General features: G+C 35.8%; 2 protein-coding genes across 5 annotated transcripts; one reads left to right on the forward strand and one right to left on the reverse strand.

Moving 5' to 3' along the window:
• Positions 1-14,246: 14,246 nt before the first annotated feature.
• Positions 14,247-200,021, reverse strand: TMEM232 (transmembrane protein 232). 2 transcript variants are annotated; one of them, XM_058538321.1, is made up of 15 exons: positions 199,741-200,021; positions 198,378-198,498; positions 182,149-182,278; positions 165,048-165,159; positions 163,615-163,720; positions 162,142-162,299; positions 157,594-157,693; positions 154,805-154,971; positions 147,739-147,893; positions 131,334-131,457; positions 129,851-130,103; positions 118,300-118,478; positions 107,950-108,194; positions 18,896-18,989; positions 14,247-14,880 (listed from the first exon to the last, which is right to left on the reverse strand). In XM_058538321.1, the coding sequence occupies exons 3-15, from the start codon at positions 182,259-182,261 to the stop codon at positions 14,674-14,676; spliced, it is 2,013 nt and encodes a 670-aa protein (XP_058394304.1). In that variant the 5' UTR covers positions 182,262-182,278; positions 198,378-198,498; positions 199,741-200,021; the 3' UTR covers positions 14,247-14,673. The 2 variants fall into 2 exon arrangements, with proteins under 2 accessions (XP_058394304.1, XP_058394310.1); XM_058538327.1 differs by lacking the exon at positions 199,741-200,021 and having other exon boundaries at positions 198,378-198,580.
• A 13,477-nt stretch (positions 200,022-213,498) lies between these two features.
• On the forward strand, positions 213,499-239,225 carry SLC25A46 (solute carrier family 25 member 46). 3 transcript variants are annotated; one of them, XM_058538362.1, is made up of 8 exons: positions 213,499-213,578; positions 216,681-216,723; positions 218,019-218,076; positions 220,301-220,378; positions 220,842-220,942; positions 228,364-228,420; positions 229,728-229,785; positions 234,689-239,206. In XM_058538362.1, the coding sequence occupies exons 1-8, from the start codon at positions 213,560-213,562 to the stop codon at positions 235,265-235,267; spliced, it is 993 nt and encodes a 330-aa protein (XP_058394345.1). In that variant the 5' UTR covers positions 213,499-213,559; the 3' UTR covers positions 235,268-239,206. The 3 variants fall into 3 exon arrangements, with proteins under 3 accessions (XP_058394345.1, XP_058394325.1, XP_058394336.1); XM_058538342.1 differs by lacking the exon at positions 213,499-213,578 and adding an exon at positions 214,407-214,767 and having other exon boundaries at positions 234,689-239,221; XM_058538353.1 differs by lacking the exon at positions 213,499-213,578 and adding an exon at positions 214,855-214,994 and having other exon boundaries at positions 234,689-239,225.
• Positions 239,226-288,358: the final 49,133 nt, after the last annotated feature.

Consider the following 288,358-nt stretch of genomic DNA (forward strand, 5'->3'; position numbering starts at 1 on the left):
GTCCACAAAGTGTCTTGTATGAGAATGTCAATGGCCAAAACTGGATATGGATAAATAAACTGGATATGGGGAAATGGATAAATAAACTTTGATATAACCATACAAGACGCAGAGCAGAAATATGAAAAGCTGAGCCAGCTAAGTAACTCCCACCGAAGCCAGCTGAACCTCAGCTGATCTTCAGCCACAGGCATGATATCAATGAGTTGTTTTAAACCACTGAGTTTGGGGATGGTTTTACACAACATTATTGTGGCAATAGCTAAATTAGTAATTGGTATCAAAATGTTACTTCTTCTACTTGTGGGTACCTTGCCTTTAAGGTCCATAACTCACTTTGTTGTTGTTTTGCAAATAAACATGAAGTTGTAGGTATTCTTCCAATGATGAACATTTGTTTCACTAACATCCAATTTATACCCTGCTGTTCTGTTTCTATCTTCCTGCACACAAGCTAACTTTTGTTTCAGTGCCAAATTGTAGTATAATCTTTTTGAAGACATTTTAAATAGCAACACAACAGAACTGGTACAGAGCCAACAACAGAGCATATAGATCAAGTGAAGTAAGGTTGGTGGTGCACAGCTATGATCAAGTTTGTGCATGCACAGGCACCAACAACCGTCTTACAACTGTTGCTTGGTTAGCAGTAATTGTAAAGTATCATCAATTATAGGAAACATTCCAATTTCAAGATGTTAAAATGTAAAATAAATGTGCTTCTTAGAATCAATGGAAAATGGCACATCCTTGATCACTACATTTGCAGCCTGAGTTGCTGTTGCTGGAGCTGGGCTTCTCTTTCTGGCAGAGGTTCATTCTTTTCAAAATGCCTGATTTCAAGAAAGGCCTAAGAGATAACCTTCTATGTCACTCCCATTCCTCTATCTGTTGAGTATCTTTTAGCCTCTGTTATTTATTCTTTCTCTTTCGGGGTTGGGATGGCCTCTAACTTTGTATGAATTTGCCCTCTAGCAGTAATTGAGGGATTTGGAATTAGTTTCTGCTGCATATTGCCACCCATAGGCTCAGCAAGAAGAGCTCTTGCTCTGGGCTCCAGGCATAAGCAAATCCTACTCTGATCCTCTGCCCAAGGTCCTCTCTACAAGACAAGGAGTGTATTGGGCTAACCAGACATGCCCCCCTGGAAGCCAAGCCCCTTCTCCAACTATACCAGCTTCAAGTGCCGAGAGGCTGGCCCATGTTGCTAATGTCTGCATCTCTTGGCCTGAGGGGTGGGCAAGGGGTGTTTGTTTAAGGGGTACAGGTAGAGCTTGATCATGCGGGCCAGGTTGACAAAATGCATGTGCATCAGGCTTCCTGTTGTGCAGGTCAGAGACAGATAGTGGGAAGAGAAGGGGATTGGTTAGAGGCAAGGGACACTACTTTGCCTGTCCCATCATGTTCCAGCATGGAACTCCATGTTAATTCCAAATTTGAGCCTGGCCTTCCAGTTCATTGTAAAAGTATACCCTTTCAAAGTAAAAGGATAGGAGGTATTTTTATTTAAGAGTTTATTAGCTTGATTGGTATCATTTAAATATTTATGCAGATGGTATATGGGCCTCTAGTTGTATCCTTCTCCCAGGTCCCACAAATGTTAGGTGCAGGCCCACAGTTTAGAAATACTGGAGGATCCCATATATAGTGGGATCATTTACTCACACTACATTCAATGCACAAAAAAGTTAGCTTTTAATTTTTTTTCTAATAACTGATCTCATGTTTTTCCCTAACCCATATTCAATTGGGTAGCAAAAGATAGAAGCTTTAGGCTTTCCATTTGAAGTTGGGTGACTTAGTTTCTTTAGTCAGCGCTGACAAATGTATATTTGATCAATCTCCTCACATGCCCTTTTCAATAAGAATAAGAACAAGAAACAATGACTGACAGTTTTTGAGGACTATGTGTCAAATTTTGTGTGAGGATCTTCACATGTATAAACTCATTTAATTCTCACACAACAAAGTGAGGTAGGTATTATTACTACATCTTAAGAAGAGAAATTAAGGTACAAAGAGATTAGTTAACTTCTTCAAGTTTGTGTAGCTAGAAGATAGACAAACCAGAAATAAAAACCTAGGTAGACTGGCTGCAGAGTTCATGTTCTGTCTTTACCACAGTGCTGTTCTGCTTCTCTCGGGTGGTATCTAGAGGAACTATTTTCTTGGGACATCTCTTTAACATCCTTTTTGAAACTGTCTCAGAACACAGGGAGTTCTTCACCGCTACACTTCCCCACACAGGACAAGGGGATGAGAAGTACTGTCGCAGATTCATCCATCCAGCTACCTCCCTTGCAAATGCTGTGATAGCGTCCCTGTGCCATGCTGGATGAAAAGGATGTAGTGTTTTCCTAAAGGCCCATCACCTTCCACCTTGCCCTGATGTTCCCAGCTCTTCCCATACCACACCCCTAGATGTTTTTGTCAGGACACATCCCCAGAGAGGAAACAAGGACATGTGTATTGGACCTTTCTTCATATCACTGTTTCTCTTTTCCACACTTTTCCAGGACTTCAATGGTATGATGTCTACTATCTTCATTTTTCTATCATAAGAGGCATCCCCTTTCTTTCTCCTTCTTAGTATGATTATAACCACCCCTTCCCTTTTTAAAATATATTTTATTTTTTAATTGTGGTAGAATACACATAACATAATATTTACCCTCTTAATGATTTTTAAGTGTACAAGTCAGTAGTTTAAGTATATTCACATTATTCTTCAACCATCTCCAGAACTTTTTCATCTTGCAAAAGTAACATAATTTATATACACATTAAACAACAATTCCCCATTTCTCCCTCACTCCAGTCCCTGACAATCATCATTCTACTTCATGTCTCTATGAATCTGACTACTCTAGATACCCCATATGAGTGGAATCATACAGTATTTGTCTTTCTGTGACTGGCTTATTTCACTTACATAATGTTCTCATAGTTCCTCCATATTGTAGCATGTGTCAGAATTTCCTTCCTTTTTGATGCTGAACATTATTCCACTGTATGTATAAACCACAGCTTGTTTATCCATCCATCCATCAACGGACACTTGGGCTGCCTCCGCCTTTTGGCTGTTGTGAATAATGCTGCTGTGAATATGGGTGTGCTCCTTTCCTTTGTGTACTATAAGATTTAAAGGATGATGAAGGAACACGATATATGGGGGTAGGGGAGAATAAAATCCACAGTCTACATTAGTAGAATATTTTCAAAATATTATACCTGTTACATCTTGTGTCCCATCTCCTTAGCACTTTTATCCCAGATCTCTTCAGAGCTCTGATCTCAGAGACACAGAAATAAGTTGTCAAACAAATCCACTCAGTTTTCAGATAGTAGTGCATATGAGAGAAAGAATGGTTTTGTCAATTCTTCCCACAGAGGAATATGATTTTAACATTAAAAACACAAGTCAATAGAAGAACTAATTACATTTGATGCTGGAGACATTGTTTTATCCTGCTTCTTACAGCAGGAAATAATTGGGAATTCAACTCCAAACAATCTCCCCTCTTGAAAATACTGTTAGAGGAAAGCTACCGCCAAATCCAATCAAACCTATTTTTCTTGCCATTGATACGGCAGCTACAAAGTGAATGAAAACCACTGACACACCTACACTTATGCACTGTGAGCTCCATCGTGCCACTATTTCAATTTGCACCTCTTTACTTGGGTTGAAGCAATCATGACTACTGATGTACCCAATGTTGCCGTTCTTACTGAGAAGAAAAAATCAAGGCCACTGTATCAGCTTAACAGTAAAAGTGGCCAAACTCTTTCTCTTTTTTGAGTAAAGCAACAATAACAAGAAGAGCATCCTTCTGCAGCATAAAGTTATGTGTATTTTTACTTATAACCTTTTTCCAACAAAATTTTAACACAGCTGAGTAAATTTTAAGAAATTTTTGTTGCTTGGTTATAGTTTTATCAAGTTAGTTTCATACATTTCATAAATTTCTAAATGTTTCCAATGGAAAAATACTTGGATCAATCCATGTTTTATGTTGTAAGTTCCAAAGTATTAGGTTTAAGTTGAAATCTTTTCAGCTCCTAAATCACAGTTTTATAATTTGTTATGTTCTTAGCCAAGCATATTAAACTTTTGGTAAAATATCAACTTCAAAAGAAAGAAAGAAATTACATTTTTTTAACATAAGTTTCAAAGTATTACAGATCAGGTTAAAGTTGTTTGTGTGTTTGTTTATCATCCCCCTACAATAATTTCCCACCACTCAGTAAAAAATCCAAACCCAGGACCCTAGCTTTCACAGTTCTTCATGATCTGGCCCAAACTTACCTCTCTAATTTCATATCATTCCCATCCCTCTGGAGCCTACTCTTCTCCAGCCCCAAGGGACTCCTTGCTTTTCTTGAACAAACTAAACTCACTCTTATCACATGAAGTTAGCCTGTGTTATTCTGCGGTAATATATTAACTCCAAAATCTCAAACTCTTAAAACCAAATGCTTTATCTTCTGGGGTCTATCATTTTTATTAAGGGAGCCAAGGGTGAGAGAAGACTCAATATCTTAAACATTGTGAATTATTGTTCTGAAGAGGAAAAGAAAGAAACAGTGTAAGTTTTCAAGCCGACAAGTAAATGCTTCACCCAAGAAGTGACACATATTATTTCCTTTCACAATTCTTTGGCCAGAATTTGCCTAGGACCCATCCACAACATAACAGTGCCAACAAGTACAATGCTGCTATGTGCCTAGACAGGGGAAGAAGCAGAAATATTGAACAAAAAGCACAAAGAACTACCCCAGGCATTTTTCACTTGCTGTTAACACTGCCTGGAATGTACTTCGCCCAGAAAATCAGGCGGCTCACTCGTTCTTCCTTCTAACTTTGCCAAAACCCTTAGAAAGGTCAGTCCTGATGACCCCATCTAAAACAGGCTTTTCCTCATCACTCTCTCTTTACTTGCTTTATTTTTGTCCCTTACTTACTTATCCCCATCTGAAATTATATCATAACTTTTATTTGTTACTTGTTTTATGCACATAGACATAATTATTATTCTTTTTAATATACAGAATATTATATTTTCTTTCATGTTCATTGATTCACTGATATATCCCCAGTGCCTAAAAGAGTATCTGGAACTCAGCGGGCAGTCAATAAATATTAGCTGAATGAATGAATAAATGAATGCATATATCAGATTGGTGTATAGCTGTCTAGCCTATCTATCTATCTATCCACCTATATCTATATGTTGGAATGTAAGTTTCATATATATGTTGCAGGAATGAAAATTTGGCTTTATACTACATTTTAAATATAAAGAGAAAATTTAGTTTCTAAAGTTTTATAAAACCTCTTGGATCTTCCTCAAGAGGCTCCCTCTGCTGGTTACCTTTGGGCAGGGCAAAGGTGAAACAGTCTAACTCAGTTATAAAATTATACAAATCTAGAAAATCAAGAGGTTGTTTAAATGTTAGCTTGTTTTCTTTGGGATAACTGCTTGGTCTTTCAGATTCCTCTTCCTCTCATTCTTTTCTCCAAGATGACATTTGAACATACTGGGCAGAGGTATGGCCTGTGTAGGGCAGTAGAGGGGAGACTGGGTCCTTAGATCTTCCCAGTGCCCTCAATCTTCCCTGCCCCTACTGTACAGTGGATGAACTGGTGCACTTTCTGCACTAATGTGCCCTGAAGTATATCTAATCCTCTCTGGCTATTTGGGTTTAATGTGCTAACACCAGAGATCCAGTATCTCATCTCACCCAGACAATTGATGTGTCATTGGAAATGGCTGCATATAATGCCTCTCCCTACTTAACAGTTCCCCAGTAGTGCAGGAGTTACTGCTACTGACTTGAGGTGCTCAGGCTTCTTATCTATCTGGATGTTTATAACTACCCCCATCCCTTGAGGTAAGGAGTGAGGGTATTAAGCAGCCTTAAATCTACCCCTTCTAACTCTTACTCTCCACAATCTCTGTGCCTGGGCCTTCTCTTCCTCAACACCCACCTTTCCTCTCCTCTACGGCCATAAGTCTCATGACCTAGTGATCATGTTGGAGGATGGATATTATGGAAGGAACTCTACTGTATGTGTCCTCTAGTTGTTTTTGATTGGGAGGTCAAATGAAAAATTAGATCTAGAGATATAAACAGGATTCAATACATTTGTATAATATCAAAAACACGCCAGTATTTATAATACCTGTAAAAAAAATCATTTCTAAAGGCTGTAGTATACTCATAAAAATAATTTATATGTAAGGAAAAAATACAACAGACTCTGTTCATGAAACTGAAGTGAGGTAACCTGCGAAGTGCATTATGTTTTCTAGAAACCAGGGTGATTCTTCTCTCTCACAGCATTTTCCCCATCCCTGCCCTGACTTCAGTATTATAAATATGGGCTTTGATGTCAGTTACAATGGGGCTAACCTACATTTTCTTTTGCATGTGTTATGTATGACATGCAAGCCTGTTGAATTTATAATAGAAATGTAAACCAGTGAGCAGATAGTAAGCTCCATGAGAGCAGACTCACCATTATACTCACAGCACAACAGTGCATGGCATGGAGGGAGACTCACTCACCACTATTAAATGGACAAACTTCTCTAAAAATGAGTTTTTTATTATTATGAGAAAGATCTTGAGCACTCTTTAATGTCTCTTGTTCATCCATTCATTCAATTATTCCAGAAACACATGTTCAAATCTCACTATGGACTGTTATAAGTTCTGAGCAACACATAGTTGAATAAAAATACAAAATCTTTGCTCTTAAGAAGTTTACTTTCCTTCTCCTCATCATCCCTGTGACTGTCACCGTTTTCAATCTTACCTAAACATGCTGATATAATTGCAGACTCACTGTAGCACAACGCTTAAGAACACAGGTCTGGGAGTCAGATAAGTCAAGTTCAAAATGTCCACTTACTAGCTGTGCAAACTTGTGCAAGTTAATTGACCTCTCTAAGCCTCGGTTCCTCATCTAAAAGAAGATGATAATAGTACATATGTCCAGAGTTGTGAAAAATTAATAATTAAATGAGAAGCATTAACACAGTATTTAGCCCAGAGTAAGACATAAGGGTTCAATATACGTTGGTTTTATCATCACAATAATCATCATTATCATCATCATCAGCATCATCACCACCATCCCCAAGTCCACTTACCTGTCTATTGTCATTCTTCTTTAAAATCATTGCCATGTTATTCATTTATTTAGAGCAATTTAAAGGAGGAAAGTGAACAGGAAATACAAGCTTTAGAATCATAGGAAAAAGCAAGGAGATAACAAGAAAGCTTTTCTAAGTTCAGGTTTTAATACCTACTTCACTCCCCAAATGCTGTTTCACCATCCCTGGAGGAACAGACAAGTCTGCATCTACAACCTTGGCATTAATACTCCATTTCACTTTTCATAGGCATATTTAAAATGAAGCCATCAGTGTTCTTGTGAAGTAACGTGGTGCTAAAAATTGCCTGCATTGTATTGACGTAGACGTGGTACAGACATAAGAATAGGAGCTATGAAAGCTGAATTAGAACCCAAGGTTTGCCTTTTGAGTTATTTGGGCCTTGTATCTAGTTGCAACTATTACCAAAATTCTTTTTAAATACTGATTTTCTTCAAGGTTCAAACACTGTCTAGTTGACAAATAGAACAAGCCAATGAAATGAAGTCAAGGAATAGGCAAAAAACCTCCATTTGCTCGAATTGAGTGACTCTGCAAAGGACACAGAAAAGGCACAGCCAAAATTTTTTCCGGTTGGCTACACCTCTGCTTCCTAGACACAATGTATTCTTTCCAAACCATCATAATCATAACTGTACAGTGGGATGAATATAGAGTAGCATCTTATGATTCATTCCTGAATGATTACTAAAAACAATCATGATTTCACATACATTTCACGAAATGTCAAAATTTTTAAGAATTTTAACTTTTCAGTTCCTTTGAGAGCTCATCTAAAGCTGCACTATCAATTCAACTTTATATACTTGCGTTACTTCTATGTTGTTAGTGTGTATTCATAAGCGGCATTATATGTTTGGACAGAGAGAACCTCAGAATAGTATCATGTTATCATAGACAGAACTGGGCCTTGGGTAATATTCCTGATTGCTATTCCTATTGACTATTTTCCCAAATTTTTGAGGGAGTGTAGTGTGGTACTTGAGCCCACAGACCTTCATCCTTTACTTAAGTGACATTTTAGCACATCACTTAATTTCTAAAAGCCTCCGTTTCCTCCTGATTCAAAGGAAATAACTGTACCTACTTCATAGTTTTGTTGTATTGAGTGAACAGATGAATTTCTCATGTTTAGCTTGGTGAACTGCAAGTGCTCAATTTTCTCATCTCTAGAATGAGAGCATTAGATTATTAATCTTAAGATCTTTTCTAGCACTAACATTTTATGAGCTATTTCATTCCTCTTAGCATCTCCCTCTTCTCATGAATGAGGGCTCTGTGTTGGCTCCAAGCGTTTTAATTGGCTTTCAGGTTTTTCTTCAAGGGACTTCAAATATTTATTATTTGGTAATTAAAGAATAACTAGGTTTTAGGTTTCTTTTCACCCTCCTCCCTAAACCAGGTGTGGGAAATAATAGGCAGTTGTTTAACTTAATTGGAAGACAATTTCTCAGCATTATATTTCTCTTTCTTTGGCTATCAGTTGAACTGGGCCTACCAAGAAGCTATCTACAGTAAGTTTTCCTGAGAATTTAGCATTTATTCAACCTCTATTTTCCGGTGAAATAAAGTTATGCATGTCCTTAAAAAGAAACTTGAGAGTAAATATTCAAAGCATCTCTGGATTGCCAATAGTCTGACTATGCATAAAAATGTTGCACTGCTGATTCTGAAATGTTTAGCTTCTACCTTGCTCATTAATTCATAAAAGAGAATGTGCCTTTTCCAATATAGAGCCAGCTTGAGAAATTTCACTAGAAAGTTGGATACCACAAGGATCTTCCAACTGAAAAGTGCTTTGGAAATGCATTTATGTTTATTTTTGACTTTCCAATGAAGCAGGAATAAAAAAATAACAAGGCACTAGGTATTATGTAAATAGGTCCCTTAGCTAGAATGATTGGAGGAAAAAGTGAGCTTGAATAATATTAAAGCCAAATTATCCTTGAAATCTATGTCACCAGGAAAAATGCTGTAGTTCAAAAGTAACCAAATCATCAACAGAATTTGCAAAACTATATAAATATATGAATTTATGTTATAGAAGATGATAATTTAAAATGAGTTTCGCTCTAAGTTTCCAAACACATCCTGTATGTCAGAGAAAATAGCTAGAATTAGTACAAGGAGCCTTACAAATACTTTAAGTCTCAAGTGTCCAGCCTAAGGCTGAGAAGTGCAGTGTGGGCTGAATTTATTACTAGACATGTCTTTTCTATATAGGCATTGGCAGAGCAGGTTTACATGCCTCCCTATCTTTGTTTATATTTAGCCCACAGGGGAGGAGATAAACGTCATTGATTAATCACATATAAAAAAAATAGAGGTGCTCTTGTTATGTTCCCACTTCAGTAAATGGAGATGAGAGAAGGAACGAAGAGACCTCCTGAGACCTATGGTGATTTTAACTGAGAGTCACCAGCTGAACAAAAGTGAGAGCTTAATGTGTAAGCAATTGCACAAAATTTCAAAGCAACTCAAAAGCAATCACCAAGAGGTTAACTTTAAATTTGGAAGTCAAGTTCATTGAAACTATAAAACAGTCACTCTTAGCCAGGAGAAATTTTGCCCCCAGAGGTACTTTTGGTAGCCAGGACTGGCAGGGATGAGGGTGGGGGTGGGATGGGGAGGGCTGCTACTGGCATCTTGTGGGTAGAGACCAAAGATGCTGCTAAACCGCTGAAAATGCACAGAAAGACCCCCACATTAAATAATTATCCAGCTCAAAATATTGAAAGTGCCACTGTTGTAAAACCCTGCTATGGCACCATGTGGTGTGGACATGGTGGGATGGTTATGGTGGTATTTGTGAAGAAAGAACTGTATTTACTACCTACACACTGTAACTTTCTTTGGATTTATTGATATGAAAAGTTCAAAAAAAATGAGAAAGGTCACTCAAAATCAACTAGTAGACAGTTACGATCATATGTCCCAGAGAGGATTTTTATTGGTAAGAGCCTAAGAATCAATTATGATCATGTGTTGCTTAAAGATGGGGATACACTCTGAGAAATGCGTCGTAAGGCGATTTTGTCATTGTGCAAACATCATAGAGTGTACTTACACAAATCTAGATGGTATAGCCTACTACACACCTAGGCTAGATAATATTAATCTTATGGGACCACCGTCATATATGTGGTCCATCATTGACCAAAACGTTACGAGGTGCATGACTGTACTTAAATTATAATTGCTAAACATTACTATAGAGTTTCTAAAATTGTTGCTGTGGGTTAATTGTCTACTACCTCTGCATGCCCCTTTTCCCCAAACACGCACTTGCTAATGTCAGAGTAAAGATATTTGTTTGGGATATTTTCTTCCTTAAACTTCTTTTTCGCATGCCCCACAAACCTTTGTGAATCTTTTGATTTTTCTTTTTTAAATTGCACTAAAAGAAATGCTTATTTTTATGTTTCTGTTACTCAAAATTTACTGTGTCTTTTCTCTGTTTTGTTCCCTAATGTATGTCTTTTAATTTCTAATACCTTAGTGAAACTAGCTAAAATTCCTATAAATATTTCATTCTCAAGAAGGTAAAAGGTCTATTAGGTAGTTTGTGTGAAAAAGAAGTTGCTTTGGTGGTTGCTAAGAGAAATCTAGAAAGAATTCATAATAAATGAATGTAGGAAGACTTGCGTTTATTCTTTTAAAATAAAAGTAAACATAGAGTGTAAAGTAGCGTGGAAACGAGTGTTAGATGGAAAGGATTTGAGGTGAGCTGGGTTAACACTTCCTAACAGAAGAGAGACATAAGATGAACGAGAGTTGTAGTGTAATTAACATTGAGTATATTTCTCATTCTCCTTCCTCCCACCAACTTAAAGTGAGAAGACTGAGAAAACAAATAACTAAGGCTCAGAAACCATGAGGTGACCCAACACAAGAGTAGTGGAAAAACTGAAAGAATCCAACCAGACGCCCAACCCAGTCTGAGACTCATTTAACCCCTTGTGAATTTTGAGGCAAAATTAATATTAAGGGTAAATTACAAAATGTTCCAGTTGAGTTTATGTTATATATACACAATGGAATACTACTTAGCCATAAGAAACGATGAAATCCAGCCATTTGTGACAACATGGATGGACATTGAGGGTATTATGCAAAGTGAAATAAGTCAGAGGGAGAAGGTCAAATACCCTATGATTTCCTTCATTAAGTAGTAGATAATAACAACAATAAACAAACACATAGAGACAGAGATTGGATTGGCGGTTACCAGAGGGGAAGTGGGGAGGGAGGAGGGCGAAAGGGATAACTCGGCACATGTGTGTGGTGATGGGTACTAATTAGTATTTGGGTGGTGAGCATGATGTAATCTATGCAGAAATAGAAGTATAATGATGTACACCTGAAATTTATACAATGTTATAAACCAATGTTACTGCAATAAACAAAAAATTAAAAAAAACAAAGACTTACTGGAAGAATTAAGGGTTGGTTATAAAGAAAACTTGTAGTAAAAGTTTCTTTTTAAGCTATTTACATTAACTTGAAAGGTGATGCTTTCCTCCAAGCATTTTTTTGTCCCAGGAAAGCTTGCGGAAAAGAGGGCCTAAAATGAAGAAGAGGAGGATTCACTTTTATTGCATGGCCAAATATGTTCTCGGCAGGCACTACATATTTTTCCCAGTTATTTAACCAGTGTCTTTCAGCTCCAGACCCATTCTGTGTTTTGGTATGCTGGAGACAGGACCACTCAGGAAGAGTTCCAGGATGGGGAAGAAGGAATCTGATTCTTCCTGTTTTCTCGCTCTTCCGGCAGCATGGCTTCAGCGACAATTTGTTCCAGTTTCCTTTTCTTTTCCTGCGCCTCCAAAATCACGTTATTGTGCCTCATCAGAGGCACCAGCAAGACCTGGGCAGTGCTCCCCTCAGAGGGCTGAGTCCCACTGTGTGTGGTGCCTCCTCTATACTTCTAGATTCTGATAATCCACCCTTCTCTCTGATCCCCTGGCCCCAGAGGCGGCAGCCGTATGCTGCGGTTAGTGTTTCTGTGTTATTTCTGTCTCCTTTTCATTTTCCCAGTTCTCTAACACCATTTAAAACAATTCCTTACATTAAATTCTCTCTGTTAAAATGACTGATGTGTTTCTGTTTCTCTGACTAGCTTTTGACTGACACCAACCACTCTTTACATAAATTGTATCCATTTTATAAATGAGTTAACTAAAGCTCAAATGAGTTCGGTAACTTGCCCAATGTTTCTTAGCTAGCAGGAGGCACAGCTAGAATGTGAACTCAGACCCACAAGCCCCAATCTTTGCTAATATTCCAGGATATAGGAAGAAAACCATGAGAGATGTATGTTGCCAAATTTTAAAAATTTCAAAGAATAATTTAAGAATAAAGAATTTTAGAGACTAATTTAAGAATTTTAGAAAATAATTTGAAAATAAAGGTATAAGGATTCTGACTAATCAACTCTCTTTCTGTCTATATATGTGTGTGTATTCCTTTTTTTTTTTTTTTGGTTCCCTTCCAAATCTTCCCTACTACGACAGAAAAAGGATTATTTTTTTTAAAAGGCATGAATCCATAAGGAGAAAAGATAATAACACAATGGAAATACAAAGAAAATTGTGGAAAGTAGAAAGAGGTGAACAAGTGTGAACAGATTAAGCAGAAAAGGAAAAAAAATAAACCTAAGTCTGCAGTGGGGAAGCCTTAAGACTGACTAATTCATGCCTCAGAACACCGGAAAAGTTCAGAAATTGGAGACATCGGGTTTCTATGAAAGTGATTCTGAAACAGCAGGATTTGTTGAAATTCTTATAAGTAGCACTTTGATCTCCAGAGTCCCTTCCCCACAACTAACAGCCCAGTAGTTCCATCTCTCTACAACCCAATAGAAAGATTATGACTTACAAGGGCAGTCAGGGTTTGGTAAGGCTGCTATCACTGTGGGCCTGAAGGAGAGAGAGTGGTTTGGATGGAAATATGATGGAAAATTGAAACCTCCATGGGTAGGAGTGAGTGATGGGGAGGGACTTCAGGGGGGATAGCAAAGAGTTGATGGAGCAAGATTTTGGGAGGGATGAGATTCAGAGAAAAGGGACTGGCTGGTCTTCTGTAGGGGAGATTTCTTTTCATATGCAAAGAAAGCAAAGATTGACGAAGGTGTTTCCAAAGATACTTTGGGAGATATTATTCCTGAGAACTTACATATTCTCTGTATGAGAAGACAAGGACGAGACAAAAGGTTTGGGAGGAGCAACATAAGTTTGATTCAGCTCTATTGGGAATCAAAATAGGAACACCCTTCCTCTTTCTCATTTTTCTACCATATGTTACTGTTATCTTGAACAAGGAATGATACCTTAAATTCACGTAATACAGGTCACAAACTTGTGGTCCATGTGTCAAATTTAACCTGAAATTATGTGATTTTTTATTTAATTGGTTGCCAACATTTTGAAGTCCAGCAACTTTATTATTTAAAAGAAATAATCCCATCTGAGGGCTTCTTCTTGAAAGTCCGGATGATACCACAATACTGGATATACATTACTGAGTGTAGCTGAGTGGTGGGAACTTTCTTTAGATGGAGTAGGTATTCTATAGCCCCTGTCACTAATTTATGTTACCTCCCTGACCTGGCAGTCATTTGAGTTTGACATTCCTGATAAAGTACCTGTCTCTTGAGTATCGCCAAGTCGTCTCTGTGAAACTGAGGTGTAGTTATTATCTATATTTTTCAGAAAGGAGCATAAGGCATCAGAGGAATCCCATGCCATTACTCTTACCCATGGATTGAGAGCATCAGATGAAGTGAAGTGCCATTTTAAAAGTGACTTCTGATTGGATGAATCCCTCTAGTAAGTGCTACTATACCTTTCAGGACATCCAAATCCATAAACTCGTCTGACAAAGTAAAACCACTGTCACTGAGGAGTCTCCTCTGGTATCTGTTAAAGATCAAGCCACTCTGAGATAACTGGTCTGTCAGGATTTGTTTATATACAGTAATTTATCAAATTCAACCTTCTGATATATGGCAAATATGACAAATCAATATGGTTTGAATTTGCAGAGATTGACCATGAAATACAAATCAAAGCAGGTGCCTTACTTCTTTTATTTGTATAATAGTTATTACAGGATTTTCAGTTGATGCTCATTCTGTTTTCAAGAAATAGTTCGTATATGTGACTCACTAATAATTTGCAATTCATTTCCATCTAACTGTCCGATAAATATCAGTATTCTGAGAATCATTGGCTACGTATGCTCTATCATCAAAATAAGAGTCAATTAGGAAAAACTCTAGCCGTATTCTTGCAACTGTGTAGAAAATCACTTCACTCAAATATGATTCAGAGCTAACTGTTAATTTAGGACTAAGGTATGACTATTAAAGAGACTGCACCAGGATAACAACTCTTTTCCAAGAAATGGCCTCCAGTAAATTAGAAGAAATTTTTCCTAACTTGTAGCTATCTTGGTCTCCTTCATGCAATGAATTTCTGGAGTACTGGCCTCAATTTTGGGGGGGCATTTTCTTTTCTAATGAAATTTCTTCAGTCCTAGGAGGAAGCTCGTAGGGTTTGGTTTGCTTGTGTAGTTTCTCTTCTCTTCTCTTCATAATTTCTCTGAAGTGATTTTTTTCCTCTAACTCTTTATCTTCACGTTCTTTGGCCTCACATATTGCGTCTTCTTTCTCTTGGATCTTCAGCTCTTCCTGCCACTGTTAGAGACAGAAAGTGTCATTTATGTATGATTTTCCATGAAAAAGTATATCAATTTGGCTTCTCAAAATACAGATTCTTATATTCAATTATCCTGTCAGTTTTTCTCACAGATATTCTTCAGGAATTTATACTCTATTATGCCAGAAAAATATATAAGCCATCTATTAGAAAACATGTGAGTCTCACAGAAAAACAGAGTTCTCTCTTAATATTTTTAATAATAATAAACCATTCAAAAGAAGAAATAATGGGATTTACATTTCTATATACCAAAGAAATTTAATTTCTTCATCAATATTGGTATTTACATGATAGCATGGAATCATAAAAGTAAAGCCAAAGTAAAACAAAAAGAAAAAAATTAAAGAGAAAGGCAAAAATTGTGATACTATTACATAGGAGGCTGACAATGAAACTGATGGGCAAACAAACGCTGATTTTACAGCAGACCGGTAAAAAATACTTCTAAGAGATTCATCTTAGTTGAGCAGTTAATTCATGACAGTAACAGCATTATCTGGAGGCAAGAGTCCCAGGAATAAGTAGTTGAAAGTAATGATGGAAAATCAACTGAACATCATTAAGAGGACCTTTTTTCCCCCTTCTAATGTCTTTATGAAAGAAATGGTAAAAGGAGGTGGTAATCCCTCTTCAAGCTAGGTAAAAATTCAGAGCAGAATGACCCTTATCATGAAATGTTGGAAATTTCTAAAGATATTATCTGCATTGCTTGTTTTGTCACCCTCAGGCCATGCATACTCACAAATGACCAGACTATGCTTGACAACCTATCAATTAACTTATAAATTACTATATACCATTGCTGTGAATTATGACTGTTGTCATCTGGGATATACAGATATTAATAAGCAGAATTAAACCTCAGAATGCACCACACGTCACTCAGCCTTACAAAGGCAATAACATTTTTTAAAATGTCAACATACTCGGAGTAAATATTAAACAAAAGAAATAATAAAATCACATCCACTTTTTTATTCCCTGTTAAATTTTAAAGACATAAAAAGTACAAAAGTTATCTGTACTTATCTTGAGACTGGTTCTACACCTAGTTATTACTCATATAAGTTTCGTTTCTCAGAAACCATTTTTACATGAAATATTCAGAAAATTGAAGCAAAACGTCCAGAACATTGAGGCATAAGCTGAAATACATGCTTTGGTTTAGTCTACAAGTTCCATATGTGACATACACTCTTTTCTCATATAATAAACTAAATAATAATATTAATTGTTTGACAAAACTACCAATTTTATGTGATAGCATAAAAGTAGTAGTGGGTGTAGTAATGACAGTATCTATAAACAAAGACAACTAGTCTACCTTATGTAAGAAATTTCAATGTACTTTATGACTTTGATCTTTACATTGTGAAAATTCAATAGAGGATTAATTCTTAAGAACTCTCAGGGCCAGCCCTGTGGCCTAGCGGTTAAGTTCCTGTGCTCTGCTTCGGCAGCCCAGGGTTCACTGGTTCAGATCCTGGGCGCGGACCTACTCACACCCATCAAGCCACGCTGAGGCAGCGTCCCACATATAGCAACTAGAAGGATGTACAACTATGACATGAAACTATTTACTGGGGCTTTAGGGAGAAAAAGAAAGGAAAAAAGGAGGAAGATTGGCAACAGATGTTAGCTCAGGGTCAATCTTCCTCAAAAAAAAAAGAAAAATCCACTCTCACAAAACAATTAAAAAAAAAAAGAACTCTCAGTAAAATAGAATTCTTTTATTTCCCAAACAGATGCATAAAAGCAGCAATGGGGTATCATTTTGCTAACGTCCAGGAGGCAGCTTTTCCTCTTTTTCCCCCTTGTTAGAAGTTGGAATTCACCATAACCTTATGATCCTTCTTTTTGTCAGTCCTGGAAAAAGTAAACATTTCTTTCTCATTTTTGTCTCTGTTGACTATGACAAATTCAATTTGGGTAAACCACTGTCTTGTCATTACTTTTATCTGCCATTATTATCATAACTGTGGCAGCTAGGGGGATACAGACATCCTTGAAGTTGATAGAAAATGGAAGCACTATTTACCGCTTTATTCAACCCACCCATTCAGGGATTCAATCATCATGTCATGGAATACTAGCAGTACACAAGGTACCTTAATATCTGCTGAAAAATTAGGTATCTGCCCTATTCCTTGATTATTATGGCCACTCAATAAAATTCAATTGACTTAGCAAGACGATTCAACCTGAAGCTGTGTGTTTTTATTTCTTGTCAATACTAAAGTTCCACCTTCCCAACCCCAGTTCAGGTTAGGGCTTATAAACCAAGAAATTGAGCAACCACAGAAAATTGAAAAGAAAAGTGGATTTGGAATCCAGAGATCTGGTTTTGTGCGTAAACTCAGTCATTTACCAACTTTAAAACCTTGGGCAAGTAACTGCATTTTAACCACCATTCTTCTTATTGGTAAATGTTTTACAGGGTTGTTGTGAGGATTAAATTAACTAATGTAAGAGCAAATATAATATAACTACAAAGCACTACTGCCATAGCTATCTGAAAGGAAATGGAATATATGTGAGTATTTTTAAAAATGTGATATTTGGAGAAACTTCCACGAACTTTGCCAAATCAATACTTTAAATTACTAACTATTTGATTAGGCTAGCCACATATCAAACAATTTGGATCCTATCAATTCTGAAACATATTTTCAGAGAGGATTTCTTTCCCCTTCTATAGCTGCACTATAAACAGAATCACGGCGGTGATTACTTAGATAATACTTATACTCTTGGAAACAGGAAAAGATGATGGTTTTTAGGAGCTATTTCCTAGCCTCCTCTCTATCATTCAAAATAATGCCATCTGTCTCCTCAACTAGCCCTAAGCAGATGTGTTTAATCCAAAAATGATTAAAGTCTTATTAATCTTTCAAGAGTAAAGAATCATCACCAAAAATCAAGTCAAAACATTGATTTTTGCTCTGTTATTAAAACTACACTACATATATGTGTATATAGACATCGGCAATTTGCTATCTGTTGTAATCTATTCTAGATCATTTAGTTGAAGTGAATAGTAAAATATAGATGCTGCAATTTATAAACCATTATGAATTTTTGATAATCCCCTGTATATATGATATATTGGCTTTGCAAAAACTTTATTAGTGAATAAAAGAAAATACTACAGCTCCCATTTTGTGATTTCAGGATATCATTCCATTTCCAAACCCGATTGTATCTATTGCTAGATTAGCTTAAATATTAGCTATGTGACAAATAACTATTCAATGGAATCAGTAAATGAAATAATCCCTTATTCTTTCTCAAAAGATCACTAAATAAATGGAACGTGAAAAAATTAATCGTGGAAATATAAACACAATGTGATAGATAATACTGAACAACTGGTGATAAAATGAATTTAAACACATTCTATATGCTATTGAATCCATATTATAGTCAAAGAAAAAAAACAAGTACTTTCTCTCCTACTCCAACTCTACTCCTAAAAGGAAGCAGTCATAAAATGATTTGGTAAGAAATCATCGATTAAATATAGCTCAATGGATTAAAGTATCTTAAGTGAATGGCCTCATATTGCCACTGCTTGTTTAATTCACACCAAGAACAAAGTGATTAAGTCTTCCTAATATTTCAAGGGTAAAGAATGATCACCGAAAATTGAGTCAAAAGATTTTTGTTCCATTAGTGAAGCTACATTATAGAAAAACATCAGCGTTTGGTGTTCAATATTAGACTCTTGTCACAAGAAATCAGTACTAATTCAGGCAATAGGATAAGGCTAGTATTTTACAAATGACAGAAAGCCAAATTTTCTGTAACTCAATGAAGGCACTGAGGTGTATAGATAGCACAGTGAGATGTATTTAAATTTGGTAATGCCCAATCATGGCTTTGCTTTTAAATTCCACATGTTAACATTTCAGTCTCAGAACTACACTTTCTAATTCAAAGTGCCTTTAAAGAACAAAGCTTTTCCTGCTAGTTTGAGAAAGTCAATCTTACGTGATGGGTAATGATTCTTGCCAACTCTTCATCTGCCCTGGTGAAGAAATCCGGATAAGGAAACAAGGGATGTTCTGATACAGAAGGACGTTCCCTTCAACAGAGCACAAGAACAGATCCAATATTAGTGCAGATATCCCTCCTCCCAGGAATATAGAGATTTTCAAGTCATAATTCACTCTTAAGCATTTTGATTGTACATTGTTAACATAAAGTACTTACTCTGTGTAGACTACTATATATAGCTTTTAATTTCTGTAAGTTTTGGGTTACTAAAACTAATGTTTCTGAGGGTAGGGCATGACATATAGAATGAGAACTAGAAAATAAGAAAAGGGCTATCTTCTCCTAGGAGATGTAAATACTACAGCTGATCGGTAACAAACGAGACGCTAGGATAAGAAGGGCTTAAGGAAGCCTGAGGTCAACTATGCGCAATGGGGAGACGAAAGTGCCAACAGCCATACACAATCCCATGACCTTGGAAGTTCTGGTGGAAGTCTAAGCCTAAGAATTTGATCTAAGATATACTAAAAAATGCTGTGACTTCAATATTTCTCCAAGCTCTTTGTATTACTAAAGGTGGGACTGTGTCAGACGGCTTAGCAACAGCTCTGTGAAAGTGTTGGCAGTGCAAAGCTAGACCTTAAACTAGTGGAGGTTTACTGTTAAACTGTCTACATAATAATTGTATTCTTAAAGTTATTGTGAAGAAATGATTGTGAGTCCAGAAATACATAAAGCAACAAAATGGTGGTAGAGTATATAGTTTTGAAAGAGAAAATGGGTTTAAAGGAAAAGCTCTCAGGCAAGAGCCTAAGGAGAGACATAGATGATGGAAAATTTCCATATTCAAAGAAGCCTGATCAATTTTTAAGACTATGTCTAACAAGCATGTTTTTCAAGTTGCTGCCCACACCATTTCAGTGAGCTCTATATTGGTGACATCCTACGCTTCCCTCGTATCACCAGGGCCTCTTGCTTTATGCTGCACTAAATGCTTCTCAAATCTTTCCATTTATCTTCATCTCCACCATCATTTCCCTAGTCTAAATCATCACTTCTCACCTGGATAAGACCTCCTTTTTGGAATCCCTGCATCTACCATGCCTTACCCTTTTTATTCTTGGCTCTATAGAGTAGCCAAAATGTTTTTTCAAAATACTAAGTGGATAATGTCAAAACCCTACTTCAAACTGTTCAATAACTCCCCAGTAACTTTAGGATTAAGATCACAGTTGTTGTTAAGGACATCTGAAGTAGACTGTGCATTTGTTAAAGTGGTTTTGCATGGTTTCTCCAGACTTCTTTCTCTCCCTTCTTGGCCTGGGTCTATGCATTCCTAACACAGGGACTTTCTTGCACTTGCTGTAATGTACCCTGCTCCACTCTGCTACTGTCCATTTGCATATGCTGTCATTCCTTTCTCCGATGCCCTTCTCCTCCCCCTCTATCTCTGCTGTGGGATTGGTTAATGCCTACGTATCCTTCAGCTCTCAGTTCACGCCCACCACCACAGCTCTCAATCCACCACGGACCTCTCTTTCATCATACTTATCTCAGTTGTAGTTTTACATATATTTGTGTGCTTGTGTGAGTTTTTTGTTTTCCTAATTAGAATATGAGCTACCTGATTGTGGAGATGTTTATTTGTTTGCTTATCATTGGCTCCTTAGTGCCCAACACAGTGCCACTAGACACTCAATGAATGTTTGCATGTTTGGTGAATTGTTGAATGAATAAATGAAAGCTATGATATGCTTTAATCCCCTTTATATTCGAGGCCATCAGTAAGAGTCTACCACACAACACTCTTATGTCAGTGGAGTATTGTCTAGCACAGCAAGAGGATGGCAATCTCAGAAGACAAGTCACAGGGCAGAGCTGATAGCAGAAGTTCAAAGGAAAACAACTCAAGTCACCGGTGACTAGGAAAAATATTTGGATCTCTCTCCCAACCCATAAGATTCAGAAGTATTGTGGGGCAGAAGAGTGATGAGCTTCCCACTGCGTGTAGAATAGAGACTCTAGCTGTTATATTAAAATATTAAAGTAAAATATGATTCTAGAATGCTAGGGAACCTGGGGACATCTGGAGCTGACACTTGGATTAACCATATTCATTCAACAAAACTTAGGCACTTCTGATATTCAAAGAATTGTGTTAAATACTGTGAAAAAATAAATAAGACAGAATTTTTAAATCATTTAAATGTTAAAAGTATTCAAGCAAGTTGCCTCAGATTCCTTCTTGAATTATAAAAGTTTAAATTAAATGCATGACAACATAGAAAATCTTTAAAATTGGAAGATTAGATGAATATGCTTGTGCATCTGTGATTTCCAGTTATCTCAGTTGAATAGTTTGTACTAGAAAAGAAAAATGCATAGATAACTATAGTATAAGACAACATGAAACATAAGAGAAGTAAAGATTCAATGATATAGAAAGAAAAATATATAAAATGGTTAAAGACATGGGCTCGGTACTCAGATCTCCAAGCAAATTTTAGTTCTACCACTCAGTATTATTTAATCTTGTTCTTCAGTTTCTTCATTTTTAATATAAAGAATAATAGTACCTGCCTTGTTATGTTTTTACAATGACTAAAAAGGGATAAGACATAAAGCATGTTTGATGGAGCAAATACTAAACAAGTTTTGGCTGTATTATCCTTATTATCATCATTATCAAAAGAATTCAGAAGAGAAAGCCATAGCTTTTAGCTGGTACTAAAAGAGAAGAAAAACAAATAAGAGGAAAAGGAATGCAGGACAAAACAATTAAGGTGAGGCTTAAATGAGACGTACAATTTTGCTGTTTGGAGTTTAAATGGGAAGTAGGGAGAAACTTTTCCAGAAAGATGGTGTATTACTATCCTAGGTCTGCCATAACAAATTACCACAAATTGGTAGGCTTAAAAAAACAGAAATCCATTCTCTCACAGTTCTAGAGGCCAAAAGTCCTAAACCAAGTTATTGGCAGGGTTGGTTCCTCTGGAGGCTCTTGGGAAGAATGCATTCCTTCTGGTAGCTGTAGGAAATTCTTAGCATTCCTTGGCTTATAGACACATCACTCCCATCTTTGTCTCTGTCTTCATAAGGTCTTCTCCTTTGGCATCTCTATATGTCTTTTCCTTTTCCGTCTCTTATAAGGACATGTCTTATAAGGACACAAGGACACTATCATTGGATTTAAGGCCCACATGATCAAGACAGCCTTAGCTTTCCCCTCAGCTAGACTAAACTTTAGACAGGCTTCTTGACTCTAGGCCCCTGACCTCCCTTTACTTAGAGCGTTTATTTTAGGAAACTTGTAATTGTAAATTCTTTCTCTTCTCCCAGGCTCTTGCCAATTTTACAGCCCAGGAATGTCTTTCTCAAGGACTTGAAAGCCAGCCTTTTAAAATGTAATCATCAAGAAAGATAGTGCCCCTATCTTCTAGTCTTTCTGGGAGTGTAGGAGCCAAACTTAGATAAGCAACAACTAGCAAACACAGATGACCTAATCACATTGACCAACCTCTCCTCTAACATCCTCCAGGACTTTTCCACCAGCTCACCTCAGCGCTTAAATCCTTCTGTCTTTTATTTCAGGAGAGTTGAGTTCAATCTCTCTCCCCTGACACGTATGGGGGGGTTAGAACTTGGACATACCTTTGGAGGCCAAAATTCAACCCACTACAGATGACAAAGCAGGAACAGAGACTCAGATGAAAGAAACTAAGGACTCATTTGGGAAGAAGTACATAGACTGATGAGGATGGAACCTAAAATACACTTAAGGGAATAGTAAGTGACTATTCACTCACTCACTCATTTTTTCAACTATTTATTGCAAGAGGGACGTTATTATAAGGGGTGGGGAGAAAAAAAGTTTTCTAACTTAGACACTGTGATCTAGAAATTTGAAGTTTGTGTGGAAGGTAGACAAGTAAACGAACATCTACAATACACTGGAAACTGCTGTAAGATAGTAAAATAGGGTTCTGAAGAGTACAAAGGTGGGAGCTGGCATCGTTTAACTTAGTCTGAAAGTGCGTAAGAGAAAATTTCCTTAATGGGTTATGTATGGTTGTCCCAAAAGAGTGATTACAGATTGAGGAAAAGACACATTTAGGATATGTTCAGTTTCTTTAATATATCAAGGATGAGAAATATACAGAGATATTTACAAAACAGCTGAAAGACAAAAACAACAAAACACAAAAAACCCAAAGAGGGCTGACCTGGTGGTGTAGTGGTTAAGTTTGTGCACTCAGCTTTGGCAGCCTGGGGTTCACAGGTTTAGATCCTGGGTGCGGACCTATGTACTGCTTATCAAGCCATGCTGTGGCAGGCATCCCACATATAAAGTAGAGGAAGATGGGTATGGATGTTAGCCCAGGGTCAATCTTCCTCAGCAAAAAAGAGGAGGATTGGCAATGGATGTTAGCTCAGGGCTAATATTCCTCACGAAAAATTAAAAAAGAAGAATTTTAGAAAAAAACAAGGGGGCCAGCCCCGTGGCCTAGTGGTTAAGTGCGTGCGCTCCGCTACTGGCGGCCTGGGTTCGGATCCTGGGCGCGCACCGACGCACCGCTTCTCCGGCCATGCTGAGGCTGCATCCCACATACAGCAACTAGAAGGATGTGCAACTATGACATACAACTATCTACTGGGGCTTTAGGGAAAAAAAAAGGAGGAGGATTGGCAATAGATGTTAGCTCAGAGCCGGTCTTCCTCAGCAAAAAAACAGGATTAGCATGGATTTTAGCTCAGGGCTGATCTTCCTCACACACACACAAAAACACAAGGAATAACACAGTTCCTTATACAGAGTTATGATTTTTCAAGAACCCAAGCTCTTCTGAGGACATACATGTATGGAATAAGCATCGCATCAGGCAGGAGGTATCCCTCAGGAGCATGTGGCATGTCCATGTCTCAGGCATCTTTACTCTTGCATTTCACACTGTGACCTAAGATTCAGTGTTGAAGCACCAACTCAGCAGGTACAATATTGCTTTTATCTCACACAGACTAAAGTAAACTTTGAAATTACCCAATGAGGGGAAGATATTGTATCATTTAAACAAACCACAGAACTACATCTTTGTTAACAATTGTATGACTTGCCCCCATTATCCCACTTTTTTGTGTTTGTGTGAGGAAGATTAGCCCTGAGCTAACATTCGTTGCCAATCCTCCTCTTTTTGCCAAGGAAGATTGGCCCTGGATAACATCCGTGCCCATCGTCCTCTACTTTTTTATATGGGACACCGCCACAGCACAGCTTAACAAGCAGTGAGTCGGTCCATGCCCAGGATCCGAATCTGTGAACCCCGGGCCACTGAAGCGGAGCGTGCGAACTTAACTGCTATGCCACCGGGCCAGCCCCCGTCCTACTTTTTTTTTGAGAGAAATTGGGCACCCACAGACTCATTGGTTGGCATGGTTTTTCTCTAGTACACTTTATTTTCTTTTTTGAGGTTCATCTTGGATGTACGATCCTCAAAAAGGACACCTTTCACTGATTCCAAACTTGTTCCAATAAATTGTATTCTTTTTTTTCTTTTGGAAGCTTAAATTTTCAGTATTTGGCTACTAGAACACTCTCTTGAGTGAACCTCCTTCCTCAAAGACTTCCTCAGTTTTACTGCAGTTTCTTCTTTTTATTCTAGCTTTATTGAGATATAATTGATATATAACTTTGTGTAAGTTTAAAGTGTACAACATGATGACTTAATATAGATATATATTACAAAATGATTACCACAATAATGTTTGTTAACACCTTCATCACCTCAGATAACTACCATTTTTGGTGTGTGATGAGAACATTTAAGATTTACTCTAACTTTCAAGTATATGATAGGGTATTGTTAACTATAGTCACCATGCGTTACATTAAAGCCCCAGAACTTATTCATCTTATAATGGTAAGTTTGTATCCTTTGACCAATATCTCCTTATTTTCCCCTTCCCCCAATCCTTGGCAACAATCAGTCTACTCTTTGTTTCTGTGGGTTCAGCTTTTTTACATTTCACATATAAGTGAGATGATACAGTATTTGTCATTCTCTGTCTGACTTATTTCATTTAGTATAATGCCCTTGAGGTCCATCTATGTTGTCACAAATGGCAGGATTTAGTTCTTTCTATGGTTGAATAATATTCCATTGTATATATATACCATATTTTCTTTATCCATTCATCCATCAATGGACACTTAAGTTGCTTCCATTTCTTGGCTATTGTAAATAATGCTGTAATGAACATGGGAGTCCAGATATCTTTTTAAAGTAGTGATTTCATTTCCTTTGGCTATACACTCAGAAGTGGAATTGCTGGATTACATGGTAGTTCTCTTTTTAATTTTTTGAGGAACCTTCATACTGTTTTCCATAGTGGCTGTACCAATTTATATTCCCACCAACAGTGCACAAGGATTCACTTTTCTCCACATCCTCACCAAAACTTACCTTTTGTCCTTTTGATAATAGCCATTCTAACAAATGTGAGTTGATACCTCATTGTGGTTTTGATTTGCATTTTCCTGATGATTAGTGATGTTGAATACCTTTTCATGTACCTATTGGCCATTGTATGTCTCTGAGAAATATCTATTTAGAAATATCTATCCTTTGCCAATTTTATAATCAAATTATTTTGTTTTTTTGTTATTGAGGTGTATGAGTTCCTTATACATTTTGGATGTTAATTCTATCACATAGATGGTTTGGAAATATTTTCTCCCATTCAGTAGGCTTCCTTTTCATTTTGTTGATGGTTTCCTTTGCTGTACAGAAGCTTTTAAATTTGATGTAGTCCCACTTGTTTATTTTTGCTTTTGTTGCCTGTACTTTTGATGTCAAATCCAAAAAATCATTGCCAAGAACATCAAGGAGGTTTTTCCCTTTGTTTTCATCTAGGAGTTTTATAGTTTCAGTTCTTATGTTTAAGTCTTTAATCCAAATCAAGCTAATTTTTGTAAGTGGTGAAAGAAAGGGTCCAATTTCATTCTTTTGCATATGAATATCCAGTTTTCCCAGCACCAATTATTGAAGAGACTATCCTTTCCCCATTGAGTATTCTTGGCTCCTTTGTCAAATATTAGTTGACCATATATGCATGGGTTTATTTCTAGCCTCTGATTCTGTTCCATTGGTCTATGTGTCTGTTTTTATGCCAATACCGTACTGTTTTGATTACTATAGCTTTGTAATATAGTTTGGAATTGGGAAGTGTGACGCTTCTAGGTTTGTTCTTTCTCAGAATTGCTTTGGATAATTGGGGTCTTTAGTGGTTTCATATGAATTTTTGGATTGTTTTTTCTATTTCTGTGAAAAATGCCATTGAAATTTTGATAGGATTTGCATTGAATCTGTAGATCACTTTGGGTAATATGAACATTTTAACAATGTTAAAATCTTCTGATCCATGAGCATGGAATATCTTTCCATTTATTTGTGTCTTCTTCAATTTCTTTCATCAATGCCTTAAAGTTTTCAATGTGCAGGACTTCCACCTCCTTGGTTAAATTTATTCCTAGGTATTTTACTGTTTTGATGCTATTGTAAATGGGATTGTTTTCTTTATTTCTTCTTTAGCTAGTTCGTTGTTAGTGTACAGAAAAGCAACTAATTTTTGTATGTTGATTTTGTATCCTACAAATTTACTGAATTCATTTATTAGTTCTAATAGTTTGTTGGTGGATATTTTAGGGTTTCCTGTATATAAAATCATGTCATCTGCAAAACAGAGACAATTTAAGTTCTTCTTTTCTGACTTGGATGCTTTTAATTTCTTTTCCTTGCCTAATTGCTCTGGCTAGGACTTCCAGTAATATGTTGAGTACAAGTGGTGAGAGTGGGCAACTTTTTCTGGTTCATAATATTAGAGGAAATGCCTTTAATTTTTCACTGTTGAGTATAATGTCAGCTGCAGGCTTGTCATTTATTACCTGCATTATGTTGAGGTATGTTCCTTCTATATCCAATTTGTTGAGAGTTTTTACCATGAAAGGATAAAAATTTGAATTTTGTCAAATGTTTTTTCAGCATCTATTGAGGGGATTATATAATTTTCATCTTTTATTCTATTAATGTGGTGTATCACATTTATTGATTTATATATATTGAACAATTGTTGTATCCCAGGGATAAATCTCACTTGATCATGATGTATGATCCTGTTGAATTTGTTTTGCTAGTATTTTATGGAGAATTTTTGCATTTTATTGAGAGTATTCGTCAGGGTAATTGGCCTGTACTTTTCTTTTCTTGTAGTATCTTTATCTGGCTTTGGTATCAGGGTAATACTGGCATTATAAAATGAGTTTGGGAATGTTCTCTCCTCTGTGAGTTTTTGGAAGAGTTTAAGAAAGATTGGTGTTAATTCTTCTTTAAATGTTTAGTAGAAATAACCAATGAAGTTATTTGACCCTGGGATTTTGTTAGGAAGTTTTTGATTACTAATTCAATCTCCTTACTTATTACTGGTCTGTTTAGATTTTCTATTTCTTCATGATTCAGTCTTTACAGGTTGTATGGTTTTAGGAATTTATTCATTTCTTCTAGTTTATCCAATTTGTTGGCATATAATTGTTTACAGTGGTCTCTTATGATCGTTTGTATTACTGCGGTATCTGTTGTAATGCCTTCTCTTATTTTATTTGAGTCTTCTCTCTTTTTTTCTTCATTAAGTCTAGCCAAAAGTTTTATCTTTTCAAAAAACCAGGTTTTAGTTTCATTGATCTTTTCTGTTGTTTTTCAGTCCCTATTTCGTTTATTTCCACTCTGATCTTTGTTGTTTCCTTCCTTCTGCTAACTCTAGGCTTATTTTTTTCCACTTTCTCTAGTTCCTTGAAGTATGAAGGTAGGCTGTTTACTTGGGATATTTCTCTTTTTTTCTTTTTTTTTTGTGAGGAAGATCAGCCCTGTGCTAACATCTGCCAATCCTCCTCTTTTTTTGCTGAGGAAGACTGGCCCTGGGCTAACATCCATGCCCATCTTCCTCCACTTTATATGGGACACCACCACAGCATGACTTGCCAAGCGGTGCATCAGTGCGCGCCCAGGACCCGAACCGGGGAAGCCCGGGCCGCCGCAGCGCAGCGTGCGCACTTAACTGCTTGTGTCAGTGGGCCAGCCCCTCTTTTTTTCTTAATCTAGGCATTTATCACTATAAACTTTCCTCTTAGAACTGTTTTTGCCGAATCCCATTAGTTTTGGTAAGTTCCTTTCCATCTTCCTTTGTTTCAAGGTATTCTTTGATATCCCACTTGATTAGTAAAGAAAGAGCTTGTACTCACTCAATTATTACTATTACCATGACTTGATCCCACATTTAAAATATCTGGTACCTATTTAATTGCCCTTGTTTTGTAGTTCCTGCAGTACAAAACATTCTATGTATACAGTCTGCTCAGTGAGAGTTAAAAAATCCTTCTTCTCTCACCCTTCCATCATCTACACAGCCTAGGCAGTGATCCCATTTCTGCCTGGCATAAAAAACTGCCAGTCAAGGAGTCTCCAGGGTCCTTGGGCTTCTGCCATTCCCAGTGATCTCGTCCCAGAGGCTCTGTCTCAGACATCAGCTTCTACAGTTTCAGTCTCACTTTTCCTTGCCAGACGGACTATTGATCTGGTGGTTTCCATATACAGTGCCTACCGGAAAGTTTCAGGTGTCACTTTCACATTGACTAGAGCTTACAGAAGCAACTAAGGAACTCAAAGTCAACGCTATTTGAATTTTAAATTATTTTTAATTCACTGAGTCAAAATTTCCAATGGATATGTTCCACTGAAACAATTCTTCCCTCATTCCCAGACACACAATTTTGCAGTCCTGTGCCAAGGATAGTCCTCTGTCACACTAGCATTGCAGATTCATATTCTATTTAGTTTATCTACAATCCCCTAAATCAATTTAGCCATTAAAGGCTGGGATCTTTTCATTGGTCTCATTTTAGACACTAATCTGTGTGGTTATCATAATAGAATTGTGATGTGATTGACTGAAAGATGCCAAAAGACATAGTAAAGGATGTTTAAGTTTCTTTAAAGGCAGCATATGGAAACTTATGAAGATGGTTTCACAAAGCAGGAGAAAACATAATGTGCCCCCAGGTAGAGGTATGGCTCCAGGAACACTTCTGAAACAAATCTAGAAGGATGACTAGGAGTTAGTGTAATGTTAATGAGAATAAGGGTGCATATTAACTTAAGTGAGTGTATGTATCAAAGATCCATTTGCAGGTGGGTGGAGAACAAGTGATAACTTCAGTTTTGAACATGTTGAGTCTAAGTGTCTTCTTACACCAACTGGAACTGGATGACTCTAGGCCTGCAACATCACTGTCATCCTGGGAATGCTCTTCACCACTGTTCTCTGTTGGGGCCGCTGTTTTCTGAACCCACTATGTTGCTTTTTCTTGATTTAGTCTCTCATTTAGAGAAAGATATTTTTAAGAGGCTTCCCAAGAAATGGTGAATAGAAGGTAAATAATTTGAAAATGTCTTTATTCTATCTTCACATTTGTTAAGCTGATGCAGGAAAATATTCACCTGCCATTTGTTATTTGGACTCTACCCACGTTGAGTAACAGAATAGATTCAGATAAATTTTTATATGAAATCTTTTTACCTATTTTCCAAATATTATGAAAGAAATATATTTAAATACCAAGGAGGGAATGTTTATGATTTTAGAGTGGCTATTATTGCCCCTCAGTGTATTGAGGCAATTGTTCTACTGTCTTCTTGCTTCCGATGCTGCTTGTGCAGCATCCAATGCCATCCAGATTCCCAGGCATTTGTCGTAGCCTGTTTATTCTCTCTGGAGCTGTATTATTTAAGATATTTATTGCTAATTTTCTCAATAGACAAACACTGAAATCTCAATTAACAAAACAAATGCTTATTTCTTGCTCACATAAAATCTAACTCAGTTCATTAGGAGCTCTCCTCCATCTGGTGACCCAGGAATCTAGATTCTTCCTGTCTTTTAATGCCACCATCTCCACATGTGGCTTTCAAGTTCACTTTGGCAGAGCAAGAAAGACTTGAGAAGGAAAGACACTAGTTCTTAATTGCTTTGGCACAGAAGTGTCATGTCACTTCTGCTCATAATACTTAGCAAAAAATACATGATTCTAACCCAGGATTTCTAAACCTTGGCCATATTAACATTTAGACTAGATATTGGTTTGTTGTGGGGAGTTGTCCTGTGCATTGTAGGATATTTAGCAACATCTCTGGTTTCTGTCCATTAGATGGCAGTAACACTCCCCACTGGTGACAACCAAGTATGTCTGTTAATATTGCCAAGGTCTCCTGGGAGGCAAAATCACCCCTGGTTAAGAACCACTGCGCTAATTTAACTTCAAGGAAATCTTCTGGGAAAACCAAAGGCACACATGAAATGTTTTATGGTTACTAATAGTCTATGTCACAGGAAATTTTCAGTTGCCATCATCTTTAGTTTTTCAATTTTCACAATGAACTATGTGGTAGACAGATTTCCAGGATGGCCCCCAACAATCCTCACCTCCTAGTGTTCATGCCATGTGTAATTCCCTCTCCTTGAGTATGGTATAGCCCAATGACTTGCTTCTAACTGACGGAATATGACAAAGGTAACGGGATATCACTTCCATGAATAGGCATGACTTCTGTCTTATCAGCAAACTCTCTCTTTTGCCTTGCTGGCATTTATGCTTTGATAAATCAAGTTGCCATGTTTGAGAGGCCTACAAGGCAAGTGACTAGGATGGTTCTATGGCAAACAGTCAGCAAATTGCTGAGATTCTCAGTGGAATAACCCACAAGAAATTAAATCCTGCCAATAATTTGTGAGTGATCTTGGAAATGGAGTCTTCCCCAGTTTGCCTTCAGAAGAAACCCTAGTCTTGGCCAACACCTTGATTGCAGCCTTGTGAGAGACCCTGAAACAGTGAACTCAGCTAAATCACGTCTGGATTCTTGACTCAGTGAAATTGTGAGATGATAAATGGATGTTGACTTTAGTTGCTACATTTTGTAGTCATTTATTACATAGCCATGAATAATTAATACAAAGTGCCTTATAGTAGGTCTTTTTAAATTTATTTTTTGAGCACTATTTAGGCCCCTTAAATATATTAATTTGTCTTTAGTTCTTCAAATTAAAAAACACTTTCATTGATAAATAATTCCCTTTTGTCTTCTTTGTTGCTTTTTTTATCCCCTCCTCGCCCTCCCCCCATAGAATTTCCTTTATTCTAATGTTAGACTTCTGGAACTGTGTCTCTTGTTTTCTTATCTTCTTGTTCCCATTTTCTTCGTCTTTGTCTTTATTCTACTTTCTGAGAGATCTCTTCAACTTTATCTTCCAAACCTTCTGTGGAATTTTTAGTTTCCACTATGTTTTTAATTTCTAAGAGCTCTTTCTTTCTTATTCTGATACTATTCTTTTTTTATAGCCTCCCTTTTTCATGGATGAAAAAATTTTCATTTATTTCTCAGAAAGTAATTATTATAGATTTTTTTGAACTTTTCTTCTGTCTTTCTGTACTGTTTCAGTTTTCTCTAAGTGACTTTTACATTTTATTTATTAGGGTCACTGTTGACTATGTTGGAGACATTTTTCAATTATTGGGGGAATCTTATATCTCCATTCAGATTTTAACAGCTTTATTGAGGTGTAATTAACATACAATAAATTGTATATGTTTAAAATATATAATTTGATACATCTTAACATATATACGTACCCATGAAACCATCATCATATTCAAGAAAACGAACATAACCATCATTCTCCAAATTTTACTCATATCCCTTTTCTCAATTATTTGTGTTTAAGAGCAAAATAGTAAAAAGGCAATGGGAAGCTCTGGGTGGGTTGTTGTTCTTGTTGCTAATGGCCCTCATCCTGGAGTGATTGGGTAGTGATTATATTAGTTACACATTACTGCATAACAAACTACTCCAAAACCAGCAGCTGTTCAACAAACAGTCATCATCTCACAAGGCTTCTGGGTCAGGATTTTGGGTATAGCCTTTGGCTCAGGGTTCTTCACAAAGCTGAAATCAAGGTGTTGGCAGAGGCTGCAGACATCTCAAAGCTCAAGTGGAAGAGGATCCAATTTCAAGCTTTTTCGTATGACTCTTGGCAAGCCTCAGTCCTTGCTGGCTGTTGGTCAGAGATATCAGTTTCTTGCCACTCAAGCCTCCCCTTGGGGCAACATCGCAGTTGATTTCCTTCAGAGTGAGAGAGAGAGAGTCCCCAAGACAGAAGCCACTGTCTTTTTGTAACCTAACCTTGGAAGTAGCATCTCCTCACTTCTGCCATATTCTGTTCATTAGAAGTAAATCATTGGGTGGTGAACATAAGAACATGATGTAATCCATGCAGAAATAGAAGTATAATGATGTCCCTCTGAAATTTATACAATGTTATAAACCAATGTTACCACAATAAACAAACAAACAAACAAAAAGAAGTGAATCATTAAGTCCAGCCTATACTCAAAGAGAAGGGATTACACAAGGGCATGAATATCAAGAAGCAGGCATCATTGGAGGCCATCTTAGAGGCTGCCTAGCACAAAAGTGAAGCCATTTTCTTGGAGAACCACCAAATATCGGTACCTATAGGCCTTTTTTTGTGTGTGCCAGACAGAGACATCAATCTCCTACCTGAGGTGTGTCACTCTGGCCCCCAGGAAATGGAGAGAAGAGGGGGAAAGTGGAAGTAATTGAGATGAAAAGTAGGAGCTCCAAATCGACTATTCCATATGAAGACTTTACCTTCATTAGTACAACATCCTTTTAGTTTTTGAAGGCTTTTATAATAGTATGATTTTTAAAATAGTATGATCAGAATTCTGTTTCAACATGATTACTGACAGTTTGCAGATTGAGCAAGAAATACTTAAAGATATGGGACCATTTCAGGAGTTACTGAAACAGAATGGTGGCAGCGAGTATGAAAGACTGGAAGAGTCGTCTTATCAGAGGAACAACTGATTGCCATAGCAACTATATACATTTTGGGTGGGCAAATGGGGAAATATAAAAGACTGTGTTTTTTCCTACCTTTTCTGCCTCTGAATGACTCAATCGCTGCTGGTTAGAGAACATAATAGTATAGGACTTTGGGCTTGAGGCTAACTACTAAGAATGCCTATATATTAATATCCCACCAGTGTTTTATTCCAGAAGTTCTCAACTCTGATGTCTTGACATACTGGCATGTTTCCATAATTGTGGGGTATATTACAAAAAAATTGTTATTAATAGTAGCTAAAGACCAAATTCTGGAAATTATTCATACTTTTAAAATATACTCTGCTAGGTTTACAGAATCCCACTCTCACTCTTGTCCATTATAATATGTTCTTGAGTGGGATTTGATCAATGGAGCATGCTGAAAAATGGGGCATACCCAGAGTATATATTTACCACGTGGCAATCTTTAGTAATACGGAGGTCATTGGAATTGGATTTCAAAATGGAATTGAGGGCCCACCAGAAATAGGGGAAAATGCTCACATGAAAGCAGGTAGTCTTCCCTCTATGACTGTTTGCTCCCAACTCTAGCCCTAACGCTAACCCAACCGGCAATACAGGCACTGACTTTTGCAGCACCTGGAGTGCTACTTTTTCCCTCCCCAGACCAGCTCCCCTATAAATATATAGTTAGCTTCTGCAGGTAATAAAAAATAATTTAAAAATTAAATAGAAGGAAATTGATGGGCAGAGATTATATTGCATCCTAGAAAGGGTACTTACCACAATGAAATAATATTGGTGGGAAGAAGAATCTTGCTGAGATAGGAAGGGCCTTGTTTTCCAAACAGACTGAGGATAATAACACTGTTCAGAGATCTGAGATCCAGGCAGAATGGATAGAAAAAAAATCTCCTCACATTCCAGCATAGCCACAATTGATAAAGGCTGAGTCTGAGACTGGCATCCATGATAGGCACTATGGTTATCATTATGCCACCCAGCTGTGGGGGTGGGGTTTCACTAGCCTGCAGATGTATAGAGAGGGACACAAGGACAATTTATAAATCTGGTCTGTTGGCAGATACCAGTCCTGTATAGAGCCCTCTTCAAAACATGGCAAGTAGAAGGAGACTTCTGAAAGAATCTCTAAATTATTGAAAGGAAAAAAGAATGATATATCATCCTATATATCCAGAAGAAAATAAACTTTTAAAAAAATATTTACTGCAGGAATCTGAAAGAAGTTACAGAAAACTACTTGGCACTCAATAGGGTATAAGATATAATAGTCATAAAATGGAACTGAAAGTCATAAGAATAGAAAAGTCAGAGAGAAAAAAATGTGAGATGATGAAGTGTGGTATGAAAACATGAAGTGCCATGGTAAAAGATCAATACATAGTAAAAGCAGTCCAAAAATTAGCACACACATTATGAAAAATAACTCAGTGTTATGGATTACCAATTCAAGAAGCTTTCCAAAGTTAAGAGGAAAATATAAAGTGAAAATAAAGAGAGAAGAGATAACTAAAATGGAATAAATAAAATGTTGTTCAACTCAAACATTCTCAATTTTTAAAAACCCAGAAAAATTGGAATAGAAACAGTATTCAAAGATATGAAAAAAGAAAACTTATGGAGCTGAAATATGACCTAAGTAAGTATATTGAAATGGCTTTCTATGTCAGTTCAAAAAAGAAAAATGAAGAGACTCAAGAAAAAAATAAACTTCAAGGATAAAAGCAAAATTCGACAAAAGATTGAGACTGAAAAATAAGTAAACAAAAGTAAAACCAGCCTTAGGATTTCTCCTTGCAATATAAAACGATAAAAGAATTGATTTTGATCCCAAGAATTTTTACATGTTCATGTACTTACAATAAATTCCTTCTTTTTACTTTCTATAAAGGACTTAAATTAAGAGATTAAGAATGGAGGTAACCCAAAGTTTGGTAGTGCTTTTAACCAAAACAGAGAGTAAGAAAGAGTAATAGTATTGAGAGAAAGCCGTTAGACTCTAAGATCTTTGAGGACAACGATCTGTTGTGTAGTTCCAGAAACTAACATCCAACCAATACTTCTACAAAGACTAGCAGTGAACACTGAAGCAAATTAAACATAAATTTCAGTCTAAATAATTGTTTTAAATTTTGTTACAAAATTGAATAAAAATAGAATGTTGCTTAAAGAGAAAATAATTTATTTACTAAATTTAAATAATATTGTTATGGCTCTTAAAATACACATTACACTTTTAAAATATGAGAAAATGGAGTGAAAAGAAGTAAAAATGTGTTACATTCTGCCTCTTATGTGGAGTGGGTAAAGGATAAGAAGGAGGATATGATGCAAAATATATATTTTATTATTGACTTTGATAATTTTTGACATACAGAATTTTTTTAAAGAAATGTGAATGGAAACATACGAAGAATTTAAAACAGAATATATGCCTTCCTAAGCATTGGGGTAAATCAAAATAAGAATAACAAATTCTAAATAGAAAAAAATACACAGCCAAAACAAGGAGTCATACAAAACATAGCATATAAAACAAAAAAAGAAGACAAGACACACAAATGGTAGCAATAAAAGTAAATGCCATTAATTCCATAGAAGCCAAAGGAAAAATTAAACTAAATGTAGCTTACAAGAGATTGTTGAAACAAAATGATATTAAACTTAAAAGAGAGAGGGAATGAAAATGATTTGTTAGGAAAATCCAAACATTAAAATAGCAGGAATTGCAACACTATTTTCAGACCAAGTAGAATTTAAGGCAAAAATCATTAAACAGTTCAAAGAGGATAATTTTATGTTGACAAACAGTGCATTTGACAACTGATGCATTCGCCACTATTTCCATATACATTTAAAATGACTGGAAGGAAATATGCCAAATTTAACAGCAACTATCTCAAGGAGATGTGATCATAGACAATTTGTACTTTCACGATACATACTGTTATGTATTCGTGTCCATAAAATTTAGGGAAAAAAAGTGAATGAAGGAAAGAAAACCACCTACAAAATAAAATAAAAATGTAACTGGTTTTTAACCCCTAATCGTGAAATGAAATGGTTGTTTCTTTGTTCTTAACATGTCCATGTTATTTAATATGTCTAACAACCCCTGTTTAAATGGCCTCTCTGTTTTCTGAGACATTTTTCCTTTCCAGTTCTCCTCTTTCATCTTTGGTTGTGCCTTCTCTGAATTTTCTTCCCCTCTAACTACAGGGCTTGTTCCAAAATTTCCTCTCCTTGCTGTCACTTTCTTCCTTGTAATCATGTGGATTTAATTACTACCTCTCCCTAGGAGGTTTTATTACTTCCTTACCCTGGTTCTACCTTTTCAACTACTTGGTGGATGGACATCTCTACCTGAACATCTTAGTGACACCAAAAACTCAGTCTACCCAAAACCGAAGTAATGTTGTTTCATTCATCATTAATTAAATCAATATCTATGGGGCACTTACTACGTGCTCAGCTCTGTATCAGATTCTGGGATTACAAAGCAGATTCTTGCCTTCAAAAGGCTAAGAGCCTAACAGATCCTTCCAAAATTTGTTCCTCTTTCTTGTTCCTTATTTTGGTAAAAGCACTATCAACCTCGTAACTACTTAGGCTCACCATCTCTGGCCTGCTTTAATCAGTCAGTCAGTCAGTCAGTCAGTCAGTCAGTCAGTCAGTCAGTTAGTTAGTTAGTTAATTTGTTTACTCTTTTCCCTCTCTTGCTCTTTCCATCAAGATAGATGCCCAAAGCTGTGTTTTCAGTTTTCTGACTGGTCTTCATCTCTACTGTCTACCCTCTATTCATCTCTCACCTGTACTTTTGAAACAGCCTCCTAAATTATCTTATTACCTCCAAATCTCTCCACTTTTGATTTATCTTATAACCTACTGCCGGTTCAATCTTGCTAAAGTAGAACTCCAGGATTCCCCCTCACTATTCCAGGCCTAGCACAAGTGTAGGTAAACTGTAGAAATTAATCAAAATATTTAACAACCAAATGTCATGAGCATCAGCCAATCAGAACAGGCGTCAGATAGGGTCTAACTGATCAGAACAAATGCCAGATGTAAGGAACCAGATACAACCATACCAGTGCTTTCCATCATTCCTAGGTCTACCTACTCCTACCCTACAGTCAGATGTGTTCTTGGGGCAGAGATTCCAATATGTTCACCAAAATCCTATTGTATTTGTCTCAGACACACAGCTAGACTACATTTCCCATTCTATTAGTTCTCATCAATGGAATAAGCATGAACCTTCTGAGTTGACTTAGTTAGGTGTATATACCTCCCTCTTGGTTATCCTTACCCATTCAGATGATTTGGCAGACCTAGGGGAGGGAGAACTACAAAATGAAAGAATCTAAATCTCTGAATGACCACACAGTAGGCCATCTGAGAAGGAACACCACATTTGGCTATGATGGAACAAGAAATACTTACTGTGTTCAGCCACTTATAACTCAAGATTTATCTGCTTCTGGAGCTAGAATTGCCCTACTATATCATTCTCCCCTGTTTCTTTAGCACCCTGTATCTGTCTCTATTAGAGAAGCAGTCAGTCAATAATTCATATGCTTTTTTTGGTGCATCTATCTCGTCTTTTAAACTCAAAATTGCTTGAGATCAAGGATACTCCCTTTATTGTATCTCCAGAACATAGCATACTTGCCTGAAGTTAAATACACCCTGACAATATGCCTTTTAGATGTGGCTTTTATGAATGAATCCTGTTATTTTATGATATGTTTCAATAGCTCTAACACTTTGATGGTCCCTCGTAGCCTAAAAAGGAAAGTTCAAAGTCTTAGGCTGGTTTGCAAGGGTCACCGTTATCTGGCGACAGCAGTCATATTTTACCTCATCTTTCACCTCTTCCTCATTCAGTACCTTAATCTCCTAGTCACTGTTTTCAGTAAATTCCCATAATCCTCTGCTTCAATGAATTTGTTTATACTCTTCCTTTGACAGAGAATTTTTTTTTTTATATTTCCATATTCAAAATCCATTTCCTCCTAAGGCCTAACTTAAGTGTCTTACTATCAATTAAACATTTCCTAACTTCTTCCAGCAAGAAGTTTTCTTTCCCTGCTAGGAACTCTTATAGCCCTTTAACTTCCTTATAGCATTTATTATTTAGACTTAATATTATAGGTATTTATGAACAGCATTTATTGCACATTTAGTATTTTAAAAGCTCAATAATGTAATATATTTCCAAGTATGGATCTTTTCTAAACACAACAAAAAATATATCATTATCTCCTTATAATTCAGCAGTTTACTTGAGGGAAAATTTGTTTAAAAGCAAGTGCTAAAATACTGAGAGAAGCTCCAACTACTATTTTTGTTGATTCTGGCTAAATAGCACAGCATGTTCTAGCAAAGTGAACTACCATAGGCTCTTATTCAGTTTAGATTGCTTTTTTTTTTTACATCTCATTTCTAAAGTAAAGCTGGCTACAGAATCTTGGCTTTAAGAAATAACCTGTTACAATCTTTACAATTGTAGTAGAATAACAATTGTCCATCTCGCCACAAAAATATTTCATATACTTAAAAGAAATACAGTTGTGCATCACATAAGGATGTTTTGATCAATGACGGACTGCATATGTGACGGTGGTTCCATAAGATTAGTGCCATACAGCCTAGGTGTGTAGTAGGCTATACCATCTAGGTTTGTGTAAGTACACTCTATGCTGTTCACACAATGTTGAAATCGCCTAACAACGCCTTTCTCAGAGTGTATCCTAGTTGTTAAGCGATGCATGACTGTATAATAAAATGCTAGTGGAATTGATTTTATAGCAATCACTTCAGATGATAAATAAAGTAATAATTAGACATTAGGTGCGACAAAATGTATTTTGTACCACAGAAAACTGATACAATTTTTGACCAGCTGATTGGTTAAATTCTTCCAGCTTCTTAGTTTCACCTCAGTGCTCCTCTCAATTTTGAACATACAACACAGTACACTTTTATTTGAAGAACCCATCCAGATTGCTTAAATTTCCTTGGGATTGATTTTGCAGCATCTGAAGTATAGGTAGTAGTTTGTTGTGTGCACACAGAAAAACCTTGAATTGATTTCAAATGAACCAGGTCAGTATAGATCAATTTAGGCCACATCGACCCATGAGGAGATGCAAATTAGGATTCTCCTACTGAGACTGAAAATAGATTCCATCAAATCTTCTCTAAGCAGATTCTGAAAATGTATCTTAAAAGGGACAACTATATAATCCCAAGATTACTATAGCAATTTGGATAAGAGGAAATGGAAGACAGGGCAGGAGATAAAAAGGTATTTCAACAAAAGAATTTCCCAATATATAGTCTAATGTTTTTATTTTCTATGCTAATCAGTTTAGGAGGAAAGACAGAATTGGAAGAACAAATAAAAGGGCAATCTACTAATGACTTTATGCCAACTGTGCTTGTCAATCAGAACATCTTCTGCAAAAGTGATAAAGGGCAGTGTTCAGTTCCAAATGCAATGGAAAACATTGTACCTGAGTGCATGCATATACTCTTTTCAACGTGTGAGGTGCTTAACAGTTTTTGAGTAAAGCACTTGGAAAACCAAAAAATAATAGCTAATACATGAAGCCACTGCACCAAAAACTGAAGCTGACTTTGAGGGTCACATTGCTATCACATAATGATTGCCTCACTGATATCATGAAATCATTGCTGTGCCTTATCAACAATTTCATCTTAGAAACAGAATGTGGCAAATGACTTTACAATTTCTTTTGGTCCATTTCCATAAAACACAATGACCTGTTCCCTGTAATTTGTTACCAAAGAGAAATGGATTCCCCATTCTGAGAACCTCAGGTATGATACCTGACTTTAAATCTCTACTTAATACCTCTAGAACTATTAGGTAAAAAGGTGCTCATTCAGAGAAAATTCGTTGGAAGACACGTTTTCAATTTGGGTAGAACTAGAGATTACCCAATGTAAGGATTTTAGCCCTAGTTCTGTGACTAACTAGCTGGGTGTAATGCAACTTCTCAGCACTTCAATTTCCTCATCTCAGCCTCTCATCTGAGACTCTCTTTCCTTGTCTGAACTCTCTAAGCCTTGGTTTCCACATCTGAGTTATTCATCTTAGTTGGCCTGCTCAGTTCTTTTACTATTTCACTTTATAACAAGCAAGGCTCAGTTTTAATTCTATAAGCCAAGAAATAAAGGCCAATGTCATAAAACATAGACACCTCAGACAGTGTGACAAAGACTTCAGAACAAGGAATATTACCAGGGCTAAAAAAGGACATTAAAAAATGATGAAAAAAAAATCAATTCACTAAGAATAAAAAACAATCCCACATGGTCTGAACCTAAAAATTGTACTTAAGAATACATGAAGCAAAAAATAATAGAGCTGAAAAGAAAAATAGACAAATCCATAATTATACTTGGATACTTCAACAATTCTCTCAGTAATTAATATAACAAAGTAGACAGAAAATCAGTAAGAATATCAGTCAATAAGCCTGAAACAACACTATCAACCAACTTTATGGAATTAACATTATAGAACATTCCAAATAACAACAGCAGAATACAAATTATTTTCAAGTACACATGGAAAATTCACCAAGATAGACAATATTCTGAGCCATAAATCAAATCATAACAAATTTAAAATAAAAAAAATCAAAAAGAGTTTATTCTAGGACTGTAAAAAAAACAAATTAGAAAAACAGTAACAGAAAGATATCTGGAAAATATCCAAATATTTGGAATTAAACTACACACTTCTAAATAACCCATGATTCAAAGAGGAAGTCACATGAGAAATTAGAAAATATTTTAAATCAAAAGAAAATGAAAACAAACACACAAGATTTGTAGAATGCAATTAAAGCAGTGCTTAGAGGAAAACGTATAATATTAAATGTTTATATTAGAAAACAAAAATAGTCTCAAATCGGTAATCTAAGCTCTCACTTTAAGAAACTGGTAAAAGAAAAGCAATTAAACCCTAAGAGGTAGAAGAAAGTATAATAAATATAGGCACAATAATCAGTGAAATTGACAGTGGAAAAAACAGTAGAGTAAACTGAAACCAAACACTTGCTCTTTGCAAATATCATGAAAATGACAAACCTCTAGCCAGGCTTACCAAGCAAAAACCAAAGAAAATAAAACAAAAAAATAAATAAAAATAAAAGAGGGGCTGGCCAGGTGGCGTAGTGGTTAAGTTCACGCTCTCTGCTTCAGTGGCCCAGGTTTTGCAGGTCCGGATCCTGGGTGCAGACCTATACACCACTCAATAAGCCATGCTGTGACGGCATCCCACATACAAAATAGAGGAAGATGGGCACAAGATGTTAGCTCAGGGCCAATCTTCCTCACCAAAAAATTACTAAATAAATAAATAAAAGATACAAATATCAGAATGAAAGAGGACACATCATTACAGATCCTACAGACATTAAAAGGATAATAGCAAAATATTACAAACAATTTAATGCCTATAAATTCAACAGCTTAGATGCAATGAGCAAATTCCTTGAAAGATGAAAATGATCAAACTTCATTCAAAAAGAAATGAGTATGACATGACTACTCTAATGTATATAAAGGAATTGAATTCATAGTTAAAATCCTCCCAAGAAGGAAAATACCAATGAATACCAATGAATTCACTGATTAATTCTCCAAATCTTTAAGGAAGAAATAATGCCAATTCTCCAAAAACTCTACATGAAAGTAACATTTCCCAGTTCAAAGTATGAGTCCAGCATTGCCCTGATACTAAAACCAGAAAAAGATGTTACAAGGAAAGACTAGTAATCAATATTTTTCATGACATAGATATAAAATTTTTAACAAAATTATAGCAAACCAAATCCAACAATATACAAAAAGGATAATAAATTATGAGCAAGTAGGGTTTATCCCAGGAATGCTATTTCAACATTGAAGAATCAATTATTATAATTACCATATCACTAGATTAAAAAGGAAAACCTTCATATGATCATTTCAATAGATGAAGAAAAGGCATTTAACAAAATCCAATGTTCATTCATGATAAAAACTCTTTGAAAACTAGGAATAGAAGAGAACTTTCTCACTCTGATAAAGTGCATCTATGAAAACCTGTAACTTAGATTCTGCATAATGGTGAAAGCCGAATGCTTTGCCTCTAAGATCACAAAGCAAGGATATTTGCTCTCACCACTCCTATTCAACACTGAACTGGGGGATCCCAACCAGTGCAGTCAATTTAAAAAAAAAAAAAAAAGGAAATTAAAAGGCACACAGATTAAAAAGGAAAAAAAAATCTGTCTTATTTGCAGCTGATATAATTATCTGCTAAAAACCCTATGAAATCTACAACAGAGTCACTAGAACTAATAAGTGAGTTTAGCAAGATTATGCAGAAAAGGTCAATATTCAAAAGCCAATTGTAATTCTATATATTAGCAATGAATAATTAGAGGCCACCACAACAAGTTTTATAATAGCAACAAAAATGATGTAACTACATATAATTCTAACAAAATATGTACAGGATCTATGGACAGAAAATTACAAAACACTGATAAAAGAAACCCAAAAAGATCTAAATAAAAGGAGAGATATACAGTGTTCATGAATTGGTGGAGTCAACATTGTGAAGATGTCAATACTCTTCAAATTGATCCAGAGATGCAGTGTAATCACAATCAATATCTCAGCAGAATTTTATATAGCCATAGATCAACTGATTACAAAATTTACATAAAAAAGCAAAAGAACTAGAATAACAAAAGCAGTTTTGAAAAATAAGAAGACTAGCTGGAGCCCAGACTTATTATAGAGCTACAGTAAATGAGAGAGTGTGGTATTGACATCAACATAGACGGATCAATGGAACAGAAAAAGATTTTAGAAATACACACGCACATACACAGTCAAATGTATTTTGACAGAGGTGCAAACACAATTACAATGGATAAAGGATAATTTCTTAAACAAATAGTGCTGGGAAGACTGGAATTCCATATGCAAAAAAAAAAAAAAAGAACTTTGACACATACTTTGCAAGATATACAAAATTAACTCAGAATGCATCATAGACAAACAGAAAACTTAAAATTATAAAACTTCTACACAGGACAATAAGAGAAAATCCTTTGTGGGTTATGCAAGATTATTTAGTTACTATACCAAAGCATGAGCCATTAGATTAAAACATAAATTGGACTTCATAAAAACTAAAATTATTCCTCTGTGAAGTATACTGCTAAGACAGTGTAAAGACACACCACAGAGATTAAATATTTGCAAAACAAATATCTGACAAAGGATTTACATCCACTGTATTAAAAAAAAAACTCTCAAATTTTATTAATTAAAAAAACAATAATAAGAGGACAAAGGATTTTACTAAAGAATATATATGGGTGCTAAATAACTACATGAAAATTTGCTTTACATCATTAGTCATTAGGCAAAGGAGATTTAAAATCACCATGAGATTCCATCACATACCTGTAAGATTGGCTACAATTAAAAAACACCAAAAAACTGACAATACCAAGCGCTGACAACTAGAACTTTCATATGTTCCTGATGAGAAAACAAAATAGTATAGCCACTTTGGAAAACAGTTTGGTTGTTTTCTATAAAGCTAAACATACTTTTAACATACAATCCAGTAATCTCACCCCTAGATATTTACCCAGATGAAATAAAAATATGTTTATCCAAAAAACTTTATGTGCGTGTTATAATGACTGTATCCATAGTCATCAAAAAACTGGAAACCAAATGTCCTTAAACTGGTATATGGATAAAAACTTGGCATCCTCATAAAATGAAATCTACTTTGCAATATAAAAGAATGGATACTAATACACGCAACAACATGGATGAATCTCAAATACATTACGATAAAAGGAAGAAATCACTCAAGAAAGGACTTAAAGTAAGTTAAAATGGAACACAAATAAGATACTCCAATGGAAATAACTATATATATTAGAAGGAATTGTTCCAACTTTTTATAAAAATGACTGCAAATGCCACAGATAATAATAAATGATACACGCTATAATACATTCTAAAGTTTGTATGTGTTTTGAGTAGACAAGGTGACAAGGTAGTCAATTATATATATATATATATAATATATACACACATACATATATATCATAGCTTGTGATGATATATATAGTATCTTTACCATCATAAGCTCCTTGAGGATGGAAATTACGCTTTTGTGCCAATGCTTATCATGATATCTTATAAATAAAAGAAGCTTTTCCATAATTTATATCTTTGAATATTCTATGCATATTTATTATGTTTTTAAATTTTTTCTATTCTTTTTATTTCATCTTAAATTAACCCATCGTTCAACTGTTGATTTTCCTTACTTAGTTCTCTTACGGTATGCCTTTGTGAGAATTTGTATGCAGGCTAATTTTAAGTCAATGATTTTATTTTCCTCTCTTCTCCTTTACCCCTCACTTGTTTTCCTCCTCTTTCTCTCTTTCTTTGCTCCATCTTACCTGTGTCTTAGTTTCGCAACCATCTTTTTCAAGTTGTCCCAGCGTTTCGTTGTTCTAGTACAAAACAAGTTTGTATGTTGGCTTTGTGGAGCTCCCTTCCTATAGTGATGTGGGGATATTGCAGATCAATGAGCCAGCAGGGTCTTAGCTCAGTTCCTGGTTTAGAGGTTACATCTGTGTCCTCCTAACTTCCCAGGAATGCAGCCTGATATGAGGCATAGGCCTTGGCAGCATTAATACTAGCTGTCTCCAGCCCCTTTCAGGAAAGCTGGGAGCTGGCTGAAACTCCAGCAATGAGGCTGGCTATGACCCAGCCCCACCACCACCAATTTATGTGGAGTGCTTTCATTCCTTGATCCCCCCATAGCAACTGGACCCATGGAGTCTTTACCATGCTGAACCTCACTCACTACTTTCTATTTCTTTTATGGTTCTGATATATGAATATGCTTTCCTTGTTTTTTGTATGACTATAAATAATAGTTTTAAAAACTGTTTTTATATCCCTCTGTGTGTTTGGAGCAGTTAGGAGAGATGGAACGCTCAGGGGCTTACAGCATGAACTTACTCTGCTAGCTTGGTTAGAAGTCTTGTACATAATAGACTCCAAATAAATATTTGCTAAATGGACCTGTGTAAACTGCAACTAATGTGAAATACTACAGTTATACTCTACTGAGCTCTTTTATCTTTTTTCTTACTTTCAGCCTTATGTGTTGCATTAAATCAAAATGAATGTCTCTGTGAAGGTAATAAGAATTCTTTGGGGAGATCTTCAGGCATCTTTGTAGGGATAAGACTACTTGATGGCATTTTCAGAAATTGATCTGGACACAGTTCTTTTCCAGCCTTGTTATTTTGTTTACATATATCCCGTAGCAAATATAGATATTAGGTATCACATTTTATGCTATTTCCTTGGAAACCTCAACTTTCTGCTATTTTCAACTGTATCAGTGGCAATTCTTGCACCCTGATGCTAGGCAAGGTAGAACTCTCTTTAGACTACATGGACTGACTCTTATTTGCACTGAAGCTTTCATTCTTCAGTCCATTAGCAGGTTGATGTCTCAATGTCAAAAGGTGCACAAAACTTCAAGCTTGAATTTGACCTTAAGAATGCAAAATCAAAGGTTTTTCAAATTTTAGGAATAAGTCCTGCCTTTTACATTATAATAGTGAATTAAAAATATTACCAGCACATGTCTACTGGCCACTGAAACTAAAAATAAGTATGTGTCAAATAAGACTTCCAAATATTTTTCAAATATTTGAAACACCAAGAGCCTTTGGTTTCTAAATACCATATCCTACTAAAAGGAACGAGGGCTCCTTCAAGAAATGGCTGACTTCAAAATTGAGAAGGAAGGATATAAGGTGAGAGCATCTTGTTCCAGAAAGTATGGAAGTGCTTAAAAAAAGATTGGGACATAGCAAAATGACACAGGAGCCTGACTGAAGGGGCTCCCACTGGCAATATATGGGACCAAATAAAAAACGAGAATAACAGAGTATAACTCATTGAATAAAATAAGAATCAATGAAACAATAGTGATTTAAATAAGTAAATGAATTAGTAAATAAATAATTGCATAAATAGGTAAACAAGGAATAAGGGAATAAATAATTTTTTGGCAGAATGCTGAATCATAAATGTAGTAGAAATGATAGAGATAGAAAATCACAAGTTTGCAACCATGATAGTAATGCAAGAAATACCAAGCAAGAAACATCAATGGATACTAAAACCAGTGGGTAAAGGATTAATGAGAAATAGGTTATTTAAAGAGTATCAAAATATTATCCCATAAATTAATTGATTACTAATGTAATGTAGAGTAACTTTATGTCAGAGAAATCTATTAGACACTCCCTTAACCAAGAGATGAAATTTAAAATAATCAGTAGTGGAATAAACCAATGTCATCCTTGACATGGTACACTGAGAAGGACACATCATTTCCTTGCTATTATTGCTGAAGATGGATAACCTGAATCATGAGGAAAAATTAAACTCAGGCTGAGTTTCATTCTGCAAAGTAATTTCCCGTAGTCTGAAAAATGTTAAGATGAAGAAACACAAGCAAAAGTTGAAGAATGATTCCAGACTAAATGAGAGAAGAGAGACATGACAATCAAATGCAATGTGTGATCCTAGACTGGATCCTAGACCTAGCGGGGAAATAGCCATAAAAAGATTTTCAGGACAATTAGAAAATTTAAACACAGATTGTGAATTATAAGATAGTATTGTGTCAATTTTAATTTCCTAATTTTGATAATTGTTCTCTATTTATATGAGAGAATGTTCTTGTTCTGAGGAAATACACAGAAGTATTTAGGGATAAAGGGGCAAGATGTCTGAAATTTACTCTCACTCGGTTTAGTAAAAATGTATATGTGTGTGTGACATCTATACATATATATGTGTGTGTGTGTGAATAGTTGGATGCATGAATAGACAGATAGATAATGAGTGTTAAAGTAAATGCAGCAAAATGCTAACAACTTATGGATCTGGGAAAGGTTATAAGGGTGCCCTTTGTACTACTTTTGCAAATTTTCTTATGTTTGAAATTGTATCAAAACAAAAAGTTACCCCCAAAATATGGTATTAGGATGCTAAATATTTATTCCAAAAGTACTGCAAATAAGTTATTACTTTTGCTCAAATCATTTTTTGAAACACTTTAAAAAAATTATCTTTAAGGATACTTTGCCACTTTAAATACACACACACACACACACACACACACACACACACACACAAATGCTACTCTACATATCATATTGGAATGTTTATTAGATATTTTAAACTTTATATATCCCAAGCATGTTATTTTTGCCCATTTAGTCCTGTCTTTTCCTTTGATCTCATTCCAAACCATTCTTATTTTAGTTAAATGGCATAATTCTCTGTGTTACAGAGTTCAAACACATGGGAGTTATTCCCAAGACCTCTTGCCTCTTTTCTCCATCTCCAGCTCATTTGTATGTACTGTTAGTTCTATCTTCAAAACACTCTTCTCTAACTCCACGACTCCTTCCCTACTCCAGACCCAGTATTGCAGCTCACTTGCCCTGCAGTACCACCCTCTCACCTGATCTCCTTCTATCTCCTCTTGCCTCTGTGTTCTCCAATCACTCTGGCCTTCCTTTTGCCCCTTACACAGGCCGGCTGATTAGCTCTCACCTGAGGACCTTTGTGCTTGCTATCTGAAATACTCATTCTCCAGGCACTCACATGGCTGTCTTTTTTTATCATCGAGGTCTTAGCTCAAATGTCATCTCCTCTGAGAGGCCTTTCCTGACCACCATATATAAGGAAGCCATATTCTGCCAATATTTCATCCTATTGAACTTTCTTCTTAGCACTTATCACACACTCAACTTACAATAACATAGCTATTTTTATTCCTCCATTAAAAGAGCCATAGAGGAAGGAATTGCCTGTTCAATCTTTTATCAGCAGAACATAGTGTCTGAGAAATTGTAGACGTTCATAAATATTTAGCAAATGAGTAAGAAATGAACAAAAGCTACTCAAGAAATATAGCCTTGTAATGTTGTTTCTACTTGACAATAATAGCTCACTATTCATTGCTTGAGTCAGTAACTTGGGACTATGTTGATGTTGGCTGAAAAGTAAAGGAGCTGGGGAGAGGAGAGCGAGGAAAACCTGCAAGGCTGGACAAGCCATCGTGGGGCCAGAGATCTAGAATTATACTGCCAGTTTGCTCAAAATGCCATTAATTGGTAGGAGATTGCAACGGGAAGAATGTCATAAATGTAAATGGACACCTGGGAGTCCAGCCCTGCTAGCATATGGTATGACCTTCAAACTCAAATGCATTCAGGTGTACCACAAAGCATCAGTCAGAGTATATACAATTCTCATATTTTAAAACATCACCTTTATATAAAAGAGAAATTTGACACTACAGTAAATTAATGGGAAAAAGTCATTCCATATGGAAAAATAAATGGAGAATTATACATTCTGAACAAAAGAGATAACTGGGATAAATCACCATAGCATTTGGAAAGACCTAGGAGTTAAATCTATATATACCATGAACCTACTGTATCTTATATATCATGAACCTACTATAAAATTCCATGCTTCCAGCTTACTAAACTGCAAGTGTTTTCCAAGGAGCTTGAGCTAGTAAATCAAAAGGGAAGCATGCTAATGCCTGTCCCGGTAATGCTCACACAGGAAGCCAGCCAAAGCCTGGAACTTGTTTCCCAAAGTCAGTACATCTATATAAACAGACAATTTTCCTAAAGAAAACTGAGGCTATCTAACAAATCACACCAAGAAGAGCACTACCAAAAGCCAAAGATTTTCAAAGTAGACAGAGAGTGAAAAGCTGTCTTTCCTTTCTGCAACTGCATGAGCACGCGGTGAAATGAATATGCTGATAGACAAAAGCAAGGAAAACCAGGTCAAGAAGATCAGCCTGGTTGGGAAGCTGTCTTGATAAAATATTATATCAGTTAGGCATCAAACTGGAAGTTCCTCAGAGCTGTGGTTATGTGCAGCTTTCTATTTGTCACTGGGATCTCTACCTGACAAAGTTGTCACATTCAACGTCTTAAGCCATTCCATCAGTGTCATCTATGATTGGTGGTTAACATCATATGACAAGAAGGGTCCATGAAAGAGTAGTCGAGAGCCCAGACCCTTTATCTGCCTAATATTTTAGCTGGGTCCAGTTTCAGTTTCAGGGGTCTGAACGTAGCAGAATATTATTTTCTTATCCTTCCTAGTGTACTATTTATTTAACAAAGACTCCAATTTTAATTGGCTATTGAGACTACCATCTTGGTATTTTGGTGTATAAATAAACACTTTAAATGCAGTTTTAACAATCTGACAATTACAAAAGTCTAACACATATACGTAACCACTAATGTAGGAACGTGGATTAAATAATAATATGTGCTTAATGATGTATCTACAAATTTATTGATCACTGCATTGTTGATAAAAGTAAAATGTGGAAAGTAACTAAATGACGAATGATAGAGAATTGGTGAAATGAGCTATGGTTCCTCCATGCAATATGGTACTCAATACTATTACTTGGTTAGAAAAATAACAGTTCACTTATTGATTTATTCCCACAATATTTACTGAGTGTCTACCACACATCAGCTTCTGCTCTGGTAATGGAATACAGTAATGAACGAGACAGAAAAATCCCTGATCTCATAGTATTTTCATTCTAGAGAGATTTAATGAGTTGGAAAAAACTTCACATTATATGAATAACTGAAAATAGCAGATTATAAAATTGTATACACAAAATATCTCAATTGTGGGAAATAAAGTTATTTATTTACTAAGTGAATACTACTGTTTAAATAGAAAGACATTTGTGGAGAGATTGGGTGTTGCCTGAGAAAAGTCAATAGCTACCCCAACCGATTCCCACAATTTATTACCTCAGTACTGCTGAGACAGAAGCAAGTTACACTAATGCAGGAAAGTGGATCACTCTGATATAAATTCATATAAACCAAACTTTAAAATGTAGATACACAATAACAGAATGCCAAGATATTGATTTACAAAGAGAACTAATTTAGTAGCATAATCTCTCCCTATAGGCAATTCCAAAAAGGAAATCAGTTGGTTTGGTTCTTTTTAAAGTTTGCATATTGAGCAAATGATCAAAGCAAAGGGAGTTAGATAAGAGTTGGTTTCTGGAATGCTCACTTTTCTCTGCTTCCACTTCTGATGGGCCTCCTAAATTTACAAATTGTTTCTTTAGATGAGTTTATTCACTCAGTAGAGTTAAGTAACTTGATTGAATATGGGTCTTTTGGTATGTACAATTTCTCTCCTTATCCATTAGTGCATCTTTATTTCTAGGTTTTGAAGTTCACAGGGCAACAGTGATATCTTAGTGTCGGCCAAAGTATGGTGTGTGTGTGTATGTGTGTGTGTGTACTGGATAAATCACCCCCAAAAAATAAATCTGGAAGGGAACGCACTAAAATATTAATAATGATTATCTAAGGTTGATAGGAAAAGGGACTGAGGGCGTATTTCTTTTTCCCAATTATTATGAAAAATATGTATTATGTTTATAATCAGAAAAACAATTAAAGAAGATGGGTGACAGACCAATACTCCCACGAAAAAAATGGGAAAAATGAGCTTAAATCATCCATCTGGCTAAAGTCATCATAGTGCTGCTAAAACAATGAAGACTGGAGAAGAAAGGTTTGCAAGGGAAAAGAACCATAGAGAGGTGAGCCGACCCTTCCTCCAGACTCTTTCTTTATGTAGTTTGTCAATACTGAGTGTAGAATAAGCGACTAAAAATCTGGGCTTTGCTTGAGTAGAGGCCTACTGGTGGGGGACAGAAAAACTAGAATGTTTGGTGGTCTTCTGAGGCTGGAGAGATAAAAGTGAATAACTGATGAGCTACAAAATCCAGCCAGTTTTTCTCTGGAGGTATTGCCAAATTCTAAAGTCATCCAGTGTGGGAAGTTCAGACACTAACAGAAAGCCTCTGAAAATCAAAGCAGCCTTTGCAGCATAGTTTCAAAACTATGAAAGCCATCAGTTGCAAAGCTCATGAAATAGTTCAAAAAGTTTTGCAAACAAAAAATAAGACAGAGACAAAGAAAATAACAGCTAGGCACATCATATTAAAACTGCTGAAAATAAAGGATAAAAATCTTCAAATAAGATCTGTATTAGTTTGCTAGGGCTGCTTTAAAAAAACCATGACAAATTACTGTGGCTTCAACAATAGAAGTTTATTGTCTTACAGTCAGAGGATAGAAGACAAGATCAAGGTGTCAGCAGGATTGTTTCCTTCTGAGGGCTGTGAGGGAAAAATATGTTCCATGCTTCTCTCCAAGCTTCCAGAAGTTTTCTGGCAATCTCTGGCATTCCTTGGTTTTGGCTGCATTACTGATATCTGCCTTTATCTTCATGTGGCATTCTCCCTGTGTCCAAATTCCCTCTTTCTATACAAACATTAGTCATATTGGATTAGGCGCCAATCTACTCCAGTATGACCTCATCTTAACTACTTCCATCTGTAATATCCCTATTTTTAGATAAGGTCACATTCTGAGGTACCAAGGGTTAGCGTTTCAACTTATTAATTTTTGGGAGATGCAATTCATCCCATAACAAGGACATTCCTCTGGAGAAAAAAAAATACTTTACTTTCAAAGGAAAAAAAAATAAATCTTACAGCTAACTTCTCAACAGGAATAATGGAACCCAGAACTCCATGGAATAACATCTTTAAGTGTTGAAAGAAAATAACCACCAGCCCAGAATCTCTTCCCAGTGAAAATATCTCTCATATAAGAAAGTGAAATAATGTTTTCACAGGAAAAAAGCTGAGGCATTTCGTTATTAGCATACCTGCGCTAAACATTTTTCTTTTTCCAAATTGTTAAAGGAAGTTTTATAGGCAGAAAAAAATTCTACATAGAAACTCAAAATGCTTGAATGAATGAAAGTCAAGAGAAAGTGTCATTATGTGACTAAATCTAAGTAAATATTGACTGTATGAAACACTAATAAAATACATTTTGAAGGTTGAAACATATAGAGAGAATTATAATGCATGTCAATATAATGCCAAAGAGAGGAAATGATTTGTAAAGGCAATAATTTCTCTCGGACTGTACCATCTAGGGTACATGTTTATATACAGTCACACATTGCTTAATGACCAGGATCCGTTCTTAGAAATCCGTCATTAGGCAATTTTGTTGATGTGCACACATCATAGCGCGTACTTACACAAACAGCCTACTACACACCTAGGCTATGTGGTACTAGTCTTACAGGACCACTGTCGTCATATATGTGGTCCGTAAATGACCGAAACATGGTTATGTGGCACCTGACTGTATATATACAAAATATATAATATAATAATCATAATCAGTCTGTATATAATATAGTAATCATAACCAGTCTATATATATATATCAGTCATATATACAGAGAGAGAGACTGTAATAAGTCTAGAGTATATGTTGAAAAAAAACTAGAAAGAAAAGGGAGAAAATTAAAAAGGTAGGTAAAATAGAGAGTGAACGGTAGATACAAAGAACAATAAGATTAAATGTAATTGGACTAATTACTCCAGGTAAATAAAAGACTAGCACTGATAGATTGTTTCAAGTGAAATTATAAGCAGTTTATAAGAGATACATCTTATTTATAACAACTCAGAAAACTTAAAAATAAAATGAAAAATATACCAAGCAAATGTTCGCCAAAAGAAAGTTACTGTGAACAGCAAAGTGTCTAAGGCTAGAGATATAGTCACAACTGTAGAACATTTGTTCTACTTTCTCTTTGAGGACAGAAGAATGGAGAAACAGATTTCTCCTCGTGTGATCACCAAACCGGTGGTGTGACTTTTATTAGTGAAAATAAAATAGGTTTGAAAGAAACAAGTATTACTTAAAATAAAGGAGGCTAGTCAGAAAGCACCAAGGAGTCAAGACACCAGGAAAATATATAACAATTTTAAATCTACGTACATCCAATAACAGCACTTCAAAACAATAAAGCTAAGATTGATCGACCTGAAAGGTGGAATAGACAAATTCAAAATCACTTTGAGAGGCTTTAATATATCTTTCTCAATAGTTGGTAGGAAAAAAGAAGCCAGAAAAAAATCGTTAAGAATATAGACTATTTGAACAACATAATAGCTGTTGAACAACAATTATTTGTTGACCTTTTTCACATATATAGAAAAACCTTGCAAACAACAATAAGAGAATATATACTCTTTTCAAGTGCACATGGAAAAATTACCATAATTGACCATATGTTGAATCATAAAGTAAATCTCAACAACTATCACAATTTGATATCACTAAAGCATGTTCTCTGAATATAGTGAAATTAAGCAAGCAATCATTAAAATAAGGACAACCAAAAAATCTCCATTTGAAAATTAAGTAATACACTTCCAAATAACCTGTGCTTTAAAAAATTATGAGAAAAATTGAAAACTACGTTAAACCAAGAATATAGACATGATAGTGTAAAATGGGATGCACTAAGGTTGTTTAAAGGGAAATATTTTGCCTTAAATAAATTTATAACTTTAAATCTAAATGTAGAAAATAAAGACTAAATAATTAATGATATCCCTTTTGAACAGGGATGTGATAATGCTAAATGAAATACTAGCAAATCTATTTGAGTGATATATAAAACCATCATATACCTTAGCCATATGGGTATAATTCCAGGAACACAAGTTTGATTTATCAGTCAAAAATCAAGCAATGTAATTTACCAGTTTAACAGAATAAAGAAAAACATATGATCATTTTAATAGATGTATGAACATATTTGATAAAATCCAAGATCCTTTCATAATAAAAAAAATCATCGCAAATTAGGAATAGGAATTACTTCTTAAACTGATGAAGATTTTTAAAAACCTACAGCTAGTATTACACTTCATGGTGATTTATTGAAACCTTTATCCATGAGACTGAGGATGATTCAGGAAACGCACACTATCATCACTTCTATTCAACTAAATTGGAGGTCCTAGCCAGCGTAAATGAGGAGAGAGAAGTATATAACACACATAAGTCCTGGGATGGAGGAAAGAAAAGAAAAACAGTATTATCTTCAGTGACTTTTGAAGATAGAAGATAAAGATATCCACAGATAGATTATTAGACTTAATATCTATATTTAACCAGGCTGCTATATGCATGGTTAACACATAAAAGTTTTGCCATTTCTTTGTAATAACAACAAATAAACAGCGAATGAAATTTTTTAAAGGTACCATTTACAAAACATCAAAAATCAAATGTCTAGAAATAATGCTAACAAGAAATGTTTAAGATTTCTACCCTGAATATTATCAGAATTAAAGAACATCTCATTAAATTGAGGCAGACACTATGCTCATGGGACTGAATGGCTTAAGATTCTAAAGATAGTATTTTTTCCCAAATTAAAAAATTCCTATATTTAATATTCATAAGTTGACACTAAGATTTGTGTGAAAATTCAAAGGGCCTGAAGAGCCTTAAAGCAATCTTGAAATAGAAGAACAAATCTTTTATCAAGATGTATTATACAGTCACGGAAATTAAGAGGATGATATTAGTTAAGGATATAAAAGTAGACCAATGGAACAAAACACACTCCAGAAACAGACCGTCTGATATATAGTTATTTGATTTATGACAAAGGTGACTCTGCGGTGCAATGAGGAAAAGCTGTCTTTTTTTCTTTTTCAATAGCTGGGCTGGATCCACTGGATATCCACAGAGAAGAAAAATTTTGATACCTATGGCACCATTTACACAATTCCATCCCTCACAGGCTGTAGTTTTTAATATGAATGACAGCTTCCAGTTAAGGAGTAACGAGCCCCTATTTATGCTCCTGTCTGAAAAATTGTTTTTTAAAAAAGGAAAAAATATATATATTTTTAATATTGTCAACACACTGGACATCACACAGTGATGGACAGCAACCCCTAAAGACAGGAAACAGATGAGGTTCAATTGTCCTAATTTGCTGTCAGGAATGTCATCAAACTGTGGTGCAAGGAGACAGAATCCAGACAGAGCTCAGCAGTTTGCCGAATAGAGGAGATGGGGCTGGCTGTACAAGGAGGCAAAAGTGTCTAGAGTCTTCAGGGCAACATACCAGAGAGAGAGCTTGATAGAGACAGAACCCTGGAGATCGCTAGAGGTCCCCACTCAGCTGAATACTGATCGGTACATGTATTTCAGGGCACTACCACGGACTAGGAAAAGAACCACTGGAAAAAATTAGAGAAAACAATTGTTGATGCTCATACAGGACCAGAAATAGTCCAGTTCCAGCCAAAGTGGAAAAATCTCATATTTCGTGGGCATCAGGTAGAGCACTTAGAAGGATTTTCCCTTAGTAGTGGGACAAAATTAGTCCCTAGGTTAAATGCGGCCCTGGTCTTCCCTAACAAAGCTTAAAATTGAGACCCAAAGGATTAAACTCTTTCTAAGTTAACTCAACAGAGATCAACAACAAGGTAAAATTCACAACTGTTTTGCCATGAAAAAAAAATTACTAGGCATGTATATAAGCAGGAAAATACATCCTATAATGAGGAGAAAAATGAATCATGCTGATTCAATAGTGACATCGGTTATAGAATTAGTAGACGAGGGTATTAAAACAGTTATTATAACTGTATTCCACATATTCAAGATCTGAGACAAAAGACTGAACATATTGCAGAGAAACCTGGAAGGTATAAAAAACACCCAAATAAAACTTTTGGAGATAAAAAGTAAAATGTCTGATATAACAAAGACATTTCCTGGGATTAATGGGAGAGTAAAAATTTCAAAAGAAAAGATTAGTAAACTTCAAGATAGATCAATTGAAACACAGAAAAAAAAGAAGACTGAAAAGAAAATGAACACAGCATGAGTAAACAAACTGTGGGAAAATTTCAAATGGCTGAATATACACATGATTGGAGTCTCTTAAGGAAAGGAGAAATAGAGGGAGACAAAAGAAAAAAGAATGGCCAAATTTTTTCCAAATTTATTGAAAACTACCAACCCAGAGATCCAATAAGCTGAACAAATCCTAAGCAAAAAAACATAAATAAAACTTCACCAAGGCACACCATAATACAGTTACTGAAGAGCAGTGATAAAGAGAAAAATATTAAAAGCAGCCAAAGAAAAAATATACAGTATGTGTACAGAGAAACAAAGATAAAAATGACAGCAGATTTTACCCATACAATGCAAGACAGATAATAATGGAAGACAGAAGACAATGGAGCAACATTTTTAAAGTACTGAAAACAAAAAACCAAACCAAACCAAAACCTTGTCAACATAGATTTCTTTACCCACAGAAAATATCTTTCAAAATTTAAGGCAAAATAAACACTTTTTCTAACTTATGAAAACTTAAAGAATTCATCAGTAAGCAGGCTTGCATATTTTGCACCACAAGAAATATAAAAGGAAGTCCTTTAGGCAAAAGGAAAAGGATGCCAGACAGAATTCTGGATTATGCAAAGGAATGAAGAGTACCAGAAATGGTAGCTGTATGGGTCAATGTAAAATTTTTTTGTCATATTATTTAAACTACTTTAAAAGGTAATTTACTATTTACAGTAAAAATTATAACATATCTTGTGTGTTTTATAACTGATGTAGAAGTAAAATTCATGACACAAATAACACAGAGGCCAGGGGGGAGAAATAGAAGTATAGTGTTCTTATACTATATGTGAAGTGCTACAATAGCATTTGAAAGTTGACTGTGACAAGCTAAAGATGTATACTATGACTCATAAAGCAACCACATAAATAACACAACAAAGAGTTATAGCTAATAAGCCAATAAAGGAGATAAAATGAATTGTAGAAATTCTCAATTAATTCAAAATTAATTCAACAGTAAGCCCAAAAAGAGAGCAAAGGACAGGATAAATAGAAAACAAATAGAAAGATGGTTTAAGTAAACCAAATCATATCAATAATTATATTTAATGTGTATGGTCTGAACACCTCAATTCAATGGTAAAGATTGACAGATTGGCTAAAAAATAAAGAATATAAGCTGCCAATAAGAAACCCACTCCTAATCACAAGTAGGTTAAAAATAGGACAGAAAACCATATACCATGCTAATACCAACAATATAACACACTAACATTAATCAAAAGAATGCTGGAGTGGTTATATAAATGGCCGTTTGTGGGAGAAGCCACAGAAAGGCTGCTTGTGGCCTGGCACAATGACCATGAGTGATCCTACAGTCTAGACAGAGGCCAGCGTGAGACAGGGGCAACAGATGAGAGCCCATCAACCACATTCTCTCCTTCCTTTCATTATCCCACCTTTGTGGCCAGAATTGCAGCAAGCAGTGATTGTGTTTCTATCATTTGTTGTCACAAACATTATATTTGGGCTATTGTTTATGAAAAGGATTCACCACCGATGAGGTAGGATGCTCAGAACAGAAGTTCAAGAGGCCATTGTCTCCATAGCTACATCTAGTCTGGAGGCACCCAATCCACACTATACAAAATAATTGCCCAAATACAACAGGCTGCCGACCTTGACCGGGTTATAACCTACGTGGAAAATTTTGCAAAAGCTCTTTCACAAACTTACCCCGGAGCAAAGAAAGATGCCATTGTCATAGATTTTGTTCTAATGAAATTACTTTATCTTGTTGATTGTCAGAATGCCTAGTTAGCAAATCAAAGGATGCATGAAAGCAAGTTTCTTAGAAGAAAGAAAGGATTTTTACTTAGAAAATACATTTCAAAACAATGACCTTTTATTTTATAGCCTAAAATAAGAATTTGAAATTATTAAAATGAAATTAGCTCTTGAAATAAAGAATTATTTTTCTCTAGATATGCCGTTGAGTGTAAAAATGCTTTCATAGGCACTATTGCATTTAATCCTCACATGGAACCCATGAGGCAGACAGAATTATTCCAATTTCGTATAAAGAAACTGGGGCTCTGAGTAGACAGGTCCATTGCTTAAACTCACGTAGCTATTAAGTGGTTGATCTAAAACTGGAACTAAAGTTTTTCAATAACAATTAAAGTATCATTAATGCTATATTGCAGCTACCTCATGACATATGCTGCTAATGAATTTAACCTGAACAATTGACTCTTAAGTGAAAATTATTTTTAAAACTATAATCTCTTTAAATTTGAAGGAAATTAATGAGAAAAATGTTGGCTTATTCAGTATTGATTTTAATGTCAGAACCAGGGTCTATATTTAACTATCAAATTGACTATTATTTTTCCAGATATGTTAATATAATTGAGTTGCTGTGGTATCATCCACTAAATTTAATCAAAAGCACTGGGGAAAACATTTTTCATTCTTGTAAAGACTGAAATCATGATCCAATGGCTCACTGTTTCAAACACATTTTCACTAGTGTTATATGTTTCCTTCTTTTTCAAAATAAAATATTATAAGGTACTTCAAATTATAATTACTTGTATCTTTAAAGGAATCATTTGACCCAGGAGTTTCATTTTAGTCCTATCAACAAATCAATTAGAATGCTTGTTGAACATTTATTATTAGATCCTGCAGAAAACACAGGAATAAAATATATCATCCTAGTTCTCAATGGGTTTACAATCTAGAGTTGGATATAACATAAGGGGAACCACTGAGTTAAATAAAAGGGTAAGGAGATAATGCAGGAAAACTAACTTTGAACAATGGAGAGTAAGAAAAGCATAAGGTAATAAAATTATTAGTATACAAACCATACAAAACAACGTATTTTTAGGTTTAAAATATAGGGCATGCTCTAAGTGCTATAAGGTTTCTGAGTTGGGAAAGGGCTAGGATACCCAGCAACACTTGATGAACTCCCCAAATTACTATTCAAATGGCCATTACTCAGGAGAGAAGGCAAATGAGGGCATTTTACCATTGGATGGAGTGATTCTTCTTATCTCTGTAGAAGTCCATAGTTATGTCAAGATTCCCTCTACTTCTCTACTTGGAATGAAAGGACTTCTACTAGGTAAATTGTTCACTTAGTGAACATAGTCTAATAGTAGAGCACAGACTGGTTTGAAGAGGTGCAAAACTAGAAGTGGAGAAATCACGTTGAGGCCACTATAGCTGTCAAGATGAAAGATGATGGTGGCTTGGACTTGGGAATTAACAGTGGAGATGGAGAGACATGGATGCATTCAAGTATATTTTGCAGGCAGAGTTCACAGGAGTGCTAATGAATTGAATATAGTGCTGAAGAGAAGACTTGGAGAGGAAAATCAACTATTATTTAGTTCTATTGTTTGTTTGATAAATGCAAGTTTCTTAGCTTCAAATAGCAAAAAGATTTTCTTTGTTTTTCTCTTCATTTTTCTCCTTCCATTTAGTTTACAAGTGAAGAAGAAAACTGTTGATTACTATTAGCAGTTAAGATCAGAGACAAAGTTTTAACTCTCTTGTAGCTAAGGAAGCTACAGAACAGAAAAGTCAGGATTTGGAATATACATAAAAGTGGATAATAACAAAGGAGAAAAGACCTAGCATGGACCAACATCCATCTTCAGATTGAAATAATGTGAAAAAATAAAATTCATAGAACCTAGAGTTAATTACAAAATAATTTTAATGTACTCATAAAATTCAATACAGAAATGTTAAAAATAATTATTTACAAAGAAACTTTTAAAAATTAATAACATTTCTGCTCAATTTTGCTGTGTACCTAAAACTACTCTAAAAAATAAAATCTACCTCAAAAAATTAATAACGTGACCCTGAATCTAAACAATCAGCTTATTCTAAGAAAAAAATATGGAGAAGAGCGCTTGGAGAGGAAAATTATTAGCCAGCTCTGTTGGTCTAGTGGTTAAGGTTTAGAGAGGAAAATTATCAAAACAATTGAACTTTTTAAAATTGTATAAACGGCAAACAGAACAGGTGATGGTACTTAAAATAGCTGTCATAAATTGAGCATTTATTATTTGGCAGGAACTATTCTAACTATTTAATTCTCTTGTAATAACAACCTGTAATTTTAAATATATTCTTCAAAAAATTAAAGAAAAAATATTTTAAATATTAGAAACTAAAAAATTCACATAAACTTAGAAAATACAGTTTTTTAAAAGTACAGAAAATAATGAGAAGGTAGTATATATTGATTCTCTTAAAAAATAAAAAGATGTTGAGATTGGGAAAATATAAAATAAAATCCAAAAATAGACTGTTTTATTCAACTGTATTGAAAAATAAAATACCACAAAGATATTGAGAAAATAGGATACAAAAAATATGCTGGAAAATGAAAACAGACTGTAAAAAGTAGTGTTGGCAATATTGATAAAAGAAAGGTAGAATTCAAGGCAATATATACCAGTAATGCAAGGATAGTTTAACATTTAAAAATAATGTTATAATTTGTAATTTATAACATTAATAAGTTAGAGGAAAAAAGTCACCATCTCAATAGATGAAGAAAAACAAATTATTCAATCCCAAGAAAAATGCATTTTAAAACTTTAATTAAACTATTAATTGAGAGGGATTCTTTACCTTAGGAAAATATACCCGTCCAAAATCTGTAACCAAAAAATACACTTACTAGTAAGACTTTAGAAGAATCTCTTTTTGATTCAGAGTAAAATGTAAATAAAGATGCTTATTATCACCTCTTCTTTTCAAGATTACCTAGACATCCTAGACTACATATAAGTAAAGAAAAAGAAATAAGCATATAAATAATATTGTTGTTTACTGATGATATGATGTATACACAGAAATACATAGAATCCAAAGACAAACTGTCAAGACTATTAAGAGAGTTCAAAAGTTTTACAGGATACAATATCCATGTAGAGAGATCAAGAGTTTAACGATGCAAGATCCAGCAAGAAGTTTTTCAAGAAATTTATATAATTTCATTGAAGGACAAAAGATCTAAATAAAATAGAGACCAATCATGGAGAACACAAATATTTCCAGTTGATCTATAAACCCACTACAATTCAAATAAAAATTCCAGCAAGACTACTCATAGAATTGGACAAACTGATCCTAAAATTTATAAAAAGAAGTCAAAGGAGCAAGAATACATGTTGTAGATAAAAAACTAGAGAAGGGAATTTGCCCTTGTCACACTCAAAGACTAACTGTAAAGCTACAATCATTAAAGCAATGAGTTATTGGGACAGAAACCGAAAAACAAAAGACTGAGGAGAGAAACAGACTATATGTATATGGCATACGACAGACATGGCATTACAAATCTGTTGCAAAAGAATAGACTATTCAATAAAATGATGCCAAGACAATTTGTGTTCCATAAGGGAAAATGATAAAAATAGAAGCCTACCTTATACTATGCACAAAAATAACATATTCCAGATGGGTTAAAGACCAAAATGTGAAAACCAAAACTGTGTAGGTTTCTCAAGAAAATATGGGAGAATATTTTTAGGATATCAAGATAGAGAAGGACTTTTTGAATAAGACACAAAGATGCAGAATCTTAAAGGAAATTGTAAATTGAACACACTAAACTTAAAAACTTTCATACATTAAAAGACATTCTAAAGAAATTAAAAACAAACCTTATCAATCTGAGTAACATTTGGGAAAAATCTGGGTAACATTTCAATTTAAATTTAAAAAATCAAATTAATGAGAAAAATTCAAACCACGGTAGAAAAAAAAAACCACAGAGTTTGGTCAGGTATTTGACTGAAGAGGATTCGAAATAGACAGTCAACCTATTAAGAGATGCACAACCGAAGGAATAATAAGAGAATGCAAAACAAAGCAACACTGGGAAACCATTTCACATAGCAGTAAAGAAATTTAAATCTCTTTAAAATAAGTTTTGGCAAAAATTTGGATTAGCAAGAATTCTTACACTCGCTGTAAATTATACAACCACTCTGGAGAAAAATTTGGCGATAGCTAGTAAAGTTTAATATGCACAGATGTATGACTCAACAATTCCTTTTCTAGGTATGTCTTGCTGGGAAGCTCTTACTCATGTTCCCAAGGAACCAGGAGCTAGAATATTCATTCTAACACTGGTTGGAATTGAAAAATAAAAAAGTTGGAATTACCTACTAGTTCATTTGTAGTAGAATAGATGATCTGAGGTTTAGTCATACATTTGTATACTAGACAGTAGTTAAAACGAGTGAGCTAGATATATTACCATCAGCATAGGTAGTTCTAAAATATATAATGTTGAGAAAAAACAATTGCCACACTAGTGAATTTCAAAACACAATGCTGAGTAAAAAAGCATACTGCAAATATATAGACGTAGAAAAATTTTAATAAAAATTTACAACACTGAAACAAAGATTGCTTATATATCTAGAATAAGTATAGATGCTTGGACATAAATTATACCCTGAAATTTTAGAATAGTGATTACTTCTGAAGAGAGATGGAAGGTGAATGTATTGAGGTGTGAGAATGTACTCGCAATTATAATTTTTTTTGTTAAAAAAGGGAAGTGAGAAAAAGAAGAATATGAGCAAAGTGAAGGAAATGTGGAAAAAGCTCACATCTCAAATCTGGGTACATGAGTGTATATTTTCTATTATTTTTGTTATTTGGTTAATGTTTGACAATTTTTATATTTTTAATTACATTTACACCTGAGACAAACATAAAATATAAACATACATAAGAAGTCTATTTTAATTTTGATACAAAAGATGGAAAAACATACAGAATGATACTGACTCACTTGACTAAAGAAAAATTAAATGAAATGTTTGTATGGCTAAAAAACAAAAAAGAAATTTAAATGTAAATGATTTTCACGGGAATACAATACCAACATACAGGACAAAGTGTTAAAATTTGTAATATATCAAAAGAATTGTGAGTCAATTAGAAAAAGATATATGGACTATCTTTTTAAAAAACGGGTCAAAGACAGGAAGTTGTGGCCAACAAAATTAGAAAATAAAAACATCGTGGTAAATCAAATTAGCAAAACCATTACACCTGCGACTCAATAGTAACCAGAAATATACAAATTGTAACAATCATTATGAAGCATTTTTCACTTTAAAATTGGAAAATTTCAAGCAAAAACAAGAGTTAACAACGCCATGCATGAAAAGTTAATAATGAAGAGAGTGTGGGAAAGGGCACGTGATTCACTACTGGTGGGAAGAATAAATTGGTAAAGGCTTCTGAATTGTGATTTGGAAGTACTTATCAACAGCCATTAAAATATGTGTACCCAGGGCTGGCCCAGTGGTGTAGTGGTTAAGTTCTCGCACTCCGATTTGGTGGCTGGGGGTTCACAGTTTCAGATCCCTGGCGCGCACTGATGTACTGCTTGCCAAGCCACGCTGTGGTGGCATCCGATATAAAGTAGAGGAAGATGGGCATGGATGTTAGCCCAGGGCCAATCTTCCTCAGCAAAAAGAGGAGGATTGGCAACAGATGTTAGCTCAGGGCTAATCTTCCTTACACACAAAAAAATACGTGTACCCTCTGACTCTGCAAATCCATACTTATACACTTATTCCAAGTAATAAGGAGGGATGTTCACTAATTATTCATTATAAGGATATTAACTTCAGCAAACTAATTTAAACATGAATAAATTTTTAAAAACGTAAATGGTCAACAATAGGGAAAATGGTTAAATGAATGTGGGTAACTACTCAATGGATTACTTTGAAGTAATTAAAAATGATGTTGTAGAAAAAATATCAGATTATGATACCTGGATGGAGAAAAAAGCAAGTTGTAAAATCCTAAAACAGTATGTCAAATATAGTTCCATTTTATATGTGTATAGTTTTATGATGTATAATTCATTGTACATATTTAATATGTGTCTCATATATGACTTATGTGTGGGTATGTGTGTGCATAATGTTGAAAAAGCAGAACTGTATAGTGTACAAGCAAGATACCACTTTAATCTCCTCTGGTTTGCCCCTTCCAACTGGCTTTTACTTGGATCTAGTTCTTTCCTATATCTTGGATGGAATTTAGGTCAGACCAGATTTAGTTTATGCTCACTTTAGACAAATATTTCTTCAGTCACTTTTGTTATAATTTAATTTCAATAATTAAAACATCCAGTCATGTGTAATAAACAAACTTCATTTTAGATTAATGTTTCTACCCACCTCCGGCTTGGAAACAGTGCTGTTAACAGAGGACATGAATGACTTCTCTTTACTCTGAAAGCTCTTCTACCTGCTAGCCCTGACTTCTGATCTTCCCAGGGTAGGAGCAGAAGGAAGTTGGTGAAGTGTGGAGAAGAGGCGAGGGGCAGAAATGACTTCCATTATCGAGCTCTATCATCATGTGGCATTGCCGCTCTCTGGGCCTGGCACATGTCTTAAATATGTTTGCTGGAGATTCCCAAAGAGCAGTTACATTGACGTGAGCTATGTCTCTTCTAGCTGGCTACTTACTGCTCCCCTCAGCTATTGATTTCCCGCAGTCCACCATTCTGTTTGCTACCAATGTCTCTCACTCCTGGACAGCCCATACCTTGACCATGTAAAACACTCATGTGTTCTTTTTGGCCTAAAACATTTCAAAAAGGGCTGAGTATTTCAAATGAGACACTTCTCCTCACTATAACACCACAGCACACGGACTAGGTTTCTGTGCATGGGATCTTGCTTGGTAATAGGTGAATTAGCCTCTCTCTCCTGAGAAGGCAAACACAGAGCACAGAGCACAACCCTCTCCAAAGGAATTCTCTCCCTTGGACTCTTCAAAATGAATGCTTTTATGCAATGCAAACTTAATAATGATTGGTGGGTAATGGTAATCAAACATTTTCTTTAGCTAGTTCTCAAGAAGTTCTGTACAGGTAACCTAGCAGTTCACTTGAGCAAGTGGGTACTTGGTGTCATTGTACATCCTTCTGGAGCCTTGCTGAATCTGAGATAGAAACAGAATCATTTCCACGTTTATACGGATTTAACATAGACACATATTTAAGTGTACGTAAATATTGGAATATTTAGTTAACAAATGTTATCACTAGGAAGTAGAATTATAATGACTGTTGTTTTCTTTTCTTGTGTCTTTATTTACCTATATTTTCTCCTTTTTCCACAATATACATATATTACTTAGATATTTTTTAATTCTCTTGTTAAGTTTAAAATACAGGTTATTTCCTGGTGTTGGGAAAAACATCCCTAAAGACTGAGTACAAATTTATGCTCAGAGAGATCTGTGTTCACGGAACAAGGGTGGAGAAAGTGAGTAATATAAACACATCTCCTGGCTTGCCCACTCAAGCTACTGAGTATCTTCAGACTAGTTGAAACTATGTATATGTCAAATGTTCACAGCTCTTCCTTTGCCTCTGAAACTCAGTTAGGCAATGAGATAGATAGTTAATAAGGAAGTACATACAAAACCCCACCTGGATTTCAAGACAGTATAATTTTATTTCCTTTCTATTTTCTGCTCAATGGTTTTGGCTGGTAGCCATGCTATAAAATCTTTCTTAAATCTGTTTGGCTGTCATATTTTAAGAGCTAGTTTTATGCACACTAAAGAATGATATTCCTAAGGTGTCTTCATCATAATCAAGAGTTTTTCTCATCAGCAATAAGCTCAGGTATGAAATATATAAATCACAACTCTAAATTAATAAATGACTTACAAATTATTTCATCCATCCGTTTATCCATCCATTCATCCATCCATCCAACTATCCATTTATTTCTCTAATATTTAGAGTGCCCAGGCCCTGTGCTAGATATAAAGTGCAACACATATTTATATAAAACCTGATCTCTTTTGTCAAGGAGATTATTCCTTGTAGAAAAGATAAAACCTAGAATAGAAGGAATACACATAGAAATACTTTATCAATGTAAGATTATGTTAACAGCACAATGATACATGGGGTTGCAGTCAAAGGTTTAGAAGAATAAAAGTGACAAAATCTTTTCAACATAGAATCACTTTTTTCATGTTTATTTTTAAAGATCACGTATCATTATGGCTTTATCACTAACTTCCTAGCTAGTGTGGGCAACCCATTTCACCACTCAATGCTTCTGTTTTTCTTTTTAAGTATAATATCAAAATTCAAAGGAAATCTTACCAGTATATGTTATAAGCTGAATAGTATTCCCCAAAATTCGTATGTTGAAGTCTTAACCCCCAGTACATCAGAATGTGACTGTATTTGAAGATAGGGCCTTTAAAGAGGTAACTAAGGTTAAAAGAGGTCATATAGGTGGGCTCTAATCCAATCTGACGGGTGTCCTTATAAGAAGAGGAAATTCGGACACACACAGAGACATCAGGGATGCCCTTGAACACATAAAAGTCCATGTGAGGTCACAGTGAGAAGGCAGCCATCTGCAAGTCAAGGAGAAACACTTCAGGAGAAACCAGACCTTGCTGACACCTTGATCTTGGACTTCTAGCCTCTGGAACTGCCCCATAGTCTGTGGTATTTTGTTATGGCACCCGTAGTAAACTAATATAGTATGTGACCATAAAGAGTAAAGTTCATACTAAAATTACCATAAAAATGAGTTTGTGATCAATATAGAAGAAATATTGTTGTAATGATTCTAGATCTTCTTTCCACACAAAGAATTAAGTTGACAGTGGGTTGCCTATGTTGTAATGAACAACCTAAAGACAAGAGTATGACAAAAGACAATGAAAGAGTATCTCAACTCTGCTAGAATTTTCCAGATGTCATTCTTACTGCACTTTTGGCCATTCTGATTTTTTTTTTCCATGAATGGCACAAGGGATACATGTGCTTGATGATTTGCATTTTTGTGAAAAATAATAGCTTTTTCAGTTACTTTACTTCTTGAGTTTGAAGATTAAACTTTTAATTTTCAGATTTGTTGGCCTTATAGCACCAAGAGACAGAGAATGATAACATAGATGGCCTCAGAAATATAAAATTCACTTAATTTAAGACAACAAACAAGATGAAAAGGCTTGTGAAATCAGATCTGACTTTGGGAATAATAAATTAACTGTACCTGTTTGACTTCATTTAAAAAATTGGAAAACATTCTCTAAGTAAACCTGAGGCCTGTTTTAGATGTTAAAGAACAGGCATTTCTAAATGAAACAATATTCTAAATACATTCAACGAAATACAACCAACTATTTTGGCATTAATGGATTTTCTACAGAAGAAAGCAAGCAATGGATTTCCATTTTCCACTGGGAATAAGGCTTGGTTTGGCTTCCATGGTTCCATAAGAAGCCCCAAGTTATCTTGCACAATGGGTCTTTGTCGTATTACAGTAGTACTTAGAAATATGGAATGATGATCTCGTCTACTGATATCAACTGTTATTCAGCAATCATTATTCAAAGTAAAAAAGCTAGTTTTGTAAATGCCTTAGCAAAGCATTCTGAGAAGGAGTTCAACTTTCTTTGTGTCATTGTGTTTTTTGCTCAAATAATTATATTTAATTATTATGTTATGCCTGTCAGTAAGCTGAAATGTGGAAGGATAACATTAACAAGACTATTACACAAACCTTTTTGGGTATGTCAACCATACTGTCCCTCAATTGTTATATTAATTATTACTTTCTTAAGAAAAACTAACCTCCAGCAAGTCAGAAACCTCTATTTCCCCTCAACCCAAAAACTGTTTCCAAAACATCTGTATTTTCTTTGATAAACCGCCTACAAGAATACAACAATTTCATAATGATGATAAACCACTGTCAATTTACTACATCAACATACATCAAATGAATTGATTAAATCTACATGCTCATTTTGTATAATAGAAATACAATCACTGCAATAAAACACTGTCATGGGATTAATGTCTTCTTACTCTGAAAATATAAGTCTTGCCTTTGGCTTGGTATTTTATGAAGCAGCAGGAGACCATTATCCAGTGACAACACTTTATTTCATTGACATCTCAAATATATTCTTAATATCCTTTATATTTATGTTCAGTTTAGAATGAGAGGATTAGAATAGGTGTTATTATAGTGGAAAGGCATTCATTATTACATTCTGAATAGCACTACCTAATGTGACATGTCTCAGCCATAAGAATCTCTTGGGAAGCACTGCATCTTTTACTCTTATGTATTCACAGCAAAGCCGACTGTATCTCATGCCATGAATTTTTCCTGTTTTAATCATCAATATCGACCCCGTTTTGCTGCTATATGGTACCCACTTTAATTTACATACTATGGCAACCTGATCACTAAAATGTTAATGAAATATTAAAATGAAAAAGTTTTCTAACTTTAGGCCAAAATAATAATCATAAATTCAAACTCTTACTCTGCTTTAAAATAGATTCCTTCCTTTCATTTGAAATCACTGCCCTCAGCACTTTTCCACACCCTGAATTCTAAGGATTTCCCTATGCATGTAAAACACAGAATTGCCATAATTATCCTTCTAACTCAAACTAAGAGAAACACAACTTCATCTGAAATATCTAGGCAACTGAGGCCATTTTTTGGCTTGGATTATCCAGAAAATGACTTCAGCTCTCTACCACATCTTGTGTGTGTATATATAGAAGCAGATACAGAGTAAATTATACAAAATAAGATTCAGAGTGTTAAATGTGAAGTGGAAGATAAAATAAGAAACTATAAAAATTCATCTGTGGGCATTGATGTTTAAAGTCTGTATGCACAGCAAAGGGAGTTAACAGGATTGCAAGATGTTTCAAGATAATATTATAAGGCAACATTTTGAGTTTATTGAGCTTTTAAGGTGCCAGAGTTGCCTTGTTTGTGCTAGCCCACTGCTGTGATTACAATTCAGCTAGCTAATGAAATGCTCAGCAGGGTTTTGTCTATGCATTGTTATAGAAGAAGTAGACGTATTTTGATTAAGAGCAGATGGAGACATTGATTTTTTTTTTTTTGGCTCTTTCTTTGTTGTTTAAGAATAAGGCAGTAAAAAGCCATGGATTGTATCCTTGGTTGAGACTTAAAGTGTCAATGAGTCTATGGTTAGGTCTACAAGACCATGATAGAACTAGAAATTTTTTTAAAAAGTTGTTGGCTGGCTCCAATAGACCGTGGTCAGTCTATATAGTTTTCTCGATGCCTTTTCCCCTAAAATATTCAAGAAGAACTCAGGAGTCACAGCAAATAATGTCTTTAAGCCCTGAGGTATTAATTTCACAGGTTTTTTTTTCTTTTTTGCCTACCTGCTCCTCTCAAAATATACTCAGATATAACCTGTAATAGAGGTAGGAAAATATTTTCTTGTAGCCATATACTCTAGATATTTTTCTCCATGTAGACCTAACTAAATTATAGCATAAACATATAGAAAATAGTGCATATCATAAGGCTATAACTCGATGAATTATCACTAAGAGAATGTATTCTATTAAACAACACCCATATCAAGAATTAAAACATTACTGGGGCCGGCCTGGCGGCATAGTGGTTAAGTTCGCACACTCTGCTTTGGCAACCTGGTGTTCATAGGTTCGGATGCCAGGCACAGACCTTTGCATTGCTTATTAAGCCATGTTGTGGCAGGTGTCCCACATAAAATAGAGGAAGATGGGTACAGATGTTAGCTCAGGGCCAATCTTCCTCAGCAAAAAGAGGAGGATTGGCAACAGATGTTAGCTCAGGGCTGATCTTCCTCACTGAAAAAAAAAAAAAGAAAGAAAGAAAAGAAAGAAAACATTACCAAAATAACGGAAGGCCCCTCATACCCCCTTTCCAGTCACTAGTCCTTTCCTAAATATAACCTTTATGCTACATTATAACACTATATATTAGTAGTGATTCTTTTTGAAACTTTATATAAATGGCATTATAAAGTACGTAATCTTTTGTGTCTTGATTCTTCAGCTCAACATTATTTTCCATGTAGTCTGTTCATTTTCATTATATAACATTTTATAACTATACCACAGCATATTTGTCTGATCTACTGTCAGTTCATATTCTGAATTTTTCCAGTTGTCCACTAGTTTTTACTTAATAGTATCTGTTTTGTAATGGTTGTTCATTAAACGCATCATTTTCAAAATATAGTTGCTGTGTCAGTATCTGTTAAGGCACTACTGAATACAACTTACTTTCTGTATACAGTCAAGCACTCTATCCCAAAATCCAATACTTTTTTGTAAAGAATTCACTTAAATTCATACCCACATGCATTAGGCATGTATTATACACATATTCAACTCAACATAATATTTAAAATGTATATTTTTTTCAGCTTAGAGGAAAAATATATAATCCTAATTTTTCTTCCCTAAATCAGTTCAATTAGCAGTATTAATACTAGCCCCTTTTCATATATTACTTTGCACATCCATCCTTGAAATGGCTATTCATTATTTCTATATTCTTTTATTGTTGTTGTTGTTTTGTTTTTTTAATTTTTTATTTATTTTTTGTTTGTTTATTGTGGTAACATTGGTTTATGACATTGTATAAATTTCAGGTGTACATCATTATACTTCTATTTCTGCATAGATTTCATCATGTTCACCACCCAAATACTAATTACAACCCATCACCACACACATGTGCCGAATTATCCCTTTCGCCCTCCTCCATCCCCCCTTTCCCTCTGGTAACCACCAATCCAATCTCTGTCTCTATGTGTTTATTTATTGTTGTTATTATCTACTACTTAATGAAGGAGATCATACGGTATTTGACCTTCTCCCTCTGACTTATTTCACTTTGCATAATACCCTCAATGTCCATCCATGTTGTCACAAATGGCTGGATTTCATCATTTCTTATGGCTGAGTAGTATTCCATTGTGTATATATACCACATCTTTTTTTTTTTTTTAATTTTTTTTTATTGCAGTAACATTGGTTTACAACATTGTAAAAATTTAAGGTGTACATCACTACACCTCCACTTCTGCACAGATTACATCATGTTCACCACCAAAACACCAACTACAACCCATCACCTCACACATGTACTGAACCATCCCCTTCACTGCCCACCCCCCCACCGGCAACCACCAATCCAATCTCTGTCCCTATGTGTTTGTTTATTGTTGTTATTATCTACTACTTAATGAAGGAAATCATACGGTATTTGACCTTCTCCCTCTGACTTATTTCACTTTGCATTATGCCCTCAATGTCCATCCATGTTGTCACAAATGACTGGATTTCATCGTTTCTTATGGCTGAGTAGTACTCCATTGTGTATATATACCACATCTTCTTTATCCATTCGTCCCTTGATGGGCACTTAGGTTGCTTCCAAGTCTTGGCTATTGTGAATAACGCTGCAATGAACACAGGGGTGCATGTATCTTTACGCATTGGTGTTTTCAAGTTCTTTGGATAAATACCCGGCAGTGGAATAGCTGGATCATGTGGCAGTTCTATCCTTGATTTTTTGAGGAATCTCCATACTGTTTTCCATACCATACATCTGATAAGGGCTTAATCTCCAAAATATATAAAAAACTCAGGCATCTCAACAACAAAAAACTACCAACCCAATTACAAAATGGGCAAAAGACCTGAACAGACATTTCTCCAAAGAAGATATACAGATGGCCAACAGACACATGAAAAGATGTTCAAAATCATTAACTATCAGGGAAATGCAAATCAAAACTACAATGAAATATCACCTCACGCCCATCAGAATGGCTATAATTAACAAGACAGGAAATGTGTTGGAGAGGATGTGCAGAGAAGGGAACTCTCATACACTGCTGATGGGAGTGCAAACTGGTGCAGCCACTATTTGTGTATTCTTTTCCTTTTAATTCTCAGTGACATTTACAGCATGTTTTACATCCTATAGAAATAAAAATTGAAAGTTAAAGTTATGTAAGAGCAGTCTACTTCAGTGTTCCTTAAATAACGCAATGCAAGGAAAAGAAAACCTCTGTATTCTCCATTAAAGAAATCATCTCCAGAGATAAAGAAACAAACTACCATTTCCTTGTATTATACTCAGCTCTTAGTGGAATAGTCTAACAGTGTATTTTTGTCATCCTATATTTATATCCAAATGCAAGACTTTGAGCAACTCACCCTACTAGTGTGAAGAAAAATTTAGAGATATTTCCACTCCAAAGAAGTCAGATAGGTAATGAAAATGATGAACAGTTAGGAAGTTCATATTAAGCTATTGACCACATCTAAGTAGAAGATTTGAATTTTGTTTTGTTCATTTGTTTTTTAAGAGAATGCATAGAAAGAGATTCTTTCAGATTCCCATTTTTCCCTAACGTCTATAATACTTTTATTGCAATGGGAATTGTTTCTGATTCATTTCCTTTGGTATTGGTGGGGACCCTGCTTGAACTGGTTCTCTGGAGTATGGTACAAGATGAAAAAAAAAAATGGCAGAGAGCTTTAAAAGAAGTTCCTGTTCTATACCATAAAAAAGAGATGTGGAGAGTGAGGGTAAAGAAAGTCAACTTTTCCTGTCATCGACTAAAAAAAGTGTCTGTTGAAATAAAACAATCTGTTTCCTACTTGTATTTTTAAAATAAAAATAAATAGCAGCCTATTTGATAACAGCGTATACACTAACAAGTGTCTTTTCTCCAGCACTGAAGACTGGTCAGTAGTGGCAACTGAATGAACAGCTTATTTTGAACCCAAATACCTGCCTTTTTGATTTATACATGTTTAATATTTTAAATAAGAAGATTATTATATATCATTTTGTCTTATGTAGCTAAGTAATATACATTTTATATCTTTTAATTACTAGTAACATAAGTATTTGATAAAGACATCTCTTCTAATTTGACACATGAGAATCAATTGAGGTGATGTTAATAGTGAATCTTAGATCTTGTATTTCCATGCAAAATTACATGTTCTTCCTTCATGTGATTTCAACAATAGCTTACAAGTGTAACATTACTATTTGTTTCCAGAAATCTATTAGGTCTTTCTAATTTTACTTATAATGTAAGCTTTTCAATGTTAAATTACATTGTTATATATATGGATGATAAAATGACTTTTCACATTATTGTTTCATTGAAAAGGCAAATATGATATAGGAAAAAGCAACAGAAGCCAGGAAATCAAATTTCCATTTCTAGACCTATGGCAGAAGGGATGAATATCTTTAGACAAAAAACTCTTCTTTAGGCTCTAGATTTTATGTTTACAATGGAGACACTGACCACTGGATTATGGTGGTAGACTGGGAACACTCTCCTTTCCCCACCCCTTTCTTTCCAAGTTCCTGAAAATATAAAACACTTCCCCCCTACACATACACAAACAAACAACAAATATGTAATATCAGAGCTGTAAAACAAGAGGAGGCACATTTTGACCAATGTCTGAACCATGGAAAGTAGATGTTAACAGACTGAAGCAGAAAACCACAACTCTAATTTACAAGAGCATACTTTTCTCAGAAGATAAAAATAGCACTTGGAGCTAGTGAATATGAAGAATGGACTTTGAAGCAATCATCTGAGTGATCTCTTGGTCTTCTACAGTCAGGTGCATGACATTAGTAGCACAAAAGGGAGGAAAGAATGGAACTATAGAGGAGCAAAGTTTTTGTATACTGTTGAAATTAAGATGGAATCAATGTGAACTACATTTTCATAAGTTATGACATTAATTATAATCCCCAGGGCAACCACTAAGACAGTAACTTTAATGAAATAGTAAACTAAATGAAAAAAATAAAACAGTGCCTAAAAAATTATCTATTTAATACAAAAGAAGGCAATAATAGAGGAATTGAGTAACAAAAAAAGACAAGACATATAGAAAAAATTGGAAAATGGCAGATGTAAGTCCTACCTTGGCAGTAATTATATTAAATATAAATGGATTAAACACTCCGATTAAAGGCAGTGATTCGGAGAATATTTTTAAAAACGTTGGTCTGCTATCAATAAGAGACACATTTTAGTTTCAAAGACATATAGATTTAAAGTAAAAAGATGACAAAAATATACCATGTAAACAGTAATCAAAATATACTAATATGAAACAAATAGATTTAAAGACAAAAATTGCTACTAGAGGGAAAAAAATGACATTTAATAATCATAAAAATGTCAACTCATCAAGAAGATATAACAATTATGAATATGTATACACTTAACAACAGAGACTCCAAATACATGAATCAAAAAAAGACAGAATTGAAAGGAGTAATAGAGAATTCAACAATAATAGAGGAGACTTCAATACCCCACTTCCTATAATGTATAAAACAACTAGACAGAAGATCAACAAGAAATGGAAGACTTGAATAATACAATAAACCTAATAGGCATAATAATGACAAGAACAGCAGAATACACAATTTTCTCAAGTGCACATGGACAATTCTCCAGGATAAATCATATGCTAGGCCATAAAACAGGTCTCAACATATTAAAAAGGACTGAAATTGTACACAGTATCTTCTTCACAAACAACAGAATAAAATTAGAAATCACTAAAAGGAGGAAATTTGGAAAATTCACATAAATGTAGAATTAACACATTCCTAAATAAGCGACTGGGTTAAAAACAAATAACAAAAGAAACTGAAAATACTTTGATATAAATTAAAATTAAAACACACCATACCAAAATTTTAAAAGAAGAAAGGTCTCAAACCAAAAACCTAACCTTCTACCTTATATCAAGCTAGAAAAAGTAGAGCAAACTAAGCCAAAAGCCAGCAGAAGGAAAGGAATAAGATTAGAGTGGAAATAAATGAAATAGAGACTAGAAAAATAGTAGAGAAAATCAGCAGAACCAAAAGTTGGTTCTTTGAAAGATCAACAAAAATGACAATCTTTTAGCTAGATTGAGTAAAACAGAGAGAAGACTTAAAATTCTAAACCAAGATGAAAGAGGAGACATTACTACTGACCTTACAAAAATCAAAAAATTTACAAGGGAATCGTGTGAACAATTGTGTACCAACAACACAGATAACTTGGTTGAAATGGACAAATGCCTAGAAACCATAAACTACTGAAAATGACTCAAGAAGACATAGAAAATCTGAATAAACCTATAACAGCAAAGAAATTGAATTAGTAAAAACAACAACAACAAAATCTCATAAACAAAAGCCCAACACCAGATGACTTTACTGGTGAATTCTACCAACTGTTTAAAGAAGAATTAACATCAATATTTCATAAATTCTTCCAAAAAATAGAAGGGAACACTTCCCACCTCATTCTATGTGGCTGATACCAAAACCAGACAAAGAAATGACAAGAAAAGAAAATGATAAACCAATATCCCTTATGAACATAGACACAAAAATCCTAAGCAAAATACTAGCAAACCAAATCCAGCAAAACATAAGTAAACTGAATATAGGCTCATTTAGAAAAATAAAACATCATGACCAATTTGGATGTATCCCAGGAATGTTAATATTGTATAATATTATATAACAAATCACAAAAGAAAAAAATGATATTATCTCAATAATGGAGAAAATAATTTGATAAAATTAAATGGCTATTCATGACAAGAAGTCATAGTTAACTATGAATTAAAAATTACTTCATATTCTCATGAATCATATCTATCAAAAACCTACAGCAAATATCATTCTAATGGTGAAAGGTTCAAAACATTTCCACTAAATTTGTGAACAAGACACTAATGCTGCTTCTATTCAAAATTTAATGTAGCACTCAAAAGTACAGTAAGCCAGGAAAAACAAATAAATTAAAGCTCTAAGGATCTGAAAGGAAGATATAAAAAATCTCATTAGTCACAAATTTCACCAAACACAGTCTAGAGAGAGATATTATTGAGAGATTTTAGAAAAGTGGCTATATACATATAAGATAATTATAGCAAAACATATTTACTCCTATACATTTGCAACTGTTAGAATAAATACTTTTTCTTAAAATTTTTTTGAAGCCACCATTCATTAGTTTTAAATGAAATGATGTATCAGGGATTTGCCCCAAAATAATCAGGGGTTGGTGGGAGAGAATAGGTGGTAGGATATGTAATTGATAATTGTCGAAGCTAGACATTGTATAAAAGGGGGTTAATTATACTTTTCTCTCCACTTTTCTACGTTTCAAATTTTTCATAATAAAAGTTTGCAAAAAAAAAAAACATTCATAACAGTAAAAAAAAAATCTAGAAATAAATCCAACAAAAGATGAACTAATCTTTATGCAGGAAATTTTAAAACTTTTTTGAAAATTATTTTGAAATCCCTAGTTAAACAAAAAGTTATACTATGTTCACAAAGGGGAAACTTAGTATCATGAAGGAGTAAATTTCCTACAATTGTTTGACAAACTTAGTGCAATTTAAAGCAAAATTTCTAAAAACTTTTTCAAGAAACATACCAGTCTAATTCTGAAATTTATACAGAAGACTAGAGGCCCAATACCAAAAACATTGCTGAAGAAGAATAAAGTGGAAAGAACGTCTCACAAACTGTAGAGATTTACTGTGAATCTGTAGCAAATAACTAAAATGACATGATATTAACAAAGTGATGAATAAATTCACAAATGGAACAGATCAGAAAGCCCAGATAAAGTCCATTGTCTACATAGAAAACTGATTAACATATATAGCACAGCTGATCAGTTTGAACAGAACAGAGTTTTGATAAATGGTGTATGAATATTGACTATCCATATAGGGGAAAACCCTAGATTCCCACCTCACACCATAACCACAAATTCTTTAATGACTTTAATATGAGAGGCAAACTTTTTAAACTTTTGGGAGAAAATACAAGAGTATATTTTTTTTATGATATAGGTGTGGGAAAGGATTCTCTAAACTGGACAAAATATTCTAATTACAAGTAATAAATTCAACCTTATCAAAATTAAGAACTTATATTCATCATAAAATAACATAACAAATGTGGAAAAGGAAACTATAATTCAATCAACAGAATGAATAAACCAAAAGAAAAATGGACAAATGACAAGAATAGCCACTTCAGAAGAAGCTACCCAATAGGGAAATAAATATATAAAAATAAATTAAACCCATTAGAAATCACTTCAGTGAAGTATTGTTTATCCACTAGGTTTCCCAAAATAAGGAAGTCGGACAGTAGTAAGTGTTGGTGAGAATGCGAAGCAGTAGGAAGTTGTTTTATAACTGCTGGTGATAGTAAATCAATACAACCATTTGGAGGGCGAGGAGGGAAACAGCATTGTCTTCAAAGCTACACAGGCACATATCCTATGACCCAATAATCCCGCTCCTAGGTATACCCTAGAAAAATGGTACCACACATGCACCAGGAGTTTGTATAAAAAAATGTTCATAGCAGCTTTGCTTGCAATAACAAAAATATAATGAAAAAGAAGAAATCCTAAATGTCCATCAACAGAGGCATTGAAAAATACATTATGATATATTCCCACAATGAAATGTTATACCTCTGGGAAAATAATTGAATTACTATAGCTACATAAAACAACACCAGAGGGTCTCTGAACCATAACACCGACTGAACAAAAAGAATAACCAGTCCTAAATACTACATACAGTAAGGAATTTTTTTTAACAAAGCATTAAATCAAGCTAAACTAGATCACGTGCAACTCACGGAAACATATGCGTGTTATACATATTTTCACAAAAACAAGTGAAAGATAAACACAAAATTCAGGATAGAGGTTACCTATGAGGTCAAGCAGGTAGACAGGATTATGAATAAGAAGCACACGTTATTACTTTTAATACTGAAGTTGTATAGTAGGCTCATGGGTATTCATTACTTTAATTAACCTTCATAACACATTTATATTGCATATATTTTTCATATATCAAATATTACGTAAAATAAATTGGAGCTTAGAAAAGTTAAGCAAATCAGAAGATCATAGCAAAAGTAAAAGAGAGACCAACGGTTTAAACTAGGTCAGCCTTGTCCTTATGTAATGTCAAAATTCTCCTATCATCTATTCCAGTGGTTCTCAAACTTGGAATCACTTAAAGGGTTTTAAAAAATAGCGATGTCTGGATTCAGCCTCTGGAAAGTTTGATTTAATTGAACTGAGATGGGATCTTGACATAAGGATTTTCAAAAGGTCTCCTAGGTAATTCTATATGTAATAAAGTATAAAAACTGCTGATATATCAAATGTATATCCAAAATACATCAAATAATAATGTCACACACTATTCACTTGGTTGAATGAACAAAATGAAAATACACATGTTGATTAAATAAAAAATTACATTTAGCCCAAATGTCCTACTTTGTACTAAGGGAATATTGACATAAAAATATAAGGCTAGGGGCTGGCCTGGTGGTGTAGTGGTTAAGTTCGCACACTCTGCTTCACGGCCCGGGGTTCACAGGTTCAGATCCCGGGTGTCAACTTACGCACTGCTTGGCAAGCCACGGTGCGGCGGCATTCCACATACAAAAAAAAAAAAAAAAAAAAAAGAAGATTGACACAGATGTTAGCTCAGGGACAATCTTCCTCACCAAAAAAAAAAAAGATATATATATAGAGATATATATATATATGGCTAAATAACAAAAACACAAGATATGAAAATTATAATTTTCTAATCCAAAAATCTATATGAGGCAAGAATATATATTAGTATAACCATTATAGTAATAAATGCAATATAAAATATTCTACTTAATTTCAGCAAATAAATACAGATATTGCTGAGCTATGAGAACAAACAGAATGAATGTTATTAACTTAATGCCACATTTGTAATCTTTAAATTTACTAGAACCAAAATCAAAGTGATCCAGTCTTTTTGGAAGAGTAATGACTCTATTATTAGATATCAGTTGAAGGAAATAAATGTTTATTGAATAAACAAAAAAGAACAAATCCATGCTGCCTTTGCTATTAAAGAACCACTGAGCTACAAGTATTATACTGACAAAAATAGAATGGAACTTGGGCCTGCCTGGTGACATAGTGGTTAAGTTCACGTGCTCCACTTCCACAGCCTAGGGTTCACAGGTTTGGATCCCAGGCATGGATCTATGCACCACTCATCAAGCCATGCTGTGGTGGTGTCTCACATACAAAATAGAAGAAGATGGGCACAGATGTTAGCTCAGTGCCAACGTTCCTCAGCAAAAAGAGGAAGATTGGCAACAGATGTTAGCTCAGGGCTAATCTTCCTCACCAAAAAAAATATATATATAATGGAACTTAAACATTTCATGCAGAGGGGACTATCCTTTTTGTATTATTTTTCAAGTTAGATATGATTATGCATAATCCAATCTTGTGATTTCCTAATAATATTACGTTCAAGTCACAAAATTAAAACAAAAAATTCCACTCAGAAATTACTATTGGAAACTTAGAGGTTTTGTTAAAAACTTTTATAGTCATTTTGATAGTTTTATTTTGTAGTTCATCATAGGAAGATTTCCATTCTTCATGTGCTAAAAATTAGATGAGTATATTAAATATACTTGTAGTGTATAATATTTAAGCTCTTTAACAATTCAAAATGATAGCAAATGCAGTTTTATTTCATTAAAACAATTGTTACTTTTTTATATCAGGCTCTGAACAAAGAAGCTGCAAATAATTTTAATGAATTGAAGCTCATGAATAATGTTACTCATATAGATTTTTGGATTAAAAAAGCATGTTTCATATATGCAGAGCCTTATGTTTTTACTTCAGTGCTGCATTTATAGAAATTGATTTAGGATGCCATCGTGTGGTATCATGCCTATGTTCAAAAGGCGAATGCATACTAGAGTAGAATATATATCTATTTTAGCAATGCTACAGTTTTCTTAGTAAAATTTAATTCTGCTTAAGAATTTATGAAAGAATGGATGGTTCAGATTAGAGGACAAATTCTGTTCTTTCACAACCAGGATATCTCCTTATCTGTAAGGCTCATAAGGGGAAATAGATACTATAAAATCAAAATCTTGTAAACAATAGAATTAGGCTGACTTATAATCTTCCCCATTACCAAATTTAAGCGATTGGATGAGGCTATCAGATACTCCCAATTTCAAGGAAAAGATATTTTACTTTATCTCTGTGGCTCTAAAGACTCTGATTCTATGTCACTCAGCTACCCTAAGAAGAAGAACATAGAGGAAGAAATAGAACAAATCCATCTTTTGATATTGGATGGAAAAGTACCTTGTCCTAAATCTACTGAATGCTGTGTCTTTGGTGGAAAGAGAAACAAAACAGGAGGCTTAGATTCCTGAGATCTGGTCGTTAACTTTCTGATTGATCACTGGTAAGTCATTTAACTTACTAGGCTTTAGTTTCCTCATCTGTCAAATAAACGTTTTGGATTGGATATATCTATGCTCTTCTCCAAATCAATAATTCTCCTACAGTTTCACCTTCCCTCAAACTTTAAAAATCCTTGTGCGTCAACACCAACCATAAATTAATGAGAGCAAATTGAAAACCTATGGGAGAAATAAAGAAAAAACGTTGAGAACTGAAGCACAACTTCCGGTATACAAAGGCAGTAAAATTAAGACATAAAATGTTTTCTAAGACTCTAAATATTATATACTTCACAGAAGGGGAAGATGAACAATGAAGAATGGAAGGCTCTCAGCAGCTTTATGGAGACACAAAACTTGAATCAAGTGTAGAAAAATAGGATTTGGGTAGATTTGCATGGGGGAGCATTCCAAGTGACTGAGGGAGAATAAGCAAATGCAAGAAGAGCCAACATTGGAAACAAGCAATTAAAAAGACAAGGACTTGGTACACTCATTGCTATACACTGAATGTTTGTGTCCACCCAAAATTCATATGCTGAAAGCTAATCCCCAATTTGATGGTATTTGAAGATGAGACCTTTGGGAGGTGGTTAGGTCACAACGGTGGAGCCTTTATGAATGGGATTCTGTGCCCTTATAAAAGAGACTCCACAGAGCAACCTTGCCTCTTCTGCCATGTGAGGACACAGTGAGAAGATAGTGGCTATGAACAGGAAGAAGGCCTTCACTTATACCGAATCTGCCAGATCATACACCATGACCTTGGACTTCCCAGACCCCAGACTATGAGAAATAAATGTTTGTTTAAGCAACACAGTCTACGGTATTCTGTTATAGATCTCCATATGGCAAAAGTTGGTGAGGTTGACCTTTTACATAATGTATGCTTTCTCCAATCTATCTAATTCTCCAGAACTCTCTAATGTCTCTCCAAGCTAGCCTGCTTTCCACATTTATGTTTTTTGTCTAGGCCTGCAGGCATTAATTTTAGTATCAACCCCTGGATATGGAGGGATATAAGCCAGGGTGGAGGGAATAAGAACAGAGGACATTTAGAAATTAAGTGAAGAGAGTGGGTAGTTTCAGTGTCTAACAATAGTTTAAATGCGTCTATTTTATGACACCTAAGTTAAAGACTCTTGAAATCAGCATGAGAAATTATGTCAAGTATATACAAAATAAGGTATCCCCAAATCTGGAAGCTTTTATACTCCCACATCTTATACTTATAAAATGAGCTTCACATTAAAGCAAGAATAGAACAATAACGTCTGCTTTATTCAATAAACTATGTCCCTGTAGCCACATCATTTGATTCAATATAAGAATAAAGAAGCTGATGATGGAATTGACTTAAAAAAAAACGCAGATCATTTCACTGCACAGAGTTTGTGCATAACTAGAGCATATGACTTGCTAAACGCTATGTGGCTCAGAATCTTCCTCAGCTGTTTTCATAAGGAGTCTTAATATTAAAAAAAATAATCATTTTTCCAATTCCAGTTCTGGAAATAACAGAGTAGTTTAATTTGAATTACCCTCCCAGAGGTGACAATCGTAAACTCTGGATAAAATACAAAAACCAATTACTTAAGGCACTGGAGAGCAACCAAAAACAGGCAAACTGAAGGGAGGTGAGCTCTTGAAAGAAAGAGGGTGCAACTGGGTGATCTAAGCATTTATGTGACTTCTCTTGAGGGCACACTCCAGTCTTCCCAGCTTCAGAATGGCTAATACTCAAGCAAAAACCTTCAGGCATCTTGCATTAGGCGTCAGAGGATGGAGTTTCAGGCTTCCGGAGTGGCTGGAAATTAATAGAGGATATTCCAGAAAGCAGGGCGCCATAAAGGATAAAGGCTGAAAATATGCATATAAACACCCCTCTATTCCTAGGATAAAATAGGAAATGTACACACACGGAAGAGACTCTAAAGCATAGAGTGAAAAGTAGCAGCTGGAAGGCTGAAGAGCTGAGCAGAAATTGAAGCTGTTGACCACTGCAGGAAAGAGTTTGGAATCTGCAAACTGCTAGGTCTGAGGAGCTTGGCCAAAATTGTTAGCTGGCCATTAAATTTCAAAAGGCCAGACCTTAAGACCAAAGAATATGTTCCAGGGCCAAGGGATTTTCCCTGAGACAAAGGGCTAAACTGAAACAGATCTTCCTAACAAGGTAGAACCAAACCTCCACAAGTTCAAGGTGATCAGCCAACAATTAAATTGTTGGTGCTAACAAAAACCAAAACTCTTTACAGGAAGTTACCAGAATCCAGAGTCTGTACAATGTTCTTACATTTTATATGAAATGGTACTATACTAAGGAGACTTTGATATGTTGAAGAGGCATTTTATAATACCTTAAACAACCACTAAATAACATAAAATAAAATAGAAGTATGACCCAAAAGGTCAATAGATGACATAAAATGGAATAGTAAAACATTAACCAAAAATAAGGCAGAAAAGGAGGAACAGAGGGGAAAGACGCAACATGTAGAAAACATAGAAAAATCAGTAGCTCTAAATCCAACCATATCAATTTTTACATTAGATTTAAATGGATGAAAGATTCCAATTAAAAGGCAAAGAATGTCAAACTAGATTTAAAAAAAGAAGGTAACCATCTGTTGTCTACACAAAATATATTTTAAATTAAAAAAACACATAAGGTAAAAGGAAAAGAATAGGAAAAATATAGAAATATATATCATGAAAAAGGTAAGCATTAAAAAAATGGTATGGAAATATTAATATCAGGCAATGTAGATTTTCAGACAAGGGAGGTTAGCCAGAAGTAAAGAGAGATATTGGGTCAATTCCTCAGGAAATATTAAAATGATAAACGTATGTGTACTTAAAAGGAGAGATTCAATAAACATAAAGCAAACTCTACAGGATAAAAAGGTGATACAGTCAAATCTACAGTTGAAGATTTTTACAGTTCTCTCTCACTAATAGAGCTAGAAAAAGTAAAAACAAATTAGTAAAGATGAAGATTTAAATTATACTATCAACCACTTTGAGCTAATTTCACATTTATAGAACACTACAAACAACTGTAGAATGCATACTATTTTCAAGCGTGCCTGGAGCTTTCACTAATATAGACCAAATATTTAACCATTAAAAAGTCTCATTAAATTTTTAAAAATTGAAATTTTATAAAGCATGACCTCTAAAAACAATGAGATTTAATTTGATACAAATAAAAATGATAACTATAACCCCCCACATATTTCAAAATTTAAAAACAAGAGTTCTAAATAACCATCATTCAAAGAAGAAATCACAAGAACAATACGAAAATATTTTTGCACTAAGTTAAAATGAAAATACATCTCAAAGCAGAGTGTAAAGAGAAATTTGTAGCTCTGAAGACATATCTTAGGATAGAATAACAGTTTTAAAATCAATAATCTAAGTTTCTATCTCAAGAAACTAAAAAAAGGAGACAAAGTACACCCAAAGGAAACAGACCGAAGGAAAAATAAATAAGAAAATAGACAATAATCTAAGAAAAACACAAACACAAAAACCCAACAACTATGGGATAATTACACCAAGTAGTTAGTCACCATAAGTACTTTGAAGGTTAAAGCCTTGGCTAGGGTACATTCTACACTTAAGGTTGAGGATAACAGACTCGCTGCCTCACCGTGGGGCTGAAAAGGCCACTTGGGGAGCTAAAATCTCCTGACAAATTGTGCTGTGAAAGTGCAAGGATTTCTAGACATATAAATTGTTCTTGAACATAAATAGTTCTAGATGTATAAATAGTTCCAAAATGTGCAAAGAACTTTGACCACTTTTCTAAATCCTTATAAACTGGTCAAAATACAAGATATGGAATGGTGTGGTTTGTTTACAAATCATTCTTCACCGGTTTTATAGGAATATGCATTTTATTTCTGAAACAAATTTTCTTCTTATATGCCACTAAAATGTTTCCCCCCAAAAAGTGACATTCTTACCATTGTTTCTAGGGCTCTTGCAAGCACAAATGCGTGTAATAAGTGGTCCAAGCATCTTTTACCTCCTTACAGTGGAACAGAAAAGAAAAACATCTGCCTTCTGTTGTACTATGCCGCACCAAATAAAAACGCTGAAGAAGCACTTGAGCTAAAAATAAATCATAATCTAAAGCATTAAACTCTTTGAAGACAAAATATTGGCATCTAATCTATTAATTAGCCTCTGTTTATTGAGGAATTGCTTGAGAAAAGTAGAATGTAAATACCGATTAGTCTTTTATTAATTAATCATTATACCTCTTTATCCTTGTGACAATGTTATATAACCCTTAAGAGGGAAGTATGATGACTTTTTAAGTATAATCAAGGATAAAAACTTTTGAGTGCCTACATTACAAAGTTATAGGATAACTTTTCAGAGACAAATTTATTTCAGGCAGGTGTAGCCTTAGGACGAATGCAGCATAGGCAACCATTTTAAGGGTTCTTATGGTGGATGTAGTTTAAGAAAAGAAAGGCCTTCCAGATCCCAAATAGCCTCACATGACTTGGCTATGTTCCTGGAATTTCTCCCACTAAAAATTCATTCTGTAGGGTCAATAGCTTTTGGGATTTTAAGAGACATCCATGAATTTTCAGTAACTAATGGAAGAAAAACCCCTGAAGACGTTGCAAACTAACATCTCAAAAATCACTGGTTGAAGCTAGCAAAGTATACATGAGGTGGCTGTAGAAAACAAGTGCCATCAGAAGTGGGCAAGGGCTCCTCCATATTTAACTAATTTGCTTAGGTCTACTCTGTATGGAGAATATTGTAGGGAAGTACAGTTTTGTTTAGTTTAGTTTTGTTTTTAATAGAGCTGTACTGAATTATTCTACAGCTAGTAGAATAATCTGAGAGACTAAACTGTAAAAAGTCTATGTAATATAAAATAAACTTTAGAATTGAAATCACTACCAAAATGGGAATTTTCCTTGCTTATTGTTTTAAGTTTTGTGATAACAGGAAAAGAGATGACTACCACAGAAATGCACATTATTGTCATTGTTGGGATGGCAAATATAAGTATAAAAACATAAATAATTGCTAGGATATAAACTTTTTCTGAATTCTATTTTTGTGTGTGTGTGTTTTATTTTGTTTTTGCTATAAACTCCCAGGGAGTGTATGTTGGTGTATGATGTTTAAACAAAGTAAATACAGGCAAATATCTATGTTAAGGCAAAATACCTGAAATTAAAGAACAGCTTCAAGAATCTGACCTTTTAGGATTATCATAATTTAAAAATATCAGTGTTGTTTCATAAATACTATTCTTATTGTTAGTCCAATCCCATTGAATGAATTGATCAAATGTTGCCCTCATCAGGCCAGAAATGGTTTACCAGCAAATTTCTGCAGTTGCCAGGGGCTGAAATAATGGATGAATAATACAGCTGCAGAGGCAAACTGAAATCCAGTCAATGATTGGGAAGGATAGGTCCCAGCAAAGGAATTTTCAACAGACATTTAGTATAAACCTAGGTCATTTTCAAGACAGGTGTTGAATTTTGAAAGGGAGATCAAAGGAATAGAAGAAATGTCAATTTAATTCAGCCTTCACCTTCAGACCACAATCTGTTCTCTTTAAAAGGTAATTGGCTCTGCTACTCCTCTGATTAAAACTTTCCTGTGACTTCCTTTTGCACTAGAATAAAACTAGGAGTCCTTGTCTGTACTTAAGGAGCCCTGTAAGGTCTGGCTTCAGGGACAACTTCGCCTCCTCCCACTCTCTCCTCACTCAGCGCTCTGCAACCACACCGACCATCTTTTCAGCTACCACAGGTGATGAGTCCTTTCCTTCCCCTGGGCCCTGCACTCACTGTTCCCTCTGCCTACACTCTCTTTTACAAGGCAGGCTCATTCTCCTCCAGCAGGTCTCTGCCCAAAATTACTCCCTCACTCTTCCCTGGCTATCTAAAGTGGAATCCTCCAACCGCTTTCAATCTTATCACCCAGTTAATTTCACTCATGGGATTTAAAATAATCTGTAGTTACCTCATTTGCTTATTGATTTACCCATCCTCTATTTTAGATTATAAACTACATGAAGGTGGGCAGCGTATTTGTCTGGTTCACCACAATATCTCTAGCACTTAGCAAGGTGCCTGGCCTACTGTAGAGATTTCAGCTATGTTTAGCTTCCTACTATTTTTCCATTATTTCAAGATTTTACAAAAGCCACTTTCACAGCTAGACCGTCCTGTCCCAAATATTAATTTTTCGTCTTTCCTGAATCAAATGGAAACAGTGGAAGTAGCGAAATATTTTGGAAACATTTTGAAGGTAAAGACAACAGGATTTCCTGATAGATTGAGCATAGACCGTGAGCAAAATAAACACAATGATGATTTCAAGGTCTGAGTTAGCGGAAGGATGAATTTTCCATTTAGTGAGAAAATAATGGAATGGGCAGGTTTAGGTGAGAGGGAGATGAGCTAAATTTTGGAAATGTTAAATTTGAGATGCATATCAGACCATCTAAATGAAAACAAAACGTAAGTGGTTGTATACCTGAGTATAGAATTCAAGGGAAAAATTAGGCTTTCTAATTTAAGAAAAATTAGAGTTTCTACATCTCTATGAAAAATTAGGACCAAGAGACCAACACAAAATTGCTTGTCACTGTGAATCTCACTAACTTGACTGATTTATTTCACTTTTCATCCAGATGTTTCAGCTATGTGTACCCAGAGCCTAGTTTGCTCAGGTTGGCCTGGGTTGAAATTCTATGGGATAAATTTGGCCAAAATCTTTGTTCTTCTCCATAAGCCTATACTTCTAGCCCCATAATTCAAAAATACGGAGCAGGCCCTAAATTTTGATGCTGGATGCACAGCAAATGTTTCTCCTTCACCTTATCTTCTGCTTTAAAAACACGAATCTTCAAATTGTCAAACAGTTGTCAAATGACTGAGCATTAACTGGAGTTGTGTGACTTTATTTGAGGAAAATGATTCCCTTGACTCTTCTGTACCCAAGGAACTGACCCTTAAAATTGTATAAGAACATAGGATAACTGATGCCTTATATGTGTCTATTTTTCCTTGCTTCTCCCTGTTTGTTGTTTGTAGGGCGTACAACTTATTCCTTGGAATATCCTGGCAGTTTATAAACTCAAATCAATCAGACAATTTGTAAGCATGAAACAGGATATATGTGTGCAGTTATAATTGAAAATAGCTATTTGTCTATCTTTAGATATAAAATTCACTGTAGAATGTGCCATTTTAATTAATTGTGGTAGGTTTTTGTCCTAGTTTTCATCCTATAATGTGGACATTTTACAATCCTCTATTAAAATGCTCCTTTGAGAGGTAGAGCTATAGAAGACCAATCATAAAAAAGTAAATTTGGAGGACACATCTTAATATAGCTGCTTGAGCAGAGGAATGTGTTTCCTTGTAAGTTTAAAATGCTGGGCTTTCAAAGAAAGATGCTGATGCTGGGTTAGGGGAGACCATAGTTGTAGCACAAAAGATAATACAAAAATTGCCACATAAATATGACCAGGCATTTATTTTTATACAAGAATTCCTAAAGATTTTAGCTCAATAAAGTTAACAGAATTTTAACTGGTTTCTGTCCATGTACCCTTTGAAAACAGTCTATCTCTACCATTAGAGTTTCTACATCTCTATGAAAATTATGGGAGTTTTCCAAATATGGAGCCATATTGGGAGTGAGGAAATCTTGGGTTCTTATCCCAAGTCTGCTCTCTTGCTCCTTAACTCCTAAGTGATCTTGGAAAAGTCAGTTAACCTTGTAAAATCTTAGTTTCCTCAAATCCAAGAAGGGCATTGGACGGAACGACTCCTATGGCTCCTCCATGGGAATGGCTTTTGAAACTAGTGACAGCTTTGGCTGGTTGGCCTCCTCACAGGTGGAATTCAATTCCCCAGCTCCTAGTCTAAGAATAAGTCCTCAGTGATCATGACGGTGAGTGCCGAGCAGAGGAAGCAAAGCAATGTGATCTGCTAACCTGAATTGTTCACACCGACCATTGGAAGAAACAATAGGTCCGCAGTGCCACCAGATGTTCTCAAATGGGCATGCTTAGAATCACATAATTACAGAAACTAAACCATTTTCCTTTCGTTATTCCTCTCAAATGCCTACTTGAATTTGAGCAGGAGGAGGGGAGTGGTAATGAGGGAAGGAAGAATGAGAGGTGGAAGGACCTAGTGGATGTGAAAGTGCTGCCTACTTCCATGCCCAAATCAGACTTGCACATCTAATTCCTTGAATTTCCTTATCATTGAAACATAGAAGGTGTTTATTGTTCTGGGCTAGTTTCACCCTCAATGACTCCCTAATAGTAACCTGTTTTCTTCCAAGACAGTGCCAACCATAGTAATCTTTTGTGATCCCAGTTATGCAAAAAGACTAGAAGTCTGCTAGAAGTCCATGCCTTACAGATACCAGTGGGTGTTATACTGACATATTTTCTTCCACCAACCTTATATTGTTGTTGTGGTAGGGGTGGGTTTTTGTTTGTTTTGTGCAAGCCTGTTTTTCCTCAGATTGTTAAGTCTAGTTATTTTTAAAATCTACTTGAACTTGAACATAATAGTATATTTTATGGTCAACTTTACCCCTCATCATTTTAGTCCCCAGTAGAATCCAAATGCAAGCGGGCTGAGAAAACAGTATTAGAGGCGGTTGTCCACACACTGGAGGGAAAATATGGCTGTCACCAAGACAGCCAAATAGGATCATTCAAGTCCTAAAGGGAATTTCAAGGGTCTGAATTACCCACTTTGCCTGTCTACATCAATCAAATTAACTGCCCTCTTGTCCAATTCTCATTCATGCGGTAACGTATAGCCACAATTAAAGGTGAAAGATGTGAAATTGGTTTCTGACAGTGAGGCTTGCTCAGCAACAGAGCATATGAACACAGAATAATTTCCATTTCTGGTGACTGGAAACCCCATTGAGTCACGGTTGGATTAGACACATCTCTGACTGTGGCAAGGAAAGAGAGAAAATGCCTTCTTGAGAACTCTTTTAGTGTTTCCATTTAAGTATATTCTTTCCTAAATATATAATGTTGTGTCTATATATTCTCCCAAAAAGCAATTATATTTTTCTTTTTCATATCTTCCAGCAAAATTACCACTACCTTGGGCCTATCACTTTATCATCCTCCTGAACATATCTAACCTGGTGGCATTAAAACTCTGAAATACAGGGCTTAAGTGACTGCTTACTGAGCCAGGAATGGAAGAATTTACAGTAATACTACTCACCAGTCCTATTTGGATGCATGTGTAATATCAATGGATATTCTGGATAGTCTGGCATCCATGTTATGAAGATTTTCCTAACATTGGGATTATTAATAGAATAGTATATGGGATTGAACAAGAGAAGGGAAAAGGGGGCTTGCAAATTATATTAGGCAGCTTTTTCTTTTATATACATGCGCTTGTCACAACCTGTCCCTGTTTGATATTGGTATGCTTAACATGTGGTTGATTCTTCGGCCAGCTGTGTTTACAAGTCTGTGTGACAGCAAGTGCTACTTGATGACAGAGGGCAGCTAGGAGGAATAGAAAGACGTCGGAAGCTTTTGCAAAATGCAGCAGAGAGTCTTGCTGGTAGATTTAGGGAGCCCAGCCTTGGTTGGTTGTTTCTGCTGCTGCTCCTGCCGCCACTTGCACTGCTCGCTTACCTCCTCCACCCTCACCACCACCGCTGTGGTATACTGATATGCTGAAAATAGACCTGGGAAGTCTTCAGTCTGGGTTAATCCAACTCATACTTGACTGAAATGTCTCAGAGGCCAATATGCAGCATATTAACAGAGTGGTTGCTGGCCCAGGTCCCCAGAATGGGTTAATGGCCCTGCCTAAACCCATGGGCTGTGTCACTTGGCAAGCTCGCCTCTCCCAACCAGATATGGTTCTGTTAGGGAAGGTGTCTGAGTGCCAAATGGAATTCACCACTTATCGTCCATTTCCTATATTTTATCTATGGACAGAAGGCGGACATTATAGGAATAAGACCCATGGGCATTCGGGAATTTATGAGGCTGAGTACGTCAGATTTTTTTAAATGCTTGGCCTTTAGAGAGGGACTCCTGAAAAATCCCTGTTGGTTGCAACACATGCTATTTATAAGCTCAGCAAGAAAAGAAGCTACTGAAATTATTAGATGTGACTTTTTTTTTGCTGTGATATGATTCACTTATCACAAGCTCTCCTTGCTTGATATCAGTATGCTAACAGGTGGTTGATTTGTCAGCCAGCTGTGCTTAGACTTCCATATGACAATATTGGTTTGCTTATATAAATGGTTTAGTAAAATTACAATGCTAAACGTAGACTTTTTCCTTTGAATAGCTTTATGTAGAAAAAAGAAAAACCAGAAAGGGGACCACTCGACATTAGTTCTAGCTCGACAAGACTCAGGTTAGTGAACTACTGTGAACAGCCATGAATTTAGTAACATATCACTTCAGATATGATGGATGCTTAGCAATTACTGATCTTATACTGCAGTGACAGAGTTGGCACTGAAAGTGGAAGCTGTTCAGAATGATAAATGGATATGACAATTTATTAAAGATATAGGCACGATTAGTGTTGGTTGTAGATGCACCCTTTTAAAAAGGAGGTGGAAGGTGAAAGAAAAAAAAAAGAAATGAAAAAATGTAGAATGTGAAAATTAAAGTTTTGGGAAGAAAGACATATCTGCAGCACATACCAAATTTATAAACAAATGTAGAAATTCTAGAAATGTAGCAGCAACATAGTTTGGAGATAATGAAACATGCATGAAACAGATGTGTCGCACAACTTTCAAACATTCATGGTACCATCTCCCACTCTCCTGATTGGTATCTTTCATCACACCCTCCTTCTGGTCATTGCTATTCCCCACCAGGCTCCATCTGCGAGCACCTGAAGTGTGTATAGAGGACACTTTGAACCTGCCCTGAGATCTCTGATTTTACTGCAGTCCTTGGCATGAACATTTTCACATAATCTGGTTAACTTGTTTGGGCTGAGTTTTACTTTCTCAAATGAAAATGGAGGACATGAAGTACTGGGTCTAAAAGTGCTATAGGGAGAAATTAATCCCCTAAATGCATACCTCTGTGCCTTGTTTGTTGGATAAACTGATAGAAGAGACACACTGTACCATTGTTAATGATATAAACATATCATTAACAAATCTTACCTTTTAAAAAAATTGGAAAGACTAGTGAAATTTTAAAAAGGACTGTAAGCCTGTGAAATAACCAGAAAGGCCATTAAGTTTTGCTTCTAAGCGACAATCTACCTTCATAATTTTTTGGTATTTTGATATGTGCAAATGTTTCATTAGAAGGCAGAAATTCATGTCTGTTATGCGTACATAAGTATACATACATTATATACAGCAGACTATATTACGGCCCTTCCCAACCAATGAATCTTGTCTGTGAACTTAGAAGGCTTCATGCACTGGTTTGGCACTTTTTTTTTCATTAGGTGGCTACTGTAAGTTATTTGCAAGTATGCTTCATATATAAAAAATCCTTTGCAATTCTTTTGTCACCTGCATTTATATTTTTTGTGCACTGAGCAGAAAGTGCCGATCAGAGATATTCAAAAAACAAGGAGATTTTATCACTATCTGGGTAGATAATTTAAGAAAGTCTCCCTTATCTGTCCTTGCAATCAATATCTCCATATACTTAAATTTTTTTTTTTTTTTTGGTGAGGAAGACGGGCCCTGAGCTAACACCTGTTGGCAATCTACCTCTTTCTTTTTGCTTGAGGAAGATTTGCCCTGAGCTAACATCAGTGCCCATTTTCCTCTATTTTATTTTTTGTGTGTGTGTGAGGAAGATTGACCCTGAGCTAACATCTGCCAATCCTCCTCTTTTTGCTGAGGAAGACTGGCCCTGGGCTAACATCCATGCCCATCTTCCTCTACTTTATGTGGGATGTCGCCACAGGATGGCTCAACAAGCGGTGCGTTGGTGCGCACCCGGGATCCAAACCGGTGAACCCCGGGCCGCCGCAGCGGAGCATGAGCACTTAACCGCTTGCGCCACCGGGTCGGCCCTTTCCTCTATTTTATATGTGGGATGGCACCACAGCATGGCTTGATGAGAGGTGTAGGTCTTTACCTGGGATCCGAACCCATGAACCCGGGCCACCAAAGCAGAGTGTGCTGAACTTAACCACTAAGCCACCAGGCCAGCTCCCAACTTAAAATTTTTTAAAAGCATTATTATATCATATTTTCAAGTTATCACAACCTTCTATAAATTGTTCTCAAGTTTTTATTTTTTTATTTATTTATTTATTTTTAATTTTTTGTTTATTGCAGTAACATTGATTTATAACATTGTAAAAATTTCAGGTGTACATCATTGTACTTCTATTTCTGCATAGATTACATCATGTTCACCACCAAAATACTAATTACAACCCATCACCACACACATGTACCAAATTATCCCTTTCACCCTCCTCCCTCCCCCCTACCCCTCTGGTAACCACCAATCCAATCTCTATCCCTATGTGTTTGTTTATTGTTGTTATTATCTACTACTTAATGAAGGAAATCATACGGTATTTGACCTTCTCCCTCTGACTTATTTCACTTTGCATTATACCCTCAATGTCCATCCATGTTGTCACAAATGGCTGGATTTCATCGTTTCTTATGGCTGAGTAGTATTCCACTGTGTATATATACCACAGCTTCTTTATCCATTCGTCCCTTGATGGGCACTTAGGTTGCTTCCAAGTCTTGGCTATTGTGAATAACGCTGCAATGAACACAGGGGTGCATGTACCTTTGCAAATTGGTGTTTTCAAGTTCTTTGGAGAAATACCCAACAGTGGAATAGCTGGATCATATGGTAGTTCTATCCTTGATTTTTTGAGGAATCTCCATACTGTTTTCCATAGTGGCTGCACCAGTTTGCACTCCCACCAGCAGTGTATGAGAGTTCCCTTCTCTCCACATCCTCTCCAACACATGTTGTTTCCTGTCTTGTTAATTATAGCCATTCTGACGGGCGTGAGGTGATATCTCATTGTAGTTTTGATTTGCATTTCCCTGATAGTTAGTGATTTTGAACATCTTTTCATGTGTCTGTTGGCCATCTGTATATCTTCTTTGGAGAAATGTCTGTTCAGGTCTTTTGCCCATTTTTTAATTGGGTTGTTAGTTTTTTTGTTGTTGAGATGCATGAGTTCTTTATATATTTTGGAGATTAAGCCCTTATCAGATGTATGGTTTGCAAATATCTTCTCCCAATTGTTAGGTTGTCTTTTCGTTTTGTTGATGGTTTCCTTTGCTGTGCAGAAGCTTTTTAGTTTGATGTAGTCCCATTTGTTTATTTTTTCTGTTGTTTCTCTTGCCCGCTCAGATGTGGTGTTTGAAAAGATGTTGCTAAGACCGATGTCGGAGAGCGTACTGCCTATGTTTTCTTCTAGAAGTTTCATAGTTTCAGGTCTTACATTCAAGTCTTTAATCCATTTGGAGTTAATTTTTGTGTATGGTGTAAGGTAAGGGTCTACTTTCATTTTTTTGCATGTGGCTATCCAGTTTTCCCGACACCATTTGTTGAAGAGACTTTCTTTGCCCCATTGTATGTTCTTGGCTCTTTTGTCAAAGATTAGCTGTCAATAGACGTGTGGGTTTATCTCTGGGCTTTCGATTCTATTCCATTGATCTGTGTGTCTGTTTTTGTGCCAGTACCATGCTGTTTTGGTTACTATAGCTTTGTAGTATATTTTGAAATCAGGGAGTGTGATACCTCCAGCTTTGTTCTTTTTTCTCAGAATTCCTTTAGCTATTCGGGGTCTTTTGTTGTTCCATATAAATTTTAGGATTCTTTGTTCTATTTCTGTGAAAAATGTTGTTGGAACTTTGATAGGGATTGCATTGAATCTATAGATTGCTTTAGGAAGTATGGACATCTTAACTATGTTAATTCTTCCAATCCAAGAGCACGGAATATCTTTCCATTTCTTTGTGTCTTCTTCAATTTCTTTCAGAAATGTTTTATAGTTTTCGGTGTACAGATCTTTCACCTCTTTGGTTAAGTTTATTCCTAGGTATTTTATTCTTTTTGTTGCAATTGTAAATGGGATGGTATTCTTAATTTCTCTTTCTGCTACTTCGTTGTTAGTGTACAGAAATGCAACTGATTTTTGTATGTTGATTTTGTATCCTGCAACTTTACCATATTCGTTTATTACTTCTAAAAGTTTTCTGGTGGATTCTTTAGGGTTTTCTATATATAAAATAATGTCATCTGCAAATAGTGACAGTTTCACTTCTTCCTTTCCAATTTGGATTCCTTTTATTTCTTTCTCTTGCCTGATTGCTCTGGCTAGGACTTCCAATACTATGTTAAATAGGAGTGGTGATAGTGGGCATCCTTGTCTGGTTCCTGTTCTTAGAGGGATAGCTTTCAGTTTTTCACCATTGAGGATGATATTAGCTGTGGGTTTCTCATATATGGTCTTTATTATGTTGAGGTACTTTCCTTCTATACCCATTTTATTCAGAGTTTTTATCATAAATGGATGCTGTATCTTGTCAAATGCTTTCTCTGCATCTATTGAGATGATCATGTGATTTTTGTTCTTCATTTTATTAATGTGGTGTATTACGTTGATTGATTTGCGAATGTTAAACCATCTCTGCATACCTGGAATAAATCCCACTTGATCATGGTGTATAACCTTTTTAACGTATTGTTGTATGCGATTTGCTAGTATTTTGTTGAGGATTTTCGCATCGAAGTTCATCAGTGATATTGGCCTGTAATTTTCTTTTTTTGTGTGTTGTCCTTGTCTGGTTTTGGTATCAGGGTAATGTCAGCTTCATAGAATGAGTTAGGGAGCTTCCCCCCCTCCTCAATTTTTTGGAAGAGTTTGAGAAGGATAGGTATTAAGTCTTCTTTGAATGTTTGGTAGAATTCACCAGGGAAGCCGTCTGGTCCTGGACTTTTATTTTTGGGGAGGTTTGTGATTACTGTTTCGATCTCCTTACTGGTGATTGGTCTATTTAAATTCTCTACTTCTTTTTGATCCAGTTTTGGAAGGTTGTATGATTCTAAGAATTTATCCATTTGTTCCAGATTGTCGAATTGGTTGGCATATAGCTTTTCATAGTATTCTCTTACAATCTTTTGTATTTCTGAGGTGTCTGTTGTAACCTCTCCTCTTTCATTTCTGATTTTACTTATTTGTGCCTTCTCTCTTTTTTTCTTGGTGAGTCTAGCTAAAGGTTTGTCAATTTTGTTGATCTTTTCAAAGAACCAGCTCTTGGTTTTATTAATTTTTTCTATTGTTTTTTTGGTCTCTATTTCATTTATTTCTGCTCTGATTTTTATTATTTCCCTTCTTCTACTGATTTTGGGCTTTGTTTGTTCTTCTTTTTCCAGTTCCTTTAGGTGCATTGTTAGATTGTTTATTTGAGATTTTTCTTGTTTGTTGAGATAGGCCTGTATCGCTATAAACTTCCCTCTTAGAACCGCTTTTGCTGTATCCCATAAATTCTGGCATGTCGTATTTTCATTTTCATTTGTCTCCAGGTATTTTTTGATTTCTTCTTTGATTTCTTCGTTAACCCAGTTGTTGTTCAGTAGCATTTTGTTTAATCTCCATGTATTTGTGGCTTTTCTGATTTTCTTCCTATAGTTGATTTCTAGTTTCATACCGTTGTGGTCAGAAAAGATGCTTGGTATTATTTCAATCTTCTTAAATTTATGGAGACTAGTTTTGTGGCCTAATATGTGATCAATCCTGGAGAATGTTCCATGTGCATTTGAAAAGCACGTGTATTCTTCGGTTTTTGGATGGAATGCTCTGTGTATATCTACTAGGTCCATCTGTTCTAGTGTGTTGTTTAAGGCCAATGTTTCCTTATTGATCTTCTGTTTGGATGATCTATCCATTGGTGTAAGTGGAGTGTTAAAGTCCTCTACTATTATTGTGTTACTATCTATTTCTGTTTTTATGCCTGTTAATAATTGCTTTATACGTTTAGGTGCACCTACATTGGGTGCGTAGATATTTACAAGTGTTACATCCTCTTGTTGGATTGTTCCCTTGATCATTATGTAATGCCCTTCTTTGTCTCTTTTTACAGTTTTTGTTTTAAAGTCTATTTTGTCTGATATGAGTACTGCTACCCCAGCTTTCTTTTCATTGCCATTTGCGTGGAGTATCTTTTTCCATCCCTTCACTTTCAGTTTGTGAGTGTCTTTAGGTCTGAAGTGTGTCTCTTGTATGCAGCATATATATGGGTCTTGTTTTTTTATCCACTCAGCCACCCTATGCCTTTTAATTGGAGCATTTAGTCCATTGACGTTTAAAGTAGCTATTGATAAGTATGTACTTACTGCCATTTTTTAACTTTTTTTTTTTCTCAGTGTTTTAGTAGTCCTTCTCTGTTCCTTACTTCTTCTATACAGAATTGATGGTCACTTTAGTTTGACCTCTGTCTGAAAGCTGTACTCTTTAACTCCCCTCCTCCCTCCTTTTATGTTTTTAATATCATATCTAACCTCTTTTTTGTGCATTTGTATCCATTACGTTCTAATCATGGAAATAGATAATTTTTCCTATTTGTGGTCTTCTCTTTTCCCCTTAAATCAGTCCCTTTAACATTTCTTGTAGCACTGGTTTCTTGGTGACAAACTCCTTTAATTTTTGCTTATCTGGGAAAATTTTGATCTCTCCTTCCATTTTGAATGAGAACCTTGCTGGGTAGAGTATTCTTGGCTGTAAGTTTTTTCCTTTTAGCACTTTAAATATATCGTGCCATTCTCTTCTAGCCTGTAAGGTTTCTGCTGAGAAGTCAGCTGATAGCTTTATGGGGTTTCCTTTGTATGTAACTTGACATTCTCTTGCGGCTTTTAGGATTCTCTCTTTATCTTTAATTCTGGACATTTTGATTATGATGTGTCTTGGTGTGGGCCTCTTTGGGTTTATCTTGTTTGGGGCTCTCTGTGCTTCCTATACCTGGATGTCTGTTTCCTTCCTTAGGTTAGGGAAGTTTTCATCTATTATTTCTTGAAATAGATTCTCTGCCCCCTTGTCTCGCTCTTCTCCTTCCGGGACACCTATAACACGGATGTTAGTGCGCTTGATGTTGTCCCAGAGGTCCCTTAGACTGTCCTCACTCTTTTTAATTCTTTTCTCTTTTACCTGTTCACCTTGGGTAATTTCTTCTAGTCTTTCTTCCAGCTCACAGATCCGTTCTTCTGTATCCTCTACTCTGCTTTTGAGTCCCTCTAGTGAATTTTTCATTTCCAGTATTGTATTCGTCATTTCTGATTGGTTCTTTTTTATATCTTCCATTTCTTTGTTGACATTCTCACTGAGTTCATCTATTCTCCCCAGATCAGTGAGCATCCTTAACACTCTTAGTTTGAACTCTCTGTCAGGTAGGTTGCTCATTTCTGTTTCACTTAGTTCCTTTTCTGGGGTTTTGTCCTGTTCCCTTACTTGGAATGTATTCTTTTGCCTCCTCATTTTGCCTCTTTCCCTGTGCTTGTGTCTACGTATTAGGTAGGTCAGCTACGTCTCCTGCTCTTGGATAGGTGACCTTATGTAAGTGATGCCTTAGGAGGCTTCCAGTGTGCTTCCCTCAGTTCTCAGTGTTCCAGGGGTGGCCCCTATGTGGGCTACGTGTGTCCTTCTATTGTGGCCTGTTAGCTCTCCCTATAGGCGCCCAGGGAGGCTGAGTTATGCTCCTGGCCAGCTGTTGTAATGCTCAGCTGCTTGTAGTTGTTGTGGGCCCTTCAGTCTCTTTATCAGGTGTGGGGCACCCCAGCACAGTTGGCTGTAAGTTCTAATACCACATTTGTGTTGCAGTATTTCTTTTAAGTGAGTAGGCCCCCAGCGTGGCAGGTTGTTAGGCTCAGGGCCTTACAATTGCTGTAAGCCTCTAGCCTATTATGTCTCTTGTCAGCTCTCTGAGCATTAGCAGCTGGGTGGGGCTGGCCTCAGGCACAGGAGCACCCAATTGTTTTAGGCTTTGGAAGGTGGGGCAAACCTCCTATGTGGGTCTTTGAGAAGCACAAGTCTTCTGCAGCTGACAAGCCCTGTTGCCCACAGGTCCACACACACAGTCAACACAGTCCTGCCCTGTGTGAGCGCCCCGACCTCCCCAAGCGGACCCAGTCTCTCCACGGCGGGAGCCCCACACACTCCACCACCGCCCCACACTCTCCCCCCGCTCCTTGTGCACACCCTGCCCCGCTCAAGTCGGCTCAGTTGCCAGGCTGCAGAGAATCCAGTCACCAATCTATGCAGGCCCACACGTTGCCTGTGGGCTTGTTGTTGGGTGGGGCCAGTCTCTAGGGTGGGCTGCCTGCCCTGGCTGAGCTGGATTAAATCGGTGCTCTAGGGGGTGGAGCAGACCCTGGGCTAGTAGGCCTCAGGGAGAACTCCAATGGCGTCTGTGTCAGCACTCTCACACCAGGCCACAACAATGGCCACCACCAATGTCCCAGTCCCTGGAGAGGTCTCACCCCTCACCGAGATGCACTCAGGGCCTATTAGGTGAGTTTCTTGTCACCAAAGTACTGTGCACCTTTCTTTCTGGTGATTTTAGGATGCTTTCTGAAACGGGTGAGTTTGCGCACGGGCCCTTTAAGAGCCAGTTTTAGTTTCTTTGTGAACCGGGTTTTCTGGGGGTGCTCCCCAATGCTTTAGTAGCAGGCAAAGTCAGATATTATGCCGCTGGTCTCGATTGTGCTGGGTCCACAAAATGCCCACAGGGGGGGCACTCCCCAGCTCAGGACCCCGCGCCTCCAGGGAGGCTGCGCACCTGTGAGCTGCTCCCGGCGGCCGTGAAGCTGGTGGCTTGTGAAGGCGGCGTTTTTCCTCTCCGGAAGGGAGTCTCTGCCTCTTCTACCCCAGTTAGGATTGTCCGTTGTTGCAGGAGTTCCTCTTATCCAGTTTTCAGTTCTGTCTCAGGGGTAATTTTTCCACGAGTAGTTGTAAATTGGCTGTGTCCACGGGAGGAGGTGAGCTCAGAGTCTGCCTACGCCGCCATCTTGACTCTCTTCCTGTTCTCAAGTTTTTAAATCCTCCTGCATTTTCTCCTACCTCTCTGGTTGTACCTAAGTTATTTGTTTTGCTATCATTCTCCTCTTTCCACACATTAAATGATGGTATTCCTTAAAATTCTGCCCTAGCGCTACCTCTCACACCACTTGATGTTCTTTACCAAAGCAATGTTGCTTGCGCCCATGACTTCAGTCACCACCTTCATTCAGTGACTCAGCCCAGACTTCTTCCCTGAATCACAGCACTGTGAAACTCACAGCCTACTTGATATCTCCACTTAAAGAACTCAAAAGCACTACTTCAAATTGGACATGTCCAAAACCAAACCCATGATCTTCCCCTACCCCCAACCACGCCTTGCTCTCCGTTATCATGCCGCCATGTAGCTGTCTTTCCACCATTCCACCATGACAGCACCATGTAGCTCTCTTTCATAGCACTTATCATTATAGAGATTTAACACACATATGTGTGATTTTACATGTATATGTGTGATTTTCATTCACGTTTATCTCCTACACTTGATTGTAAGTTCCATTGGGAGGGAACTGTAACTATTTTTATTTGCTATTTTATCTGAGACATTTTCTTTCATAGTACCTGACATATATTAGGCACTTAATAATTATTGAATAAATGAATATATGAAAAAATAGAAAACCATGGGTGCAAAGTCCCGAATGACTTTATGGTGGAAAACCAACATGCTAGAGACACAAGCAGTAGTTCTGGACAAGAAACCATCAATCACACTTTTGAGCATGGTTTATTTGTCTGTATTCCCAGCGCCTAGCACAGTGCTTGCACACAGAGGTGTTTAGTTCATGCTAACCAAAGGAATATTCCACTTCTATCAGGAGTTCTACTTTCTGCCTACCATTTAAATCCACAGCAAGAGACGTCCTGGGAAAGCTGGGTTAGTTGGAGAGCAAATTTGCTCTGACAGGCGGACAGAAAGCACCTGCCCTGGATACTCAGGTTTTCAAAGAGTTCATATGCCCGATGAAATACTTGATTCTATCAAGGGAACATTTAGAAATAGGGGAAGATTAAGCCCTTAAACTGATTGACTTCATATTTGCTGAGAGCCTAGAAAGTGGGGAGGCTATACCAATTTGATTAATGTCATATCCAAGTTTACATACAAATTAAGCAGGTAATACAAGTTGTCAACCACTGCAAATGCATTTCATCTCAAGCTGAACATTGCCTTTTTCTTTGAAAGAGTGAAGTGCACAGGACAATCAAAACAAAGCACAAAAGAAAAATGTAGATTTTGTTTTTGTTTTCTGTTGCACAACTTTTGTCTTCCCACAGGGCTGTCATTTTGATTCTAGTTGATCTGTATTTGAAACACAGAATGTTTTTATATCTCACCCAGTTCATTTTAAAAGCTGTGCCATTTTTTAGATTCTGCATCACACCATGTTACTGTGAATGGAGAACTCCTGGGGTTGATGATTATATTGAAGCTAGGCACCTGTCTTACAAGCATAAAGCCACTGCAGCGAAAGTGGCAGCTAAAGCTATGTTCCCCGTTGATGACACCTAGAATTCCTGTTCAGACCGAGGCTCCAAAGAAAGGCAGGAAAAGGCAGGAGACAGTAGATAGATGGGGATTCACCTATCTTTCAGGCAAGATTGCAGGTAAACTGAGTCACGTGTTGAAAACGGATGTATGAAGCACAGTTCTGTCACTGGCAATTGGATTTCACTTCCAATATCACTTCAATCTCTACAAGTTTTAACACTTTAAATGATTGATCTGAGCTGATGATTTAACCAGTTTTTAAATAATCAAATATTTCACAAAGGCTCAAAAAAATAGGAGCCCATCACTGAAGAATCATTCATGCTCTTTATCTCTCTTCTGCTGAAAATTATGATCAGTCATGCTAACTATCAACATTCTAAACTTGACTATCCCATAATGGGTCTTGACACCATACCCTCGAAATGTATGTATGACATAGAACCAGATCTGAATTGTGTTTTAATTCAAAAACTAAAAACAAGAAGGGTAACAAAATACAACCAAAAAGGAGATCATCATGAAACTGTATGTTCTATTTGAAAAGTTGCTGTCAGCAATTCATAGCTTAAAAAAAAAAAAATAGGGGCACAAAAATGTAAATCTTTCACTTATTATTTATCACAATTTTACTAAGAATTAAATATTATATTCTGAAGAAAGTAAATATTTTAGAAAATCTACTAAATTATAGAACAAAAAGATAAGGAACTAACATGTCTGGGCTCTTTATCTATATTCTTCCCTTCTATCCTCAGGACAAACCTGAGTGGGAGGTACAGCTTTTACATTTTTAAAGATTAGAAGCCTAAGGCTCAGAGAAGTTAGGTAACTTACTCTAAATCAATCAGAAAGAAGCTATAAGATAAATATATTTGCTATTTTATGAAGGATGCACAGACTTTTTTCCCTGCACGAAACAGAACTAGACAGATTTGTTTAAGGCATTTTATTTAAGAATCCTTTGGAGCTCTCCTTTTTTAAAACTCTTTCTCTCTCTATATATATATATATAAAGTCTATGTCAAGGAGGAAGCACTTTCCAGTAAGTCAGTATGATTTTGGCTAAAGGCAATGAAGGAAAAAAATATAATATATAACACATATATATATATATAGTATATATGTATTATATGTAATATAGAGAAAATGCCTCCTCCTTGACGTACATTTCCTGATACTAACTACAGAGAGGCAGTGTCCAGAAAAAATGTCCCTTAATCAAAATCAAGTTCTGAAAATCAAGAGACAGAGATTGGAAAAATAATAATAAAAAGATTTTTCTTATGATGTGAAGATACATTTTTTTTAACAACTGCTCAAGGCTTTGTCATCAGATGAAGTTCACGTGAGGAGAAAGAAAGCAGCACAGTAGACTCAGGAGTCAGAATGCATTTGTTTCAGTTCAAATACTCACACTTAGTGGTTGTGAATCCTTGGGCAAATTACTTAACCTCTCAGTATCCACATCTATAAAATGAAGATTTATAGATATACAAAATCCATAAAATGGATAAAATAATCATATCTACCTCTAAGGATAGTGCTCAGCACAGTGCTATGTTTATAAAATACACTCATGTGGGGTGGCAAATAGAATTGTTTGACTATGACATCCGAGACTCATCTTGAATTGCCTGGCAACCTGCTGGCTAGAAATAGAGGTACTAAGAGTCTCCCACTTCATGGAGCTTCTCCTAAACCCAATTTCCCAAGGAGCCAGCGGCTATCTTCTACTACCATTAAGAGCACTTCCCACGGTCTCCTGGTTCTAGACAGCTGGCATTTCTAGCATCCTCTATCCAGCTGATGCCCAACGTCAGATGGCTTGGCAACTGAGTCTAAAATGTTTATTTCTTCCTTGAGAAAGAAGTTTTCACACTTACATTATAAGAAAGTCAAGTAGCAGTCAGGCAGGGTCTCTTCCCTCAAAAAGCAAACACAGTGAATGTCCAATTACTTCCCCAGACTCCAGCACCACTCTCAATAAGGTAATGAAAAAAGGGGACCATGTGTCTCTTTTTGTTGACCATTGTTCTCTCCAACAAAGCCTATTTTCTTTAACCTATCTCATGGAACATTGGGGTACTTACCTTTCCCCACCTGTCGCCATTCAGTAAATGTTAGCTACTCCTAGTTCTACTACTCTGGAGTAATTCCTTTTATAATGGAAGTTGTAGAGGAGATGGCAATAGTCTTGAGCACATCCACCCTGTTTATGAAGTTAGCCGTGTAAAATTTCCTACCTAAATGACAACAGATGTTCTCAGTCTGTTCGTGCTAGTTTTACCTAGGCTCTCTTCCAGGTGCTGGTCTTACGAATAAAGTTTTCTAACATAAAATTTTTGAGCAAACTAAGAATGATAAGAGATAAAGTTTTAAGTTAGTATTCTCCTAGTTTTTACACATGTGCAAATAATTAATTGTTTGTGAGTTTTTAGGGATTCAAGGCATAAGCTTAGAAAATACACTTACAAGAAACCTCAAGAACAAAAAGTGTAGACGTGGAAAATGATTTTTGAAAATATGGTCTCCAGAGTTCTGAATTCTCAGCCTTAAGCTAAATTTAAGACAGTTTTACTGACAAAGAGAGAAAAGGAAAATACTATGCTTTGAAGCAGAAGTATTTTATGCCTGGTTTTATGGCTGCATCTTTTACAATACAGTAAGGAACCATAACGATTTTTTCATTTTTAAAAAAATACTGAGGGGCAAAAAGAACATGTATCCAACAGCATGTCCCACTAACTTAAAGCAAAACCAAAAAATTCAATATACAGAAGCACAATAATGAATTTTCTTTTGAAAAATTTCATAAAAGAAACAAAAATCTGCAAATCATTCAGAGCAAAATATACATTTATGAACACATAAAAGACAGAATTCTTGCTTTCAAAGAATTTTATAGGCTAAAAACAGACGTGAGGAACAATATTTTTGGAAAAAATTATAGGTCATGGGATGTAGCAAATGTTTCATCAATAGGGAAGCTCCTGTTTTCTCCTTACTAGTAAATTTTCAGATTTTCACACTGAAATAAGTATGCTTTAGTGCTCCAAGGCAATAAAGAAACATATTGCCTTAAATTTCCTGTCCTCTTACCTCTCAAATGTGCCCCATCTTCTGTAGGGGTGCTTAAATGTTGGACTTCTTGCTGTCTTTCACATCACTCTTTGTTGAAAACACACAATGGATATTTCTAGGAATATTTGATGAGGAATTGGTGCTATGACCCTACACATGAAAACCTTTAAGAGGTGAAAAAGAGCTGAGCATACAGTGGGCTTTAAATTATATCTTCGCAATTTACCTATGGGGCTTCAAGATGCTCAAGTGTTCCTTAACTGCATTAATTCTAGTTTTTGGACCTGGAAGTGAGAGGAGGTAAAGAACCAACAAAGGGACCTAGCTAGGAAACTGTTGAATAGACGGAGAATCAAGCAAATGGAAGAAATAAAATTTCCCATGGTTAATGTTTAGTGAGCCAGAGACATTTTCTCAATGCATATCTTAGATTTAAATTTGCTTTTCAACAAATTTTTATAAAGCAGGTATAGCCCTAATAGACAGCAGAGACTGTTCAGCCATGCCTGACCTAGCATTTGTCTTGTCTTTGAGCTGTAGCCCTACTCCACTCACCTTGTTGTGCCCAGAGATTAGTTCGCCCCTAACTGGAGCTGGCAATATGCACAACTCCAGGGGGCACTGTTCACATGCACTACAGTGTGAATGGTGCAATGTGAAAGCTGCCCCCGGGAGCTGTGCCATACTGAGGTGCTCATGCTAGAGGGATGCTCAGGCTCTCATTTGGGCTAGAGACACTCTAAGTTTAATTGCTAGAGCCTGTAATGAGCTGTGAAAAAAATGGAAAAGGAGAAAACATTTTTTCAAAGATCAGTGATGAATGACTGTCATTTATGTAAAAAGCTATAGGCTCTGATGAGAAGTTTAATTTACTAATCCTTCAAAACCTACAGGACTCTTTGGATCTTAACCCCACCTCACTCCTCTTTTGTCTCATTCTTCTCTGACTTTGCATTTTCTCTTCTCCTATCCCCAAACCCTGTGCATCTCTCTCCATTTGTACCTTTCATTCTCAGTATGTCTCTCTCCTTACTTATATCTTGTCCCTTTCCTTTTGGTCTCTTTCCTCTTTCTTTCTGCTTATAACTTTCATTTCTCTGATTAGCTATTTTAAGCATTCCCAATATGTCTCCTTTTCTCTCTCTCTCTCTCTTTCTCCTTTCTGTGTCCCCAGGCACCATTCATCTCCATCTGCCTTTTACCTTCTATTTACTCTTTCCTCTTCTGTTTTTTTAATCTCCTATTGTCAATATCAAATTTCTTCTATTTTTCTAGTTTCTTTCTTACTATCTTTTTCTTAAACTGACCGTGATGAGAAACAAAAGTACACTTGTTCAGTGTCCTCTCTGTGGTCCCAGATTAATTTTTCTTCTATGCCTGTTGTCCTTGAGAATATACAGAAGACATTTCAAAAGTAAACCTCAGTAACCATGACATTTAAAGCTGGCATTTTCATTACACCTTGATCCTATTGCCATTTTATAAATATTTACCATATATGCTGAAGAATATTTTTATAATATTCACTTCTCCACATGAGACTACTAAAGCCCATGCTGTAAGATACTTAATCTCAGATCTACATATCTTCCTCATTGATTTTGGAATTCTTGAAAAAATGCTTAAAACTATGTCAAAACTCTTCTCAAGCACATGTCTATTTTTCTGTGGACTATTTGTGTACACAAAAGGAAAGTCTGACTACTGGCCTTGTTCCACCCAATTATTACACTTGCAACAAAGTCTGCCTTTGGGCAGCAAGTCTCGTGATTTTTGGACCTCAAATAATGATTTAGACAAATGCTGAGGAAGAAAATTTCCCAAATGATTTAGCATCTTCTTCAAGTACTTAGAAAATGAACCACAAAATAGATCAAAGGCAAAAAGAAGGAATGGATTCATAGACATTAGAACAAAAATACATGAGTTAGAACTCAAGAACTGGTTGATCAAAAAAATAATATAAAATAGATAAAACACTAAATAAACTAATTAAGGAGAATAAAAGGGGCAAAATACAAATACACAAAATAAGAATTCGATAAGGGGAGAGCAACCATAGAAACAGAGAGAATGAAAGGAATTTTAAGGGTCAGCCCTGGTGGCCTAGTGGTTAAGTTTGGCATGTTCCACTTTGGCGGCCCGGGTTCAGTTCCTGGGCGTAGACCTACACCACTCGTCAGTCAGTGGCCATGCTGTGGTGGCGGCTCACATACAAAAAGAGGAAGATTGCCAGTGGATGCTAGCTCAGGGAGAATCTTCATCAGAAAAAGAAAAAAAAGAATCTTAAGACTACTTTGTTCAACTGTGACCAAATGAATTCTGAAAAATGAGGTGAAATAAATAACATTCAAAGACAGCATAATTTGCAAAATTGACTAAAGAAGAAAGAAAAAGATGTAAAGAGACTGATATTCAGAATTGATAATCAAGATATCAATCCTGGATATTAAATTAAATATATAATAAAAGTACTCCAGATACTTTTATTGGCAGGGGTCTCTAACAATAGGAACTGTGTCTAGCTGTACCCCTGCATTCTGGCTAAATATCAGCCTTGCCAATAGCCATAAAAAATAGAAAGATTTGAAAAAAAGCTACCCTTAGAAGAGGCATAGGTACTGACGTTTTAAGAGGGAATGCTGCTGAAGTCTGAAATAGTAGATAATTCCAAATTATTGAAATTATTTTAGAACATAGAAAAAGAAATAATAATAATAATTTAATATTTAATAAAGATAACGTTTAAAATCAGGAAAAATGTTGAAGGGAGATAGATGACTCAATAAATATTGTTGGGACAATTGAGTAGGCATCTGGATCTATACCTCACACCACACACCAAAAAAAATTTCAAATGGAGCAATGGTTAAAATGTTCAAAATAAATCCCTAAAAGTACTAGAAGACAATGTGATAAAGTTTTAATCCTAAAATGAAAAGAGCTTTTCTAAATATATCACAATATCCATAAACCATAGTGAACAATTGCTAAATTGTATTACATAGAAAAATGACTGTATGGCAAAAACATACTATAAGCAAAATTTAAAGGTAAATAAAAAATGGTGGCAAAAATAAACATTTGTACATTTTACCATAGACAAAGGGACACGTAGATTAATAGATAAATAGTTCTTGCAAAGCAAAGAGAAAAAGATAAAAATCCAACCGAAAAATGGGCAAAATAAATAGGAGTTAATTCCCAAATAAAGGAAAAACAAAAGGCTTTCAACATATGAAAGGTGTTCCAACCACTCATCTTAAGAAAAATAAAAATGAAAACTGCATTTAAAAACCATACTTTACTTTTCAGATTGCCAAAACCCCAAAAGTTTGTCAACACCCTCTGTTGGAAAGACTAGAGAGAAACAGGAATTCTCATATATTGACGGTGGGGATATAAATTTGTACAACTCCTCTGAAAGGATTTGGAAATATCTACCAAAATTACAAAGACATATGCCCTCTGACAGCAATCACACTTGTGAGAATTTACCCTGCAGGCGTTATTCCACATGTATACAACGATACATGTGAAAAGTTACTTTTTGTGGTAGTCTGTAGTAGCAGACAATCTAAAACAACCCAAATGCCAACCAATAGGAAATTGGTTAAATAAATTGTGGTACATCTATACTAAGGAAAACATCATAACTGATTAAAAATATCGTAATGAGAAAATTATCTATGTACCAGCATGGAAAGATTTCTAGGGAATGAAGTTACATAAAAAAATGCAAGATGCCAAATAGTATATTTAGTATGCTAACTTTCATGTAAAAATAGAGAGAAAATAAAAGTATACTTATAATTTCTTGTATTTACATCTTATAGACCCCGGATGGATACACGAGCAATTAATGATAGGGAGAGAGGGGCGTAAACTAAGCAAATGCAGGTCAGTAATGGGAGGGAGGCTTCATCTTATTAAAACATTGATTTATATTATATAGTAATACCTATTTTAAAAATGAGAAAATAGTTTCTAAGAAGGAAGTACTTCCTCATGATAGAACACCTAGGAGTTGGTGGAGCCAAGATTTGAAATGAAAAAGAGAAACTGAGTTAAATAATGTGGTATATGATTATATATAATTTCTATGGCTTTGAAATGTAATGTGTTAGTATAACAGGACCATTTTGAATGGTGCTTCACTTTACCTTACAGTAGAATGCAAAACTCTCTTCTTCATGGAATCCTTTTTATTCAGACATTTCACTTGATCCCGTTTTATCAAAGGTTTTTTCAAAGGAAGAACACAGGCATCAGTGGAGGGGAAGAACAGTTTGGAAAGTGTGCTTGCAATTCTCCATCCTATATATTTGGAGAAAATTTCATCCCCTACATTTGGTGAAACTTTTGTATTGTAACTAGTGAAAGGATCCATTGGGTCATTTAACTCAGCCTGTGGAAAGAAAAGAAAATGGAACTTGTTGAAATAGAGTTAAATGAGAGGAAAAATGATGTATTATTAAGATGAATGTATGTTCATTTTCTTCGACTAATGTTGCATTCTTCCTGTTAAATAAAAATAACCTTTATAAGAAAAAAATGAAGTTTCCCAAAAGATTTAAAAACTCATAACAATAATTTTCAGTGAAATAAACAATTAAGCATGAATGAAACTGGTCTTGAAATTTCAAAAATTTAATGATATAATTGCTATTTTAAATGTGTACACTTCCTATGTAAGAATTTCATACATTGAAGATGTTCTAGGATTTATATTTATATTTATATTTATTTAACATGTTTTAATATCAAAAAAAAACCTAACATAAAAATTCCACAATATTTAAGCAACCTTTAGTCAGGAAAGAGCTATTTTCTGAATTCTCCTATTTATGTTCAATAATGCCCGGGACTGATTTTTAATTACATCTTCTTTTGAAATGGCTAGAGACATATTTTCCTTGGCTGGAATCGGTAATAACAAATGAAGACGTAAGTTTCAAAATGTCATGTGTTATACCTTTTTTAATGTTCACAGTATGCTCATATTTATGAGAGGAACTCTCTCATAAATAAATTAGATGCTGCCTCCTTTCATTTTAAGTTTTACATTTTTTATTCATATTATCCATCCTCATGTAACTCATTACCAGTCACTCAGGATTCATTTTATATGTTGATGTATCCTATGGTAGAAAATTAAGGAATGGAAAATGTTTTATGTATATGAACACTTAATTTAACTTCTTTAAGATTCCAAGATCAGGCTTGGCTCAACGAAATTACTATTGAATTGACTACTGTATTATTTAGATGAAATTATAGCGGAAAAAAATGAGAACAATCTCATGATAAAGACTGAAAAACATAAAGAGTTAAAGCAATGAGAAAAATAGCAAAAGGCAGGTAAGCAAATATGGATTACTGTGAAAGCCAGAGAAGCTGGGAAAGAATAATATGCAAAAAACATATATGAAAAGGATACAGTGAAAATCGTGCAAATAGGTAAGAACCAAAAAAATGAAAAGAAGACTCAAAATAGCCTCAAAATGCTAAAAAAAATTATATTAAAACATTTTAAGAGGGGCTTATTTTTACAATGTCAGAAAAAGAACTTAATCACTAGTCCTCATTGAAATATATCCTTTTTTAAAATATCTTTGATTTCAATTATCTCTGGGTATTGGAATCAACATACAATCATGTTCATCCTATTCCAGTTGTGTATCTTGCTTATTAAACTTGATCAAAATCATGGAAAGATCATTCAATTTGAATCAAGAAATTAAACTGTGTCTAGGACATTTAGTAGCTGTTGTGATTTTGAGGACATTATTTAATGTATCAGTCTGCAGGTTCATCTGTAAAATGGTAATCACAGTACCTGTAATGTTTATTCTGTTTACCTTCCTGGCCTAATTTTTCATGAGAAAAAGTACTTCAAAATCAATAATATATAGTATTGCACAAATGTATTAGTATAAGCTCTTCCATTACTATGAGAGTGATGAATGAATAAATGTGTAATTAAATGAATAGACCAACAAAAAATAATGTCTTCTCATGACAGAATTTCTGGTAAAGTACACTGTTTCCAGAGGTAGGCTTACCCTGCATTACAGAAGGGTGATGCTATTTTCATCATGTCTCATTTGGCTACTCCTTGCTTTCTTCTCTCCCAGACTAGATAGGTTGTAGATCCAGACGCCAGCTCTCTCAAGAAGCAAAATGAAGGCATTCCCACATCTTTCACGATGGTTCCCTGATTGAAAGCCCAGGTAAATTTCCCTCCCCTTTGACGTCTAAGGCATTCAACTTATGGAAATGTAGTCTCAAATATCTGTCAAATGCACGTTTGTCTTATCTATAACAGGTTTTGTTTGTTTGTTTTCCTGCAGGAAGTACTAGGAAATAATGTGGGCTTTGCAGTTCAAAAGATCTGAAATCAGGTCTCGCTTTTCCACTTCCTGGTTAAGAATGCAAACTTGGGAAATTTAGTTGACCTCTCCAGGCCTATGTTTTGTGTTTAGTTTAATTCCGTCTTGTTTTTCATTTGTGATATGGAGATAATAATAACTACCTCTCAGAGTTTTGTGAGTGTTAACTTAGCAGAGAGTGAGAAGTTCAACAGGTATCAGCTCCTGTCAGGAATTCCCTAAGACAGAACACTAATGCTCCAGCCTTTGCTGCAACTCTCACCACCAACCCAGAGAAGACTTGATACAACCTCTGCCGTGCTGAAAACAATTTTGTTATATTGTACTTTCACATTGGCAAATTTATGAAATAGGATCATGGTTGTACTCCTATAGGCATCTCCTATTTAAAGAATCTTACTTCTCTTAAAGCCATTATTCTAATGTTACAATTCAGAGACTTAAATGCCAACTATGCATAAATATAAATCTACACCTCTTAGAAGTAGACTTGCACAAAATATTAATGACTCTTCCTTACAATAGATTCCAAATTCATGAATTGACTACTATTTAGCCTGCCAATGAACATTACCTCAAACTCCACCTTTAAATATTATACACATATTTACGTTTTCATCATGTGTCCCTATTTCTTGGTGATGGCCATGTAGGCTTTAAAATTCAGAATTTACCTTATTGCATTGTTGAAATTTGACATTTTTAATTAAGAAACAAATGGCAATTTTTGAATATCTATGTTAATTTTACTGATTTAGTGTTAAAAAATTGGAAAAATGGTATTCTTAAATATTGGAGCCACATCCAAGAGCAGATGCCCACTCTTTGTCTTTGTATTGGGCATAAAGACGGTAAAAACCAGCATTAATATAGGCTGTCAGGAAGTTGGAGAAGTCAACACAAGGGGAAATTCCTCAAGGAATTATGATGTAGTAGCAATACGAAAGAAAAGAAAAGAAACTCTCCCCAGAGTTCTGAATTTTCCATCAATCATTAGGGAAAAGGAGCAAACACATCAAAATTTAAGCTAACTCACACTACTCTTGACATGAGAGAATAAAGGAGAAACAAGATGTTAAGCCGTTGTAGCTTAGTTTGCAGCAAATTCTATCCTCGTCTCTTGCTGTCTCTCTCTTTTTTGTCTCTACTTATCCTTAACTAATCTTACAGCTTGCAATATTTAACTTGTTTATGAAAAAAAATGACAATTTTTTTCTTTAAACTTTAAAATTTAAATATAAGTGACTCACTGGTAGTCTCAAAAAACTATTTCCTACAGAGTTATAAAATCTCACAGAGGAGGATAGCATGGCCAGCTCCTTGCTACTAAAATTGTGGTCCTTCAACCATCATTATTGTCATTACCTAGGAGCATGTTATACATACGGAATCTCAGGCCCTACTGCTGTATGCACATTAAAGTCAAAGAAAGACTGATGTAGTAGATTAAGAAAAGGACTGGATGGGAATATTCCATTTTCCGACTTACTAGTCATGAGATCTTGCACAAGTTACCTAACCTCTCTGAGCATGTTTCTTTAATTCCTAAAGTGAGACGATAATAATACTTGATAATAATTGTAAGGATTAAACCAAAAAATTGAATATATTTTCTAGCACAGTGTCTGGCACACAAAAAAATTTTTAATAAATTTTAGTTCCTTGTTTATATTTAATGTGGGAGAGAGCACAACATAGTGGAAATGGCAGAGCCTTTGGGTTATCACTCATAGGTGCATCCACCACCAGTCACTTATTTTAATCCTGTTTAGACTCAGATCCCCCATCTGTGTGGGTGATGGCGGTGGTGGGAGAGCTATGGGGTTTAGATGAGTTAATACATGTAAGATACTTAGCACTGTGCCTGGCACATTGTAAAAGCTCTACAAATATTTATGTTCTCTTAAAACAATGTATCTGTTGATTGGAACTCTATTGATAAGTATTTAAAGAAACTATACTCTTCCAAAAATACACCTCCATTTATGTCAAAAGAGGAGCCATACGTGGGAAAGCAGAGAGAGAGGTACTGAGAGAATAGAGACTAATAGTGTTGTTTGTTCTATTTGCTGCTTTATAGAGTACGTTAGGAGTATGGAAATATCATTAAGAACAAAAACAAATTTTATTTTAAAGATCTCACCACGAAATGTTAACCACCAAATTCTTTACCTGATAAGTCAAAGGTACTCTGAATAAAGTCACATATTCCTTTTAGCTGTACATATTTCTTTTTGATATTTTAGGTCATATACCAGATGGCATAAAGCATTTATACATGATGACTTTTCCTAGATGTGCCAACATACGCTGCTGAATTGCCTATACGGAAGAGCCTTGCTCATTGCAAGTCTCCCTGGAAGTATTTCAGACAAAGCACATCAATTAACGTTTGTTTATTATGCCACTGTGAGTATATGACAGTTTTTGATTTCTTTTCCAAATACTCAGGCAACAGTTGGGTCTATATTGAATTTGTCAGACGAAGGGCTTATGTTTAGGGATCTATTTAGAACTGTATTTCATTTCAAATATGCTATTAAATATCTCACCTCCCCTCTAACCTCCATTAAGCATCAAATTTTATGAACAGATATTGTAGATAATAGAATGTTATTATGCATAAAAAAACACACAAGACATGAGAGTACAGAATATAGTCAGTAATGGATTTACCAGTGATGTAGATATATTGAGATATTAAGTATGAAATTTGATTCATTATATTCAACAGTTTATCATATGAATTATATATTTATTTTTAAAGCACAAAAAGAAAAAATTTATACTTAATTCTATAAACATTCAAATATATTCAATCCTTATGAAATAAATCTTTCCCACTCTACAGTTGTTTATAATTAAGGCTGTGTTTCACTCTGTGTACGTAATATGACGATTACCTTACATGAGGAAAGCTTCTGGGAACAAGGTGTTGGGAAAAGAAAGAAAAAACAAAGGTTATGCTATAAACATAGGCATTTGCATTAACTTAAATAACAGTGGAATACAGATTTTATTTTAGATCAAAGCATCGGAGGTACAAGCCTTCGCTGTATAGATTCTTTTAGGTTCTCTATTCACATTGAGCGACGAGGCAGCACCTAAAGACTAACAGAGTTGTTATCACTTGTAAAAGAAAGCTTCTAGCTATTTTATACCATAGAACTTGTTGCCCAAAGTATCACAGGCCAATATGTTGGTTCAATGAAATGTAGGAATTTGCACGTTATTATGAAAAACTAAGGGTGTTTAGGAATAAATAACCAACCTTTGTAGTTTTATTTCTGCAAATAAGTGCCGTCATGATAGTGCCAAAGAAAAGAAATAAAAGAAAAGGAAACCATGAGTTTACCATGCTCACGTTTTACTGTAAAACTAAACACACCTATAAAGGTAACCTATATAGATTCTTTTGAAATGGTTTGCTTTGTCTTATTCATATATGTGGTGTTTAGCTGTTTATTCTACAGTACCATTATTAACTCCCTTAAGAAGGCAGGTTTTAAAATCCGAAGGCAGTTATAAGAACAGGGACAACAGAGAGAAAACCTGCACAGATGCTAATCACTTTGGTCTTTTGAATAACTAGGTGTGGAGAATTTAAGGGAGTTAGTTTAGATATTATTACTCCTGAAACCTAGTGTAGACATGTTAATATGCAATTTGACATTAAAAATATACCAGCTAATAATAAAATTAAAAAGAAAATAACTTTATGACCAAAGTCATAAAAATGATGCAAGGAAAAACACTGGATAGGAGAATAAACAAAGCAATTGATTAGACATTTAACGTTACGTCACATCTATACCAATGTAGAATTCTTAGTCAATAAAACTCTCCTTCAAAATCAAATTGAATAAAAACCTTTTCAAGTAAGTGAAAACTGACAGAATTAACCACCAGCAGATGCTCACAAAAAGAATACAAAAGGATTTTCTTCCAGCAGAAGAAAAATAACCCCATATTGAAGGCCCGAGGTCAAGAAGGAAGAATAAGGAAAGAAACATTCAAATATGTGGGTAAATCTAAAGAAGATTGAGTGTTTAAATAATATTAACATATTGGTATCTGTAAATACACAAACACATTCAGATACACACGCACAATTAAAATGCTCATCAGGAAAACTGTGTAAGTAAAGAGAAATAAATGGAATTAAAATATTATAAGACTATTTTATGGTCCAGGAAAATATAAAATCTCTATACATATTATACTTCAATAATTCAAGGATTCATTCTGTATCATCTGGGGTAACAAGTAAAAGAATGTGTAACCACCAAACAAATAAAGGGGGTGGGATGGAATGGAATAATAAAAAAGTCTTCCCCAAGAGACACAAAATGAGATTAAAGAAAAAGAGAGACTAAGGAACAGGAGGTATAAATAGAATAGTAAGTAATAAAATGTAGAAATAAATACAAATATATTGAATGACATTAAGCGTAAATAGAATAATGGTTCAAATGTAAAGATAATAATTTTCAGGTTAAAAAAATACTGCTTCTCCAAAGAGATATACATATAAGGATACAGAGAGCTTGAAATAAAAAGATAGAAATAAATATACTATGCAAACACTAATCAAAAGGACCCTAATAAAAGAAAGCTATTGTGGTTATATTCATAATAGAAAATGTACACTTTTTATAAAGAAGGACCAACATTTCATAATCATGAGAATATTGTCATTGAGCACAGCAGAATTGAACTAGAAATCAAAATCATAAACATAATAACAAGATTTCCATAAATGTGGACATTGAACCATAAACTCCAATTAACCATGGCTTAAAATAATAAGAGTAGAAATTAGAAACTATTTTGAGCTGAACGATAATTAAAATATTACTTATCACAACTTTCAAAATTACGTGTAGGGGGAAATTAATAGTGTTAAAGTCATGTATTAGAAAAGAAAATGCTACAGATCAATGACAAGGAATATAGTTCAATAATATTAGAAAAAGAACAACACGTTAAATGCAAGAAAATTAGCAAAAGGAAATATAAAACTAATATCAGATATTAAAGAAATAGAAAAACCATAATATAGAGTATCAGTATTAAGAAATTCCAAAGTAGTTTTTCAAAAGACAAAGAAGTTCATAAACTCTTGGAATGATAAATTAAAAAGAGAACAAAGGCAAAAATGAGAGTCAGGAATAAAGGGGAGAACATCATGACAGATTCTAAAGACTTTAAAATATCAGAAAGATATTGTAACAACTTTATAAAATATCTTTTTTAAAATACAGATGAAACGGACAAATTCCCAGAAAAAAATATGAAAATTGATGCAAGGAAAAATAAAGTCTAGGAAGGTATATTATTCCACTATGAAAAACTTTTCTATGAGTATCCATAACCAAATGGCTTCTCTTGTGAATGCTACAAAATTTTTAAGAAATCATGACAATACTATAAAATTCTTCCAGAGAATAGAAAAAAGAGATAATCACTTCCAAATTCATTCCATTAATTCCAATAATATAAAAGAAAATATAGCAATATTAAAAAGTTATTACATCATCATCAAGTGTTTTTATTGTAGGAATGAAATGATTATTCAGCATAAGAAAATCTAACAATGTAGTTTACCACAGTATCCGTGAGCAAGTTATTTCATCTTACAAAAAGTTTAGCTGTCCTTATTTAAAGTTTCACTTTCTTCATCTGTAAAATCAAGACCGTAATAACTCATATATCATATGATTTTTATGAAGATTAAATAAATAATGCACGTAAAGTGCTTAGCACACGGCACACAGTAAACGCCCAACAAATCTCAGCTAACTTAGTAATATTTATTGTGTAAAGGTCATTTTTTGGACTTCCTTGCTTCTTCCATGGAATTCAGTATGGCAAAACAGACTTAGTACTCAATATATACATATTTATTTCTTATTTTTTACTGATTTGGGGGAAAACTTTTTTATGATTTCTTACTTTATATCCTTATAGTATCTTAGTATTAAGTAAGGGAATTCAAACTAAATTAAGTGATATTTCAAAGTTACCAACTAGATATTTTATCATTTATATTCATAAATCGTATATTTTATTGTTTCATAATACAAATGTCTCTATCTCTAGCTAACTTTTATATACAACAGGTCTAGAGTGAATTGTATCTTTTAGTTTATCTAATGCAAGTTAAGATTATTTCCTATATTAAATATGTATTATGCCTAAATTAATACAGCTGTTTTTAGAAATTTCTAATTTAGATTTTTCTCTGAGGAAAACTTGCCTTCCCCACACATTTATCATTAAAAATGAATGAAAGTATCCTTTCCAAGTCTCCTCACTAAGCACTGAAAGCTAATTAGCTCATCTAGTGGTGATGCTTTTGTTTATTTTTTTATTCTTAGTGCTGACTGCTGGAGTAATAAAGTCTTTACTTGGATCTAGCATCTAAAAAATATTTGCTATGTCTGATTAACTGACATGAATTTCAAATGTAATTATCTACAGATATTTACTAAAATTTGGAAGAAAGATTATCTTATACCAAATGATTGGCCCTGAAAACAGGCATATAAATTGAATTCTAATTACAGAAATGACAGATTTGAGTTGGCTTATTTACTCAGTCACAGTATAATCCATTTGAGATGTGACGCAGCCTATAAAAATAGATACAAAACCAGAGGATAATACAAATAATTGAAAGAATCATAGAAACAGAAAGAACAAAAGAAAATAAGATTGAGTGAGATGAATAGATATGGTCCTCTATTTCTGTTAGAAACTGGGCAAAAATGTGACTCTCTTTTTTTTTAAGCTCCAGTAAGCTGCTTATACAAAACCAATAGTAAGGTTCGGAGAGTACATGAAACTAAGGAGGATTTATTTCCCAAATCTCAATAAAGGGGATATTGGGTGATATTGCAGTCACCGCTATAAAAGATACAATAATTTTTGTTTTTATTTCTGTGTTCCTCAATCCAAAACCAAGAACAAAGCAGAAGCACAGCTGCATTAAAGCAAGTCCACGAAATCTAAAACAATATAGCTCAAGTGGGCTGCTCTCTGATTGTCTTTTTCCACGAAAAAGTATTAGAAATCTAGATAAAAGGATAGGTTGCACGTTTTTAGATAGTCTTCCATAAAGATTACTACTCCAAATTAGACATACTATTAAAAAGCAAAGAGTTTAAGGTTTTGTTTTCTACTAAGAATCTAGAATGTAAATACTATGTTTTTGTCCGTAATGGCCCTCATATGCTTCGACAATCAATTAGGCAGAGTGAATTCATTATTTGCTCTCTTACTTGTTAACATAAATTCACATAATTATTACAGGAAAACTGAACATTAAAGCATTAGGATAATCTCATCTGTGAAAGCTAGAAAGAACTAGAAACTTTCGGTGACAGGAAAATAAGTGTACTTTAGGATAACAAACAAATTATCTTGGCTCAAAGTAAGACATAGAGAAGAAAAAAACGTTTGATAGAGTTTTGAAATGTCATAGGATACCACATGGATAAAGCACGACTGAAAAACCATATTTATATTTTATGAAGAATGAATAGCTAATTTCATAATGATTTTCTTTGTGAAGAAAAATATATATAGTCATTCAAATAGAACTAGAAAAACTAAGAACTTATAAAATACATTTTTAACTTTAAAGCAAAAGACTTCAGTGTTAGTGAGTCCAGATTTGCAATTTATATTGTCTAATGCTAGAAAGAAAAACTAATAAATAAGATAACTAAATAATTTATTATCCAAATTAAGACACTTTTGAGAGTGAATTAATTCACTACTAAGAAGAAAGCTGGAAAATGAGGTACAGATCCAGGCTAACTTGGGCAAATTGGAATGCATGGTCAGCTTACTTATAAATGTCCCTCAAAGGTACGAACTCACGGCAGAACAATTACTCTCCCCCAAAAATCAACTCCATTCTTCAAGCTGCTTAATCAGAAGATGGTCAACCCTCTTATTTTTAACGAAAAATTGGTTAATATTAAATTTTAAAAATCATGTTCTCAATTGTGAGTCACTGATACTGAATGTGGACCTTCCTTTCTCCTTGGAAAGAAAGGACAAACACGTCCTGAGGACAGAAGTACCAATTTATTGCCCAATGTTTTATCTTACCTGAGCTATATTCACTGCATTACGGATTCGCCCATCTTTCTCATGATCCTTTGTTCTCTGTAATGTTTGCCAGATTAGGTTTCTAAATCCATCCTGTTCCTCATCTCCCCGAAGTTCCCACAACATTTTCACCAGGTTATACACTAAGCCATAGTAGCCAGTCCATATCACTTGATCACCTGTTTAAAAAGAAATATTCTCTGAGAAAATGTCATTTTAGTCCTCTTATTAATGTATGGTTTTGTGAAAAAGAAGAAATTTGATTTTACTAATATTTTAAAGTCTAAAATTCTGAGTTTTGTAAGTTTTTTTTACTCTTCATTGCTTTTACTCCTTTAATTTTAAAAGATCACAAATTGTTTTAAAATTTCTAACCATATGAAAAGATGAACTACACCTAACTAATATCATACCTCATAAATTTAAAAGTTAAACAGACAAATTGTGAACTAAAAACAAATCTTTGGAATTTAAGGACAGAGGAATTTGTTCAAGGCAATATGAACACTTAGACCACTATGGTGAATTTTTATAATAAATCAGAGAAACAGAAGAAAAATCACTGGCTCTTATAAAAAACTATCAAACTCTATGAAACATGGCATTTGAATCAAAAAGCTAGCTTTGAAAATAATGGTAAAAGCAGATAAAAATTGCTGATATAATTATAGGCTGGAAGATTTTGTTAAGAATAGAGACAAAACAATTGAAATAGGAGAAAGGGAGTAATGAATCCAGAAGATATTAAGAAAAAAAAGTCTAAGACACTGCTCCTTCTAAAATTTATATACCAATTAGCAATTTATATAAATTATCAAGTTCCACTTTCACAACATGCGTTTCCCTTAGAGAAAGGAAGAAGTTTCTCTTTACTCTTTATCTTAATTGTTTCTTACCTAGATGGCATATTGCTATGCAATACTATTCAGGAAAAGAGAATTCTCACTGAGATAGTGATGGGATAAATAAATTTGGAGAATAAAATAACATAGGTCTCAGAGGGGATATGAACTTCACTTAGCCGAAGAGCAACATGAGAGTACCGAGTATACGTGAAGCAGGTAAGAACAAAAGGAAAAAAATGTTCATAAAGGGAGATGGAAGGATTTCAAAGCCAAATACATTCTGTATTGTACTTTTTCCCCAAATCCTGGTGATAGCTTGTGTGACATTGGAACTCATCGATGCTCTTCTTGAATAAAGATATAAGCACAATCTGAAAAGCTACAGTCCTCAACTTTTTCTCATTGAATCTAGTTTTTTTATAATCCAAGCTAATACTAATAATCGTTACTATTATAACTAGAATACTTGGCAGTACCTACTGTGTGCTCTTCTTCTAGTCCTCCCTACAATCCTGCTATGTAGACTGTATTGTACTTAGAGTAACAGAAGGGACCTAGGAGCTTCAACTTGGTTAGAAAATTCCCTAGCATCATATAGCTGATGAGTGACAGAGCCAGGGTAAGGCTGGTCTGATCTTATCCGAGGCAGCACAGCCTCTCCAATTCAGACATGTACTTTTCCTTCCAATCTCCGCCTTCTATTCCATCCATAAGAAAGGAAGAGGCTAGAAGGTAGAAAGAAGAGGCAGAAGAGAAAGTATATACACATTTTAGAAATGTGTACAGGGAGGAGGAAGGCATATGTCCAGCTCCCAAACTTAAGGCACCTTCCACCCTTTCTATTGTTGATTTTTTAGAAGAGAAGGTATAAGCTGAAAATATGAGGCTACAGAGAAGCAGCCAATTCTTTTGAAAATATGATTTGCCCCTCATAAAAACTTTACTAGGTAAAATTGGTATATTGCAATTTTGAAGTTATATATAGGGAGTGATGTCAACAAGATGGTAGAATAGAAAGTAGCCAGCCCTTGTCCCCTCACAGAAACAATTTGGCAGCCATCCATGAATAAAAGTGCTTTTGTGAGGACCTTGGGATCCAGGTAGGAGGTTGTGAACCCTCCGTGGGACCCAAGACTGAGGAGGACCACTTTGAGAAGGCAGGCCTGGACCCAGATGGCAGGCCTGTTGACAGCAACGTGCTCCCAGCAATGGACCTAGAAGCACCCCTGCCCCCGGTGAACTCAGCTGCAGCCCTTCTTGTCCACAGTGCTGCCCCGAGCCTCATCCACCAAGGACCCAAGAGGACCCCCTCCTGTTGGTGCCCTCAGTAACAGGCCCACTGACTGCAGGGCTGACTGAGGACCCTGAAGCAGTTCTGTGACCTGGCTCCAGTCTCACTCTCTCATGGTCCAGAGGCAGTTCTGCTACCCAGGAACCCACCCATGGACTTGGCATGAGTGTGCTCAGGAACCTGGCAGGAACCAAATCAATTTGCATCCCTGGTAACAGGCTAGAGATCTGCAGACCCAGAAGTGGTCCCATGACCAGGCTCCAGCCCTGCCCAACCATGGTCTCATCTGCTCAGAGGCCCGGCAGGAACCATGCCTACTCATGTCCCCAGTAACAGGCCTGCTGACTCCCAGCAGAGAGGAAGCTATAAGAACAGAGAAGGTAGAGGATGATAGTGAGGATCTCAAATTGAGCTGAGGTAGAGAGTTCATATTAGAATGGATGAGGTAAAGCAACTAAAGAAAATATGGTCAGATTAAACAGTAGATGTTTGAGCAAAAGAATAATGTCATATCTGTTCAATGAAATGTTGTGTCTATTCAAGCAATAAACTGGGAAACCAATATGGGAGTTTTATGAGGTAATCGAGGTCTTTCCCATGATGAGCAGCAGGAGATTGGAGAATAAAGGACAAACCTAACACATTGTGGAGAAGATCTAATACTACTTTGTAGCTATGGAGGAGGAGGAAGGAAGGAAGTAGAAAGGAGAAGTACATTTTTAAGCTCAAGAAACTGAAACAATAATGAAATCACTTGCAGAAATGAGATAACGTAGAAAAGCCAGTTTGGGGAGAAAGGAGACAAATATTAATTAGAAAATGTGGCATCAGGTGGGGATCAAATTTTCAGTGTCTTGTAGCTTGCTGTAAAAGTATACCTAAAATTCAAGTAAAATACAAGTGAAATTATTCATTTGTGAGTCATTAGCAGAAAAATAAGGCTTGAATCCAATACATGTAAAGAAACAATTATGAGTTTTTAAATTAATAATTCTGGAATTGTGAACCTCAGAAATAAAAAAGCAGTTTTTGAACAATGTGATAAATAAAACATACTGTGGATTTTAACTCATTTATAAATTTTTTATAGACTCCCAATTTCTTTACATTAAAAAAAAAGATTGATAAAAGTACATGCAAACCACCTTCCTTCATATATTTTAAATTATTGTTTATTGAGGAACAATATTTTATAAGCCTACAATAGTTGAATCGTCAAATTGAAAATTGTTTGCTTTTAGAATCCACAAGACCAGTGATGAACCCATAAAACCCAGTTCTGATAACTGTCTTCTAAAAACACCCAAAACTTTTAAAATGTCATTGATGATTTGAAAAGTGAGCTGTTCACCTGCTGATTTAAACTACAGTGAAGTAATGCTTATGAATAATATTTGTAGGGAGAATCTGTTACATCCAATTGACTGACAGTTAATGAAGAAAGAAAACCTTATAAAGACAGATGGGATGTGTTACAACTGTCATAAAAGGTAGAAAGCATTCTAATACACAAGTCTAGACACTTGCTGAGAACCCTGCCTGCTATGAAACTCCTCACCCAGGGATCAAGCTGTAGCATAAGGCATTCTTCTGTTCTGCTTTGAGTCACCTTGTGGCAGCTATCAAAGATGTTACTTCAAATATACTGAGAGAAAATGTGCCTCTGTCTGCAGCTAAGCAGGCAGTATCCTACAAAAGAACAAAGCTGAAGCAAGACAAAATTCTTAATAAACCTTGAAAATTCATTAAAAAATCATGGTGTTTGAAAACCAACATTATGACCCTTTCTTTGTAGTAATGCTTTATTTTAGTATTTGAACTCCTTGGAAGCCTTTAATTGCCAGTCTGGATATTTAGATTTCATATATGCAGTGAATGTGAAATATGAATATTTCTACCTACGTGAATGAGTATAAATGAGTACAGCATTTACAATTTTGACAAATATAATTTAACACCACAGAATCAAAAGTATCACTGAACAGTAAGTCGAATGTAAGATGTAGTTTAAAACACTGTCTTTATGAAATGTCAAGTAGAGTGGAAGGAAATAGATCAATGCCAAGAAACCAACGGACAACAACCCGTCAGCCAGCCAGGCATTTAACAAATGTTTACTGAGTCAGTGCTATGTGCCAACCATTGTTCTATGTACCAAAGAAAAAGACAAAGTTACTGCTCTCGGGACACTTAATTCTACTGGAGAAAGACAGATACTAAAAAAGGAAACTGAACAATATCAGTTCATAACGAGTGTTAAGAAAATAATAGAAGATGGTAATGTGACTAACAATGACTAGGAGAAGAAAACTACTATAGACAGAGTGAGAGAAAGACCCCCATGAGGACATGGTATTCAAGCTAAGATCTAATGGATGAAAGAAAAAAAGTTACCCATCCAAGGAGCTGGGAAAAGGTGTTTGCAGCAGGGAGGATGGAAAATGCAAAGGCTTTGGATCTAGAAGTACTTGGTAGTTGAGAGAAACAGAAGAAAGTACAGAATGGATGGAGTTTGAGATACCCGGGGGGTCATGCATGGGTGAAGATGATGTCAGGTAGACATGCCCTTTGCAGAGGCACACTCTGAATGAGCAAGGCCAATTTGTAGGCCATGGAAAAAAGTTTGGATTTTATTGTTAGTGTAATGAAAAGCTAACAGAGCATTTTAAATAAGGAAGGGACCTAACCCACTTTATGTTTCAAAAATTCTTTTTAGCTTCTTGGTTGAAAATGGATTCTAGGGAGTGTAAGGGAAACGGAGACTTTTAGTTTTTTGCAACAATCTAGAAGCAAAGTGATGACTGCATGGAGTTGGGAGGTATGCAGTAAAGAATTAACCATGACCAAAAAGAGGGCTGGCCTTTGACCTCAGCTTCTGGGAGGTGACCTCTTAGACCTTGGAATGCTGTATCTGATGAGAATGTTTTGTTTACCTGAAAGCCTCAGGCCGTGGTATCAATTTGGCCTCTGGAATGTCTGGAGACTGGGGTCAGCCATGTGTGTGTGACTTAACTCTAATAAAAAATTATGGATACCAAAGCGTGGTGACTTTCTATAGTTGACAATACTCTATGCATATTGTCACACATCATTGCTAGGAGAAGTAAATGCTCTCTGCACAACTCCACTGAGAGAGGACCATGGATAGCTCTGTGCTTGGAACTCTCTTGGACTCTCCCCTGTATACTTCTTCCTTGGCTGATTTTAATCTGTATCCTTTCACTGTAATAAACCATAACCATGAGTAAAATGGCTTTGTGAGTTCTTCTAGCAAATTATCAAACCTGAGGTTTGTCTTGGGGATCCCCAAACTCACAGGTGGTTTCAGAAGTGAGGGTAGTCTTGGGGACTCTTGAACTTCATAGAAGATAGTAATAGAGATAGACAATATGTTTTAGATGCATAGAATACATAGGAATTCTAGGATACTCTTTATTTTCAGAATGTTATACTATAATAATAATAATGATATATCTATCACTAAATATATATATACATGTATTTAAATATTGATCAAAGAGTTGTTTTGTATATATCATCATATTTGATCATTACACATATTAAACAAATATCCAATAGAATAAACCAAAGACAACCAAAGTATTGCTAATATGCTATTTTTTGTTGCAGGTAATATGGAAAACAAAAAGCAAAAGTCAGCTGATTCTTTTATCAGAGTGTGGCAACTAATTGAAACATGAACTTACCTTGCTCAAATTTTATGATCTTTTCTCATAGTCACTTATGGAAATCTGTTAATTAAAAATAATTATCTTCTGGAGGTATAATTGGGAACAAAAGAAGAAAGTAGTTCATTTGCTTTTCAAGGACAACTTTGATTCTTATAAATAAGTTGAAGAAATATCAGACTTCTGATTCCTGGGTTTATTTTAAATTTCATTAAACTAAATTCTTACCATTAAGATATATGGACTATCTCAATGGAAGTAAACAATCCCCACAGGTTTTTATATCCAAGGGCAACAAAGAAAGATGAAAGGGTAATAACAAAGATGCTTTTGGAAATTAAAAAAAAATAATAATAACTTTATGTTTATAAGCACATTACATGCAAAAAACTAATTTAAAATCCACAATCTTGAAGAAACTAAGATTCTGAGAGATATAACAAGTTGCCTAACGTCTTCTAGAATTCGACAACTGAACCGAGACTCATCCCAAATTTCTGACATTCCAAATTTCTGACACCAAGTGCAGCTCAGTGAACATTTCTTCATCTACACCTGCCTTCCTTGGCACCACTTTGGTGCTGTTTTCCCTCCTCTTCTTACCTAAATCTCTCACCCTTCACCCCATTTAGGGGCTGTCTATTATTCCTTCCAAGAAGTAGCTACTTATGAATGTTTTTAAAAATTGAAATAACTATTCACCCAAAATCTTAGGAAATATCTGTATCAAACACAGGAATAATGTGTTAGATTAAATTAGAGATTGCCGTACCCATGAACGTATTATCACGTTACTCTTGATGGATGTGAGAGGTGAAAAGGAAAGTGTTTCTAGGGTATTAATATTCATTTCTGGACCAGATTAAATGACAGAAAAAAAAATCAATCTGAAGCACTCTGGAGGATCTTAATATAATTCTGACTGGTATAACAAAGGAAGTTACAAGTACCTAGTGAGCTATTTTCATTAATGTATACACATTTGCTTCTTAATTAATTTGAATAGGAAGCCTAAATCTATCCTATTTTTTTCTCCTCTGCTAAGATATGTTATTACAAAAATTGACGTTTAAAATGGCACATTGGAACATACTTTAGCACCATAAATACTTTTGAAAATATCACATGATTTCTAGTTCATGGATTTTTTTCACTATGGTCAGCTACAAATGGATTTTAGACCACTGGATCAAATTGGTTACATATTTGTACTGTTTATGCTTTAAAAATGTGAGGAATCTTCCCATGAGATTCTCAGCTCCTTCACTTGAATAGATAAAGACATTTATATTGCCAAAGGCTTTTGATTAAAAAAGTCCAGCATGTTGTTTTAGCCTGTCTCAATCAAAAGGAACAGTAGCAACCATACCAGGGAATAAACAGAATGAATTAGTAGGAATCTTTCAGACAAACATGTATAGAGCTAGATTAAGATTCGTTCATAGGAATGACAGCTAAACTTCTCCAGAGTAGCAACACCATTTTTTAACTTTCAAAAGTCATGTTAAGCATTTATCCTGGTTATTTTGGGCCTTACAAAGATTATGAAAATTTAGAGAAGAAAGTCTTGCCTCTACAATTAATAACTATTTTCTACAGACTCGACACATTAAGGTTTGATTGCTGAGGTAGTGTTGACAGGGAAGAAAATGGTTAGTTTTTCCTGTAAAGCAATCTTAGACCAAAAACTATAGCTCCTGTCCAAGGTTTGCAAAATGGAAGTACAGAGGGCAGTCTCAGATTATTTGACCACGGGGACTCTTCTTCCTTCACCTTATACTTAAAATTTCCAACGCTTCTCAAACATTCTGAACTAAAACTATTCTCCTTGCCTCCCCTGCAGTCCCAAGGGCTCTGGGCACAGCTCAGCCAAAGCCTGCAGTAAATGGAAGGATGGAACGAGTGCCTGCAGCATTTTCTCACCCACGTCCCTGCAGCCTCTGAGGTCTTAGGCTCAGGATCAGTTTCCTTGCAACATGTCCAGTTCTAACCCCTTCTAATCCCCACCTTGATGTACTAATGTATGAAAGAAAGAGGGGGAGACACCCCGTGGCTTAGCGGTTAAGTGCACGCACTACGCTACTGGCGACCCCGGTGGGATCCCGTGCGCGCACCAACGCATCACTTGTCCGGCCATGCTGAGGCCACGTCCCACATATAGCAACTAGAAGGATGTGCAACTATGACATATAACTACCTACTGGGGCTTTGGGGAGAAAAGGGGGGAAAAAAGGAGGAGGATTGGCAATGGATGTTAGCTCAGGGCCGATTTTCCTCAGCAAAAAGAGGAGGATTGGTATGGATGTTAGCTCAGGGCTGATCTTCCTCAAAAAAAAAAAATAAATAAAAAATAAAAAAAGAAAGAGGTAAATATCCTGCTGCAGCGTAGAGATTTGACCAAGTCACTTCAAACTGGACTATACAGGCATTTTTCTCAGAGAAAATCTGCAGCTTTGGCATCCTTGAGAGAAAGAAAAAAGGCATATGACCCAGTTTAATCTGTTTGTCAATGGGATCTTCAGGTAAATAGACTAATGATATTTACTAAGAGGAAGAGACTTAATCTACAGAGTGCCCCTAGTAAGACAGCCCTGGCTAAACATTATATATAAACTACTATACTACTATATAAACATTATATATAAACTACTATAAATAAACCTGAAATCTATAGATTGATGAGACATGGCACCCTGGAGAAAGTTATGCAATATTTACAACTCTCCATAAGAATAAAACAGAGATATTTAATATCTTAAATGCTTGCCCTGCTGTGTTAGGTAATAACCCACTCAACCTAACTTAACAGATTTCATCTGTAATTCTGGACCAGAATGATCACGTCTAATGTGAGAACAAAGGACCTAAGGAGCATCTTTTTATGTCCGTCATCTCTCCGCACTTTGTCTGAGCCTCTTGGCTGCCTCTATCCTTAAAATTATTAGTAAAACTCAATACTAGGTAAGATCTCTGATTTATTTGAGCTTGATTTGTCAATCCAATTACTGTGTTAGTTCACCTAGAATTCTTTCATGAGATCATACATTTTCCTTAATATAAAAGCCACTATGAATTGGATCTTCTGTTACTTGCAGCCTAAAATTTCCTAAAAATATAAATATTTACCAAATGAATTGATATCAGAAGCTATACTTATTGTATATTCTCATTAATCTACATAACAACATTTCTTAAGTGCCTGAACACCACTACATTTTAGAAAAATATAATTTCATTTGAAAGATCTGCAGAATTTCTCATAACTTTTACAAGATAATGAAATTAATAACTATGTTGATCACATAAAGATAGTCAAAACTCCATTAAGTGTCAAAGGAAAACACTGATTCTCGGGAATATATCTCTTCACTGAACAATCGGGCAGAGATGTTCCAAACAAAGGAACAAGATAAATCTCCAGAAACAGACTCCAGTGAAACAGAATTAGATGATTTACCTGACAGAGAATTGCAAACAACTCTCATAAAGATGATCACCAAAGTCAAGAGAACAATGCATGAACAAAGGACTTGAATAGACATACAAATGGCCAACAGGTCACTTATCATTCTACTATATGAAACAAAATGCTCAATGTCACAAACCATCTGGGAAATACAAATCAAAACCTCACACCTGTCAGGATGGCCATTATCCAAAAAAATAAAAGACAACAAGTGTTGGCTAAGATGGGAGAAATTGGAACACTTGCACATTGTTGGTGCGAGTGCAGAATGGTACCACTGCTATGTAAAAGTTTGGAGGTTCCTCAAAAAATTAAAAATAGAATTACCATATGATCCAGCAATCCCACTTCTGGCAATATATCCAAAAAAATTGAAATCAGGATCTCGAAGAGATATTAGCACTCCTATGTTCATTGCAGCACAGTTCACAATAACCAAGATGTGGAAACAGCCTAAGTGTCCATCAAGCAATGAGTGGATACTAGATACAGAGAACAGATTGGTCGTTACCAGAGGGGAAACAAGGTGGGGGGAGGGCAAAAGGGGGAAAGGGGGACAAGTGTATGGTGACAGATGGCAACTAGACTTTTGATGATGAACATAATGTAGTCTATACAGAAGTTGAAATACAATGGTGTACACCTAAAATTTATATAATGTTATAAAGAAACGTTACCTCAATAGAAAAAAGAAATGAGTGGATAAAGAAAATATGGTATATACCTACAATGGAATACTATTCAGCCTTAAAAAGGAAGAAAATTCTGCCGTAGGTGACAACATGGATGAACATTGAAGACATTATGCTAAGTGAAATAGGTCAGTCACAGAAAGACAAACACTGCATGATTTCACTTATATGAGGTATCTAAAATAGTCATATTCATAAAGTCAGAGTGGAATTCTGGTTTCCAGAAGGTGAGGGAAAGGAGAAACAGGGAGTTACTAATCAACAGGCATAAAGTTTCAGTCAAGCAAGATGAATAAGCTCTAAAAATCTGTTGTACAGCATTGTACCTATAGTCAACAAGAACATATTCTACACTTAAATTTTTAAGAGGGTAGATCTCATGATAAGTGCTTTTCCCTCAATAAAATAAAATAAAAAATTTAAGAAAGAAAGATAGATACATTTGGTTAACTTCTTTATTCATATATAATATAATCAGTACTATACTTTTAGATTTGTCAACACACAGAATTTTGAATTATGAGGATTGCCTGAATTCTGTTGCTAACATGTATGTGGAATTTAAAAGGAGTTATTTTCCATGTACAATAAACACAACCTTATTACTGAATATTTTTCTGAATAACCTTCACCAAGGTAAGAAGTATATTGAAGATTTAATAGAGTACCATTAAAAGTTTCAGTTGGTTCTAAGATTACAGTAAACTTTCATTTACTTTTTAAAAAGGAATTATTGCTCTGTGCTAATGTTTTTCCCCAAGTTAAATGAATCAAAATGAAGCATACAAAGTTATTTTACAACTTTGACATGTATTTCATTCACTACTATCACTATAAAACCTGTTTAAGAAAATAATTCTTAACAAAAAAATAAAAGGAAGAATGTCACATTTACTTTTTCCATTCATAGACAACACTGAATGGAAAAATACTTGGATCCCTCATGTTTTCACATCTTATAATATTGAAATAAATTACTACAAATTCAGACAAAGTTAACAACACTACAACCTTCTAGCAAACTTACGTTAATTAGAAACCATATTGAAAATATGTTGTTAATGTATTACAAAAAGTCACTACAGGAACTTGTCAGTAAGCAAGAGATGGGAGATGTTGGTAGAGTAGAGAGGTGGAAAAGAGAACCAATACAATTATCTTCAAATATTTGAAGGGCTTGCATGTGGGAAATGGAATAGACTGTTTCTGATTGCCTCCCAGAGGCAAAACTTACGCCAAAGTTTGGAAGATATGGAAAGATTTCATTTTAATGTAAGGAAGAATCTTTCACAGTGTTCAAGAGTGGAATGACCTGTTTTGGGAAATCGAGTTCCCTACAAACAGAAGATGATTGTTCACTATTTGCAAATGGTCTAGAAGAGATTTGTGCATTGGATGAGAACTACATGATCCACAAGATATTTACTGTTCTACTACCATTATCCTACTGAATTTAAAATTGTTTCCCATTTTGAAATGTTAACTTCATGTAAAGGGCTTAATAATATATGTAGACATTTAAACATTTTAAAAATATTTTTAGTCAAGATGAAAAATAATTCACTTACAATTATCTGATATTTTTGAAGAGAAATATTCCAAAAGACCTAAAATACTTGTTTCCCTTAGTTCTGGCTGTTCTTTTGATTTGTCGATGGTTAAAAAAATTTTTTGTGGACGTTTACAGTCACAGAAACCAATTAAAGCAGTTTTTCGCAAATTGGAAGTGGCCGCATACAAGCAGATTTCCGCAAGAATTACTGTGTACATGTAGACTACATTCCAGGCCCAGGAAAAATCATCTACCTTGCAGCTTTCATCCTAAAATGAGACAATAGCTATTAGATAATCAAAGTATGTTCTGTCATAATTAAGAACTATATACTGTACTGATAATAAAAAATATCTTCAAATTTTATGGAGTTGTTAAAAGACCATAATCTATTAGTATTTCTAAAATATACTCATTAGAAAAACAGTTTTTCTGTGGGTAGACTGTATAAAAACTAGTTTAAAGAATGAAAATTGCAAATAGCTAAAAGGTATATAAAGAACAACAATTTTTCAGTTTCCCCAGTAATCCACGAAATGTAAATTAATCCAATGATATACTGTTTTCCATATCATATTGTAAAACAATCTTTTTGGTTTTTTTGTTTTGTGAGGAGGACCAGCCCTGAGCTAACATCCAATGCCAATCCTCCTCTTTTTTGCTGAGGAAGACTGGCCCTGGGCTAACATCCATGCCCATCTTCCTCCACTTTATATGGGACGCTGCCACAGCATGGCCTAACAAGCGGTGCGTCGGTGCGCACCCGGGATCCGAACCGGCGAACCCCGGGCCACCGCAGCGGAACGTGCGCACTTAACCACCTGCGCCACCGGGCTGGCCCCTAAAACAATCTTTTTTATATAAAGATCAATTCTTGTGTGGGGCACTTTTATACAACTTTCATAGGAAAGCAAGAAAGTTATATTTTCTGTCCTAAGAATGTTAAAAGAAAGTTCATAGTCTATCGCTTAGTAATTTAATTTTATGAATTTATTCTAAAGAAATAGTCAAATGCAGATAAAAATTGTATATATGAGAATACCAGTTCAACATTAGTTGTAATTAACTGTGAATAATTAGAAACAAACTCAATGTTCAACCATAGAGGAATGGTCAAATTATCTCATGCCCACTAAAATTTAAATTTTAATAATATTTAATGACAATGCAAAACGGTTCTATGATATACTTTAAATTTTTTAAAAGAGTAAATTAAACCATATATGGCTATATGATTTCATTTCTTAATAAAATTTAAAGTCCCTTTCATGTATGTGTGTGTGTATAATCTATTTCTATATCTCTATCTCTATCTCTCTGTCTATCTACACTGGGATATATGATAAATGTGCATTAACTTTTGTACTTAATTAAAATTATTATTACAAAGTTAAGCTCATTATAATCCCAAATATGATATACAATTTAAATAGTGGCAAAAATAAAATTTATTTCTATTCAGGTCTTTTTTCACACCTAAATTAAAAAGATACTGTTACCTGATTCTGAACAGACATAATGCTTAAAAGAAAATCTCTCATTAGTTCCATTAAAGCTTTCAAGCAGAGCGTGTTTAATTTGGCAGCCTCCCCAAGGACCAACAAAGCCAGTGCTGAATCCAACCTGGGAATTTTATGAACAAAATAACAGACATTAATGTAGAATAATAAATAATGAACAATTTTTAAATGAAAAAATAGTAATAGGCCGGAGGAGATGAGTATCCTGGATTACCAGATACATTATCTTTCAACAAAGATTAGTATTTCAGTAAAGATTAAGTTGACATTGGTTATAATAAAAGTCTACAAGAGCGAGCCACATTTTGCCAAGATGTTTGAGTTCAGAGAATTGTTCCGACAAAACTCTGAGAGTAATAAATACTACCAATGATCACATTTCTTCCTAGACCCTGTATAACAAGCAATCAAAGGCTCTGGTTCCAGAGAGGGTCCCCACAATCTCACAATAGGTCTTGATTTTTAACTTTTGCAAGCGATTCCAAGGGATGAATTTCAAGAGAGTGTTTTCTTCTCAAAAGAGAGAACAAATAAAATAGTAGTCTTCCTAAATATTCCAAAAGTTCAGCATTATTTGGTTTTACAAAAAGTGCAACTTCTCAAAATAAAATTTGTATTTTACGTTTATTGGAAGACTGTCAAGATTTATTTTTCAAAATATTATATAACTGGTAAATCACACAAGAATTTATTAGCCCTAAATATACATATGTTTGATAGTTCCAGGAAATTATACATTTAGTGCTATTTTTACCCAATTGAAAGAGATATAGTTTGCAAGAGAACTGATGAGAACATCAATGTAAAAATGCCTCTGCCTAGAGCTGCATATTGCCTTGATTTATAGGTCACTAATAAATTAAAGAGTTAGTATGTTTTACAATTATATTTTAATTTCACAACTGTGATATTTCAGGCCAGTAAGTCAAGTTCATCATGATTTTCAAAAGGAAACACCTAACCATGGAAAAAAAGACAATTCTTTATATTTGAATAGAGCTTTACAAATCTCAATGTGCTTTCACATAAATTATCTCATTTCATCTGAACCACAATTTTTGACATATTCAAGACCTTTGGAAATCTTTTTTTTCAAATATTAGAAAATTGAGGCCTAAACAGATCTTGGAGATTCGTCCAAGTTCATCTTTTAAGCTAAGTTAACTATAACTGAAGTCTTCTCCCACCTATGGGGATTTACTGTTTTGCAATTTTGCTTTTCCAAACCATTATTTAAGTTTATCTATATTTAACCTTTAGTGTGACAACGCTGCCTGTTGCCTATCTAATATTATTTGCCTCCTTCTTCCTTTCAGAACCAAACCTGAATTTTGTTCAAGATGGCAAAATGCGCAGTTAACATTGCCTCCTCAAGATGGAAACATTCTATATCTTGGTTGAGGCAGGATTACACAGGTGTATGCATTTGTCCAAGGTCATAGATCTGTATACATAGAATGCGTGAATTTTATTCTATGTAAATTATACCTCAATAAATTTGATTTAAAAATGACTCCCCAGACTCCTTTGAAGCTCGGAATAGCCATAAATGTAGATTTGGTCAATGAGATATAAATGGAAGTATATTATGAAAAGCTTCCAGGTAAACTATTACCTTTCTGATTAACAAAAAAAGATTAAGTTTAGATAAGAGGTGCTTTTACCTCCTTTGCTCATCCATTTGCACCTACTTAGAATGCATACATGAAACCAGAAGGTAGAACAGCTGTCTTGCAAAAATGAGGATAAAAGTTACATACTAAGAATGGAAGAAAAGGAAGTTAGAAGGAACTTTGGTCTTGAGGATTCCTCTTAAGCAGCTGCATCAGTAGTGTACTACTTGTTATGTGCAATCAATAAAGCCCTATTTGCTAATGCAATTGTAGTCAGGTTGCTGTTACATGCAGAACTGAATCCTAACTGATACACGTGATAACATGATGTTTACAAGCATAAACTTTACAGTCGCAAAAATTAGAGATGGAATCTTAGCTCTGCTACTGTAAGTGTATGACATAGGGCAATTTGCATACCCTACCTCAGTCTTAATCTACTCCTCTATAAGGTAAATATAGCAAAACCTACTTTTCAGAGACTATTGTGAGATTTAAATGAAATACTCTATGTAAAATGGCTAGGTTCAACATGCTGAACTGAACTGAATTACAGAAATACTATTCCTAAAGTCAAAGGATATGAATTTGATATCTTTCTTTCTCTGTGAAGTCCTAGAGTGACCAAAGGAAGAGGTCCAGATGCCCTCACAGATGAACACGGAGTGAGTCATTCTCCAGAGTACTCATCACCCATAAGGTCAAGTAGAAGAAAGGATAGTCTCCGAGTTCACAAAACTTCTTTTCCTCTGAGTATACCTCACAGTCATAAGGTTCCGGTTCTTCTGTTCTCTTTTAAGTCTGGAAAACTGTAACTAACCTAGGGGACTCTTACCAAAACATGGATTGATAAAGATCTTTCAGTGTCAGTCACCTGTGGTAGGAAAATGTTTCACCAGAAACACGATTTTTAATCAATGCTGCCGATTGCAAAATTTTCTATAAGTGAAAATGCCTTTGCCAAAAAATAGAATCAAAGCATCAATACTTATAAATTGGAATTTGTTAAAAATCAATGCATATAGACAGAAGAATTCAAATTGGATTAGGTTAGAAATTTTAATACAGCACTAGCTTCTTTGTGAACTCATTATAGTACACCAAGTCTCAATGATTAAAACATTGACTTATTTTTACAATGCCATGAAATTCAACACATACAAAGTAATTTATAAATATAGATTTCCCCCTAATTCTGTAAATAAAGAAATTGAGGCAGAGGTTTACTGGTATGTCTAAAATAACATAGTTACTTGATTCAATTTACTTTTGAGTTTTTCTCACTTTAACTTTTAAAATTAATGTGAGGGCTGGCCCCATGGCCTACTGGTTGAGTTTGGCATGCTCCACTTTGGCAGCCCAGGTTTGGATCCCGGAGATGGACCTCCACCACTCGTTGGCAGCCATGCCGTGGCAGCGACCCACATACAAAATAGAGGAAGATTGGCACAGATGTTCGCTCAGGGAGAATCTTCCTCAGCAAAAAAAAAAAACAAAACTTAATGTGAATTATTGCACACAGCTAAACAGTACCATATCCTAGACTGGACTTCATGTAGCCGAACTCCAGTCCAGTGTTCCTTCTACAATAATATAAATCAGCTAAAATACAATAACCAGGGGCTTCATAAAAAGCTATAAATCTACATACAACCTTATAAAAAGGTTAAGAATGTCAGCATTCAACACACTGTTCATAGGTTCTCCTTACTCCTCTGTATCTGTTTCTTCAATGAACAAATTATTATTTTAAAAGATGGAATAAAAATGTCTCCAAGTTGCAACACTTACACATGGTTATTTCAGTCTTTAAATACATATTTCAAAAAACATTGACAATGTCAAAAAATCCACACAACCCCGAAGACTAAGAATGAAAGAGAGGTCACTACCTTATAGGCAATTTATGCTAACCATAAATTGATGGAACTGGATTTAAAAAAGCAAGGAGTACCCACATGCCATTTCATGAAACATAGCAGCCTTGTTTCCCCAAAGAAACTTAAATGAAAGAAAAAGAAAACGATCTCTACTGTCTACCATGTTTTTCATAAAAACAGAAAAAGTTCAGCCAAGCCTTTACTTTGGGGTATGGATTTTTTAAGAAGGTAGAATATGATTTCTCTGCTTCTTCCTCAGCTCTCTATAATTATTCAGAACTGACAACTTCCAGATGATAAAAAGGGTAGAAACCAGCACCCCTGGGGATGTGTGTGTAATGTGGGGGGAGGGAAGAGGAACACTATGACAGGAAGAGTAGAGGGTATTTTCTCCTTAAGGGTAAAGCATCAAAGAGTAGGGAGCATACAGGAAGGTCCCTGAAGATACTGCATATCGAGTGTTGTAGCTTTTAACAACTCTGTTATGTGTGCTGTGAATACAAACCTCTTACTTAAAAAATACCAAGTTTTTATAAATTTCTCCTAGCTCTGGGAAAAGTAAAATGGAAGATGGAGGATGGCGCCCTACATGAGACCAAGGAAAAATATATTACAGCAAGAGCTAAAGGGAATACCAGTCTGTATACTCAGAGAAGATCATACCTTTGAAAACTATTTCTTACAGGAACCAGAAGATCCTTTCACAAGACTCTTAAACATCTTTAATAAAACCCAGGAGGAAGAAAGGACAATGTAAAGCCTCAATACTAAGATAAAAGGTAGTACAGTAAGAAAACAAGAGATTGTAAGGAAAGTAAAATTACAAAAATATAATTCAAATCCATACTTGAGGAAGTTTACTGCAAAACTGACACGTGGGAGGGAGCAAACTAAAAAATTATTCCATAATTTAGAGGAAGAAGATTGCATTTAAAGCTGGCAAATTGAGACCCATCACTTTCTAATTCCTATTGAAACAACTAAAGAAACACAAAATCAAGATAAAATCTATAGTATCAAAAAAAAAAAAAGGAAAGAAACTTTAAGGCTTTTAAAGTTATGAAGAGAACGGGATCCAAACGAAGGAAAACCTTCCAATGCCAAAAAGTCCAAAATTTAATTTAAAATTTAATGCAGGCATATATGGGTTTTCCAACATAATGTAAGAAAAACCCTAAGCACAGAGAAGCAGGAGTTAAGAACACATGTGAAGGATGAGTAGTCAATGGAAAGCCTTCAGAAAATGTAGACCAGTAGCCACAGCATTTATGCACAAAATGGGGACTTCTCTCTAAGTAAAGCAGAAGATTTGCCCCATCAGCTTCATAATAAGATGAGGGGCCGGCCACGTGGCTCAGTGGTTAAGTGCGCATGCTCCACTACTGGCAGCCCGGTTGGGATCCAGGCGCGCACTGCTTGTCCAGCCATGCTGAGGCTGCGTCCCACAGCAACTAGAAGGATGTGCAACTATGACATACAACTATCTACTGGGGTTTTGGGGAGAAAAAGGGAAAAAAAGGAGCAGGATTGGCAATAGATGTTAGCTCAGGGCCGGTCTTCCTCAGCAAAAAGAGGAGGATTGGCATGGATGTTAGCTCAGGGCTGATCTTCCGCACACACACAAAAAAATAATAATAATAAGATAGTGAGACAAGAGAGGGTGTCATCTATCTGCTGGCTATCAAATCACAAAGTGTTCCTAAAAAATTCTGGATTGAAAATAAAATAGAAAAAAGAGGCACACTAGCTTTAATCTCATCATAACTATAAGTTTTTTTTTAATTATTTTATTGAGGTCATATTGGCTTATAACATTGTGTAAGTTTCAGGTGTACGTTATTATATATCAGTTTCTGTGTAGACTGCATCATGTTCACCACCAATAGTCTAGTTTTTATCAGTCACCATACATATGTGCCCCCTTGCTCCTTTCACCCTTCCCGCCCCCCTTTCCCCTCTGGTAACCACTAATCTGTTCTCCTTATCCACGTGTTTGTTTATCTTCCACATATGAGTGAAATCATACAGTGTTTGTCTTTCTCTATCTGGCTTGTTTTGCTTAACATAATACCCTCAAGGTCCATCCATGTTGTCACAAATGGCATGATTTTGTCTTTTTTATGGCTTTATAGTTATCCATTACATATGCATACCATATCCTTTTTTTTTCATTGCGGTAACATTGGTTTATAACATTATATGAATTTTGGGTATACATCATTATATTTCTTTTTTTTTTTAATTTTTTGTTTATTGCAGTAACATTGGTTTACAACATTGTAAAAATTTCAGGTGTACATCACTATACCTCCATTTCTGCACAGATTATATCATGTTCACCACCAAAACACCAACTACAACCCATCACCACACACATGTACCGAACCATCTCCTTCACACCCCTCCCTCCCCCCTCCCCCCGGCAACCACCAATCCAATCTCTGTCCCTATGTGTTTGTTTATTGTTGTTATTATCTACTACTTATACATCATTATATTTCAATTTCTGGGTAGATTACATGATGTTTACCACACAAAGACTAATTACAATCCATCACCATACACATGTGCCTAATCACTCCTTTCACCCTCTTCCCTCCCCTCTTTCTCTCTGGTAACCACCAATCCAATCTCTGTCTCTGTGTGTTTGTTTATTGTTGTTTTTATCATCTATTTATGAGTGAGATCATACAGTATTTGACTTTCTCCCTCTGACTTATTTCGCTTAGCATAATACCCTCAAGGTCCATCCATGTTGTTACAAGTGGCCAGATTTTATCCTTTTTTATGGCTGAGTAGTATTCCATTGTGTATATATACCACATCTTCTTTATCCATTTGTCCCTTGATGGGCACCTAGGTTGCTTCCAAGTCTTGGATATTGTGAATAAGGCTGCAATGAACATAGGGGTGCATACATCTTTATGCATTCATGTTTTCATGTTCTCTGGATAAATATCCAGCAGTGGAACAGCTGGATCATATGGTATCTATTCTTCATTTTTTGAGGAATCTCCATACTGTTTGCCATAGGGGCTGCAACAGTTTGCACTCCCACCAGCAGCGTATGAGAGTTCTCTTTTCTCCACATCCTCTCCAACACTTGTTATTTCCTGTCTTCTTAATTATAGCCATTCTGATGGGAGTGAGACGATAGCTCATTGCAGTTTTGATTTGCATTTCCCTGATAATTAGTGATGTTGAACATCTTTTCACATGCCTATTGGCCATATGTATATCTTCCTTGGAGAAATGTCTGTTCAGATCTTTTGCCCATCTTTTAATTGGGTTGTTAGTTCTTTTGTTGTTGAGATGTATGAGTTCTTTATATATTTGGGATATTAACCCCTTATCAGGTATATGGCTTGCAAATATCTTCTCCCAGTTGTTAGGTTGTCTTTTTGTTTTGTTGATGGTTTCTTTGCTGTGCAGAAGCTTTTTAGTTTGATGTAGTCCCATTTGTTTATTTTTTCTACTGTTTCCCTTGCCTGGTCAGACATGGTACTTGAAAATATGCTGCTAACCAATGTCGAAGAGGATACTGCCTATATATTTTTCTAGAAGTTTCATGGTTTCAGGTCTTATATTCAACTTTTCAATCCATTTTGAGTTAACTTTTGTGTATGGTGTAAGACAATGGTCTACTTTCATTTTTTTTTTTTTTTTTGCATGTGGCTGTCCAGTTTTCCTAACACCATTTGTTGAAGAGACTTTCCTTTCTCCATTGTATGTTCTCGGCTCCTTTGTAGAAAATTAGCTGTCCATAGATGTATGGGTTTATTTCTGGGCTTTTGATTCTATTCCATTGATCTGCGTTTCTGTTTTTGTGATAGTATCAGGCTGTTTTGGTTACTATAGCTTTGTAGTATATTCTGAAATCAGGGAATGTGATACCTCGAGCTTTGTTATTTTTGCTCAGGATTCCTTTGGCTATTCGGGGTCTTTTGTTGCTCTGTATAAATTTTAGGATTCTTTGTTCTATTTCTGTGAAAAATGCTGTTGGAACTTTGATAGGGATTGCATTGAATTTGTAGATTGCTTTAGAAAGTATGGACATCTTAACTATGTTAATTCTTCCAATCCAAGAGCACAGAATATCTTTTTATTTCTTTGTGTCTTCGATTGCTTTCAAAGATGTTTTATAGTTTTCAGTGTATAGGTCTTTCACCTCTTTGGTTAAGTTTGTTCCTAGGTATTTTATTCTTTTTGCTGCAATTATATATAAATGGGATTATATTCTTTTTTTTCAATTTATTTTTTTGAGGAAGATTGGCCCTATGCTAACATCTGTTGCCAATCTTCCTCTTTTTCTTTTTCTCCCCAAAGCCCCAGTACATAGTTGTGTATCCTAGTTGTAGAGTTGTAGCTCTTCCATTTGGGACGCCACCTCAGCATGGTTTGATGAGCAGTAAGTAGGTCTGCACCCAGGATCTGAACCAGCAATCCTCGGGCCGCTGAAGCAGAATGTGCAAACTTAAGCCCTACACCACCAGGCTGGCCCCCTGAGATTGTAATCTTAATTTTTCTTTCTGCTACTTCGTTATTAATGTATAGATATGCAACTGACTTTTGTATGTTGATTTTGTATCCTGCAACTTTACTGTATTCATTTATTGTTTCCAGAAGTTTTTTGGTGGATTCTTTAGGGTTTTCTATATATAAAATCGTGTCAAATGCAAATAGTGACAGTTTCACTTCTTCCTTTCCAATTTGCATCCCTTTTGTTTCTTTTTCTTGCCTGATTGCTCTGGCTAGAACTTCCAATACTTTGTTAAATAAGAATGGTGAAAGTGGGCATCCTTGTCCTGTTCCTGTTCTTAGAGGATAGCTTTCAGTTGTTCCCCATTGAGAATGATATAGCTGTGGGTTTGTCATATATGCCTTTATTATGTTGAGGTACTTTCCTTCTCTATCCATTTTATTCAGAGTTTTTACCATAAATGGATGCTGTATCTTGTCAAATGCTTTCTTTGCATCTATTGAGATGATCATGTGATTTTTATTCTTCATTTTGTTAATGTGGTGTATCGTGTTGATTGATTTGCGGATGTTGAACCATCCCTGCAGCCCTGGAATAAATCACCCTTGATCATAGTGTGTATCTTTTTAATGTATTATAGTATTCAATTTGCTACTATTTTGTTGAGAATTTTTGGGTCAATGTTCACCAGTGATATTGGCCTGTAATTTTCTTTTTTGTGTTGTTCTTGTCTGGTTTTGGTATCAGGGTAATGTTGGCTTTGTAAAATGAGTTAGGAAGCTTCCTCTCCTCTTCAATTTTTGGGAAGAGTTTGAGAAGGATAGGTATTAATTCTTCTTTGAATGTTTGGTAGAATTCACCAGGGAAGCCATCTGGTCCTGGACTTTTACTTTTTGGGAAGTTTTTGATTACTGTTTTGATCTCCTTACCAGTGATTGGTCTATTCAAATTGTTTATTTCTTCTTGATTCCGTTTTGGAAGGTTGTATGAGTCTAAGAATTTATCCATTTCTTCTAGATTATCCATTTTGTTAGCATATAGCTTTTTGTAGTATTCTCTTATAATCTTATGTATTTCTGAGGTGTCTGGTGTAATTTCTTCTCTTTCATCTCTGATTTTATTTATTTGAGCCTTCTCTCTTTTTTTCTTGGTGAGTCTAGCTAAAGTCTTGTCAATTTTGTTTATATTTTCAAAGAACCAGCTCTTAGTTTCATTGATTTTTTCTATTTTTTTTTTCAGTCCCTATTTCATTTATTTCTGCTCTGATTTTTCTTGTTTCCTTCCTTCTACTGATTTTGGGCTCTGTTTGTTCTTCTTTTTCCAGTTCCTTTAGGTGCATTGTTAGATTGTTTATTTGAAATTTTTCTTGTTTGTTGAGGTAGGCCTGTATTGCTATAAACTTCCCTTTTAGATCCACTTTTGCTGTATCCCATAAGTTCTGGCATGGTGTATTTTCATTTTCATTTGTCTCCAAGTACTTTTTGATTTCTCCTTGATTTCTTCATTTACCCAATCATTGTTCAGTAGCATTTTGTTTAATCTCCACGTATGTGTGGCTTTTCTGATTTTCTTCCTGTAGTTGATTTCTTGTTTCATACCATTGTGGTCAGAAAAGATGCTTGGTATTATTTCAGTCTTCTTAAATTTATTGAGACTTGTTTTGTGACCTAATATCTGATCAATCCTGGAGAATGTTCCACGTGCATTTGAAAAGAATGTGTATTCTGTGGGTTTTGGATGGAATGTTTTGTATATGTGTACTAAGTCTAACTGGTCTAATGTGTCATTTAAGGCCAATGTTTCCTTAATACCTTCTGTTTGGATAATCTATTCCTTGGTGTAAGTGGGGTGCTAAAGTCCCCTACTATTATTGTGTTACTGTCTATTTCTCCTTTTATGTCTGTTAATAATTGCTTTATATATTTAGGTGCTCCTATGTTGGGTGCATAGATATTTACAAGTGTTATATCCTCTTGTTGGATCGTTCCCTTAATCATTGTGTACTGACCTTCTTTGTCTCTTGTTACAGCTTTTGTTTTAAAGTCTATTTTGTCTGAAATGAGTATTGGTACCCCAGCTTTCTTTTCATTGCCATTTGCATGGAGTATCTTTTTCCATCCCTTCACTTTCAGTTTATGAATGTCTTTAGGTCTTAAGTGTGTCTCTTCTAAGCAGTATATATATGGGTCTTATTTTTTTATCCAATTGGCCACCTTATGCCTGTTGATTGGAGCATTTAGTCTATTGATATTTAAAGTAGCTATTGATAAAAATGTACTTATTGCCATTTTTTTACTTTTTTTCTCTGTGTTTTAGTAGTTCTTCTCTGTTCCTTTCTTCTTCTCTTGCTCTCTTCCCTTGTGGTTTGATGGCTTTCTTTAGTATTATGTTTGGGTTCCTTTCTCTTAATTTTTTCTTATATATCACATCTTCTTTATCTGTTCATCTGTTGATCGGCACTTGGGTTGCTTCCACACCTTGGCTACTGTGAATAATGCTGTGATGAATATAGGAATGCATAAATCTCTTTGAATTGTTGATTTCATATTCTTTGGATAAGTACCTAGTAGTGAGATAGCTGGATCATATGGTATTTCTATTTTTAGTTTTTTGAGAGATTTCCATACTGTTTTCCATAGTGGTTGCACCAGTTTGCATCCCCACCAGCAGTGTATGAGGGTTCACTTTTCTCCACATCCCCTCCAATATTTATTATTTCTTGTCTTGCTAATTATAGCCATTCTTATGGATGTAAGATGATAACTCATTGTAGTTTTTATTTGCATTTCCTTAATAATTAGTGATGTTGAACATCTCTTCATGAAGTTTTAAGTTAGGAAATGGCATAGAAACGAGATTTGAAGAAGGAGTTAATAAAAAACAAACAAACTTGTGAGCATAGAAATCTATTTCCAGACAAAATGTACATTATGCTTTTTAGGGGAAAATAAATGGTGACACACATTATACTCAGCCAAGGGTTGCATATAATCAAAGACTCACTTAATGAAATAGATGGCCTATGTCCACACTTAGAAATGTACTTAAGCCTACCAAGAAATGAATAGTATTTAACATCTTAAGAATGGGAAATCCTAGTGGTAAGTGGCTGACAGTGAGTGGGAAAACATAAATTTTAATAAGTCAATTTATAAATGTGACCAAAAATTAAATGTAGATATATAAATCATTCTTTAAGGAGGAGATGGAACAATTTAAATAATGATTTAACCTTACCATTATCAGAAATTCAAGATTATATTAACAGTCTAGGAAGGGAAGGGTTAATATAAATAAATTAGTCTCAATCTTCATTACATATGGAGAAGAGGTAGTCAGGATCTCATTCTTGATTTTGACCATTTAAGACAACTAGTTTAAAGCACACATTTCTCTTGCCATTACCTGATTTTTGACACTCAGAAGGGATGGACTACATAAAAATCTAGTCTTTAGCATGTTTGCTAAAGGGTTCTTTCTCCTACTTACAGAGGAGAACTCTTGGAACTCCATGGAAGACTGCAGGGGAGAATAAAAGGATGTAGTATCAGACAAGCAATGACTGATGTTTCATCAGAGAAGGCAGAGGTGGGTCATTAATTGTTTTCTCTCTTCCAGCCCTATCTGGCACACCACATGTTTGATTAGTTGATAGTAATTAATCTCGGTAACAGAAACTTCCAGTCTTTGTTTTTGCACTTCTTGTTTTTTTTCTTTTAAATCACAGCAAGTTGTGAAACCCTGATTGGAATTATAGCACTTGAGCCATGTAAAACAGTTCTTATTAAATAATTTTAAGCTGGAGAGTGGTATAATCACACTTATGTTGTAACCCTGGCAGCAGAGTACAATAGATTGTGGAGGAGAAAACTTAAGGCAAAGAGACAAGTTAATAAGCTACAATAGCCATGAAACAATATGGACCCAAACTAGAGTTGTGACAGTGGGAGTAGAGAGCAGGGGACAATTCTGAAATGTAGTAGTTAAGGTGAATTTGGTTCACTCAAGGAAAGAACATCTGTCAGGTACAACGATAGCAATTCAGTGGGCAGGAGCCTGTCTGGAAAAAAATTAATCCAGATCTGAATTAGCAGGACATCAAGCATCTAGGGGAGAATCAGATTATAAAAAGTGCTTTCATATTATTTATCTCATTTAAATCTCTCAAAAGCTTTTTGAAGTGGCTATTATTTCTATTTAACTGCTACATAGATTCTGTTCATAGAGGTTAAGTGACTCATTCCAAATTAGACAGGTGGCAAGAGGCAGGACTAAAACTCAGGTCTTCTGCTTTGAGGTTGAATTTTTTTTCACTGCACCATAATGTAGCAAAGCATAAATTTTATATTTACCATTGATACAGACTAAATGGCTATATTTTGCTCAGAAGATCAAAGGATCAATAAGAAATCCAAGAAATGGGGGCCGGCCTGGTGGCATAGCGGTTAAGCGTGCGCGCTCCACTTCCACGGCCTGAGGGTTCACAGATTTGGATCCCGGGAGTGCACCAACACACCACTTGACGCCATGCTATGGCAACGTCCATGTAAAGTAGAGGAAGATGGGCATGGATGTTAGCCTCGGCCAATCTTCCTCAGCAAAAAGAGGAGGATTGGCATTGATGTTAGCTCAGGGCTGATCTTCCTCACAAAAAAAAAAAAAAAAAGAAATCCAGGAAATGAATCAGAAGAGTGAGGACTTACATTGAAATCCCAGCTCATGAAGAATGAAGAGAATTACTGACACAACCTTTGGTTTCGGTTAGACTGTCACATGAACATTATAATTACTGGGATTCAGGAGATAGACAATATGGATATTTATGATCCAGCTGCAAATAAAGGCCTTGCTGCCCATACAAAGCAGTTGATTCTTTGTTCGATGCAAACACAATGTACGTCTGGAAAACACTTGCCATGTCGATATAATTTTAAATTGTCAAGCTTTTTTGGAATACATTCATGGAGCACATTAAATCGGCTATTGCTTTGGGAGATATAATTTTATATGTTACACTGCTCTACTGAAATGCCATACTGCATTTCTCAGCAGTCTTCATTGGCTAATAATTCAATTACAAACACAGTTCATTATTTTCATGTTAGACTAGAAAGCCTTTTGCGCTGGCTTGAGCTATCTCCCCAGAGCAAATGGGGCAGTTTACAAAAGGCCAAACCACAGGGTGGAGCATTGAGAGTATGAAGCATCATATAAAATTTAACCATAGTAAATGGAAATCCGCCTTACAGCAAGCTGCTTATCTACAGCTCAGGGCAGCTAAACTTCTAAGATAAAGGCTGGTGCATGACACTGGGAGGGGCTCATGTATTCTCCTTTCCTCTACTTCTTCACTTTGTTTTATAATGTATTACCTTTAGTGCATGTCCTTTCCTTAGTTTTTCCCCTGTCCCCCAGTGAGCAAATTTGCTCTAATACCATGAGTCCTTCCTTGAGTCTTTTCATGGATCCTGGGCCTGTTCTTTTCTGGGCTCAGCTGAAACCATGTGCTTCTATTTCGTTTCTTTTGTACTGTATGATCTTTATGAAGGGGGTTATAAGAAGTCAGACAGGGATATACATGATGAAGTATCTACTGATGGACAGCATCATAAATAGGCAGATAAGAACCACTCACTTGTACGGGCACAAGCAATTTTTGCCCATACAAGGGCAAAAATCTTAATTAAGAATTAGATTAATTAGAATTAATAATTGTTAATAAGAATTAAATTCTAAATTCTTGATTCTTGATGAAATTTCTTCTGATCAATCAGTTGAATGGTTTCCCTCTGCATTTCAAATCTCTGAGCATCATGGTATTCATCATCATGGTATTTTACCGACATGCATGGAAAATGAAATTGCTCAGATTAGTCCCGTTATGGTCACGTGGCATTGAATTTCAGGTGTTAAACAAAAGATGTCTTCTACCAAACATCACAATTCTAAGGCTATCTGGTCCAGCAAATCTTGACAAAGTCTTAATTTACTATTTAGTAATTTTTTACTGTTTACTAATTTACTATTAATATTTCCATTTTATTCTAAATTAAGTTCATTTTCTTTTCTTTTTTTAAAAATTTTTATTGAATTTAAACCAAAAAAAAAAAAGTTCATCCAGTTAATTTTCTCAATTTTTCACATGTACTCAATCTTAGGAATACATAAGACCGATATTAAAGTCCCCCAGAAATGTAAAAGCATTTCTGGTTTTATTTTGATAATTACGTTATAGTTCGTTTTATCTGGAATAATGACTTCTTGAAAGCTGTATAGGCTGTTACATACATAATTTAAATATTTCGTAAAGGAAAAGTTAATTTTTTAATATTTGGTATAATATCATTATAACAGAAAATTTGACTAATTTTTCTGTTAGTCAAATTGTTAACTTAAAATGACATTAATCTTTTAATGTCAATGGGTTATTTTTCTTTACTAGAATCACTTTAAAAAAAAGATTAAATCCTCTTAAAAAAACAGTAAATGTAAGAAATAGAATCAAAACTATTTGGCAGCGCAGTTTTAAACAATTCTCTTTTTCTTTCTATTATAAGCAGTCACCGTGTTTCACCATTTTTCCAATTTACCCCTCTGTTCATTCAGCATTATCTAAATACTGCCACCCCCTCTCTCACTTGATTTCCACAATGTTCTCCCAGAAAAAGAGAAGTCAGGATTCAGTAACAAGTTGCCTCAAAGCAGTTATCTCCTTAATAATGCAGCCAGAATGACAGTGGGAGGATGTATTGAAAAGAGTGCTACACGGGGACCCTTAAAATCTGACTCTAGTCACCAGTAAGCTTAATAAACTTGGCCTCAGTTTCTTCATTTGTAAAGTGAGAATAGTTTTATGTTATCTCCAATGCCCCCAAATCTATAAAATACTAAGTATAAAAAAATAACTACCTTAAACACAAATCATCAACAAATTAAATTAAATCAATATTGATGCAAGACACTAAAACTGAAAGTTGGTTAAAGAAACAATTCCTTGACTTTCAGAATTAGATATTCTTAATCAGCCACTTTTACTATCTCAACACCTATTTAAACTTGTTTATTTGGTAATTATTAGAATACTTTGAAAATAAATTTGACAAAGTCATGCCATTTTATATATGTTAAAATATAATTTACTTTATTTTTAAAATCAAGTTAAGGTCTTCTAAGAGCTGAAGTAGTTCTAGTTGTTTGTCCTTTTGAAAACTAAATCATATATTTGAATCCCCTACAATTTATTTTCTATAATAAGAGTGGTCTGAAAGAATCACCATGGCTTTCAGAATAGCCTAATTTGGACCAATGAGATTCTCTAATTTTTGTTGTATTTAGTAGCTCCATATTAATATACACTTATTAAAATTATATTTTGTATTATTGATATAATAAATATATTCTATTGGCATTGTGATTTTCCTATTTGAAGATACTATCCTTAGTCTTAAAATGTAAAAAAATCACGATCTTTGTTAACTGCAATACTGAGTAGGTTTCTCCCATCAGACCATGAGACAGAATAAGTTCTTGATGAACTCTCTTCTAAACCAGGAAGTTAGGCAAGCTCTAAGCCATCCTCCAGAAATTACTTGATCTAGAATTCCCAAAACTTCCAAATGAAACTAGGAAAACAGCCTTCGTTCCTAAAGAATACTCCAGATTCTTAGAATTTACATATACAAAGACCATAGGTGCAGAGCAGGCTGCCAGAGGCCTAAAAACTGGGACTAATTTAAAAAAATATGTATGACAATTGAATTTGAAACTTGTTATGGCATGACAGATTATTATTACTGTTAGCATTGGAAAAGGAATTCAAAACTCTGATCATCCTCAAATATTGGAAAGGGATATTCTCTGATCAATTTCCTCAGAAATATTACTTTAAACTTTTTCTTCCCTCCATTGAACCCATGCCCTCTTTCGTAGTAATTTAAGACTTTTTCCCTTCTCAAATTAACATATATACAGGAGGAAACTAACACTTTTCAGTCAAGATTCATGTTTGTTATACTTTACAAGTAAGGCATAAAGAAACAGAATTTTAGTATATTTCCTCCAAGGATAATAAACTGTATTCATTGTTGTTTAACAACTTGGAAAATAAAGGACGTTTTAAAGGTAGGACTGAACTTCTTATCAATAAAAAATTTCATTTAATAAAGACAAACTATGCAATACATGCATGCTCATCTAGCAAAAAAAAAAAAAAAAAAGATAGGAACAATTTATTGATGAAGTGAACGAATAGAATACAAAATATATAAATTGCCCTTACCTTTGGAACTGAGATTATAAATTCTTTTCATAGTCAACTAAGGTGTGATTAACATTTAAGTACAAAGGTTATTTAACATTTAAACACAAAGGTTTCTTCATGAGTTATTTTGGATTTATAGGATCCCTCTTACCAGGGTTCCTTTTGAAGCTGTGTTTTATGAAAGATGAGATGTTCAAGCACCTTATTCAACTGAGGACTATTCTTCTGAACACAAGACCAGACAGCAACACAGTGCCAGAGCAGGTGGTTAACGTCATATCCTCCCTGATTAAATTGCAAATGTTCCTGGAATTAAAATATAAAAACATATTTGGGAAAGAGTTCTTTGACTTGAAAAAACATGAAAATAAATTTTAAATATACAAATGAAAATGCATATTTTGTTACACTTCATGTTACACCAAGCAGAGCAATTTACTCAAGTATTTTCTGTAAGTATATATAGTTAACCTGAACCTTAATATCTTAATATATTTTCACATGGGTCCCTTGTGTTTAATGACATCAGTTCTACACTGTAACAAAACTCCTGTATCCTCTAAGGGACAACTATTAGATACAATTGTGCTTCTTAGACCCTATACGACTTAGTTCTCCCTGACACCGGAGGCGGAGAGAACAGGAGAAAGTTTGAACAATGACCAAACAGTAAATTAGATTTTAAAATGTGGATTTCCACTTTAAGGACCAAAATATATGCCCAGCTGGACATGGTCAATGTCCGCTAAGTAACTATCTTAAAAGCCTACAAATTCAGAAAACAAATAGCTGCTATTTGTTTGTTTTTCTTAGAGTGCTTACTAACAGTTTCATATATTTAATTGGTCTACTAAAGTAATTGGTATAAAGGAACCTGATTTTATTGTTAGACAATGAAAACAGCACTCTCGAATTGTCAACAGTAAAAATTCAAATACATGTCCTGTGACATGTACTCAAATTGCTAACTTACATGATATTTTATTGTTTTATGCTCAAAAGAGACTCCAAAGGGCTTTATAATTCCCATTTATTATATAAAACAACATCAGGACTACAATTTAAAGATTATTTTCATGTTGAATCCTCTTAAGATAGAAGGCCAGAGTTTCATACATAAATTTTAGACTAAGACATTGTAAGTTTCTAGTAAACTGTTTAGTTAAGTCTGACAGATGTGCATTGATCTACTTTATGTCAGGAACATAGCTAGACTCTGGAGATAAAGGCATGAGTAAGATGAAGTCTCTGCACAAGGCTACTGACTCTGGGGAACAATATTTCAGAAAAGCAAATGGAAACAAGTCAGTGTTTAGAATGTTAGAATAGGGCCGGCCCCGTGTCTTAGCAGTTAAGTGCGCACACTCCGCTGCTGGCAGCCCGGGTTCGGATCCCGGGGGCGCACCGATGCACCGTTTCTCTGCCCATGCTGAGGCCACGTCCCACATATAGCAACTAGAAGGATGTGCAACTATGATGTACAACTATCTACTGGGGCTTTGGGGGAAAAAAATAAATAAATAAAATTAAAAAAAAAAAAGAATGTTAGAATATTCGATAGAAAAGCTTTATTCTAAAATAATGTAAGGCATCAGACTAAGATGTGCTGACTTCAGTAAATGCACATATTTTATCCAAATAACTCAATTTTCTGCTTTGTGGTAGAGCTCACCCAAAAAGTAGAACTCATATAAATGAAATTCTTTTCTTAAATTGCTCTAGAAGTCTCAGCCTGGATGCCTGACAGCCTCACGTTGCTAATTTATTCTGAATAAATATGTAAATAGATATGTTTTGAAACTTCTGGATGGCTTGACTAATTTAAAACAATCAATATTTTTTGTTTTTTTAAATCATGTACATTGCATGGCTACGTAGACTATTCAGTTAGGTCAAAAATTCTTGTTAACAATCTCATGCACCATCACCAGAGAAAATTCCTGAATGCACTTGGTAAAGAAATGATCAGGATTTAGACAGTGAACAAGATTTAAGTTTTATTTTCAATTTTATATGATACCATTTCTACTCATCATTGAGAGAGACAAAAAACGCAGCCTCTGATTTCTGGAACTGATTTGACATCAATATTATTACAAGCCAGGCTGACACTCACAGCCAGGTCACTTTGTTCTCCTGCTGGATATCACAGAACATCAACCTCAGCCAATATTACTCTGAGACCACGATAAATAAATAAACAAAGCCGCTTGATAATTTTTTCTAACGCAGACAAAAAGTCACTGTGCCACCTACAAAACACCCAATCAGAATTGCCATTCCTTTCTGACAGTAGCAAATCTAGAGAGAACTCCTGCTTCTATAGAGCCTCCCCCAAATCACCCAAAGTCCAAATCCTACAATAGATTCATTCCAACACCCTCTAACTGAAACATCCCAGGTTCCTTAGGTGTGTATTCTTTCGCTGCAACAAATAATAAAACCAATTTGCTTAAATGCATGTGTGCTCCTGGTGGCCTTTGGCTGAAGGGCATTGGCATTATTAAGGGCAAATGACACTGCCACACCTGTGAATTTTCAAGATAAGTGAGGCTTATCACTTATCCTCACGCATTTTATATATTTCAAGCATTTGCGTGGAAATCTTGCTAAAGTTTCTTCCCTGCTTCTTTTTTCAAAAGAAAAAATATATTTGCAAACTTGAATGAATTAATGTAATAATGATGATTATGTGATTTAATACAATCATCTTGTACATCCTGGGTGTGGGAGACCAAGAGGAAACAATGCTCTGAGAGGCATTCGGCAGTGTAGAGTTCTTTGCCTTTACGCTATATCAGTCCCACTCAGGGTGTGGTTGGCAGATAAGTGCTATCTGCAAACTGCTAACTCTAGTACAGAAATAAGGAATAAATATTTAGAAACTTTTATAACGATATGATAGAGTTAATTTTCTGTATCTTAAGTCTAATAACAAAAAATTAATGCTTGTATTTTTATGTCTTTTTGTTTTATTTTCAGTAATTCATTATTATTGTAGTTCACAAAATTATCAGTCTGTGACAGTTTGGAAATTAAAAAAAAAAGTTTAGAGGTATCTTTTACCACAGATAGTTTGAAAAGCACTGAGCACTCCATTAAAGGACTCCCGGAGAATTTTTTTACTTTTTTCCCCTTCCCTTCCCCCCTCCTTTCCCCTCTCTCTTCCTTCCTTCCTTTTTTTTCCTTTATGACCACTTCCTATACTTTCTTCATCTCCCCCCTTGCTGTCCAGCTTTGGGCTATGTTGGTTTGCAAATTGGCCGCTGTACACAGAAGGCAAGGAGAGACCCAAGACAGAGGCAGACTACTCCAGATTGGTAGGTGTCAGGTTTAATGAGCAAAAGAACTTACTTACAAGGCTTGTCTTGGGTAGCCACAAGATGAGTAGATCTCTACACCCATCCACCGGAATCTCAAAAGTTTATTTATATAGAGGCCTTAACTGGGTTCGGTCATGTGTACTGTCCAGACAGTCTCAACAACACATTACTATCTCAAGGCTGCATCTTTGAGAACAACTCTGGCTGTGGGAATGGTGGGCAGAGCGTACCTTCCAAAGACAGGGGAGAGGGTAAGGAGCTTCCTATTGCCAGGGTCCAGTCTACGGGTCAACCGACAGTCATGTCCTCTGGATTACCTTCTCCAACAGACTATCAGTTGCAGCTCGTACAATGCCTACTTTGAGAAGCCCACCTACAAAAGTGTTGTTAATCTACTGTTGGCTGAGAATTCAGATAACCACATCAGCTTGAATTTTATGCAGCTTTGACTGACCAGGGTCTCTTTTATAACAGAAATAAGCTTTGAAGCACTGGTTCTATTTTGGCTCCTCAGAGACAGCTTTTTGAGATTCATCCTTGTTTTCAGTCATTTTGGGGATGGTGGACATTGTGAAAGGACCTCTCAATACAATTATGTTACTTGGATAACAGGACAGGAATCATAAGATAACGCTCCTAACTTTAAGAACCTGTGTCTCAGGCTAACCCAATTCCTAATAACCATTTACAATTACAGTACAGCACAAAATGTCGCAAAGTGAGATAATGCCTTTGACCTACCAAGTACTTAAATCATTAGAAGATGAAATTGGCAATCATATTTGAATGTAAGCTCTATGTGGTTCCTAGTTTTCTGAAAACTGTTGTACTTTAGGACAGATGCAACTATTTTGTAAAGGGTCTCAATTTTAGTTGAGTTTGAATCTACCTTCTCTAAAGAACTGCATCATTATTATCATGTGACAACCGTGCTTAGCAAATTCAGCTTTGCTAGTAAGCAAAGGACAGAGTGGAAAACTCAAGCCAGTGTTCTGGCTCTTACAATCCATGGAGCTAATTAAAGTGTACCATTTGTCAAAGTCAATGGAAATCCTGTGTCCGGATCAGCTTAAAACGACATTAAAAGGAGAAATGAGTTCCATCAGCAGGGAAAGGAAATTTCCTATTCTTAAATAGAGCCGACACCCACCTTGTGTGTATTCTAATGTTTATATCCTACAGAATCCTTTTTTTCCAGCAATTTTATAGCAACACTTTGAAAACAAATTAAATAACTATGCTTGTATTCCAATGTTTATAAATATATTAAAAAGAAAATATTTTACAGTAGCCAAAATATGCTGTCCTGTATTGGAGGATAAGGGCTGTAGGAATAAATCCACAAATCCTCTCCTATAGCACACTAATGATAAAGAAGAGAGAGAGGATTAACACAAATGTATCTTTTATCTTCCCACTTTTTTCTCTTTTTTCCCCTTTCTCCCTCCATAAGGTGAGAGAGATGGGTATTGAACGGGTAAATACTCAACTGAACTGGAGAGGCTGGCTTAGATTACGTTCCACTGGAGAAATTGGGCTGAAACTGGGGAACGTTAAAACATGCCATCAAACGCTGAATCAGTTAGCTGAATCAGCAATTTTAGCAGTGCTGTGGCTACAATTGCCTTTATGTTCTTTATATTATGAGGTAATGGGAGGAGAAAAAGGAGGACAATAAATCCGATAGGCTAAAATCTGTTATAGTCCCCTTACAGAATCGCACGTACAGAGCTGAAAGAGAATACAGCAAAGATTGAAATATGTCCTTTGTTCACCAAGGCACCGAGACTTGGTGATGTGTGCCACTCTAAGCAGATACATTCTTCTCATGTGTTGACATTTTTGCCCCTTCCAGTTCAGGCCAAAGGGTACAGCAGTAAGTTTCCATTTCCTTGTTGTGAATCTTCACCAAGAGTGACAAAAACAGATTGATTTTTAAAGAGAAGCAGAAGCAACATCGAAGGTTGTCTGCCTCATAACCAGAACACTCATGTCATCAAGATTTCATGGTATCTTATTTGTTTAAAAGAAAAACACTCAAATCACTACATTAAGCACAATTAACTACATAGTTAAGCACAATTATTTAGTCGGCATAATCATGTCCTTAGATGATGATTATTATATTTAACTGCCTAAGTTAAAGCGAGTTCCTAAATATATATTTCAATAATCATTATTTACATTTGTATGGCACTTAATCATTTATAAGGCACATAGCTTTTTTGCAATCTTCACAGCAACCTTGTAGATTAGTTACGATAAATACAAGGAAGGTGATGGCGATGATGATGATGACGATGACGACGATGAGGATGATGATTTTATTTTAAAGCTAAGCAAATGGGGACTTGGAGAGCTTAATGGACCTTCCCTGGATCACACAGTCGGGTGGTGAGCAGGTCTTTGCTCCTTATGATCAATGTTCTTTCTGTCGCTCGGTATCTTAGATTATATAATTATTGTTAAAATATTTTTTTGTGTGTGTGTGTGAGGAAAATCAGCCCTGAGCTAACATTTGTTGCCAATCCTCCTCTTTTTGCTGAGGAAGACTGGCCCTGGGCTAACATCCATGCCCATCTTGCTCTACTTTATATGGGATGCTGCCACAGCACGGCTTGATAAGCGGTGAGTGGGTCCAGGCCCAGGATCCAAACCTGCAAACCCCGGGCCGCAGAAGCTGAGCACGAGAACTTAACCGCCGTGCCTCTGGGCCAGCCCCAAAATATTTTAAACTTATAAACAAGATTCCTTTTATGCATGAGGCAATTTGTGTTCATTAGCAATTGTACCAAAAGGTTCAAATTACTTAGCATATGTCACTCTTTATACAAAATGGTTCACCAAGTAATGAGCCAAAGACAAAACACTAAAGCCTAAACAGACTACAACTAGATGTGATTAAATGTTTTTCCTTATATACTTAAATTTTAGTTAGTTTTAGAAAGGGCCAAACGGAAGCATGAGGGAACTGTGAGGCAACTCACAGATAAAACCATTTAAAAGAGAATCTTCCTTAAAATTCCTTAGTTGTTTCAACTTGCATTATGTTGAACATATTTTTTTCTTTTTTAAGAAATTACTAGAAAAACAAATTTTCTATTTGTAAACTATAAAATAATAATTATGTATGACAAAAAATAAAAGAATCAAGGTTTCGAAGTGTTCCTTGCTTTCTTTTGAATTATATGTGGGAAAAGGAAATAAAGAAATTATGAACTCCATAGATGGGAGTTTGTCTTTTGAAGTTCATCAGCCTTCAAAGTATATGAACAATTATATGGCTCAGTGTAGTTCTGTTTGCATAATAAATAGTTTATTACATACCAAGGAATTATATAATTGGGACAGAGAGTTTTCTCTAATGTTGATCACTAATACCTGAGTTAGAAATTAAAAGATTTTTCATGTACTAGGGATTATTTTAATTCCTTAATTTTGAACCATTCAAAAAATTTTTGGTTAATTTTAATAGCATAATTAATGTTACTACATATGAATTATGGAAGCATAAAAATATTACACTTGCTCTCATTAATAGCCTGCACTTTACACACTTTCCCTTTAATAAAAATGTAATATCTTAAAACGTTCATTTATAAGTCAATCTAAACTATATTGCAATTTTCAATTAAATAGCTGAGATGAATCTATAAGGAAGAAGGTATTACGGCATTACTCGATTTAAAACAGTAGTGGTGCATATTGATGCCCCACTACTAATCCTATTAACTACTGCCCAGGGAATGTGCATATGGTTGCATGAATTTAGTGTCTTTACTCTGACTCCTCCTCCCAACTAAACTCGACTTCAGCAATGTTACTGAATTGGCAAGCACAATTATTTAATCAGAGTAATCTCATCTCAGTCACCATGCACTAGGATGTACTCACCATATCAGAATCTATGTTCTCATATCTATTCTTGTCTTCCACAGGGCCAAAAATTGATTCAGAAAGGAATTCTCTTTCACATATAATTTCCATGGTTTTCAGAATGAATCGCGTATTTGAAAAGATGTTTGGATACTTGTAATATAATTCTCCAGAGAAAGAAAGTGCTATTGTAAGAAAAATAATTTGTGAGAAATATTTCATTAATATCTTGCATTGTGCATCGTCTGTCTTCTAGTTAAAATATAATTAAATTCAGTACTGAGATGCTGAAACTCCTGTGCATGTCCCCATCTATTCAAGATTTATAATGTTATGTTGACCCCTGGTGGTATGACAGAAAACTACAAGGTAAATAATTCATACATAAGAGTTGATATAATTCAGAACAGCAATTGCATAATGGTTGAATGCTCAATTAAGTATAGGTACTGCACCACAATGCTTGGGAACTTCCAGCTGAAAATAAATCAAGTTATAATAGATACTCTATTTATAATGGATACTTTGAAACTGTAATCCTACAAACAAATCAATGTCATTGTTTTTAATCTAACATTCTCTAATTTTATTCCTTTTCAATATCTTGTTATTGATTTTTAAAAGTATATATTTTAAGTATAGCAACAATTATGTCATTCAACATAAGACTATGTGATATTTAACAGAACCATCTTTGTGCTGTCCTTTTTATAAACTTTTAGACAATCTTTGAGTTTCAGTCATCAACATAGTGGAAAATTAGTAATAACCACTTTTCTACTGGATGGCTATATGGTTAGGTAGCAGCTGCTAATAGTGCAGCAAGAATCAGCCTGTTGCTGAAGACAGAGATGTAGTCTAAGAAAGGCTCTACTTAACAGTATTTGATAAGAAGGCAAAATCTGGGGATTTTATCCCAATATGAAACAAAGATATTGGTTTTCTTGGGACATATCCACAATAACAAGCTAATGTGAGAACGTGAGGTTTTACTCAAATAATTTTTCCAAATTTATTTGCCACCATCATCTGAATATTTGATGAGTCACTATGCTGAACACCGAGGAGTTAAAAAGAGGATGTATAATGTAATAAAGAAATCAAAACAAGTGATAACGATAGACATGAATTCTTATTCTGCCAGTCTGGAGCCTCGTCTTGGTTTCATACCCTATCAGAACTTGTAGCAGCGGTGCAGTGGTGTAGAAGTGTTAGTCTCCACAACACTTCCACTATTACCTTCTATTGCCTTCTCCATAACCTTTTCCATCAAATATTATTCCCTATCTTATATCTTGAATCACGTCATCTCTTATCCTACAACACTAATCTTCTCTTCTTTTGACCTGTTTTTTTCATCCAAACTATTGACATTTCTCCTTTTCTTTATAGCTAAGCTTTTTGAAATAGTTCTCCATCTCTGTCTTATGCTTATTTATTTATTTATTTATTTTTGTGAGGAAGATCAGCCCTGAACTAACATCCATGCTAATCCTCCTCTTTTTGCTGAGGAAGACTGGCTCTGAGCTAACAACATCTATTGCCAATCCTCCTCCTTTTTTTTTACCCCCAAAGCCCCAGTAGATAGTTGTATGTCATAGTTGCACATCCTTCTAGTTGCTGTATGTGGAACGCGGCCTCAGCATGGCCGGAGAAGCGGTGCGTCGGTGCGCGCCCAGGATCCGAACTCGGGCCGCCAGCAGCGGAGCGCGCGCACTTAACCGCTAAGCCACGGAGCCGGCCCTGTCTTATGCTTAAATTTTCCCTTCATTCTTTGTTTACCTCCAATCTGAATTTTGCTTCCACTTCTCCACTGGGATGCTCCCAGGATCAATAATGACTTTCTGATTGCAGAAACCCATCATCACTTTCAGACTTTCTACTATTTAATACTTCTACAGCTCTTGATAATGTTGATCTTTTTGAACGTCATCACTCTTTCCTATTTCCCTTAACTCTCCTTTACTGAAGCCTGTTACTCCAATAATCTATTAAATGTTTATGTTCCCCAAGACTCTATTCTTAGAATTAATTTCTCCCTACCACCACCTCCCACCCCCGGTTATCTCAGCCACATTAACATGGATGACTGTCAAATCATCCATGTTAATATCCAAAAATAACTGAATCTCAGGCTTCACTTATTTTCCTAGTTCCAAACCTAAGCTTCCAACTACTCTCTGGGTATGTATACCTGAGTGACTTTAAAATTCAATGTGTCCAAAGTTTCTCCAAAATTCTCTCAGTTTAGAGCACCGTTATCTTGACCCTATTAGCCAATATGTAAAATTTAAGATTCCTCCTGAATTCCTCACTTTTCTTTACATATTAGCATAGATCCAACTGATCACTGAGTCCAGTGTCTTTTATCTCCTAAACATTTTCCAAAACTATTTTACTCTATCTCATTCCCACTTTAATAGTTCATATCTTCAACATCTCTTGCCTATGCTAATATCATAGCTAACTGACCCCCTGCATCTACTCTCTCCTTACTCCAGCCCAGCAGCTATACTGCCACTAGTGCCACCTTGCAAAAACATGAATTCAACTTTCTTGAAATCCAGAGAGGCAAATACTATTACAGATGAGGAAACTGAGTCACAAACAAGGTCAGACACTTAGTTAAGCAGGAGAGTTAACAGTAAAATCCACGCAGTCTGGCCCAGAAGCCATGTTCTTCAATCATGTTCCTATTATCTTTCATGAAAAATAAAATACAGCTTATGGTCTTTATAGTGATAGTTGGAGCTTCTCAAAATATAACATAAAGCATTTATAAGTGTAGAAAATACAAGATAGTCTACCGTATAAATATGGTTGAAGTCTAAGTAAATGTTGTTTAAAACTTTCTAGGTGACCATGAAGGAAATATATAAAAAGTCGTAAGAAGACCAAATAGCCAATCTGTCAAAAGAGAAGAGAAAAGCATTTTTGAGTTACATCGATAAGTGTTTAAAAACCATAAGGAAAAATAAACTATGTTGTTACAACATTTGCTTTTGATCAAATAATTTCAAACTCACTTGAGATTATGTGCTTTTGAAATAACTTTAAAACATTTCTATCTAGGTTGAAATACTGGTTCAGCCAAAAAACTTTCATAAATTATCTCTACATTACATATAATGACCAATACTGAATGCTATTTTGTTCTGTCCTTTAGAACAGTATTTTTCAAATTGCAAGTCATGCCCCTTAAGTGAGTCATGAAATCAACTGAGAGGGGATTTTTAAATAAAATACAAGAGAAGAGAAAATATCATAAAACATTGCACAGTTCCTTGTTTCAGTATATAAATGAGTATGTATTATGTGTGTGCTGGAATTCAATGCAATAGATATTTCTTCCAATGAGTCTCAGTGAAAATAGTTTGAAAAACATTGCTTTAGATAGTTTTGAGAAATATTCTGCCTGTGCATAGTATGCTGTACTAAGATCCCCATTCCCTCATGAAAAAAAAAAAAAAAGACCACCACACAATGTCATTACTAAATAAACTCTGTAATATCTTACTTTTGTAAAGTTTAAAATAGATGTATAGCTAAAACCGTTTATTTTACATAGACCACAGAAAATGGAAAATCTTCAAAAATATATGATATACAAGATTTCACAGAAAATGAGAAAAAACTCCACAAACTATAGAAATAAATGGAACACAGCGCCTAAGTTGCTAAATCATAAGATTATGGAGAAGAACCAAATAATAATAACTACCACTATATCACTATCAAGATATATATGCAAATCCTCTTAACGACAATGTTAATCTATTATTAGATTATTAGATCTACATGTAAAAAAAGTAATATAACTAAAAAGATGATTCTACCAAGTCTCAGTGATTCACCCAAGCTCTTAAGCAAATAAGTGACATCACTGGACTTTGAAACCAGGACTGTGTGTACCGCACCAAAAGTCATGACCTTTCTATTATAGCAATGATTTCCAAATATTTTTATCACAAACTTCTATCAGTAAAATAAATTCTGGGAATACACCATCAATATTTGTAAATGTATCCTTAAATTATAAACATGTACCATTTATAGACTTAAAAAATAAATAAAAATAAAATGTTTATAAGGCATGCCCAAGGGTCTATCTCTTCATACAGACCACTTAGATATAGTACTGCACTTCTCTAAGAGATTGAAGTTAGACGAGAAGCAAGTGGAGATTGACAGACCATTTAAAAGAATATTGCAATATTCTAAGTGAGAATATGAAAGTTAGAAATGCCCATTGTTATAGAAAATGAAAGAAAAACTAGTCAGAAGGGAACAGTTTAGGATTAGCAGAGATGAATATTGAGAAAATGTTAATGTTCAAAAATTTAGTGTGGGACAAAATAGAGAAACATATGAGAAGCATATCAGTTTGACTAATTGCTCTATTGTATCCCAATTTGGTCATGAGTTTCACCTGACCCGGAAGCTAGCACTAATTATAACTAAGTTTGGAAAAATGGTTTTAAAAGCTTTCATTTGTAATACTCTGAAAGGCTAGATTTTTATTGAACAATCTACCTTTCTATATCTCTAAGGAACTCGGGGACTTTTCTGTGCATCTTTCCTCATGTCTCCTTTGTGTACATATTCTCTCTAGAGCTTGACAACTCAAGATTTGCCTCCTAGACTGAAACTCTGCTTGTCAATTTCTTTCTCTGCTCTCTCATCTTTCCTTCCTTTATTCTTTACCTTCTTCTTTCCTTCTCTATCTCTTCTTCTCTTCCCTTCTCTGACTCTATTACCTAACTGTGAAATAGAAACGCTGAATAATATTTGTTACGTGTTATATACTTTTTAGGGCATATCTTTTCTATTGTGGTAAAATATACATAACATAAAAGTTTGATTTTAATTATTTTTACATGTACAGTCAAGTGGCATAAAGTACATTCACAATGTTGTACAACCATCACTACTATCTCTTTCCAGAACTTTTTTCTTATGTGCTGTATTTTAATAGTTGGTTATGTGTTCCATGTGCTTCTATAGAAACCTGAAGAACACTGTTCATATTCCTATATAAAATATATTAAACTATTGTTGCTTACATGTTATTCTCTGCACTTCAGTAAGCAGACTTCAACAGTTAGGAAGATTCTGCACTCAGAGGTAAATAGAAAGGAAGGAATGCACACAAAATACGAAAGTAAATAATATTAGGGAATCAGATCTTTTTGGCTCTTCCCAACCCTCAGCTATATACTACTTTTTAAAGATAAACAAAATTGTGCATATGAAGATGGGCGATGCCTCCATGGCAATACTCTTCAATATAGCATTCTGTCAAAAAGAAAACATCAAAAGAGAGTTTTCCAACTGACTGTCAGATATACAATGAAAATTCTGCAATGGCAAAGAGGATAACTGAAATAGCTTCTTGCCTGAAATCAAAGGTACTTATAGAGCATGCTTATTTCCACTAGCTAATTTATATTATCTAGAACAATAAAGAGTAAGCTTTAAAATTAGTAAATCTGAGAGCCAAGGTAAACGTGTGGCATCATGGGTCAAAGAGTCCACTGGACTCTGGGTTTCAAAACCTTCTCTGCTGAGACCTTGGGTAATTCACTTAAACTCTCTATGCCTCGTAGTAAAATGGTGGATACTAATAGTGTCTACCTTTCAGGATTGTTGTGAGAATTAAATAAGTTAATATGTCTAATACATCTAAAGCACTAATCACTGTGCAAGCACATAATTAAGTGCTGTCTAAGTGTTTGCAATTGCTATATGAACCTGTGCAAATTGTCTAAACTTTCAGATAAGAAGATATAGGAATCTTTTAAAAATTAAATGATATGATGTATATAAATTATAAACAATGTGTGCAATGGCTAAAACTTTATTTTATAGCCACTTTTATTGCTGGCCAAAAGATAAAAGGCAAGAAATGGAAAAAGATCACTAAAGAAGATGAGAAAGAAAGAAGAGAAAAGACAGACTTGCTCTATGTTTTCCCATTCCATTCTTTTTCATTATAAAAGATATATTTATGGCTAGATATATAGATATCTATTACTATACAGATTTAAAAAGATATATATATAACTCTCCATAATAATTATATAAATATAATCTTTTATATATCTCCATAATGGACAGTTTGGGAAATACAGAAAAAAGAAAGAAGAAAAAGATCATCATAATCTTACCATCTAAACAGCCATTGGTAACACCTTATCTCTTTTTCTCCAGTCCTTCTTCTATGCAAAGCCTCAGTTCTTTGCATGTTCAGTTTCTCTTATGTGCTCTCTCTATCTTGTCTGGTCTCCATAAGTCTTTTACTCCCAAACATGCTAGAGAGGATCTAGGCTTAACTTCTAAGTACTGAAATACTGTGTCTTCCAAAAATGCCCTGACTGACACATGAATATTTTCATGCTTGGTTTCAAACAGTTCATAATCAAAATTGAATAAGAAAGAAGTACATTTTTGCAAATAATACCACACTTAATTTTAATTGTTACATATGTGTGTGTGTGTGTATATACACATATATTCTTTTTTTTTTTTTGTGAGGAAGATCAGCCCTGTGCTAACATCTGCCAATCCTCCTCTTTTTTTGCTGAAGAAGACTGGCCCTGGGCTAACATCCATGCCCATCTTCCTCCACTTTATATGGGATGCCGGCACAGCATGGTTTGCCAAGCGGTGTGTCGGTGCGTGCCCAGGATCTGAACCTGCGAACCCCGGGCTGCTGCAGTGGAGCCCGCACTTAACTGCTCTCGCCACCAAGCCAGCCCCTACACATATATTCTTAAAGAAATTCTTCCAGTATTTCTTTTCTTTCTTTGCAATAAAACCACTTGTTACGTTAAATTTCTTTGACTAATAATAAATTTTGAAGCAGGCAACCACGATCACCACAGGGAGAGGAACCATATGACTTTCAGGACCTTATAAAACATGAGCTACGTGAAGATAGTTTCCTATCCGATGGCTCTAAAATGACACAGAATACTGAGAGAGCAACTCATCTTCTCAAATTGAGCAATTATATAAGGTTATCTATGGTCATTTTTAAATGGAAAAGTGGCATTTAAAAATCCTTAAAATAGAAAGCAGAAAAGCTATTCATACTCAGATGTAAGTATAAACTTGATTTTTAATTAAATCTTATTTTCTTACACAGTTGTGAAGTTATATTTTCTCAAACCATCTCCATTTGGATATCAAGCAATAACGTATTCTCCACATTTAGAGAAGATTAAAATAAGCTACCTAATGAGAATATTTCATAATAAAACCAAATGGCCTGTTTAGATCCTAAAACAGATGTCATGTGGCTACGTGTAGTACATATAGCAATTAAAACACATTAAAAATATTTTAAAACATACCTTTGCCAGCTTTATTTCAACTGAATATAAGTACGTCTTTAGGAATGCATCACAACAGAGTCTATATAAAACTGATTCCGCAACAAAAAATAAGGCAGGCAGATGATCATAATCAAAAGAAGCATGGTCCAGGGAAGCATAAAGCATATTTAAAGCTTCTGAAATATTAAAAAGTAGAAACTCTATAATTTATAAATAAGGCTGATTTTCCACATGCTACAATTAAGTCTTGCAATTAACTATTTGCTCAGTCACCAAGACCAGATTGAGGTTTCAAAATAGTTCTTTCACACCCCTCCCATCAGGGGGTGAAGTCTATGCTCCCTTCCCCTTGAACCTGAGCAAGCCTTGTGACTGTTTCAACCAACAGAATGTGGCAGAAGTGACACTGCATGAGTTCCAAGGGGTGCTTTCTTCCCAGGCATGCCTTTTCTAAAAGCAGTTCAACAAAGAGTATTCCAAACAGACTTCTCTTTACATCTCTTCATCGGGACCAGGCCATGTGACCACCCCTAATCTAATCACTGACAAGTAAAGGGGAATCGCCACGATTAGTCTAGATCAATCGTGATGCAGCCCCTGAGGCTGGGAAGGGCCAGTCCTCTTCTGAATTTCATGACTCTGCAGTCGTCTCTGCCATCAAACTGAGGTTTAATTGACAAAGAAGAGCAAGTGGCCGCCGGTTGCTGGTAAGCCAAGAGTCTTTACTTCAATATCATTTAAATATTTAATAAGGTCAGGCTGTGGATGGCGCTGTGATGAGGCGTCATAAAGGCACGTTAAATACAAAATCATTCTTACTCTTCCCGCTGCTTGAAAGCTCCCAGATAGCACTACAAAACCCAATTTACGTGGGGAAATACTTTCTGACCTCATATGGTTAACATTCTAAAACTCATTTTAAAAGGCACACACAGAAAATTTGGGATAATGAGAGAAGGAATTTTACCTCCTTAAAAATAATGTTTTTAATTTCTTTTTTAGATTGTTTGGAGGGTGGTGGTTTGATGGAGGACATATAAATGAGAAGTGATAAATGAAAAGGTAATGAGTAAAATGGCTGTTTAAAATAGTGAAAAACAAACGGCCATTTGGTTAATGTTTTATGAGTAAGAATTATAAAATGCAGAAGCAAGTTTCTCTAAAGTATAGTGCCTGTTGTAATCGAAAATCACTAAATGCCATTTTATATTACTTTTTAATTAGTTACTAATTTTAGAGAAAAGCAATAAAGACTACGATGAGCAAAAGTTTTTAAAACAATTTTGTAATTAAAAAGTTGAGCAGTCAAATTCATAAATTCAAAATTACAAACTTTCATAATGAAACATTATCAGATATTTCAATAGAGAAAGGCAATTTTTCCTCGGCTCCTGCACAATTTCTAAATATTAAGCGTCTCGAATTATGCCTTCACCGCTAATCTAGAAAACACTTAGAGTAACTTAAGAAGAGATTGGTTAGAGCACATACCATCTTGGATTTCTCCTTTGCATTGAGCCAGATATATTACTTCAGTCCATGCAGTAGGAAGATGCACATGCTTCCCGGCGCCTAAGGTTTTGAGACCCAATTTTCTCTGTTTCGGGGAAGCGTGAAAGAGACAAACCAAAATATATAGCTTTTAAAAAATTAATTGATTTATTTAGATTATCCCTTAATTATATTCTGAAAGTCGTTCTATGGGGCTGATGCTCTGTGGCCAGTGTTGTATACAACTTCATATTTTTGCTTTTACTATTTTTATTTTTTGACATTTATGTAAACTGTATTACTGTTAAAATGTAGAGAATGTTTGTTAATATTCTGAGTAATATCATTAGTTATTTGCTGAAAATAATCCTCACTCTTTACTTCTCCGGGGATTACTTCTACCCCATTTCCCTACCAAGAGAATGCATTTCTGATTTTAGAGGGAAAAGTATATTAAAGAAATGTGATTCAACAGAAATTAGTTTGATGCCAATTTGTAGGAAAACTCTGGCTACTTCACAGTGGATGGACTAAAGTTAATGAACATAGAGATATCAAGATTGCCCCCCTTCTCTTAATGTGCCCACTCCTGGGGCTGCCCCAGGGAACAGTTGGCCAATTGGAGAGAAGCTCACTGATGAACGTACCTGTAGGCATCTTTCTGCGTGCATACTTATCAAAAGTATATTCTTTTTTCTAATCAAATTTTATCATGGATTTTTTTCAAAAATTTTAAATATACAGGCAATCATGAGTCAAAATACTAGGAAATCAGCACCACCACAACAAAAAACATGGCTTAACTTACGCCCCTGTTTTGTGCAGCTTTTACTTCATAAATTATTCAGTATTAAAGCAAAATCATACGTATATTACTTCTCTGCCAAACTTAAATTGGGTCTAATGTAGAAAAAGTAAAACAAGGACTTGTTTCAATTCCTGTTCTGTTTTGATATGTGTTTGAAAATTTGGTAATTAATGGCATACTCTTAAAGAAGGCATTTTTTACAAGTTAAGTGAATACTTTGTTAAAGAGAAAGAACAGAGTAGTCTGTGCATGTATAGTAAAGGTTTAGGAAAGCTTTTTTTCCTCTTTGGGACATATCATACCTCAGTAAACTTTTTTTTAGGAAAAAGTAGAATTTTCTTAATAAAAAATTTGTCAGCCTTTGATATTTTGCTGTGGGCTTTTGGGCTAGTGTTGACAGACATATTCCCCAATCATTTATGGAGACTCTTCACCCAAAAAGCCATTTGACATTGAATTATTCAGTTATAAGCTTTAACTTTAATTTGCATTTATATTTTTAACTATGCCTTATAATTAAAGAAAGGTGTACTCTTATTTTTTATTTCAATACTTTAGAACATGTAATCCTCCACCAACTAGAAGAGACAGTTCACATACTAAGTAATCAATAGTGTACCATTACCTTACATCTGAGAATGCTTTTTCTAGCTAGGTCCAAAAATTTTTCTTCCTCTTTTGGATTTTTTGTTTGGTTGAATCTCAAGATGAATTCTTTTGTGACTGAAAATGATGGCCTAAACCAAAAAAAAAAAAAAATCAATAATTATAGCTATCAGTTCCAAATTTTAATTAATCAACTTCTAGTGGCCAAGTGTAACTATTTTCTAAAAAGTACTTTACCTTAATAAGAATGTTTAACACACACACACAAAAGCAGTAAAATAAAAAAATACATGTACAGGCCTCCTAGATTGATCTTATCATACTCTTGGATTGAGAAACATAATTCTCATGATGTCAAAGAACTTTGTAGCCTCTGAAAAATAAGTTTCTGAAATGATTGCCAGAAGTCTTGTTGGTATATGCCTTCTTCACAGGTAAAACCCAGCACAGCTTCAATTATGTTGAAGACTGATTAATCTCCTCACATAAATCAGTGTTCGTTCAATTTAAGCTAAGCCTCTATTCCCTCCATGCAAGTGGAATCAGTCCAACTGTGGCTGGAAGTGAGCAGGGGAGGAAAGATGTATGTTGCAAGGTCAGAGAGGTGACAAGTAGCCAGATTAACTCTGGATGAGATGGGAAGCTATTGCAATGCTTTGATAAGAGGAGTGGCATGATTTAATTTAAGTTTTAACAGGATCATTCCAATGTCGTGTTGAGAGTTTGAGTGGGGGGAGATGGGACATAACAAGGCAGGGAGCACACATATGTTTACATGAGAGGTAATGGTGGCTTGGATCAGGATTATAGCAATGTAAGTAAAGAGAAGTGTTTGGATAACAGATATATTTTGACAGTAGCTCCAAGCAGACTTCCCACTGATTTAGAAATTAGATGTGACAGAAAAAAAGGAGTCATGATTGAACTGAGTAACTGGAAGGATGGAGTTGCTATTTACTGAGATGGGAAAGATTGCTAGAGGAGCATATTTGGGGTAAGGGTAGAGAATAAGTTCAGTATTGGACATGTTACGTTTGAGATGACCAAGCCATCCAAGTGGAGATGTAGAGTAGGCCATTGGATATATGAGTTTGCATTTCAGGGGAAAGGTTCAGCCTAGATACATCAATTTATGAGTCATTAGCACACACATGGTATTCAAAGTCTTGTGAATGGAAAGGATCCCATGGGGAAAGTGTAGAGAAAGTAGACAAGTATTTCAAAGAGAAACGAGAAAAATAAGTTGAAGGTGTATGAAAGACAACGAGTAGAGTGATTATAATGATGTACCACAGAATTTAAGATGGGCATGGGATCAAAAGTGACATCAGAAGAATAGTGAATAAGTAGCGGAATCAATGAGTTGTTTATTTGTGTGGTCAAATAATTGTTGGAGTCATGCTATTATAAAGAGTGATCTGGAAGAATAAAACACATTTTTAACAACTTACTATATTCAGAATGTACCAAATTAGTTGCTCTGTGGGATATAGGGAAAAAAAGGAAAAGAATAAAAATCAGATTTTGCCCCTGAGTAACTCACAGTGCTATTGGGGGTACAGATGTATGCAAAAGTAATGACAGTGCCACAAAATCACACGATAAGCAGAGGTAATGTCATGGTGCCCTGTAAACTAGAACCAAATATACATATCCCAGTGAAGAACAATTAATGAAATAGCTAACTCGCAAACTGTCATTGTAAAATGGGCCTTTATTCAGTCATTTATTTGGTAAGCATTTATTGACTACCTACTATGTATCAGGCACTAAGCTTAAAACCGGGGATACAATGGTGAAATAAACAAAGAACCCTGCCTTCATGGAGCTTATAGGAAAATAGAGGAAGAATCAAGGTGTTAGAACTCAGACTGTCTGCTAGAATTGGGCATTTTGAAATGACTAACTTCATTCTTGATTTCCTGTTCTCATTTTACTCTTGGTTTTGGAGATATCTGCTTAGACAGATATAGTGAAAGGTGGTTGAAAACTCTTTCTCGGTAGTCATCTAGGATGACATATCTTCGATCTTCATGGACCTACTCTGCAGGAAGAGTCCAAAATAGCTTTAATCTTCCCATTTGTACAAAACACTAAGGGAATTACAAGAAAGTAGCCCCTTTATCCATGTAATTTTTTATAAATTTCATTAGAAATTATGTTTTTAAAAATATTAACATAACAGTGCTGTTTATAACAAACCAAACATTCAGGACTGCATGAAAAAAAGTTAAAAGACTGCCTCCCAACACTACTGCCTCCAATTCTACCCATCAGAAATAGCCAAGATGAATGGTTTAGTGTGTATCCTTGCACATCTTTTTCAATGCTCACAAACATAAACTAACCTACACGCACTATATTTAATAAATGGAACCATGTATACAACACTGTAGCATGCTTTCTTCATTAAATTTAACAGATATTCCTCAAGTTCAACTGATCCTAATATCTAGTAATATGGATGTACAAATGCAACAATTCTTTTATTGATTGACAGTTCCCATTACTTCCTGTATTGACATCTCATTACTTCCTGTATAATTTTGTCCACACTAACTGATGCTATAATTAAAAAAAAAATCCTTGCACATGGGCCTAATATGCAACAGATGCACATTATTCTGATTTATCAATCCCCACATTATATCAATAGTTAAATATTTTGATTACCACCTCTGCTTGTAAATATATTTATATAAAGATATCATAAGAGAATGAAAAGGCAAAACTTTGAGTGGTAGAATATATTTTCAACACATATAACTGACAAAGGGCTCAAATCCAGAATATATAAAGAACTCCCAAACAATAGAAACATGGAGAAGAGGCTTATACAGCTAATGCACAAAAGAAGAAATCTAAGTGGGCAATAAATATGTGAAATGATGATTCACATCATAAATAGGGAAATTCAAATTAAAACCATAATGAGATGCTCCTACACATCCACCAGAATGACTAACATTTAAAAGAATGTCAATACCAGGAATTGAAGAGGATGTGGAGTAATAGGAACTCTCACAAGCTGCTTGTGGTAATCAATTGAGTGTTACCTACCAAGATTGAAGAGAGACATACCCACCAACTCAGCAATCCCACTGCTTGATATATACCCAAAAGAAATGTGTGCACCTGTACGCCAGGGGACATGTACAGAATGCTCAAAGCAACACTTTTCATAAGAGCTAAAATCTGGAGTCAAACCAATTTTCCATCTCATGGACCAAAAAGTGTAGTATGTCTGTGAAGGAAGGGTGAACAAAACATCCTCTCCTTTTCTATGGACAAATTTAAGCAGGGGTTAATTTTCTAGTTCCAGTCGCCTGAAAACCTAGTAAAAGTGGATGTCATCTGTGTTATTCAAACCATTACTTATGGTAAAAATGACCTGATAGCTACACTACATCTGGACTAAGAGGGCTGTGAATAAACTATAAATACCTGATGAGGGGAGGCTTTCGGCTTCCCAGAGTGCATGTTCTTTGCAGGAATCCACAAATCTGTTTTTAAAAAAGTCATTATTGGTTCCACTTTGGGACAGAAGAATTCTAAGCCTGTGTGTCTATTGTACCCAGCTCGCTGAGTCTTACATCTTCACGTAAGTAATCATTCGGATCGGCTAAAGAAGACCAGCTCCCATTGTCTTGTGTTGTGCAGCTGCTGTGAGAACTCTCAGGAGGTAAAATAATTGCCGCTCTGCTGGCATGTTGAGTTTCCTGTGCTGTATCCTGCTAAGCGATGTTGTCAATGGTTAGTGTGGCCTATCGTAATCGTATGAGACTGTCTAGTAGAGCCTAAGAAGACCCAAGAGTGGGTATTCAGTGTTAAGGAAATAAAAATAAACAAACTGCAGCTAGATGCACAATATGGATGATCTCACAAACACACTATTAATCCAGACACAGAAGAATACACACTATAATATTCCATTGATATAAAGCATAAAAGTGTAAAGAAAACCAAAGGAAAGTTAGGCGAGTGCGGAAAGTTAGCAGGGAAAGAAGGATGTTTTTATTGGAAGGAGTTACAAAAGAGGCTTCTGAAAATGATTTACTTCTTCCCCTGGTGAGTACACAAGTGTTTGCTCTATAATAATTTTTAAGCTTTATATTTATTTTTATATACTCTTCTGTATGTGTGTTACTTCACAACAAAAAAAGTTTTATAAATTAATGGCAAGATCTAAGAATATATGGACTTTTAATTATAATAGATTATTTAAAAATATTTTTTAAAAAATATTTTAGTCATTCATATTCATATTAGTAAAGCATGAAAATTTCTGTTTTCCACATTCTCACTAGAAAAAGATGACATCAAATGTTTTAATTATTGCCAATTTAATTGATGAAGACAGTATTTCCTTGTGGTTTAAAGTTTGTATTTCCCCATTAGCATTCTTGAGCAACTTTTTCTGTAAGAATGACTTTATAATCATTCTTACATTTTCTAATCTGTGGCATGCATGTTTATATATTTTGTTCATTTTTTTCTTATTAGGTTTTTTGTATTTTTCCTATTCACTTGAGGCAACATTGTAGAGTGGTCAAGGGCGCATGCCCAGAAGGTCAAGTGCACAGGCCTGGAGTTTGAATCTCACTCCCTCCCTTACTAGATCTGTAACCTTAAGCAGTTTATTTAACCTATCTGTGCCTTAATTTCTCGGTCTGCAAAATGGAAAAATAAATAGCATATTTTGTGGGTTGTTTTGAAAGTTAAATGAAATAATATATGTATTGTGCTTAGAAGAGTAACTAGCACATGCTAAATACTCAATGATAACTGGTACTATTATCATTATTAAAATTTTGCAGGTACTTTTATCTCAGTATAATATTTGTCTTTTTTCATTGTTATGCTAACTTTGGCCATACATTAAAATTTCATATGGTTATGCACCTCATAATGACGTTTCAGTCAATGACAGACTGCGTATATGACAGTGGTCCCATAAGATTAGCCCCGTATAGCCTGGGTGTGTAGTAGACTACACCATCTAGTCAGTACTGGAGGGGAGGATGAAATTTTCCTCTACCCTTCCAGGTTCCTCTGGCTGGTCTAAGAATTAAATTGACGTAAGACAGATTAACAGGAGAAAAATAAACAAAAGTTTAATAACACTTATACATAGCAGAAACCCAGGAAAACTGAGTAAATCACTAAAACGGCCGAAGCCCTTACCTTAAATAAGATCCTCAGCTAAAGACAAAGGAGATTTTGGATGTGGAGAGAATCAGGGACTTCAAAGGGAAGGTAGGCAATTCACAGGTAGGTGAAAAGGAGCAAACATTTGAAAAACGAGTGTTTGTTCGGCCACACAGAAACAGAAGAACACAGAGGGGAGCCCAACAAACAGGGTTTTCTAGGTTCCTCCCTGTCTACCACCTAGTTCATGCTATGCTAAGGTGATAGCTCGCTTCCTGAGACAGGTTTTTTTTAAATCTGAATTCTTTTAGGCAGTTCAGGGGGAGGTAACAAGAAAAACTTTCTGAGTTTTTTGTTTCTTAAAAACAATTAGCCTAAAATAATCCTCATGTTAAAGAGACACATTTTGGGGTAGTGAATTTTATTCCCCTTCAGTACACTTGTGATGTTCGCACAACAATGAAATCGCTTGATACGTTTCTCACAATGTCCCTATCGTTAAGAGACACATGACTGTATTTAGCTATGATTCCATTTCCTCTACTATTTCTAGGGTTTCTCATTTAGATGATCTCCCTCACCCAAATAATATACAAATAGACACCTATATTTTCTTATAATATTTGCAACTTGTTGAAAACATTGAGAAATCTCATTCTAACGTGGTTTTTCACTTCATATGGGCTGCTCATAGTGACTTCTGTCCAAAAGTATGGAAAGCAGGGAAAAACAGTGGAGAAACCTGACAAACACCACCTCAGTTGGGTGATCAAAGTCAACGCCCACAATGATAAATTGTGTTGATTGTATGTATCCTTGATGTGGTGTAATGAGAATAGCACTTAATCGCTGAGGTCTTTCTCACAATAAACATAATCCTAGTCTAATCATAGGAAAACATCAGAAAAATTCCAATAGAGGAACATTCTACAAAATGCCTGACCAGTACTCCTCAGAACTGTCAAGGTCATCATAAACAAGGAAAGCCTGAGGAACTGTCACAGCCAAGAAGAGGTGAAGGAGACATGACAACAAACTGTAAGGTTGTATCCTATATGGGATCCTGGAACAGAAAAAAAAATATCAGGTAAAAACTAGGAAAATCTACATAATGTGTGAACTTTAGTTAACAATAGTGTATCAATATGGTTCAATATTGTGACAAATGTACCATACTAATGCAAGATGTTAACAATAGGAGAAAGTGGGTGCAGGGTATATGGGAACTCTCTGTACTATCTGCTTATATACCTAAAGCTATTCTAAACAGTATACATATGTAAAGCTGTTCTAAAACTATCATCTAAAGCTGTTCTAAACAGTATTATATCTAAAACTGTTCTAAATAGTAAAGTGTATTTTAAAAAAAGAAATGTTGACAGATTAGGAATGGAGGATGAAAAAGAAATCACTTTGAGATAGAGCCCATCAGTCATTTGTTAATTTATCACTTCATTCTATAGAAATTGAGCACCTGCTATGAGTCAAACACTCTTCTAGGCAAGAAGACACAAAACAAAAGTGAATCAAAAACTGAGGTGCAGTCATTTGCCTCATGGATGGTGTACTCTGTTGGAGGAGAACAGATATACAACAGACAAGAAAACAAATAAATGAACAAGATTTCTGAGAGCATTAAGTGCTGGGAAGACATAACCAGAGTGGTGTGGAGGAGAGTAGCAGGGAAGGTGATACTTGCCATTAGGCAATCAGGGAAAATTTGAGGGAGAGACATTTGAGCTGAGATGAGAAAGAGGCCAACAAGGCAAGAGGCAGAGACAAAGGAGAGGCTGATGATAAAACCAGGGAGGCATCCAGGGACTAGATCTCCAGGTGTTGGGACCAGAGGGCAGAGTTTGAATTTTATTCTAGATATAACGGGAAGACACTACAATGTTTACATTAGAGCATGACAAGATTTCATTTACATTCTCAAAAGATCACGGAGGCTGCTGTTAAGAGAGCAGGAGGAGGACACTGGTTAGGAGGCTATTGGAGAAAGGCAGGAACTAGAGGATGACAGCTTGGTGGAGGGAGGCAGGGGGTGGCACTAGTGGAGATGAAGAAACCGCTAAGGTCACATAATTACAAAGGGCCAAGGACTCATCTCAAGTGTGACTCTAAAGCCTACAAAAATCTTCTCCATATTTTAGTATTAGTGTATCTATCTTATATTCCTTACTATAACTTGATTTTCTTAAGGTTTTTCTTATTGCTGTATACACAATTTGCTTAGTGAATACCTGGTGAATTGCCTTCTATATACTAAAATGTACTTTCTCTGTTTTACAAAAAGAAAAAGGAGACTCAGAGTGGTTATCAAACTCAAGGTCATCACTTTAAAAGAGAACAGAGCCCAATATTTGAAATAAACTGTCTGACTCAGTCTTTGCAGTCAGCTTTTTAGAAGATCCCTCAGAATGTTTTACAGTATAAGAATGTAAAACACATTCTTTTTCTTAACAAAATAAGTCAATGCAATTTAAGCAGATTTCCCCACTACCAACCATAGACACTCCCCTACCACACCAAACACACACATGCATGCACAATATCCAGGGTTTCAAATACAAGTTTAAAAATATATTTTCTGAAATTAGCTATTTTACCTCAGCTTTTTTATATGCTCTGAGGAAAACATATTTATATCATTTTATTTCCAAAGCAAAATAGAGCTTCATGATAAAAATAATATCTAATTCAATTTCTATGCTTAGAATATATTTTATAAATAATTTTAGTTTTGTCAATTGTTTTTCAATATGGATTGTGGCCTGTACTAAATCATTGAAAATATGGAAAGCTAGTGCTTTTTAGTTTTCTGTATAGATATTGAATCCCTTAATGGGTCTCCCACAGCTCAGGTCAATAAATATTTAATGGGAAATAAATACAGCTATTTTAACCATTTTTAGCCCATCACAAATAAATTGAGATTATTATACAAACTAACATTTACTTAATGATATACAAAATACATAATAAGAAGCAGAAAGACACTTCAAAGAGTAAATACAGGCATTTGAAAAGAAAATATACTTTAGCTTCACACATTCCAATTTCTTCAAAATGCCAAAGGATTTTAGAAAGACAAATGTAATCTACTGTCAGTGTGTAAGTGCAGTCCTGTGGAACAGGTTGTGAATAAAGAGCATCATTCTAATTTTACATATAAAGAAAACATTCTAAAGTCTCCTGACTGCATGGATACCCAACCCAGACTGACTCTTTATTTACATTATCTGTGAATTCAGAACTTTTTTTTACCTGACAATTCATTTGTTCAGTAAGTATTTAAGGAAAGCCTTCTACATACAAGATATTTTGCTAGATACAATGAGGGCTAGAAGAGGAGTCAGGCTTGCCCTCAGGAAGTTCCTAATCCAGGAGGGAAGTGAGACACCTCGCAAAGGATGTAACATAAAGGAGACATACTAAAAAAAAGGAAATAAAATTCTGTGGGACTTTAGCAGTAGAGATCATGATTCCAACACTTCCTAGTCCTACAATACTTGCTTCATCATTTAATCTATATGAGCTAAAATTTTCCATCTACAGAAATGAGGACAAAATCTTGTAGAATTTTGAAAAGCATTAAGCCAGAGCACACAGGCATATATTCGACACTGGACAACTGCTAGTTATAAGCATTACTGTTTTGGGTTAAAGATTCAGAAAAAGCTTCTTTGCAGAAATGGCACTTGAGCTGTAACTTGAAGTATAGACAGGAACTAGAAGGTGACAGAATAGCAGTTGTCCTTTCAAAATCCTTTCTTTGCTTATTCCTGGGCACATGATCACCCAGCTAAAGTCTATATTTCCCAGTCTTTCTGGCCGCTGGGTTTGGCCACATGGCCAAGCCAGTAGGATGTAAGCAGATGTAATATAAGCAAATTTCGGGTCGCCTCTAACTTAAACACTTGCTACTGTCCCTAGAATGATATTTATTCTCCTTCCAGGGGACTAGAACATAAATATAGTGCTGAATCGGATTTGGTCAAGCGGATGAGTCCAATACCCTATGAGATAATGACAGTCCTGAGTTTCTCACTGACCCCAAAAACAGAGCTGTCCCATCAGCCTAGACCCATTCACATGTCAGATAAATATACTTCTATCTTACTTCAGCCACTGAATTAGAGGCCTCTTTTTATAGTTGCTTCAAATTTGCCCTAACTACTACAAATAGGAAGAAAGAAAACAAATGAAGAATTTTAACCTAACATACAGTGACAGAATGCTTAAAATCAAGATAGGAAATGAAGATAGAAATGCTACGTTGAGAACAAACATAAATGGCATTGAATGGTGGTCTGTGGCAGAAACTTATAGCTGCCTATGCCAGTGTTATTCCCCTCCTTTTCTTACTAAATGATTCTTTCTTGCAGTTAGGTATGCCCATATGTGTAAGTTTCAGCAAGTAAAATGTAAGTAAAATTCAGATATTAGTTCTGTGAAGTTTCCTAAAAAGGGGCACAAGCCCTTCTTCTGCATTTCCTCTATTCTGCTGCATGAAGCATGACTGTGATAGCTGGAGCTTCAGCAGCCATGAGGGACCATGAGATGGCCTAAGTGTAAGCCTTGGGCAGCAGAGCAGCTAGTTAGAAGGAACTTAGGTCCCAGATCACCATGTCAGTTCTGGACTGACTACATTCAGAGAAATAAATTTCTATTTTGTTTAAGTGTCATTGCTATTTTAGATTTTCTTAGTTGCAGTGGGCACTACTTCTATACTATACATAGACTTTTGAGTTTTATTTGATAAATAAGAGGGAATTGTTTTGCGGAGGAGTGACGAGATTACAGCTGCACTTTAAGATGACTAAACTGAAAGTCATGTGTTGAAAGGTTTGGAGTGAGGAGTGACTGTTGGTAAACAGTGGGCAATTATTTCAACAATTTAGGTAAGAAGTAATAAAGGTCTGAACTGTGGTTTGGGCAATAAAATGAAGAAGAGTAAAAGAATGTGAGAGATTAGGTGGAGACTAAATTAATAGGGCTTGATTATAGGATATAAGAAAAGAAATTGTGAGTGTGGACATACAAATAATCTCCAGGTTTTGAGCCTACATGATTAGCTGTAGAGAGTTGACATCAAGACAATTAGATGGAGGAATCTGGGCAGATGATCCTAGACATTCTAGACAACTGGCCACCATTTACCTGTGAGACATCCAAGTGGAGAGATCTGTAATCCAAAGAGACTTGTGAGGCAGGCATTAGGAAGTGGATAAGATCTGGAAATAAAGATTTCAGATTCACCTACATATCAGTGATACTCAAAGCTACGAAATTTCAAGAGGTAGAATACTGAGAAAAAAAGAGTCGAGGGAGATCTTTGGACAAATCCCACAGTTAGGAGAGAAGAGGGAAAAGAGAAACAGTAAACATGATAAGAGGAGATTCGGGAAAGTAATACAATGTAATTCAAATATGTGTATAATTTGGGGTGTGAACTCCTCTTTGAGAATTGTTCATTGCTCATAGTCCCTGCTGAACCAGTGGATCTAACTACTACATTAGTACCATATGACTCCACCCTCCTGACCGTAGCTGACTGGGTCACAATAGGCATCTGACTCAAGTTGGGCCAACCCAATCCTCCTCCAGGGATTTTAAATAATTATCTGATACTTCAATCCATTGATGTTAGAGCTGAAAGGTCCTGTAGAGCCAAGAGGTGGCTTTTGCTGAGAGATCATTCAAGACAACAAAGCACCCCAAAACAGAAAGCTATTTGTTCACCATTGTAGCCACTAGTCAGTGTTTGATTTACTGATATATAGCCAGAGTTCCTACCCTTTTAGAGTTTATAGTCTAGTGTAGATGCAGACTATATCTGCCAAGTTGACCATTTTATCTCCAGTATCAATTAGAGATCATAGTGAATACTGAATGAATGAATGAGGCCTAGCTATACCTTCTGCTCTCAGGTTCCACAAGACAACCCTATATCCTTCCATTACATTTTTCTTTTACTTGAGTTAATTTAAATGTCCATCTATTCCAGGCAAACATGCAATCCTAGACTGAGATATCAAAGAAGAATAGATTGAAGATGAAGACCATGACTAAAAATGCACATCGGCAGAGATATCACGACTAAGAACAAAGAGAAGATCATTAGAGTTAATGTTTAGAAAGTCAGTGGAAATTCTTAAGAGAGTAGTTTCACTAGTGAATCGCTGTTACAGAGTTGAGTTTAGGGATAAGAAAAATTTGATGTCTGAAAATATTCCCCAAAATGACAGTATACAGAGCTTGTAAGGTCTTCATGATTAGTGCCTGTATTGGCCATAAACATTGTGCAGAGTCTCAGATTCACTGGACGCCTACATGACCTTCACGACCCAAACACTGAACTGCCCCTCCCCTTCTACATTTGGAGTAGCCACAGACAACCTGGAAGTGTGGATGAGTTAGCACCTATGGGTAGACAGTGGTGTAAGCTCAAGTATAAGAGGACTGGTTTCTAAGATCTTACATACTTTGCACAGATATTCTCATCAGTAGCTACTGATCTCTCATTTGGGGTAATACATCCTAGAGGAAGCTACGTTGCAATATACAGTTGAATGTGTCCATGCTTTTTATGGCCATCCAGCTCCTAAGTTACCACATTTTGGCTAAATCATCTACAGTCAACCCCAAATGCTACAAGTATAGCTGTTTCAGGCTAAAATTAACAGATCTGATTGCAAGGTCTTAACTATTACAATTTCACTTAAAGGCTTATAATAATTCAGATAAATGAAAAACAAAGACAAAGATCAAATAAACAAAAGATCAGAATATAAATATAAGTCTAAAAAACTTCCCTCCTGCTGTTGACAGCACTGCTTTATAGAACCCACACTACAGAGCTATATTGTATTATAAAGGTATACATATCTAAATCAATATTATATAGATATATGCATATAATATTTTGACATATTTAGAGCATGTATTTGTAGAACACATTTTACTAAATATAAAAGTGTCAAAAACATTAATAAAAAGGAAATATTTCATGCTTATTAACATTTCAGGAAGCTTTGAAGACCACAGCCTCTCAGATATAAAAAGTACTCAAGCAGCTTCTGTGAGAAAGAAATAAAATAATCTGATAGCTTACTAAATCTTCCTAATATAAAACTCTATATTTTCTCTTTAATTTTTTCCAGTCAGCTAAGGTAAATGTGTACATTTGATGTAAGTCTTCAAAATCTTTTCATCTTTTCCATTTCTGAGATGAAGTAGAAAAAGCAAAACAGACTGCACACAATAAACTAATTTTAGTTATAAAAGGAAATAGTGACAAAATAATATACTCTGAGCTGGTAACCCATTGCAAGATTGTGTGATTTTTCTCTTTGTCCAGGAACGTGTGGACTTCAGTACCTCACGTGAAGAATTTACATGGAGCTTTACATGTTTCCCTAACAGAACCCACACTGAGCCTGCAAAAACTCATGTTTCTAAGGAAAAATAAGTGCAGCAAATACAGTATGAGGCCTATGACAATTCATGCAACACCTGAGAAGAAAAACGAAGGTGATGTTCCCTTGCACAAGATAGGTCTCTGCTTCATCTCAAACAGCTGATGCCAGGGACAGAATCTGGCTTCCCTTGATACAAGGGGCCACGGAGACAAGACCAGGTATGTTTTCTATGTGACCGTTCAGTAAGAAAAAGCCAGGATTTTCAAGGTGCAGGAAACTTACGGGAGACTCCCTGCACATTGTCTGACTAAATATCCGAGGTAAGAGCAATCAGAACTAATCCTAACGCCTTCTCCCCAGCCCCAAGGGAGCTGTACAGAAGGCCACCTTGGCGCTCCACAGAGAAGGAAAGAAAAAGAAAAAGAAAAAACAATACACACACACACACATATATGCATGTATTATATTGCTGAGAAGATCAGTCTTAACACAGATTTACACCTGAGGCAAACATAGATATTTGTCCAAGAAAAGTCAGACAATGAATGTAGTTTCAGTTTTCCCAGACTGGTAGCATTTACAGGTGCCTGGCAGAGAAGCAGATGAAAAGATTCCCTGGAGGATGATATATTTCCCCTAGTCCTCAAAAAACATGAAGAAACATTTTTTTCCCTAAGAATAAGTGAAAAATGATAAGATACAGGAAAAATGTGACATAAATTAGAACAGTAGAAATTACAAACTTACCAAGACTCCAGTCATTGGAATAATCAGACACAAATTATAACCATCATACTTATTCTACAATATGGCTTACAAGTATCTACAGGCAACCAGAAACTATCAGTCTACATAGAAGATTTGAAGAAAAATAAATGAATTACTAAAAATGTAAGACAAAATTTTTAAAACTCAATGGATAAATTTGGTAACAAGGGAGAGAATTAGTCACGTGGAAAACAAATCACATATCAGAATAAATTATTTAAAATATAATAGAAAGAGACAAAAAGATGGAAAATGGAGATAAGAGTAAAAGATATGAAATACACAATAAGATTGCCTAATATACATTTAATCAAGAGTCCCAGGAGAGAAAAGAGAAAATGGGTTGTCAAGGTAATATCTGAAGAAACAATATCTGATAATTTTTCAAGAATGATGAAAGACACAGTCCACAGATTCAAAAGGTCCAAGAAATCCAGGCAGAATAATTTTTTTTTAAATTACATTCTGACACATCATAGGAAAACTGCAGAAAATGTATGACAATAAAAAAATTTTTAAAGCAACCAAATTGGGGGAAAAGAGATTAATCTTAAAGAAAAAGCATCAAAATTTCAGCTAACTTCTCAACAGCAGTAGGGGAAGCTGTGAGTGGAATGATATCATCAATGTGCTGGGAGAAAAAAAGAATAAAAGTGGTAACAGACCAAAGATAATTCCATATTCAGTTTTAAATTTCTCTCAAGAATAAAAATAAAATAAAGATATATTCAGACAAACAAAAACTGAGTTTTTTCTCAACAACAAAATCTCACTAAGGAAAGTTTAAAAAGTTTTACATCTGGCAAAAGAAAAACAAGGTCTAAGAAGCAAGAAGGAATGAAAAGCAAGAAAAATGATAAACAGTAAATAAAATAAAGAGGAACAGTAACTACTTAAAACAATAAAGAAGTGTGGGGAGGTTTTAAAAAGCACAAAATAGAATTAAAATCCTAGATAAAGTTTGAGGAAAATAATTATAATTAATCATGAAATGTCTGGAGTATTCCTTTTAAATCAAGATTGAGATAAGCATGTTTAGAATTAATAAGAGAATTTACCAATATTTCTGTATGTAAAAATCAACATATAAAAATCAATTGTATTTCTCTCTTCTGGCAACAGCTAGAAAAAAATATATATTTTAAATATATGCATAAAACTTATAATAGTATCAAAAGTACTAAATATATAGGGATAAATCTAACAAAAGATGGACAGCACTCACAAAAAAATATTAAAATTTTATTGAGAAAATTTTACAAATAATTAAAAAAATGGAGCTATATACCTTGTTCATGGATTGGAATCTTACCATGATAAAGATGCCAATTCTCCTGAATTCATCTATAGATTCAGAAAAATCCAATAAAAAATCTCAGCAAGTTTTTGAAAAAAAAAAATACAACAAGTTGATTGTAAAAGTAATATGCAGTATACCATTGAAGAAGAACAAATTTGGAAAATCTGTTATATTGACTATTAAATGTTATTACTCTAGTAACTGAGGCAGTGCAGTGTCAGTTTAGAAAGAGACAAATAGGCCAGTGAAACAGAAGAGAGATCCCAGAAACACCCCCACTATATGTAGACACTTGATTTATGCAATAGTTGTACTAGAGAAATAGTGGAGAAGGATGTTCTTTTCGATACATGGTGTTGATCAATGTGTATGTATATAAAAAAGGGAAATTAGACCTGTACTTAACACCTTTAACAAAAATCATTTCCATATGTATTACATGAAAGACAAAGCAATAAGGTTTATAGAAAATAATATATAAGAATGTCTGCATGATCTTGTGGTGGAGACAGATTTCTTAACCAAAATACAAAAATGACTAATAATAAAAGACTGAGAATTAATAAGTTCTGTTCACTAAATGGTATATATCCTATGATCCAACAATTCCATTCCTAGGTATGTACCTTAGGATATCTGCTAGGATGCTTGTACAAGAATGTTCATGGAAACATTATTCATAATAACCATAAACAGGAAATAATTGACATGGCCAACAATAGTAGAATGAATGAATTATTTGCAGTATGTTAATGAAATGGACAAATGGAATGAACAAATAAGCAATAAAAATTATATAGCTACACTCAATATCTTGAATGAATCTTAAAAACATAATGACTATACTAATTTTCAAGACTTCTATATGGTGAAAGGCACCACAAAAACAAAGTTAAAAGACAAGCCACAGACTGGAAGAATTCATAATAAATATTTAAGAATATATATATCAATAAGAAAAAAAACCCACAAAAGTAAATTGGTCAAATATATAAACAGATAATTCATAGAAATAATTCTAATGGCAACAAACATTAAAAAATGCTCAGTCTCACTAGTTATCAGGGATTTAAAAAAAATTAGTTATCAGGTGAGAACCACTTTTGACCTATTACAATGGAAAATATTGAGAAGTTTGACAATATCAAGTGTTGGTGAAGTTGGGGGAAGTGATACTTTCATATACTTGTGAAGAAAATGTAAATTGATTCTGATACTTTGGAGAGTAATAGTATCAAGTAAAATTTAAAAAGCAAGGAATAAAAAATTCCATTCCAGGGGCTGGCCCAATGGTGCAAGCGGTTAGGTGACCACGCTCGGCTACGGCGGCCCAGGGTTCGCTGGTTCGGATCCCGGACGCACACTGAAGCACCGCTTGGCAAGCCATGCTGTGGCAGCGTCCTATATAAAGTGGAGGAAGATGGGCACGGATGTTAGCCCAGGGCCAGTCTTCCTCAGCAAAAACGAGGAGGACTGGCAGATGTTAGCACAGGGCGGATCTTTCTCACACAAACACACAAAAAAATTCCACTCCAAAAAGATACTTACACAGGTCCACAAGGAGAAATATACAGTGATTTTCACTATAGCTTTGATTTTATTGGCAAAAATTTAGAAAATAAGGTAAGTAAAATAAGAAGAATTCATTATACTGGAACATTATGCAGATGCTAAAATGAATGAAGAAAATACATAATTATCAATATGGATTGAATTCAAAACATAACATTGATTTTTTTAAAAAAATGAAGTCACAGATAAATGTGTTAGGTATAATTACATTTATATTCACATGGAAAATACAATTTTATATTCACATATATTAAAGTAGAAAAATGAACTGAAATGATATACACCACAATTATTATAGCCAAGAGGACATACGGTCAAAGAGCTTCAAGGTTATCTGTTGATCTGTTCTTTATTAAAGAAAAATATTTGAAACCAATGTAACAATATGTCAACATGTAAGTTTTATTATGTATTCTATTCTGCTCAAGTTCTTAAAAATTTCTTAAAATCACACTCGATTTTTGAAATATCAACAAACTTTAAACCAGTAACTTCATTTTAGAAACTTTATCCCAAGGAAATAATTTGAAATGCAAGAAAACATTCTATTGTGGCTTAATTTGAAATGGCAAAGAACTCAGAAATAACTCAAATGCTTTACAATACAGGAGTTATTAAATGCTTTCTTTTATGTATTTCATAGATTATTATGACAGGTTCAAAGACATATGATTATAGGAAAAACCCTTATTTTAAACAAATATTGTAGAATTCAAAATTTTAAAAATATATGATGATTAAAAATAATGAAGCTATTTATTTAAAAAATAATAAACCTTGACATTTTTATCCTTAGCTATAGAATTATGGGTGATTTTTTTTATTGTTCACAATTTTCTGTACTCTCTAAATTCTACACTGCGTATTTATTCACTACTTTAATAATATAAGAATATTTTCAAACTTACTTTGATTTATTACTCATTTTCCTTAAATTTTGAAAATTAAACCTCAAGAGTTTTTCATAAGAGGAAGATATTACTCCAAATTTGTTAGTCACAGGTGATTTATTAACAGGCATATTCACAGATCACAAACCTAGAGAGAAATATTAAATTTTATATTAGAATACAAATGCACTCACAGTACCAAATAATGCATTTCACACAAATTCATGATTTGTGGGGAAAAGGGTGGCAAGAAGGAAAATCAAGCTTGCGAACAAAATTACATTAAGGAAGAATTTAAATTTAAAATTAAACTGTCAGACCTAGGAGTCAAATCCAACTTTGAACCAAAAACCCATGTTCTTTCTATTATGTTAGTATTATAGACTTATTCTTCCATATAATATTTAGCATATTAAGCTTTAGCAGTTTTCTCACCAAACCATTGAAAGAACAGTATGGCAGGGCCAGCCCTGGTGGCCTAATGGTTAAGTTTGATGCGGTCCACTTTGGCAGCCTGGGTTCAGTTCCCAGGCGTGGACCTACATCACTCGTCTATCAGTGGCCATGCTTTGATGGCAGCTCACATACAAAACAGATGAAGACTGGCAACAGATGTATATCATAATAGTTATGAGGATACAACAGACTGTCAACACAAAATAATCAATAACCATTCTATAGATAAGAGAAATGAGGTGAGTTTACTTGAGCCAGAGTGAGGATTATAACCCAGGAAGGCCTTAGAAAGCATTCTAGAGAAGCGTGGTTTTCAGTACAGTTTTATATCTTTTTAGAGCAAAAAACATACATTAAACACACCCAGGATACATCTTCATCAAAATTTCAAAGAGGTATTCAGTTGCAGATTAGCAGGTCAACATGACCATAATGTCAAGAAAGGAACTAATCTGGGCATTACCAATAGAATGTTAGGGCGGGAAGTATGCATTCTTATCTTAAGAGAGTGCATTCTTTACTTTAATGGTTAAGTAGATGGACAATGTATGCTTGATAGGCCGTAAGTCAGGCTTTTTAGTTCAAGCTGAATCAGTTTTGAACCCGAATAGTTACCCCATATACCTCAATATGTGACAATCTCTTTTTAAGACTAACTGATTTACTTAACTGCTCTGTGCCTCAGTTTCCTCACCTGTACAATGGGTATAGTATCTCCTTATAGAGTTGCTGTAAGAAATAAATAGGTCAATGTATGTAAATTGCTTAGACTAGAGCCTGGCATACAGGAAGCTTATGATCATTATTAGATTACTATGCTTTCTGATTTTAAGGTTACTTGTAAATTTCTTTTTGTCTCCTGTCTTTTTTGCCATTCAGATTATGCTTTCTCTGCTTGCCCTCACATCTAAATTTATTTCCTTTTGAAGTATGTCTAAGCACATTTTGTGAGTGTATGACCGAAACTAAGACACACTATTTGTGTTTAGAGGGGTATTTAAACACCAACATGAAGTAATGAAACAGGTAGTCATATTTATATTGAATTATTTTGCATTTCATTTTCAAGATAGTTAATTTTTAAAACTGATCATTATATCACTGAAGGTTCTGACAGGAAACAGATGGCACACTCAAATGGGGTAACTGAATAAAGAGACTCGTTCCAAAGATGTGGGCAGATTTATTCAAATAATAAAATAAAACCCAAGACAGTGCCGTTGTAAGCGGCTGGCAAGAAGAGGGTGAACCATTACCACTCTCAGGACTGAGGGGAAGAGGGACTCAGAAAGAACAACTGTAGGAGAAGGTGCTTACTAAACATCTTTGGCCTTTGGTCAAGAGATGCAACCAGTCTGAGGCTGCCTCCTAAGAGGCAGTCTGGAGCATAGGGACTTTGATCTCACTCTCCTCCTGCACTCCACTCCAAGCCTGGGCTTCCCATTAGCTAAACCAGACTACAAGCCAGAAGGTGCAGGGCAGAGCGAAGAAGGATGGAAAGCAGATCAGGAGGAGCAATGGGAAAATATCCAGCACAAAATGGATTATAAACACAAAACATCCTTGTCTATTGCTTTTAGTAACAGCAAGGTCTGCTTCTAATCATCTGTATCCATTAGAACATAAAGCAAATGTATTTTTAAGTCAGCAGCTGTACTGAGCTATCTACAGGGATATCATTCAGAGTGGGCTTAACTTTAATATAAAACACAAGTTATTCACAAGCAGGATTAATATATTCAAGAGTTTATTTTTTTAATGGCTAACATCATATTAGATATTTCCACCTTAAAAGGCACTCAGGAAAATAACTCCAAACAATTAATAATGAATGCATGATAGAGTACACATAAGCACAGAATGACAACAATAAAGAAGTAGGGATATTTGAAAGAATTAATTAATCTAGTAATAAATGTCACAAATTTGATAAGTATTTATTGAGTCATATAAAATTATGGAGATAACATGTTTAAATACACTAGGTAAAGACAATGTCTTCAAAAGAAGACAAAAGAAATCCATCATTCATAAAACATTACATATTTCAGAAATAGAGTTTAGAAACACAAATTTGAATCAGACAGACTCTTAGATAAATTAATTTAAAACGTTTAATGCCAAATGAATAGAAAGGAAAAAGTACAGATCACCTGGGGAGAAAAATAATTGAAGGGAAACCAAATTAAAGGCAAACTAGTTTTTGTGCACATGCATTGGGCATATTGATCTAGAGCTGTTTCCTGATTATTTCACATAATTGACTACAATTAGTCATATTTTTTGAGGTTCCATTCCAAGAAGTTAGAGACTAATTATTTTAGAAATTCTCTCTTGATCACTGGACCTACTGTCCAAAGACTCCTCACATCTGCTGGTAATACTGGTAGGTGTTTGCATCATCTGCTCAAAATGCAAGTTCCTCAATACCCTGGTGATAAGACTTCTCCAGATTGGATGGGTAGAAAACATTGTAGGGGAGGAAGACAACTCCTCTACCCTCTAGGTCCTTCTGGCTGGTCTACGAATTAAATTGACATGAGACAGAATAACAGGAGAAAACCAAACAAAGCTTTATTACATGTATACATACATGGGAGAAACCCAGGAAAACTGAGCAACTCACCAGAATCGCTGAGGTCATCACCTTAAATACCATCTATACCATCTTCGGCTAAAGACAAAGGAGGATGTTGGGGGTAAGGGGAGTCAGTTATGACAGATTACCAGAAAAGCACAGTAAACAAGAGTAAGGTTGTTATGCAGATTTAAGTCCTTGCTTTTCTCACTGATAAGAGTTTCTAGGGATAAGATCATCCCCCTCTTCCTGGTGCAGAGGGGAGACATCTTTACAAATGGAGATTTCCCTTACAAACATAAATGTCTCTTACACAGAGTAACTTCTAATTTGTTTTCAGAGCTTTTCCCATGTCTGCAGTTTTTAAAAAAATAACCAGCCAAAAATAGTCCTCACGCCAAAGAGACACATATTGAGGTGGCAAATTCTGCTCCCCTACAACGTCAAATTGCTGTAAAACTTACTACTTGCTTACTCTCAATTTCTGGTTTATCTTGGGAGTACTTATCTTGGGAGTAACAGTGCTTAGCCAACACTAGTTTGCGCACCATTATTTGAGCAGTATTGTGATATAAAAGAGACAATATGACTCCCTAAGGTATTTTATTAGTTAGGATTGCTTTTGACTAAGAATAAAAGAAACAATAACCAAATAATCTCAAGTTTCCAAAAAGAAAAGATGAACGTCTTCAGAAATGTTTCCCATATGGATGTTGGAAGTAAACCCTCAGTATGGTAAATAACAAAAAAATAAATACATAAGGTTTAAAATTACTCCCCTCTCCTAAAAACTACTTCAAAATATAGAACCTAAAAGCATCAACTTTCACAAATTTTTAGTCTTTTCATAAGAATATTCTCTTTCATTTCTCAATATAGTCCAAAACCTGAAGCTATCAACAAGGAATTATTATTATTATTATTGCAAGTACAGTAGGGCCTTTTTGCATTGTATTACTATAACTAGAGTCACACACACTAATCATTAGTGGAGCTGAAACATTCATCTTCTAATACACTATTTGATAAAAAGTTTTTTTGAACTATTTATTCAAACTTTCTGGGGGAAATCATTTGTACCATTCTGTTCCTCCTCATGACAGCTACATGCAGTGATGTTGACTTGCGAATTGTATAGAAAGGGACAGACAATGGCTTATCTCATGCTCTTTAGCAACCACAGACCACCTTAAAACAGGTATAGAAAGTTAAAATGAAGGCAGAAATTTTATTTTTCTGCTATCAAATACAAGACACATGTCTTTTACTCTGCTGGGAAAACATGATAATTAAATGTAAAGAGATTAAAATGGACTTGTTAAATTGGATTCATTCACATCATTGTCAAGAAATAGACATCATTTTTCCTGAATTAGCAAAAGGTGATATAAATGTAAAAATGAGACTTTTTATAAATTAAATAGATCTTTAAGATTTAGATATCCTTTTATTCTCTATAGTACCCAAAACACAGGGTGCTGACTGAATTTATGGACTGAAATGGAAACAAAATCTTAAGTGAATAAAAATGATCTTAAAGATTGGATTACTCTCCTTTTTAAATAAATCTTCCCTCAAATAGTGAAATGAAAGGTAAAAAAATCATTATTTTTGAAAGCAACTATTTCTAAGACCCACCTCTTTGCTTGATCTAATTTTCTTGGCTTATACAGCATTCCACTAAAGAGGATGGTCTGCTGTAACTCACATTTTCTCTACCACTTTCTTGGGATGGTTTTCAATAAGTTAAATAGGTTCCAAATATTTACCTTGCACATTTATTTGAAGTGGGCAAAAAGATAGCTTGAGTTTACCTTTTACTTACATCAGATATGATTTTTATATCTCTTTTTAAACATTTTTTTTTTTTTTTTTTTGGTGAGAAAGACCAGCCCTGAGCTAACATCCAATGCCAATCCTCCTCTTTTTGCTGAGGAAGATTAGCCCTGGGCTGACATCTGTGCCCATCTTCCTCTGCTTTATATGGGACGCCGCCACAGCATGGCTTGATGAGTGGCGCGTCAGTGCGCGTCCGGGATCCAAACCTGCAAACCCTGGGCCGCAAAAGTGGAGTGCATGCACCTAACCACTGCACCACCAGGCCGGCCCTGATTTTTATATTACATGATAATTACCTTTAAATTTATTACAGTACAGAAAACTTAATATCTGGAATCTAGTTTCTGTTATCCCAACCCTGAGATAATCTTTCCAAGGCTGACAGTGATCTCCAGATGGACAATTCCAAGGCTGACAGTGATCTCCAGATGGACAATTCCACTAAGAGTTTTTCAGTACTGATCTTACCTGATCCCTCTATAGTAACTGACTCTGCCTACCGTTGATACTGGCTCAACACAAGGTTGACATAAGGGAAACCATATTGTAGAAAAGAAACCATGTTGTAACTTTGAATGACCTTTGATTAACTAACCCAGACATGCTCTGAAGATTTTACGGCCCCTCCCAGCTGCTATAAGTCAATAACTTTGTTCTTTTGAGTTCCTTAGGAATGTGATGACCCCCAGGCAGAGAGTTTATGCTGATAGCCATCATCAATGACAACTGAAAGATCAGGGTATAGGGTGTTGCTCCAGTCTCTGATGCATACCCAGTAAAACAAAAGACTATCAGGAACTAAGACCAGATGTCTGCCCCCACTCAGAGACCAGATGCCTCCCTGACCTGGACACCAGCCCCTATATAACTGGCTTGTAATCTTTGTTCAGTAAGATAGTTCTTTTGCACGTTAGTCAGCCATCTTCCTCCTTGCTAGTAAGCTGTAATAAAAGCTTTCTCTTCTACCACCTTGCCTCTTGACTATTGGCATGTCTTGCAGTGGGCAGACAACCCCTACTTGGGTGGCAACACCATCACCTTCTAGAATAAGTGCCTTCTCTTTCATTTATCATGAAACTCCTCCCTTGGCTTGTCTCTCTACCTCTGTGAGGAATCCTAATCAGAATCCTGTATGGTGTAGTGGGTAAGTGTGCAAGTGCACGAATCAACAGCTTACTTTAAATTCTGGCTCCAGCACAGATTACATCTGTGTCACTATGCAAATTACTTAACTTCCAGGTGCCTCACTTTCCTCATCTAAATAGGGATTATAATGGTATCTCCTCTTAATGGTTCCTTACTATCCAAATGGAGAGTAATACTCATTACTTACTATTTGTTCTTTGTGTAATACTCTCCTAATTAATTGTGTAAATGTATTAAGTAATAAACACTTTAGACATAAAAATATTATATAATTAATACAATATATGGATTTAACTGATAATTGTTAAATCTGAGGTAAAAGTAAATGGGGATTCATTTACTAGTCTGCCAACTTTTCTGCATGATTGAAGTTTTTTATAATAAAGTATTGATTCATAATTACATAGATTTAATCAATTTCTTTTCAGCATTTAATTAAAAATCACAAGGCCACCATATACAACACCATATAGATAGACAGATAGATAGATAGATAGATATGATATATATCAGATTATCTCTAAATATTTAATCAACCAAAAAACAGACATAATATCTAGTATTACAATAACCAAAAGAATAACAGAACACTTTAAAGCTGCTTTTAAAATTGCTAATACAATTATTTAAATTAGTTTGTCATTTTCTTTTATTCTTATGCTTGTGGGGGATCAAAATTGGCCACCCCAAAATGTGTCTCTTGGCATGAGGATTATTTGGGTTGGTTACTTTTAAAAACTGTAGACATGGGAGAAGCTCTGAAAAGTAAAATTTACCCTTTGTAAGAGACATTTACATTTGTAAAGGAAATCTGCATTTGTAAATATAGCTCCCTCTCTACGAGGAAGAAGGGGGAGGATCTTATGTCTAGAAACTCTTATCAATACAGAAGGTGAGGACTTAAATCTGCATAATAACCTTACTCTTCTTTACTATGCTTTTCTGGTAATCTCCCATAGCTGACACCCCAACCCCACCTCCCAACATCCTCCTTTGTCTTTAGCTGAAGATAGTGTTTAAGATGAGAACCTCCACCATTTTGGTGAGTTACCCTGTTTTTCCTGGGTGTCTTCCATGTATACATGTTATAAAGCTTTGTTTAATTTTCTCCTGTTATTCTGTCTCATGTCAAGTTAATTTGTATCCCAGCCAGAAGGACCCAGAGGGTAGAGGATTTGTCTTCCTCCCACATGCTCATTCTTTCTCCCCAGAGTACCTACCTAAGGTTTTCCAAAATTTTACTTTTTATGCCTTTTTAGAGTTTCAACAATCTTAACTTACCGTATACAAAAAGAGATAAATTTTTAGACCATCCAAGATTACAGGATCTGGGTCAGTATGGGAAAATAAATTTATAGGGAAATCTCATCTATTAACATAGCTGCAAAAATTCTAAATAAAAGAAATAAGGAAACCAAATCCAAAAATACCAATAAAAAATAATTCATCATAACTAAGAAGGGTTAGTCTCAGAAGAGCAAGGATGATTTAATATTATAAAACCTATTATTACAGATCATAATATTGATGGAGTTAAGGCAAAAAGTAGGAAATATTTCTATATATACCAAAGAGTAAGTCAATTAAATCCAGTTACCATTCATGATTAAAAAAACAAAGAAAAAACTCTGCAAGCTAGGGATAGCAGTTTTCCTTAATTTAATAAAAGATATAGAGGAAAAACTAAAAGAAATATGAGAATTAACAATATAACTTTAAGAGTTTTATCTGAAAAGCCAAGAACAATATAAGGACATTTATATTGTTACTACTATTCACCATTTTATAGGCCGTCCTAGGCAACAAAAATATTTTAAAAAAAGACAAAAGAGGCATAAATATGGGAAAAGAGGGACAGTATATTTATTTGAAAAATATCTGAATAACAATCTCAGAAGAATCTGCACATACAAAAATAGATCACATACAATTAAAAAACGATTTGTGAGTAAATAGTTAATATAGAAAAATTAGTGATATGGGTTCCAGTGCCAGTAAAAAAAGACACAGATTTTGTCTTTAAAAGCAGCTTTGTAGGACTAACAAGGAAACTTGAAATCCAAAAAATTATGAGAGAAAAAACTCGGAACTAAGCCACTGGGAAAATGAAAGGCCAGTATGAACTGGTGTATATAGAGGTGGAGAAGTAGGTAGTCAGTCAGTGTGGCTCTTAGAAAATAAATTAGTAAAAAGTAGTTTAAGCTACGCTTTCTTAACTACTAGCAAGTCAAGTAGGCAACAAAAAGAAAATCAGCAAAAGTATAGAAGATTTAAACAATAACAATTAATGTGATGGACCAAATGAACACAAAGATATACTCATTCACTAGAGAATATGTGTTCTTCCCAAGCAAATAAGTACAATTTCTAAAAATTGATCACATTCTAGCCTAGAAAGCAAGTCTTAACAAATTACAAAGAGTAGGTAATCTACATGAGTAGATTATATTCCCTGACATCAAAACACAATTAAATTAGAAAATTATAGTGAAAAGATAAATCAACCCTCCATATTGGGGAAATAAAAAACCAAATTCTAAGTCAGCTGTGGTTCAAAAAAGAAATAACAACGGAATTTCAAAAATAGAACTAAATGATAAAAATATTACGTATAAAAACATATGAGGTACAACAAAAGTGGCACTTCAAAGGAAATGTTAAACACTTATCTAACAACAAAGAAGAGCTAAAAATTAATTAGCTAACATAATAAATGAGAAAAATAACAGCAAGATATACTCCCAAAAATGTGGAAGAGAATTCTTAAGAACAGAAATCAGTGATATACAGAACAAAATCTGAGAGAAAAGATCAACAAAGCCAATATGCTCAAAATCATTAGTCTTCAAAAATTCAAATTAGAACCACAATTAAATACTATTTCACTCTAAACTAGAATGGCTAACTTTTTAAAAATAACTGACAATACCAAGTGCTGTGAGGTGTGGAGCCATGGACTCTGATAGGAGTGAAAATAAGCTATAACCACTTTGGAAATCTATTTGCACCTTAGAAAGTTAATCATATACCTACTCCTTGACCCAGAAATTTCATTCCAAAAGAAATGAAAACATTGACACAAAAAGATGTGCACAAGTATGTTTATAGCAGTGTTATTCATAATAGTCCCAAACTGGAAACAACCCAAACATCCATCAGTAAGAGAATGGAAAAACAAATTGTGGTATGTTTATATACTAGGATTCTTCTCAGTATAAAAAACAAACTACTGCTACATGCAACAAAAGTCATACATTAAATAAAAAATATTAGATTGAGTGAAAGAAGCCAAACACAAAAGTGTACATACTGTATGATCCCGTATATACGAAGGTCAAGAACAGGCAAAACTATTAGATGGTGATGATCTATGGGAGGATGGGAGGTGGGGCTGGAGTAGTGATTGAATAGAAGGTGACATGATGGAAATGTTCTATATGGGGGGAATATATATATGTATGAAAACTCATTGTAGCAGATTGCATATCTCAAAACGGTACAACAATATCCCGCATACTGTATGTTGTTCTGCAATGTGCCCTTGCCACTCCTCCACGAAAGGTGGAGTCTAATTCACTCTCCCCACGAATCTGGGCTTAACCTAATGACTTGATTGACTGACAGAATGTGGCAGAAGTAACATTCTGGGACACAGGAGGCTAGACCATAAAAAAAGCCTTACAGTCTCCTCTTAAGTCTCCTGGGATGTTCTCTCAGAGTCCAGCCACCATGCTGAGAGGCCAACATCACATGGGAAGCCATGTATAAGGGCTCTGGTTGATAGCTCTAGCTGAGCACCCAGCCAGGCTTCCAGGTGGCAGCAAGCAGCACCTGCCAGCCATGTGAGTAAGCCGTTTGGGATGCCCAACCCAGTCAAGCCTTCAGAGGACTAGAGCCTCAGCTGACTTCTAACTGAAATCACAGGAAAGATCCCAAATGAGAATTACCCAGCTGCATACAATCAACTCCAGTACCATGAGAGTTTATAAAAAATTATTTAAGCTACTAAGTTTTAGAGTGGTTATTACCAGCAATAGATACTCAGAATACTCATTGAATTGTACAATGAATATTTGTGCATTTTTTGCAAATGTGCAAATTTTACCTCAATAAAAATAACATTATTAGAGAATATATTGTATTATAATTAGGTTTAGTGACATAGAAGTAAAAACAACAATGGCTCAGACAGGATAGATGTGTATTTCTCTCTGACGTTAAAAAATTTTTTTTAAATCTAAAGCTAGACAATTTAGGGTCTGTTTGGCAGCTTCACAGTCATAAGAAACCAAGGCTCCATCTAAATCTTCCTTTCATGGTCATTGTCAGGCCTCACCTTGTTTCTGGTTGTTCAACAGCTCATGTAGCATCAATTCATTGAGGAGGCACTATTGGTCGCTATGTGCCATTGATTCCCATCTTCAAAAGAACTATGTTAATCAAGTCTCCTTTTCACCCGTTCTGCCATTCTCTTAAGTCCGGGTGCCATTATCTTCGTCCTAGATTAATACAGTAACTTCTTATCTTCCAGTCTCCTTCTGATCTCTCTTCCTCTAGTCTCATCTTATACACGACTGCCTTTTCCAAACATAAACCCTCTGATCATTTCACTATTCCCCCAGGCCCCACCCTCTTGTTTAAGACTCTTAAATACAGCCCTACCACCAATGATAAACTCCAGACTCAGAGTAGGGACTATTCAGGTTGCTAGAGCATAAAGTTTGAGTACATGGTTTATAGTTATATCTATTGTGTTTTTTAAAAAATAGCTAATTATTTTACTTGCCATTACAAAGTTAAACTATATGTATCAGTTATAAATCTTAATTGCAAACATTTGGTGTAAAATATGTTGGAAACTAGATTACTTCATCCATTTTGGGGGCCTACACTTATATTATAAAACATCAATTGGACTATTTTACCAAGTGGCATGGGGGGAAAAGTAAAGAAATATAAAACCATGTCCCTTTTGGAAATAGTTAAAAGACTAAAATCTTTAATTTGTAAAAGAGAAGTATGAATGATGGAGTCTCATTGATGCTCTTAAGCATGAAGGCTTTATATATATATTTTTAAGAACTCCTCTCCCTGTTGGTTTGTACTTCTCTACTCTGAGGAGATATAAAGCATGAAAGGTTTTTTCTTCCTTTCTTGCTTGAATTTCTCCAAGGCAGAAAGCTGACCTGCCTGAAGTCACTGGCTCCTCCCCATCTCAAAAAAATAAAAACAAAAAACTAATCTCATTGAAGGGATGACACTGAGTGCCCTGAAGGGAGGGGAAAAGCTTCTGGAATTATGGAGAGAGAGATGTTTCCAGAGACTGGAAGGTAACACAGGTCATTCAGAGCCATCTTCTCTGTTGTAGTAGCATCCCCTGGAGATGATAGTATCATGAAAGAAATGTCTGGGTGCTGCATCTTGAGAGATCGGACCCCATAGCATAGCAGAGGCATAAAAATCTTCTCTCGGCCTAGTTGTGGCCCGGAAGAGGTATGCCAAAATAGAGGGGACCGTGTAGATGTGACAAGTGACCCAACGTCCCATGGTGCTCTCCAATGTTTTGTGATGCACAAGCACTCAGGACCTCTTTATAACCCCAGGGCAGGGGCAGGCCTAATAAAAACTAAGACTGAATATCCAACCAGTCAAGCAAAAGAGAGGCTTGCAATATACATAGTCAATTTAAAGAAAGTATAGAAATATTTCTCGCATACATAAATCCATCAACTACGATTCATAACTACTACATGTATTTTAACTTTGTAGTAGTAAATCAAATAATTGACATTTTTTCCAGAAATCATAAGTATAAATGTAATCCATAATTAATATGAAATAGCAATATTCAAAATATAAAAAACTGAAGTGTTTTTAATATTTACAGATGATTTAGAAAGCCTTGGACAATGAGGAAAATGAACTAAAAAGTACTATTAAAGTTGAAACAGGAACTATTTCCACTCATCTCTCATCAATCATTTATTTATTCATTTATTCAGGAAAATTACAATGAGCTGATACTTAAATGATAAAGTCTTATTCTGACTTAGTTAAATATCCTAAATCTCTTTTACTCACTGTGAAAGGATTTCGATCTAAAATGGAACCAGAGGTTATGGAATGGAGAATCTCATGCATGCGCCTCAGGCAAATGAAATTTAAGAACTGAGAGACTGATTTCTTGGAAATGCCTGACGTACAGAAAACTGGAACTTATTTCCTGACCAATGAACATCTGCCAAGAATCTCTCCCCGTCCTCAAGTCAATGAACTTACTATTCCCCAATAAACTCAATTTCTGGTAATTTGAGCTTGCCTCAGTTTACGACTTTAGCTAGGTTGACACTGACCATAGGAAGCTATTTGGCTTTGATGCAAACTACTAATTTGATGAATGGTTTGTGAAGGAATCACAAAAGTGGATATAATTGTTCGTGAATTCTTTTATAGGGTTTATGTTGTGTGCTAGTACTTTTTATTTATTTGCAACACTCAACATACAATATAAAATAAAGAAAACTATACACACACACACACTTACATATAAACTAGAAATAAAAAAAATGTTTTTGAACATTTTATATTTAGCAGTACCAACAAGTACACACATTATTCATTTTAAGGGGTTGTCATTTAGGAAATTCAGTTTGGTTCATTTTTCACAAAACTAAAAGTGCTAATAATGTTTGAGGTTCCTGTGTTTAGACATACAAAGATAATTAAAATATGGTCCCTTCCCTTAAGAAATTATAATCTAGAGAAAAAGGACTGGCCTGTAAACCAACATTTTTTATCACATTTCAAGATGCTGAATTCCATGATAGGACTCCAAGTGATTTTAGGGGAAAAAATTGACGAAGAAAAATACTTGAGCAATATCACATTTTATAAATGTATGACAAGATCTAGAGAATAGCCAAATTTAAATTTAAATATGAATAAGATATGTTTACACCTATCTGTCTCTTAATAGAATTCTTTGTCTATTTTGGCCCCAAGTTCAAAGAATATAAATATCTTTATCTAATGAGCAGAATACTTAAAATTTGAAAGTACTTCACACAATAGAATTCTTTCAGCCCCAAACCATCAAATAATATAGTGGTCTTTGTTCTTTTTGTAATTTAAAGCAAGCATAAATCAAAGTCTTTAGGTGGTTCCTGAAAGAGCAAAGAAATTAGAGAAAAAAATAGTTTCAAAGAAATCAAAGAAATAATGAAACAAAATTTCCTTACGCTGAAGAAAGATAAATTTTGGCTTGAGAGGGCCGAAAACCCAGCAAAACTATGAAGAGTAAGTGCAAATGACCAATAAACATATAAGATGATGCTAAACTTTCCAAATAAGTTACCTTTCCAAATAAGGGAAATGACTGATTTGTGCCTCACTAAACAAGATAGAATTGACCATGAAGAACTGAACATTGAACGTGAGGGTGAACATTCAGAAGATTGGCTATAGAAATTTACGAAGCTTCATGGTGTAAAATATTTGAATCTCTGTATGAAAAAATTTCTGCTGAAAATTACATTGATGAATTTTCTATGGTGATATCTGATGAGAATCTTCGTCCTGAACCTAATGAAACAGCTCTGTACTGGTGCCATGTCCTAGAAGAACATTGAACATGGCTAAGGAAAGGAAGCTCACAGGTTTTAAGGATACTAAGCATTGGTTGGCTGTTCTTAGGGTATTGATGCTACAGGATAAACTTGGCAGTAATTAGAAAAAGTCAATGTTCACAGCATATGAAGATACACACAATTTGTCTATACATCCCTAAGCAAACAAGGAAGTATGAATAGCCAGAGAAGTAGCTGAATGAGTTACTAGCTGAATGACAACGTCATACGAGGTGCATGAAGTCGTTACAGGCAATGTATACTAGAAGAAAACTGTAAAATTTATTCTTCTCAGACAACTGCTCTCTATACCCTCTCCTGGACTTCCTGTAGAAAATAATGTTTTCAGTATTTGCTCTCCCACCCCACATACAGCACACACAATGTAACATCTGCGAGAAACACCCAGGGCCATGAAATTTTATGTTCTATAAATAAAAGTATAAACTTGTCTTAACTGTAGGCTAGCTGCCACAGAGATCTAAGAATCCAAGAAGATCTGAATGAGTTCAGTCTTAATGATGCCATTAACATCATGTACAAATTTATGTGTGGACATATATTTCCAATTTTCTTGAGTATCTTCCTAGGAGCGGAGTTGCTGAACCATGTGGTAAGTCTATGTTTAACCATTTGAGGAACTACCAGATTGTTTGCCAAAGTGGCTGCATTATTTTACATTCTCACCAGCAGTGAACAAGGGCTCCATTTTTTCCACATCCTCACCAACACTTGTTACCTGTCTTTTTGATTACCAAACAACTGTTTGATATCCAAACAGATTTGAAGTGGTTTTGATTTGAATTTCCCTGATAGCCTACGATATTGAACATCTTTTCATGTGCTTATCAGCCATTTGTATATCTCCTTTGAAGAAATGTCTACTCAGATCTTCTGCCCACTTTTAATTGTGTTGTCTTTTTATTATTGAGTTGTAATGATTTTTATGTGTTCTAGATACAAATCCCTTATCAGATGTATGATTTGCAAAAATTTTCTCTCATTCTGTGGGTTGTCTTTTCACTTCCTTGATGATGTCCTTTGAAGCACTGATGTTTATGATTTTGTTGAAGTCCATTGGGTTTATTTTTTCTTTGGTTGTATGTGCTTTAGTTGTCATATCTAAGAAACCATTGCCTAAATCAAAGTCACAAGGACTTATGCCTATGTTTTCTTCTAAGGGTTTAGTTTTAGCTCTTACATTTAGGTCTTTGATCCATTTGAGTTAATTTTTATATACGATATGAGGTAGGATTCTAACTTCATTCTTTTGCATGTGAATATCCAGTTGTTCCAGAACCACTTATTAGAAAGATTTTTCTTTTCCCCATTGATTTATTTTAGCACCCTTGTCAAAATTCAGTTTACCGTAAACGTAAGTTTATTTCCGGATTCTCAATTCTACTGTATTCATCTATATGTCTGCCTTCAGGCCAGCACCACGCTGTCTTGATTACTGCAGTTTAGTAGTAATTTTTGAAATTGAAAAATGTGAGTTTTCCAACTTCGTATTTCTTTTCCAAGATTGTTTTATCTATTCCAGGTTCCTAGGTAGACTTGCCATATGAATTTTACGACCAGCTCGTCAATTTCTGCAAAGAGATCAGCTAGGATTTCATAGAGATTGTACTGAATCCGTAGATCAATCTGGGGAGCATTGCCATCTTAACAATATTAGGTGTTCTTATTCACGAGCATAGGATGTCTTTCCATTTATTTAGGTCTTCTTTAATCTCTTTCAACAGTGTTTTGTAATTTTCAGAGTATAAGTTTTGCACTTCTTTTGTTAAATTTATTCCTAAGTAGTTTATTCTTTTTGATGCTATTGTAAATGGACTTTTTCTCAGTTTATTTCCTTTTCAGTTTGCTAATTGCTAGTGTATAGAAATAAAACTGATATTTGTATATTGATTTTGTATACTGCAACCTTGCTAAATTTTTTTATTAGATCTAATAGTCTATTAGTGGATTCCTTAGCATTTTCCATATACAACATCATGCCACCTGTAAATAGAGATAGTTTTACATTTTAAAGAATCCTAATCCATTTGGTTTTGTGGAAATATAAGCAAAAATAAAGAGTACAGTATTTAGTTTAGAACAGTAATTCCCAAAATGTGTTTTGTGGAATATAGATTCTTGGGATGTAATTACCTCCTAAAAGCTTTTTGCTGTGAAATAAGTTTGGAAAACATTGCACTTGCCAAAATTAAATGGGTTTGCATACTGTAAGACTTCTCAGAGATGTTTATATGCTCGTATGCATGGCAAATCTCACTGAGTAGCAGTATGATTATAGTTTTTCCTAAATTTGACCAAGAAACCTTTAGAACAGTATTTCCAGAATCACATGCACAACACATTTTAGGAAATTCTAATTGATAGCACCGTAACTATTTACTAAGCATTTGTTTCCACCAGGCACTTTACTAGGAGCTCTGGATGGACAATGAACTTCAAGAGAGGAACACTTACCAAATTAATCAAGATAATGAAGGATTCTGGTAATGAATCAGATGTGTAATAAGAATATAGCATTACTCATCAAGATCATAAGGGTTCATACAGAATAGTTCTTACTGAAATAAAAATTTGATACTCACCTTGAACCTAAAATTTGTCAGCAGCATGAAAACAAACACTGTTTACACATTGAAGAGACATGTTTCAGCTCATGAAATGGCTCCAGCAAACTTGCTGGGTGCTGGACAGTTCGTCTGCAACCTGACGTAGATCTAGAATTTAAAAGAAAAAAAAGTTTTATTTATTTATTTTTTTTGTGAGGAAGATCAGCCCTGAGCTAACATCCGATGCCAAACTTTCTCTCTTTTCTGAGGAAGATTGGCTCTGGGCTAACATCCGTGCCCATGTTCCTCTACTTTACAGGGGATGCAGCCACAGCACGGCTTGACAAGCAGTGTGCCTTGTGAGCGTCTGGGATCGGAACCTGCGAACCCCAGGCAGCTCAAGCGGAGCGCGCGCACTTAACAGCTGAGCCACAGGGCGGGCCCTGAAAAAAAAGGTTTTAATATTAATCGCTAATTATTCTTTTTAAGCTTGAGTTAAAACAAGGTTGGAAAACTAAAAAACACTTTAAAAAAACTTTAAAAACACATTAAAAAACAATTTCTGAGAAGCTAGACAATATGTAAATTATAGCAAGCCTTTGGATAGGTAACTTGCATTAGGGAGTATAACATTTAGCTATAACCTTAAGGAGCAAAGGATGATTTTGCCAAAGACCACCAAAAAGAAAGAGCCCACTCAGAAATAATATTGAGATAAGGTAACTAAGGGAATCCTACCATGGCCTTAGCCCCTCCTAGAAATTTTTCCTAACGGAAACTTGTACCTTTTTCTCAAGACTAATTGCCTTCAAAAATCCTTTTATTTCACATCCTCAAGGCACCTCCCCCTGCAACACACACACACTTCTCCAAATTTTTTAACTTTCTCTTTTGAAGTCCAAAAGAGTGTGCGTACAAAAAAAAGGTGCGGTCGGGGGGTGCAATTTCACCAACTGTAGAAGGACTTGAAAACTGTCCAGCGAGGCAAGCGGGCCTCTGAATTAAGCGTTGCCAGAGAACAAGCGAGTCGGAGACCAGAGAAAATTAAAAGAATTCCCCCACTGATAGCAATAAGAAAGTTCTCCCACCTCCTTTCGTCTCCCCAGCAAAAGGCTATTTCCCTGTCAAATAACCTAGTTATTTTCTCCCTTCATGCCCTCACAGGAGTGTTTCCACACCCGACCGCTTAGACCCTTAGGAGGAGGCGGGATGGCGGGCCGGGGCCGGGGCGCGCGTACTACAGGCTTCTTCTAACAGCCAGAGCTGTGGATCCCTACGAAAGAAGGCTCAGTGCTTCCATTTGTGGATCTCTGTGGGTCTCCCGGTTGCCCCGGGATGGTAGATGTGGCCATAACCTTAGTTCTCAAGTCATCAGAAGCAGAACCTAGTAATCACTCACCGCGGCACGCAGGGTCGCTGGGGACCGAGACTGGTTGCCAAGGACGCTCTGGGAGTCGCTCTTAGAGCCAGAAGGTTGTCCTTTTAGAGTCTCCTGACGAGGGCTTAGCCAATCAGGACCTGCAAATGCAATTCCACACTCCCTTCCTCGCCTTCACCACATTTGTGTTCAGTTTCGAACGAATAGATGCAATGATGTGTGAAAGACCTTTGTTAGCTTTAAAATACAATCATAAAGCACTTAGCAGTGATTCTTTTTACATACTGTGCGTACGTTGGATATCCCGCCAGTAGCTGCGGCAAGAAGCGGCTCGGCGGTGCGTTAGTCTCTCCTCAACGTCCACACGCCTCGTCTAAAGCCTCGCCCGCCTCACCCCCCAAATCTATAAAAAATAAAAATAAAAACAGCATGCTTGCTACACAAATGTGGCTATGTCTTTTAATCAGATTGCTGTTTGTAAACTCGTTTTACATAGAAGAAGTAGACTCCTGCCAGTGTCCTCTGCAATTAAGATAATGGGAAAACAAAGCATCTAGGGTGTTTTGTATGTACTAACCACTAGGGGGCAAATTTAAACGCAAAGAATTGCCTATCTTTAAATATAGTATCCAATAAAATTATCTGACTTAAATCCTTATAAAATTTCTTAGCTACCAATGGGCGAGCTACTTCAAATATTCTACAAACGTTCACAAGTGTTTTACCATGTGTAAGAGCAATTCTGGTTAAATTCAAAGCTAATGTACAGGGATTGTCCTGGTGAAATAAATTGCATTAAAAAATTAAGAACTTGAGAACTTAACTGATGTAAACTTGAAATACATCAATCCTGAATTATTCCTGTTCATAATAAGAAACAAATAAGTCTTTTAATTTTCTTTTAGACATTTAAAACAGAAATTGTAGATCCAAACCCATAGAATGTACAACATCAAGAGTGAACTCTAGGGGCCAGCCAGGTGTTGTAGTGGTTAAGTGCGCGCCCTGCACTGCGGGGATCCCTGGTGCGCACTGATGCACCGCTTGTCAAGCCATGCTGTGGTGGCATCCCATATAAAGTGGAGGAAGATGGGGACAGATGTTAGCCCAGGGCCAATCTTCCTCAGCAAAAAGGGGAGGATTGGCGACAGATATTAGCTCAGGGCTAATCTTCCTCACATACACAGAAAAGAGTGAACTCTAATATAAACTATGGACTTGGGTTATTATGATGAGTCAATGTAAGTTCGTCAGTTGTAATAAATGTACCACTCAGGTTGAGGATGTTGATAACGGTGGAGGCTATGTATGAGTGGGGGCAGTAAGTATATGGGAAATCTCTGTGCCTTCTTCTTAATTTTTCTGTGAACCTAAAACTGCTCCTAAAAATTAATAATAAAGACTAAAATTCATAAATTTTTTAAAATAATAAAGTTTAAAAAAAACAAATTACAGTATCTGATCCCAGGCTTTGCCAAAACACACCTCTCCTAATAGATCAGTAAGTTGAGGGTAAGAACAAAAGTGAAATTGAGAAAAACTGTAAGAGAGAGAACAAAAATATAAACAAGATTTAAAAATTAGTAGGGGGAAAAAATCTCCTTGATCCAAAAAAAAAAAAAAAAAGACTTGAGACAGCAAATCAAAACTGCTTGCCATATTCCAGATAAAATGAATATGGAAAGACTGCCGCACTTAAAAATAGCTTGGTGGGGTTTATATAAAATTTATTTCAAGACATCTAGGAAAAAATGTTAAAAGCATGAAAAATTCAAACTGTTAAACGTTACTCACAAAGGAATAAAAAGCAGGTTAGCTAAAAAATTCATCTCCATAATATAAAAATCCGTTGATTCTACAGAGCATTTAGAGAGAAAAGTAGCTACCCGTGAATTCTATAGAGAAGACAACTAAAGGACATGTTTATAAAAGGAAGAATTCACAAATTCTTCCCCTACTCCTGCTACGCTTTAAGATTAAACCACTCAAAATAAACCACTCAAAAGCAGATCGCTTAGACATTCACCAAAACTAAGAACTCAAAAATGTAGAAGTCGTGATCGGAAAGAATGGATGTTGAGCTCTGAAACCAGATATACCTAAATGATTCATTTTCCCTTGGCCACCAAATGGAATGGCAAAAACAAATTTGAAAAAGATGATATGTTTATAGCTTTTATAATCCAAGTTAAAATAATGAAGTGTGAGAAAGCAGTGGGGACGTTTCTCAATTTTCATAAAGGAGTGTAAAATAAAGATGTTCCACTATTGTGGGGTGAGGGAATTCAGTTAGATCCTCGACTCACACTATACACTAAATGACGCATCTCAACGAGTAGAAATATATAACATATTTTTGGAAGAGAACACTTAGTGCCTTAAATACAGACCTCAGCAAATAGAAAACCATGAATTCTTGAAGGAAATATTTCATAGAATAAGAAAAATAAAACTAACCTCTTAATGTTACCATATAAATTGTATGCAAGTACACTTCAAAGCCCAAAATATGTGTGTGTGTGTGTGTGTGTGTGTGTGTGTGTGTTAGGAGAGTGAGAGTGAAGAATGAAATGGTTTTAAAGTTCATTTGGAAGTATAAATGGCATATTAGCCAAGAAAATTCTGAAAAAGAAGCAAGTGTAGGAGGGTTTGGCTTACTACATATTAAAACTTACTGTGAAAACTGTTTAGTGGTGCATGTATATTTTGGAAATAAAATATTTAAAATATTTTAAAATTCCATCCTTGAAAATGGTATATAGTTGCCTCATAGTACCTAATACAATGACTTGCATGTAGTAAGTGCTTAACAAATATTTCTGGGTGAATTCTTGAATAAAAATGTAGATGATTTTATTTTATCCCGTGAGCTGAATTCATTGTGTCAGAATTTCTAAGTAAAATATTAATATAAATGGACGACCTGCTTGTTCTGTACTTTTGTTTAGCAGGTCATATCATTCTGTGCCACCTCTTGAAAACTGTCAAAATAGTTAACTATTCTTCACTTGTATTTTGACTCAAGTCTAACTGAATAATGGCTGGACTTTTAAAAATATTTATTACATTATTTCACGATTATAAATATTTTTATCATGATTCTTTTCAAGTAAAACTAACCCTTCAAATCTGCTAAAGAAGAAAGTCAAAAAATTAATCTATATTATTCTATTAAGAATTGTGTGAAAATTTTCCTGATTATTAATTTTTGGTGCCTATAATATCTTCTATCCATTAATTGTTATATAATGGTTTAATCATGGTGATTTTAAAATATGAAGACAAGTTGTTTGATAATCCTCACTTCTAAAGATGGAGCCAAAGCCCTTCCCCTTGAGTGTGGGGTTCAGTTTAGTGACTCACTTCTACAGAATAGACTGTGGTAGAAGTGAGGAGGTGGGATTAGGTCATAAAAGATGTGTGGCTTCCTCCTTGCTCTCTCTCGGATCATTTGCTCTGGGAAGAAGACAAGTGTCATGTCATGAGGCCACTCAAGATATTCTATGGAGAGCTCCATATAGCAAGGAATTGAGACTTCCTGACAGCAAACCAGCAAGAAAAGGAGGCATTCTTTCCATAATTAGCTGAGTGAGATATCTTGGAAGTGGATCCTCCAGTCCCAGTCAAACCCAGTTGAGTCTAAAATGACTGTACCCCATGTTGAAGTCTTGAATGAAACTTCATGAGAGACTCTGAGCCAGAACCACTCATCTAAGCCATTCCCAAATTCTTGAACTACAGAAACTACGAGATAATAAACGTTGCTTTAAGCTGCTTGATTTCGAGGTAATTAAGCCCCAACAGGTAACTAACACAAATATTATACTGTTATTCTCATACAATGCATATTGGCCACTCTTTTTAAACGTTAGAGAGAATTACATGTTTTATTTTCGGTGTTATGAGTTTCTCAAACTAGTTTGAAGCTAAACACTCTGGACCATTTCAGCATCATTATTTTGGAAAGATTTTGAAGAAATATAGGATGGCAGGACTTTGATAGTGCACTAAAGACTGCTGCTTAAATGTTATGAACAGATTGAGTAATCTGGAAAGATCTTTATTGCTGTGTCCCATAACTTAATCTATTCTATTGATTTTTTCCTAAAATAAGTTTTATTCTTAGCAAAAACAAAAACAAAAACAACTTATTTTGGAACAAGCAGAAAATGCAAAGAAAAAAATAAAACCCATATCAAACCTACACCCAGACATAACATAATTTTATCATTTTGGCATATATCTTTTTATTGTGTGTAAATCTTGACTATTATTTTTACAAAAGTGAAATCATACTGTAATGTTTTTAATTTAATGTAAACATTTTCACTTGTCATTTAATATCCATCTCTAATTTGATCTTTAAACATGCTGACTCTGGCTCTTCTCACCTCCTTCACCACTATCACTCTAGCTCAAATTGCCACTATCTCTCACCTCAGCAGCTTGCAATGGCCTTCTAAGTAGAGGAGACTTCCACTTTTTCCCCATACAGAAGCCAGGTTGATCCTTCTGAAACATCATTAAGGTCACCTCACTTCTCTACTCTTGAAAAAACCTAAATTCTTGTCCATCACCTAGAAGGCCCTGCAAAATGTGGCCCCGACCCTCCTTTCAGCTCTCAGTAAGCTCTTGCTCACTGGCTATCTAGCTTGTCATCAGGACCTTACATTTAGTTTTGCCTTGAAAATTTTTCCCCCAGTTGTTCACACATGGCTCACTCATTCACTTCATTTAGGTCTTTTTAAAGATCACTTCCTCAGAGAGGACTTCCTTGACTACCCAATCTAAAAACTCTGCCTCTATCATTTAATTTTTTTATATAATACATGTCATTGTCATTATCTGACATTGCATTATATGTTTGTTTCATTGTTTGACATGATATATTTATCTGTTATTTGTCTCCCAACTAGAATGTCAGTTTCAACAAAGCAGGGACTGCTTCTGGCTTATTTATCACTCTCCCCTCATTGCTTTGAACAGTACCTGGCACAGGTAGGTTCTCAATAATTACATCTTGATTAAAGGACCATACGGGTGTACTATTTTAATCAATAATTAATGAATAATAATTACTTGATATTTAGAATTATGACAATTTTTCCTATGATGAGCAATTATGTCACGAACATGTGCATAAGGAAATATATGCATCCTATATTTGTTTCCTAAGATTTAGGAGTCAAAAGTTATGATCATTTTTACGGTTTTTGATACATATTGCCAAACTGCCCTGCATCAAAAAGTTGTTATATTTTACACCACTCCAGAAATGAATGAGAGCTACTTTCTTCTCACCTTGCATGACAATATATATTTCCCTTTTAAAAATTGTCATTTTGGGGCCAGTCCAGTGGTGCAAGCAGTTAAGTGCACGCACTCCTCTTTGGTGGCCCGGGGTTCGCAGGTTCAGATCCCGGGTGCGCACCGACACATCGCTTGTCAAGCCATGCTGTGGCGGCGTCCCATATAAAGTAGAGGAAGATGGGCATGGATGTTAGCTCAGGGCCAGTCTTCCTCAGCAAAAAGAGGAGGATTGGCAACGGATGTTAGCTCAGGGCTGATCTTCCTCACAAAACAAGAAAAAAAATTGTCATTTTTTTTTATAGGGGAAAGATAGTTATTATTTAAATTTGCCTTTCTTCAATTACTAGAGGGCAGATATTTGTTCATATAATTATTATCCATTTGCATTTCTTTTTTTTATGAATTGCCTCTTCATGTTCTTTGTTCATATTTCTACTGATTTTCTCTTATTCACTGTTAAGAGCTCTCTTCACGATAAAGTAATCCCTTGTCTAAATCATGTTAAAATGTAATTTTTCCCAGTTTGTGATTTGTCTTTAAATTTTTATTACTGTTTTTCCATTTTTGTTTTCTCTGTAGAAATTTAAACTTTATATCATCAAATTGATTAGTCTTTCCCTACATGGCTTTTGACTTTGCCATCACTTTTAGAAAGTTTTCCAGGATGGTGTCAAGATGGCGGCATAGGCGGACTCTGAACCCACCTCCTCCCATGGACACAACAAATTTACAACTACTCTTGGAACAATTACCCCTGAGAGAGAACTGAAAATTGGATAAAAAGAACTCCTGCAACAAGGACAGTGCTGACTGAGGTGGAAAAAGCAGAAATTCCTTTCTAGAGAGAAGAAAGCCACCTTCACAAGCTGCAGCACTTCATGGCCGGCTGGGGGCAACCCTAAGGTACAAACCCTTCCCTGGAGGAGTAGGGGATTTGAGCAGGGGAGCATTACAGCTATAAGCAGCTTTTGGACTCAGCACAACTGAGGTGAGTGTCATAATATCTGGCTTTGCTGGCTACTAACAAGAATGAGGAATACCCCCAGAAAAGCTATTAGACATAAGGGAGAAAAAGCATGCTTTTAAAGGGCCCATGCACAAATTCACCCATTTTGGAAAGCAACCTAAAATCACCAGAAAGAAAGGTGCACAGTCCTTTGGCAAAAAGAGACTCACCTGATAGGCTCTGGGTGCATATCAGTAAGAGATGAGACCTCTCCAGGGACTGAGACATTAGCAGCAGCTATTATTGTGACCTACTACAAGCGTGCTGACAAAGACACTGGCAGATGCCATTGGAGATTTTCCCCTGGCCTGTTAGCCCAAGGTCTGCCCCACTCACTAGAGCACCAATTTAATCCAGCTCAGCCAGGGCAGGCAGCCTGCCCTAGGGACTGGCCCCACTGAACAGCAAGACCTCAGGCAACTTGTGGGCCCACATAGGTGGGGTGCCTGGAACCTCTACAGCTGGGGGAGTGGGTCCACCTCTGTGGGGCAGGATGTGCATGAGGAGCAGGTGGAGTGTGTGTGGGGGGGGCATTGGTGGAGTGTGTGGTGCCTCTGCAGTGGGGCAACTGGGTCTGCTTCAGTGGGTCGGAGCACACACACAGGGAAGGACTCTGTTGACAGTGTGTGTTGCCCGGTGGGTGGTGGGGCTTGTCAGTTGCAGCAGACTTGTGCTTCTCAAACAGCCACATAGGGGATTGGACCCACCTTCCAAATCCTGAAACAATTCGGTGCTCCCATGCCTTGGGCTGGCTCCACTCAGCTGCAATCCTTAGAGAGCTGATAACAGCCTTGCAGGCCAGAGGCCTACAGCAATTGTAAGCCCCTGAGCCTAGCAACCAGCCATGTTGGGGGCCTACTCATTTAACAGAAAAACTGCAACAAGATGTGCTATTAGACCTTGCAGCCAACAGTGCTGGGGCTCCCTACACCTGATAAAGTGACTGAAGGGTCCATAGCAGCCACATGCAACTGAGCATTACAACCAGCCAGCCAGGGGAACAGTCTAGCCTCCCCAGGCACAAACAGCAAGAACAACTCTGCCACAACAGAAGAACACACGTCGCCCACACAGGGGACACTCCTGGAATATTTGGAACTGGTGATGAGAGGGACGCACAATGCTGTGCCTCATAAGGCATCTCTTACGTAAGGCCACCTCTCCAAGATTGGCAGATGTAGCTGGCCTAACTAATACATAGATATAAGCACAGAGAAAGAGGCAAAATGAGGCAACAGTAAGCGAACAGGACAAAATCTCAGAAAAAGAGGAACAGAAATAATCTACCTGACAAAGAGTTCAAACAAAAAGTCATAAAGATGCTCACTGACCTTGGGAGAAGAAAGGATGAACTCAGTGAGAACTTCAACAAAGAATTGGAAAATATAAAAAAGAACCAATCAGAAATGAAAAATACAATAGTGGAAGTGAAAAATTCACTAGAGGGACTCAAAAGCAGAGTAGATGATACAGAAGAATGGATAAGTGAGCTGGATGAAAGACTAGAGGATATTATCCAAGCTGAACAGATAAAAGAAAAAAGAATTAAAAAGAGTGAGGATAGTCTTAGTGACCTCTGGGACAATATCAAACACACTAACATCTGTATTATAGGTGTCCCAGAAGGAGAAGAGAGAGACAAAAGGGCAGAGAATCTATTTGAGGAAATAATAGCTGAAAATTTTCCTAATGTAAGGAAGGAAACAGATATCCAGGTACAGGAAGCACAGAGAGTACCAAACAAGATAAATTCAAAGAGGCTCACACCAAGACACATTATAAATAAAATGTCAAGAATTAAAGATAAAGTGAGAATCCTAAAAGCTGCAAGAGAAAGGTAACAAGTTACATACAAAGGAAGCCCCATAAGGCTATCAGCTGACTTCTCAGCAGAAATCTTACAGGCTAGAATGGAGTGGCATGAAATATTTATAGTGCTGAAAGAAAAAACCTACAGCCAAAATACACTACCCGGCAAGGTTATCATTCAGAATGGGAGGAGAGATAAAGAGTTTCCCAGACAAGCAAAAACTAAAGGAGTTTATCACCAAGAAATCAGGCTTACAAGAAATGCTAAAGGGACTTATTTAAGTGGGAAAGAGAAGACCACAAAGAGGAATAAGAAAATCATACAAAAAAAAGCGCAATAAAATATATAGTAAAGGTAGCAGATCAATCACCTATGAAGGTAATATGAAGGTCAAACCACAAAAGTACTGGGGCTGGTCTGGTGGCATAATGGTTAAGTTTCCACCCTCTGCTTTGGCGGCCCAGGGTTCGCAGGTTTGGGTCCTGGGTGCGGACCCACTCACTGCTTAACAAGCCAGGCTGTGGCAGGTGTCCCTCATAGAAAGTAGAGGAAGATGGGCACAGATGTTAGCTCAGGGCCAATCTTCCTCACCAAAATAAAAAAGCCAAAGGACCTAAAATTATCTATTTCTGTGATAAGAAGGTAACAGATACACATGCACAAAAAAAGAGGTTAGATATGATATCAAAAACATAAAATGTGGGAGGAGGGGAGTAAGAGTAGAGCTTTTAGTAAGAGGTCAAATTAAAGAGACCATCAACTTAAGGTAGATTGCTATATACATAGGTTATTATATATGAACCTCATGATAATCACAAACCAGTAATCTATAATAAATACACAAAAAATTAAGAGACAAGAACCCAAAATAATAATAAGAAAGCCATCAAATCACAAGGGAAGAGAGCAAGAGAAGAAGAAAGGAACAGAGAAGAACTACTAAAACACCCAGAAAAAAGTAACAAAATGGCAATAAGTACATACTTATCAATAGCTACTTTAAATGTCAATGGACTAAATGCTCCAATCAAAAGGCATAGGGTGGCTGATTGGATAACAAAACAGGACCCACATATATGCTGCATAGAAGAGACATACTTCAGACCTAAAGACACTCACAAACTGAAAGTGAAGGATGGAAAAAGATACTTCATGCAAATGGCAAGGAAAAGAAAGCTGGGGTAGCAATACTTATATCAGAAAAAACAGACTTTAAAACAAAAACTGTAACAAGAGACAAAGAAGGGCACTACATAACGATAAAGGGAACAATCCAACAAGAGGGTATAACACTTGTAAATATCTAAGCACCCAACATAGGAGCACCTAAATATATAAAGCAATTATTAACAGACATAAAAGGAGAAATAGAGAGTGACACAATAATAGTAGGGGATTTTACCACTCCACATACACCAATGGATAGATCATCAAAACAGAAGGTCAATAAGGAAAGATTGGCCATAAATGACACATTAGACCAGATGGACTTAGTAGGTATATACAGAACATTCCATTCAAAAACCGCAGAATACACATTCTTTTCAAATGCACGTGCAACATTCTCCACTATAGATCACATATTAGGCCACAAAACAAGTCTCCATAAATTTAAGAAGACTGAAATAATACCAAGCATCTTTTCTACCACAATGCTGTGAAACTAGAAATCAGCTGCAGGAAGAAAATCAGAAAAGACACAAATATGTGGAGATTAAACAAAATGCTATTGAACAACGATTGGGTCAAAGAAGAAATCAAAGGAGAAATTAAAAAATATCTGGAGGCAAATGAAAAAGAAAATATGACAAGCCAAAATTTATACGATACAGAAAAAGTGGTTTTAAGAGGGAAGTTTATAGCAATACAGGTCTCCCTCAACAAACAAGAAAAATCTCAAATAAACAATCTAATAGTGCACCTAAAGGAATTGGGAAAAGAAGAACAAAGAAAGCCCAAAATGAGTAGAAGGAAGGAAATAATAAAAATCAGAGCATAAATAAATGAAATAGAGACTAAAAAAAAAAAATAGAAAAATCAATGAAGCCAAGAGCTGGTTCTTTGAAAAGATAAACAAAATTGACAAACCTTTAGCTAGACTCACCAAGAAAAAAAGAGAGAAGGCGCAAATAAATAAAATCAGAAATGAAAGAGGAGAAATTACAGCGGACACCTCAGAAATACAAAAGATTGTAAGACAATACTATGAAAAGCTATATGCTAACAAATTGGACAATCTAGAAGAAATGGATAAGTTCTTAGAATCATACAACCTTCTAAAACTGAATCAAGAAGAAATAGAGAATTTGAATAGACCAATCAACAGTAAGGAGATCAAAACAGTAATCAAAAACCTCCCCAAAATAAAAGTTCAGGACCAAATGGCTTCCCTAGTGAATTATAACAAACATTCAAAGAAGACATAACAGCTATCCTTCTCAAACTCTTCCAAAAAAATTGAGGAAGAGGGGAAGTTTCCTAACTCATTTTACAAAGCCAACATTATCCTGATACCAAAACCAGACAAGGACAACACAAGAAAGAAAATTATAGGCCAATATCACTGAACATCTATGCAAAAATCCTCAACAAAATACTAGCAAATCAAATAGAACAATACATTAAAAAGATCATACACTATGGTCAAATGTGATTTATTCCAGGGATGCAGGGATGGTTCAACATCCACAAATCAATCAACACAATACACCACATTAACAAAATGAAGAATAAAAATCACATGATCATCTCAATAGATGCAGAAAAAACATTTGACAAGTGACAGCATCCATTTATGATAAAAACTCTGAATAAAATGGGTATAGAAGGAAAGTACCTCAACATGATAAAGGCCATATATGACAAACCCACAGCTAATATCATTCTCAATGGAGAAAAACTGAAAGTTATCCCTCTGAGAACAGGAACTGGAGAAGGATGCCCACTTTCCCCACTATTATTTAACATAGTATTAGAAGTTCTAGTCAGAGCAATCAGGCAAGAAAAAGAAATAAAAGGGATCCAAATTGTAAAAGAAGAAGTGAAGCTGTCACTATTTGAAGATGATACAAGTTTATATATAGAAATCCCTAAAGAATCCACCAAGAAACTTTCAGAAATAATAAATGAATAAGGTACAGTTGCAGGACACAAAATCAACATATAAAAATCAGTTGCGTTTCTAGACAATAACAACGAAGTAGCAGAAAGAGAAATTAAGAATACAATCCCAGTTACAATTGCAACAAAAAGAATAAAATACCTAGGAACAAACTTAACCAAAGAGGTGAAAGACATGTACACTGAAAACTATAAAACATTGTTGAAGGAAATTGAAGAAGACACAAAGAAATGGAAAGATATTCCATGCTCTTGGATTGGAAGAATTAACATAGTTAAAATGTCCATACTTCCTAAAGCAATCTACAAATTCAATGCAATCCCTATCAAAGTTCCAACAGCATTTTTCACAGAAATAGAACAAAGAATCCTAAAATTTATATGAAACAACAAAAGACCCTGAATAGTCAAAGGAATCCTGAGAAAAAAGAACAAAGCTGGAGGTATCACACTCCCTGATTTCAAAATATACTACAAAGCTATAGTACAAAACAGCATGGTAGTGGCACAATTACAGACACACAGATCAATGGAACAGAATTAAGATCCCAGAAATAAACCCATACATCTATGGACATCTAATTTTCGACAAGGAAGCCAAGAACATACAATGGAGAAAGGAAAGTCTCTTCAATAAATGGTGTTGGAAAAACTGGACAACCACATGCAAAAGAATGAAAGTAGATCACACACAAAAATTAACACAAAATGGATTAAAGACTTGAATGTAAGACCTGAAACCATGAAACTTCTACAAGAAAACACAGGCAGTGTGCTTTTCGACATCAGTCTTAGCAGCATATTTTCAAATACCATGCCTGACCAGGCAAGGGAAACAATAGAAAAAATAAACAAATGGGACTACATCAAACTAAAAAGCTTCTGCACAGCAAAGGAAACCATCAACAAAACGAAAAGACAACCTAACAATTGGGAGAAGATATTTGCAACCATATGTCTGATAAGGGGTTATTATCTAAAATATATAAAGAACTCATACATCTCAACAACAAAAAAACTAACAACCCAACTAAAAAATGGGCAAAAGATCTGAACAGACCTTCTCCAAATTAGATATACAGATAGCCAACAGGCACATGAAAAGATGTTCAACATCATTAAATACCAAGGAAATGCAAATCAAAACTACAATGAGATATCACCTCACGCCCGTCTTAATGGTTATAATTAACAAGACAGGAAATAACAAGTGTTGGAGAGGATGTAGAGAAGAGGGAACTCTTATACATTGCTGGTGGGAGTGCACTGGTGCAGCCACTGTGGAAAACAGTAGGGAGATTCCTCAAAAAATTAAGAATAGAACTACCATATGATCCAGCTATTCCACTGCTGGGTATTTATCCAAAGAACGTGAAAACACCAATGTGTAAAGATACATGCACCCCCGTGTTCATTGCAGTATTATTCACAATAGTCAAGACTTGGAAGCAACCTAGATGCCCATCAAGGGATGAATGGGTAAACAAGAGGTCGTATATCTACACAATGGAATACTACTCAGCCATAACAAGGATGAAATCTGGTCATTTGTGACAACATGGATGGACCTTGAGGGTATTAGGCTCAGTGAAATAAGTCAGAGGGAGAAAGTCAAATACCATATGATCTCACTCATAAATAGAAGATATAAACAACAAACAATCATATAGAGAAAAATATTGGATTGGTGGTTACCAGTGGGGAAGGGGGAGAGAGGAGGGCAAAAGGGATGTTTAGGCACAGGTGTGCGGTGATGGATTGTAATGAGTCTTTTAGTGGTGAACATGATGTAATTTACACAGAAATTGGAATATAATGATGTACACCTGATATTTATATAATGTTATAAACCAATGTTACTGCAATAAAAGAAAAAAGAAAAAAAAGAGAAAGTTTTCCAATCCACTATTTGAAAAATATTCACCTATTATTTTCTGCCAATATTCAATCTTCAAAAAAACAAAGAAAAAATACAATATATTACCGTTGGAATTTATTGGGAGTAAGTTGTGAGGGGGCCAGTTATTGTTTCTTCCCCTCAACTGGCTACCCAGTTGTCCTCCTTTTAATAATTCATCGTTTCTCCACTGATGTGGATGTGACATTGTGAGATGCCATTGTTTTTATGTTAAAAGTACACACATACACACACACACAGTCACACAGAGGCTTTTTTCTCCTTCTCCTTTTAATAACAATTAGTTTTGAACCTCAGCCAATCCCATCCTTCAGCCAATCATTCCTAAGGAACAGAGAAATATTTATTGTCACGCCAAGTAACTGATTTTAGTTACCCAGTAATTTGGTATTAGTACTCGAGTAATACTGGAAACACTTATTAAGGGAGAAATTCAATACATTTGCCCAAGCCACATCAGAACCCAATTTGAAAATGTCAATCTACTCAAGACGAAGTTGATTATCACTTTGAATAAGCATTCGCGTCTGGAAGACTGAGAAGAGTGCGTCAGGCATCAGGATTCTCTTCTGAAAGCCCTCGGAATCCTGGGCTTTCGGTGGGGAAGAAAGGACACAGGAAGAACCCATGATAGGCTCGATCAGATCTCGGGTGAGCGGCTCTGCCCGAAGAGCCCATGGAGCTGACGCAAACAGGTAGTAGGGGACTCTCTTCAGGAGTCCTCTTAATTTTTCAGCTAGGGTCTCCATTTTGAACGATATCGCTTGGGATTTAAATATCCTGAGTGATTTAGATGCACCAGACAGAAAACTACACAAAACTATTTATAGTTGTTTTGTGGCCTTAGAAAAGCAAAATGCTTAGTTCCTAAATCCCGGCGGGTACTTTTTATTCGTGGGGGGAGCGCGGGAACTGAGGGGAAGAGGGGCGCTTTTCTCCCCGACGTTTTCTAACGCTTGCTCTAGCCACCCATAGCACCTTTGCGTTCACTGGGCCGCACCAGATCTCTCAATAGATTTTACCCAAAACACTAAGTGCGGGAGGCAAAGTCAGATGGAGCCAACACCCCGCACCTCTAACCTCTAATAGCTCCCTTGTGGTAGGAGAGGCACTAGCCAGCCCAGCGAGGAAACAGAAGACCCGGGTCTGGGGCCTTTGTGTGGGGCGGGGCATCTCTGGCTGAGATCTCAGCGAGTCAGCTCCAGCGACGCGTTATCTCCCTCAATGAAACATCATTATTCGACCTCCTCTCATCCAGGCCGCACCTCCCACCCCAGTTCCCTTTTGGCATCTCTTTGGTAATGTGTTCCATTAACTCTGCAGCCATCGTCCACCTCCTCCCTCACGGCGACAGTTTTCAGATTTGGCCCTAGGTTACCGCCACGTCTCCCTAGCAACCGTGTCGCTAATGGCCACCGGAAGAAACCTCGATCACGTGCTCCGTGGACGTCCGGGTTTGCAACGTGACTTCCGGTTGTCAATTTCCCCGGAGGCGGCGGCGGCGGCGGCTGCAGCGGCGGTGGAGGAGAAGCTGCGTGGCCCGAGGTCGCCGTGGCCCCAGTGGCGGTTGGCTCCGGGTGGGCTCGCGTCATCCTGCCCCGTGTGCGATGCATCCGCGGCGCCCGGACGGATTCGATGGCTTGGGCTATCGGGGTGGTGCCCGGGATGAGCAGGGCTTTGGGGGCGCTTTCCCTGCAAGGTCCTACAGCACCGCCTCGGACCTGAGCCACTGGGTGACCACTCCCCCAGACATCCCGGGGAGCCGCAACCTGCACTGGGGCGAGAAGAGCCCGCCCTACGGCGTGCCCGCCCCCTCCACCCCGCTCGAGGACCCCGCCGAGGAACCGCTTCCCGGCAGCGGCGGCGTGCCGGGCCAGAGCAGCGGTGAGGGACGCGGCGGGCAAGGCAGGGGTGGGTGGGGTGGCGGAGCGGCGGCCTGCGGACCCCGGAAGCCGCGCCGAGGGTCCCGCCTCCGCTGCCTCTCGGCCTATCGCGCGCCACACCCTCTGCCCTCCTTTCGTCCTCTGCGCCTGAGCGGGCCTCCGCCCTCTTCCTCTCACACATGTTCCCTCCGGGATCACCTCCAAAAAAGACACCTGCCTTAGCTTCGGGTGCGTGGTAGGAATTTCGAAGGGTTTTGGAGTATGACATCCCATGACCCGAATCAAGAAAGAAGAAAATTGGGTTATTTACTGCTTATTGGGAATCTGTGAACAATACCTAATTCACTGACAGTTCTATTTCCTTGATTTAATTAATTGTATCTTTGTGTTCTGGTAAGGGAAGTTTTTCAGCATAGGCAGGCTTGGGCTCAATTGCAATTAATTTCTTTCTATAGATCCCAAAAAGAGTACTGGAAAGTTATAAATTAAACAATTCAAAATGCATATATGATTGCTACAGAGTTATCTTCTTTGGCAGTAAAGCTGATGTTTTTATCTTTTCATAATTTATGCTTTGATGGTTATAATGAGGAGCTCTTAATAAAACATCGGGTTTTGTTTTTTGTTTTTTTTTTTACGGCAGTTTAGTTAATGTAAGTTTGCAAGGAAGATAGAAGCCTGAGAGACTTATACAGTTAACAATAGTAAACTTTCCTAACGTTCCAGAAAATATCAGTTGATATTTTCTGTTAATATTAGGGGATGGTGTGTACACACAAAAAGAGAAAAACTGAAAGGAGGAAAGTATCTTTATTGGGCAAAAGAAGCTTCTATCTAACTTGGATATTTTTCAAGGCAAGAGGGAACGGATGGTTTCCCCAGAGACATGTTTACCTGGCCTTGTTCTGACTGTAAGGGAATAGCGAGGACATGGCTTCATTTGAAAGAGTAGAGATGAGAGAGAGCAGAGATGGGAGAAGGGAGTGAGAAAAGAGAGGGAGAGAGAAAAATTATCCCTTGTGAATATTGTATTATAGCTGAAATTTAATGTCTAGTCCCCTGGGGTTGTGATATTTCACCATTGTGATTTTGGGTTTTTTAGTCAAGGAGAAAATTTTTTTTCCTGTTTTGACATGTGCATAGGAATGTTTCCAGCTGTAAACTTTACTAATAGGACTATAGAAATGCCATCAGGAGTAGCACATTGGTACCCAGTAGCCTATCACAGAGATCTAATTAAGCAACTGCTCTCAAAATATCTAAAACTTGGGGAGATAGAGAAGAAGAGGGCTTTATTTACCCATTTTTTGGTTACCGTAAGTATTCTTTCAGTTTAATAATTTTGAGGTGTTTTACTTGTGACTATTGGTTTCACATAGATGTTCTCCACGAGTCACAGTGAATGACTAATTTTACAACATGGAAGGTAAAGTTGGTATAAGTATCTGTCAAAGCCTTCTACAGAAAAAATGTTAAGTCGTTTGTAGTCAGAAGTTGAAAACTGATAGCCCTTAGATTCTACCTACAGACATGTTGATTTGGCCCACACAATGTTTTAATGCTTTTTAAAATAGTTGCCAGTATTTTAAAATTGGAAGATACTATATAAAAATATGAATATCTTTTTTAGAAAAATCACAGCTTAGAAACCCTGGGCCCACAGTCCCGCGTGGCAACAATGAATTGGAGCTGAAGAGCAATTGTGCCTTTAGAAAAAAGTCTCTACCTTGCAACTTGCCACAAGCCCCTACAGAGCCCTTGACTCATTCAAAGCACCTCCCTGGCCCCCATCAGAATTTGACTTTGGGACCTGGAGTTTAAATGGATATCATGTTAATAAAAGAAAATATTTTTTGTTGTTTTTACAGTAAACCTAAGTATTGGTTATAAGTAATCTTATTCCTTCTATTTTAGAACAGTTGAATAGATTTGCTGGATTTGGAATTGGACTTGCAAGGTAATATTTTATCTAAAGATTTTTAATTTAAGTTTTTATTTAAAGTTTTCTCTTTAATGTAATTGATAATATTAAATGATTAGTATTGCTTCTTTAGATTGAGTCTTTAGAGCAGTAGATTAAATATTGAATAATATTTTGCAGAAAAAATTGTTTAAAACCTATAACTTTTTTCAGTAAGGATAGAGAATAGTCATTCAATTTTATAATCACAAAATAATTTTGTAAGGAATATTGTAAGAATTTTCATGTGTCTAGCCAAAGAATAAAATAAAATCTAATCTTATCTCCCTCTCCAAAAAAAGTAATTGTGCATTGAACCTTTTCCGTAAGCATTCGAATTATAATAAGATATTTAGCAACATAGAATCTGGATTTCACTTACAATCAGCATTTAATGAACACCATTTTTGATTAATGATCATTTTGTATAAGAAAATCTTCCAGTTTTGATTTTGTGATCTTTAGTGAATACTGTTTCAAAAACGTTGGAATTGCACAAAGGCTTAGATTTCCTGTCAGAATAGCTCATTGTTTTACACATTTTAATCAAGAAAAAATGACCTTATTTGCATAATTAAACCTGAGATGTTAATGTCAATAGAAACAAAATTTGTGTATTAAAGTTTTCCTTTTGCTAGAGTTAATTTTTCTTTAGCCTCACTGTTTATACTTAAGCTATCGTTCATTTGATATATTATTAATATATATGTGAATGTGTGTGTCTATGCACACACACGCACGTGTCACTGTTAGTGCTGAAGTCCACAGTCGTAATTTGTTTGTGGGGAATGCTTTCAGAAGAAGTATTTGATGCATAAAATAGTAGTCAATTAGCACGGTCATTAGAATCCCTATAATATAAGTGCAAAGTACATCAAAACCAAAATTTATAGAGTGGTGTTCATGAAGAATAGATAGCTCTTCTAATAGGAACTTTGTTCATAGGACATCTTCTGAAAGAAATGGAAAGGGGCATTTAAATTCTCTAGGAAAGGATTTTCCCATATCAGACACAAGAAATGTAGTTTCATCTTCATACTATACATATTAATATTTTACATTGTTTCCCTTGCTTACCAGTTTGCAAGTCTGGCTTTAATTCTTTTCATACTGAATTTTGTTATTGGTAGAATGATTTTCAAATATGTCTAGACATTTAAAAATGTTTTTTTGTAAAAAAAATGCATGATTAAAATAATGCATGATTCTTCAAGCAAGAATAATTTCAGATACATATGGTTGTAAATTAAATTTGGCTATATTATATATATATAAAAATTATTTTTATATAGTCTCTTTACAGAAAATGTACTGGCCCATCCTTGCATTGTTCTCCGCCGCCAATGTCAGGTAAATGTACTTTCTATGACCTTCAAAACAATAATCCTAACCCTAATTTGAAGTACAGAACCCAGATAAATGGCTGAGACCATGTAACCATTATTCCCTTTGAAATGTACCAAAATCTATAATATATCAGTTCTCAAACTTTTTGGTGCTTGAAACCTTTTAAGTGTTAAAAATTATTGAGCTTTCCAAAGAACTTTTGTTTATATAGGTTATATCTATCAATACTTCGTTTCCTTTCAGAAATCAAAACTGGGAAAATTTTAATATATATTTCTTTCTTTAATTTATTAAAAATAATAAACTCTTTAGGTATTAACATAAATAGTGTTTTTATGAAAAATATTTTACTTTTTTGCAAATATCTTTAATGTCTGGCACAATGGAAGACAGCCAGATTTTCACATCTGCTTCTGCAGTCCATCTGTTAATACATTGTTTTTGAAAGAAACAAGAAAATCTGGCCTTATACTCATATGCATTTGAAAATGGGAGTATTTTATGTCTTTTCCAGATAATTGGCAGATCTTCTTCTTTGATACTACACCACAGCTCAATAAGTAGTAATTTCTTAAGGGTTATTTGCAATGTGAAGTCTGAAGCCACATCAATTAACTTTTTATACTCTGTTACATTAATATCTATTGCTCTGTACTGCATGTTGAATGGATTTTTTTACCCATGCACGATTCTGTTACATTATGTATTGATAAATTGAAAAATATTGATTTACTAAGTTATATAGATCCTCTAAATGTTATGACATTTGATTATACAGTGTCAAAAAAACACCGTCATTAAAATCACTACCAATCTCACCAGAAAAGTATTTTAGTATTGGTCAACTCTTGATGGTGGATACAGGTTTTCCAGAATTCTGATTTTTGCTTGTAAACGGAGATTTATTGTTGGCAACAAATACTGTCTGTTTTTTCTTTAATCAGCAAGCTCACTTCGTTCATTTTTAAAAACATCTGTCTGTCCCAAGTGTGAATAACTATAGTCTGTCAGTTTTTCCAGAAGAAATGGGAAAAAAGTGTCTACTTCAGCTTGCAGCTCCATCAGACAAATGCTTTTCCTTGGCAGCTGTTCATTGTGCAGCACACAGAATATTGATTAGAAAGATGGTGTGTACTCAAAGAGTCAAGATTTTATAAAATTAATATATTTTATAAAATTAATACATCCAAGGACACATTCTTTAGTGAAAGTGGCTTTTTCTCCTTACAAGTGAGTGGGATGAAGTATACAATAAGTACGAAAATATATTTAGGTGCCACTGCTTTGATTCATGCTAAGGAGATAGCGAGTTTACCCACCGTTGCTTTTGCACTATTATTCAAAGTCAACATGATGAAAAAGGCAAATGATGCCTTAGTATCAAGAAAATAATTTTGAACTTGTCGATCCCTTGAAAGGGTAATGAGGCCCTCGGTGTCAGTGGATCACACTGTGGCAAAAGCTCCTATAATATAACTTATCTTCTTTCCAAATTGAGTTAGAAAAGATACAAATAATTACAAATTAAGCTGTTCATGCTTAGCACCAAAAAGTAAGTATATAGAGAGAAATAGCCATTTAAATATTGAGCAATGTATATGCCCCAGAACAGTAAATTTCAGACATATATTTTACATTGTGTCAATATTACATCATGATCCAGTATATACCTATATATGAGTAACTTAAAAAAATGTTTTATGAAATAATACCTTCAGAATGTGTGATGCATTCTCATACTTTCTTTTTTTATTATTTCACTTAATAAGCATTGGTTCTGAACCCCCTTTACTGATTTCATAATTTATCACTTGTTTATAGCTTATAGTTTGAAAGATGCTTGCCGTTGGGAGACACGAATCTCCCGTTCCCTGAGTTTCTTTGTGGTTCCTGTGTGTTAAATGGCATCGGCATTTTGCAACACTGAATGTAATTCTAGTGTTTCAGGAAACATAAATATCAAACAACAAGGCCTTCTTTATTATATATTCTACGTTACTATATATGTTGTGCATTGGTCTTCAGGGTTGTATTTCTATAACCATATGTACTGTACTTTTAATAAGTCATTGAAAGCACTTTCAATACTAATTTTGCTTAGGTGTAATTTATGCTGGCATTAGAAGTGAACATTTGTTTATGCTGTGACTCCACTGTATATCTTTCATGGCCTTGTTGTTTCTTGACAAAACAATAACAAAATAATCGTGAAATATCTTTTTTACAGGTTAATTACCATGCTCGGCATTATCATCTCACTCCGTTTACTGTCATCAATATTATGTACAGCTTCAACAAAACTCAGGTGAGAATTATCCTATAAATTCTATTAAAGTTATTTATAATATAAGTGCTCTTTGGCCTTAGTAATACTTAAAGCAACAATAATTCCTTTTAATTTAGTTAATAAAAATATCTTAACTCTCATACTGAACCTACTGTAACATGGTAATGACATCTTTTTGTTGTTACTGAATAATCAGTGAATTAACACCTTTGCCAAAATTAACTAAATATTAGGGGTATTTAATCAATATTAGAGATATTTAATTAATTGGAGTGTTCATCTTGGCCTCACCTAGGCCACTCAACAAACATTAAAATAATGATAAGAATTAATTTAGTTGTAGTTCTCTACTAAAATGTCCTTTAGAATAATGCCTTATGGGAAAATATCAGTACACATTCAATATCAAGTTTTATTAAGACCTTTTTGTGTTTCTTATTTAGGCATTAACAGAAATAACAATAAATTTTGTTCATTTTAGGGACCAAGGGCCCTTTGGAAAGGAATGGGAAGTACCTTTATTGTCCAGGGAGTCACACTTGGAGCAGAGGGAATAATCAGTGAATTCACACCTTTACCAAGGTACCGTTTTTGGCATTTTCTCAATATTAGCTTCATATTAAAAAAATGACAAAATGTGATAGTTTCTAAAAAATTCCTTGAATTTGAAAACTTGCCTGAAGTAGCTAAGGGAAGAAACAGAAAGTAAAGTGAATTATATCTTACTGAATGTGTGTGTGTTAAAGAAAATGCTTCCTGGTCTAGTATCTATTAAGATATGTCTTTCAGCTCCTACTGCTGTGTGTCAACAAGTATCAACTAAGAAACAAACATGAGTATGTAAGTACTTCCTGTTCTTTAGCCAGTTTGGTGAAGGAGACACATGTAAGCAAATTATAGTACATACGTGATTTGCTATAGTGCTATAATTAAACACTCTCATTTCAGAGCCTTAGGGACAGTTTGCGTGGAGTTATTGGCAAGGATTTCAAAAAAGAACTGAAATCTGAGCTAGATCTTGAATTATGAGTAGGAATTGACTTGACAGAGGAGGAGAGCATTCCGAGCAGAGGTGACAGCATGCCCAATTTTATGGAGGTTGGAAGGTCTGGGTAATAAGAAGTGTCTTGTGCTTGGAATATTGGGCGTGTATGGAGTGGAATAACAGGAAAAGAAGCTGAGGTGCTAGATTGAAGCATGGTTGTGCCTTTGTGAGGGACTTAGTCTTTATTCTTTATGGTGTTGGGAATCTAAGGGAGTTTTTTTTGTTTGTTTCTCTTTTTTAGTATATGGGCGCTTTGATCAAGGGTGTACTCAAGTGGCAGTATAAAAACAAAATGGACTGATGTAGAGAGAGACTTGTGGAGAACTGTTATAGCAATCTAGGCCTGACTGAGAAGGGCCGGAACTCTGGAATAGAACAAAAAGGGATGAGCTGGATAGACATTTCTGAAGTATAAATGATAATTGGTGATAGATTGGGAATGGGGGTATGGGAGAATGAATTGAGATTTCTAGATTGGAATAGAGTTGGAGAATTCATGAAGAATAGTAAGTTGGAGAGGGAAAGAAGATAAGGAATTTAACTTTCAATAGTTGAAGTGTGATATTCCTGCAAGACATCTAAGGGGACATGTCTAATAAGTGGTTGGAAATGTGAATCGGAGTCTTAGAGAAAATTTGAAGCTGGAGGCCTAGCTTTGAATGTTGTGGCATAAAAGTAGCAGTTGAAGCATTAGGATGGATGAATTTCCCTAAGGAGAAAGTGTAGACTAAGTAAGAGAAGGTAAACCAAGGATAGAATCCTGGGCAATGTGTGATTTCACATGTGTGTGCCATGCATGTGTGTGTATGTGTGTGGCAGGAGAGGTAGTTGAGGGGAGTAGTGAGAGATGCTCATAAAACAAACTGAAAACAGCGGTAAGCTAGAGGACAATAGTGTCCTAGAGGCCAAGAGAGAATTAGAATTGTAGATAGGTTTGGAGGGAGAGGGTAGCGAAATTGGGGAAGTTCGCTTCTGGGTCTGTTTTTCTCTCTAAAACAGGATACAGGGTCATTAGGTGAAAGAAGGATGAGCATTGGAGTCGAAGTAGAAAAGCATGAGAAGAATGATAAACGTTTGGGATAGTCACAACTATATATAACAGAAAGAGAACTTTCCAAGGAATATGTGAAAGGAATGTTAATAGATAATATTGGAGGGGCCGGCCTGGTGGCGCAGGCGGTTAAGTGCGCGCCCTCCGCTGCGGCGGCCCGGGGTTCGCTGGTTCAGATCCCGGGCGCGCACCGAAGTACTGCTTGGTAAGCCATGCTGTGGCGGCGTCCCATATAAAGTGGAGGAAGATAGGCACCGATGTTAGCCGTCTTCCTCAGCAAAAAAAGAGGAGGATTGGCGGATGTTAGCTCAGGGCTGATCTCCTCACAAAAAAAAAAAAAAAAAAAAAATAGATAATATTGGAAATCATAAATTTGTTTAGGTGCTATTTGGCAGGACTTTGTGATTTTCTGTATCAGTACTATATCCCAGGAATAGTGCTAAAGACTTAGAATGGTTTGTTAATCCAAAGTTGGCTCCTGGCAGGGTGAATTTTTGGATTGACAAGGAAATGAGGTAATTAAAGGTATAGCCACTGGTGTCTCAATCTTGGGATTCAGTCTTTATAGGGAAGAAAATGAAGGCAAGAGAGACTGAGATCAGGCTTTTTGCCAATGTGATTCCTTCAAAGGACCTCATAGTCTTGAAGTTCCTTTAATACAGCGTTGTTAAATGTTAAATACAAAACATTTGACCAGCTAAAGGTTTCCCTTCTCATACTTAAAAAGTTTGAATTCCTGCCCTTGGCTAACTTTATTTACGCTATTGCTTTTTATATCACAGAATAAGATCAATAGTTAGTACTTGTCATTGAATGTTCTTGAAGTTCTCCCACAAACACAAAATTCTATAAAAATTTATCAAAATTCAGGAATTTCTATATGGTAAAGTATAAAGAATTCTGTATTTGCAGTCAGAACACTTCTGGTCCTGGCTACACCACTTTTTAGTTCTGGGACCTTAGGCAAGTAATGCCATTTCTCTAAAGCAGAGATGAAATAGTAACTTTAACTTCAGGTTGAAGAGAAGGAAAAAGAGAAATGCAAATGGGAAGGCACAGAATTTTATTATCTAACGTTTTTACTTTGTAGACATCCAGACATGTCAGTTGTGTGGGTATGTATTTCCTCTTGGTCATTTTGAACCTTATTAAAGAAGACACAAAAGATTATCTTTGTTGTGTTCTACCTGGATAACTATGGTGATAAACTCCGCTCGTTAATTCATTCATTTACTTAGCTAATATTCCTGAGTACCTACTATGTGTTAGGTCCTATGCTAGAAATCAGGTATACATTGAGGAGAAGAAACAAAAGGTACCTGTGATCATGAAGCATAGAATCTAGTGTAAGGGCCATATGTTAAGTAAAATAATCCCACTCATGAATAAATAATTACCGATTGAGATTTGTTCTCTGAAGGAAAAGAATATGGTTCTTTGAGATTATTGAAGCGTTAGGAACAATGTCCCTAATAAAATGACACTCAAGCTGAGATCTGAGTGGTGATGAGGAGGCACAGACCAGTTTGTTTAAAGACAGTGTGGCAGGGGGAACAAGGAGAATTTGAGTAACTGAGAGAAGCTCATATGGCTGGAGCTCAGAGAACAAGATGGAGAGCTGTGTGAGAGAGTGCTGAAGAAGTAGGTAAGAGCCAGTCTATGCATGGCCTTGTAGGCCACTTTAAGGGTATTGGAGAGTTTTAAGCAGGGGTCAATAACATGATCAGATTTATGTTTTTAAAAGGTCATTGTAACTGGAGATGAAGAGTTTGCGGGAGGAGCAGAGTAGATAAAAGGATACATGTTCATAAGCTATAACGGTAATCTAGGTGAGAAATAATAGTAGCTAGGACCAGGGTGGTATCTTCTGAGATGGATTTAAGGGGATAATTTTGAAATACATTTAGGTAAAATTGATGGAACTTGGTGATGGATTAGGGATGGTAGATAATAGAGAAGGACGTGTTTAGGATAATTTCCAGGATTTTGGCTTGGGTAACCAGATGTCAAATAAAGCCATTCTCTGAAGTACAATGTAAACTTTTTTTTTTTTTTAATTCTGACTTTTTGGGCAGGGTTGACCTTTCTGGGGGAAGGCAAAGTCATAGCAGACAAGGCAGCAAAGCAGTAACCCAAAGCAATTCATAGAGGTTACCACATGAGGAGGATGAGCTCTAGGGTCTCCTAGACTGAGGTTCCTTAATTACACAGTGATCACTAGGTCCAACAGGTGAGACACTATAGATTTGCCAATATTTAGTTTTTTATACTGGCTATAATTACATCTGAGAGAAGAAGAGCAAGTCTGTAGTGCCCATTAAATCACCAAGCTTGTAGTTTCTCAGTATTACTAATTTTTTAAAAAATGTATATAATCCAAGTTCATCATCTGAGATCTCTTTCTTTATCTGCTGCCCAGACCCCTCCCAAATCCTTCCCCAAACCTTCCCCCAGGTAGAGTGAGTTAGACTATGTGTTGCTCTACCTGGAAGTACCCTTTACTTTTCATATGGCATTTCTCATATTATTAACATAAGAAGCACCTATAACCAAGGCTATTTCTGTAGTTTAGTCTCTTACAGAACCCATTTGGTTGAATTCCAACTTAGTTTGACTCATGTCACATTTATAGTTGTACCAATGTAAACATTGGACAGTTTTCTCATGTTGTCTGTTTTCCTAATGACTCCTCTGAATTCACTGACTTTAAACACATTCTCTTTTAAACAAAGTGAAATCTTTCTCCAATTCAATAGATTTCCTTTCTGATTAACAGGTTCTAAATAGGGAACACTAAAAGAGTCTAAGAGTAGGAAAGAAAGATCATAAGTTTGATTTTGGACAAGTTCATTTTCATGGGCTTTACCATATCCAGGTGGAGTTGTCAGTAGAAAGATGATATCTAAGGTTGACATACAGAAAAGTCTAAACAGAAAATAATAGATTTGGGAGGTTTTGAAGCCATAATCTTGGATGAGATTACCTAGGGAAAGAGTATAGCATATAAAATAAGAAAAGAAGAGGGGCTGAGCCTTTAGGAACTCCAGAATAGGGAGTTAGGTTGGGTTAAGAAAAGTGCTCCTGCAAGGAGTCAAAAGTAGAGACCAGAAGAGAGGAGAAAAACCAGAAGAGTATGGGTTAGTGGAGTGTAGGGCCAGAGAGTGCTTCGAGAAAGCGAGGAACATGAATGTGTGGTGGCTGCTGAAAGGGCAAATTAGGTACAGACTTAAAAATGTCCATCAGGAGGCCGGCCCCAAGGCCTAGTGGTTAAGTTCAATGCATTCCACTTCGGTGGCCCGGGTTTGGTTCCCAGGCATGGACCTACACCACTTGGCAGCGGCAGCGGCAACCCACATATAAAATAGAGAAGATTGGCACAGACGTTAGCTCAGGGCGAATCTTCAGTGTCCATCGGATTTAGTGACATGGAGGTCATGGGGACCTTGGCAAGAGCTGTTTTTATGGAATAATGAAGTTGAAGCTCATTTGGAGTGGGTTCAGAAGTGAGTGAGAAGTTAGGACTGGAAATAGCAAATTTAGAAAGTTGGCTGTGAAGAGGAGAGATGAAGAGGAGTAGCTGGAAGATGAGGGGTTTGGGTTGCGTTGAGGGAAGATTTTTTTTAAGAGGGCAGCTATTTGAGCATGTGAAAATGAGAGGCAATGGAAAGTAAAGACTGCTTAAGTATAGTTATTTAAAAATTCTATTGCTTTTGTCTATTGATTATGCATCAGAGTATGTATATTATTTTATCAAATGGGGAACTGTTTTGAGAAAAAGCAAGCCATTTCTCTTAATTTTTGTTGCTCGTTTGAAGGGCAGTTTTTGCTTGTGAAAATAGTGAATTAAATATATTTATACATGTTTTGGTATTTGATAATGAAATATAAAAAGCTTTAATCACAAATAGATTTTAACACTACCCTGTTTCCTTGAAGCATTTAAATATGCTAATTTAAATTTCTAGAGCTGTGGCAATAAGTTTTACCCATTTTATAAAGGAGTAGAGAACAGATACAAGGAAGAGAGTCTCAATTTTCTTATATAGTTGGTTGTAAATTTCATTTTTCACTCTTTTACCTTAATAATCTTAATGACCTTAAGAATTGGCAGTTTTAATTAGCATTATATTCAAAGGGGAGGTGGCCCAGTCCTCACAGACCCATCTGCCTGTGTTAATGACAGTTGCATGCTTAAAATCAATGTCCTGATAACCTGTGGTAATACTTTCTGAAGCTATGATAAGAGTAATAGCAGAGCTCAGATGATTTAAAAACCATGTAGCATATTTTATTTTATAATCATAAAGTCAGCATCAGTAACATGGGAGGCCTAATCTTTTTTGACATTTTTTGGCTTAATCATTGAATGTCATTCCAGCTCTATTTTTCTGTGGTTGTTCAGGCCTAATGATAGTATTCTAGTATTAATTTAATCAGAATGTGCCACAGAAGGCTCTCTAAGGTCTTATAAATCAGAGATGGTTGTTCTATTGTCTGAAAGTTTCTTTGCAAACCTTTCAGTCTTAGAAAAATGCAAACCACCCATGCTATAATTGTACTGTTTGTTTTTAGGTTGCTTACGTTATTAGTGATTCATTTTCTTCACCTCTTTAATATAAAATATATTTATTCCTTTATCTCCTTACATTTGTCATGTTTACTCATTTCAAATAGAAAATGTTTTCCTCAGGTTCCCGCTGTGGCCGTGGTGCAGTGGGTGCCAGTTACCTGAGGGGGCCAGGTGGCAGCGTCTGCTCTCTTGTTTACGCTTCCCTTCTCTGCTGTTCCCCCTCTCTCCCTCCCTCCTCTCCCCTTCTATCCCCTCCATCTGCCTTTTCATTTTTTTCTGCCTCCTTCTTTACTTTCCCTTTTACTCTCCATATTCTTTTCTTCTTTTTCACTTTTCTCTTGATAAAGCTTTCTCCTTTTCTGTTCCTCTTTCAGGTTGCCTCTCTTCTTTTTCTTCTTTTTTTCTGGTTTCCAGAGGTAACCTAACTAGCGGAAGCACGTGGTCCTAGACCTTGGTTCCAGACCTGGCGTTTTGCCTAGCTCCTTTGAACATGTCCCTGTCATCTTTTTGACCTTCGTTTTTCTCATAAGTAAAACAAATGTGACAACACCTGCTCTGCTTGTCTCAAAGATTCCTTCCTGCATCAAATGAGATGAGAGGCAGTGTAGACCGAGAGTACAGACTTCAAGTCACAGAGACCAGAGGTAGAACCCGGTTGCCCCACTGACTGGTTATATGGGTTTGGGTCCGTTCTGAACCCTCTCTGGCCCTGTTTCCTCATCTATGAAATGGGGGTAATAGGGTCATTGTGAGCGTTAGAAATCATCTAGCAAAGCGTTTTACAAAAGCACCCGGCATGTACTAGGTGCTCCAATAGATAATAGAATATAATAAAGGTCACAAAATTAAGGTCATCGTAACAATTAAAAGCACTTTGGAAATTAGGTGCTACACAGATTTTATGCGTCCTTCTGTGTTACAGTTACTTAATTTTGTTTTGTTTTTTAATTCTCCTTCTTACATACTTTTTAAAGCTTTTTTCTTCCTTTATCCTATTCCTTGTTTCCCTTTCCCTTCTTCATCCATTCTTTTTTCCTCAACCTATCATTTTTATATCTTCTCCTTTAATTTCTCACGTTCATTTTTAGAATCAGTTGTAACTTCCTCCTCTGTCAACCCCTTCTACCAGCATATACAAAAACACCGTGTATATTTTTTCTCTTTTCAAACCACTGCAGTTGTTTGAAGCATGCCCCAGAAAGGGACTATAGAAATTAGAATATATTTCTCCTATAGATTTTTTAAAAATTTAAAAATTGATTACCGTTTTGAAAATTGGGCTAATTCAAGATGTTTTAAATAACATGGATTTTGTTTTATTTAAATTTATTTTTTAGGGAGATTTCACATAAATGGAATCTTAAACAAATAGGAGAACACCTTCTACTGAAATCGTAAGTATCAAAGTGGCATTTATATTGAAAATTTCCATTAATTTTTATAGTGTTAGAACTGAAAAAAAAAATCTTATTAAATAAATAGAGTGAAGGATATTAAAGCAATAAAATAATTGTGGAGCCAGAACTTCAAGAGACAAGTAACATAGAGTTTAGAAATAAAATCCTGAAATATATATTATCTTTAAAATAAATCTTTCTAATTTAAAAAGCTGAAATCACAACCTAATTTTTCTTTGTGTTCTTAGAAAATTAGCAAAGGTCTTCACCTTGTTTAACCTGAATTGCCAGGAAAATTGTTATTATTATTATTTTATTATTAATCAGAGAGACAAATATATTTGTATGATGGTGAGCAAACTCAAAACCTTAGTGTCATTAAAATGTAGTCGTAAAGGCACGTAGTGATTTTACAACACTGAGCATTTTTATAGATTAGAATTTTACTCTTCACTTTTTAATTTTTTTTGAAGATTGTGAATTGGAAACCCCCCCAGCTTGCTGGCTCCCTCTGTGGGACATTCCAGCACATTATTACTTAGTGATGTTCCATTCACCTTGAAAACCACTGCTTGCCAGGACCTGGCCCGTAGGGTTAGGTAAGTCCCACCTCGATATTATTTCAAATAACTATATTTTGCAGGCTTGCAAGGTTGTAATATTACTTTGTCTAAATAGTGGTGGTGGGAAGCAACTTTGCAAAGCTGTACAATATTGTTTTTTAATAATAAAAGGGGACTTCACTCACCACTGAATACTGGCTTAACTCTGCTGGGTGGGAAATCTGGGAGTGGATAATGATAATAGATAGAATAATAGCAGAACAGTAGACTTGTTCAAATATCACTAAAAAGGCAAGCAATGGAATGAATCCCTCATCCTAAATTTTAAGTGTCAGATTTATAGGCTACATTAGCTATGTGCAGATAGATTTCCAAACAGTGAATCATAAACGAGCCTACATTTTACTGGTTTAAAATAAAATCTATTTTCTTTGCAGGCTGTCCCTGTGTTATTAATACTTAATTTTTTTTCATCTCTAATTGTTGAGTGAAGCATCCTATGTTACAGGTCTCTGAAGTATCTTTAGGCTATAGGTGTTAATAGTTGAGAACCTTAAAAATACCATTCAGGCTTGAATGTAAATTATGTTGATATGTTAAAGTGGATATTTAATAGTTGAGAACCTTAAAAATACCATTCAGGCTTGAATATAAATTATGTTGATATGTTAAAGTGGATATTTAAAAATTTAGTGTAAGCATCTTGTTTCAGTATACTGATGTTTGTTTTCATTTCTACAGCCTAACTTATATGGTGGCAATGCCTTTTTATTCAGCAAGTCTAATTGAAACAGTACAGGTGAGCTATTTCTTATTGTCATTTTTTAGTTAAAAATATTTTTTAGAATATTCAATATATGTGTATGTCTGATTGTATAACAGAAAAATTAAGACTCTTAAATTTACACACCGCTAGGCATTGGTAGTGTGTATATTTCCTTTGCAAACTTACTTCACATTTCTAGTTTTAATTCTTTTTATCTCTTCCATAGGCAGCTGTACTCCTTATTCAGATATCTCAGAACCCAACCTGTGACTTACTCTGAATACAAAGAATCTATAGTTTGTTTTTTTTTTTTCAACTTTTTAAGACCTTTATGTACAATTCAAATGGTTATGGCTTATCAGACAATAAATTAATTACTAATTACCTGAGCATAAAACATGATGGACAGTCGTCCTAGCAGTGAGCATGTAGTCCCCCTGGGTAGTTTACTAACAGCATTCTTTTTAAATATGCCTTCTAAGGAAAAGTTGGTGCTATGGTGTGTTAAATACTATAAAGCTAAAGCAATCTCCTGCTAGCGTTTTAAATTGTTTTACTACTTCTAACCACATGGTGGCGCCTCAAGTACATTGAATTAATGTACTGTCTCATCATAGCGTATTTCCTACACTTAAACCTGTAAAATGAAGATAGTTTTGACTTCACCTATACACAAAATCCAACTAATTGTATACCACCTATCTTCTATCTCCAATATCAGATCCTCGAGCATATTTCTTGTCTTCCATATGTACGAGTTCCTGCTCTATAAAAACCTCATTGGATCAGCCTTTCCTCTTCTAGTTACTCTTTTCCACTTAATTGCTTTTCTAGCCCCATCATTGATTGTTTATTTATTTATTCTTAGAATTAACTTCAGTTAACTGAAGTAAACGTCTTGCTACCCAAATATACTTTCCTCTTCCTTTGCATTTGGCATTGAGTTAAATAAATGATATAACCGTTGTATGGATCTGCAGTTTACGTAGTTATCACTCTATCAGATATACTCATTTTATAGATAAGGAAAAAAATAGCAGAAAGCTAATTGTTTAAGGAAAAACAACTAAGCAGCATCATATACTGGGGGAAACAAGTTTTAGCTTTAGACCCATGTCAGAATCACATTTCTCTACTTAAATTAGATCTGTGACTTCAAAGAAATGCCTTAACCTTTCTAAATCTTAATTTTCTTATCCACAAAATGGAAATAGTATTTTCATAACTGAGTTATAAAAACTAAATGAATTATGTAAAGTGCTCAGCTCACTATATGTCAGGGTTTTGTTTTTTGTTTTTTGGGGTTTTTTTTGCTGAGAAAGATTCGCCCTGAGCTAACATCTGTTGCCAATCTTCCTCCCCTTTTTTCCCCTCCCCCAAGCCCCAAGTCCATAGTAGTATATTCTAGTTGTAAGTCCTTCTAGTTCTTCTACATGAGCCGCCACCACAGCATGGCTACTGACAGATGGGTGGTGGTGTTCCACACCTGGGAACCGAACCCAGGCTGCCCAAGCGGAGTGCACCAAACTTGAACCACTAGGCTGTCAGGGCTGGCTCTAATATCCACCCCCTGTATTCCTGCTCCAGGTTCCACCTGCTAACTGCCTCCTTTTTGACTCCTTTTGTCTGATTTTCTAGAACTCCTTTTTTTCCTTCTTAGATTTCTACTCTGTTAAACACTAAACTAAAAACTAAAAACTCTTCTTTTAGTAACTTCTTTACCTTCTCTTCTACTGTACTCCAAGGCATAATCCTTGACCCGCTCTGCTTTTTATCCTTTATTTACTATCCTGAAGAAGTCACTTACTCTCATGAATCTTTTTTTTTTTTTGGTGAGGAAGACTAGCCCTGAGCTAACATCCATTGCCAGTGCTCCTCTTTTTGCTGAGGAAGATTGGCCCTGGGCTAACATCCGTGCCCATCTTCCTCTACTTTATATGAGATGTGGCCACAGCATGGCGTGATAAGCGGTGCATAGGTCCACCCCCGGGCTCCAAACCTGTGAACCACTGAAGCAGAGTGCGCGAACTTAACCACTATGCCACCAGGCCAGCCTCTCATGAATCATTTTAACTAATCTTTATGGGAATCAAATCATTGTCACCTCAAACTCAACTCATAAAAACAATCTCATCTTATTCTCTGAAAATTCATTAGATTCCTTTTGAGCCTCTTCTCCTTTTCTATTAATGGTACTGTTGTTATCTTCACCCTAAAGACTCAAAACTTTAGTTTTAGTTTTTAGGAAAGTCTTGATTTTAGTATTTTTTTCATCCTTTATAACCAATCAGTCATCATGCCTTCTTAGTTCTAACTTCAACAAGTATCTGAGATTTGTCTGTTTCTCCCCATTGATAGGCAGACATTCTCATCCCTTCTTTACCACACACTCAACTTATTACATCAGCTTCTTTCTTCCTGCTTCGTGTTCAGTGGTTTTTTTGTCCTCCTGGGGCGCTCAGATCTCTTTGAGAACATTCTTTCCCTTGAAAAATACACATTTATACATAGATCTCCTGGAGCCCTTAAATATGAATTTCCTAGTGATCTGTTTTCTTCGTTGAGAATCCTTATTCTAGTCCCTGCATTTTTAAAGTCCATTCTACTCTTGCAAGATTAGTGTTCTTAAGTTGCGATGCTTATATCCTTTTGCTGATTAAGGATCCATGTTGACTCATATTCCCTGAGGTCAATTTCAGACTTCTCAGCATAATATTAAATCAAGGTTTTTATTGACTTCATTTTACCTTTCCAGTTAATCTTAACTGCTAATTTTTTTAAACTCATTAAATATTTATTGAGTGCCAACTTATATTAGGCACTGTTGTAGACCCTGGGCATACAGCAGCAAACAAAACAGACGAAAATACTCTGCCCTCATAGCACTTATATTCTTGTGGGAAAGATAGACATAGAGAAGGTAAATATAAAGTATACTAGATGGTGCTAAGTGCTAAAGAGAACAAAAATAAAGCAAGGAAATTAAATAAGATGTGTAATGGATAGAGAGGGTCGGTTACTAATTTTTTAAGATCAGGAAAGACCTCACTGAGAAGGTGACATTTGAGTAAAAGTCTGAGCATAGGAACCACATGGATATTTGGGAGAAGAATATTCTAAGTAGAGGGACAGTAAGTGCAAAGGCCTTGAGGTAGGATTGTATCTTATGTGTTTGAGGAGCAAAAAGGAGGCCGATATAGTTGAAGCTAACTAAGCAAGGGGGAGAACAGGAGAAGATGAGGTCTGAGAGGTGAGAGAGGGAGAGATCACACAGGACATTGTAGATCATTGTCATACTTTGCCTTTACTTTGAGGGAGATGAGAAGTCTTTGGTGGGTTTTTTTTTTTGGTGTGTGTGAGGAAGATTAGCCCTGAGCTAACATCCATGCCCATCTTCCTCCGCTTTACATGGGACGCCACCACAGCATGGCCTGACAAGCAGTGCATCAGTGCGCGCCTGGGATCCAAACCCCAGGCCGCCGAAGTGGAGCATGCGCACGTAACCACTACGCCTGGCCAGCCCCCGCTTTGGTGGGTTTGAGCAGAAGGGTGACATGATCTAACTTAGGTCTTTATTAGGATCTCTTTGGCTGCTGTATTAAAAATAGACTGGAGTGAGAAGGGAGCCAGAGATAGGGAAATGGATTAGGTTAGGAGAACTTATTTTTGTCTCATGGTTTTATATATATATATTCTATTTACTGAAAACTCTCACATTTATATGTCCAGCTTCGACCTTTTCCTTGTAGTCTAGATTGTAAACTCCACTTGGAATTTATACCTTAGATTTAACATTTCTGAAATCTTGATCTTCTCCCCCAAATTGCTACCCCAGCAATATTTCCCAACTCAGTAAAAAGCACTGTTGTTCCTTGTTCCTCCATCTCCCTGGCCAACAGCCTTGAAGTCATCCTTGATTTTCTCTTTCACACCCCAAATCCGATCCACCGGTAATTCCTATTGGCTGCAACTTGAGGAGAAAAGCACAGTTGAAGCACTTGACTTCCGTTGCTGCCTACCAGTCCCGTCTACCGTCGTCTCTTTCCTGGATCACGCAGTAACTTCTTAACTGGTTTCTCAGCCTCTGCACTTGTCCTCCTCTGCACAGCAACCAGTATAACAAAAAGTGTATCTTGTCCGTCTTCTGCTTAAAACCAACCAGTTGTTTCCCATCTGACTAGAAGCCAAAGTTGACACAGTGGCATGGTATGGCCCCTCACTGCGTTTCTAACTTCATTTTACACTATTCTCTTCTTCAGTCACTGCTGCAGCCCAACTGGCCTCTTGGCTGTTCCTTTTCTGCCTGTCCATGCCTATGTAATCTGTATCACAGACTTTGTTATACAAATCCCCCAAATTGTAAAAAGCCAGAGACATTGCAGATGGTAATGACTAACATTTATTGAGTGCCTTCTGGGTGCCAGGACTTTTTTCATTTATTACTCCCAGCAACTCTGTGCATAAAAGGTAGGCAGTACTAATCCCATTTTCATAGAATGATAAACTGACTCTCAGGAGAAGTTATGTAACTTGCCCGTGGTCACATAACCAGTAAGTAATGGAGGCAGGATTAAACCTGTACTTAAAAACTCTAAGCACTGTACTACCTCTTTAGGTGTCACGTAGTTGTTGCTCCTCAAAATGCATTCCGAGGAGCTTCCTGAGAGTGGGGAAGCCAGGTGTGTCCCCCTCCATGTCTCCTCTCCTGTTTCTCTTCCCCAATAAGAATAGCTCCCAGCTCCACTGCTATCTGTTTGATGAAATTTCATTTGAAAAAAGAATCTAATGCCTAGGTAACGTTTGAAGTCTGCAAACCATTGATGTTTTTCCTCTTTAATCAGCAAATTAGGATTTCAGAGGGACCTAAAAAGAGGTCCTTTTTTGTGGCAAAATAAGCAAATGTTAACTTGTCCTCATTTCATCGTGTTTATTTCAGAGTGAGATAATTCGAGATAACACGGGAATTTTGGAATGTGTTAAAGAAGGAATTGGAAGAGTAATAGGCATGGGAGTGCCTCACAGCAAACGCCTCCTTCCGCTTCTTTCCCTGATCTTCCCTACGGTGCTGCATGGGGTTCTTCATTACATCATCAGCTCAGTCATTCAGAAGTTTGTCCTGCTAATTCTAAAGAGAAAGACTTACAATAGCCACCTAGCTGAGAGCACTAGCCCGGTACAGAGTATGTTGGATGCTTATTTTCCAGAACTTATTGCTAACTTTGCTGCCAGTCTTTGCTCTGATGTTTTACTTTACCCACTGGAAACAGTTTTGCACCGCCTTCACATTCAAGGAACACGCACGATAATTGACAATACAGACCTTGGCTATGAAGTGCTTCCAATTAATACACAGTATGAGGGAATGAGAGACTGTATCAATACCATAAAGCAGGAGGAAGGAATGCTTGGTTTTTACAAAGGGTTTGGTGCTGTTATAGTACAGTACACACTGCATGCAGCTGTTTTACAGGTTACCAAGATTATTTACTCTACACTTCTTCAAAATAGCGTTTGAGATTTAGGTTCCTGGTTAGTCTAAAAGACATCATCTGGATACTTTGTTATGAAATTATGAAGGATAAAAGTGAAATCCTGGGGGAGGGATGGATTAGAAAGTGAAACTGGTAGAAAAAGCCCATGCTAATTATCTTGACTCTTCATTTTTTTTTTTTTAAGGTCATAGGTATATATTTTGGATCAAAAGTATTCCAAATTTGAAAACTCCATAAAAATAACGCTCATATGAATTAAATTCTAACTAGTGTAGCACTCATGCCAAACTAAAGATGATCTTGTCAGCAAACATATAACAAAATTTCAGAGCTGAGTTTATTCCATCTGACTTTAATATTTATTACATGTTTATTCCACCTTCTAGATTGATACTGGTATGTCATCCTTAATGTCGTGTGTAGTATCAGGAGATCATAGTTTACCTTAAGCAAATAAATCATGTTATCAATGAGAAAGACGAGAAGGATTAGATTTAACAATCTATAAGCAGGATTTGAAGAGTTTTAAATTGCATTGTCCCTATATAACTTTTTAATGGCTGTATGTTTATTATATAAAGCCATTTATGTACACACATATAACTTGGAATTTCCTTCATCCTTACAAATTTTCCACTCTTAGGTCAGCTTATTGCATAAAATGAAGTCATGTACTTTCTGCTTGAATATAAGACCTTAAAAGCCAAGGTATCCAAAAGATTTAAGGCAAACAGCATACTTGTCCATATCCAAACCCAACATTTCAATGCCAGCAACTTAAAATTCATCAAGTGTTTATGAAGTTTAATTTGCTTACCTAGTTATGTGAATTATGAGGCTGTTTTTCGAGCCACTCTTAGGAGAGAGAGAATATAAAATAATCATGGCAACTATTACTGTTTACACATTTACAAATTGTGCACTAAAGGAACGTCACTTGCCTTTCATTTCAGAATGACTTGTCTTAAAGGAGACACAATTAAAATTCACCTGGGAATTTGTGCCTCTTGCCTTCCGTATAGTCATCGTTAAATAATGGCTTCAGTTTTTATTTTCTTCCAGTTTTTGTTTATAGTTTCATTCTCCAAACTAGGCATACATAAAGGGAAAAGTAGATTTATCCTCATTGCCTTTTATTTAAACTTGTTTGGATGAATACTGAAGAAATACAAACCTTAAAAGCAATTTGTCTTTGCTTTTTATAGATGAGGAAAAGAAGTAAATTTCAACAAATAATAAGCAAAAAAATTGTTAATCCGTTTAATAAAAAAATTCTGTCTGTTCCTAAATTGAATTTGGTGGCGAGGCTCTTTGATTAGTAAAATGATATGCATTTGACTGATCCCTCATTCCACATTTTAAAGTTTCATTTCCTCACAGGAGAGATCACAGTTTGACTATGAACCATTTAGCACACTGAAGTGCTATGACTTTGCACTGACGTTGTTCAACGTAGAATGCGTACAAACTGAGATGTATTTTACTTGCTAAATGTCAGCGAAATGGTTACTTTTTGTGATTAATAATGTTGGAACCAAAAAATGATATCCAAAAAGTGTGAAAACAGAATATACGTAGCAACTCCATTATCTTGTGTTGTGTGTGTTTTTTTAATTACTAAAACACGTAAGTTTTCCATTTTTAAATTCCACCAAGAGGGGGCAAATAAAATTAAACACTACTGATCATGTTGTGGTTTATGGTTACGCTTTTAGATTATGGTTACTTTGTCCAACCTGTGGCATTTAAATTGTTTTCATTGCTTTTGAACTGCTAAGTAAATTTTTAGATGTTTATAATGTTTCCAACTTCCTAAAAACCTTTCATTTTTATTGTAATCAAAGAAGATGGGTTTAGACGAGAGTAACCTTATGAAAACTTCGTTTCAGAAAATTTCTAGAAGAACAGAATCTGAATGGAGTCAAGTATTTACTAGTGAAAACCGATGGGGTCCTTTATCTAGCTAAAAATTAGATATTTCAAGATTATTTGATGGAAGTTAGAATGATTCAGTTACATAAATCTGTTTCATTATGAAATCATTACAGACTGATAGGCTGAACCACACACAAGTAATGTTGGTCTTATTTTCTCACATTGAAGCAAGAATACAAATTAACATTAAAATTGAAATGTGGCAAATAAAATACTAATTTTTTTTTACTGCCATTCCAAATTAGTTGAAATATAAAAATCTCTAAATTAAATGCTGGCCAAATATGTTTAACTGAATTTAGAAAGGAATAAGTGAAATAAACGTTGGACATGCTTTTTCTGTTTTTTAAAATTATTCTATTTCTTTAGCGTATAGGTGCCAAAATCAAATTTCAATGGGCCACATTTCTTAAGATGATAATAGCTCAGAATAATATTGTTTAATTCAGTATGATTAATGGTATTAGGAATAAGATTCTATTAGAATGTTCCACAGGCCCAGTGGTCCTCCCACGTAAGCCAGATTTTGGCCATGGAGCTGAAGTGTGATATGCTTGCCTTACGTTGTAGGGTTTCTTAATTTGAGTCAAATAATCTGAAAGCAATTGAATTAAAAACTGAAACACCTGGTAAATGTTAACTTACTATGTTAAGTGAATTTATTAATTGATTTACTAAATCTGTTTATACATCTCTTTCCCTTGAGACAGTCTTCTCTATTTTATGGGCCCTTGAAAAATAATCTCTAGGTTTGTAGAATTTATTCAAGCCTCCAGACTCCCAGCACTGGATGTTCTAAATATGAAATAGTAAAAACAAACTAATTTCAAAATGGCTGTGGATTGGGGGATTTGATAATTTAGCCAGTGTTTTCAGAAACAAAACTGGAGAGGTAAGAGGTCTTGCTCACTTTTGCAGACATGCCTAAGTATTCACAGCTGTCTTTTTAGTGCTGGCTTTGTTATAACCACATGAAGCATTCACTTTACTGATTGGGCACAAGTGCTTCAATATTTCTATCTGTGTATTCGTACATCTGCTCAGAAAATAAAACACATTGCTTTGATATTTGTTTTTTCAACTGAGATTGTGGAAGATGTTGCCCTCAGTTACTCGGTCTTTTGGAATACAAAAGACTACTCTGCCAGCTCTTGAAAAGATAGCCACGTTTGAATTAATTATTTTCAATAATATATAAGCAAATAAAATCCCCTTGCACTAGAATTTGAGTGATATTTAACTTTGGCATTTCTGCTTTCTCTTCACTTTCAAATAGTACATTTCACTCTGTCTCCAATATAAACTGGATATGTCATGTCTTTTTTTTGAGTCATTGAGTATCATTGATATGGCACCAAGATGTATAGCAGAGTAACAAAAATTTGTGATTTGACAATGAATCTTATACAATATTACCTCAGCTAGAAGAGGTGTTTTGTCTGTTTTGTTTTGTTTTTAAGTTGTTTTTGTCTCACTGGTATTTTAAATATTTTCAGTAAATTGTGTAATATGAAAAAGTTCAATAAAATGTTGAAATAAAACCAATATTTTTCTTTTACTGATGCTACTCAACCACAAGTCATGTAGGGGTTCAGAATATGTCACCCCAAAGTATGCCATGTTGGTTTATTGATTATTTTGAATTAAACATACTTGAGAAACAGCCAATGCAAGGACACTAACCCTCCTTTGTCCACCTGAAAGCGAGTGATAAAATCTCCGTGTGAAAGGTAGTCTCGCTATACCAGGAGAGTAGAAGGGATCCTTATCACCAGAGACAGGGAATTTAGGGCTGAGAAGGCTGTGTAAACAAACCTTGTCAATTCTTTACCATTTATTACCCTAAGTCCAAGCCCCTCTGCCTTGTCAATTCTTAACAAATCTATTGTTTCTTTGTCTAAAAGATAGAAAATCTTTCTGTTCTGGTCACTTCTCTGAGTCTTGTCTTTCATGGGGCTTCTGTATGTACGAAATTAAATTTGTTTTTCTCCTGTTAATCTGTCTTATGTCAATGAAGTTATTACACCAACCAAAGAACCTAGAAGGCCAGAAGGGAAAATTTTTCTACACCTACAGGCGTAAAAGAAAAGTAGGTAAAAATGATCAAGAAAAATATATGTAAAGTTAATGTTTTTTGCCCACCATTTAAAAAAATCCTTCTGATGCAACTGTGATGTGGCTCACAAAACAAGTAACATGTTTCCTATGCATTATCTTTTGTAAAAGTCTTACACATTCCCTATTTGATCCTTACAACAACCCTCAGGGATTTTCTGAGTAGTGCTATCTAGAAAGGAAATAGGTATAGATGGTGGGCATCACTTGAAAACATTGTAAGGTGATCAGAAAAACCTGCAGTCACCTAGGGCTAAGAATTACTGTTGAGACGTGAAAGAGACTGCCTAAAAGAGAGGAAAAGCCAAGGAGAGTGTTTCTTTGGGAAATTAAGGCTTTCAAAAGGGGTCCTGTATACTGGGGAATTTAGAAAGCCACATGCGTGGCCAGGGTAGGACGCATGCTCAGAAAATAACTGAGAATACCCTAAATTTTCACCACTGGATGATCTATAAACTCAGTGCCAGCAGAAAGTGAAGGGTGAGGCAGAGTTGTAAATAGCTTGGCTAAGCATTAATGGAGTGACCCAATACAAAGCCAATCCACAAAGTTAAGCAACTAGCTAAACACAAAGCCGGAAATCAAACCTAGGTCTTTAATCTAGTTCAGTGTCCCACCATAAAGGGACCTTTCAAAGTCAGGAATAGATGGTCTAATAGTATCTGTTCTTTAGGAAAAGAACAATGGCTCACATTTATTGAACACATAGTTTAATGTCCAGATCATTAAGGACTTAAATGCCTTATCTCATATATTACCTACAGCAACCTTGTGAAGTAGGTACGGATAATATGTATCCTCATTTGACAAATGCAGGTGCTAAAGCTGGGAGGTTAAGAGCTTTGCCCAAGATGATACCGTTAGTAAGTAACATAGCTAGGATTTGACTCAGGCTTGTTCAATTCTTGCACTCCTATGCTGGTCACCAGGCCGAAATTTGCTTTGCTTTAAATAGTGACATCCAACAGAAGGACTGAAGGACACCACTGTTCTCACTCACTAATGAGTTGCTTCTCAGCTTAATCTGTACTGCAGTTGACAACGGAATGCTTCTGAGAGCTCTTTGGTAGGTCCATCTACAGTCCTCACCACTTGCCCTTCTCCAGGTTGGAAACAACCTCTCTCTTTTTCTTTGAGTTTCCATAACCTCTTAATCCTTTCTTGTAACATTTGGACTCTCTACCTTGCAGTTATCTGTGACTATCTGTTAAATTCTCTAACTTGATCCTAAAGGTCCTGTTTTCTCCCCATTCCCACTACGCATACTACATAGACACAGACATCATAAATTACACAGACATAATAGACGTTGAATGATTAAACGAATTTGATTAAATTGTGCACCCAATCTTGTCTATATATTTTGAAACTTATTCTCTTTTAGCTTCGAATTTCAACACTGAGAGTGACCTTTGGAAATCATCTCAACTAAACCTCTCATTTCACAAGTTTGTAAACTAAGTCCTAGAGATGTTTGGTGATTTTAGTAAGGTCACAGAATAAGAGTTGGTGCTGCAACCCAGGTCTTCCACTCCCAGACTCGTCTTTTTCTCCTACATCACCCTGCCTCCTATCTTTCATTCACCGCTGACTCCCTCCTTTCTGTATACATATATCTATACAACATAGACACCAGAAACTCTGGCCACAGAAATCCTGTGGCATTTGAAAGACCCTACTTTCAAAAAAAAAAATCTTCTTGCACATTCCTTTGTTACTTTTTTCATTCCATCTTTTGACTTCTTCACTGGCTCTAATTTCTAATCCTGTCCTTGGAATTTTCCTAACTCTGTTCTAAGGCTTTACTTTTTTGTGTCCAGAGCATATCATCCACTACCACTCCATTGTTTAACTGACTTCCCAATGTGTCTCTTCAGCCCTGATTTATCCCCTAAGCTCCAGATCCACATGTCTAATTATTTCACGCATATTGGCACTTGTGTTCCCTTACTGTTGCCTCAAGTTCAATATTGAAAGCTAAATTCATTATCTTCTGTAAACTGACTCTCTCTTCTCAATAATGTGAGCATTTTTCCAATATATGCAATCAATTTGAAATCGTCTTTAATTTCTCCCCAGATATTTCATAGTCAATAAATTATTAAAGCTTATCAAAAAGAGCATGCCATGAAGCCTGGAAAATCTGGCTTTGGATTCTGGTTCCATGGCATACTAACAATCTCTCTGAGCCTCAGTCTCCTCACATGTGAAAATCAGGATAAGGCCTACCTCACTGAGAGTTAAATGAAATAGTGTCTGTAAACAACCTGCAGTACTGAAAATGTTCCCCTTTCCAATCTCCTTTCTGCCGCTAGAGTTTAAGTTCTCATTATTTCACATGTGAGTAATGGATTTTCCCAATAGCCTTCCTCTCTTTTTTTTTGTGAGGAAGATCAGCCCTGAGCTAACATCCAATGCCAACCCTCCTCTTTTTAGCTGAGGAAGATTGGCCCTGGGCCAACATCTGTGCCCATCTTCCTCTACTTTATACGGGACACCACCACAGCATGGCCTGGCAAGCAGTGTGTCAGCGCGTGCCCGGGATCCGAACCAGCAAGCCCCGGGCTGCCGAAACGGAGTACACACACATAACCGCTGCACCACTGGGCTGGCCCTTAGCCTTCGCTTTTAATAATTCTGCTCTACTGTGAGAAGTTACTCTTCTTCTTTTTTTTTTTTTTGGGAGGAAGATCAGCCCTGAGCTAACATCCGTGCTAATCCTCCTCTATTTTGCTGAGGAAGACCGGCTCTGAGCTAACATCTATTGCCAATCCTCCTCCTTTTTTTTCCCCAAAGCCCCAGTAAATAGTCGTATGTCATAGTTGCACACCCTTCTAGTTGCTGTATGTGGGACGCGGCCTCAGCATGGCCGGAGAAGCGGTGCGTCGGTGCGCGCCTGGGATCCGAACCCCGGCCGCCAGTAGCAGAGCATGCACACTTAACCACTAAGCCACAGGCCGGCCCAAGAAGTTACTCTTCTTAATTATCATTTTATTAACATTGCTTCCCTGCTCAGTTGCTTTCATTAACCACCCAATGCCCATAAAATTAAGTTCCTACTACCCATCCAGGCTTTTATGCCTTCCCAAAGGCTTGTCACCTCTTTCTGGGCCCTCTCTGACCACTCACTACCATCCTACATGAGCAGTGGCTACTTTAATCACATCTACCTCAACACTCACGCCACTCTTGTTCCTGCCTTTGCATCTTTGCTCAATTTCTGCTCCACCAAGATTGTATCCTCTCATCTTACCTGTGCAGATCCTAACTCTCTCTGAGATTCCTGACTCAAATCCTAAGTCACTCAAAGGGCCCACGTTCATTGAGCACATTTGATATGCTAAGTGCCCTGACATAGCAGGAGAGGAGCTATGAATAAGACACCACCACAAGCACAGGGAGCTTTCAGCCAAGCTTTCTCAAGCTACTCCTGTCCACATCTGTCTTTCCTCCTCTGAAGTCTTCTAGAATTAATCACCAGATTTTATCATGTCTTTTGGCAGCTATCATGGGTTTCTTATTTAACAACTTTGTTTATTACTGTTTCCACAAGACCGTAATCTCCATCATAATAATGGCTAAATTTTGTTGAGTGTTGGATATGTGGCAAACACTGTATCGAATGCTTTACAAATGTTAGTTATTTATAAATTTTGCAAACATTATTTTATTTAATTCTTACTAAGACCCCCATGAGGGTCATTCTCCTCATTTTATATATTAACGTATAATCATTATATTATAATAATGTTAATATATATATTATAACAATTACATTATAATTATAATATCAATATATTATTATTTATGATCTCAGTTTAAATAAGAGAAAACTGAAGTTTAAAAATGTTCGTAATTTGGTAAAAACCACATACCTAGCAAGTACTTGAAGTAGCAGAACCCCTGGCTGGCTAATTACAGATCTCTTACTCTTATTAGCTCCCAAACAGACTTCTCAAGATCAGAAGTAAATTCACCACTCCATTCCACTCCAGCACCTAGCACATTTCTTGGTACACATAAGTATTCAAAAACGCAAATTGTATTTACTATAAGCAAGTAACTCGTTAAGACCATAATTTCACAATGTTGACGAGGCCCTTTTGATAAATTCTCGTATCTAGAAAATGAGTTCAGAACTCCTATAATTGCCAGCCTGAAATCCAACCCTGAGGCTAGGGTCCGTCTAGAAATCTACCTTGAGTAATGCCTCACAGTCTCAGACAAACCTAGACTTTTAAGACAAATTAGAGAATCTCTCCACCCCAAATCAGATTCTACTGGAATTACTTTTAAACAAAAGTATGAAGTGTGCTAGAGAAAGCCTATTTCTGGCTGTTGTAAAATCTTATTCGTCTGATCTAACCTGTTAATAGAAGAAACTTTCCGTGCTGCCTCCTCCGCCACACAGTGCCTGGGGAAAATATGTGTTTGAAGTAGCAACTTCTTTAATTACCGGTTTAGTCACAAGATTCCTGCATCCAACAATGGAAGTGTAGGGCCCAAGTACATTTTATTTCTTTAAAAAGACCTATGATGTGCCGCAACTAGTGAGCAGATGACTTCTTTGGGCTAGGTGAAATAGCACTGAGCCAGAGAAAAGAAAGATCTATGGCCTGGGTCTTGGGGAAAAGATAAACTTGGCGAGATCAAGCTTTGGATAATAAAAGAGGTCCGTCCTCAGTTACAAAGTTTGCCATAATAGTTACTGAAAAACCCACAATACTGACATCATTCCCAACCTTTTATAAACCGAAGAGAAGACAGATAGAAAAATTGTGTGTTATACAACTTTGGACGTAGCGTTTTCTCAAATTAGATCCTAAAGCTAAATTAGGTTCTTCTCAAAGACAACAAAAAGACTGTTCATGATGGCTCTGTAAAAATATCCAACCCCACTTAAAGTAAAATTGGAATATTTACAGTGACATAGATTTATGTACACAGTATAGCCAAAGAGGGCAACATTTGATAATTCTGCTGACCTTTGCTCTTTATTTAAATATTCACCTTCAAAAGATAAGGTAAAAGAAAAGCCACAAACCAGGAGAAAATATTTGCTAAACACGTATTTGATTAGGACTTGTACCCAAAATATATAAAGACTCTTAAAAGTCAATAAGAAAATAAACAACCCGGTTAAAAAGTGGGCAAAAATCCAAACAGACATTCAGACATCTCACTAAAAAAAGGTATATAGATGGCAAATAAACATAGGAAAAGATGTTGAAGATAAGATGTCACCAAAGATTGCAAATTCAAGCAATGAGATACCTCTGCATACCTATTAGAATGGCTTAAATCCAAAACAATGACAAGACCAAATGCTGATGAGGATGTGTAGCAACAGGAACACTCATTCATGGCTGATGGGAATGCAAATTGGTACAGCCACTTTGGAAGACAGTTTGGTAGTTCACAAATTGAAACATAGTTTTACCATACACTCAAACAATCATGCTTCTAGGTATTCACCCAATTGAGTTGAAAACTAACGTCCACACAAGAACCTGCACACAAATGTTTATAGTAGCTTTATTCATAATTGCCAAAAATTGGGAGCAATGTGGAGATGTCCTTCAATAAGTGAACAGATAAGCTCTGGTACATCCATACAATGGAATATGATTCAGTGATAAAAAGAAATGAGCTATTAAGTTACAAAAAGACGTGAAGGAAGCATAAATGTTTATTGCTAAGTGAGAGCAGCCAGTCTGAAAAGGCTACATACTGTACGACTGCAACTATGACATTCTAGAAAAGACAAAACTGTAGAGATGCTAAAAAGATCCGTGGTTACCAGGGGTTGGGGAGTGCAGAAGAGAGGGAGGGGTGAATGGGTGGAGCACAGGAGATTTTTAGAGCAGTGAAACTGTTTTGTATGATACTGTCATGGTGGATACATGACATTATGTATTTGTCAAAACCCGTAGATTGAGCAACTTAAAAAGCAAAAGTTAACATCAAGTAGGGACTTGAGTTAACAGTAATGCAAAAATGTTGGTTCAGTAATTGTAACAAATGTACCACACTAATGCAAGATATTAACAGAGGCAACTGTGGCAGGGAGGTGGGGGAGTATATGGGATCTCTGTACTACTTGCTCAGTTTTTCTGTAAATCTAAAACTGGTGAAAAAAAAAGTCTCTTAATTAAAAAAAAAATACAAATAATTTTCTTTTATCCCTCAACATGCTTCCTGTAATGTTAACATCTTATAAAACCATAGTAAAATTAACAAGAACAGAAAATTAACATTGGAAATATATTATTAGTTAAACTACAGACTTTATTTGAATTCCACCATTTTTTCCACTGATATTCTTTTCCTATTCCAGGATACTATCTAGGATCTCACATTGCGTTTAGTTGTAAAAATTCCACAGTTTTTTTTTTTTTTTGTCTTTCATGACCTTAATACTTTTGAAGAGTACTGATCAGTTATTTTGTAATTTGTCGCTCAATTTGGATTTGTCTTATGTTTTCTCATCCTTGAAATGAGGTGATGTGTTTTTGACAAGAATCACACAAAAATGATATTGTGTCTTTCTTGTTATCAAGGGATTTATAGTGTTGCTGCGTCTTATTAATGGTGATGTTAACCTTAATTACTTGATTAAGATGGTGTCTGCTGAGTTTATCCTCTGCAAAGTTACTATCTTTTCCTTTGTAGTTAATATAAACCTCTTGAAAGAGGTATCTTGAAACTATGCAAATTCTATCTTCAAATTTTTACCCACTAATTTTAGTATTTATTGGTGTATCTTGCCTGTAAAAATTATTACTGTGATGTATGTCCCGTAGTAATTTTCTATTTCTATATTTTCTTTTAAATTTATTAATTGGAAAATTGTAAGAATAACTTTTCCTTTTCATTTATTTATTTATACCAAAATAAACTGATGTATAGAAGGCCACATTTAATTATTGAGTCAAAATTCACAAAAAAATTATGACATTTATAAGTATCTATGCAACAAATAACATAGCAACTACCTTTATAAAGCAAAAAATATTCAAGATGCAAAGAAACAGCTATAAGCTAGTGATAAGAAATTTTAACATGCCATTCTCGGTAAAAGACAAGTGGACAAAAATAAATATTGACATTAAAGATCTAAACAACATAAATAATCAGGTAAATTTTGTTAGTATATATCAAATGTTATATCCTGATACTATAGAATAGATCTTCTTCTCAATATACCATTGGAATAAAACAATTAATCAAATGCTCACAAATATTGATTATATATTAGGTTACAAAGTCAACATCAGTAAATTCTATAAAGTAGAAATATCATAAGTAGTACACTCTGATTACTATGCAATAAAACTAGAAATTATTTTTAAAAAGACCTCTTCACCTAAAAATTAATAAATATTTCCACTAAATAGCTCTTGGGCAAAAGAGAAAATAAGTACTGAAATAATGATAACAAAACACTACATATGAGAATCTATTGGCTACATTTAAAACAATGATCAGAGGAAAATTCATAGTACTAAACACTTTTATCAATAAAATCAAAGAATTAAAATAAAATAATAAATTCCAAGCTTAAAAAAACCCAACAAATTAAACAAAAAGAAAGCATAAGAAATAAGGATAAAAGAATTAATGAGGTAGAGAAAAGAAACAGATTAGACTTAATTTTGAAAAGATTAACAAAATAGACAACCAAAAGATAATTTAACCAAGAAGCAAAAGGAGAAGCACAAATATACAAAATAAGAAATGACAAGAGGCAAACAGTGAAAGAGAAGACATTTTAGAAAGTATGTAAGAGGCCACTTTGCAGAGCTCTAAGCAAATATATTTGAAAACTTAGATAAATTGATTAACTTACTAGAGAACTACAGATTAATAAAAGCAATACCATTTGAAAATGAAAGCGTAAAGAGACTAATTTCATTAGAAGCAGTTGAAAAGTTATCAAGGAACTATCCCACAGAAGCATAGGCCGAATGTTTTCACAGAAGAATTGTAAGAAATGCTCAAAGATCAGAGATTGTCCCAATGCTCCATAAATTGTTCCAGAGTACTAAAAATGAAGGAAAACTTCCTAATTATTTTTGTATAGCAGTTATAACTGAAACTGATAGACAGTACAAAAAAATTACAAACTAATGTCACTTAAGAATATTGATGCAAAATACTAAATGAAGTATTAGTAAAGGGGATATAACACCACATTAAAGAAATAATACACTATGATCAGGTGGGATTTATTACACGAATGCAAGATTGGTTCAGTATTAAACAACCATCAACATAATACACCATATTAATGGATCTAAGGACTAAAACATGCAATTATCTCCATAGGTGTTGAAAAATCCTGGACAAAAATCAACCCCCATTCTGACAAAAAAAAAAATCAAGAAAACAGGAATTGATGAATACTCTTCTATGAAGTGGAGAGAACATGTGTAGATCTCTCTCTCTCTTTTTTTTTTAATAGGATTTCTTTTTTTTTTTAGTAATTTTATTTATTTATTTTTTTTTCCCCCAAAGCCCTAGTAGATAGTTGTATGTCATAGCTGCACGTCCTTCTAGTTGCTGTATGTGGGACGCGGCCTCAGCATGGCCAGAGAAGCAGTGAGTCAGTACGCACCCGGGATCCGAACCTGGGCCGCAAGCAGCGGAGCACACGCACTTAACCGTTAAGCCATGGGGCCCCGGTCCTGTTGGATACTCTTTTAACATGATTAAATACATAAACCTAAGTTAAACTTACTTAATAAATAAACTCTAAAGACGTTTTCACTCAGATTAAGAATAAAGTGAAAATGCCCACAATCACCCTATTCTACCTTTTACTGGTGTTATTAGTCAATGCAATTAAACAAGAGAGTCAATTAGAGACATAAAAATTTGTTAAAAAAATCTAAAACTGTCTCAATTTGCAGACGATATTTTTGTATACCTAGAAAACCCTCGCGTATCAATAATAAAACTTACTCCAAGAATTCAGTAATGTATCAGTAAGGTATTCAGTTAGATACAAAATTAATATACAGAATTAATAACCTCCATATATTCAAACAACAACCAGTTATAGGACATAATAGTAGGGGAAAAAATCCCTCTTTCAATAGCAACAAAGAAGATTCAACACCTAGGAACAAAATTGACAAAAATTATGCAAAACACATGTAGGTTAAAAAAATTTTTTAAACCACTCCTGAAAGATACAAAGGTATATTTAAAGAAATGGAAGGACATCTCCTGTTCTTGGATAGGATGACTCAACATCATAAAGATGTCAGTTCTCCCTAAATGATTTATAGAGTTGATGCAATCTCAATAAAAACGCCTGCAAGATTTTACGGAGCCAGACAAGTTAACACTAACGATCATATAAAAGAGCAGATGTGCAAGCCAGGATAAAACTGAAAGCGAAAAACTATGAGGGACACCTAGACTTACCAGACATTAAAATTTATTAAAAAGTCTCTGTAGCTAAAACAATATAAGACCAGAGCATAAAGAAACAGAATAGAATGTAAAGTCCAGAAATAGATCCAACTGCATATGAAAACTTAGTATATGATAAAGGTGGCATCTCAGATCACTGGGAGAAGAAATATACTCTTTAAATAAAATGTGCCGGGAAACGGGTTTGTTGCTTGGAAAAAGACAAAAGTAAATACATAACTTAGACCATATTCAATAATAAATTCTAACTATAAAAATCTAAATGTAAAAAAAGGAAAAAGGAAAAAACAAACAGTAAAACGTAGGTGAATTCCTTCATAACCTGGGTGTAGGAAAGGTTTTCTAACCATGATTGAAAATCCAGAGAACATAAAATATAAGATTAATAAATGTCACTGAATAAAAATTTTAAAATTTATGTAGCAGAACAAAAACAAAACAAATCCCATAAACCTATTCAAAAGATAGCTGACACTGGAAGAAAATATTTGCAACATAGTACTACTATTCCTAATATATGAAAAGCTCTTAAAAATGGATGGAATGAAGTAAAAAAGAAAAACTGATAGAAAAGTGAGAAAAAGATATGACACAGAAAATGCACTAAAAAGATATAAAAATGGCCTTTAAGGAGAGGATGAAATTTTCATCCTTACTCATAGATACAGGTATAAAAATTAAAACTATTCTGAAATACCATTTCTCACACTTGAGATTAAGGAAAATTAAAAAGTGTGACAAGATCTTTTGGCTAGATAGTGGAGAAACAGGCACTCGCATGCATTTCTGGTGGAAATACAACTGGTACAACCCTTTTGGAGGAGAACTTGGCGAGATCTAAAAAAAAACAGATGTGCATTTATGATTTGACCCAGCAATTCCACATCTAGTAATTTACTGTAAAGATATATCTCCAACAAAAGGAAAGTCTGTATTTTCATGGTTACTTATTTGTTTGTAATTGCAAAATATCGAAAACCGCTGAATGCTTCTACAAAGGAATGTGATTGAATCAACTATAGTATGTCTGTATAAGTTCTTTACAGCTGTAACAAAGAATTAGAAAGTTCTCTATGTGATGTGATTTCCAGATATATTGTTAAGTACAAAAAGCTCAGTTATGAAAGGAAAGGGCAGTAAATATGTGGACATATTCAGAAAAAGAGAAACTACTTGCTATCAAAATGATTTGAGATATGGTATTTTAGCTGTTACAGGAAGAGCTCAATCCATACTCGCTCCATCTCTCCAGAGCTATTAGGCCTGCTTTGAGTACCTCTAGATACTGAGCCAATATCCTACCCTACGTCCTCCAGGGATACCCATGTAGGAGCCTTCTTAATATTTTCCCTGCCTCTCAAGGACCTGTCTGGAAATTAAGAAATTGAAGGGGAACTAGACTGGACCTCATTAATGGTCGGGGGAAAGGAAATAAGTCGACTCAACTTATCTCTTTACTTTATCTGTACCCAACTTCTGCAGAAAATGTCTTAAGAAAAATCTATAAAGTGTTATATAAAGAAGTCCAACAGCAAATTCATTAATCAGTTCAACAAGAAATATTTATTGAGCACTAACTCTGTGCCAATCACTGTTCTAGGTGCTTAGGAGATACCACTAAACAAAACAAACAAAACTCCTGTCTTTACAGAGCTCATCTCTTTCTTTCTCTCTCTCTCTCTGTGTATATATATGACAATATGTATTCGTTTGCTAGGGTTGTCATAACAAAATATTGAACAAGAGAAATTTACTTTCATACAGTTCTGGAGGCTAGAAGTCCATCATCAGGATGTTAGCTGGATTGGTTTCTTCTGAGGCCTCTCTTCTTTGCTTGCAAATGAGATGACTGCCTTCTTGCTCTCTGCTCACATAGCCTTTTCTCTGTGTACATATCCCTGATGTCTCTCTGTCTGCCCTAATCTCCTCTTCTTATAAATACACCAGTCAGATTAGATAAGGGCCCACACCAATGGCCTGATTTTAACTTAATTACCTCTTTAAAGACTATCTCCAAGTATAGCCATTTTCTAAGGTGCTGGGGTTAGAGTTTTAATATATGAATTTTAGGGGAACACAATTTAGTCCATAACATAACACAAGGTCTGCTATAATTCAAACGAGTGTAGTTATTCAACACACTCCACTTATATTGTTACATACTTATAATAATAATGCAGAATTTCTTAGTCCATTTTTAAAATCTGTCTTTCCATTTATAATCCATGGGGACAGTATCTTCTTCTTTTATAGATACTGTAGGTTTTATAGATAAATATGGATCTTTATATTTAATAATATCCAGATTAGTCACTCCACCTTAAGTACTTGATATAGTTATGAATGACTTTTGGACGGTTCCAAAACAAAAATAATTTTTAAGTGCTTTGTGGTTATATCAGTGGGAAAAACATTTGGCTGCAAGTAATAAATTGATTTGGCCAAGATTATCTTAAATAATAATAATTTTGTTTTTCTGTATAACACGAAGTCTGGAGATAGACCACACAGGGCCAGTGCAGCCACTCTTTCTACATTTCTCATTTGCCACCTTTGGCAGATGGGCATTTACTGTCATGTTTGCTGCCTCATGGTTGCAAGGTAGCTGCAAAAAGGAGAAGGGAAAAATGAACAGGGCACTGTTTGTATAAAAAAAGGAAAATTTTTTCTTAAAATCTCCAGCAGACTTTACCCATTACTCATTGGCTCCAATTGTGTCAAACGGTAACTTTACACTGCAAGGAATTTTGGGAAAGCAAGGAGGTATTGCTAGCTGGGCACATTGAACCTCTGGATCTGGTTAGTAAGAGTTTTGTTACTAAGGAAGCAGAGAGACTAGAAACTGGGGAGGCAGGTAGGAGTTCCTGCCCCAGTTGTGGGTATTTTTCACAGGGTGCTCATCATCTTTTGAATAGTCTTCCTGTATTTGGGGATGTCCCACATTCTGAATACCATCTCTCGGAGATAGAAGCCAGAACTCGCTTTTCCAGGATCTCTTGAATTTAAGGCGGAGACTTGTGACCTAGACTTTATAGTTGACGTGCCTGTGTAAGAATTCAGATCAGAAAATGAAAGAGTATCATAAAATCTATCTTTTGGGGAAGATATAACCGAAATGTTTTGCTTTCCAGAAACAGTAATGATGGAGCAGTATTACTGTTGTAAACTGTAGCATCTGTTTCCAAGAGTGGCACATTAGGACACTGCTGAAGCAATGGCATAGTGTGGCTTGTGTGTCAGTCTTTGCTGCATATCCTCAAAGCCTGGCTCCTTGGCTCACCCATATATGCTGCAAAGTACTTAATAGAAACTAATATATTCTTTTTCTGCTTAAACTATTTAGAGTTTAAGTATCTAAGTATCATAAATATTATATTAATGATAAATATAAAATATACATCATACATGTAAATGTCATATATTTATGATACTTAAATACTTGAGTACTTAATACTTATATGATCTTTATATATGTGATATATATCATTTATATAATATAATATTTATATCTTATTATATATATTTGATATGATACATATATATATATTTGTTTATCCCCCCTTCTAGAATGTGAGTCCATATGGGCAGGAATCTTGTCTCTCTTTTTCTTCATTTTCTCCCTAGAGTCTAGCACAGACTCTGGCATGAACTCAATATTTACTGAATGAGGTGATGAACGAGGAAGGAAACTTTTCCTTTGATATGAGAGAGAAGAAATAAGAAAGGGCACAAACCTAAACATATTTGTAGGTGGGATGGTGGGAAGTTGAAGAAATTCTGCAAGAAGTTTAAAATGTATCAATTTATTTCTTAGGAATTAGAGGATATAAAACAAAAATGAGCTTTTTTATTTTAATGGTTTGGGATTATCATTGTAAATATCAGTTATTGACTTTGCCTCAGTAGGGCTAGGATAATATTGAAATATCATATATGCTAGCACCGGTGTTCCCATTAGATATTCATGTTAGTTTTTATTCCTTAGTTCCTTTCCAGCTATCCCCATGATCACTTCTTGAATTATTTGTAAACTTGTCTGATTCCTGATTTCGAGAAGCTTACGTGTTGTACTGGAAAGAAAATGGATTTTGGAATTAGACGAATCTATTTTTGAATTCTAGCTATATCCTTTACTACTATTGTGTCCTTGAGAAAGTAATTTAAACACTTTGAGCTTCAGTTTCCTATTTGATACAACAGAAATAGTAATACCAACCAAGCAAAAATGTCGAAAATGGTTGTAAGGTTGTGGTGCACACTAGGTTCTCAACAAAAGGTAACTGTTATAAGAAAGTAGACCTTAGTCATTTTAGAACTCTTGGCAGTTAGCCCATTTCCTTGCTGCATCAGGTGCCTGTTTAATTTTTGATGAAGTGAATTCCTTCTGATATCAATGAGTCTATTTCCTTTTGTTTTCGTTACTTCTTTCCTGCTAATGTTGCTGTCACTTCTAAAAATCATGACTTCTCTCTTTTCCTTCTCTTTTGTTTCCTTTTTGATTTTCTCTCTCCAATTATAGCCATTTCTTCCTCGCACTGTTGCAGTAAAATTTGATTCCTGTGTATATATCATGAGCCCGCACTTGTTGTAGATGAAAAATCATACAGTCATTTTCTCTCTTCTGGTGTCTCCAAATGTCTATTTGGTTTTGTTTCTTTGGTTTCTCTCCTCAAGCAGAGGATTTTTTAGTTCTTTTTGTTAAGAGGTCAGTTGAGGGGTACTTAAATTTTAAGCATGCTTTGTTGATTGAAGAAGACATCTACAGTGCAGCCTCTCCCGACTTCCTATTGAAATATCTCCTAAATAATAAAAGAAAAAGAAAATTCAAAGCAATGAAAATCAAGACAGTCAGTCAACTGATGGCCAGAATCTTGGAGGATATTCCACTTATTAAATGTTATAAATCTTCACTGTATGTTGCTATCAAAGACTGACTCACAGGGAATAAAGCAATTCCGAAGTCCAAAAGTAGGTAAGAATACCATCTATCTTTGTACCCTCATTGTGTGCTCATTCCTATTTTTTCAGTTCAGTCAAGGAAGAAACCTTTATCATTTGTTGACAGAGTTCCTATGCTAACGGACGGTTTGGCTTTCCAGGAAAGACTCCTACAGCGTATTCTGATAGGGCTCAATAGCTACGTCTATCAGGCCTTATAGAGACAACTGCTCCTCAAGTAGCTGCAGAAGCCCAGACTTCTACAACAACAAGAAGCTGTTTCACCTCTGATAAACTCTGTAGAGTTTGGGAACATAACTTACTTAAGAACAAGTCATCTTTTTGGCATTCGTCAGGTAAATGTAGGTTTATTTTGTTTAACAAGTGTTTGTTCTTTCCTCCACTCACCTTTCTCCACCTCCAAGCCCATTAGCATAAGTACAAAAGATCAGAGGTGGTGCCGATGAGCAGCAGAGTATATGCTACACGTGATTAACAGTAATGGAGTGTACCAGCCTTGCTGTTTCATCAGTGGTCAGCAAAGGTGAATATACATTTGATTTGAGCTTCTGTAGTTTGTAATGGCCCACTTAGTCATTTGTGATAACTTTGACTTTAGTTAATGATAACTTTTGTGCGGGTTATTTGGACCAAGGTAAATAGTACCTGAGGATTTTACTAACTTCATTTCTAATGATATAGTTGGAGAAAGAACTTAAAAGGATAAGAATCTACTTTCCATGAAAACCAGCATATACTAGCAGAAAAACATGGATGTTTATAAAATTGACAAGGAGACAAGGTATGGACACAATCTTTTAGAGAAAGCAGGCAAGAAGTATGTATAGCCAACTTCTGTGGGAAAATATGGCCTCCATGCGACAAGTTTTGAACTGGAAATTAAGGATTTCTATTCAAAGGATAAATCGAAGTCTAGTCTGTTCTCCTACTCCTTGCTCATGACAGATGCATTTACTTGCCAATTTTTACATAATATGCCCTACAGATGGTTTTTTTGTGTGGTCATAACTCCCTCTCAATCGTGGTTCTTACAGAGGCTGTTTGCAAGGGTTTCAAGGTCTCCATGTAGATTGGGCTTGGCCTGTTGCTAGACGTAATTTCTAGACCTACTGCCAGACTACCTGTTGGTCTGAATTTTAATTGGCCTACTCTTTCAATCACTCTGTATTTGATGGTTCTGAACGGATTGTCCATCTGGCATTTGACCCCTTGCTCTAACTAGCTAATGGTATGGAGTTTCTGCTAGACTGGTTGGTCTCATTTGCTGCTTTCTTATGATCAACTGCATCTGTGTGTTCACAGCTTCCCCTCTCTCATCCCCCTACCATCTTCCTTCAACTCAAGGTTTTAAATCCATCTCCCAGGCCCAGATCAGTCTTATCGTCTGCCCTTTACTCTTCCAACCTGCCTTGACATCCTAGACCCTGTCATTGCCCTGCTTTGCCACATTCCATCTCCTCCCTCATTCTATCCAGACTGCTAAGATGTGTAACATGACTTTGATTCCAAGTGTTTCTGAATTCCTGGAGCAGCAGAACTGGCAAGAAGTAAATGTTCTGAAATTTAAAACAACAAAGAGATACCATCTTTTACTCATAAGTGCTAAAAAATTTAAAATGTGATTATGAAAAGTGTTGGCAGTTTTACTGAAGAAAGAGATTCTTTTTATTTTTTTTTAAATCTTTTGTTTATTACAGTAACATTGGTTTATAACATTGTATAAATTACAGGTGTACATCATTATACTTCTATTTCTGCATGGATTACATCATGTTCTCATGTTCACCACCCAAATACTAATTACAGCCCATCACCACACACATGTGCCTAATTATCCCTTTTGCCCTCCTCCCTCCCCCCTTCCCCTCTGGTAACCACCAATCCAATCTCTGTCTCTATGTGTTTGTTTGTTGTTGTTATTGTCTACTACTTAATGAGTGAGATCATACGGTATCTGACCTTCTCCCTGTGACTTATTTCACTTTGCATAATATCCTCAATGTCCATTCATGTTGTCACAAATGGCTGGATTTCATCGTTTCTTATGGCTGAGTAGTATTCCATTGTGTATATATACCACATCTTCTTTATCCATTTGTCTCTTGATGGGCATTTAGGTTGCTTCCAAGTCTTGGCTATTGTGAATAACACTGCAATGAACACAGGGGTGCATGTATCTTTATGCATTGGTGTTTTCAAGTTCTTTGGATAAATACCCAGCAGTGGAATAGCTGGATCATATGGTAGATGAAAGTAGACCATTACCTTACACCATACGCAAAAATTAACTCAAAACGGATTAAAGACTTGAATGAAAGACCTGAAACTATCAAACTTCTAGAAGAAAACATAGGCAGTATGCTCTTCGACATCAGTCTTAGAAACATATTTTCAAGCACCATGTCTGACTGGGCAAGAGAAACAATAGCAAAAATAAACAAATGGGACTACATCAAACTAAAAAGCTTCTGCACAGCAAAGGAAACCATCAACAAAACAAAAAGACAACATAACAATTGGGAGAAGATATTTGCAAACCATACATCTGATAAGGGGTTAATCTCCAAAATATATAAGGAACTCATCATCTCAACAACAAAAAAACTAACAACCCAATTAAAAAATGGGCAAAAGACCTGAACAGACATTTCTCCAAAGAAGATATACAGATGGCCAACAGGCACATGAAAAGATGTTCAACATCACTAACTATCAGGGAAATGCAAATCAAACTACAATGAGATATCACCTCACGCCTGCCAGAATGACTGTAATTAACAAGACAGAAAACAACGAGTGTTGGAGAGGATGTGGAGAGAAGGGAACTCTCATACACTGCTGGTGGGAGTGCAAACTGGTGCAGCCACTATGAAAAACAGTATGGAGATTCCTCAAAAAATTAAGGATAGAAAGAAATTCTTATACACTGCAGGAGATGGTACCAATTGGTGCAGTACATGGAGGAAAATTTGGCAATACCCGATAACATTTTTGAATGCACTAATCCAAAAACCTAGGAATTCTTTTTCTAGATGTCTAAAGTCTGGAAAAACACTTGCATGTGTTTACAAAGAGACAAATACAGGAATTATTTTGCAGTAGTGAAAAGTATGTGTAACAGTAAATAACCGGAAGTTTCCCATCATTAGGAAAATACCTAAATTAACTAATTTATATCAGACTATCAAATACAATGCAGCAAGAAGAAAAATGCAAATTAAAGAATGGCATGCATCATATATTAGTATTTATAAAGAAAAAAGGAATAAACCACCATAAAACACACGCACAAATATAAATATAATATAAATATAATATAAATATATGTAAATATATAATTATAAATATAAACATTTATAATATATATATACATACATGTATGTATACATATGCATATGTGTATACACATATACATATATATATAGTCTACAAATCTAAACTTTGGTATACAAATATATAGAAAATGTTTGGAAGAATACACAACAAATCGATAGAAACAATTAGATTTAGAAAGGGACTAGTCAAAGGGAACTACTCCATTTTTCTAAATTATTTTATTTTTTTTTGAAGAAGTATTCATATATTATTTGTGTGATTGAGTATCAATAATAAAAAGAGCAGTTACTAAACATGCCTTCTCATTTCCCGACAACATATACCAAACATCCTGAAAGAGATTTGGAATTTCAAGAAAGTTTCCAGGTAAAGTAGAACTCATTCCATTGAAACCTGGTATAAACCACCTTTCAATTAAGTTATTGTGATAAGATATTAAAAATGGGACATTTGTTTTAGTTTTGGCTAAGGCAATAAATATCCAGAACAATATACTAACATGGTGAAAGTACTTTTATATTTCAAAGTGAGGCACTGGGCCAAATATACAAGAATTGCAAAGGATATGATAAAAAACCAGTTTATCAATCCTTGGCCCATGACCTTCTCAAGATTATAAAAGTCTTAAAGCAGGAGTAAAAGAGTTGGAAACTAGAGAGGATTTTGTTTTAAAAGAACTGGCGGGGGGCTGGCCCCGTGGCTTAGCAGTTAAGTGTGCACGCTCTGTTACTGGCAGCCCGGGTTTCGATCCCGGGCACGCACCGATGCACCACTTGTCCGGCCATGCTGAGGCGGCGTCCCACATACAGCAACTAGAAGGATGTGCAACTATGACATACAACTATCTACTGGGGCTTTGGGGAGTAAAAGGGAAAAAAAAAGGAGGAGGATTGGCAATAGATGTTAGCTCAGGGCCAGTCTTCCTCAGCAAAAAGAGGATGATTGGCATGGATGTTAGCTCAGGGCTGATCTTCCTCACAAAAAAAAAAAAAAAAAAGAACTGGCGGTAAGCTATGTGTCACACCACTACCATTGGAGAAAGGGGGAAATATTTTCCATCTCCAATCCCCAAATGAGAGGAGTTTCAAGCAGACTACACTCCAGCCTATAAATCTGTCTCTGGCACTTGAGAAATACAGTGGACCTATGTCTGAATCATACCTGAAAATTCTAAGAATGAGATTTGGCTAAAGCCATCTGGTGCCAACAGAGTAGAGGGCCAACATTTGGAAAGTATCTGTACCTCCTTCCACATATAATGTATATGACCAAATGTGGACAGTGCACATGCAAGGGTTTGCTAGCTTCCAGCCAGGACTTTGCCCAAGAGAGTTACTTGGAGGGACTATGGAACCCCAATACAGAGTACTTGAAAGACACTCATCTTGGATCTCAGAAAAGCACAGTCCAAAGGGGTAATTGAAGACAGTCAGTTGGAGAAGCACATCATCAGTGTCAAAGAAATGCAGACAAGAGATTCTCTAATGATAGAACATCTCTAAGGAACCCACAAAGCATCTTATGCTCCCTACCAAGGTTAGAAATCCTTTTCATAGCTTACAGTTCATCCAAAACCTTGATTGGTTCACCTTTTCTTCCCTTCCTGCTTTGACCTTGTTGGAGGAGAGGCAACCTAGTCAGAGGGAGGAGAGGAGATGTGCAGCGTGAGGGAGTACAGAAGTTAACCATAAGCCCCTTCACTCTGTGAGCTTCGAACCTACAACACCTCTCAGTTAGAGAGGGGAAAAGTCTTAGCTTAAATGAAGTTAGGAGTTTTAATTATTATGTTGGAGTGGACATATTAATTACTGATCTGAAACTATTTGGGAAACTTTATTTCCCAATGTTATTCATCTAGGTGTGAAACAGCCCCTTCCTTGATTATTTATAATTACCCACTTACACTAAGTCTAAAGGAGCCTTAATAATGACTGTACCAAGGACTTTTACAAGAATTTGGGGGTCATGTCTGTGGAAGAAGCATGTAGTTACACTGCAGAAATTAGCAACTCCAAATTCAACATTAAGAATATCCAGAACAGAAGGAAAATGACAAGCAACCAGAAATCAACCCTGAAAGCACAGAAATGTATAACTTTAATGACAGAGAATTCAAAATAACTATAATAAAAAAGCTCAATGAAATACAAGAAAATACAGATGGACAATTCAATGAAATCAGGAATTTCTTCACAAAAGAGATTGAAATTATAAAGAAAAACCAATCAGAAACCTTGGAGATGAAAACACAATGGAGGAGATAAAGACAAATCTGGAAGCCTTAAGGATCAGAGCTGAGAATATGGAGGAAATACTTAGCAATATTGAGGACAGCAATGCAGAAATGCTTCAGATGGAGGAGGATTTAATGTATTTTTGCATAGTGCCTGACAGTGTTGGCTTATTTTTCCTTATACTGAAAATATCTGGTCACTGTTTCCTCCTGCCATCACTGGGTGGAGGTCAAGAGCTGTGTATTCTGAGCCTGCCTTGATCCTTAGGTGCTCTGGTCGGCCTGCGGCTGAGATGGAGCATGGCTGAGCAGAGGCTGCTGGGGCTGGAGCACAGGAACAGCTGGAGCTGGAGTGTGGGAATGGCTGGGGCTAGAGCATGGCTAGGCTGAAGCAGCTGGAGCTCAGGCATGGCTGGGCTAAAGAAGCCGGAGCTGGAGCATAGCTGAGCCTCAGCATGGCTGAGTGGAAGCAGCTGGACCTGGAGTCTGGCGGTGCCAAAGAAGCTGGACCTGGAGCTGGAGCATGGCTGGGACGAAGTAGCTGGCGATGAAGCAGCTGGAGCCTGAGCGTGGCTGAGCCGAAGCAGCTGGACTTGGGCACGATCGAGCCAAAGGAGCTCGGTCTGTGGTGCAGTGGAGTCGATGCAGCTGGGGCTTGGGCATAGTCAGGCCCAAGCTGCTGGGGTCAGGGAGTGGGTGAGCGACAGCCACTGGGGTTGTGTCACTGGGGAACTGCAGCTGCTGGGGCTGGGGTGCAGGTGCTCCGCAGTCAATGGGGCTGGGGCGCCAGGGAGCCACCACTGCTGGCACTGGGGCCAGGGCCAAGCTGAAGTGCTGCTGAGCTGAGGCTGCAGGGCTATTGTGCTGAAGCGCCAGGCAGGCAGAGGGGAGGGGTGCTTACTTTTGCCTCCCCGATTCCAGGGATTTCGCACTTCCCTGTCACTCTCTGCTCTCCTGAAGTGCTAGCTTGTCAAAGGCACCCCCGTGACAGTTCCGCTTCCTCCATAGGGGAGCTCCCCACGGGCTGTGAGGGATCTTGGAGAATGACTGTTTTCCCATGGATGGCTGCTCCTCCTCTCCTCTCTGTGAGAGCCACGTGGTCTTGGTCTCAGGGTCACAGTCCTTATGGAAGGACAGGAGCTCCTCATAACTCCTTCTACTTCCTCTGGGGTTTCCAGCACCTCCGCCCTCAGATGTACGGCTGCATGGGTCCCTCAGATGTCCTTCATGTTGTGTGAATGACTTCAGTGGTATATGAACGTCCTTTTTGTTGCATCTTAGAGGGGGAGAGTTCAATGGGGGAAGCTCACTCCATCATGATGCTGATGTCACTCTCCTCGAATGATCAGTTTTTTTGCAGGGAAATATGTGAGAATCACAGGCAGCAGGGTTTCTCTCCCTTCAATGTGCATATGAATCACTTGCAGCGCTTCTTACAATGCAGATTCTGACTCAGTATCCTGGAGTGGGCCTTGAGATTGTGCATTCCTAACAAGCTCACTTTCAGTTGTCAAGCTGTGTTATTAGTCTTTTCTCTACTTTCCTGTGGGATCCAGCATCTAAGAAGGCTACCAATCATCCCCACCTGGAGAATTAACCCTCTTGTGTAGGTCCCTCCTACACTGTGCCAAGTGTGTGTATAACAATTAGTTTATGTGTGGTATGTCACTTCCAAGATTACATTATAAAAGATTTCCATCGTGGCTGTACGTGTTCTCTCTCTCTCTTTCTCTCTCTGGATCATTTTCTCTGGGGGAAGCCAGCTGCCATGCTGTGAGGCAGTAGTGTGAGAAGGACCATATGGTGAGAAACTCAATTCTCTAGCCAACAGCTACTGAGGGTCCAAGGCCTACTAACTACCATGCGAGTGAGTTTAGAAGTGAATCCTTCAACTCTAGCTAAACATTGACATGAGTGAAGCCCTGTCTGACAGCTTGACTGCAACTTCATAAGAGACCCTAAGCCAGAACCATGCAACTAAGCCACCCCAGATTCCTGACCCTCAGGAGCTATGGGAGATAACACATGGTTGTGATTGTTTTCAGCTACTAAGTTTTGTGATAATTTGTTATACAGTAATTGGTAACTAAGACCATTAGTTAACAATTTTACAACAACTTTTGGAAGAGTCAGCACTGATCAAGAAAGAAGGGTAAATTGTAGTTATTTTTGGCCAATCAGAAAAGAAAAAACTAATACCTTATAACTGCAACATCTTCTCACTTTAATCATCATGCTTTAGTCTCATAGCAGGTACAGATGGCAGGGGTTATCACTCCCCCTTTACACATTTGGAATCTCATAGGTCAAGAGAGGCTTGCTGTCTGTTCAGTATCATACAGCAAGTCAGCCAAACCTGGACTGGACCTCCACTTTTCATATTTCTGTCTCCATGCTTCTCGTCATTAGACTACCCTGCCTCTGCTTGCCATTTCTATCCAACAGTTGGTTGGTGGTCAACTAAATAAGGAAGCTGGGAGGCATTCAAGAGTTTAGCTTTGGGCTGTAATACCCAATAGGAGAGTGGGAGTTGCAATGAGAGCTACCAGCTGTTACATCACTTGTGCCATTATTATGTACTAGGATACTTTATTAAACCAGATAAACTGTCATATTATGTATAGTCCAGGACCTAATTGGCAGATATCCTCCCATCAACTCTTCATGTATCAACTACTTGATAAAAACTGTTTAATTCTTTTTTCTAGTTTTATTGAGATATGTGACATAGCACTGCATAAGTTTAAGGTAGACAGTAATGATTTGACTTAACATATATTGCGAAATGATTATCACAATAAGTTTAGTTAACATCCATCATCGCATATAGATAAAAAATAAGAAAAACAAAAAAATGTTTTTTCCTTGTTATGAAAACTCTTCAGATCTACTCTCTTAATAACTTTCAAATATACTGTACAGCAGTGTTAACTATAGTCATCATGTTGTACATTACATCCCTAGTACTTACTCATCTTATAACTGGAAGGTTGTACTTTTTGACCACCTGTATCCAATTCCCCTTTCCCCCACCCCCGCCTTCGGTAACACAAATCTGATCTCTTTTTCCTACAAGTATAGATGGGTCTTTTTTATTTTTTATTGTTGTTTTTTAGATTCCTCATTCCACATTGAGATCATACAGTGTTTAATTTCATTGCGTGTTAATTAAAGCACTTATGAATGAGATGGGATTCTGTCTCCACACATTCTTCAGTGTTTTGGAAGGATCACTTAGAGCTTATTAAACTTTATGAGTTTGGAGATTATCTGGAAGAAATTAATAGGCAGTTGACAAGGCTTATAAACCAACAACCAAGGTGGCCTGGGTTCCACATTCAAGAATGCACCTGTTCTGCTGGAGGATGAGTTGGTATTTGGTTATCTGGGATCTATGGTGGTTTGCGAGTCATTAAAAATACTTCTGCATGACCTTAGTTTCAGTCTTGGCTTTAGATGTTTGGGAATAAAGAAAGCATGAGACATCATGATATGGAGGCATATAGCATCGTTTTATGAATTGGGCAAAATATTTGGGAGGACAAAATTATTCTCCATGAGCTAAGGAAGTATTAATATAGTCATCTTAAAACAAATATCCTTAGAGCAATTTACACTATGATTTCCAATTCCTCTACTTTAGTGTTGAAGTCACCTGAAATTAGAGAACCTGGCTAGGGCGGCAGCATCGTCACCCACTAGCTGTGTGATACTTGGTTAAAGTTGCTAAATCTCAATCTCTTTACTATAAAATTGGATTATTAATGCTATGTTCCTTATGGTTTTTTAAAGCAAATTAAATAGCTTAATACCTGTAAATTACATAATATAGTGCCTATGACATAGCTTTCAGCAAATGCTGAAAATCTATTATTTAATAATAGTTTCTTAAATGATAACAATTAGGTAATGGGACCATGTTTCTTCTGCTTGCTATAAACTTCTGAAGAAGAAATCTGGTAAAATGATAATGAATGAGAAGGAATAGTGGTTAGAAAAGTAAAAGATAAAATTAGTTACATCTATTAATTTAAATCCACATTATCTAGGAATAGATCATATCAAACTTTGGGAGGAAACTATGTATTATGAAGTACATATCAAGCATTAGAAATATTCTTTTAGTCCACGAAATATATTTTCCAAAATATTCACTTGGCGCTTAACCTACACACTTTTGAGAGCTAATTACCTTAATTCTTCATTTGAGTTGTAATGTACACAACCATCTTTTCCTAGGTGACAGTTTTGAAATATGAAGCTTGATTTCCAGTTCTATAGCAGGTTTGTACTTCTGTTAGGATTTCTGGGCCTTCCATTCATTAAGATTCAGATGAAATCTATCATCTTCAGTAAAGCCTTACTCAAGTCCTTCAGGCAAAAGCAGCTTTTTCCCTTAGGCTTCCCCAGATGACATTTTACTGCTACTCCTATTACACTGTATTCTAAACATTTGTTTACACACTTCTTTCCTCCACTAGATGGCAATCACATCAGAAGTACAAAGTTTAAAATTTTCTTTTTATTTCATCCTTTGCGGAGAGATGGGCACATAAATGCTAACTGAGTGAGTGGTGAAAGGAATGAATTTGATCCTTTACTGTGGAATGGAATACATAGAAATATGTACTATACTGAGATCTATATTTGTATATCAATATAGATATAGATAAAAATACATGGGATTTAGAAAGAACAGTCTTACCCTCACGCCAAACCTCTGTGGTTACTTACAATGGTGTGACGAAGATGGCTGAGAATATTGACAATTCTTTTTGCTCCCAAAGTGGCTTCCCAGCAGCTCCTTTTGGCGACTGCTCTTGGCAGTGGCTCCCAACAGCTGCTCCCATCTGCAAGGGCTCTTCTCTGAAATGGCTCCTGCTGGCAGTGAGTCCCCTTGCCAAATCCCCAGGGCTGCAGCAGCTCATCCTATCTTGAGGGGCGCTTGCCTCTCTTGTCCTCCCCCTGGCCCCTGCTCTCTAAGCACCATTTCTAGGGGCAGCCCACAGCAGGATCCACACAGAGTCCTTTGGGCAGTTACAGAGCAAAACTGTTCTTTTTGAGGGACAAGGTCAAAGGTATGAAGATAAAAATCCTAAGTTATAGAACATAGTGCTATATTCTCCGTAATTTTCTATGGTCTACTCAATGCTTCCTGAGGTTGGCAGTCCCCCTTTGGAGTTATAACTGCTTGAGGACATTATACTAATGCTCAGTGACTGGCAGAACACGAGTAGTGGAGATTTTACTATCTTATCTTATCTTCTTATCTTATTTTACCCTATCTTACCTATCTTACAGCCACATCTCACCCTTCTTCTGGGAAAGGTGCTCTAATGTTCTTTTGGGGATGCTTTCCTCACCTAGTTTCAGTGCATGGGGTTGAGGTGCAGATAGACAACACCCACCAGCCCCTTTGTTCAAGGGGTTATAATATGTTGTATGTTGCACAGATTCTATGTTGATCCAAGCAATGGAATTCCAGGAATTGTATCTATATATGTATCTATGTATTAAAAAAGATAAACTGTCAGGGCCGGCCCGGTGGCACAAGCAGTTAAGCGCACGTGCTCCGCTGCGGCGGCCCGGGGTTCGCTGGTTCGGATCCCAGGCGTGCACGACGCACTGCTTGGCAAGCCATGCTGTGGCGGCGTCCCATATAAAGTAAAGGAAGATGGGCACGGATGTTAGCCCAGGGCAGGTCTTCCTCAGCAAAAGAGAAAAAAAAAAAGAGGAGGATTGGCAGATGTTAGCGTAGGCCTGATCTCCTCACAAAAAAAAAAAAAAAAAAAAGATAAACTGTTTTTCTGATGGCCTTGTTAAAGATAAAGGATTATGTAATCTTTAGCTGCTGGTGGCAACCATGGGGATATCACATGCCTGTGAGTGAGTGGTGTGTGTGTGTGTGTGTGTGTGTGTGTGAGAGAGAGAGAGAGAGAGAGAGAAAGAATCCTGAAAATAATATGTGAATGCCTCAACTTAACCTGCCTGACTAGCTCTACCCATGAACTTCTCTGTTATGTAATTCAATAAATCACTTTCTTGTTCTTATAATTTGCATAAGCTAGTTTGAATTAGGTTTCTGAAACTTATAACCAAAATGGTGCAACTAATTGATCAGCAAACCAAGGGACTGATGGAAGCCCTGAATCCCACTTGCCCATCTTTCTCTAGGTAGCAACCACATAACCAAGTAACCAGAATTCCTAGGACAGTTTTATTTCAAATGTTTCCTCCTATTTTCCCTATCAATATATTTTTAATTTTCATATTTTATACTTTATTATTTTTTCCAGAAATAAATGGTAGTTAGGCCCATAGAGCGTAAGGACACCAATGAAAACCAGGTTTCCCCACAGTTATCTTGGACCTTTCAGTATTCTTTTAAAAACCTCAAAATACAAAAAAGATTAATGATAGGTGTTCTTCCACACAGAATTGTTGTTAAAATTAATTAGCATTTGTAAAAATAGAAAGATATATGCATCAAATAATAGTATATCAGTTTACGCAAAATAGAAAAGGTGTACAAATGCGTGGTTTCAATGCTGTTATAGCTATGAATAACTTTGCAATGATTCAGAGGTTCTTGTGGATTGCCATGTCTCCCCTAGTACAGCATAAGCCTTGGAAGCTGTGTCTGTGTCCTGACAGCATTTAGCACAGTTTTTGTTGCATGTGAAATGCCTTTTGTGGGCTGCTTGATCTGGATATAGTTCAGGAAAGTTCTAGTTGAGAACACTACTAAAAATCAGGTGGTTCCTCCATGGAAGGAAAAATGGAAGATGCTCATTCAAGTAATTCAACCCGCCTCAAAAGTATAAGAAAATTACCAGAGAAATGAGGTGTGGTATAGGAATAATGGTTAATTGCTTTATATTTTTGTTTCATTTTACGTGTGCAGATGTACCTAATACTTACATGATCTGGTTGGAATTCCATAATAAAGCCCCTATTTTCTCACTGTGTAGGATGTAAAGGTTCAGAAAAGGCCCAATAGAGTCATTTACTTACGCATGTATGAGTTGGGGTGCCAGGAAAAAAGCTTCAGGCTTTCCTGGGAAATATTCCTAGATCTAGTCATCCCTCTTAGAAGAAAGACTATGAGAAGGATGGCAAGAACTTAGAGATCATCCATTTCCTTGTCTTCATTTTTCACGCAAATAAATCAAGCCTCAGAGAGCCTCACTGCTGCACCAGTGTTCATTTGCTGCTATGATCCATTGCCATATTCTCCATCATACTCTCCCAAATTATGTTGCTCTGGGGGTACTAGGCATGCTCTGGGCATACGTAGACAAGCTTTTTGTTTTAATAATCATGTATTTAACATGTATATTTAAAAAATATAACAATCAAAATTGTGATTTCACAAGTATTAGTACTTAGGACAAGGATAAGTTAAAAATAGTAGAGAAAGTTGGTTTAAGGTAGCATTAAAGAAAAGTAAAACATTACATGTGACAGGTATGTTAGTATGACCAAAAATTATGAATGTGATCTGAAAATGGCTGAAATCTGTAAAACAGTTCTCCTCATGACATGTGGTGTGACAAAATATATATACGCATTGTTAAAAAAAGCAAAATTCAACTGACTAAATTTTAAAGATCTTATTGGCTTTATTGAACAATTTATGAATTGGGTAGCATCCCATCTAGCAGATAGGAAGGAGCTTCAAAGAACAGTACAAAATGAAAGACTTTTATAGGCAGAAGTGGGTGAGACAAGGAAGCTGCTAGCAAAGAGTGATTGTTTCAGACAAGATTACCTTCCCTTGGGGGATGGCCAGGGATCTATCAGGCAGATTACCTCACTAGTGCTGACCAGGTAATTCAGATTGACTGGTTTAAGAGTCCTCTCCTGGGAGAAGTTGAAACTGTAATTAAGTTAGGTATTAAGTGTTGGTTTGGTGACATGGGCTTAGCACAAGTGACACCATTTTGGACCTATTGTCTCCTTTTTAAAATCCCCCCTTTTTGATCAGGCTCTCAGCCTAACTGAGAGATGTGATCAAAGTTTAAGGCATTAGCGCCACTCCCAGCTGCTGCCCTAAAGTTCTTGTAGTTTTTGCTGATCACAGGTCATGACTTTTTGGGTTGAATCTCTGCACTATTCACAGGTCACAACTTCAGGTTCACATTTTTTTTTAAGTCAGTCATATTCTTTGTTCCTTTTCCAATGTTTCAGTCTGAGGGAGATCATTTGCTTGGTGTTTGGTGGCTGTAAACATGCATTTAAAGCCGTGAGAGAGTATGGTGCACCAGAGAGACTACTATAATTACTGTGAGCAGGATAATTCCCAATGTCTTCGGAGGGCACTTGGGAGCCATGGTCCTGAAGACCCAAACCAATCAAATCAAATCAGTCAAAGAAAGACCCCATTAAAGAAGTCGCTTTCTTACGCCAAGTGACTTGTTCAGTAATCTTATGTAGCTGAGTTTAACTTCCCCAGAAGTGTTAATCCAGGCGCAGCAACTGGTGTTAGCCATAGCACAGACACCTCCTTGTTCAGCTAAAACAAAATCAAGGGCTACCATATTATCAAGAACAATCTTGGCCAGAGGGAATAAGAATTTTTGTTGCAGCTCTCACTTTTGAAGTGGATTCCGCAATATTTTTAAGAGTTAAGGAGAGATTCCTGATCATAGCCTCATTTGTACTCACTCCTAACCAGGGAAATAGGCAGCTGCCAAAGGAAGCGAATCCTGAATCATGAAAGCCTCCTGGTGCGTCCTTTCTAACTTGACCATGTAAATTCAGGGAAGTTGACCAATGAGGTGCCTCAGTTTGTGAACAGCTAGAGGCATGGTTACATAACCTAACAGGCATTGCCTGGTTATGTGCCAGCCATCTAGGCATTCATAGGCCCGAGGAAAATGATAACCACCACAGACAAAGAGAAATCCTTTTGGGGCACAAACCACTCCCATTAAGGTGGCACTGTTAACGGATTCATTTTCAGGGATTGTTTCATTTGCCCATTCAAGTCAGGGGTCAGTTATGTTTTCAGAGCATTTGGGAAATAAATCTCCTAGCCTGAAATAAAGAGTTATTCTAAATTACTTGCAAAAATGGGTACTGCTGGTGAGATCTTTTCATGTTTGGGGGCAGATCTGATTTAAATAATCATAAGAATGTGGGGGTACAAAGACACTACAATTTCCATGAGCATATGTGTCTAGTTGGGCAAGTACAGTTATAATCAGAGAAAGGTAAAAACAAAGCACTGGATGTTCTGGCCATAAAAGGTAGACTCTTGAAGTGACTTCTAAGGGAGGATTGATTGCGGTTCATAGTGACATAGGGAATAGAAAAGAAATTGGTCACAGGGAGGACCAGGGGGTCTCTAGCATCATGGACAGACAGGAGTTTTTGATGACAAACCCAGCAGTCCAAAGGGTTACCCCAATTAGCAATGGCCTGGAAGATACACATGATGGCATTATCTTTCCAGGCCAATACCAGAGTAAAGGAAAGAAAGAGAAGAGGAAAGAGTTTCATGTTAAAGTATGAAGTCTTGATCCAGTTTCTTAGGAGGAAGCAGTCTGCCTTGATGTCAGCTACTTCTCTTCCTAGTCATTTGATTTGGAGTTCTCCAACATTTGCACAGGACCAGATGTCAGGTAGACCCTTTTCAGCTGTGAAATGTGTACCTAAGGTCTAGTTTCACAGCAGAGTCAGTGGTTAGGGGCACTTGGTAGAGTCTCACTTTTGCAAAATCATCAGAGTAAAACAATAACTGTGGAAATGACAAAAGACTTAAAATGCCTATGTTAAGGATCTGATGAAAGTTCATTATAACGGAATTGACAAGGAAATTTGATTATTTCTGTGACACACCACATTTTAAGATAACTGGAATTATGACTAATAACATTATATTACAAGATATCAGATTTCCAGAAATTTCACACAATTTGTGGACCACTTATAACATACCTATACAAATACAACATAAAGAAGTCTTAGTATTACTTATGTAAAAGGTAAAGAAAAACCTTTAACAATATCTTATCAAAATTAACTAATAGTCCAAGAAAACTTTGTCCTTTTAACAGAAAGAAAACCAAATTCTAATTTTATACCAGCTTACTTTTGGTATTAAAATTCATTTTTTAAAAATTTAATTAAATTCATTCTAATCTTAGCCAGTTTGATCACACATAAAATTCCTTTCCAGAGATTCCTTTCCCACAAACCTTCTACAACTTTTTAAATATCCCTCCAGATTTTTTCCTCTTTCCCATTCTGAAATAACCAGACTCACTTTAGGACAAAATTAATTTCTTTCCCTCAACAAAAAATGCATCTCCATTCCTTATACCTTCTCTTACTGAAAATACATATCTTACTTTCCTTGTATACACAGTTGTTTCCCTTATCATTTCTAGTATATTTAATTAACAAACATTAGAATTTTTAACTCTAAAAACCTTAATTTCTAGTGAAAATTAAGAAGTAAACAATCGAGGAATATCTCATACATTAGTGTTCTGTGGACTGGTAGAGTTATAATTATATTTCATAATTTCTAGAAGTATTTCTTCCTCATAGTAAAATTTTTTAAATTTCAATTATCTTATGTTTCTCAGCAATAAGAAGACAAAAGTAGATAAAGCTAGTTTAAGTTTGTTGGTTCAATACCCCTATTTTAATTAAACAAACAAACTCAAGCTAGCCTTCATCCACCAAAGATTATCCCATACCACGTGAACTTAAAAAACATTTGGGTTAAGTTTCTGTTATATTTCTGAGAGTTTTAGGAATACCTAATTTTCATAAGCACTTTATTTTCTTTAAGCCAATTAAATAGAGCTCTTTTACAAATTAATTTTGGCACTACCATCCAGAGGTAGAAAAATACCGTACATCTACAACATATGTATAGACACACATGAACATGTAGACAGATGCAAAGACAGACCTTATAGCTTCTGTTCTAAAATTTTAGCCATGAATCAGGTACAATAATACAAAACTCACAAGTTATAAAAGAACTTGGATCCAAATTGTCCTTTTGGCAGATGGAATAATTTAAGGGTACCTATTCAGATGGCTAAAGCTTTTTCTACTAATATTTGTGGAGAAAACACTTAAGATTTGTATTTTTCCTTGAGAAGCAATCTTATGGAAGCTATGGACTAGATTTTAGGCAAGGGAGCTTCTACAGCAGTTTGTGTTTTTAAAAAGCCTCTTTCCCCCTCTTTTTTTTTTTTCCCTGATAAGAATTACCTCCCCGAAGTTTGTATTTCAAAGAGATGGCCTAGATAAGAGTTCCTGGAGAAGACCAGGTAGAACATTTACAACTCAAAGCCATAGAAAAAGAATGCAAGTTCCTCCAAGAGGGACTTTTGTTTCCTAAAGGCCAGAATTTTTAAGGATATTTATAGGTCTTTTGGGATAAATAGGAGAGGTTTTGGAATTACTGAAATGAATAGGTGGATTTTGAATTGCTTCTGGAGCCGTATTTCTGGTTTTGCAAACATTTGTAAAATCACAAGATTTGTGGCCCTCAACCTGACAGTTACCAAGCCAAGTTCTCAGGACACAAAATAAGCTTAGTAATATTTTGCCATTTTTGTAGATATCTACAGTTTCTGAGACCACAGCTCTTAGATATAAAACAAGCAGTTGTGCCACAGGGTGGCACACTCAATTCTTTGAAATTTGAGGATCCCTTTTCTTAGCTAAGTCTTTTGGTTTCTCAGAGCCAAGCTAATACCTAAGGGGAACGTGCCATCGAGTTGGGGATTGTGTGGTATTTTACAGTGTGGCATTTTACAGTGTGGTATTTTACAGTGTATCTCATTGCACAGAAATTTTCTTGAGATTGGCAAGTGACCTAGTATCAGTCTAACCTGTTCTGTGACCAGTTTGTCCTAACATGGGAGTCTTCGAGTTAGGTGGTGAGCACTCTAACATCTTTTAAGTAATCAACCCATGCTCACCAATTTTGCAGCTTCTGGCTTCTGAGAGTCCTATTAGCAATAGCCTTTATCTACACAACTCAAGACAAACAAGCATGTGCACATTAACATTCCAGCAGTAACCAAAGAGATGTTACTGTGAACTGGCCAATAGAAAGCCTTGTGACCACCACCAGCAATTCCCAACAAATGGGGACTGCAGATTACGATAAATTGCTTATTTAGCCTTAAAACAAAACTTTATTCACTCGAGGCCTCTCTGGACCCAGTCCAGTGTAAGTCAAACTGAATCTGACCTCAGACTCAGTCCAGTTTTTAAGTTGGACCCAGTATGACTCCAGCCGTAACCACCAGTAGCTCTCAATGTGGAATCTGGGGAGGGATTCCAAGCAAATGGGGAACTGCAGATGGAACCAAGGGCTAGGGACTCAGGTTACGGGTAGAACTGTCTGCCCGATCCAAAGCTGACCCACTAAGCCCTGGGCTGGAAAGCCAATTAGATTGGAAACTCAATGCAAATAGAACAAAGTTCAGAACTGAGAGGAACTTACCCACGGCCCTTGGAAGTGGCAAGTAAGACAAAGAACTCAAAGGGTTTGTGGATACCACGTCTGTGTTTCTCATCACCCCTGAAGCCATCAGAAGTTTGCTTCAATCCCTGATGCTGCAACCAAATCTGTTAAAAAACAGAATTCAACTGAGTAAATTTTAAAGATTTTATTGGCTTTATTCAATGATTCATGAATCAGGCAGCATCCAATCTAGCATATAGAAAGGAGCTCCAAAGAACTGTACAAAATGAAAGATTTTTATAAGCAAAAGGGGGTTAGACAAGGAAGCTCTCACAAAGAATGGATTGTTTCGGACAAGGTCACCTTCTTTTAGGGGATGGCAGGGGTCTATCAGGCAGATTACCTCTCTAGAGCTGACCAGGTAATTCAGTTGACTGGTTTAAGAGTTCACTCCTTGGAGAAGTTGAAACTACAACTAAGTTAGGTATTAAGTCTTGGTTTGGTGACATGGGCTTAGCAAAAGAGACTCCATTTTGGACCTGTTGTCTCCTTTTTGACAGTATATTTATGTAATAGGAAAAATTCTTATGAAGATGTGAACAGGAAACAATTTTGTTACATTTTGAACAATTGATTCTATTGAAAATAACAAAAGTACATGAAAATATAAAATGGAATATATGCATGAATTAAACAGTTTTAATTTCTTAAAATCGTTTTTCCAATTATTAATGTATTCATTTTATAAGTAATTATTGAGGGATCCCCACATGTGGGGCACTATTCTAGGCATTGGGAATATAGCAATGAGTAAAAAGTAAAAATATTTTCTTTTACAGAGTTTATATTAAAGTGGATGGAGAAGGCAATAAGGAATGGTTATATAATGTTAAAAAGTGATTAATGTTGTGAAATGTAAAGCACGGCAAAGTGATAGAGATTGACCAGAGAGGAATTCTGTGTTAAGGAAGTCTTCTCTGAAGAGACATATGAACAGAGGCTAGAACGAAGTGAGAGAGTGAGCTTTATGAATATCTTGGGAAAGAGTATTCTGGGCAGATGGAAAAGCAAATGTCAATCACTCTATAAACCCAATATTCTCTATTCCTTAAACAGTGTTCATTTTAGGCTGTTCCCATGATTCTCATCAACATGCATCAAAAGAAATTTCCAATCAGATATGTGACATGCATGACAACTGTCTAGTAACAAAGTCCTTTTATGTGCATTGTTATATTTGATATGCACATCTACCTGTAATATGAGAAAAGCACTTTTTATCGTCCCTACTTTATAGGACGAATTTAAGTCTTAGGGAAGTTAAGTAATTTGCCTAAAACCATTCAGAGAACAAGCGATAAATCTTAGCCTCAGATCTAGGTCTGGTATAAGAAGACTGGTACATTCCATTCCACTCAAGAAGAGAAAGAAAGAAAGAAAAGAAGGAGGTAAGGAAGGAAGGTAGGAAGGAAGGAGAGAGAGAGGGAAAGAAAGAAAAAAAGAAAGAAAGAAGGAAAGAAAGAAAGGAAGAAAGGAAGGAAGGAAGGGAAGAAAGGAAGGGAGGAAAGGTAGGGAGGGAGGAAGGAATAAAAAATATTGCTTTTATTTCTTTCTGTTAGATTAATACATGTTTATTTTAGAAACACTTGGAAAACATGTCAAAGCAAAAGAAAGAAAACTATCTACACTTTGAAACATATTCAACTACTTTATTCATTCACTCAAATAATATTTATTGAGTTCTTACTCTATGCTAGGTACTGTGGCAGGTGGTAGGGATACAGCAGTGAAAATTTTAGACAAAAATCTCTGCCCTCATAGGCCTTACATGAGGCACTTCCAGTAGGGTGAAGAGATCAAGAAACAAGACAAATAACTGAAATAGATAACATGTTCTATGGTGATAAGAACCAAATATACAATAGAATGCATATATGCTATGAAACAACTTTACATTTTTTAATGTTTTACAAATAAAATTATTAGGAACATGTGGCCTGAATGAAACTCACTTCCCCTCCGCTTTCAAACTACTACAAGGCTACTATGGGCTTTAGGTATTGTGGTCCAAAAGAGGACACTAAGTAAGAATAAACTGTCATATATAAATGCTTTGAAATTTAGAGTTGGAAGGAAAAAGATGTAAAGAAAATCCTAATGTAGTCCAAATACTCTAAAATATAGAGTTCTAAACTACCTCAGCAAAACCTGGAATTAGGGTGAGGGTGAAGAGAGAAGTAAAACCTTCAGTGTACTGGAGTGGGGGTGGGGAGAAAGGGGAGTAGGGGAGGATAAAAATATTTTACAGGTCTCTCTTGGGGCTGGCCCAGTGGTGTGGTGGTTGGGTGCGCGTGCTCCACTTCGGTGGCCCAGGATTCGCAGGTTCGGATCCCAGGTGAGCACTAATGCACCGCTTGTTGGGCCATGCTGTGGTGGTGTCCTATGTAAAGTAGAGGAAGATGGGCACGCGTGTTAGCCCAGGGCCAATCTTCCTCAAGGAAAAAAGGGGAGGATTGGCATCGAATGTTAGCTCAGGGCTAGTCCTCCTCACACAAAAAAATATAAAAATAAAATAGTTAAAAAAATATTTTACAGGTCTCTCATTCTATTTGGGTTGTGAAGAAGTAGGGAGAATTATTTATATCATGAGAGAATGCATTTATATTTTATTTTCAAACACTGTTATAGAAATGGGTATGATTATGAGAGTAAGGAAAGGGAAGGTAAATATTAATAAAACAGAAGAGTAAAGTAAGACTTTCAATAAGCATGAAGAATAAATATAATGAATAACAATTTGATCAAACTAGCAATAAAGAAATTGGAACTGGAAACAGAGAAAAGAGTAATGGAAAGAAAATAAATTTAAAAAAGTATCAATTCAGATGGAATAAATATGTGTGACTCATTATACTAAGAACAAACAGACTGTTTTCTCCAAATAGGAGAAAAAATATAGTCAAATTGGCTGTTAAAACCAAGTGCTTTTAATAAAAAAAAAAAAAACACTTAAAACACAGTGATAAAGATGAGTTAGAAATTAAGGGGATAGACAAAGAAATGCCATTTAAAGCCCAGCAAAACAAAAGACATTCAGAGTGAAAATATCAGTAACAAACTATTTAAAACTTAATATTAAAAGAACTAAACAAGATAAAAATTAGTATTATATAATGATAAACGGCATCATTTATGAAGATAAAGCAATTATAATCTCTATGACCCCAAAACATAGCATACGAGTACATAAATCTTTTTGTAGGAGACATTAAAAATGAACTTTTAGAGGAAGACTTTGATACGCTACTCTCAGAGTTGGACAGATGTATAGAATGAATCCCCTCACTCCTGGTTTAAAAAAAAAGACCTAGAGGAATAGCATAATTCAGTCAATAAACTTGACTTAGTAGATTATATAATCTCATATACTACATGCACACACACACACACACACATGCAGGATTTAAGGGACACTATGTATTTACAATCCATTAAATACTTACGAAAATTGCACATGTACTTGACCAGAAAGAAACTTTAATATATTTTTTAAAAATCACATTCTCTGACTATAATCCAAAAATTAGAAATTAATAATAAAAGCTTAATATTTTTAAATTTAGAAACACATTCCCAGATAGCTCTTAAAGAGGAAATTAAAAAGAAAAATTACAAACTATCTAGAAAGCAATAAAATATTTCATAATAGAATCTTTGGGCACAATGAAAGCTCTACCAAAGAGAGAGTTTAAAACGTGTCTTCAAATGCTTTTATTAAGAAATAATAATAAAAATGAGAAATAGATAAAAATAAAAAAATAATTAAAAATAGGAATAAAGAATGAAAAAAGAAAAAAGCTGAAATTAATTACATAAGAAAATAAAAAATAAAGGGACAAATAAATTCTCTCTTGAACCTTCATGTAAATAAAAGAGAAGGGAGGAAAAAGGTGGGAATGGAAGGAGAGAAGGAGGGAGGGAAGGAAGAAGAGAGGGAGAAAGCAAGAGCACAAAAATAAGCAGTATTGAGAATCAGAAGATATAACTATAGATATAGGAAAGATGATAAGAATTGTAAGAGAATACTACATGCAACTCTATTGAAACAAATTTCAAAATCTAAGAAGAAATATACATTTTCCAGGTAAAATATAAATTATTAAAATTGACTCAAGACATGGAAAACATGAGTAGACCAATTTTCATAGAAAAGATTGGAAAAGTGATTAAAGATCTATCAGAGAAATATAAAACTGGTAGACAGGACAAGTAACAGACACATCCAAAACCAGAAAGAAGGCTCAGGATAAAGTTGCTCGGAGGAATAAAGCCTCTGAAGGGCCACCTCATTTACTGGGGTAGATGTAGTTTCCGGAACCAGACACACGATCAGAAAAGACCTGAGAGGACCCTACACTTGCACTGCTGACAGACCTGTAGGTTCTCGACTCTGCTTAACCAGTAGATGAAGGTAAAGGCAGAGTTCTAAGCAGCCTGGCTTAGTGATGAAGGAGTGATCAAACTCAGAGCCAAGCTGCAAAGACTGAGTGAGTATTATTTATTTTCATCTTCTCGGCTCCAGTCATTTAAGGAAATCTGTCAGCTCACTGACTGACAACTAAGATAGAGGACAGACTTCACTGTCCAGGCAAGACAAGGAATACAGTCTTTGCAAAAATAGTTTGGAAATGTCACAAGACAATTGGATAACTGCAGCCCTCAATGATTAACAACAAAGAACCCAGGGGAGGAGAGAGAATTTGATTTCCAATGCTACTACAGGATAATATTCAAAACACCCAATTTTCAACAACAGCAAAAAAATCATAAGGCATACAAAGAAACAGTAAAGTATGGCCCATTCAAAGGAAAACAATAAGTTGGCAGAATCTGGCCCTGAAAAAGCTCAAACATCAGCTAGATACAGACTTAAATCAACTGTGTTAAATATACTCAAAATGCTAGAGAAAACTGTGGACAAAGAACTAAGGGAAATCTGAAAAGTGATGTATGAGTAAAATAAGAATATCAGTAAAGAGAAATTTTATAAAAGGAAGTAAATAGAAACTCTGGAGATACAAAGTACAATAACTGAAATGAAAAATTCCCTAGAAGGATTCAACAGCAGATTTGAGCAGGCAGAAAGAATCTGTGAGCTTGAAGATAAGACAATTGAAATTATCCAATTTTAGGACCAGAAAGAAAAAAAATGAAGAAAGGGTACAGAGTCTGAAGGACTTGCAGGACACCATTATGAAGATCAACATATACTTTATGGGACTCCTAGAAGGAAAAGAGGGAGAGAAAAGGAAAGGAAGAATATTTGAAGAAATAATGGCTGAAAACCTCCCAAATTTGATGAAAGACATGAGTCTATATATACAAAAATCTCAACAAATTCCAAGTAGGATAAATGCAGAGATCAACACTCAGACACATTAAAATCAAATGAAGGACAAAGATAAACGAAAATTTTGAAAGCAGCAAGAGAGAAGGGATTGGTCAGGTATAAGTGATTCTCAATGAGATTAACATCCAATTTCTCATCAGAAATCATGGAGGCTAAAAGGCAGTGGGATGACATAGTTAAAGTTCTAAAAGGAAAAAAAAAGCTGTCAACCAAGAATTCTGTATCTGGCAAAACTATCCTTCAAAAATGAAGGAGAAATTAAGACAATCCCAGATAAACAAAAATTAAGAGTTTTTGCTTGTAGACCTGACCTGCAAGAAAGGAAGTCTTTCCATCTGAAAAGAAAGAACACTAGATAATAACTCAAAGCCATATGAGGAAATAAAGAACATTAATAAAGATAACTATATAGATAAATTTAAAAGCCAGTACTAATATATCTTTTGGTTTGTAACACCTATTTTTATTTTCTACATGATTTAAAAATCAAATGCATAAAATAGTAGTTATAAACTTATGTTAGTGGACACACAATGTATAAAGATATCATTTGTGACAACTTAAAGAGGGTGGGAGAGGGTGCTGTCTTATTCCCTGGTTCTCTCCTGAAAACTAGTCAGCCTACAGTTTGTTCTGTATCTTGAATCTCCTCTCCATTGCCTTTCACCACAACCTCCACTGTTCTCCCTTTAGGCTTGAACCTCTCCAAGCTCTGTTGCAAATGAAGTCAGTTCTTTTGAGAAGAGATTAGGAGTTATCTACTTCATAACCTGCTTGTCCACCCAGGGAAGTTTCTGATACAGGAATCTGGAGTTGGGGGATGGAGACAATGGCAAGCTTCTCTCTGAGTGACACTTTCACTCTATGAGCTGACTTCTTGGTGTTGCTGGGGGAAGTAGCCTGATGTCATTTTGGCTTGCCTCTCTGGTATGGCACCGCCACTGCATGTGCTGAAGCGGGGATAATCAGAGCTCCAGTATTTTCAGGATACTGTGTCTGTGGTAGTAGAGTCTCCATTCCACAAGTGGAGGCTGGGTGGAAGAAGGCAGCTCCCACCTCTCAACTGCATTAACCAGGGACTTAGCCTCATCAACAGGTAGCTGTTTTTAAAAAACAAGTGATTATCTAAATAAAATATAATATTTTATTGTGGGATTTACATATAAGAAGGTAAAATAAATGAAAATTGCACATAGGATGGAAGAGTTTAAAGTGATTTTTTTTTTCTTATAATTTTATTTATTTATGTTTCCCCCAAAACCCCAGTAGATAGTTGTATGTCATAGCTGCACATCCCTCCAGTTGCTGCATGTGGGACGCGGCCCCAGCATGGCCAGAGAAGCGATGCGTCAGTGCACGCCCGGGATCCGAACCCGGGCCGCCAGCAGCAGAGTGTGCGTACCCAACCACTAAGCCATAGGGCCGGCCCCTAAAGTGATTTTTTGATCACAAAGTTTTATAGTATCATAATATTAAGTCTAAATACACTGTGATAAGATAATAATGGATATTGTAATACATAGAGCAATTATTTAAAAAAATTCATACAAAGAGGTATAGCTAATATGTCACTAGAGAAAATAAAATGGTTTGTAAATAGGAAAAAAGGAAGAAAAATCAGATGGAAATATATAAAATAAACAGTAAGATGGTAAACTCAAACATATCAATACATATATTACATGTAAATGGGTTAAACACACCAATAAAGAAGCAGAGATTGACAGCCCGAATAAAAAAATATCAACAGCCAAGTACATGCTTTCTACAATACATGTACTTTAAATATAATGACAAAGACATGAAAAGCAAAAAGGTGAAAAAGACATACCATGTAAACAGTAGGCATAAGTCAGCTGGTATGGCTATATCAATATCCAACAAAAAAGACTTCAAAACAAGGAGAATTACTAGAGATACAAAAGAAAGTTCCATAATGATGGATGGGTCAATTTCTTGGCAAGACATAAAAATATCTGACAAGTATGGACCTAATAACATAGCTTCAAAACTAAAAATAGAAGAAAATTTTTTTTCAATATCATAATCAATTTTTCAATGAAGGTTCAAAAGCAATTCTGTGGAGGAAGGATAGTCGTTTCAATAAATGGTGCTGAAACCACTGGATATCCATAGACAAAATTATGAACCTTGACTTAAACTTCATACTATACATAAAAATCAATTCCAAATGTGTCATGGATTTAAACATAAAACATAAAACTATGCAGCTTTAAGATGAAAACATAGCAGAACATCTTTGGGACTGAGGGCTAGGCTAAGAGTTCTTAGACATGAAATCAAATGCACGATCCATAAAAGAAAATAATCAATAAGCTGGACCTCAGCAAAATAAAAAAAAAATCTTTTGCACTATTAAAAAACATTAAGAGGATGAAAAGACAAACTACAGATCCAGGAAGAAATATTTGCAAACCATATGCTCAACATATTTTTATATATCTAAACTATATAAAGAACTCTCAAAACTCAACAGTAAAAAACAAAAAAATGAACCCAAACAAACCTATTACAAAATGGGCAAATACATGAACAGATAGTTCATCAAGGGGATGATATGGATGGTAGTAAGTAGGCACATGAAAAATGCTCATCATTAGCCAAAACCATAGAGATAGAGAATATATTAGTGGTTGCTAAGGGACAGGAACTTGGAGTGAGTGGGAGGTGGGTGAGAATACGAAGAGGTACTCTGATGGAGTTCTTTTGTGATGATGGAATAGTTCTATATCTTGATTGCTGTGGTGGTTACATGCATAGAATCATGGAATAAAATTGCATAGAACTGTACACACAAACACACTCAATTGATTGCAGTTTTTAAAAATGGTAAAAACTGAATAAGTTTTATAGTCTAGTTAACAGGAATATACCAATGTTGATTTCCTAGTTTTGCTATTGTACTAGATCTATATAAGAGGTCACTATTTGGGGAAGCTGAGTGAAGGATGTACAAGACTCTGCTATTTTTACAACTTCTATTGAGCCTTAGTCATCCCAAAGTAAAAAATTCAAAAAATATACCAGTCTCCCCATGTAAAAGAACACATTCATTTCCTGTAATGAAAGATAACCACAATAAAAGGGATGTGATGAACCTACAGAATACCTAAAGCATAAAGAAATAGAGAGAGTATAAACATATGGGTGAATCTAATGCAAGAAGTGGTATTTGAGTTCAATTTCTGATTTCATTAAAACCAGAAATAGTTGAAGAGTAATCTCAAGGAAGAATTAAGAGGACATTCCCTTCTTGTCTTCTAGCTCTACAAGAGTATTCTAAGTGTTTCAGATTGGTCTCCCTAATACGTATAAAGGTCTCATGAAATATTTTGAGCCTCTGACACACATTCCACACAGTGGCAAAGCAAATAATGGCATAATGTCTGAAGGCTGCAAGGGATTACCAGCCCCCAAAACAAGTCTGGATTTAACAAGTGAGATATTTTTTATAATACTGGAAAACAGCTGAGTAATACATCTTTGAATACAGTCATGTGTCACTTAACAATGGGGATATATTCTGAGAAATGCATCTTTAGGTGATTTCATTGTGGTGTAAACACCATAGAGTATACTTACTCAAATCTAGAGGGTATAGCCTACTACATATCTAGGCTATATGGTACTAATCCTCTGGAACCACCATCATACATGCGGTGTGCCATTGGCCGAAACAATGTTGTTGGCGCATGTATTTGTGACAAATATACATGCACAGTCATGACTTAGCCAGCCAACCAAAAAAATGCAATTCCCAGGAAAAGTTGACCATTCTGTTTTTCAAGTGACCCGTAAGAGATATCACTTCATTGCTTGAGCTGACCACAGAAATTGAATTGTTGCTATTCACTTCTAGATCCTCCTCAACCCCATCCTGTTCTGCATGCTTTCTTTCACTAACTCATGCCCTTTAATACTTCCTTAAGTGGAATATTCCCTTTACTTTCTCAAGCTATACACATTTTCTTTACTTTTTCTTATTATCTTTTCAAGGTGTTTTATTGATTTTTTATTTTTTACGTATCCTCAGGGCCAAAACAAAAGGAAGTTACTTATCAAGTATTTTGTTAATAAGATTCTAGCTCTTGAGAAGTCTTGCAGTTACACACCAAGGAAAATGAAATAAAGATATAAGGCAAAGCTCAAGGGTAACAGAGGGAAGGCACAGTTTGATTAAGCTCATGGAATCTTGAGCAATTTTATAAATATCATGATGCTCATTGACTATAGGATGTAAGCTGTGGCTCTGTCTACTTAACTTAAAGACAAACATCTGTTAAAAAAAAAATTCAACAATTTTAGTAACTTTACATAGTTGTGCAAACGTCCCCATAGCATCTTTTAACAAGTCTTTGCATACATTTTAGAAAAATACCATTCAGCATTGCCAATATTACTGAAACTTGAATATTGACCCTAAATGGCTTGGGTTCTCCTCATATCTATGATCAGTAGATCAAGTGGATACCAAAATTACATAAATAATCATTACTAACTTGGGGAAGAGTAAGGCAAAACAATTTGTCAAAGTAAGTTCAAAATATTAATAGGTGACTCTACTCAAGAGATGAGGAAATATAAGATAGAATTATAACTTGCTTATTTAAGGAAATAAAAAGGAAAAATAGAAGTTTTGCTTTAGATAGCCAGTTTTAAAGCTGGAGTCCTCTCCTACTTCAATTAGAAGCATCCTAACACACATATCTTTCATAACATAAATAAAGGTACATTCTGAGATCAAAGTAGATATAGATGTATGACAGAAAAGAGATCGAGCTAAGGAAACTTTATATCTGTTTGCTAAGGTGCATGGAGTTAGTGTCATTTGTTTTCATATCCTACTTATTTAGTAGCTTTTTCATGGAGAGCAAACATTTTAGTTAATCCCTAATAAAATGAGTAGCATGACATTCATTTTTATTTCTCGATATTTCTATTTCTCTCCGTTTCTCGATTCCTTGTTTATCATTGTCTGAATTATTAAAATTCTGATAGTCCTCTCAGTGTCTAGCATGGTGCTGAAAACAGCATATTGCAATATATTCCTGTTAACTGAACTAGATTAAAACATCAGTTACACATCTAGAAATGGCTTATACCCAAAAGCCCCTAAGTGAAAAGGGAAGTGAGCCATGATAGGTCCTATAAGGAGGTGCCCCCTGCTGAAAGCGGAAGTTGCGAAAGCGTTTGTGGAAAGAGTGAGAACGTGAAGAAATGGAGTAAATTAGGGTGAAGCAAGGTCACGAAGTCCTTAAAACCATGTTTAGGAGATGTATATTTCCTCTTGAATTATTCAGGGGTTATGAAAGCTCAAGAATGCAGTATCAAGTGAAAACATGTTTCTTTTTAATAGAGAGTCTTGCAACTCCTTGTATAATAAACGTGTGTGATTCACTTGGCGTACCTAGTAATTTATTGTTCTGCCTTCCTGTCCACTTTTACTTTTCCTGATGAGTATAAACCAACATGATGAAATACAGGAATGAAACTGTGATATCAGAATTCCTTCTCTGGAAAGGTAAGTGTGGGAGCAACCCTGAGGTGCACTTAGGGACTCTGATACTGAATTTCAGGCTCTTTGCTCATGTGAATGCTCAAAAATTTGCTAGGTGCTTTTTGGAGCCTGAGTGGGAGTCTTGCTCAGGAATTGCAGAAAATATCAAGGAGACAGCTTTTCAGGCTAGGTCTCCATGTGGTAAGGAATGTAAGTTGCTTCTTTTGTTGAATAGTGAATTTTTCACTATCCAAAATGCAGAGAGCCTCAGAAATAATACAAGCGTTGGCTCACAGGTTTGTCCTTTCCACAGCCCATAGCCCTCCTTCAGATTTCCATCTCCTTCCCATCCTCCATCTCCCAGGCTTATAGTCTTACAAGCTTGCAGTTCCACATCATCTTGGTCAAGCTTAATGTACATGTGGATAATGTGCCATGTAGCCCAGACTCAAAATTCCCTGATTTATTCAAGTTTAAGGGACTTTGTCTCTATTCCACAGTCTGTTCCCATTATTGCTGCCTAAATTTTGCCATCATCTAGAACAGCCTCACATTTGAAATCTTGTTTTGGAAATTTTCTTTGTTCCTTAAGGAAGGTATAATTGATCATTATAGAAATTTTGAAAAAAATCACTCATAATCCTACGATCTAAAACCATGTCAGAGCTGATTGGTAACTCCTCATCTTCTTAATTAGGGAATCCAGCAGGGAGACTGGGTGGCTCAAACAACAGAAATTTATTTTCTCACAGTTCTGGAGGCTAGAAGTCCCAGATCAAGGTCTGGCAGGATTGGTTACTGATGAGGGCTCTCCTGCTAGTTTGTAGAAGCCACCTTCTTGTTGTGTTCTCGTATGGTGGACAGAGAGTGATCTCTGGTGTCATTTCCCCTTTTATAAGGACATCATTTAATTTTAATCACCTCTTTAAAGGCTAGATGTCCAATATAGTCACATGGGGGGCTAGGGTTTCAACATACGAATTTTAAGGGAGACACAGATATTCAGCCCATAACACATGACCTAGAGATAGGTGAAACTATAAATTCATGTGATGTACTCAGACTTTACCCACACATTTAACATAAAAAACAATCTTCTAATTTTTACCTATTCATTTTTTTCTCCCATTCTTCAAGGTAAATATTTAAAATCTTTACTTTCCTCGGTCTTTGACCTTATCACCTTTCCTATTTAACTTATAAAATAGAAATATAACAATTTCTGCTATGTAAACTGCAAAATATTTTAATGCTCATTTCACAGTTAAAATGGAAGAAAATTTTGAAATCTTGCTTAAACCTAATTCCTTTGCTTGTTTTTGTTGTTGTTTTGCTGAGGAAGATTTGCCCTGAGCAAATGTATGTTGCCAATCTTCCTCTTTTTGCTTGAAGGAGATTCACTCTGAGCTAACATATGTTGCCAATCTTCCTCTTTTTGCTTGAGGAAGATTTGCCCTGAGCTAACATCTGTGCCAATCTTCCTCTATTTTGTATATGGGTCACCGCCACAGCATGGCCGCCAATGAGTGGTGTAGATCCATGCCTGGGAACCAAATCTCGGGCTGCTGAAGCAGAACATGCTGAACTTAACCACTAGGCCACAGGCCTGGCCCCTTCTTTGCCTGTTTTTTGGATGTCATCATCTTCAATCTACTGAGGGATCACTTGTCACTTCTAAAATTCACTGTTTCCCTCTACAGGCACCTTCCAACCAGGATTTAAATATACTCTGTGCTACCCATCTTAAAAATGTTAAACAGAAAACTTCCCTAGATTTCATGACTTCCCTTAGCTGCCAGCCTATCTCTCTGCATCCATTCATCCCTTCAGAAGCAAACTTTTTATAGTTATTGTGTGTACTTATTCTTTCTCACTATAGTCCCTTTCAAAACCCATCACAATCTGGCATCAACTCCCACAATTCCACCAAAACTGCTTTTGCTATGATCAGAAAAAGCAACTTGATCTTAAATCCAAGTGACTTTTCAATATTGACCTTTGCTACATTTGATCCTGTTAACTTCATCTTCCCTCTTGGAAGACTTTCTTTTCTTGCCTCTGAAGATATTGCTGTCTTCTGGTTTCTAGCCACAGTTCTGGCTTTTCTTATTCAATTGTTTTTGTTAAGTCTTCTTCTTCTGACTTTCTGTAATGTTGGTGTTCCTAAGGATTCTTTCCTAGGCCCTCTTCTATTCTGTCTCTACACACTTGTATTCAATAATCTCACCCACTCCTATGACTTCAATTCCACCACGTAGACTGATGAATCTAAATTGCTTTATCTCCCTTCCATTTATCTTTCCTGAGCTTCATTCATGAGTAAGTAGTTTCATTCAATGGCCCACTCAATACCTCTGGATTTTCTACAAGTACATGAAACTCAACTTAGAAAAAGACAAGATCCTTGTCATCTTATGCAAAACTACCTTTCCCCCAGTGCCTTATAACATACATTCGGTCACTTGCTCATGCTAGAAACCAAGAAATTATCTTCACTAATTCAGAAGTAATATGTTCAGAGACCCCTACCCACATTCTGCCACATCATACTATCTTTCCCACTTCTCGTGGTTAGATATCACCATTTCTCATTAGACTAGATATTTGCCAAAATATAACAAGTAGTGTTCTCCCCACTCATGGTCTTATATTTCTTCACTCCATCCTTCATGCCCCAGCTGGCACGTCTTTCCTGGAAATGTCTTTCCATAGAAATATGATCATATCTCTTTCCTGTTTCAAATCTTTCAATGGCTTCTCATTGGCCTTAGGAAAAAGTTTAATCTTCTTATCAGAGTTTACAAAACTTTTCATGATTCAATATCAGCTTACTTCTATTTTTATCTCTCTCTTTTTTTTTTTTTTGTGAGGAAGATCAGCCCTGAGCTAACATCCATGCTAATTCTTCTCTTTTTGCTGAGGAAGACCGACTCTGAGCTAACATCTATTGCCAATCCTCCTCCTCTTTTTTCCCCAAAGCCCCAGTAGATAGTTGTATGTCATAGTTGCACATCCTTCTAGTTGCTGTATGTGGGATGTGGCCTCAGCATGGCCGGAGAAGCGGTGCATTGGTGCACGCCCGGGATCCGAACCTGGGCCGCCAGCAGCAGAGCGCGCGCACTTAACCTCTAAGCCATGGGCCGGCCCCTCTATTTTTATCTCTGATCAACTTTCCATTCTATGCTCCAGCAATATAAAGAATTTTTCAGTTCCTTGAACACACCATGTGCCACCTAGTTTTTGTGCATGCCTTTGCCAGAATTATTGTTGGTCATCTCTTCCCACTTTTACCCAGATAAACTCATATCCAAGCTTCTGATATTAACTTAAATATTGCTGCCTTCAGGAAACCTTCTCCCAATCCCAAGTTGGAGTTAAATGCCTCTCCTTTGTGTTACTATTCACCTCATCAGAAAACTTATCACGCTGTTGCTTGTTTACTTGCCTTTATTTCCTACTAGGATGCAAGTTCTGTGAGAGAAAAACCTTTTCTTTCTTGTTCACCATTATATCAGCAGGGCCTAGAAGAATGCCTAGCACATTGCAGGCATTAGACAAATATTTCTCATATGAATGGATAATGAATATATATGCCTTCCTCTTCTGCTAAATTTTTAAGATTTTTGAGGGCAGAGACCTTTCCCAGATTGTCTTTAAATTCCAATGTCCTTATATGTTTAATAAATGCTTCTTTTTCTATGATCCCTATTCTTTTAAATTTATTAAAGTGTGTTGTATGATCCAGAATGTGATCTATCTCAGTGAATGTTACCTGTGAGTTTGAGAAAAATGTATACTCTGCTGCTGTTCTATGAAGTATTCAATGTGTCAGTTGGATCCAGTTGATTGATGGTGCTGTTCAGTTCCACTATGTCCTTACTGGTTTTCTGGCTACTGGAAGTGCAATTATTAATAAAGGGGTGTTGAAGTCTCTAACTATACTAGTAGATTCATTTATTCCTTCATGCAGTTTTATCAGCTGTTGCATCACATATTTTGATGCTCTATTGTTAGGTACATAGATGCTAAAAAAATTGAAGGTACACTAATTAAAGATTGTTGCGTTTCCTTGAAGAATTGACTCCTGTATCATTATGTAATGTCCCTCTTGATCACTGACAATTTTTCTTGCTCTGAAGTCTGCTTTGTCTGAAATTAAAATAGCTACACTAGCTTTGTTTTAATTAGTGTTAGCATGATATATCTTTTCTCCATAGCTTTACTTTTAATCTACCTGTCTCTTTATATATAAAGTGGGTTTCTTGGATATAATGGCAAGATGTGCGATTATATGCTGATTCATAGCTGGATGTTCAGGGACTTGGAAGGAACACTATTGGAAAATTGGTGACAATGCAATTTGGGGAAGAGGTATGTGGATAGACCTCTCTGGGAAAAAAGTGTCAAGATATTTGTGTCCCGTGTGAATGCTCACCAAAGTGTTACCTCAGCAGAGGACCATATTAATAATCAATTGGATAGGATGACCTGTTCTGTGGGTACCAGTCAGCCTTTCTCCCCAGCCACCCCTGTCATCTCCCAGTGGGCTGATGAACAATGGCCATGGTGACAGGAATGGAAGTTATGCATGGGCTCAGCACAATGGACTTTCATTCACCAAGGCTGACCTGGCTCTGGCCACCTCTGAGTGCCTAATCTGCCAGCAGCAGAGACCAACAGTGAGTTCCTGATATGGCACCATTCCCTCAGATGATTAGCCAGCTACTTGGTGACAGGTTATTATATCAGACCATTTCCATATGACTATATATTTACCTTCCCTACATGTGAAGCGTCTGCCAAAACTACCATCCCTGGACTTACAAAATGCCTTATCCACCATCACAGAATTCCACACAGCATTGTTTCTGATCAAGGAACTCACTTCACAGCAAAAGAAGTGCAGCAATAGGCCCATGCTCACTGGTCTTACTGAATGTGCTAACACTTTGATCCTGGATTTCCTAGCCCCCAGAACTGTGAGAAAATAAATTTCTATTGTTTAAACCACCCAATCTGTGTTTTTTTCATAATGGCAGCCCAAGCTGATGAAGACAATCACTAATTTTCATGTAAGGTGTGAAATAAAAATTGGGTTAAGTTTTTTCTGTATGCTATCCAATTGATCCAGCACCATTATTGAAAAAATTCTTTTTCCCACTGAATTGGAGCAGCATCTTTGTTATGATTCAGGTCACTGTATATGTGTGGATCTGCTTTTGGACTCTTTATTGTCTTTGATATTATGTTTATTCCTGTGACAATATGTCTTAATTGTTATGAATTTATAATAAGACTTAACATCCTTTAGCATTAAGTCCTCAATTATGTTCTTGTTCTTGCAGATATTTTTGGATTCTAGGTTCTTTGCATTTCCATACTGAATTTAGAATCAGCCTATCAATTTCTACCAAGAAAAAAAGCTCCTGGGATTTTTTTTATTGGGATTGCATTGCATTTATAGGTTACTTTGGGGAAAGCTGACATCTTAGTGTTAAACATCTAATTTATGATCATGACAGAGTTCTCCATTTATTTAGGTCTTCTTGAACTTTTCTTAGCAATGTTTTTCAATTTTCTGTATACGGGTTATAGACACTTTCATTCCAAATTGCTTCTAAAGTTAAAAATTGTTATATAAAATTTAAATTTCTCTTCTGAAATAAAGTTTACATGTGATGCATTACACTTGGGAAATGACGTGTTACTGTGTTAATAGCGACAT

This window comes from Diceros bicornis, chromosome 1, assembly GCF_020826845.1.
Source record: "Diceros bicornis minor isolate mBicDic1 chromosome 1, mDicBic1.mat.cur, whole genome shotgun sequence".
Taxonomy (NCBI): Eukaryota; Metazoa; Chordata; class Mammalia; order Perissodactyla; family Rhinocerotidae; genus Diceros; species Diceros bicornis.

What these genes read in the sequence shown, in the direction of transcription:
- TMEM232 (XM_058538321.1), bottom strand. Translation starts at nt 182,261, where the DNA reads ATGCCTGTTAATAAATCACCTGTGACTAACAAATTTGGAGTAATATCT. An exon ending in CAGCTTCAAAAGGAACCCTG is followed by an intron (nt 131,458 to 147,738) that starts GTAAGAGGGATC and finishes TAAAATTCCCAG; the next exon opens with GTTGGATTCAGCACTGGCTT. An exon ending in CAAGAATCATTACCCATCAC is followed by an intron (nt 14,881 to 18,895) that starts GTAAGATTGACT and finishes TGTCTCTAACAG; the next exon opens with TGGCAGGAAGAGCTGAAGAT.
- SLC25A46 (XM_058538342.1), top strand. Translation starts at nt 214,491, where the DNA reads ATGCATCCGCGGCGCCCGGACGGATTCGATGGCTTGGGCTATCGGGGT. An exon ending in CGTGCCGGGCCAGAGCAGCG is followed by an intron (nt 214,768 to 216,680) that starts GTGAGGGACGCG and finishes CTTCTATTTTAG; the next exon opens with AACAGTTGAATAGATTTGCT. An exon ending in TTCTCCGCCGCCAATGTCAG is followed by an intron (nt 218,077 to 220,300) that starts GTAAATGTACTT and finishes TCTTTTTTACAG; the next exon opens with GTTAATTACCATGCTCGGCA.